Source organism: Cyanistes caeruleus, chromosome 17 (assembly GCF_971803275.1).
Source record: "Cyanistes caeruleus chromosome 17, bCyaCae1.hap1.1, whole genome shotgun sequence".
In the NCBI taxonomy this organism is placed as follows: Eukaryota; Metazoa; Chordata; class Aves; order Passeriformes; family Paridae; genus Cyanistes; species Cyanistes caeruleus.
This window is the reverse complement of record NC_141717.1, coordinates 5,885,844-6,174,201: the sequence shown is the minus strand read 5'-3', so window position 1 is coordinate 6,174,201 and position 288,358 is coordinate 5,885,844. Positions and strand designations below refer to the sequence as shown.

At 42.2% G+C, this 288,358-nt stretch overlaps 1 protein-coding gene across 4 annotated transcripts; it reads right to left on the bottom strand.

Moving 5' to 3' along the window:
- Positions 1–59,395: 59,395 nt before the first annotated feature.
- LOC147650030 (uncharacterized) lies at positions 59,396–243,996 on the bottom strand. Of its 4 annotated transcripts, XM_086854514.1 has the most exons (5): positions 243,862–243,996; positions 154,252–154,350; positions 75,523–75,629; positions 68,038–68,188; positions 59,396–62,336 (listed from the first exon to the last, which is right to left on the bottom strand). In XM_086854514.1, the coding sequence occupies exons 2-5, from the start codon at positions 154,294–154,296 to the stop codon at positions 61,902–61,904; spliced, it is 738 nt and encodes a 245-aa protein (XP_086710640.1). In that variant the 5' UTR covers positions 154,297–154,350; positions 243,862–243,996; the 3' UTR covers positions 59,396–61,901. The 4 variants fall into 4 exon arrangements, 2 of the variants coding, with proteins under 2 accessions (XP_086710640.1, XP_086710641.1); XM_086854515.1 differs by lacking the exons at positions 68,038–68,188; positions 75,523–75,629 and adding an exon at positions 106,427–106,551 and having other exon boundaries at positions 59,396–62,352; positions 154,245–154,350; positions 243,862–243,965; XR_015277369.1 differs by lacking the exons at positions 59,396–62,336; positions 68,038–68,188; positions 75,523–75,629; positions 154,252–154,350 and adding exons at positions 233,927–237,106; positions 237,992–238,092 and having other exon boundaries at positions 243,862–243,938.
- Positions 243,997–288,358: the final 44,362 nt, after the last annotated feature.

The following is a 288,358-nucleotide window of genomic DNA, read 5'->3' as shown; positions in this document are numbered from 1 at the left end:
CAATCCTTTGCTTAATCCCAGAGAACATATTTTTGGTGCTGGCACAATAAAGCAAAAAGAGACAAATTGATTTGCATTTCTTATCTGGGAGATTCACTTGCAAAATCTAGTACAGTTTCACTGACGCAGAGGCAGGAGAGATGATCCTGTAAATCTGACATATCTTTATTGAGGCTGAGAGGAAAGGGAGTGGGAGGATGGTCTTGGCTCACTATAGGAAATCATACTGTAGCTTTTCTTGCTGTCTATTTGTTACCTATTTGTAGGTAGCTTTGCTTGTTGTCTCAGCACGTTCTGCAGAGGCCTTCGCAGCTGGTTTGGAGCTGCCCTCACAGTGCCACGAGCACCCAGCCCCAGGTTACCCAGGTGCATGCAGCTCCTGTTTCCCTCTAGAACCAGACAGGGGGAACAGCCCCCTGCCACACTGGGTGTACACATACCCTGCCAGTCCAGCCACATCACCTTTGCACAGATGCATGTGCTGAGCCCAGGGAATCAGTCAGCTCCAGTGAGAGTAGAAGTTTGCCCTTCCCCTGCTGTGTGTGAGGGCTTGGAAGGCAGAAGTAACAAGAGTAGAAAAATCACCTTATGGAAATGTCTGGGGTCTCCTCCTTCCTACAGCTGCCAGAGCAGCCCCACTGTTGCATATCTATGTTGTGCTGTTCAGGTTTCCTCTACAACAGGCTCAGGCTGTGAGCAGTGACTTCTTACATGGCAACCTGTGCTATCCTGCTACTGTCAGTGCATCTCTGACACCTGAGGAGCAGAGGGGTGAAGAGCCTGTCCTGATCCTCAGCTGTCAGAATTCCCTCCCCTCTTTAAAACAGGTTCTTGGTCAAAGCCCTGCAGCAGCAGTCACATACGTGCCTTGTTGGACTACCAGGCTGTGCTTCCAAGTGGGACATAGGGGGGTCCTTTAAGTATCATTTTTGGGAAAAAAGAAATTAAAAACTGAGAGGTGGAAAAAGACAAGTATAATTGGGTGGATGAGACAGTAACCTGCCTGGATGCCTCTGCACTCAGCACTTAATGCAGCCTCTCAGAGCTGAACTACTCATGCGGTGGGCAGGAGGTTGCCCACGCTTTGGATCACTGTGTTCTGTGTTCAGGTGACTCCACCGCCTCTCCAGGCATGTCTAGGAACAAGGAATCTATGGAAATGTGGGGTTTTGGGTGCCTGATGCCTGAAACAAGCAGAAATTGCAGATCAGTCATAGAGGTATTAAAGTGCTGTTCTGGGAGCTGATTAATCTTTCAGAGCTTTCATCTGCTTTGCTTTCTGCAGCTGCACATCCACCCTGTGCTGGCTGGGGTCGCCCTGTTTTACAGCAGTGTGAAGGAAGAAATGGACTCTTACATATTCACTTTTCATTGTCTGATGCTCCTTTTGCCCCTCTCCTTCCATTTTGCCCTTCACAGCATCTTCAGACTGCTTGCTCGAGCTATGAGATCACAGGATAACAAAACCCTTGAGGCTCCTCAGGGCAAAGTCCAGTCAGGAGCTGAGCATCTCCAAGAATGGAGGTTCCACAACATCTCTGGGAAACCTGTTCCAGTGCTGGGTAACTGCAGAGTGAAAAGGCTTTTTTCTTTCATTTGACCAGAACCTCCTGTGTTTCAGTTTGTACTCATTTCTTCTTGTCCTCTCTCTGGACAGCACCAAGCAGGGTCAGGTTCAGTCAGCTATTAGACACATTAATGAGACAGTCATGAGCCCTACTCTCCCCAGGCTGAGAGGTGCCTCACATGTGACTTTTCTCACAATGGTGACCCTTGGTGGCCCCTGGCTGGACTCACTCGAGTCTCCCTTGTGTGGAGAAGCCCACAGATGGGCCCAGCAGTCCAGATGTACCTCACCAGTGCTGAGCAGAGGGAAGGATCACTGAATGCCACAGCCCTCACTCAAAATCACTGCCAGATGTGCAATTGGTTGTGGCAGTTCTGTAGCCAGCCATGGAGCAGATTAACTTCAATGAATTTTCTAATTTTACCTTAGGCTGTATCAGCAGAGTAGTTTGCTATTTGGCCCTGAGTAATCTCTTCTGAATGGCAAAGCAATCCAGTCAAGTCCAGCCCCACTGCTCAGTCTGTGATGGAGTGATTTGTGGTGCTGGCCTGGTTCCTGGGCAATTTTCTTGTTCTGATTTTTCATCTTGGTTTTGTTCAACCAACATAGAAATCATGATGCCAAATGTAGACAAATGACATTTCCAAAGTTGTATTTTAAGGATTTCTAACTTGTTTTTTTGTGATTTGCCTGTCTTTGAATTATTTTGAAGACCAGTGAATTGAAAACAATTGCTTCCAATTTATTTTAAAATGTTCACATCATTCATGAAATACATGATGACAAATATTCTATAGTCTTTCTGTGAGTGGGCTGGTAGCCTGTGTTATTTAGAGACATTTTTGAATTGATACACTCAATCAATTCTTCAACAGTTCCTCAAGGTTCAGGTTTTTTCATTGGATTAATCATTCTGTGAAATCTGTCAAGTAGCCATACCCCGATGATGCTATTTTTGTCACTTCCATCCTTATGTAGAGCTAGATATCTATTATGATAGCAGACTGTAGTATTCCAATAGGATTTCTGTGAGGTGTTAGTCATTGTTGAAAGGTGTTTTTGCTAATTATATCCTGGGCTGCATATAAAGAAGTGTGACCAGCAAGTTGAGAGAGGTGATTCTCCCCTCTGCTCCTCTCTCCTGAGACCCCACCTGCAGAGCTGCCTCCAGCTCTGGGTCACCAATGCAAGTAGGATGTGGAGCTATGGAAGCAAGCCCAGAGGAGGTCATGAAGATGCTCAGAGGGCTGGAGCACCTCTGCTCTGGAGACAGGCTGGGAGAGCTGGGGGTGTTCAGCCTGAGGTAGAGAAGGCTCTGAGGAGACCTTAGAACTCTTCCAGTGCCTAAGGGGGCTCCAGAAGGCTGGAGATGGACTTTGGTCAAGGGCCTGGAGGGACAGGACAAGGGGGCATGGTTTCTCACTGCCAGAGGGCAGGGTCAGATGGGATATAAGGAAGAAATCCTTCCCTGTGAGGGTGGGGAGGCCTGGAAGAGGGTGCCCAGAGCAGCTGTGGCTGCTCTATACCTGGAAGTGTCCAAGGCCAGGTTGGACGGGGCTTGGAGCAACCTGGGATAGTGAGAGGTCTCCCTGCCCATGGCAGGGGGTAGAAGTGGGTGGTCCTTAAGGTCCTTTCTAGCCCAAACCATGGTGTGATTCTGTATCTCCATTCACTTTCTAGAAGTAGAAGATGATTTTTCTGCTTATGGATCACAGGGCAGAATGATCATGCTCCTGCCCACTTCCTATTCTAACCTCAGACCAGTTTAGGAAGGATTCTCTGCAGTAAACTCTGTTTTAATTTCATAATCCAGAATTTTGTCTCCTTGTACCAAATGTAATAAATATATACCTTACTTTAGATACTTCTAGAAAGGAGATAAATGTGGTGTGCAAAATCTAACTGTGGCTCAGAAGATGACAGGCCTGTGAGCTGTAAGAATCCAGCAACGTGGAGACAACCACGGAATCTGACCTCACTTGTTCTGGTCATAATTCATGTTTCAGTTCTGATCCATTGCTGGTACATAAATTGTTCCAAACTTTTGGAAAAGGGGTGCTGACCAAGGAGGTACTTCCAAAGTATAAATCCCCTTTTCATTCTAGTCTTGTTCCAGGCATAGAGGCATCAAATTCAGGAACCTTTTGCTGTTGTGCTTAGCATGCAGACTGAGCCCCAAGTCTGTGTGCCTGACCAGTTATGAAGTTTCCCTTGGGCTGGGTGCTCCATCAGCTACACCTCCCCCAGGAGATGCAAGGTGTCCTTCTGTCCCAACCAGCCCCTTCTTTGAAAGTGTAGGGACTCTAAGATTATCAACTAAGCCTTTCTAAAAAGCTTCAGTAGTTGCTCCATGAGTTTTCCAAACTCCCTGGGAAGTATAATCTGTAAGCACACTATCTTGACATCACAAAAAAAATTACCTTGGAGCAACCAAGTGAAAGGTTAGAACTGTTGAGTGTTTTAATCAATAATATATGAGTTGGATGAGCAGTATACTGTACTTTGCAGTGCACAATCAATAATACATTTTTTATGCTCACCTTTTTAATCCTCAGAAAAACTACATCAAAAATTTCACCCTAGACTGCCCATGAGAATCAATAATAGAGAAAGGTTGCCTCTTCCCCTTAGTAGAGTTTAATGAAAATCATAATGAATTTATTTCCTAAATGATGCTACAAATCTATTATACATCTTCTGGAAATACCAAGTAGAAAATGATGTTTAATACAGTACTAGAGTTATGAATTTTCAAAAACCCAAAATGCAACATTTAAAGTTGTCACTGTAATGCTTCAGTTTTTAAAGTACAAAATCAGAGAAAATGGAGTCTATGTAAGTCAAGCTGAGTTTATTATTATTTTTTACTATTTGTATTCTTATAGTGTGTAAAATCCTAAAGAAAGAGACCATTCCAATATACAGGACAAATGATTCTCTCTGGTTTCCATTGACTTGAACAGCTTCACAAATATCTCAAGACTGCTTCTGTGAATGGAAGCCTGACACTACCCTGGAATCTATTTGTAACCTAATGTGTATAAATTTCAGTAAAATTAACAAAAGTTTAAAACTTCACTTTTTCTACTGGATCACATAGAAAAGTTCTATACTTTTGAAGTTTATGTGCATTTATAGTGAATTTTCCATTATACTAAGAGAGGGATCAAACTTTTCTTAGTGCCAGCTGACCACATTTCTATTTCAGGCTTGAAGGCATTAAAATTCCTGCTTGCTGAATCACAAAATGTATTGCTTTGTTAGCAGTACTTCAGATCCCCATGGACTTCTGCTGCTGTTTTACTGCATCACCAATTATTTGTGATGTATTATTAATTATATGTGATCTATACTTGCACCACTTCCATGGCTGCAGTGGTAGCTCATTTAAACCAGAAGAGATTATGTAAAAAATGGCTTTTTCTTTTTATTTTTTTTTCCCTCTGTGGCAAGTTGCCAGCTGGATGGCATAAAAAGATTTTTATCCCAGCTGTTATGAAAAACTGTGTTTTGTACATGTCCATGCCTGGCAGGAGCAGGCTATAGGACATGCTCACACCGTTCTGGACAATGACTGGGGAGAAGGTTGGAAATGTTAAAGAGAGACTTCAACCTCAGTGTTATCTGATTTTTTCCTCTAGAAAACAAAATATAGTCTTTGGTACTGAAAAACAGATTGTTAGAAAGAGAACTGATTTTATTTTCCTACAGTGATTGTTGTTCTTTTGTGCTACAGTCTGTGAAATTCCAAGAACTGGTCCTGGTGTAGCTGAGACGGGAATACAGTAGGCAGTGTGCTCTTTCTTTGGCAGTCTCATTCTTTTCAGTGCTGTTTTGGAAGGTGCAGCATTCTGAGGGGACCTTTTGACTCCATTAAAATCCGTGTCATACCACCAGCACTACTTGTAGTCACTAAAATTTCCCTTTGTGTGAGGTGTCCATGTGTTTTGGGAATGGCCCTGCTGTTGTAACATAAAAAGATGTTTTCTTGTATCCAACAGGATACAGGATACAACAGCAACAGGAAAAAAGGAAAGATAGGACAGGTGAATCCTGCCACTCCACTGTTATCAGAACCCACAGAAACCATGACACAGGGATCCCTCAGCAGCGTGTCTGACTGCAAATGTGAGGAGAGGGGTTTGAGGTTTAGGCTGTATCTTGGCCAGCACTGGTGGAAACCTCCCTGTGGAGAACTGAAAAGCAGAATTCACCTTCTTCACAAACACATCACAACAGTGGTTACAGTTTCTACTGTGTTGGGATTGGTACCTTAAGATAAAGCTGTTTCCTTATCACTGCTCACAGCTACCTCCTTCCTCAAGTACAATAAGTTTTGTAAAATCCTATGCAACAGGCAAGTAAAATTCTGAGAAAACAAATGTAAGTTGCTGAAGATAGGAACTAAAATCAATTAAGATTTTCTCACAAAGTAATTTCCCTAATTTGCAGTCTGCTTAATAGTCTCTGAAGCTCCTGCATAGGGATGTAATGAAAATGTCACATTTTATGCTGTTTGTCTCTTTGAGAAAGCATCCCCTGGTCGGAACAAGGCAAGCTTGTGTTGATGTCAGACACCAGCAGCAGTTAAAGCCCAGGAACAGAGTTGAGGTGCTCCAAGGTGTGGGGGAGTTCATCCCAAGGCTCAGCGTGGCAGCCCACGCCTGTCCCTGCTGGAGGGATCGCTCAGGGAGTCACTGCCCCGCCAGGCAGGAGTGAAACCCTCGGGCTCCTTTATGTCACTGGAGAGACAAATACCCCCGCAGTGTGACTCAGACTCCAATCTGCTAATTTTCTGGAGGTGTCTGCCTATCTGCATTTACTACTGAGGGAGTACAAAATGACTAGTCTCCTAAATTAGGTATTCTGCTCAGATGTTTCAAGGTGGAAGAATGGAACTGTATCTAAGTCCTGAACAGCCTTGTGAAGGCTGAAGTTCTTGCCATCATTACCCAGCTGGGATAAAGTCAGCCCCAGAGAGCCTGCACATCATTCTGATTGCAGCATGGAAGATGCGAGCAGGGACAGATGAGTGTCCACGTGGCTCTGGCTGGGCACAGGCAGTGGTGACAGCCCTGGAAAGGAGCAAGGTTGAGAACAGGTGTGTCTGCTGTGGCAGCTAGGGCAGGGAAGTGAAAATCTGACATCCTGGCATAGGTAAACCTGGTAATTCCCAAGAATGAGGTTCTCTCATGTGATTACTTTAAGCAGTCTGTTACCTACATGCTATTTCTGTTTCAAGATTAATTTTTCCACTTGTGTGGTGCTGAGCATACCCCTGTACTCACCAAGGCAGTGGAAGTTACAGTCAGCTGGTGCTTTACAAGACAAAGACCTTGAGAAGATGCAAGGAATTAGTTGTGATTATTTCAAAAAAGGATAAACTTTATTATATGGGTGCTTGCTCATACTTCATGCAAAGCTTTCTCCTCTTATTGAAAAGGAGGATGATGTAATTACAAATATCATCCTCAACCAAAAAAAAAAAAAATCACAAAAATCTTTCATGTATGCCATTCTCTAGCTAGAGGGAAGTAAAATATATATTTAAATGTTACAGTACAAACACTTCTAACCCTGAAGATTAATCAAATAAGTTGGAAGTTTTTTTCAGTCTTGGTTTTGTCAGTTCTAAAGTTTGTCAGTTTGTCAGGCTGGATGGAAACTTGGGAGATGCCTTGTTGCTTTGCAGAGATTATGAATGACATGGCTGATATCCAAAGAATTACTTGTAAGTATTGGCTAGTCTCTCCCTTTAGTCCCTCTGTTTTCTCTTTTCCCTATCACATTTGCTTTCTTGACCACACTCATTATTGGTAACAATTTTTTATCCTAAAAATGCTGACCAGGGAGTTCTCTCTCTTGACTGACATAGCTCTCAAATGACTCCACAGTGATTATCGTAGAATTAATCGTTTACTCCAGGAGGAAGACCCCTGAGCTGACTTTCAGCAGAATCCTGTTGTTATTGTTATTATTATTATTATTATTATTATTATTATTATTATTATTATTGCATGCCAACAAATTTACATGAGGCTGCATGGTAGCAGTAGACATCATCTGAAAGTAGTTTGCAGTGGTGTTGCTTTTGTTTGATTGTCATAGTTCTGGTTAAAATTCCTCTCAGCAGCACTACTGCTTGATTGCTGGGTGCTGCAAATTCTGGAGAATTAGAGCTGTTTGAGTGTTGTGGATAGACTGTGGTGATTCAGCAGATATTCTGCCTTTGTTCTTTTTGCAGCACCCCCACAAGAAAACCTACTTTTCCTACTTTGCCCATGGAGAGACAACCTATTTTATTTCTTTTAACCACCTTCAAATGACATCTCCTGAGACTTCTTTAGGGGGAAAAAAAAGACCTATTGTTAGTTATAACCTGCTCTCTCACTGAGATGTTTTATGAAATCAAGGGCTGAGAGATGACTTCACTTACTTCTGCCTTACTTTTCAATCCTAGCTTTACATTCTCTAAACAAGGGACAGGAGGAGAGGTTGAATAATGATGCTTAAGTGCTTGGAGAAGTAGAAAGATGGCAGTGCTAGATCCAGAAACTTCTGCATTTTAGATGTGCATGTGGGACCTCAGCCTACAAGGAGAGAGTGAGAGTGAGAGTGAGAGAGTGAGAGTGAGAGTGAGAGTGAGAGTGAGAGTGAGAGTGAGAGCGAGAGTGAGAGTGAGAGAGTGAGAGTGAGAGTGAGAGTGAGAGTGAGAGTGAGAGTGAGAGTGAGAGTGAGAGTGAGAGTGAGAGTGAGTGAGAGTGAGAGAGTGAGAGTGAGAGGGAGAGGGAGAGTGAGAGTGAGAGCGAGAGTGAGAGTGAGAGTGAGAGGGTTGAGGGTTGTTTCTGTTGACACTGCACTCTCTTGGGAGCAATAGGTGTGTGGTCCCATGTCAGCTTCTGACTTGGAGCAGGATGTGCCAGTCAGCCGCAGCCGATCTGAACACACTCTGCTCTTGGAGGGGATGGTCTGCTGCAGCTCTGTGCTGGTCTGCACTCCTCTCCTGCCATCTGCATTGCTTCAATGGCCAGATTATTCTGACCTGAGTCAGGGCAGCTCAGTCATCTGGCTGGAAACAAAGCTGTGCTCTGGGTTTGTTTTCAGTGGTTGCTCACCCTCATGCTGGGGAAGAGGTTCCTTCTGTGTGGTGGAGAAGGGCAGACATGCCTGCTCACCAGGGTCTTATATCTGCTGAGAATGCAGAAGAAATTGCAAATTTAGGTGTCTGAAGTGGGAATGCTGACTCTAAGTAGCCAGTAGGCACCAGGATTCCTTTCAAAGCTTTTCCAGTGTAACTGTCTTCAGCAGCAATCTATTAATAGTCCACTAATTTAGAGAAGTACCAGTGGCAATTAACATTGTGAAGTGACACTCATTCAAGGGTGGAAATGCTTATTCCTGCAGTGATTATGTTATTACAGTGCAGCTTCTGCTCATGTTGGTGTGTTCATGGAGTACTGGACTTAACTGGGAGCTGTGCAATCTGTGTTGAGGAGTTTTGTTAAAGCATTGCAGTTCCTTTTATGTTTAGTGGTGTCCTTGTCCCATGTTCCACAGTAAAACTGTACGGTGAAGGAGGCTGGGCTGCCACACATCACAGGAAAGGTGTCCCCCCACTCCTCCCTGTGGAAACAGGGCTGCTGGGCAGCAGGGCTCCTTGGAAAGCCCTTTGGGAGAAGCCTCAGTGGCCCGAGGGTGGCAAAGCTCAGAGATGGTGTTGTGGTGCACTGTGTGCTGCCCTCACAGGTTCTCACTCCTTCCAAATACAACCCAATCCTACCCCTATCCCACTTGCTTGTGTAACTCTCAGTGAAGCTGCACACACAGGGAGACCTCAGAGTTGAGTGGCAGACCGGATCCGGATTACAATGCTCTGTGGATTTTGCAGGCCAGATTAAAGTACTTGGAAGGATCAGTCTGGCTCATGGGCTGTATTTTTGACATACTTGTTGTAGGAAAGTATTAGGAGTTGTAAGAAGGACTAATGTGAGCTTATATTTTACAATTTGGTGTGGTAAGTGCTTTGTTAGGGAAAGCAGAATTGGAGGAAGTTATACTATTTTTGTCTGTTGGGTTTTTTGTTGCAGCAAATGCCTGTAACATCTCCTACATTGAAAAGCAAACCTCATTTTCCCCGTTATAACCATTCAATTAGTCTCATCTCTGCTCCCATTTTCCAAGCAACTTAACAAGATGAGAAAAATCCTTCAAATTGCACTTATAATATAAACACTGCCAGTGAGCCTTTAGCAGGCAGGAAAGTCGATGGCACAATCTCCATTTTCAGAAAGCTGGTTAAGAGCAAATGCATTTCAGCTGATAAATGGCAGGTAAAGGCGTGTGTCTGCATAATATAGTCATCACCTGTAAAATGTTTTCCATGTAGAGATGTTAATGTACCTTGCAAGGAAGTGTGAGTATCTTTCTACTTCTGAGGCACAAGGAAATTGAAGGACAAGTCTTGAGCAACAACCCAAGGACGTGCTGCCATAAGAAGGAGAGTTTTATGACTGCTGGGTATCTTCCATCTTAACTACTGTTGGTGAATCAGTTTTGAGCAGGTTTTATGAAATGTTGTGTCCCCTTTCCAGTAAGGAGCTGTTACTGGTCTTGCTGGTTACAGTGAGAAGCATCAGCTCAGTGCAGGTTTCAGGAAAGCCCTGTGGGAAGCTGATTCTCCAGCAGCATGGGACACTGGACTTCTTTCTCAGCCTGAAAATGTTCATAGGGACAGTGCCTGGCCTGGAGGAGAGAGAAGTTTCATTTTAAGCCACCTTTCTTCCCCTCCTCTCTATTTTCTATCTGTAAATTACAGCTTCTTGGTGGAACAGGCTTGTTTGGTTTTCTTAAATGCTTTGGAATATTCAGATAGCTTGGATCACTCTCCAGCTGGTTAATGGGCAAACAAGTACATCCAGCTGGTCAGTGTATGTCTGGAGCTTGGAATGATCTGTAGGGAATGCAGCACTGCCTGCCTGGTAGTTGGGGATGTGCTGAGCAGATGGAAGCATTGTTGCTAGGGCAAGAACACGAGGCAGCTAGAAACACTAGAGGACATTGTAATCAGAAGAGATGGGGAAAACTGTAGTACACCAATGAAAAAATAAATTGATAGAGGTCAAACCCTATAGGTATTGTAAATTCTTTATCTCTGCTGTTCTCTCATACAGCAGTAGAAAACGTTTAGAACTGACCTAATTTTTTTGGATAGAAGAAATGTAAAACCCCACAAGAAAAAGAAAAAATCCAAGGGAAAAAAAATAACCAAAAAAATCCCCCAAACCAAAAAACAAAGCCCATACCAAAAAAGCTCAGGCTGCAGTCTGAGAATTATCTGTACCTCCTGTTCTTGTATTAGTTCTTCCTTAACTTTTATATGTAAATGTATATAGATATTTTGGGCAGAATTTTTAATCTGGGTTAAGCAGGGTGAATATCATAGACAATGAGGATAAAATAGTATAAAAGGAAGGTTATCCTGATATTTGCATCACCATCTTATATGAAACTTGGCATTGTGCTGGATTTCATCTTTGTCTTCATTGCTTCAGTCATCAAATTTCTACTTAAAAAAATAAATTAGGGAAGATGTGGGCATTTAAATTTAGCATTAGAGGTCATATAACAACATTTCTGATGACTTCAGCTATTTATTTTTCTGCTCTTAAACTTTCAGTTTAATACCTCTGAGAACACTTGTTGCCCTATCTTTTGTAGATGACATGGGTTTCAAAACAAAATGGATGGCTCCCTGCTGATTTTTCTTTATTTAAACTTGTTATTTCTGGTCTCAGAAGGCTTATCTTCAGGCTGCTGGGCTCTGGATGGTTGTTGAGGGGTTGAATTATGATGTGTTTTCTTTCCATCAGTGCTGGTTTCCAGCACTGGCACCAGTTTTGTCTGTACCAGTTTCTGATGAAACACTTCCAGGTTGTGGTTAAATTCACTCACCAAAAATAAAAGGCAAACCCCCAAGCTGACCAAGAAATTGCTAGTCTTCTCCCCCAAACCTTTCTTCTTCTCCCCCAAACCTTTCTGCCTCTCCCTGCTCTGTGTTTGGAGGAACCTCCTGTTCTTCAAGCCCGGTCCCAAATCTACGAGCTGTTTCTGGAGGCAGGGAAGAGGAACTGTCTGGTGTGATTGTGTCTCTATGAAATTGGTGGGATTTCAATGCAGTTTGGATAAATCTGTAGTTCCCAGCCAATTTAAATTTGCAAAGTTTTTTACTTATATATTTTAAACCAAATACTCTGCTGAAAGGAGATTGAGCTTTGAAAAATAAGATGGAGGAGTCCACTGGAAAATCCTTACTGAAGCATGACACTGCTGTCAGGTCCAGTATTTGTTTTCCAGATGTTAATTTGATAGAACTGAGGTTGGAACTGCTCAAATTGCTAAAAATTTGTAGAAGAATTGTAACCCTTGAGGGACATTCTAGTCTGACTGTTTCCTCTCCAACACCCTCCTTTGATATGTTTGTTGTTGCAGAGTTAAGTCTTTGCATTTGCTATCCTCTCATGAATTAGTGGCCATGGACACTTTTTTTTCTGTCTTGTAAATGAAAACTAAGACTTGTCAAGCTCTTAATCTCTTTGCACCAAAAAATAGCTTTGATCATTGCAGAATACAATTCCTACTAAATGTGCATGATATTAATATCTTTCCTTTTAAATATGTCAATCTTAGCTAGAATTTCCTTGAGCAAAGTGACTGGGACACCAATGGGGATAAAGTTAGGAAAGGGAAAATTTCTATAGATCAGATGAAATGCTTAAAATACCTCTTTAAGAACCTATTAAATTTTTAACTGTGGATTTGCATTTGCAGTGTAGTACAGGCATTGCAGGAAGCCTTGTTGAAGGGCAGTATTAGACCTTTTATTTACAGAGTGCAATTGGGTCACTTCCCTCCTGTAAATTATACAGACCAAGTATTTGTTGTCTTGATTTATAAAGAATTAACAGGAATTACACACATCTCAGTGTAGCTACACATAATTCAATCTGTACTAGAGGTCTCTCTTCTGCAAAGTCAAGGCCAACATATTTTCAAGGCTGTTTTCAAAGGAGATTAAAGAAAATCTACAAAATGGGATTTTCCTAAACTAAGATCCAGGTTGGGGTAAATGACATTTAGGTTACTGCCTCAGGACACACCTTAAGTGTGTTCAGCCACTCAGCAGCTTAAGCCTTATTGAGGGTTATTCCTTCCAATAATGAGAGTGAGTTTTTTTAGGGAGATAAACAATACCCCGCTCAGAGAACAGAGAGATTAACAATACATGACATTAAACACAAGATGTGCGAAACAGCATGCTTGCTAACTCCTCTGAGCTTTATATTAGCTCAAAACATAAATTTTGTTGCCAATGGAACTCTATATAGGAATTAATTAGGGAACTTCACAAGCAGTCAAAACTCTTGTATGCCGTTATAAATTTATCATTGCTGAAAGGATCTATTTCTGCCGTCAGACATCATGCTTATGTGGCAGAATATGGAATAAATAATCCTCTCCCTATATAAAGAGCCCTGGAAAAATGTTTGGAAAACTTGTTTTTAAAAAGCCAAGTGTGTTTATTTTCTGTAAGGCATTGCTGACGAAACAACCAGCTAGTATGCTGCCATTCAAATATTCAAACAATTGCAGCAGATCCCTTGGGCTCCACAATCAAAGCTAACCTCTACAGGGGTGTGTTGGATACTGCAGTTCTTGTGCCTGTCCAGAGGGGTTTCCCCCAGGAGAGGCTGTGCTGGGAGTAAACTCCTGCCATCTAAGTGCTTAGGCAAAGTCCTCTTGGTCTGCAGGACCTTTCCATTCATTTTTATTTGAACTGCATTAGCTATAAACAGTTGCCTTCTTCAGTTGTTTTCTGAGCTCATCTCACTCATTCCAGTGTCAGTATTAGATGTGTAATTACAGTTATATATCTAATACTATCAAGATGCTTGGGAAAGCCAGTACTTTATATTTCCAGTTATCACATATAGTTAAACATTCTGTACTGCTACATATTTCAGTAACTCAACAACTCCACCCCTAACAGGTATCAGAATAAGCGATATAGGGAGGGGAATTACATATGTTTCTCCTGTAGAGGCTGACATTTAAGGCCCAGCCAATATGAAAATGTGAATGCCTCAGAAATGTTCTTCCTGCAGTATGGTGTTACTAAAGTGACTTCACTTGCAACCACGAAAAATAATTTTTCTCACTCTCTGTGCACTCTCAGGTGCCTTGTGCAGCTCAAAAACCATCACAGATAACAAGACTTTCAAATTCCTGGAGTCTGCACAGCACTACTGACACAAGCTCCTGTGGGACCTTGCACTTGCAGTCCCCACAAGAGCACAGTCTCCTCTACAGTGCCAAGAAACACAGCATGAAGGGCTGCTGAGCAAAGTGGGAGCAGATAAAGGTGATGAAAGAACTGCTGAAGAGCCCAGATTTAACCCTCTGAGGGCTGAACTGGCAGCACTGGGTCCGTATGTGGTGCTGCAGAGCCTGGATACGAATGCTGGGCAGTGAAATGAGAGCAGGGTGGAGGAAGGACAGGGCACCACGAGCAGTGAGAACCTGAGGGGTGCCCAGAGGAGCTGGCTCAGGGCAGAGCCCTCAGCAGGCACCCACCAGCAAAGGGCTGTGCCTGGGAATTCACAGTCACAGTGGCTGTAAACTGAGGGCAGAAACACTTCAGATAAAGCGATGTTCTGATTTTGTCTTTGGCTCTTGGAGTGGACACTGTGTTATCCTGTGTGTTGTTTTAAGCTTTGGGGAGCCTCAGACAGGTAAGGACTTAATGCTGTCAAAACCTCCAGTCTGAGTCTTCCTAACCCTTGGGTCATTTTACATCAGATAGATCCTCTCACATTTCTGTTGCATCATTTTACTGACAAGCCAGATTTGCCAGAAATTCACACTTGTGCTGCACATCTTTCACTGTACTGTGGGTGTAAGCCTCATCCTGCTTTGTCTGTTGTTTTTGTACATGCTGTATATCACCTTAAATGCACAATATTAGACAAAATTTCTCAGGAGCAATATTTTTGGGTGGCAAATCTGTGTGGTTTAATGTTATCATTTCTAACTGAACGTGATATGTTTAGCTGTGTGAAGCTATTGCCCCATAAATACCTGGGAGTGCCTGAGATGTGTTTATCTGTGGTTCAGCTTGCTGCCTGATGAGCAAGGGCTTTCTCACACATTCTTCTTGTCATTCTTTCATGTTTCATTTTCTTACTGTCCCATGGTTGGTTGTTTTTTAATGCCATGAAGATGAAGTTCCTTCTGTGATAAAAAGCCACTATTAAAGTGTGACTTTGGTGAAGTTAATCTATCATCTCACTCTTATCTGTTTGAAAGATTCCCTTTTTATTGTAGTGAGTCCTTAATGTGTGATGTATATGAAACAAATCCCTTAGAGGGACATCCTGCATCCATCCTTTTCCTGGATGCTCCTGTGGGCTCTCTACCCAGGCACAGTGCACAGCCTCCCTTGCAAGAAATCAAATGCCAGCACTTGTGGGTACACCTGCATTGCTCAAGGCTAGCCCTAAAAAGTGAGATTAGAAATTCAGGTTGGATAGACTGTCTGTCTGTCAGTGATGATATTGAAACAGTGAAGTATTTTGTGGGAGAGATTACAGTTCTTTTTCAAGAAGAAAGGCAAGACAAATCTCTTTTGGGAATGGCTAGGTAGAGTTCATCTGGATTTGGGAAGGACTTAGGAATTTTTTGGAGGTCCATTCCGTGCCATAATTCTGCATTCTATGCTTTATCATTTCACAGACAGTCTACAAAAATGCAAAAATCTGAATGGAGGCTGTTAAAAAAGAAATCTGACAGGTTTCTGTGGATTACAAGCCAAGCAGAAGATCTCCAGAGAGGCGGGGGGAAACAGCTCTGAAAACCTTGTACTCAAAGATGGGTCTACACCTGAGAACATTAACACAATGTGAAAGCCTGAAAGCATCTGCCATCGAGTGAGATCCAGGAGATCTGGGGGAAACTCTGACTACAACCTGTTCTGAACACTCAGGAGCAGCTGAAAGTGTGCAGATGCTGAGGAAACGTGAAGTTAAGGGACAATGAGCAGTAGAAAAAAGGTTTCTGTACTTTGATTTATATATTATTTTCCAGTGTCTGAGAGTTGAAATATTGAGTGGCTTTTCATACTTAATAATATTTATGAAATGGGTTAATTGAATTATTCAAGTTCCTGAATTTTAAAAATATTTGATTTTAAATTTTGATCATGTTATGGGTAAAAGCTATCCTGGCATTAAGTGACATTTGGGGGAAGAACAGTGTGAAGGAAATTACATTTTGGTGTTATATTTTAAACATGGTAGCATGTAATGTTTTGACAATCCTCAGCTTTTATTAGTTTAGGTATTCAGTTCTAATGAAAAGCTTAATAATAGACCATGACCACCTCTGTAGAGAAAACACAGAGGCTGTAAATGTTACAGAAATAGCATTAATGGGTGAAACTAGAAAATTAATATATTGTAGAGAACAGGAATAGCATGCACACCCTGCTGCCTGCTCATTGAGTAGAAATAACAATGCAGCCCCTCCAAAGCAGATAAAGATGCTGAGGCTGGGCTGGAGTGTGGAGGGTGCAGGATCTTGCAGGCTCTAGACAGCAAATACATCTCTTTGGATGGCAGGTGGAAACATGGCAGGCAAATCCAAAGCAATGCAAACTGCAAGAAAGTTTGCTTTAAAATGCTTTCACAAGAGGATGTGTTCAAAATTGTTGCAAGAGTCATAAGTGTCGTATTGTTGAGGACCACTTATATATGTTTGCTGAATTAGGAGATGTAAAAGAATGAAAAAAGCTATGAAACGAAGGAGAAGGTTATATTAAGGAGATAATCATGTAGAAAGTTGCTAAAATGAGGAAGTAAATGAACAATGCTGTGTGCTTCTTTCTCTAACTCATCTATGATGGCAACAGAAATACTTAAATTGAATTCAAATGAATTTATCTTTTTATCCAATAAACAGTTCTCCAATTTTCCTTACATAAGCTCACTTATTGCATAGATCAGAGGTGATTTCTTCATAGTATTCTATGCTTGCTGTGCCTGAGGCTCGCTATTGGGCTTGAAGGAGTCTTGATTTCTTTGGGAGTGGTAAATTTGATACTTCCATTGATGTATTTAGATGTGAAAGGAAAATGGGCTTGATGAGGATTTTATACTACATGGCAATTTAGGACTGAGATATTCACACTTCCTGTTTTCCATCCAGTATCTCATTTGTACCATTAATAGGATTGCCAGAATTTCAAGTTTAATGAGGGTTTAAAATGAAAGATGTTTTGATATTTACAGGTGTCAAACTTCTATTTGATATCTTTGTCCCAGACTTCCTTTCTCTTAAATATACTTCTACTCCTTACTCTCTTATTTTTTTCCTCTGAGGTGAAAAATTTGTTTAAAAAGGTCATCTGATGCTGAGAGCAGAACCAAAATTTGTGTCCAGTGTATTGGCTCAGAGATTTGACTGAACTGGGTGGTCCCTTGTGATGGCCAAAAGCGACTGCTAGGAGGATAAAGAGACAAGGCTTCTGTAGTGCGACTCTCTCTGCTGATTTTTAATACAGATATTTTGTTAGTTGATTGAGTTTTCAGGGAAACCACACCAAGTACAGCTTTTGGGCTATAGACTTTCCCAGCTTTTAAATAGTTACTGACCTAAAAGATATCTGTTTAATCTCTCTTAGCGTGATTTATACTTTGACTCTCCACAGCGCTGCATTTAAATATTCCTGGGGTCAGAGAAGGATGAATAGTCCACAGCACTTGATGCTAAACACAGATATGTTATGACCTAGCACCAGCAGAAGCCCTGTCCATGGGTTCTGCATGGTCTGAGGGCGCTGCTCCTCCCACAAAGCCAGGGACAGAGCCAGCATTGGGTCCTGCTCACTTGTCCCAAACAATCAATTTATCTGTGCAGCCACACTGATGCTCCAGCTAAACTTGCTGCATTAATTATATCTGCCCTGAGCTTACAAGCTTTTAGAGCTATTTGGAACATAAATTTTGCAAACTTGCAAGTCAGCAAGGGGTTTTCTGCTTCCAAGGTACCCAAGTTGCAATTAAATGAAAATGCCAGGTGCTGGTCATTACCAAAACTCTCCTTCAATATGCAGATTTAGGATAAAGATTGATATTTCCTAGCTATTGAATAACTACCAGGGAATGGTTGTACTTTAAGACACTTTGTGTTGGAGACTGTCACTCTCAAAATGTGACTTGTTCAAGTATATCTTTGCCAAGGAATGTGACAGTGACATTTTCTTCAATGGATTCCTTTACAAGTTAAAAGCATGGGCTGAGATGCATTACAGACATTTAAACCCACTACTGGGTCTAATGTGCACTACCTTGGTGTTGTGAGTAGCTAATGATGGAGTATTTGGGCTCTGGCATAGCTGGGTAATTTTTTTAAATTCCTAGTAATCACATACCACAAATTCTGTTTTAGACTGTAACAGTCCATGTAGTGTTTTAGTGTACTTAAGGATGTCTCTGTTTGCTCCCTCAGGATAAGGTGAAATGTGTCATTTGGGAAATCTGAACAGAGAATTTGTGAAGAGATGACACAGAGACAGGAGTACCCCTGAGCCCATGTTAGAAAGCATCTCCCAGGAAACTGAGTATAATTTTGTGAGATTCTGGGTGCTTTCTCCTGTGTTTCCTAAAACTGTCTGGTTTTGGATAACTTTCATCACCATGCCTGGATTTTTATATTAGTAACCCCCCTTATTCAGGCAGTAGTCTTTAGATGGAAAATTAGTGGTTATGTAGGTGTTCTGATGAAGTAGGAAGGAGAGCTTTTATCCACCAAGCATTGTTTTGGGCCAATAATTAGTTTGGGGTCCACCAATATAAAAAACCTACAGAGTGTCTATTTGATATCTGTTTATGATAGAAGATTTCTTTTCTGATTTAAATTCTGTGGCTTCTGTATAATCTCTTCCAGTGGTTCATCTGCTATAGGAGAAGAATGTAAGACGTTATATTGTTCATTACTTACATAAATATTTGAATATTTTGGTATTTCAGTCCTATTTGTGGTAGGGACTTTATTTTGAAAAGTATCTTATATCAAGCAACAGCAGACTTTCTGATGGTTCCAAACATGAGTTCTCAGCAAAACAAATGGCAGCAGAGCTATAAACTAAACTGAAGAGATCTGGTTTTAACAGAAACCTTCAATCTCAAGTTTTCTGCAGAGCACTCCTGGAAGAAAAAATCTGGAAAAAGAGCCAGGCTGGGACAGCCCCAGGAAACAACAGTCCAGGGACTGATAGTTTGAACACCATCAGTGCCTCCTGTAAAACACCTGGCTAAGGAGGGAGCCCCAGCCAAGCCCTTGTGTGCCCCAGTGTAGAGTGGGAGTTTCTTTCATGTGGGATAAACATTTATCTCATTATGGAGGGATGTTGTGAGCAGGCATTGCCAGAGAATGTTGCTCTCACAAAGGGCAGCCTCTGCAAAGTGGGTCAGGGAGGGTTGCAGGAGTTCCTGCAAAGGCAAACCCAGGAATGGCTCCTTCTATCTCTGCTGATTTCTCTCCTTCTCTCACCCCTCACTCCCATTGTAGATCAGATTCCTTAAAGCAGCTGCCTGACTTCCAAAAATGCTCAACTCTCCCGTCTCCTCCTGAGAGGAGGAAATGGTTACTATGGCTTCACTGCACAAGAACAGATGCATTTCAATATGCTGGGTTCTAACCACACTCTTAGTGCTTCAGGTTTTTTAAGTCCACAGTAGGATTGGCCCATGGCTGCCCTGGCTTCAAATTCCTTGCACTTCATTTCTGATACTATAGAGAGGATCAGTGAAAAATAACAGGAGAGGTCTGAGTCCTGCCTATGCTCTTCCTTTCCTGGTGTTTCACCAGGTTTCAGACTGATGAAGGGTCCAGAGAGGGTAATGCATTCAGGTGAGCCAAAGGCTACATCTGGGACTGATCCCGCCCTCAGGATATAGAGAAACAGTCAATGGACATATGTGGATTAAGAAAGTGGGGATGGGAAGCCTATGGCAATTTCCAGCAAGAGGGAAGGGGACTTTGGTGATTATGCTATTTACCTGTTAATATTTTGCAGGCTATTAAAGGGAGGAGAGTGCACATTGTACACTGGAGTTGAGAGAAAGTAATTTTCAGACTTTGGGGAAGTTTGAGTGGGGATCTGAGCGGTGTGGTTTGAACCGTCCTCTCTGAGCAACGTTAGTGAGTGAATCATCAGAAACATTTTGACATTCTGCCCATGCAGTCCTATTCACTTCAGCTCATTTCTGAAACCTGATTCTGTGCTCTGATGTATTCATTCTGAAGGGAGTCGGGGTGGACTGGGAATAGTTTCTGGATCTTTTCCTCCATCACTAACTTCTATAGGGGCTCTAAATAGAAATGTAGCATACTTTGCTGAAGCACATGAAATGTCAGTTCTTCAGTGCTGTCATTCATAAGAACTCAGTGATGTTATGGTAGTCAGTTCCCTAAAATCACACTCATTTTGACATTTCTCTATATTTTCATCTTTGCAGTAACTTGTGGCTCTGAGAATCAACCTGTCTAATTTGAGTGAGACCTTCCATTAAGTGAACAAATAAGCTCTCTCTTTCTGATTGTCTCAGATCTTGAAAGGTTTTTAAAAGTCTTTTTTTTGCTAACATCAGAAGGCTTTACAGTTTAGAAAGCCTAGAATTCAAAGCTTCATCTACATTTTTAATCTACAAAAGTAAATCTGCACATCTTAGACTTCTGGTAAGTGGGTCTCTTACTTGATCATCCATTATTTCTTTTGATTGGAGTTTTACTGCTGTGTTTTCTGAAGGACCACAATTCATTTCTTTCATATATGAAAATGTGTTTAAAGACTTGTCCATCTGCAAGGTCATTTATTTTGTAGGCATCTTTATAAATCAACCCAACTACTCTAAACACGATAGCAGGTTAATTTATAAGTGTCCTCAGTGGGGATGCAAAAAGATTTGAATAAATCATTGAATTGATTAAGCCTGGAGGTCAGGCAGAAAGTAAGTTATTGGAGAGATATCTCCAGGGGAAGAATTAACAGAGCTGTTTCCAAGCTGGGCCAGGTGAGCCCCAGTCAGAGTCAGCTGCTCAGGAAACACAGTGAGGATGAGAGCCCAGGGCTGGCACTGGCTCCCCTGAGCTGCTGGGGATGCTGCCAGCTGCCTTGCAGGCTCGGGGCAAGGGATGTGTGTGGCTTGGGCACCTGGTGGCTGCAAGGGAAGGGAATTTCTGCTCTTGCCTGCTACTGACAGCTGCTAAAGCCTGTATTAGGTGCTGTGGGAGGCTGTGCTGTGAGGAATGGTGTCTAAATTCAGTATATCACTAGGCTGCCCCCAAGACAAGGCTCATGGCCCAGGAGGACCAGCCCTGTATTCTGTGAGTGTCACAGCCCCTGCCAGGTGTGTGCACAGGCTGCCTGTGTCATTCTGGTCCTGTGCCACCTGTCATGTATCCTCACCCTTCAGAGGTACATGCTGGTCTTGGAGAAATTCCTCCTTCTGCTTAAGCTATATCATCTCTGAAAGGCTGTAGCAGAGCAAGAGTTGGCACACATATTTCCTTCTTATCTGGATACCATTTAATTGACTACTCACTTTTGACTTTTTATACAGCATCACTTCCATGTGTGACTTTCTTTTCATCCTTGTTCTGACACGAACAGGATGTGATATGGTCAAAACAACATCTGGGGCTATCAAAACACAATGAATAATGTCTAAAAAGTATAAAAGTAGAAAGCGTCAAAAATATTCAGTTGCAGTGAAAGAGCATCTCATCTTCCTACGTGATTTTTGGCCTCTGACCTTGAGGTGAGCATAGGAATCATCAAAAGTTGCCCTTTCTTTGACAGTCAGGACTTATTTCTGTGTCTGCTAAAGCCCTTTGCACATTAATGCCCTGGCCCTTTGTTGACTTCCCTTTTTCTGTGGCTAGGGCAGGACAGCTGTAACTACTTCACTGAAATGTCCAAGAGCAGAATAAAATCAGTCTTGCAAAGAAATTCTAGTTTCTTTATCCTTGTGGGATTGTGTGTATATACAATAAAAAGGACTTCAATGTTCCTCACTGGTTACTTAGAAGATTACGCTTCCAGCAGCCTCAGTTCACTGAGGCACTTAAGCATGGATTTAATTTTAAGCACAGAATGAAGTGAGAACCAGTTGTCAGCTCTGTGCTTTTCATCTCCCCAGCTCGAATTATCTTCCTTGCTGCTCTGATCATATCTTCCACTTACATATTCTCAGTCCTCCATGGCTTCCTATCTTGCCACCTGTTTCACATACCTTAATCTCACCTGAAAAATGCCACCCAGCTTCTCCTGTCTTCAGGGATTTGCCTCACACAGAGGCAGTCTCTTAATCCCACTTGACACTGGCAAATTCCCTTGCCCTGCAGCACATTCCCTTATCTGAGCACAGGGCTGCTATTCTTCCCTTGTCCCTGTCCCCCACCCCACCAAGGACCTTGCTGGTGGTCCCTCACCACATTTGCCAGCTCTTTCCCAAATAATTCTCTGCCCTTATTCCTCTCACTCATCTCACTGTTCCTCACCATAATATAACTGGAGTGTATGGCACAGCTTAAAAACTCCAGAAGATATTTCAGAAGGAATTAAATCCTTGAATGACAGGATCATTTGTAAGAGCTGTGCATGCAAGCTCAGGCACAGAGGTCAGGGGTGGATCTGAGCTCCAGCTGGCTCAGGGTGGTTCATCCCTGGCCATTGCATGGAAAGAAAAGTGGGTGGTGTTTGAGGAAAGGAGGCCCCACAGAGAGATACCAATGTACACAGGGTCTGCCATTTGCATTTCTCTGCATGTTAGTGTCGCTGGATGCTTTGTTCTAGAGCTGACTGCAAAGACTGATTCCATCAGTCTGTTATTGAAGGAAGGTATTTGCAGGGGACAGCAGCAATAAAAGTTATTAAAGTTTCAATACATTCCACCTTTCAAAACTGAAAAAAAATTCACTCTTTCAGATTTTTTGGTCTTCACCTTTTTAGTTCTTCCGATTTTAATATAGTAAAACCTCTGGTGAAAGGCCATTTAAACTTTTATTACAACTTTGATACTAGAGAACAGAATTTGATCCCTCATAAATTCACTACCAGTAGTATAGTAAATCAGTTCACTCTTTTATGATAAACTGCACTTTAATTCTTACAAAGGACTGCAATTCCAGTCTACTGAAACACTTTTTCTCCCCAATGAAGCTAATTTCAAGTCGTGTTTGTTTACCTGACAAACATGACTTGTTAACCTTGTCTTTGCTTGTTGCATCACTTGTTTTTCAGTAAGTGCTGCTGGGATTTACTGTGACTTGTTAACTATTACTTCCACCAATTGCCTTTTTAAATGGTATTATTCAGATTGTAACATGACTGAAATGACAGGAATTAAAAATAGATCCTTTTCTCTAGGGCTCAAGACCTGGAACCATAAAATAAAATGCCTTGAACACTTGTTAAATGCCTGGATTAATTCTAAAATTCATAAATAAAGCGATTGCAGCAATTAACTTCATCTCTCTTAAGAGACTCTAACTATACAAGTTAATCTCTGAAGGTTCTTTGAAAGTATTGCCCACAGTCATTTCCAGGCACGAGGTCTCAGCAGAGTCCTGTCCTACTTGAGAGGTTCAGGCTCACTGAGGCGGCATGATTTCCAATTTATGCTCCTAGGAGTCTGCATTTGGTTTTGCTATGGGAAACATGGAAATATGCTATGGGAACAAGAGCCAAAAGCAGTTGTGGCATATAATCATTAGCAAAGACTTTTATAACCTTTTTTATAAGTCAGCTCTGACCGCATTTCCAAATGTGTCACTGCCACGAGCAAGTTACTTTGTTTGTGAGAATTAACTCAAAGCCGGTAACAAACCACCAGCACAGTTTTATTTGAGGTTCTGCTCATAAATTTGAGAATGCCTCATTTACCAAATGACCAGTTTTACTTAAACATTTTTCAGACACTGCCTTAGAGAATTAGAAAGACCAGGAGAAGGAGAAGAGTTGCTGTTTCTCTTTAAAACACGAGCAGGAGGTTTTTAATGATCTTTAGTCGGCAGCTCCCACAGGGTAACTCAGTATCGCAGCAATGTGCTATTAATTAGCTAGGTTGGATAATTGAAGCCGTGGCTGCATGCAATTCAATGTGAGTGACACACACAGGCAAAATAAAATGTACGTGATATGAAGCTGCTGAGCTCCCTGTGCTTCTTCAGCCTGCAATAGGTGCTTAAAGCTTGTCTCACAGCTGTCCTCAGAGCACTGTGGTATTGCAGTCCCTAGATGATACCTGAAAGCTGCTGGTCATATCCTTCACTCCAGAAAAAGAGTGCACAAATAAACCCCAAAAGAGCTGCAAAGCTCCATGCTATAACTGAAGAAGTAGCTTCATTGTTTTGTAGCAAAGGAAAAAAATGCCTTGTTTTCCTGGCAGGGGCAGGAGGCAGCTGCACATCTTCACACTTGGGCCAAGCTGGCCAGTCCCAAGGCAGCTCTCATCCAGGAGCCAGGGATCTGCAATGCAGACATGAGTATCACTGCCTTCAATTTTACAGATCAGAAAACTGAAACACAAAAAGGTAAAATTAATTACCCCAGATCTGTTTTTCCCATGGTACTGTCACTTATAAAACTGGAGCTGGTCCATGCTAATTCTTCATCCAGTTGGCTCTGAAGCTTTTCTGTCCTGTTTTGTGCAGCACATCTTTAATCACAGGCAATATATTCTGTGACAGAGCCTTGTAGGTCTCGCATAGTGGGTAGATAGAACAATAAAGTGAGTGTGTAAGGACTGAAGTGCAGCTCCTCATCACAATTACTTGGCAGTCGTGCCTTGAGTTCAGAACACCCTGAAAGATGGTCTAATTCCTCTTAGATTTATCACTATTAAAGATGTGATTGCTGATCTCACTGAAGGTTCCTTCTGGTTTTTAAGTGTTTATTTTGCTTAAAGGCATGAAGTTTCCCAGTACTTTCTATCGGTTATAAATGGTATTTTCCCCCCTAGGACCCAGTGGAATTTGTCATGGATGTTTTTGCTGCCATTAGGTTCTGGGAGGCCATTCTGGCTCACTGTATCTATAGCACTCTCAAAAGCCTTAGTCACATTTGAGTTAAACCTCAAAAGGTTTAGTTACATTTCAAAAACAGTTTCTGTTTCTTTTAAACTGAAAATGTCCTTGAAGAACATTTAATTCTCTGCAATTTTCCATCTTAGATTTTATCAAAATGTATAGCAAACGCAAAGCTAAATTACTTTTACAGATAGAAATGAAGGACATATGGTTGAAAAGGACATATGGATACAAAATGTGCATATGTTATACAAACATGTCCTGATCAGCTGAGATTTTCTTTCTCTTGTGATCAAAATGTCATGACACAGAGGATAGTGTAGTTCCTGCACAGCCAGATATGAGCCTTGTAAAAGGCATTAGGAAGATTTCCAGTGATTTCCCTAAGCCTTGGATCAGGTCTTTGTTACTGGCTGAACACCAGTGGGCAGTTTGGGTTAATTTTAACCATGTGTAAACTCCTTGTGAGCAGTTAAAGATACAAAATATTTTCAGTGTTTCATTTCTATTTTGAGTGTGTACTAAATGACTAAATAAATAAATATGAAAAATAAGCTTAACCAAAGAAAAGAACAGCCTTCACAATGAAGGAGATGATGATATGGACAGAGAGGAAACAACAGCCTGTTGTTTCTGATTCAGTTCCCAGGGAAATCAATAGGAAACAGCTCTGCATATGAGCAGTGCTAGTCACTGTCTCTACCAGCTTCTGAGATCCTCAGCTAATGTGTAGGTAAACAGCTCAGCTAATAAATAAATGTGTAGAGCTCTGCAGAGCTCCACCAGCTACATGAGAGGAAGATCTGTTCCTGAAGCATCTGCCTGTAACATCAAATGTTCAGACAGCCCAACAGTTTAGCCATTTGAATTTCAAAATCTCATAAAGATAAATCTCATAAAGTGCTCAGCTGCCAGGTTATAAACATGGTTTGTGTTTTTCTTGTGCTGCTTGTGGTTTCTGAGAGGATAGTTTTCATAGTTTAATAAAGAACTTTCACGTCCATGACACACCTTCCAGCAATGCTATTTCAATATACTGAAATACCTCATCAGTGGCAGCTTTGGATTGAAAATGGGCTTTTCTGGATCATGGGGAGCATTAAAAAGAAGACGTTTTCTTGTCTGTGTGTTCAACAGCTTTCTAATTTCTCTTGTTTCTTTCAAGCAGCATTACAATTGCCTGTGCTGGTGTAGAGCATTTTGCAAATCACTAAGATTCAAATTTTCTTCCTAGTCTCTTATGAGATTAAATGCAACCAAACAAATTTGGAAGATTTGCACTCTGTTATGGGCAATAAGGAATATTTCCTATAGCAATTCCCATTCTGTTAATACCAGGTATATACCAGTGTCCATGTGTATATTGCACAACTCTTGTTATATTTCCTTTCTACCTTTAAATGTTGCCATTTTTCATAAGCAATATGATGTAAAAAGCTGCTTCTCAGTAACAGAGAGAAGAAAAATAAGAGGTATTAAAATCCTGAGCATTTTCTGGTGAAGCAGATTGTGCTGCCAGCTCCCATTCCCATTCCATGGAAGCTGAGGGCTTTCCAGCTTTCTCTTGCTCTCAGCAGAGCCTGTGGGGCTCAGTGGCTCCTGCACTGCACTTGGAGATGTGCTGTGGCTGCTCACAGATACATGTGCACTGCTGGGAAATCTCTGGGAAAATAGATTTATAAGGAATCTAAACTCCCAGCTGCAACACTTTGCATCAAGGTGGTCTAAGCATTCACGAGCTCAAAGCTCAGCTCCGTATTTAAGTAAAACAGCCAGAACTGTCATTTGGAAGAAAGGTATGAATGAAAAGGAAAAAGCTTTTCACTCATACCTAGGCCATCTAGCCTCTCTCCCTCTCAAACTGAAATCTGTTTTTCCCTGCCAGGCCCCTCTCAGGGGGCAGGCTGCATGGGAAGTTTGCATGGCTTGGGAGCTGGGAGCCTGCTGAAAGTGCCACAGGTCAGATCTCACTTCTGCACTAGATAACAAACCTTCCTTATCTGTTCAGCCAGGAGATAGCAACAGCTGTCCTGTGCAGGGCCAGGAGCTGGACTTTGAGGATCCTTGTGGAGCCCTTCCAGCTCAAGGTATTCCATGATTCTGGGATTCCAAGGGTCAGCAGTGGATTTATGGTAAAGCAAAAGGGAAGAAAGTTGTGGAGCTTCTTTGCGGGAGGATGCTTCCAGGACAAGCTTCTGCCTCCAGAGCCAGCACAGGGTAAGCAGCTGGTAGGAAAGATAAAATTAGAGAATTCCAGGCTTGAGAGTCCCCCCCAGTCCTCCTCCTCCAAATGTGATAACTGCACCAGTCCTGACAGCTGTCTGTCTAATCTGTCTTCAGAGATCCCCACTGATGGAGAGCACTCAGCCTCCAGGTAAACTATCTCTTTCATATCCCTTTCCATGGAATAATTTTCTTGATACATGTCTTGAATCTTCTGTTTACTGCTACTCAACTTCTTTGACATACAAAGGAAAAAGATTGTTCCTTCCTTGCTTGCATAAAGAGCTCACAGTTAAGTACAGCCGATATTTTCCTGTTTGATGTTTATTTTGCAGTGCATTGTGTACTACTAAGGGTATGAAAACAATCTGAATCCACCAGCCAGCTCAGAAAGTGTCAGCCAAGGATGCTAAAAGGCCTGAAAGTTTGGAGAAGTTTGGACTTGAATTTAGATGACAAGCTTTGGCCTGGGTCCAGCTGTTGCTAAAAACCATTCTGGTGTGCAGATAGCTTTAACAAGCTGGAGAGATGGGCTGCCAGCCAGACTTTGCTGGGCACAGGCAGAAACCTGTGCCACGTGCTGAATAGGAAGTGCAAGAAAGACAAAACATTGATGTCCAGGGGCCCAGGTCATTCTGGGGCTGGACAACACCCAAAAGGCCAAGTAACATTTGATAGCTGACATGGGCACAAGCATCCCTTGAGGCACAAAGATACTGTGTCAGGGCCAAACACACTTAAAAAAATACCCCAAAAGGCCAGGAAACACTCCTGATAAGTGATCTTGGCCCCTTGGGACTGCAGTGTGAAGCTGGAAAGTCAGCCTCAGTCCCAAATCTTGCCACTCAAATGTGAATATACAAAATATGGAAGCATATTGTCTGCTGTCACAACTCATCTGTAAAGCAGATGTTTCTTTTGGGGAATTATTCATGCTAAAGATCACACTTCAAAGTAAACGATAATTGTCATTTGTTCCCTTTAAAAAAAAAAAGAAAGCTGGAAATCAAATTAATGACTACATTTCCTCAAGGGAAGAGACAGAAGAGGGAATATGATCCTTTTGGTATATTTGTAGCAAAGAGTTTTAGGCAAACATTGGTTCCACGCTATTTTCACATGGATTTAGATAAGAGGGATACAAATAACAGTCAGGGGAAGAGAAATTGCAGAGGAGGGTGGGACAGGAAAAAGAGTACAGACGGGCTGAAATGAGAAGACTGTAAGGTCTAGAGGGTGAAAACATTTAGGCAACAAAGAAAACAGCATCCTGAAGGGGAAAATAGTCCATACATTTGTAGAAACTGCAAAAATCCTTCACCACCAGACAAAGCCAGGTGGGTATTTTGGGCAATATGGTAAACACAATGCTGAGAAACAGGCTCTATATCCTGCATTATTTTTGTGAACCTGGTTCTGCATCTGACATGTCTTGGTGTGGGCAGGCTGGGAAAGCTGCAAGGAGAGGCTGAAACCCATTAGGTTTTCTTATGGGTCACTGCTTTGGAGCCTCCTGGTTAAGACTTCATTTCAGTGAGCTCCTACAACTCCACAGAAGCCAAAGCAGTTTTGTTTCGAATTACTTCATGATTTATAACCCAGACCAATTTTTACCTACCTTGGGTCAAGTACAGGATGAATGGCAGGCACTGAGTGTTTGTGAATTGCCTGGGAAATCAGAGTCCTGTGTGATACTGTTCTTGGACTCATGGGCTGCTTTCGTGTGAATAAATTAAATTGTGCCAAAGCACATTCCCAGGCACCAGGCCTGAGCTGTGTGGCTGCATGTCCAGGATGGTCCTTCTGACTGCTCTGCCATAGGGGGCAGAAGCTCCTTTTTGCTGGTTTGGATCCCACAAGTCTGTCCATATAGAAATCTTCTACATCAAACATTTTGGACTCACTCACTGACCATGATTTTCAACAATAATATTTTGTGGAGTGAATTACTGATCTTAACTGACTATGTGCACGATTTCAGAACTGGAAAAATACCTGTTTAGCATTTATGTCAGCCACATAAACACTGATGTATGGACCTATATTCCTGTTCATTGTTTGTGAAAGTTAAGAAAATATTTTGAAAAATGATACCAATATTGTGATTATTCATATTTATCTCTTCTTGGAAATTCCTTGGGTCATTAATCAATTATTGTTACTTCCCTGTACCAAAGGGTATAGTTTTTTGTATTCAAAAAACTATAAATGCATTCTGGAGTCAGGCTTCATCAAGACTTCTCACCATCAGTTCAGAAGCTTGTATCTAGGGCTAGTGCAATTGCTGTTATGAACTTTGAAAAGGGTAGCTGAATGCTATAGCCTTCATTAAGTTTTGATAAATGCATTCTCTTCAAGTTTGTTTCCCAAAGATGTTACTTTGGCTTGACTAACTCAGGAAAAAATGCTGTGTGTTGGAATTTTCAGGATGAGTATCTTACCTGGGAAGTGGGAAGGAAAAGCAGGAGTTATTTAGATATTTAAATTTATTTCTTTCTTTTAATGTTAAAGCTGAAAATTCATGACGTGTCTGTGCCGGTTCCACTTCCTAGTTCCTAAAATCAGCTCCCCTCTTGAGCCGATTTGGGATTAAGGGTAGGGTGTATAAATTGTTACATGACACTGTGCTGGATAATTAAACAGCTGCTTTGCACAGAGCTCCCTCATTCTCTGGCAAAGCAGATGTTTCATCTTTCTGCTGCTTTCCAGTGCTCCTCAATAACACATAACGTGCACCAGCTCTGCTCACAGCTTTGACGTGTGGGTGCCCTCCTGAGCGCTCAGCCCATCCCCAGGACAGCAGAGCTGCTCCCCGCCTGCCACCGCCCTTACAGATGTCACACACTGCCAACATCTGCATCCCAGCTCCTGCAGGAGGGGCAGGAGGGATGCACAAGTGGGAGATGCCTTTGCCTCCCTCCTGCAGCTGGCAGTGAGGACCTGAGCTCCATCCTGAGCCCTCGCAGCACCCGCTCAGCACATGGGCTGTGAGCCCAGGGGGTGAGTGTGTGTCAGCAGGGGAACGGGAATCTCTCCTGTGTTTACCTCCTGTGCTAGCAGCAGCACCAAGCAAAGCCCAAATGGTAGATGAGCTGAACAAAACAATGCATCAGGTCAAGTGGTATATGTTCCTCATCAAGCTGGAAAGATATTCCTGCACCATTGTTTTCTTCCCTTTGAACTAAAAAAGATGTGTTTGTGCACAGAGCTGCAAAGAGCAGGTGTGTCCCTCCAGGTGCATCCCTCCTGCCCTGCCCTGCTCCCAGTGTCTCGTGGCTCATGCTGGAGCTGCTTCCCAGGACTGTGTCAGGCAGCTGCTGAGAGGCTGTGATGAGAAGAGGAATATTATAAATACTGGGAAGTGACAGCCAGGGTGTCCCAAAGATGTGTGTGTGTGTGTTAGTCAAGCAAGAGAGCCTGACCCCATCCTCAGTCTTCAATCAAACACTGATTTCCAGAGGTCTGTACTCCCTCAGACAAATATTTCTATTCAGTTTTGTGCTTTGCTAGGATAAAGTTCATACAGTGGGGAGATTTTTGGACTTGCAGATTTTTTAATTGGCCCTGCTAGGATGTACACCTTGTTCTTATTCCTAATTTACATTATACATATTTATACCCATTTCCAGTGGTATTTATAATGGGAATAAAGTTTATACTTCAGTCCATACTTACTCCCAAATGGGAAAATGCCCGTGAAATTCTTATTCAGGGGACAAATGGGTATTGTAGTACATGGTCCTTATTCTGCATTTTTATATACTGATCCAGATCCCAGATCCTTCAAATTACCTCTTTGAAAGTGACTGAGGGAGATGTGCCAAATTCAGGGCCTGGCTGAGAGTCTGGCTTATTTTCTAGAGACAATGAATATTCCAAGGCTTGCACAGTATCTTTCAGTGGTGTAGAAGAAATAACTGCCTTAAAAGGCCTCTCTTCACAGAGACAACAATTTAAAATTATTGTGTAACATGCCCTTTTCTCCATCACATGGTCTTCATTTTGTTCACCATTATTTTTAATGGACCAATTTTCTCTCTTCCTTTTCATCCACTGAGTCCTTATTATTATTATCATCATCAAATTCTTTGTGGGCTGCCAGCATTTGATATTTCATTTCACTGATTTAATTATCTCTGTGGCTTGTTATGGGCCTGATTATCTTTATAGATCTCCAAATCCTCCACTTTACCAAAATGCTTACATGCAAATCTGTTTGCTCATTGTTTAAATGGTGCTTGGAACTTGGGCTCTTTTGTACCTTGCACTTGTTCCAGGGGGTGTTTTGGACTGATCAGATTTTACAGCTTCATCCACTGAACATGGGCAGACAGGTAACACAACAAGGTCTTCCCATGTGCAGGGAAAAGGATGTTACACTGGTTTAAATAATCTGATTTTGTCTTCTGAGCATCATCACCTCCTTTGGAAACTTGGACAGTTGATAAAAGAAGCCACTCTGGGCTAAGGGGTTTTTGCTGTCATCTCTGCTGTAGATTAAACAGCTCCTTGCATGGGCTGCTAAGATTTTCTGCCTGACACGACACTCTAATGAAACAAAAGAAGTTCTCACTGACATCATACTTTGAAAGCTCCTGCTACAGCTTTCATTGTGTTTTTCCAGTCAGCTCCCCCAAACCAATGCCCTTTATGCTTTATCTTTATGTGATCCAGAATATTTGACTCATCCCTCAGCAGCACCCCAGTGGCTGGCCCCTCAGTTCTCATTCCTCCAGCAAAGCAGGCCAGACATGTGCTGTCCAGAAAGATCTTGTAGCTGTTGGTCTTTCAGAGAACCTCAGCCCATCCTCTTCATTGTGCTGACTGGCCTGCTGCAATTGCAATTACTTCATATATATATGAATAATATCTATATTATTATATGATGTGATACAATATTGTACTATATATGTGAAATATATATATATATTATATAATATATACATGAATAATAGACACACACATGGACACACTGTAATTTTGTGAGTTTCTTGGATCTATTATAATCAAGAGTCCACAAATAACTGCTTTAATACATTTGAATAAAGAAGGTAATTACTATGTAAATGGTTAATAGATTGGATGTTAATTGAATTTTCAATAGGTGAGAACATTTTAATGGAAATTAACTCAGTAAGCATTTTTTTAATAATTATTTGCCTGAAAGGGATCTGATGCAGAAGTCATGTAATAACAATCTCTAATTGTTTTTTTTTAAGGTATATTTATTATGGATAAATAATTACTTTACTGCACATATCTCTTTCCCTCATATGCACAAGTTCCCAGCTGGAGGCTCTGTTCTGTTTTATTTTAGTCTGTTCTTCCCTGCTTTGGAAAATTCTCTCACTTGTGCTTGTAAAATAATCTCAGTCACTGCAGCACAAAGCAGGATGTGAGCAGAGGCAGGGAGCTGCTGGCTTCTCCAGAAGTTCTAGTTTTAACTGCAAGTGACTATTCAGTTTTAGGTTTTGTGATGGCACTGAGTGCAAGGCCAAAAGAATTCTGTTTTCTACAGTCAGGCTTAGAGTGTGAGCCAGAGAAAGCCTTGGAAGCTCAGCTTCTCCAGAGGTGGAAATCAAAGTATCAGGGCAGGGCAGGGAATCCTTTTTGTAGACATCCTCACAGCTCCCAGATCACAGAGATGCACAGATGGTCCCAGTGCTGGCCCATCTCAGAAGAGAAGGATTTGGTACACAGAGATTGCCCTGTGCTGATGGCACGTGAGCAGAGCTGGGAACTCCTACAACAGAGACCTTCTCACCTGGGGAGCGTGCAGGGTGCCAGGTCTGGAGTAAAATGATTGTGCAGAAAGAAAGGATAAAGTGCAGTGTCCATTGGTAATAATTTCATTTGCCATGAAGGAAAGTGAGGAATGGGAACTGGACAATTGGACTGGATGTGCTTCAGGCAATGCAGCAGCATCCCAACCATGTTTTAATCAAATATCCTGGGAAGAATTTGAATTGGGAACAAGTAGTATCAGATTTAAGGACTGGAGGAGTAGACAGCTGATGTTCTTTCCTGGCAGAAATGTTATGAGAAAGTGTGTACTGACCTTTCCTTAGCACTCACTTGCTGTTCATCTTCACACATCTTCACCTCCCTGTGATTTGCTGGCATCGTTGGCATCACTGGGCAGTGATGGTTCTTATTCTCTTGTGAATTCAAAGAGAGATCCTCTGAGATAAAATGAGCAGGAAATGGATCCATTGGTAGCACTGGTAGGATGGGGATAGCCTTTAAAATGTCACTGCATTTGCCTGGATCTCTTTTTTTCCCTTCCATAGGATGGAGTTAACTATGCACATTTCCTTCATGAAAACCGTTTAGGATTTTCTGTTGAAAAATCCTATATATGTTATAAGTGTTAATCATTTTTGTCACTCAGGCACTGATTTAGGAATTTCTGGAGTACTCCCACATGTTGAGAATCACACCTATCTTAAGGACGAGAATATTAGATCCCAGTACAGAACTGGGCTAATTTGACAATGACATATTTTTTTTAGGATAATGCCTCAGATAGATCTTATATAAGAAAATGAATTACAATTATATCTAGAAAGAACTATGGATCATATGATTTTACCTCTTTAAATCCAGCACTCCTGCATTTATTGAAGGAATTTATGTATGTTTATGGTAGAGTTTCCAGAGAGACATTGCATCTTCCTCTTTTGTTGGTCCTTTGTACCAATGATTAATCACCTGTTTAGTTATGTAAAAATTCTCATTTCCTGGATTTTTTCCCCTTTTTTTCAGGAAAAAATGGCTAAATTACTGGGGAAGTTTTCTTTTTTTCCTTTTTTTTTTGTAGGTTGAGGGTCAGGTGGGTGGTTGAGCCAGGTTAACAACCCATGAGTCAAAACTTGGTTCCTGTTGCTGAAAGGAGATGTTCATAATTATTTAATTTAAAAAGTTGTTGAGGTATGTCCTTAGGGATTTAATCTAATGAAGATGGTGCTTATTCAGTAAAGAACAAACACTTTAATACCAGGTACCATCCCAATGAGTTATTCAGGTTGACTTTTGTTTAGTCTCTATGAAATGGAAAGAAGAAATCATGGAATCAACAGAGTGAGTTTGAATGTTACTGTCATAATCTGCTTATACTCATACATCAAAATTAATCTTTAAACCATGTGTGGGCTTCGAGGGGTGTATTCAGGAGGTCCACCTTCAGTCCAGGTTTTATTAACCAATAGAGGAACATCTGCTGGACTCAGAATAGCAGGCAGTGAGCAGGAGTGAGGAACCAGCGGGCAAAATCTGACACTCAGACCACTGGATGTAGCCTAAATGGTCAGAGTCAAGAAAACCCAGCAAGGCCAGATTTGAAGACACAGCAAATGACTTTCATGCAATCAGCTAAGAGAGCTTGAAAAAAATGGCTACACTTCCAGATGTGGAAGTACTTGTGCAGGGCTGGCAAACAATAAACTTCAGGTCTGGACTCACCTGTGAACAAATTATTCCAGTGTTCAACTTCTAATAATCATCTCGATAATTAGGTGGGGAAATATTAACTCCTTTTAGCCATAAAGCAGCATCTGGGGATGCCAAAGTAGGTCATTAGCTAATAAGCCCCTGCAGGCTCAGGAGAGGGCAGGGGAAGCCTGAAGAGGGCTGTTGGTAAAGGGCAGGTGGGGAAGCTGTACAGCCAAACCACTGCCTCTCCTGGCTCCATGGGTTTTACTGCCTGGGAGAGTGCTGAGCTCCAGTTCCCAGGTATCTGATTAATCTTCTTTGGGGAGACTGCTAGATCAGGAATCAGAGAATTAATTGGCAGACCTTCAGCTAATTGTAAGCAAGAAAGCAATCCCTGAAAACCACAGTGGAGATCGATTAATTCAGAAATGTCTCATCACGGAATATGAAGAACGTTTTTCCCATTCCTCTCAGCTGCAGCTTCCTACTTCAAGTGTTATGGAAGAAACTATAAACTTGTTTGAATCACAAAAAAAACTGTGTGCTGCCCCCAAAAAGGGGAAAGGAAGTACATTTAATGCTTATACATTATATAACACATAAGCATATATCATTTAAAAGGACATTAGCAACCTGACTTATTTCCTCATTTTGGACATGATGCATTAAAAGGGAAATGTCACTACTGCAGTTTTCTTCTTGCATAAAGCAGATTTGTGTCCACAGTGCCTGTGCTCAGGTCTGGTGCACTGGAGCAGCAAATCCTGCTTGCCAAGGAGTAGATTTCTCTGCTTTTCCTTGCAGGCCATTGCCAAAGCTTCTTGGGCAGTGTGGCCCAGCAGGTAAAGGTGGCAGGCACAAAGAGAGCCTGGTGGACTCTACTCACAGCTGCTTTCAGGTGCCCTGCCTGGAAGAAAGTGGAGGCTTGCGGTAAGCAGGCAAAGCTTTTGCAGAGATTTGTTAATGCAGGCAGGCAGTGCACACATCCACCCTCCTCTTGATTTACATATCTCTGAAATTTCCTTAGAAGGCAGGGGAAGTCAAAACTGTGTTGTCATGGAAGGTTCACTTTGACAGCTGAAAGCCAACTCCTTGTCTTGCACAAAGATTAATCACAAAAGGTCTGTTGAGGCTGATTTCAGTCTCTTACAGCCTGGCACCTGGAGCTGATGGGAGGTGCTGTGAAGGAACCTCCTTGTGAGGAGATGATCATGGAGATGAACCACAGGCAAAGTGCAGGAAGGTTAAATTGCAGCTGCTAAACCTAGGAAACATCCTTGTGCACAAGGTATTCAATTTAGTGGGATTGACTATTTATACACATTTTTTCAGGCCACTTCCATGTATTGCAAAACACTTTGCAAGACATTTTCCAAATCACCCTCCAAAGAAATTATTTTTTCACATTTTTTCCCCTGATACCTCAGGATTGCCTGCATCTCACAGTACTGCAGAAAAGAAAGAATTTGCACCTCTTGTGGGTGTTGTAAGTACAAGTACATATTCAGAAATGATCATCACTAGGAGAATTTCAATGGTACTTTACTTTTGACCTTTGGTGTGAATCTACCTCAACAATTTTTTTTAAGAGCTGTGTACCTCCTGTGCAGCCCTATTTGTATCTTGATCCAAAGAAAGGGGCTATAACTCTTCACCAAAGGCCCCTTGGGTCCTTTGGACATGACAAATCTCAGTGCTCTGGGTCACTGCAGCACCAGGGGCTCGTTTAGGTGCTGGAGTTCAGGAACCCCTTCCCAGTGGAGGGGTCAGGCGCTCCTGGGGCTGAACACCCATCTGGCCATCCTCAGGACATGCTGCTCCTGCTCACTGCGGGCTCCTCCTGCTCTCCAAGGGGATGGCACCTCTCCACGTTCTTTTCTGTGACTCCAGACAGGCACTGAGGGTGATCATCAGCACTCCTGAGCTGGGAGCTGCTCTGGGGCTGCTGCCAGGCTCTGAGCCCATGCCTTGGGATCCTTGCACAAATGTTGCTCAGGCGTTGTGAGACAGAATGATAGACGTGAGTCCTACAGAAATAAAGCTAATACTGAGCTTGCTTCTTTCCTTTCAGCAGGCTTTTGGATTCCAGCAGTGTGGCACAGAAACCCTGCAGGGATGAAGACACTTTTCCTCGTGGTGTTTGTCCCAGCCTGCCCCTGCCAGGTGTCTGCAGCAGGGGGAAGGACCCAGGGCTGTGGCCAGGAGCACCATGGCTGGTGGTGAATTGAACAGAGAGAAGATGGTCACATATTTAGCATGGAAGCTTTGTGGTAAGTCAGATCTCTTATTACTGTTTTATCATATATTTGGAGCTTCATATTTAATTCAGGTCAAATCTAAACTACTAAACAGAACTGTTATGCAGCACACATATCAGATAAATGAAGTGTGGGTTTAGCACAGCTCTGACCTAGTTACTTCATGCAATGTTTTCTAAAAGCAAAAATTGAAATCTTTTATCTGAACACGAAATGAGCCTTTGTTCCCCTGCCTATTGCAGCACTTTGCGAATATTTGGTTTCAAAGACTGATGAAATTTGCCATTCTGGATCTTTCACAGGTATCACAAAGCCTTGTCTTTGCTGGTAGCCCAGCCCAAGAGGGTTTTGGCAAAAAGAATATCTGCCATCAGAGGTACGCAGGGTGATCTTGACACATCAGATAGCAGAAAGACAGGACCAGAGTTGACAAACATTAATAAAACATTAAAAATAGCTAGATGTTTTTAAAAAAGAGTAATTCTATTTTTGTTACTGTTCTCAAAAAGTAAAAAAAAAAAAAAAAAAAAAAAAAAAAATTGCAGGAAAGAAGAGGCAAACCAAAGTGTGAAATATCTCAAAGATATTTGAGACTCACAAAACACAGATGTGTTTTGCTAATATTCCTGAAATAAATACATACTTTCTGCCATCCATAACTCTGTAAAGACTTTGAGTCTGAGAGAGAACCCAATAATAAAAATTTCTTTAATTTCTTCAAATTTCAATTTCCATTACTTTAAAAAATATATTTGCCCTGAATTATTGTGAAATCTATAAAATAGCTATGGGGGGGGGTCTGTTTGCAATCAAGCATAGGGTTTAGTAATTAATTTTCATTATATTTGATATTAGAAATCCTGACAGGTTCTGGTTATGATTAAAATGGGAAAAGTAGATGTAGAATGATAGTGATGAAAACCAAAATGCAATGTTCTGCATTCATCCCCCAAACAAGTTATTGAGAAAATTAATATTTATTTAAACCCCTGATTTTAGAGAAATAGCTGGAGTTTTGTTCTAAAAAAACTGATGACAAATTGTCAACTAGTCTGTATTATTGAGTGTCACACAGCAGTTATGGGGCAGATTCCACCACGAGAGCACAGAGCTGCACATCACTGCTTGGCAGGGAAAATGCAGATGTTCCAATGGATGGTCTGAGAGATGCTGGGTGGGTTGTAACCCTCCCAGGTGCCCAGTAGTTGCACTCAGAAGTGAGATAACTGGGAGCTGGGATGAGTTCTGAGATAGGTGGAGGGGATGAGGATTCCATCATTCTCATTAGGTGATGATGATTAGGTGATGATCACTCATTAGGTGATGATTCCATTGGGATTCTGCATTCATGGCAGGAATGCCTTTGCAGGACAGCACTGCGTACCAATGCAGTTTAATTCTTCCCACAGTTCCAAGCCTTCTGCTTGGCCAGGATCACTCTCCTTTTTCAACTCTTCTTGCCACTTTCCTCCATTTCTGCTTCCTCCTGACACCCTTGAAAACATAACTCTTGTAAATCCAGTGTGTGAGGCGCTCAGACCTGAAACCACGCCGTGGCTCCTCTCTTTAATCTATAATTTACCAGGAAGGCTTTGGAAAGCAATGATCAGTGTTTGCCATGAAGACTGGAGAGCTCACAAGGCAGCAGGGATCAGACATGAACCAGCTCAGGAAGGCTGTGCTGGCAGAACAGCAGTGTCACAAGTGAAAGAGAGAAAAGCAGGTTGTGGGAAGTGTAAAGTGCAGGAGCTCTGCTCTGGCTCTGGCTCTGTGGTCCACAGGAGCTGCTGGATGTGGGAGGGGCTCACTGCTGTCACACTAAAAACTGAAGGGAGAAACAAAATACTCCATTAATGGCAATATGTTATTATTTAAGTCAGAAGTGCAGGGTTATTTCTGTGGTAAAATCAACTTTCTCCAGATTTAGCTCCCTGAAGCTTAGGTAAGGGGGGCAGTCAATAAATATCTCATGAGGAATTGCTGCCTGTGCTAGCTTAGAGTGGGCCTGGAACTTTCAAAGGTGTGGTGTGATGAGAAGGATCAGGAGCCTGCCTTGCATGGTGCATCATGGCTCCAGGCCCCCTCTTATTCCCAGCAGAAAAACCAAAATACAGCTGTGGCCACCACTCTTTATTCCTCACCTCTGGCTCTATCATCTGCTGTCAAGGATAATAACAGAGCTTGGAGAGAAATTCTCCATAATATTGTCCTTTCCTGAGCTTTCTTCCTTGTGTATGGAGCTGTAAAAACTCAACCCAGCCAACAGCAACCAGAGATGGGCAAAATACTGAATGAGTGATTCATCACTTGAAACAACTCTCTCCAGCTCCTTGCCTTACCAAACTGCTCTTAGACTTTGCTGCCATTATTCCTTCTCATTTTGAACAAGGCAGAACTCTGCAGAGAATATACAAATTCCCAAGAGGTCTCTTCAAATCTAGTTTTATTTGAATATTAAAACTCAGTAGAACCCAGGTTATCTGAATGACTTTTTCTTGGCTCTGTCCTCATGCTCCTTTCTCTCAGAGGCATGTCCAGCTTGGATAGGGAGAGGAAATAATGAATAAGACCAGACTGAGGGACTACTTCATTGAGATTCTATTTTGGCTTCTAGCATTCGTGGCTAATACTGAGAAATTAGTCAAGTTGGATTTTTACACTTCATGTGTGATTATGCTGGGCATAATTGTGCTGTCACTCATGCAAAAATAAATACTGAAACTAATGGAGTTATATGAAAATAAAACTGATGTAAATGAGAAGAGAATTGGCCCCCCTGTGGATATGAGATCAGATTACTACCATACTCTTATTTATCCTAAAACTCCTTTATACCTCTGACAGTCAAAAGTGGTTTTAAATTGGTGGAACAGTGATATCCACTCATTTTAAGATGCCTTTGTGCTTTATGAGCAGTGGCAAAGACTTTATTTTGAGTGTGAATGGAATTCCCTGTTACCAGAAGTTGTCAGGAATGGGGGTGTGGATGCTCCTGGTGTCACCACTGCCCTCCTGTGCCAAGGGCACTGCTCCATGTGGTGTCCAGCCTTCTGTGCCATCCTGTGTCCCTGGTACAGCAAGAGGCAGACTGAACCTAGAGCACAGAGCTGGAATTAAACCAGAGTTACTGCACTCCTTGCTGGAGACATCCATGAGCTGTCAGCCCATGGGGTTTGCTGTGTCCCAGGTCTGCCCAGAGCCAGCTGAAGGTGAAATGCAGAGAAGGAAAGCGGCCCTTGCTGGACCTCTGGGAGACTCAGGGACAAGCAGGTGCTCTGCAATTGCTCCTCTGATACTTCTTGGCAAGAAAATGTATAACCAGATTTATTTTAAAATCTTCTAAATCCTTCTTTGCCTTCATTCTGTGTATAACACCATCAAACCTCGGCTAACGGGCTGCTATGATGACCCTTGAAATTTAATGTCAAGATGAACTCTGAGATGAGGAAACCAGAAATCCTGCCTCCTTAGAAAGGTCTGAATGAAGAGCTGAAAGGGTTCTCTGCCCCCTCGGGGAGCAGCCCCAGAAGGAGCAGCAGGTTAGATGACAGTCAAGCAGGATATCACACAGATGTTTTGTATTTGGTGTATTGGAACCCCATCCTTGACTTGAACGCAAATTAAGAGGGGTAAAACTGTGTTTCATTGTTCCTGTCACCTCAGGGCACCTTTCTAACCCCGTGGGATCACTGGAGAAGATAACTCAGGTGAGCACTGGAGGGCTGGGACATGTGCTGCAGCTCCAGGTGATTTATCTGCACGGGCAGAGCGACAGTTCCCGTTCTGCCTCGGGATTGCCTCTAATAAACACAGGCATTTTTAAGTGCTGCATCAAAATTGCTGAAGATGGGCAGCAAAAAATGAAAATTGGATAAACACATTAGCACGTGGCTCTGCAGAGGCTTGAAGCATAATTAGCTGTAGTATTTTAATGATCTCTTTACAGAGTATATGGAAGAAGCAGTGTGTTTGCACGCCGAGTTCAGCATTAGCAGCTCTGCTGTGATTTATTCTCTGGAAATGCAGAGCTGCAGCCTCTCATTTTATAATCTGTTGGCTGAACTCACGGACTGTCAAGTATGTCTCAAGATTATCCGTGTTTGGATGTCAGATTATATTTTTTAGGGAACACAGCTTCTATTTATTCTTAACTCTGCTGATGAATTCCCCAGGTTTGTGCCATATGCTACATGTCACAGATGAGTATTTTGCTGTCTGAAAATGTGACAACTCTGTATCCAGTTTAATAGTTCTGTCATGTCAGCATTGTCATTAGGACTGGATTATAACAGTGGGTATTTAAGCACCAGATTACGGCATCCAATGTTTGTTAATATAACAAACAACAAGGGCAGACATTTTAAGAAGAGTCGGTAATATTTTAAAAACATTAGTCAGTCAACAAAGTCATAAGGACTGATTTAGTGACTAATTAAGCAAAGTTTGCTGAATGGTTATGCCTACCTAGATAAACTGCAGTTTTATGCATCTGTCTCACTGTGGGCTTTATGCATAATTCACACACACTGACAAAACTCAGCTGCAAAAAATGTGTAGACAATATATTTAATGAACAGTTTTAAGAGCCTGAAGATTAGAAACAGCAGAAGATTTGTAAACTCATATTCAGAAGGGATGCAGATACATTGTGCACAAATTCTGGCTCTCTAATATGCAAAATAGAAATAATGTGTAGTACTGTGCAAGGTTAATATTGATCAATTCTTTTGAAACCACATTCTTGTCCTGCTGAAAGTAAACACCCTTCTTATATTCAGAATACAGAGCAAATAAGTGGGTAGTTAGATAAGCACTATGCTAACCACAGCCTTTTAAATTCTAGAGTCAAATAAATGAGAACTGCTGAATGATAACAGTCATTTAGTGCTACCATTTCCCTGGTATAATATCACCAGCAATATCAAAGCAGTGAAATTTAAATCCCTTTAAAAATGGGGATTATTTATGTGCCTGAAATGATATACTTTATTGGATTAGAAATACAATTCCAAATAAGGACTTGATTTGAACAATAATTGCAAATTCCTTGTTATTGGAATGGCAGCCTTGTTTTTCTGCTGTTTTGCTTCCAACTTTTTTTCTGCTCTCTATTTTTATAAACATTTCTCTTTTAACACTTTTCCAGTGCTTGAACCAGGACCAACCCATAAGCAGTAAGGGAAAGAGTTTCAATCAGCTGGTGGGAATTTGTGTTTTCATCCTTTTGAACATTGTAACCCAAACTCAAACACGAGCGGCCAGAGCTCTTTCTATTTCCACACTGGTTTTTAAGCAGACCTAAACATTTAATTCATGTGAGTGAACATTTTTCTTATGGAAGTAGCTCTTCTGACATGTTCAAGTTCTTCACTTTGCTTTTACCTTTGTTTGGGATGATTTATCTGCCTGTTCTCACAGGGTGCTGGGGGGTGTCCAGCCCCTTCCTTCATGGCAATGTTGTGTTGACTAGAAAAGCTGCAGCACAGAAATCTTCCACATTGTCTTTGTCTCACCAATTTTGACATGGCTCTTCCCTAGCATGAAATCTCAATATTAGTTTTAAACCTAAAACTCTTTAGGTTTTCAGGCCATACTGTAACCTGCTTTATGCTGAGCAAACTGCCCCGATAGAGTGTGGGACCCGAGAAGGGAAGAAGAACAAGGAAGCAGATTCAGGGTTGGTGTTCCTGCTGTCTCTTCCCTCCTGGGCAGCCAAGGGATGAGGTTATTCATTCAACCTGGAGCTGTCTGACATTTCACGTGAGTCAGAGCAGGAGCTGGCAGCACAGTGGGACAGTAGATTCACAATTAGCAAATATTTTAATGTGCACTGGCATGTCCTTTCATCAGCTGATCTCCCAGCCTTTTCCTGTTTACTTTGCTGTGAAGAAAGTTTGTTCTTGCGAGGTTTCTCTGAGCAGGTTTCTCTGCTGGCAGGAAGGGGATGGAACAGCAGTGTCTGTCTGTGTGCAAAGCTCAAGGACAGGTACAGATGAACGTGGCACCTGCCAGGCAAACCCTCCTGTCCTACAGTGCCCAGACCCAGGCAAGCACAGGGGACAAGACCATGACTGAGACAGCCCAAGCTTTGTAGTGACTGAGTAGCTCTAAAGAGTCTCTTGTGAGGAGGATGTGAGCAGGACAATGTGAATCTGTTCAACCATTTCTCTGCTGCATTTGTTGGCTCATCATTTTTCAAGGTATTTGGTGAAGTGAAAACATTTCTGTAAATCAAATCTATTTCCACATAGTTCACAGAGAATAAAACATCTGTGTAGTACGATAAAAGAACTTGTAGCTGAGTGAAAATTATAAACTTGCAATCTTGGATTAAACAATATCCCACTTCCTATAAACTGTGTGATTGAGGAAAAAAAATGCTGCCTTTTTCTGGCCTTCTCTAACATCACACTGCAGGGATTAGTCCCAAGAAGGGATAATGGAAGCATAAGAAAGCAGTGGCCTATCTCCATGAGTTACCTTTCCTGGACATTTCTTTCACTGGGGCTTCAAGGTCCTGGCAAAAGCAAGATTTCTCCCCAATTCATTTTTCTGTGTGGCTCATTAGGCTGCTGCTTTCCCTGTACCAGGACAGGCTGCACATTTTATTGATTAAGCTGCCTGGTCTTCCCTTTCAGTGACATCCTTCATTTGAATGTGTATCTGTTTTGCTGAATCAGCTGTGCATTGGAATGCTGGAGGGTTCAGCTGCTCCTCTGTTTGAGCTGCATATTTGGTTTAATCCTCTTGTGATTTTTTTTGCTTGTTCATCTGGCTACTACTTTAGCCAAGTAATTCTGGGGGGTGGAGGGGTTGCACTGCCAATTTCATTTCTGACTGGGAACCATATTCTGTAAAATTAATTCAGTCATTCACAGCTGCAACTGTATGTTGTTGGAATTAAATTATTTTAAAAGAAAAAAAAAGAAATTATTTATTTAATTTCCAGTGTTGGCAACCCAGCATTAGGAATACTGGGGGAGTTCCCAACCTGGAAGCTAAACATAAATAATCAGGAACATGACTTGAAGCTGAGTGGGGAGGTGAGATGGGACTGGAGGGTTGTGTCAGTCTAAGCTGATATTTAAGAGTATCTGCTCTTTGTCTCTCTTCAGCATCTGTGGAAGTTGGGAACACTCACACAGCCTGGCAAGGGGAGCACGGGTACAGACTCAGTCACATTTCAAGCAAGCAGTGTATTCCCATGACAGCAACTTCCCTCAGAACTGAATCCAGGGTCACAGACAGAGCTTTGTATCCATTTATTCTCTATGGATATAGATCCCAGACTTTAGGGGATGCTTTACAATGCAGACCCAGAAATGCCAACTGCCCCAAACCCCAACTGATTCTGGCTGCAGGAACCACTGTTTGCTCCAGCATCATCTTTCTTTTGGCACCAAGCTCCTGTTCGAGACCTTTTAGTAAACAGTATTTTGGAAATGGACATGATAAGAGAGAAGTATTATCAGCAAAACTTGTGTTTTTTTAGTAGAACTAAGCAAGATTGTTATCTGGAAGAAAATACTTCTGGGAGGCTCCCAGCAGAACCTCCTTGTGCTTAAAGGATTCTGGTGCAGACTGAGGACTGTACTGGTAATTCAGAGGAATTTATTTCAGCATCTGCACCTGCCTCTTCTGTTCAAGCAGAGGCAAGTCAGGGAAATTATTACTAGAAGTTCTGTGATCCTCTTCATCTAGGCTCTGCTTTTAGCAGGGAAATTAAACAAAACTCAAAACAACACAAAACATCAGCTATTGGAGAAAATGGCAAAGTTGCAGTAAAGTCTAGCAAGAAACAGATGTTCAGGGCTGGTGAACAGAATGTGCACAAATGATGTTTACAGTCCCCGTTTCAGGACCCAGATCTAGCAGCCCTTATCACCACAGGGAGGAAGGATCCTCTGCAGTTCCTTACCATTATATCCCCTTCAAAAACCTGGCATCTTTTGTGCCCACATCTCTGTTGACTAAGTACATTTGCTGTTATTTCAATGCTGTTGCATTTTAAAAGCATCCTCCCCCGGGGGCCCGGGGCAGTCCCGGTGCGGGAGGAGCTGGCTGTGCCGAGGAGATAAAGGCTGGATAAAGGCTGGATAAAGGCTGGATAAAGGCTGGATAAAGGCTGGGGCTGCCCCAGGGTGGCTCTGCCTGTTGTGAGCATCCCCCGGCGATCAGAGCAGCCCGGCTGCTGCCGTCTGCCCCCGGGACTCCTCTGCTCCCTGCAGCTCCCACCGGCACCTTGCTCTACTGAAACCACCTTGCACTGCAGGGCTTCTTCATTTTCTCTCTCCTTCCCTCCCTTCCCCTTCTCTTGATTCCTTTCCCCCTCCCTGCCCGCCCCTCCACCCTCTTTATTCTTTTTCTTTTTTTCCCCCTTTTTCTTTTTTTTTTTCTTTTAAAGCGCATCGTGACCCGCTGCGGGTTAGAATCCGTGCTGTAAAGGAGAGGGGCTGAGTGTTATCAGCGTTATCAGCTCATGTGTAAGGGATGCCTCACAGCCTGCAGCTGAGCAACTGTGCCATCATCCGGCTCTGCTCAGCAGCAGCTCCGAGCCAGCCCCGAGAGCATCCGGAGCCACCCCAGGATGCACATCCCTCTGAGAAACCTCCCATCCACTGCCCGATTGATGGGGCTTCTTTGGGTTCGGGGTTTTCTGGAATCAAAACTGGGGAAGAGAAATAAATCTGAAGGGAAAGGCTATTATTGCAGATAAGCTGACATTTTATCTGAAAGTGACAGAGATAAAGAAAAGTGTTAGGAAAAAGTCACCCAGGGAAGTTGGAGCTGGCCTCGGCAAACACTGTTAAATATTTGCAGGAGAATTCTCCAGATCACCAACTGCTTAGACCCACAAGCTCCCAGGGCAGGAATTAAAACACAGGTTGGATGATCCTCACATATGATTTTATTTCTTGGGCCCAGCCAGCTACCTAGGGAAACAGGTAAAACTGAACAAAAAGCTCTACATAAAGCATGAACTGAACCTAAAGTGATCCTGTAAAGCTGTAAAAAGTCTCTCCTCTGAAGACAGAGGTTCTTTTTGCTCTTATACAGGATCAAGTGCCTCAGTGTTGGAATGTTTTTGCACCCATATATTTGATATAGAACCATTGCCTTGGCCCAACATGAAATAAAAGGCCCAATTTCTCCCCTCTCATTGACTTGAAATGCCTCCCACACTGACATATTTCACTGCTGGTCTCATGGTTATTGTTAGCTAAGATTTGTTGCTTGTTGTTTTTGTTCAAAAACTGGCAACTTTAATCAGCCCAAACTCTGCTGTTTGCTCTGTCTAGGGGCTTCTTTCAAGGCAGCTAACGAAGGGAAGAAAGCCTATCTTCAGGATATCAGATCTGTTAAATAGGGGTTAGCACCTCTGTTTCAGGATTTTCTATCAGAGAAAGTCTGAGATCTGCTCCTTTGGAAAAATAATTCCTTACTGACCCAGAACAAGACAGTAAGTTCAACTAACAAAATGAAAAAGATGAAGCCTGAAACCTGACTGGTATACACAATTTCTCTTCTACAAGGTTAAATGCACAAAATGCATAAAAACTGGAAACTCTTTTGCCTCAAAACCTCTCCTTCAGGGATCTTCAGCCCATTGGAACCCACCTGAGAGCCCAAGAGCCCAGAGATGTTTGGTGGCAGTCTGCTGCTGGGACTGCCCAGAACCCAGGAGACAGTGGTGAGTTTCTAGACAACTTGTATCATGTAATCATCAGAGTTCACAAGAGTAAACTGGGAAGTTTTCAATGGAAATAAGCTAATTTCCTATGGATATTAATCCTTCATGAGGTATGGATGATAATTACTGCAATCCAAAAAGATATTCTTAGAAGGTATTGCATCTCCTGGGTGAAAAGATCTCAGCTGTGGTGCTGAATTTTAACAGTATCATATTTGATTTACCAGTGATCATTAAGGTTTACATCAAAGGTCAGGAATAACTCTGCTATTTGTAAACTGAGAAAAAGGTATAAACACTTTCATTTATTGCCCTGCCACTGTCAATTCATGTGGTATTCACTGTGGTAACACTGCTACTAATTAATGTATTTGGTAATAATGTGGATATCATAGATATTTAGGCTTTCATTTCTTTCAGTGGCTCAGCAGGTAAGGCAAGTTAGGAGTTTTGCCATTTTACATTTTATAAATTAAGGAGGAAAAATAAATCATATCTTACCTCAAAGAAGTACTTAACAAATATCTATTGCATTTAGCTATCCCAAATGGGGATCTATCTATCTTATCAGAGAAAAATTAGTACTGCAAAGAAAGTGATAAGTGTCTGGGATTGCTGTGAGCCCAAGGGGAAAGCTTTCCATGGCTTTGAGAGGAAACAGGTCAGACTGTGTTCAAGACATGAAGATTAGCTGATATATAAGTATAGCTAATAAACACACAGCTAATAAATGTAGCTAGAAAATTTTTTTTTTAATTATGTTTTTGTGTATGAACAAGACTTAAGTCACGAACAGGAAAAAAATACTCTTGGATATGTTTCAAATCCTGAATCAACAAGAAAAGGAGCCAGCAAAGGAACCATAACCTTTGCACAGTAGAGAAATGTGTGCCTGTATGGAGCTTATAAAAAAATCTCCTAAATATAAGTTCACCTTGATTTTTGAACAGTCAGATGGCACATGTGCATTTAGCTGACTCTGCATTAATGTGATTTTCCACACATTTTAAAATGAAACACAAATACTTTGTAATCCCTTTGCACACATTTTTAGCCTGCTCTCTGCAGATCACTCAGTGGTGTCTCAAAACCTGGATTTTTTTGAGTGAAGGTCAGCAGAAGCCTGACCATTGCTCCCAAAGGCTCTGGCACCCAGATTATAACCAATTCATTCATTTTGTAGGCTAGTGATAAGCCATTTCATAATGTTAATACAGATAAACTGCAAATGCCTTCCTCATTCTGAAATATTGCCTTGGAGCAGGAGGCCCTGCACTCCTGGGCTCATGAGATCATTACAGAGCAGCTGCTGACAGTTTGTGCATGGCATCCTAAAGGAATGCCTGGAAAATGCTTGTACACCTTGGCCATTGCTATTGCTTTATTATCATGCAATAAAGCATTCTTACTCATATTTGAAGAGCAAATGCTGATCAGACAGTTCTATTGATGTGAATTTTCACATCTCTTGATGATGAAAGTCCTGCTCCATTTGAATCCTGTTCAACAGAACTCAGCAGGAGGAGGAAATAATTGACAACAAGTACACTTTAAAAATCTCTCTTCTGACCCAAACCACCTTACCCATAAATCAGGATCCTGCAGTTTCAAACCCTGGGGTGCTACAGGTGGGCTAATGAGTCCCTGCCATTCCCAAAACTTCCTGGACCCTGGGGAGCCCTGGTCTGCCCAGGGACAGGAGGATGGACACTCATCCTCTCCACAGCCCTCTCTCTCTTCCACAGCTGCCTGTTACTGCTGCAATCACCTCATTACAGCCTCTGTGGATTGATTAGATTTGGAAAGTGCTGCAGTGGGAGCAGGGGACGCTGGCAGGATGTGTGCCAGCCTGAGAACTCCTGTGCCTGGGGATGTGCTGCCCTCTTGCACATCACTAGTGAGACTGGGCTCAAAAAACCCAGCATTTCTGTATGGAGAGGGAGACACAAAACCTAATTTTTTTTTCCAGAAACTTTCAGTGTTTTCTTCTGAAAATATCATTAGTTTGCTATGCAGTAATTTGTTCCATAGATTAGTTTTATGCTTTGATTATGAAAACTTAAATGTTTCCTTGAAGCCTTCTGCAATTTTTTTTGCCTTTTAATTAAGATGGAAAAGTACCTAAACACCTGAGTGGTGGCTATATTATGAAATAATTCACTATTTGATACTTTCCCCATTGAAGTTTGTAACTCAGTGTCATACTGAATCGAATCCCTTTCTTTAGTGGCACTCTGAATGCCTGTGGAGCCCTTAGCAAGAGTTGGATGTACAAATAGAAATGGGAAATTCACAGCAGACTTATTTTGAGGCTTATGAAACGGCAGGCTTGTACTCAGTGCAGACATGACTCGCTGTGAAGGAGTCTTCTGGCTTCCTTTGTTACTACATGAAGAATTTATTTTGGCATCTCCCTTTAGGGCTGGTTTCTTTTAGGCCGTGATTGCATTAATAATATCAGCTCATGGTGTAACTGATTGAATCCTTTCCACATTGGGGAAAAGTTAAAGCCCAATCTAATTCACTACTGACCCATAATCATCAAAGCCATGAAGTAAAGGGCATTATTTTCTCTCAACTTCTCTGTATGGATATAATAATTTTTGTATTTCATACTCCTGAAGTAATTAAATGTCCCTAAATGAGGAAATGCTTCATGTAAATGTGATTTCAACACCAAAGATTGAGCTTGGTCCCAGGGAAGAATGTTACTGAACTACAAAGCTGGTTTCATTTCTTAAAAGCAAATACATTTTGAGGCTGAAATTATTGTTTTATTATTAAATTGCTCAGATGCAAAAACTGGATTTCTAGCTGAAGAATAAAAGGACACCTTGATTTTTGCAAGTGTGTACACTGTAATTTTTTTTGCATTGTTCAGCTTGCTGCCTCCTTAGATCTCTTTGCTTTAGGATTAGCAAGATAACAAACATGTTCAGGTTCTAAAAGATTGTTTTGGTGATGCTCTTTGAAGTGCTGGAAAGTGCAAGCTTAGCCCCAGCTTTACAAGGCCTGCTTCCCACAGCTAAGCTAAGCAAACACACGGGGCAGGTTATGCAGGAGCAGGCTCGTTTCTCCCCAGCGACGTTCCCAGAGGACTCAGACATGCACATTTTCCTACCCACAACTGAAAATAATCAGCCTTTCATGCAGAATTTCTGCATTTTGTTCATTACCAAGAGCAGGGATTCCCTCCAAGACGCCCCACAGAACTCGCAGAGGCAGCAGCACAGTTTGGGTGTGAGCTCTGCAATCACCCGTCCTGTTCAGGAAGGTAAGTGCCACCTTTGTCTCCCTGGAAAAACTCTTTTTAGTCTTTTTAGTCCCTGATTCTTAAATGTTCATTTAAACCTGAAACTTGAGAAGATTCTTTGCATTTCTTCAGTACGATGATTTATTTTCCCATTTTTTGGTGATACATATAACTGATCATTTCTGCAACTTTTAAAATTTCTGGACTCTGTGGCTCCCTACAATAATGAGTCCTTCCCACTAATTGTGCACCAAGGAGAATAATCTTTGGTCACTTGTGGGTTTTTTTTGGTAATTTTAATAATATTTAATGCTTTGTAATGAGTCCCCTAAAGACTGTGTTCATACCCCACCGAGATGGGAGACACCTCTGCAGCTGGGATCTTCAGCAGATCCTGATCTTTGCTGAGCTGTCTTTGAGGTCCTGCCAGCTCCGAGGAGAAAAAGGAAGAGGAAAGGTTGGTCCATACTCAGAAGCAAGGAGTCCCTTGGAGAGGAGCCTGGAGGTGGTTCCTGAGACACAGCAGAGGCTCAGAGGGCACCCCTTGCCCTGCTCCCTGAGCAGCCAGCCCCTCTCCAAAGGAAAGCCTTGAAGTGTGCCTGGAGGGCTCTGACAGCCACCCATACCTGAGCCAGTGCAGCTTCCCACAGGACTGCTCAGAAGCAAGAAAAGTCACCTAGGAATGTTAGGCTTAAAAAAGCAGCAGCGCTGATGAGTATTTTTGGCATGAACTGAAGAATCCTTTTGTTCCAGCTACAGCCCACATGCTGATTCAGCTCAGCAGCTCTCCTCTTCTGTTCTTTTCCTTTCCCAGGGCTTTCTTAAACACCACTTCTAGGATGCTGTTTTCTTCCAGCCTGCTTCAGTTATGTTTGGTAATGATGGCTCATAAAAATATTGGCACATTCTCTCAGCTGGTGGCAGTAGTCTGTAGGAGCCTGCTATCAGTCAGGATATGACTCTGTGCTTTTTTCATGGTTTTGCTATATTTATTTGATCTCATCTACAATAAAGCCTTTTGATACTGCTGAAGTGATAGAAAGGCATCATATGGTAAATGGTAATCAGTGAATTAAAAATTCATTTTCAATATGAAATGGTTTGAATAAATTTGCTTTGTGGAGTCTATCCAGAGCTAAATTCTGCTGTAATCTGCCACCGAGGCAGCACCCAGACTGCTCAGCTCTGGCAGGTGAGATGTTCCTGGGGCAGAGCGGGTGGTGTCACCCCCACACACTGCACCCAGGGTGACTTGCTGACCTGGAGCCCAGAACAAAGGCATTTTTAACTAAAAATGGTTCTTGTCTAATTCTTTCCTGCTTAACACTCTTTATTTATGAAATGATAGCTGAAACTATAATTTTATTTATCCTGAATATACCAGTATTGCATATAAAGGCAGAATAATAACTCACTGTGGTATCTAATACCTTGAGTAGCTATTTATGCCTAAATAAGCTGGGGGGAAGGGGAAAGAAAACCAAGAGATTTTTGAAAAGAATATAAGGATAAAGACAATAGTCAGAACATGCTGTAGAAAAAAAGAGGATATATATTTAAGAGCCCAATCTTGACCAGAATTTAAATATCCTCCCAAACACTCAAAAATTCCCTGGAACAGTCGTGTTTTCTTCCTCAGGAGTAATTTGTTTGAACAGCACATATGAAGAAGCTGCACCTTTCCTTGCTGGGCTCTGTATAGGAACTGAAGGGGTAAAAGCACCTAATTAACAAGCACTGGATCACTGAAGTGACGAGGTGAGGTCCCAGTGAAGGTCACTCTGCCCAGCAGAGCTGATTTTTGCCATGGAGGTGTCCTCAGCCACTGTGTCCAAGAGCATTCACAGCAAATCAGGCTGGTTTATGTATTTATATATTCATACCATCACAACAGCAAGGAATTTTTTAGTGCTAGTTTACCTCACCTGGCCTGGAGCCTGGAGCCACAAGGGAGATGTTTCCTCCGTGGCAGGTGGCATCAAAGGAGCTCCAGGGACATTCACTGCATTTCAAGCCCCAAGTGATAATGTTGTGATGTGTTTATTTGATTACATAATGCAAAACAAAAATCATCTTATACAAAACTTCAGGCAGAGAAGTCTGTACTTTTTATTTTTCCCTAAACCTGCAAAATTATTTCCAATTACCCAAAATGTAACTTTTCTTTCTTTGTATTCAGATTTATTAACATTTAGGAGTATACAAAAAGTGCTAAATACCACCACAGATACAGCTGTGATAGATTTCTTTTTTGTATTCTTATTTCTCATATGGAATATTTTATATGTTGAATAATGACCTCTGTTCTGTGTCTGGCAAGACTTGTGTCCATATACTCTCAGCCCAAACAACAATGACAGAGCATTTCCACCACATCCTCCTCTCACTCTGCCACTCAAAAATTCCTGATGCTGTTAATTCAGACTGACTTTTCATTGCCAATGGCCATGGAACCATATTGTGCCTCTTCTGCAGGGGGGTAAGTGCTGGGTAATTTCACCATCATCTGTGCCAAAACCTTAGAGGAGGCTGGCAGAAAGTAAAAAAAAAAAAAAAGAAAAAAATAAACCACAAAAAAATGGGGAAGAAGAAAGAAGTGGCTGTGTAGGTGCTGAAGATCTTCCACTGACCAATTCCTGAGCTCAGCTGCAGCTTCCTGGAAACCTTGGGCACCCTAAAGCAAAAATTGCCGGCGACTGTTCAGCATGAATTCCCAGCAGTAGCCATGGAGCCCCTTTGGCCACCCACCTTCTCTGGCTGGGCTGAAGGGCTGCTCTCCAGGGGCTTCCCAGGGAGCCTGAGGGGAGAGGGGAAGAAATGAAAATACTGGCCCAACCTTGGGAATACAACTCCTGAGGACTTGTCTTTTCCAATTCCCACACCCTGAAGGACACTTCCCAAAAAAGTCCTGGATGAATCCATATAAAGTCAAAGCTGAGCATCTGCTTTGTGTTGACACTCTGCTGTTGGGGTTTTTATTATATTTATTTTCTGAAGAAGGAATTCTTTTTCTCCTGAAAAAGGTTGTGAGGAACTTGAAGTGCAGATTTCAACCAGCTGTATTTCTTATCTGATGTCCTTTCACAGCACTGCTGTGCTGTTGTCAGAAATGTATGATCACATCTTGAGGAAAAAAACTTACTGCCAGAGTCTGTTGATTCTGTGTAACTATATTAAAATACTGGAAACTACCTTGGCACTGATGACTGGTTTGTTTGTTTGTTTGTTGGCTTGGTTTCCTTTTAAAAGCTGGAGAAAGGGTAAGTGGACTGACTATTTTCTTCTTCTATTGTTTAGAATAGTGACTGACCTTTCCTTGGAATGGGAGATCTAAAAATGGCATTCCTGCCAGTGACAGGAGGGTGTTTGAGATGCAGGCTCCAGCCCAATCCTCTCCTCAGACGTGGGAGTAAGCTATTTCTATTGAACAGTAAGACGGATTAGATGCAGAATGGCATTAAAGGGAGAGAGTAATGCAGAAGCATCACTGTTGTTTCTTGAATGTAATTTTAAGTAAATGACCTTAAACTGCTCACATGCTTGAAAATAAATCTCTGTTCTGCTTGGGTAGTGTTTCCAGAGTGCTTTTTATTTGCAAGTGGATACGAATAAGACAGATCCTGGATTTTAATTTATTTTTTTCTTTTTCTGCTTTGTGTCAAACTAGCAGTTCTTTAAAGAACAAGTCAGAAGTTGCAATGAAGCCATTTTCAGGAAGGAGCAGGAAATGGAATGAGCTGCCAAGAAGCAGTGGTGGCTGTGCTGGGCCTGGGGAGGGCACTGGCAGGGGGCTGTGGGATGCCAGAGCAGCGGTGTGACACACGGGGTGGGCATGGCCACAGCCGTGCTGGTCCCCTCTTCTGGGCTGCAGGAAGAGGCACTTCTCCAGAATTACACGGAATTTCATTCCATTTATAAATTCCATTAATCTTCTGCCACGTGTGGCTGTTCTCAGCGGGGAACGTGAGGGGGTGAGGAGCAAGGCCAGGCCATGGTGGCTCACAGTGCCCTTGTCCAGCTCAGAGAGGTGCAGGAGCACCAGCCCCTGCTCAGTGCACGAGTGCCACACCAGCCCTGTCCCACTGGGTCCCCTCAGGGTCCCCTCTCCGGGCTGGGACCGATCCCTCGCCAGGGCTGGGAGTGTGAGACTGGGCACGGAGCTCCTGGAGCAGCGGGAGCCAGCGGATGGATGGCTGGGAACCCATCCCAGGCTGCCAGCAGAACCTGCAGCAGCCCTCAGGGCCCCACTGAGCACTAAACCCTGACCCTAAACTGGGCCAGGCCCGGTGGCAGCAGCACGGTGACAGCAGCACGGTGACAGCAGCACGGTGACAGCAGCACTGCAGTGCTCAGGGGCTCCATGGTGAGCACACCCACAATCACACCAGCCCAGGAAAGCACAGGCCAGAGAGCTTCAGCAGGGAGCAGCTCAGGGGCTGGCAGACAGCAGCACTCCCCAGCAGGAGCACTGAAACATCCCCTAAAAGCTTCCTACCCAGGATTTGAGGTTTTAGGTTAAACTATAAGAAAAAAATAAAATCATCTGTGGAACAAATTAGATGTACAGAAGCAGGACAATGAATGGATTTTGATGAATTTGAGGACTCAAATTTTTTCCTTAAAGGAAAAAGGTGAACAGATGGGGAAAGGGAACTGAACTAGATTTCCAGGTGAGGAAATCAGTGATAATTCAGTGATTAGGTTCAGTAGAAATAACAGTAATCCATACTTTTGGAACTGTCTTAAGAGTTCCATTTATGTATTTTCAAAGTGAATAATTTCAGTTCTTCAAATTATTGAGCATAAAATACCTTGACATTTACCTAAATGTTAAGAAGATGGTTAAAAAGAACTTAACTGGGTTTCTTTTAGTTTAGAGATGAGAAGGCTCAGGAGGGCCCTCATTGCTCTACAGAACTATTTGAAAAAAGGTTGTAGCCAGGTGGGGGTCTGTCCCCTCTGGCTTGTTCCAAGGGAAAGGATGAGACAAAATGGCCTTAAATTGCACCAGGAGTCAGATTAGATATTAGAAAAAAAAATATTTCACTGGAAGAGTGGCCAGGCATTGGAATAAGTCACCCAGGGAGGTGGTAAGGTCACTGTTTATGGAAGTGTTCCGGAGGCCTCTGGATGTGGCACCTGGGTTTAGGGGTGCTGGGTTTGTGCTTGGACTGGACAATCTTGATTCTGTGAATCTGTAAGTACTATGAAAGTGGATCAAAATATTCTGTTCAGGTTGAAGGCAAATATTAGACAAGTCTTAAACTGTTTAAAAACATGTATGGTCAGCTGAAACAATTTTAGGTCAATATTCTCTCTCAAAGAGAACAGAAGATTGCACTCACATCCCTTTCCTGCTGATAGCTTTAGCATCCCTATTTCAATAGGTTTGTAGCCCTCTCCAGGGAGCCTCAGCTCTGTTCCCAGTAACCCCTGGCAGGCTGCAGGAGCTGGGGTGACCTGAGCAGTGAGTTTGGGCAGAGGTGGCCTTTGGTGTCCCAGCAGGAGCCACAGAGCAGCGGCAGAGCGCAGAGAGCGCAGGTGCAGCTCGCTGCATCCATGTGCCATCCGCTTTTTTTGGGAGGAATGCAGGGATGGTGCTGGTTTTAGAAGCCAAGGGATGTTGTCAAACTTTCTGGGGGAATATGTTAGGCAGTGAGAGGCTGGCTGGGTGCAGGGTGCTTCCAGCAGCAGGCAGATGGAAGCAGCAGTGAAGGCGGCTGAGTCAGAGCGGGATCCCGGTTTCACCTGCGCCCTGCTCCTGTCTGTAAGGGTTTTACACCAACCAGAGAAGATGGAGACTGGCATTGTTTAAAGTACAATTTAAGCTATTCTGCCTCTAATTTTGAGAAACTGGAGGCTGTGCATCCCCAGAGGATGTCCTCTGAGGGGGCATTTGGCAATGACCTGCTTCTGAGTGCTGTTCTTGCTACTCAGCACAAAGACTTGATGTGTTTGCAGCCCATCCAGGGCTGCCCACCATCCCTCCTGCCTCCTCGTGTGTGTTTGAACTCTTTCCTATTGTGCTTATGCCAATAAACTCAGAGAACTGTGTTCCAAAGACACTTAGACATTTCCAAAGCAGTTACTGAGCAAGACACAGCCACAAGCTGATGTTTCAGCACTTTCCACCTGCCACAGCTACAGGAGCTGGTGATAACTGAAATATAAAAATCTTGTTTTCCTTACAATTTTTCAGTTCTTCAGTCAGGATATGTAAATCTTCTTAACAAACAGGGCTGATTAGGAGTGTATCTTTCAGCAAAATAGAGCACCCATGGTGCTCCAGGCAATCATGAAGCATTAGACCCAACAGGTGAGTGAGCAGTACATTGGAATAATTTTTTCTATGAGAAAAGAAAAAAGTTCCACAGATTAAAACTACCCTGATCAGCCAAATAATCCTTAAGACTGACCCCAGAGAAATGGGGCAGCTCCCAGCTCCCCTCCCAGAATTTTATACAAATCCCCAGTTTATAAGAATTTTTTTTTTAATATTATTCCCAAGTTTAGACTTCTTTTTTTCCTCCAAGAAACAAAGCAGAAAATATGGTGTTATTGTGGCATTTACAATTTTGTCATAGGAGGAATTTTTACTTGCTGGTTGGCAGATAGCAATGTAACAGCATCATGATATATTGCAATAGATGGCTTTTACTGCTTCTGTTCATCTTCTATATGGTGGTTTTTTTCACTTTTACAGGAGTCAGTCACAGACCCTCAATGTTTATTTCAAGATGAATTAAAATGTTATTCTTTGGAGAATTTTCTACTTCCCTCTCATGTCAGCTGTGGCGCCTGTTCCCCCTGCTGAAAGGAAGAAAGCTGTGCTGTGAAAATGTTGGATGGAGTTAGTCATTCAAACAGACTTTGCATTTCAAACTTAGACACTTGCATTTCAAAATTTGTTTCAAAAATATGTTTTAAACCAGATATTTTTTTCTTGCAAACATCAGTGGAGTGTTTTTTTTGATGTATTTCTTTACCAAAATCCAGTATGACTTTGTAGTGTATCATTACTGACAGGTAAATAAATAATATGAATTTGTCAGACGTAAGAAATTAAATTAATTTGAAAATAAAATTATAGTGCTTTGAAAAGGCGAGTTCTGCATTTAAAATTGAATATTCTGAGTATGTTTCATGCAGAAACTTTCATTTCAATGCTTTTCACTTTGTAGGGCTTTTCTCCACTGCAAATTCCAGAGGAAAAATAAGAAAAATATAATAGCAACTACTAGTAGAAAATTCTTTCAACAAATATATTCAGCTGATCTGGATTTCCAGATATCAGATGGTTTATTTGTTTGTTTGCCTTGAAAACCTGTTGTTTTTTTTTTTCCTCAGTGAAGTCCCTCACACATTGGCAAATCAAGGACATTATCTCCATAAAAAACCCTTAAACATCAGACACCTCTGATGATCCCCAAAGCACCCAGGAGAAGAGAGGAGCTGACCAAGGGACAGGAACGGTGTTGTCCTTCCCCCTCACAGTCCAGAGCTGCCACAGGAGCAGGAACGCTTCCTCTACGTGTTCCAAGGGATTTCCAAGGCAAGCGCAGGCCGAGCTCTCCGAGGGCAGCCGGGGAGGGTCAGGCTGAGGCTGGGCAGCCCAGGGTCCCTCTGTCCCCGGAGCCTGGGACACCCTGCAGAGCTCGGGGGGCGCTGGGGAGTCCCGGGAGCAGGGGGGACACCGAGAACGGGGATAAAGGAACGGGCTGGGGGATAAAGGAACGGGCTGGGGGATAAAGGAACGGGCTGGGGGATGAAGGAACGGGCTGGGGGATAAAGGAACGGGCTGGGGGATGAAGGAATGGGCTGGGAGGGATGAAGGAATGGGCTGGGGGATAAAGGGACGGGCTGGGGGATAAAGGGACAGGCTGGGGGATGAAGGAATGGGCTGGGGGATAAAGGAACGGGCTGGGGGATGAAGGAACGGGCTGGGGGATAAAGGAATGGGCTGGGGGATGAAGGAACAGGCTGGGGGATGAAGGAACGGGCTGGGGGATGAAGGAACGGGCTGGGGGATAAAGGAATGGGCTGGGGGATGAAGGAACAGGCTGGGGGATGAAGGAACAGGCTGGGGGATGAAGGAACGGGCTGGGGGATGAAGGAACGGGCTGGGGGGGATAAAGGAATGGGTGGGGGATAAAGGAACGGGCTGGGGGATGAAGGAACAGGCTGGGGGATAAAGGAACAGGCTGGGGGATAAAGGAACGGGCTGGGGGGGATAAAGGAACGGGCTGGGGGATGAAGGAACGGGCTGGGGGATGAAGGAACGGGCTGGGGGATGAAGGAACGGGCTGGGGGATAAAGGAACGGGCTGGGGGGGATGAAGGGACGGGCTGGGGGATGAAGGAACGGGCTGGCAATGAGGGGCTTTGAAGCCGGCAGTGCATTTAGAGCCTGAGCGCTCCGTGGTGTGCCAGCAAGGCAGGAACGCAGCGAGCACAAAAAGTGCCCATTAAGGAATCAAAGGAGTGCACAGCTCCTCGCTGCTTTGATCCTGACTTCAAAGACACCCCCGAGCCGCCTCCTCCTGCTCTGCAGGGCAAAGCCGAGCCTCACACAGAGCGCAGGCATTGCCGGGCTGCGGGATGGGATGGGATGGGATGGGATGGGATGGGATGGGATGGGATGGGATGGGATGGGATGGCATGGCATGGCATGGCATGGCATGGGATGGGATGGGATGGGATGGGATGGGATGGGATGGGATGGGATGGGATGGGATGGGATGGGATGGCATGGGATGGGATGGGATGGCATGGGATGGGATGGGATGGGATGGGATGGGATGGGATCCATGGGATGGGATGGGATGGGATGGGATCCATGGGATGGGATGGGATGGGATGGGATGGGATGGGATGGGATGGGATGGGATGGGATGGCATGGGATGGGATGGGATGGGATCCATGGGATGGGATGGCATGGGATGAGATGGGATGGGATGGGATGGCATGGGATGGGATGGGATGGGATGGGATGGGATGGGATGGGATGGCATGGGATGGGATGGCATGGGATGGGATGGCATGGGATGGGATGGGATGGGATGGGATGGGATGGGATGGCATGGGATGGGATGGGATGGCATGGGATGGGATGGCATGGGATGGGATGGGATGGGATGGGATGGGATGGCATGGCATGGCATGGGGTGGGATGGCATGGCATGGCATGGCATGGCATGGCATGGCATGGCATGGGATTCCCTTAACTTCCTTTCAAGTCACTTTCAGGATCTTTGAAATTACAGTTTTACTGGTACCATCTTAATTCAATGAAAAGGAGGTCCCAGCGCTTGAAGAGCTGTGGGATTTAACACCAGGGAGTTTCTGTCCCTGGCAGCACAAGGAGAGCTGGCAGTCACAGGTGCACTCCAGCATCATGCTAACAGGCTCATGGGTGTCAGTGCATGTCATGCACCTCAGTCATACAGGAAAAATGGTGCCTTTCAATCTCACAAAGTGGTCTTTAATAAAAGATCTCAGGCTTTCAGAGCAGATCTGCATTTGTCCACCCACCTGCAGCCTCTTCACTGCAAACTTCGCCTTGTGCTACCCCAGACTCCAGCTGTGTACATGAGGCAGGGAATGGAAAGAGCCCTCTTTCCCCTGGGTGTGCTGCCCACAAACACCAACCCTCAGTGCAGTGCTGCCTAAAGCCAGAGTGTCACAGCCCTGTGTTAACTCTTTGGAGACATGTGAAGGGCAATATCTGACTGCAGAAAGTGCTCAGGACATTTGCATTCAGCATCTATATGAACATACCAACATTACTCACTGAACATCGTTAGGGAGCTCCAAGACAACGAGACTAAATTTAAATAGTTTATTGATATTGCATAGTTTATTGATACACTGTTCTAGGTTTTATTGTAGCTTTCTCTGTATTTATGACTGGCTGTGTCTCCTCACAGTCCATACACAGATTTGACCTGAGCTGGCACCAATGAAAGCCTGTGAGAGCAGTCATTAGTCTTGTACAGTTAATAAATATTCTCATTCTTTCCAGGCTGTTGCAAAGGCACTAATGATTCACGTCTTTTGAATAAAACATGTCACTACTGTCCATCTCGGATCATGGGTAATTACAGCTCTCATTGTCACCATACAAATGCTCCTGTAGGGCAGTTCATGTATTGTGAAGGATGGCTCAGCATCGATGTCAATACTTTCTCTGCAATTTTAAAGCATATCAAATATTAAAATGCAATTAGAGTCATTACAAAGTTTTAGAAGAATGGCTTTCCACTTCCAGTCAATCAGACAGGCTTTGGAAAGTGAAGAATTGTGTGAGGTTTGGGAAATTTGAGGTCACAGATTTGGGTTTCAGCAAATATTTTCTCAGTGATAGAAATCATGTCTTTATCTATAGTTTAAAAAATCCCCAAAACCATAGAAGCTTCACAAGACTTTGTAAACATTCCACCCTTGCCATTTAATCAAAAAGGAATTATTTAGAGAAGAAGTTCAATGTGGAGCACATAACAGAGTCATGGTTTTCCGGCTCCCTCCCTCAAAATGAGTTCAAGGCCAGTGATGGAAACTGCAAAAATTAAATCTGGAATCAGAAATTTCACAACAAAACTGCTAAAAAGTGACAACCTTTGTACACAGCCTTCCCTTGAAAGCTGATTGCCAGTTATTTGTTAGTGAGAACGAGAGACCCCATCAGCGGGCTCGGCCTGGCCGAGCTCCAAATGAAATAATTGTGCTGCAGCATCTTTGGCTTCCCTGAGCACAGCTTTGGATGGCACGGGAAAGGTGAAGGGAATAACAGCCCCATCTCATGTCTCTGAACAGCCAGGTGGAAGATGAGGGCTGAAAGCCAGGGGGATTCAAAGGCAGAAGCCCCTGTGAGTGCTCAGGCACCGCCTGTCTCTGGCATCCTGGTGCTGTGCACATCACTGGGCACAGCAGCACAACAAACCTCGCTGAGCTGCTGGCTGCACACAGCTCTCCCTGCTGAGGGCCCAGGGGTGATCCTGGCATCCCAGCCACAAGGCTGTCTGATGGCAGGCAGGACAAATCCGGGCCTGGACGTGTCTGAGGATCTGCAGCGGCATCGCACGCGAGGCTGTGCCGGCCCGGGGTGGCTGCTGCCCTCTGCCCTGGTGGCCCTGGCAGGGTGGCCCGGGGCTCACAGGGCTCTCTCCAGCCTGGAATGGCAGGGCTGTGCCCGAGGCTGTGTCTGGAGCTGCTTCTTGCTGACCTCCAGGGATGGATGATCAGCTGCTCTGTGAAAGCTCAGTCCCGGGTCTCGCTGTAATTTCTTGCATTTTCATGCTTTATGAAACCTAAACTCCATCCTGGGGCAATTCCCACACAGGAGCGAGTGAAGATCGAGCTGAAGGAGACATCAAATGCTGTGTGAGCCAGGAACCAAGTCAGTGCTGTCAGAGGAAGAAGATGACCTTCACTGCCTGTGCCATTAGGCCGCTATTGAATTTCTATTCCTGTACTGTATTTTTTCACCCAGTCAATTAACAGAAACAGGCAGACCCTGATTTTTCATGCTTTTAAAATATTCACAGGCCTGCGACACTTGGTTTTCAGCAGATACATGGAAAGGGTGGCCTGTAGGTATGACATGTATCATCTGAAGTTCATTCCAAGTCCATCCAGTATGTAGTGGCAGCTTTCATTAGGTTTTGCCATGAAGAAGCTTCACAGGAGACAGGAAAAGAAAGTGGGAAAATGATGAAGTTTGACAGTGATTAAAAGTTTTAGCTAACCCCTTCCTTTGGTACTAAAGAGCCATTAATCACAGGCGGATGTGGATTTATGTAGTGCTCAGCAGTGACCATGAAGGAAATAATGCTGAGTCTCCTGAAGATGTTAAAAATAAAAAATTACAAGGTGAAGGATCTTCTCTGGAGTGTTCAGAGGATCTCGTAGCTCCTTGGCCCTATCAGTCACTGGGAGAGGGCTGCTGCCCTGAGTGTTGCTGCTCCCACCAGCTCTTCTGCCTTCCTTGGGAATGGGGCTGGGCTGGGGATTGGGTGCCCCAGCAGCTCCTGATAGCTCCACTGCCAGCTCCAGTGCAGCCCCAGCGCAGCTCCATTTCCAGCTCCACTGCAGCTCCAATTCCAGCTCCATTTCCAGCTCCACTGCAGCTCCATTTCCAGCTCCATTTCCAGCTGCCACTGCCAGCTCCAGTGCTCCCCTCCCCTGCTGCTCTGTCCACCTGAGGCTCACCTAGCACACAGAAACCTGCCTTCATGCTCATGGGGTTTCTTCCAAGATATCTCTTATCTTGTGTTTAACAGACGGATTTTACACTTAGGAGAAGTTTAGCAAGGACTGAATTCCCAAGGTCTCCCTTTAACCAGGCTCTGGTGGTGTCCCTGCACTCAGGGCTGGTGTTTTCACACGTACACTGTGTGCAGGGCCCTGCTGCTGCTGCTGCTGCTGCCACTGCTGCTGCTGCTGCTGCTGCTGCTGCTGCTGCTGCTGTTGCTGCTGCCACTGCTGCTGCCACTGCTGCTGCTGCTGCTGCTGCTGCTGCTGCTGCTGCTGCTGCTGACACTGCTGCTGCTGCTGCTGCTGCTGCTGCCACTGCTGCTGCTGCTGCTGCTGACACTGCTGCTGCTGCTGCTGCCACTGCTGCTGCTGCTGCTGCTGCTGCTGCTGCTGCTGCTGCTGCTGCTGCCACTGCTGCTGCTGCTGCTGCTGCCACTGCTGCTGCTGCTGCTGCCACTGCTGCTGCTGCTGCTGCTGCTGCTGCTGCTGCTGCTGCTGCTGCTGACACTGCTGCTGCTTCAAAGGGACCAGCCTGAGAGATAAATGAAACCTCTCACCAGGGATAATCATTCTCATCTTTAAGAAACCTCAGTGAAAGCTGAGGGCATGTGGAACCTGAGTGTGATGAATTGGGGGAAAAGTTTGTGTCAGCTAATTAAAATCACTCACCCTGGAACAGAACTGCTGTGATGAGTTAACAGTTGATTTAGAACCGTATCACAATTCTCTGGGTTTGGTGCATAAGTTTACCAGAGACAGATTGGAAAACTAGTTAGATTCTCCTTCTACCTCCACCCTCTTTTGCCATCAAAGGCTTTATGTAGATTGGACAATTGAACCACAAATTAACTGCTCTTGCATAATTTCTGTAGGCATTTTTATAGAAATCAAAGTATATTCCAGCTTATTCTGTCAAACCCTAACCCAGCTAATTCCAGTAAATGAATTTCCAGAAAGCATACAAATGGGGAGCAGTGATAACATCTCATTGATAATGTTGTTGTTTGGGGTTTTGAATTTTAAAGAACATAAATTTAAGATGATTACATGTTCATACATTTTTTATTTTTAAATAGATTACTATTGGTAATATAAAAAAGTGATAACATTTCTGTTGCTTACAGACTCATCCAGCAACACTTTTTTTTACAGTCTTACAAAGAGGGGGAAAAAGCCTCAGCTTTACACAAATACTCAGATAGGCTTGCATTTTGCACTGAATGAAACAATTTCCCTGAGAGAAATCCGCGGTTCTGCAACAATGATTATTTTACCTTGGTGTTTTCAAAAGGTGCTGTGGAAAATGTTAGGAACATAAAGTACCACTTAAACCTTGAATTACCTCATTTGGCTAGCTTGAATTCTGAAATTATATTTTGCTGCTATGGTCCTCTTTTCGGTTTTAATTCAGCTGAGACTGCTCAGACATTATGAATTCACATCAATATATTTCACAGACTATCTTTGGGGAGATGGGCTTTTAGAGCAGCTGCCTTTTTACAACCTGTTTATGCCTCCTGTATTTGGATTTAATACAAAACATTTGGATGGGGAGATGCCACTGCCCTTATGGCAAGGACAAAAGACTCATTTCTGGTGTTGGTCCATTCTGGTGCTCTACTTGTAGAGAAAAACTTCCAGGCTCTCACAAAGCTACACAGACTGTAAAATATGGGTTCCTTGAGTGCAATTATTTATTTTTTTTAATAATATTCTGCTGTGTTCATAGAAGAAAACTTAAATTCCTCAATAGACACCAGTGAATGTAGACATGTGCTTGAAGTGAAGCATGTAGGGCCTTCCTGCATTTGAGGTGTTGATAGGCAGAAATGTCTGAGAGGTTTGGTCTGAGAGTGAAAGAGGAGTCTGCATTTTCTCGTTGGACACACACAGGCAATGCCTTCCAGTAAAGTTTTTGATAGAAATAAATGCTGACACGGGACCTGCATTTCAAACTTAGGTGTAAGGTAGTTTTATGAGAATTCAGGCCTTTGCTGAATCCAGGGGAAAAGGATCCCAGCCATTGTCTTCAGTGCTCCAGTGGCTGATTTTGAATGTGATATAAAAAAGTCACATTTCCAGAAGTGGGAGAGAAATGTTTATGTGAGCAAATATCCAAAACAAAAATGAGACTGTGTCACAGGAAATAAAGCCAAAAGGCTGGGAAAGGCAGGTGCTCGACTATATAGTGTTCATTAACTTCTGGTAAGTAGAAATGAAAATTATAAACCCAATCCAAAGTGCTGTGAGCAGAAACATCAAGCACTGCAATAGGATCCAAGCCTTAGAAAGCACTTATTTGTCCATAGGCTGAAATATGTTGTTGTTCAGGACTTGTTCCCTTGCACCTAGGATTCATTGTGGAAAGGTTTTATTTTACTGAACTGTGTTGGTTTTGGATAAATTAGGAGGAATTGTTCTGAAGTGAATGTGTCTTTTAATAGTAGACGGTTTTGGCAGCTTTTTTCTCACAGGTTTGAAAAAAACTTTGGAGGAAAATGAAAAAAAATATTATTTATATAACAAGCAGGGTGCTTTCAGGTACAAAAAGGAATGAAAAATGTTAGATAATAAACCTTCTCATTGTGGAGAGAGAAAGCTGGCAGATTCAGAGTCCTTTCTGAGGATGTGGCTTGGCTTCCTCCAAGACCCGAAACGTGGGATGCTGTGACACACAGCCTCCCCTCGGGCTGGGCTGCAGGGCTACCAATGATAGTCTGCTTTTCCAGACTGGAGCAAAGCTAAAAAGTTCTAAAAGAAAAAACAAGACTCCACACAAAAAATCTTTGCTTCACCTAAAGAACAAGAAGCTAGATAAAAGGCAAAGATGGAGCCCCTTTACACATGCTAGACAGCAAAGGGAACCGGGGGAGTCTGTGAGCGTGGCACACATATTACACACTGGGGAATTCTTCCAGCTCCCTCCCCAGCTCAAGCTTCAGGATGCCAGACTAATGTCTGAGCACACAGCACAATGTACAGGAAACAGTATCATAAAGTCACACAGAGACATAAACCTAATCCTAACCCCTTATCCTAAACCTAATAACCCTAACCCTAAAGCAAAAACAAACCCCAACCCTAACACTAACTCAAACCCTTACCTTAACCCTAATCCTAACCCTAAACCTAACCCTAACTCTAAACTTAACCTTAAACCTAACCAAAACTCTAACCCTAACTCTATCTCTAGCCCTAACCCTTACCCTAAGCCTACCCTTACTCTAAGCCTAAGCCTAACCCTAACCTCTTGCCCTCTAGGCAGTGTGCATCCAGAGGAACTGGATCCAGAGGAGGTGGATCCTCATGGTGTTCTCTGGAGATTCCCCCAGTGCTGACCAAATCCCTCTCCATTCCCCAGTGAGAAGCCTGAGCCCCCCAAACCAGGAGCTGCCCAAGCCCCACATACTTCTCCCTGCCAGTCTTTGCTGTGTGCACTGGAAGGACTCATTAACACAGAGCTAATGATGTCAGGCTCGTAGTAGGAAATCTAAGTGGTCAAGTAATGTCAAAATTAATTTGTTCCTTCATATGATTCATCAGATGAATCACCAGACCTTTCAATTTACAATTCACCTTTATGATTTATTTTTGTTTTATCGCACTGCTGTTAAAGACACTCCTGCTCCCTGCACACACCAAGCTAAAAAAAAATACATTACAAAAGCCTCAGCTGTTAAGTAGTAGCGTGTTGATAAAGTGACTGAACAGAGCAGATGGGCTCCCACCACTGTGCATGCTGGCCCAGGGCTCCTGGTAAATATAGAAGAGCGATTTCTGTCATCCTGTCAGGGGTATTTATATGCTGCCAGTCACCATCTTATCAAGGGCAGAGTAGTATTAACATTCTCCCCCAATGTGGTTTTTCTTGATCACTGAAAAGCTTTGCTCTGGCATGCCAAAAGAGTCATGTAACATGTTAGATGGTAAGTAGCTTAAAGAAATGTAGGGTGGTGACCCATCCAGACACATAACTGGTCCTCTCTACCTTCCTCCTGCCAAGAGGCACAAGGGACATCTGAGCTTCTGAGGAAATACCTTCAGATATGGTGTTTATTGGGGAATAATGGGGAATGACAGAAGGACCTACTAGTGTAGAGAAGATAAACTAGAAGTTTATATTCATTAAACAAACACAGAAATGCAATTTTAAAACCAGGTAATCAGCAATATTTCCTCTCACCATAACCTTTTAGTCTTCATAATACCTATGACCAGGTAGCAGCGAATGTAAGAGGTCAGCAGAGTGCAAGGAGGGCTAGAACTGCTGGAGCAATGAGGACAGGCCACAGAGCACCTACAGCTTATGAGAGATTTTTCTTTTAATTTAAAACAAAAAGGAAAAACCACCACTGTGCATGTACTCATCTTAATACTTCATCATATTACTTTCAAGTTTGCAAACATCCAAAATTCCAAGAGACAAAAATAAGGAGTCATAGACTTTTCAAAAGAAAAGATTTAAGCAAGAAAAGATGCAGATCCCTTGCTGTGTTCTATTCTATGGAAAGCAGAGACCTGAATTTATACGAGGCTAAAAAATACAAAGACTGTGCTTGTGGTTTAACAAGTCATATGTGGATTTTTATTTTGCTCTACCTGCCTTTTCCTCCCTCTAAAAAAAGCACCTGGGGTTCACTTCCCACTCCTCTTCTGTGCAGCAACTTTGTCCTGCTCATAGCAAACTCTTAAACTTTCTATTTACTTCCCCCTGAAAGTAATTTCTCAGGACTTTTACTCTCATGGTATCTTCTGTGTTGGTGTTATAATGAGCAGAAAAATAAATCCTCTTGTGTTCAGGAAGATTTTTCAATAAAGCCTGGTAACTGTTGTATATGTAAGCATTGGATTCTTTTTTGAACAGGTAGACCTATAAACTGTTTTCAGTTTTGATGACAGGCATGTATAAAATCAGTGGCCCCTTATCATTTCAGGACTTCACTCTGCTGCACCGTCCTCCTAGGGTAAAGGTTTATGAAATAAGCTTATCCTTATCTTCTGAAACAGGCTTGCTTGTTGCAGGAATCTACTTCCTTTGCTTTTGATGACATCTTTCCATTGGCCATAATGGAGAAACACAACTTCTGAAAGTTTATAACCTACTCAGGCATGGCATCTCTGAGAATCCACTTAATTCCTTCCCTCTTTTTATTTTTTTCTTTTTTTAAACTTATTATAACTTTGCTGCAGTCTGGACTGATATTATATAAACCTGCCTAAAAGGACAATGTGATTAGAAAAGTTTCTTTAGCTGCAAGCCTGAATACTACTCAATTTTTTTTCTAGCTGTTGCTCAGTAAGAATGTTTTCCAGTTTGAATTTGCCATGCTGCCTTCCTTCTTCTGGGATTCAAAAGCATCTGCTGGTTTCTACAAGTGAAACATGGGTGCATCAGTGCACCCACATCTCCCCTCCTCTGAAAAAACACTTTTCAACTAAACAAAATACCAATAAGACAGAACCAAACCAAATCAGGCAGGAAAACCGAGGAGTCTTGTACAGGCAACAGAACATTAGTCTGTTCCTCTCCCCCACCACCCATGTATCTTGAAAATAAACTCAGTGTGTTTCTAAAGAAGATACTTGCACTGCAGTGGAAGAATTTGCGCTCTTTTGAGTCCATGCAATGACAAACCCTTCTCATAAAACTGTTTGCTGGGGGGAGACCAGAAAAATGCTGGATTGATGTAAAGCATATGATATAAAAGTGCCAGTGACATTGAGATACTGCAGTACCAGCCTTTCAAAGGTGATTTAACCTGAATCTGCAGCAAGGGCTGCCTGAGCATCAGTAGTGGCTGGGGGAGAGATTTGGGAACAGGTGTTTTATTAACAGCCAGGGAATGCCTGAAAGTTGCTCTCCCCAGAGAATTGTTATCCATCTTCACAGCTGCTAAAACATATTCTAACTTCCCAAGGGGAAATGCTTACAGTCCCAAGTGGCAAACAACTGTTGAATATCATCTATCAGTCTTTTTATCTACCTGTCCAGGATGGGTAAGGGAGCAGGCATGCCCATTTCTTGTGGAAGCACAATAATCCCCTTTCTTCTTTCTAAAAATGAGAGCTTCATTCAAAGGAAGGTGTGCTGTCCCCCAGCATAACTCCCAGTCATCAGAAAGGTAAAACACATTAGGCTGAGGGATCTAGTGTGGAAGAAGACCCCAGGGTGTGCATGGCAGCAGCAATAGGCAGCAGTGAGGTAGCCCGTGCCAACCTGCTGCCTGCCAGCAGAGAGCTCGGGCTGCTGAGCTGCCTGCAAGGCTCCCTGGGCCTGGAACCTCTGGGACCTCTCAAAACCTGCTGCTCTGACACATGAGCTCACTTGTGCTGCAGCAAAGGAATGTATCAGACCTTCTGATGCACCACTGCCAGTAAGCCAAAGTGAAGGGAGACATCCCTGCAGCCTCACCCGTGTCCTCCTGCCCAAAGACCGGACTGACCCAACACTCATGGCACTTCAGAAAAATCATGTTCTAGTCTAAGTCAGGACTTGGAAAGCAAATCCCCTCAGTAAGTGCACAGAGAAGGGCACAAGCTAACAGGAATGGTAGGATGTTCAACCCTGCTCCCTGTGCCAGGCTTTCACAGCCTCACACTGCTGAAAGGACATCTCTTGTGACGGGCAGGAACCAGAGCTGAAGCCGTGAGCAAGCAGAGCTCAGGAAAGTGAGTTAGCCCTTAATGAGGGCTGACTGGCTCTTAAAAGACACATTGGCATTTTTGCTTTAAAAATGCTTAAACTCAGAGCTGAATTCAGTATTTCTTGATCCATTATAATTGAATCTGCTCAGACACAAGTTTTATGAAACTAATTACCTACTGTCTCTACTGGAAGTAAATATTGAAGGCAAGAACAATAAACATGGGCTGAAGTGTACTATGCAAATAATATGTGTAATTACCAGTTAAACCCATGCAGTCTGTTAATCACTATGTGGGTTTAGATGGTATTCACAGCAAAGCAAAGGCAATATGACAGGAGAAGACTCCCTGTGTTTTTGTCCCTCATTGCAAATAACAATTCATAAAGAAATATATTAATGTGTCTGTATCCTGTGTCTCAACATTGCAACATAAATAATGAGAAAATTTCTCCTTTGCCAGATCCCAGCTGCTTTAATCTTCCCAGAGACTGCTTTTCTAAGAGTACAGAGTAAGGCTTGGGTCACTTGTACAATACATAAAGCAGAGGGAGGTTTTCCAGAAGCAGTGGGCTTTAAAGAATCTCTAATCCTACCAATGATAACAAAGTAGAGGCAGTTCTGAGCACTCCTTAAAACCCTAATGGGTTTATTATTTGTTTTCCTGCACTAAAAAATATGATGAAGACTACAGCTGAAAGAAAAAATATTGTAAAAAGTGAAGATAATCTGAGAAATACCTTCATAAAAGCATTGCTCAGTAGAAAAGACAAACACAAGGTATCCCTGGTCTATTAGGGTTCAATCTGGAAAGGGATCTGAGGTGAGCAGGGGAATTCTGCATTGGAAAAGCCAGAAGAAGGGCAATGCTTGAGTTGAGTTGTGTTGAGTTGGGGCAGCTCTGAGCTGTGAGAAGTGTTGACTGCCCAAAGTTTTTGGGGATTCTTTCTTGGAGGAAATATTTAGAAAAGGGATTCAAATAGTCATTTTCTTTTTATTTTTCCCTCCCCTTTTCATGCTGGGAAATGTTTATAGAGCTGCTCTAGATCCTGGCATATATTTCCAACCTCCTGTTGTTCCAGGAGGTTTGGCTCAGCTCTTGACCTCTTCTCAGATGGGCTGTGATTTCAGTTTCTCTCCTGACAACAGTGGTCTTAAATAAGAAAAACTTCCTCCCCGGCCAGTGTCCTACATTTCGGGCTGCAGCAGTCTCCATGGCTGACCTCGTGCAGCCAGCAGCAGCTCCTGGGCAAGCAGCACAGCTGGGCTATTTTTGGCAGCCCAAGGTTCTTGCCTGGGGGGCTGAGCCCCTTCCCCAGCGCAGAGCAGAGCTGGGATGCTGGGCTGTGTCCTGCTGGGCTGTGGGCACCCATCACCTTCAGCCCCTCTGGCACCGGGAGCAGGGAGCAGCAGCTCCTAAAAATATCTAAAAAAAACCAAGGGGCTAATGCTGCTGGCTTGTGAGCTGGAGAGATGCATTATTCATAGTGTGCAGAGACAGGAGAGGGAGAGAAAATGCCTGGCAAAGCCCCCAGAATGGCTTATTTACCCCTGAGTAAAATCTTAAGTTTGTTGAGTAGACTCCATAAATTTAGGAGGACTCCTGAAATGTCCAGATGTTTCTGAGCAGATGAATAATGTTCTCTTTCTGAAAGCTTACTGAATCTTTTATCATTTTATGCACTATTTGCATGGGCAGGTCTTCTGAACGAATAGCAGTAAATAGCAACCTCTGGTACTGCCAAAGGTATCCAGCAAGGGGGGAGAGCCAGGGACTTCCACAAAACCCAAAGATGTCCTAAGGGTGGCTGTAGTGAAGACAGACAGAAAATAAACATTAAATTAATGAGTTAAACCTCTCTTAGGAGTCTGAATGTAGCTGTGCTATGATGAGAGGGTGGCTGAGCATCCCAGCTGTGCCCTCAGACCCAGCTGCAGCAGAGTGAGGTGTTGCACTCTTGGGCAGCCAGGCCTCCAAGAAGGATCCTGGAGTTAAGGCAGAAATTGAATCAGCTCTCTCTGTTGAACCAATTCCACAGTTTTGTCAGTTTGGAAATAGTTTCTTCTCCATGGTAATCCTTTAGCAATGCAGCTCCACTTAGACCAATTTAGACTGAAAGAAAAAGATTTCCCAATGAGAGCTCTGCCAGCAGAGTAGGACAGCAGGGCCAGATTTATATCTTTACCTTGTTTGTTATCTGGAGGATTTACACTCAACTGATTAGGCTCTCTCTTGTGAGATTCCCTGAATGCTCGAAACAGAAAATGTCACTAACCCTGGCACTGCTGACTGGACTGGGCTGCCTCTTGGATAGTGGCTTTCTGTGTTTATTGTGTTAGCTGTGTTTCTGTGTTTATTGTCTCTACATAAACCAGTTGTGCCTCTCCTCTGTCTATGCCTGCACTGCTGGGTTAGTGCCAGGCATGTGTGTTTAATGAATTGAGCTGGCTTCCATGGCTTTACAATGGATGTTTAATTATTTTGTGGGTTCCCTTCCACTTAGTTTACTTGAGTTCTGGGTCTCTGTGTGTGCCTTCTTTTCTGATGAAGAAAGAGCCTGTAATGATTCTGGATGTATGTATATATATATATATATATATATATGCCTGTTCTCATTGTATGTTCATGCTTTCCTACAGCTACTCCCACATGCACATATATATCTGTATATACACACAGATAGCTGTGTGCAGTCAAAATGAGATTTATCTCACTTGCTAAAGCCATCAGCAGGCATTAAAGTGCTGTAACCTTGATACACTGGTCACATTTACAGTGACAGTAAATGTGACTGGCTCCAGCCAAGCCTGAGCTGACTGCTCAGGACTGATGCCCCAGGAACTGGCTATGACAGAGCCTCTCTCCCCTCAGCCCCAGCTCTCACTTTGTTCTCATACTGCCTTCCTTGTACATCAGCTGGAGTAGCTACAAGCTGGCTGCAACCTAAACCCAGCTCAAATCATGCCCAGGATGCAGCAACAGCATTTGTTACTGCTTTATTTTAAATCATAGCTGCAGGAGGGGGAGATGGCATCAGCCATCCTTTGTGACTCAGCTGGTGCAGCAGCACGGGAAGCAGCACAACTCCTTCACAGCTCCTCTTCCTCCCCCAGCTTCAACCCAAACCTCCCAAGCCAGGCTCTCTGGAAGCTGGGAGCTGCTCATCACATCAATGCTTTGCTGCCACGGACCAAAATGAACATTGGTAGGACATGAAGTGATGGACCCAAAGGGCAAAAGAGATTCCCAGGGCAGATATTTGAGGAAGCACAGGTGGGTGGCTTAGCAGTCAGTGCATCCTTTGGGGAGAAGTGCCCTGGGGCTGGGCACACTGCTCCTACACGTCACACAAGCAGCTGCCAGGTAAAAGCCAGGAGCCAGCCTGGGACGAGAGGCAGGACCTGAATCCTCTTGACCAGCTCAGCTTCATCTTCACTGCATCACCACTGACACCTCTCCCCACTTCATGCAATAACATCCCAGGATATCTGTCATTTTTATCAGTTCCTGCAGCTCAGCTGCTCAAAACTTCCTGCCAGTGTCATTTAGCCTCTCTCATCTCATAGATAGCTCCTAGCTGCTAATATATACTAACAATTTTCACAGTCGCCTGCTTTCCATCTGTTACAGCTTCACTGCTGCTTTTTTTCTAACTTCCTCTATGATCTCAGCTTGCCTTTGTTGAAGTTACACACTTTTTTATCCTCACTGTGAATTTTTGGGTTTTTGGACATCAAATAAAATGTCTCTAAACAGTTTTCAGCTCTCAATCCCATTTTCTTCGATTTCAGTTCCTTCTTGCAGATGATTCGATTCATAACAGCTTTCAGGCTGGTGAAACTGATGTTTCAGAGGTGCAGAGATGGCTGGCTGAGATTTTCTTCGTGGTACAAAATGGATGTAATGCAATCATGCTGTCTTGAACCCAAGGGTTTTCAACTTCCAACCCATGTGGTCAATCCTTTAGCTGCTAGTGTAGCACTTCCAAAACGCTGGGAGCAACACCTTCAGAGTTACAAAACGTCATTTATCACTTCAAACCCTTCTGACATTTAAGTATTATGATGTGAGTCCTCTAGCAGCTGCCTCCCACCTGGGAGCCTGCTCTCGCTCCCTGGTACAGACAGGTGAGGGAGGAGCTGATGTTCTCAGTTTCCTGTGTGATTTGCCTGTCCTCAGCAGGCACCAGGTAATGCCTGACCTTGTCTGTTGTCCCTCAGGCCCATGAGCTCTGTGCCTCAGTGGTGTCTGACTCACATCTGGGTAATACAGCCTTTGCTCAATTATGTGCTGCTCTTTTGTTTTTATCCAGCTGGTGCTCCCCAGGTCATCAGAACCACTTTGTTCAATTGAGTCACATGAAACTTCTGGGTTGCAGCAGCAGAAAGGTCAAACATATATTCATAAATTACCACCTCCAGCTCTTTGTGCTTAATCACCAGACATGTAGCACCTGTGACTCACAATAAAAACAATTCTCTTTCACTCCCTCTTTTCACTTTCTTGACCTCAAGAGGAGTCAATTCAAACTTTAAATTCATCCCATGTCTAAGGTCTGCCTGTCCTCAGGGGCAGAAGGTATTCCAGACTTGCCTGAGGACATTTGCATTCAGGATTATGGCTCTCAGGGAACATCTCAGGGGGAGCATCCCCAGATGTCCCAGTCTTCAGGGCCCATGTACCTGATGTTCTTCTGCTTGAGCGAGGAGCTGCAGACCCTGGGGGTTTCTTTCTTTGCTAAGTAGGAAGGAAGTGATGCTGAGCAGCACCAGAAAAGACAATTACAGTGCAGTAAGATCAATGGCAGGTCACCTCATGCCTGGGATTGGACCACAAATACAGACTTAGCAATGGGTAAAAGAGAAGTGCTGAGGACTTTGCAGCACTCAGTGGAAATCCTGCTCCCTTTTTATTAGGATGATAAAAGAAATAATGTGTTAAGTGAAAAGGATGATGTGTGCTGAAGGCATAAAAGCCCCTACTTTACCAGCAGTAATGGTTCTGAGTGAGGGGTTTGAGTGCTTAGACAAAAAGAGTCACTAAGAGACCAGGTCTATAATGGCACTGAGGAGCCTTCAAAGATAAATGGCAGATTTCCTACAGAATTCTGGTTTTCTAAGACAGATTTCATTCTTAGGCACTGAAAACAAAATCTTCATAGTCAGAGAATTTTTTACTGAAGTGCAAATTGAAACAGCTAAACGGTGTTTATGCATGTGTATGCATATAAATATGTATCAACTTCCCTTCCTCACTTGACATGATTGCAAAAGAAATTCCCATTCTGACTTTTCACACCCACATGAGTACAGGAAGAAGGAATTTAAAGGTTGCTTAAATTTATGTATCCACTGTGAAATTCCTGAGTACTGAAAAGTACATTTTGTTGAAGAGATATGAGTGCTATGTAATTTACTGTTTGAGGGCTTCCAACTGAAATGTTGCTGTACATCGTACAACACTTTCCACTGAGTGGGAGTTCACCTTGCTCATCTCTGGCCAGAAGTTTGCAGTGTTATTCCCTGTGCATCAGCTCCCCTTCACAATGGAATCAGGAGCATTTAACTGGTATTATATAAAAGTCAATTAGTGCTCAGCAATCCCTAAAAGAGCATGAAGGAACTTCTTGCCTTCAACAGACAACAATGTGATTGTTTGCTATTAATATTAATAGTATTGCTGTGGGCAATAGATCTTAGGGGATCTGAGAAGTGAGATATGCAAAATAAGGAGGTATAAACCCAATGCATAAAAGGAAAAACAGAAAATCCACAGCTGTGGTAAACCTTTGTCATCAGCACAGGCAGCCTCTTTTCAGGGAGCGTGGTGGCTCAGGAGATGCAACCACATCCCACTGCCTGCCAAATCAAATCCCTGACTGCTTTTTCCCCAGAAGCTGGTCCCTCTCTGGTGAAAATGCTGCACTGGTGAAAAGACCTGCAGGGGATATTCCTGTTCCATGCTCTGTGCTGAGCTCCCCAGAGCTGGTCCTGCTTCCCCCTGAGCCTCTGCCCGTGCTGCTCTTGGACACAGCAGAGATTGATGAAATCCCAGGAGCTAAAGTAGGACTTCTACAGAGCAGCCTTGTGCCTTCCACAGAAATAGCCTTGGAAAACTCAATTAGCCATGTCCTGGTTTCTCTGGGCTCTGCCTGGGCCAGCTTTGACTGTGGGAATGATGGGGCTAATGGAAGAAATATTGAAAGGCTCAGGATGAACCCGAATTCAAGGCCAGGGATACTCACAAAGGATTTCCACATTGTGCAGATTGCACATATCAAATTGAATTTGACTTGCTGGTTGGCACAACTGGCTTATCATTTTGAATGTGTAACTGTAAATAAATAAATACATTTTCCTTATGCTTTGTGGATAAACGTCAGAAAATTGCCTTTTCTGTCTTGGAGAGCAAGCCCCACAGATGATTATACTGTCAAAAAACTGTTTCATAGTTCCACCCCTCACTGAATTAACAGGCAGCTCAAAAGGCTGCAGTCACTATTTGAATTGCTTTCATGCTATCAGTTTTTTCAAGGAAACTTTATGACAGCAAAACAACAGATTCCATTTTCCACAAATCTGGTAAAGAGAATGAGAGTATTAAGAAGAAAGAGAAAATATCAAGGATGACACTGTAGCAGCTCTGGCTCTCCTGGATTCACTGGTGCCAGTTATGTCAGGCCAGCTCTTCCTCCTTTAAATTAAAACTAAGTTGTGTTTTAGAATAATTTAATTTCCCAGAGTGCATGCACTGGGAAATCCAAGCTGGATTTTTTAAAAAGGTTGAGGGTCAGAGGCTCAAAGTTACTGAGGAGTAGTAAAGGAGTCATATTTAGACAGCCTGGAACCCACCAAGCCTCCATGCCCAGGGCTGCTCATTGACCAGCTCTGTCTGCAGAGCACAGACAGATTTCACCTCTGGGACCTCATGGAATTTATTTCCACCCTAATCCCAAATATTGTCATCAGTGGAACTGCCAATATTTAGGTAAATTGATACCTATTTCCCAGTGCCTACACAAACACTTGTGTGTAAACTGTCAGACAGAGCTTCCTACCTTTTCTGGCAGCATGGAAATTGTGTGCCCAGACCAGCCAGGAACACATGTCCTGGTGTCGCAGTGTGGGTCAGCCCCATCTGTGCTGTTCCCTTCCCACCTTGATCCTGAAAAAAGATTGACCTTCATGAGCTGGGGGAGCTCTTTCATTTAGAAAATGTGCAGTGCTGTAATAAACTTAATCTTTATTAGCTGGTGCACACAGAGCAAAGTTTGCAGTAATTGTACCTTGACTCAATTGATTAAAAAAGAATAAAATCACTTTACGTTTGTCCTTGATACAGAGCATAAAGAAATAGAAAGAATTTACATATAAAGAATTTAGTACTGCCTGTGAAACCTAAAATCTAAGTCCAGAAAAAGTTGTGCCAAGATGAGAACCATCCAAATGTGTCCCCTGATGTTCTTAGATCTGTAACCAAAAAGGTCTTAAATGTATAAACTGAACAGCCATCACAAGGGGAGCTCAGAATCAGCAGTTCTGAGGAACCACCTGGAGCTGGCAGCTGTGGCAAGCCCCAGTGTGTGCTCTGCTGGGATAGGGGCTGGGGAGGAGGAGTGAGAGAGCCTTGTCCCAGCACCAGTCCCTCTCTGTGATCAGTGGCAGGGCAGCCTGCTCAGTTTTGTCACAGATGGGGAGATTTTGTTCAAAGAATTGTCCCTGGTCTCTGTGAATGATGTGTTTTCTCCAGGCTTCATCTTGTAACAACTGCCCCATAAATCATGTTCAAGAGAAAATGTCTAGAAAAGCAACCAAAAGCTGTACAGCTTAAGGCTTTTGCTAACCACTGACAAAGATCTATGGATGTCCAGCACATACACCAATGCTGTATCTTTAACTTATTTAATTTTCCAGGAGTGCTCACCAGTTTTGGTAAATGTTGCAAGCAAAGGTGAACTGGCCAACTTCTTTTACTGCTTTTGTATCAGGTCACATCCTGCTGCAACTGTTTTGTATCTGTCTTTAAATACACAATGAATTCACAGCAGTAAAATACAGAGCAGGGGTTAGGAAGTTCATGTTGTGGAGAAACTGAATGGTTTGAGGGCCAGTGGCAACAAATAGGGATATTTATCAACATGACTGCTCTCTGATTTTATTGATATGAAAACAGCAATAGCAATAGAACATATTGTCTTCTACTAGTTATCAGGAATTTCCTTTCACTTACAGTGAGTTATTTTTTTATTATTGGAAGAAATGGGCTGGCTGCACTTCTGTTTATGTTTCCCTTGTGCTTTTTTGGAGGGGTGTCCTGGCTTTGGTTGGGATAGAGTTAATGTACTCAGTACATTACAATTACAGAGACCTAATTCTTCTGCTTCAAGTCAAGGAAAACAACCAATTCTGCACTGTCAAGACTTTTTTTCTTTTTAAAAGTAGTGGATCATATCAGAAGACCCATTTTTTCTTCTCAAAGACCCACAAATCAACTAGTGAAAAAGAATCCACCCATTCACAAAAAAACTAAAGCAAATCCTCTCAGTTCAGCTTCATTCTATGGTTGAAATGATCAGGAACAATAACATCACACATCTTCTGGTCTATACCTCCCTGGCTGTCCTAATTAATAGTGGCCAGGGGCAGTAATTATTTCTTAGCTCACGAGATAATAGGTTATTGATTGATCTAATAGCCAAGGTTATGTCTCACATAAGAAGTGATTGTGTGGATTGAAGTTCATCATTGATCCTGTTTCCACACACTCAGGGGGATCACACATTTTACTGTCACATAAATAAGAATAAAAGACCCTTAATGACATTTATTGACTTCTAGAGATGTGATTCCTCACTTGCACCCACCACCAGTTATTGTGGTCAGCCCACAGATTGCCACTGACGTAGTTCTGGTATTTTCATTTCAGTGGATCTTCCCTGCCATGAGCAGGGAAACTGGAACGTTCCAGAAATGGAATCTGCTGCAGGAAGGGTCTGGATTTCACTGCCTTTCCATCCTGTGGCATTGCCATCTCACCACAGCAACTACGGTGAAGCTCAGGAACCATGAGAGGAATTAAATAGCCAAAGAAGTATTTTAAAGGGTTATAAAAGGTTTGGAAGAAATTTAAACCAGAAACAAACGGAGTCATAAATGCAGTGTGGAATTGAATGCAAATATTGAACAGCAAGCATATGATTGGAACTGCAGAACTGGGCACAACTTGGAGCATCCATTGTAATGAAAGCTTGAGGATCAAAACATCTGGTCTCATCACAGAATATTTTGAGGAAACCATTTGTTTTAGTTCTATCACTTTGGTTGTTCCAAGTCTTTACATCCAGAACCAAAAACCTTGTTAAAACATGTGTTTCTGAAATGTGTTTCACAAACATGGAGGTTTCAATGTTTTGATATAGTTCTGCAAGATGGCTTGAGTTCCTCTGAATTGGGTTATTCAGAATGAGAAACAGTCTGGCAAAAAAACCCAACCAAAACCAAAACCAACCAAAAAAACCTAAATCAAAAGCAAAAACAGAAATAAAAGGAAATTGAATAAATTGAAATATCTGCTTTGTTTAGATGGAATCCATAAAATGACTACTTTATAGCAAAACATTTTGAACTGTTCTAATCACTGACAGGACCAGCTCCTATTCATTCCTCTACCCATTCATATCTGTATAATTAATTACTTTTGTTTTCTCTCAATTAGGAGTCATCTGGAGACTGCTACTGAAGCTAAATACAGAAAAGTTCCTAACCCTCTCTTGTAGTTCTATGTTGGTGTCACTGAGAAATGCCATTTGTTTTTCATTTTCCCAGCCATGTAGGTCCCTTTGACACAATTCTGGCTGGCCCTGCCCATCCTCATGTTCTGTGTGGATCCACAGCCTTTTTGAGACTGTCTGCTCACTTATTGTTTCTAATCTGCCACAGCAGCTTGGGAATTAAGTTCACCTTCCATTTCCCCAAGCCCTTTCTAAGCTGTAACTGAATCTCAGTTTTTCAGGTGCTTGCCCAGCTCAGTCGGGATTTCCCAGTTTGCTTCTTCACCTCCATTTAATTTTCAGGGAAGACTCTGCTTATGAAAGTACATGATGGGAACCTAAAAAGCTATTAATTTATTTGACATAAAAGCATTTTGGAACCGTGCTTCTCAGTGGCAGTGGCACATGAACCTTGTTTTTATTAAGCCGTGTAATGGGGAAAAAACTAATATCAAATCCAAGGAAAAGCATTAAAAAGCTGTTTTGCCTTCAGGTACAGAAGCTCCTGAAAAGCATGGTATTTTCTCCTCTTTCAACTATCACAGAAAAATAGCATTTTTATTCTCTCATTTATGTCAGTTAGGATAGCTAATGATATATATTATTACAAGAGCCAGAACCAGCCTCATCTCACGTTAGCATTACATTCTCTCCTTTGCATCTAGTACTGCTTTTCTGACTATTATGTGCCATCCAAACAATTTCAGATACAGTTTCAATTGCAGGAAATAATAGGATTCTTGAGGAGGTGTAAATGCATCAAATATTTTAGCAGCCTGTCCTGCTTGGCAATAGCTGAAGGACCTGTTTGTATTTCCAGGGAAGGAGCTGCAGGTGCACATCTGCTGTCCATCAAGCAGCCTTTAAAGTTTCTGTGCAATGCTAAGAGGATAAATATCATCTACAAGCATGGGAGAGAGTATGCCTGGCTGTTTAATTGTGCACTTTCACCAAAAAGTGCCCATTAAGGGACAATGTCTGCTTTTATTTCCTCTGAACTCAGTACAAATCCAACAGCAGCTGCAACATCTAAGCCCTGCTATGGAAGTTTTTTTATATGATATTGTATTTTTTGGCTCAGGTTTGAGCAGGCCATGCTAGCTAATGAAGAATTTCCAAATGGATGTCCATGATTTCAACAAAGGCAATGTTTTGGAGGAAAACGGTCCTCAGTGTGTAAAGAAATTAGATACATTTTGTTTGAGTAATTAATTGAAATGAAATGATTAACTGAAATGAAATGCAGTGGGTATTTGATCCTTGCTGTGCTGATTATCGATTCTCTCTGCAGAACACTAAGACTACAATTTTTAACACTGAAGACCTTAAGAGCCTCCTTTTGGGTTTCTAATAATAAATTAAAAATTCCCTTTTTGCTTTGGGATCTGGATTTAAATGAAATAACGTCATAAAAGACAAGTGCTCTGAAACAGATGAGCTTAATTTAATTTAAGGCTAAAAAAGATCCTGCACTGAATTTCATGATTGGGTGCAAAGATGTGTCAGCACAAAGTCACTGGGATCTATTCAGGGATACATGCAAAATGTAAGACTATTTCCACGAGTGCTTACGTTGCTAATAGACCTCTTAAAAATAGTATAATGGAGACTGAGGTTTGTATCTGAGCACATTGTATTATTTATCACTGGCAGCTGCACCTGGTTCCACATTAATCTCGGGGAACACACACCGAAGGACTGGAGGCTGGGAGCTGAGGCTGTGGGACATGGCGGGTTCCTCGGGGAGCTGGAGCCCTGTGGGGCTCAGGGACACAGCCTGAGGGATCCTGACTGCCACCACAGCCCTGTGCTGCCTGTGGCCCTTAGAGGATGGCATTCATCCCTCTTTCTTCCCCAAGGATTGCATCCCATACTAACGCCTTAAGTTTTAGCTTTTATATTTTTCAGATCCTGTAGTGCATTAGTGTGGAACTCTGAACTCCATGCAGTGTTAGCAAGCTCTCTTCACGTTTTGGTCAGACAAAACAATCCTTCCAGGCCTGAGAGCCAAGGACACCTTCTGCCTCAGGCCCCCAGAGGTATAAACAAAAGTGAATCAGAAGCAAACTGGGGAATGTCACTTCATTACCTGAAGCTGTGATTGGACAATTAACCTCTGATACGCAAATGGACCAAACAGATCTGTCTGAAAAACTCATGACCCTCATCCATGTTGGGTGCAGCCCCTCTCAGAGGCTCCTGAGTGCCCAAGGTGTATCTATTGAAGGACTTTAATAAATACCTACTCATATTCTCTTAATCTTGGCTGGCCTGTGTTAGGCAGCCACTCAAGGCATCAAAGCAAAGCAATCACAGAGGTGCTGGCAGTGAAACTCCTGGGTAGTGCCATTTTCCCCCAGCTTTGTTTTGTGTGGCTGTGAAAGGGGAAGGGTATTTACATATGTTAAAATAAATAAATAAAACCCAAAGAATCATTACCTTAATTTGAACTTCCTACTAATTTTGCATTATTGTAATTTCAGCAAGTTTCTGTGCAACCACTGGGTCTTTTGATCAACTCTTCCTGACTTCATCCCTGGGTTTATTATCACCAGGAATGAGGTTGGTGAGTGCTGGGCCAAACCTCTCCTTAAATCCATCCTTATCCTCCCCGTTGGAATGAGTGCAGTAGGGTATCTTCATGCTCCCAAAAGGGCCAAGCCTTGTCAGGCCTTTTTTTTTTTTAAGAAAAGCAAAGAGGAATTGTCTAAATGCAAAAAGCATCAGAGTCCACACAGAGCATGAGAACAGCCAGGCTGAGCGATGTGATTTGGTACCAGACAGATACAGCAGCAGGTATTATTGTCATTTCAGTTTCATGTTCTTCTAAATGAAATGTTCATTTTTGGATGCTTTAAATTGCTGGGGGGTGGGGAGGGGAAGTAATGTTTAGAGAGGTAAAATATGCCATGTAGAGGTAAAATATATCAGATAATAAAACAGCAGAAGACCAGACTCTGCTATAAAGGAAAACTTTTTTTTTCCAGTAAGCAACATGTTTTTCTAAATAACACATTAGCTGCTTTTCATTTTTCAAATTAGAATATATTATTTTCAACATGCTATCACTCTGTACAGCTTGGATATTTTTAAATACTTTATAATCATGAACCTAAAAGACATTGGCATGGTAAGAAGCTTAGCAGCAATAAAAAGGAAGTAAGTGGAAAGGTAGAACAGATGAGAAGCAGCAGCAATGCTTTTTATGATAGTAATCTAATTTTAAAATAGCTTCTCATTTCTATGCAAAGAGGTATTTGTGGAGTTGCTTCCCACACACCTGCAGGGCTGTGGAGCAGGAGGAGCCATGGGTGAAGGACAGGGGAGCAGCCTGGGGGCCTCTGGAAATGTGCTGAGGGGCCATCACTGATAAGACAGAGTTTTTACAGGAAGAGGAGCGATGCTTATTCTGCCAGAATTCAAGAGACAAAGGTTGTTTAGATGCAAATTAACAAATACAGAATGGAGAAGGATGCAAGAGCTGCTGTATCACCCCCACCCTATGGCCCCAGCACCATGCTGGCTTTTCTGCCTCTTGGCAGGTTTTCCTTCCTGTCCCCATCCCAGCCATCCTGCTCTGTGTTTGAACATCTGGCATGAGAGAGCCCTGACCTCAGCTGGAGGGTCCTCACAGCCCAAACAGATCAGTGTGCATCCTTAGAGTCACTCTGCTTTGCTTCTGTAGCAGAGTTAGCCTTCATCTGCCATATCACAAGAATTTTCATTGATTACACTTTTTTATATTTAATGATAATAAAGAATTTATTCACCTCATGTGAACTTGTTATAATTTTCTATCAAAAATTATTCAATATGATTAAAGAATTCTCTTAGGTGAAAACCATAATTTTTTTATACATTTATTGTAACATTGCTGCAGCAATTACTGAATGAATACATTGCAATGTAGCAGAAAGTAAAAATTAACAGCAATGGCAGTGTGATCAGTGGGCTTCATTTGACTTAGTTTTGATGATTTTTTTTTCCCTATGTCCTTAGAAAAACCTCCTGCACTGGGCTCTCTTGTTTCAGGGCAAGGACAGCTGCAGAAGCACTGCCAGGAGTGGCAAAGTCTGCCACCTACAAACCCTCTCTTATATCTCTGTTTCCCTCAGCTGACCATCCCTCTTTCCATGCACTGGGGTCATTCATAATGGGCCCAGGGCTCTTGGATGCCCTCAGTGTCCCCTGGGTCTCAGCTGGGGAGCAGCTGGATTTATCAGCAGCCCCTACCAGTCAGATCAGAGAGCTCCTGTGGTGGGAAGAATGGCAGCAGATCTCATTTCCTTGGGTTTATCTATGAAAGTCCTTCTTTGGAGAATGTCCGTGGCAAAAAAACCACAAAACAAAACAAAAAAAAACCCAAAAAAACCCAAAAAAACCCCACAACCAAAAACGCACCTTATATTAGGTAAAGAAACCAAAATCTTACTTTGATATTGACTGCAGTAAAATCTAGGAATAGCCATACAAAGATTTGATGTGCTCCTGCCCCTGCCAGGTGGGGTTGTTGCAGCTGAGCTGGGCTGGCGGTGCTCCTGGAAATTCCAGATCTTCCTGGATGGTCCAGGTGCTCCTGGATGGTCCAGGCTTGGAAGGAACCAGCAGCCCCCCCACTGCAGACAGATTTCCCCAGTTAAATTATCCACTCCCCAGCCTGGTCTGGAGCAAAGCTGGAGTCACCATCTCCATTCAAGTACTGCACTTGCTTAAAGGCACAACACAATTAGTCCACTGTCACATGCAATTAGTTACCACCATGTTGGCACATATTGTAAAGCTTTTTTTTCTTCAGCTTATGTGCAGCTAATTGGAGGCTGATTCTGGAGAGCTGCACCACAGGCGTTTCTGCTGCAGGGAGATGCTCCCTTCCGCCTCCGCTGCAGCAGGGGAGGGCAGCTCCAACAGACACTTGGAGGACAGCTGTGACATCTCAAATTAAGGATGGATTACGTGACTGGGACTGAAAAAAAATTATCAGAGTCCAATTGCTTGGGACTTTCTTAATGACTTTGAGGAGTTTTTTCTCTCTTATCTGCAGAGGGGTCCCGCTCTCCCCTCGGTCCCACAGGACCAAAAGAAAAGTGCATGGATTACTTACAGCATTAGACTGACTTTTCCCCAGGAATCAATTAATGCACATACCAAGGAGTTCAGGTGTTCTTTCAGCTATTGCAAACGTTCATCACATGTGAGAACTTGTAAACTTCACTCAGGATTTCCTGAGATGCAAAATCCCCATGGCACTGACCCACGGTGCAATTCATAGGAATAAATTACCTCTAAGATAAGGTAATACAGACCTTATCTGACCTCAGCATATTAAAATAATGTTGTGTTGCTATTACCATAATAACACTATGGTCACGTCATTATCACCATGTAGCAGCAGACAATTACTACCTGTTGTAACCTGCCAGGCTAACCTTACAGTACTCATTAAATAACTGTGAAACACTCCTTCCTCTACTGAGGTGGCTCCACTGGAGTACAGAGCAGGTGCACACTGGCATTTCTCTATATCAGCAGCAGAAATTGTGAATTCAGCTTCGTGTGCAAGAGGAAAGAGCAGCAACCGCAAGCTAAAGGGGTGGTGCAGGGCTGCCAGGGGGATCAGACACACCTCATAAAGCTGGGAATCTCTTGGTAAAGCTGGGCTCAGTGAGCGGGCCAAAGCAGAGAGAGTTTCAGAAATGAAGGAGAGGGATGGCTGCTGGGCTGTGGGAGAGGTCCCTGCAGATGTGCTCACGACAGAGGTGCAGCTGTGAACTCTAAAAAAATATGTGGGGTGTGATTTAATAAATGCATGGTACTATGAGACATGAAGTACAGTGTTAGAAGCCAAATGGGAAGAAAATAGTCAGCACCTCCCCACAGAGTGGCTTAGATTATCCACAAAACTTTTAGAGCAGACTGGTTTGGATCACAGCAAGCAGCTTTCCAGTTCAATATAAAACTGTAGAGCTTTGTTGGGTTTTTTTGGTTTTGTTCTGGGGGGTGGTATGGTTGTTTTTTTGTTGGGGTTTTTTGTTTGAGGTATTTGTTTGGGGGTTTTTGGCTGTTGTGGGGTTTATGACTAAACACTGATTTAATCATCAAAAGGTATTTGGGCTGCTTTTCAGGTGCACTCTCACCCCAGCAGACCTGGGTTGTGCTGCTGTACCTCACTCTCCCTGAGCAGCACAGCACAAAAGGGAGATCCACTCAGCAATCAGCTGCCTTGCGTTGAAAAGTACAGACTGGTTTAATTCTTTCCTCAAATATCCTGCCCCCATTTCCTGAGAGACCACTCTAACCTGTGCTCTTTGTCTTCTGCACCACAGAAAATAAAAAGACTTGCCAGGATTCTAATGGCAGAATGGGGGGTTGTGTTTCTCATTATTTTCAGCTCTGCTGTACAAGTCCTACTGCAAGTGGCCGCTCCAGAGCTGTCCTGGGAGCAGCTGGTAGGGGTGCAGTGTGCAGGTGGGTGCTACAGGCAGAGCCCAGGGCTTCAGCTGCTGGCAAGGAGTCAGTACAACACCACAGAGGGGACAGAAAAATGATTAGAAACACTGTTACTGGATAAAAGCCTTTTTTCCCCAGAACGAACAACCCCTTTTAGACTTGCAGAGCGCTCTGTCAGTGCTGTGAGGGTGCAGATGTCTCAGTGTCTCTCTCCTGAAACACTCCACAGTCTATCTTTTGTCTTTCAACACTTCATTGTAAGTGAAGATTGACAGGGCCTTGCTGATGCCTCTCTGCAGCATCTCTCTGCCTGAATGCAGAAATGTGAGTTTTTTATGCTGGATAAAACCTACTGAGTCTTCCTGAGGAATCCCAGGTTGGGGGATGTGACCCAAATAAATGTTCTCTGGAAAATGTACTCTGGCAGAAGACTCTGCACATTGTGCAGAGTACAAATTGCACCCAATTTTCTGGTTTAGCTGCCTGATTTTTAGTGCTGGAGCTGTTGATTGCTTCAACTGTTGCAATTCAGAGAAACATTTTTCATGCAAAAAGCAAAGTAGCAGTTGCAAGCATTTGAAGAGTGCTGAAATGCCGTGGTTTTCATGGTTGTTTTTTAATCCACGCTCCATTGTTCAGTTTCTTATTGCTGACTAATATCAGTGACTCGAGCCCTGACCTCATATGGGCTTAAGTGTGGAAGTTTTGGTGCAGCTTCAGTTCTGAGCTGAGCAAATGAAATGAACTCAGAGGTGGTTATGGCACAAATCTGAGAGCAGTGCCTGTTTGCCCAAGATACCTGCTGGATCATGACCCATCTGGATCTCCTCTCTTTTGTTACTGCTTGAAATTTCTGAAGGATTTCAGTATTAGCATTTTCTGCAGTGTTTTTTTCCATAACCTGCTATTCCTTGGATGGCCTGAGAGCTGGTGTTTGGAGGGCCAGAGCACAGGCACAGACTTGTGCTTTGGCCCTGATGTGCTCAGCCCAGCGCTGCCTTGAACCCTTTCACAAGACTAATTTTAACAAAAATTAAACACCCGGAAAAGTAGGAAAGAAATAATTGGATCATTTCAAAATTAACCTTCTAAACGTTGGAAACCATAACTCAAGGATCCCATGGTGTAATTTTTCTTCCTGCAGCAGTGGTGCCTGGCCCATGGAGCAGCACAGCCCCCAGCATGGGCACACACAACCCAGGAGACACCATCCAGCTCTGTTAAACACCACGGGAGACCTGTCAGAGTTCCCAGCGCTCTGTGGTGACTCTAGCAAGGGCTTCTCCTGTCCCCTACCCTCCTCAATATTGCAGCCCCAAAGCTGAGAGATGGGAACCTGCTGGCTCATATCCTGGGAGACCTTGTATGTTTAACTTATTCCCAGTTCCTCCAGCTTTCTCCATCTCTTTGCAAGTCCTGTTTCCAAGGTGGGGGCTGCAGCCCAAACAGGCTTATTCACAGGACACAGTACCCCGTGATGCTGTGAATAAACAAATGTGGGAGAGTTTTCAGCACTTAATGGTGTCAGCCATGAAGCAGAAAGCTGTTCTCAGCCCTACCCATATGGGAGCTGGCATGCTGCAGTTTGCTCAATATGGGTAAAATGAAGCCCTGTGTTTAACTTCTAATGAAGGTCTGGAGAAAAATCCCAACAGTCGAGCAACCAAGTGATGAAGCACAAGAGAGAGCCCCCAACACACCTGTGGAGGAGTGAGGACAATTTTCATTTGGGTTAATACAGTTTAATGTTGTATCCTTCCTTGCATAAGGAAGCCCACCCATTTAGGAAAAATACTTGTTTGATGAATATTTGGCTGTCAGGTTTCAGACCTAAATATGGTTATTAAGGTTCCTGTTAATTTAAGCAACCTCCTGTGAGTCCTGGTCCTGACCTGAATGCACCACACAAAGGAGAGGAAAGGCAGTCAACACTGACTTTTACAGATACTCTGAGGGAGGGGAACGCAGCTCAATGATCTGATGATTTCTATCAACACAGTGGTAACCAGACTGTTACTGTCTGTCCTGTCTATCTCTTAGCTAAAACACTGGCTGGCTTAAAAAATTTGAAGACATTTTGGCTCAAAAATTTGAAGACATTTCCCTGAAATACAGCAGGTCTGATCAAAGGGATTGGTTAAAGAAAAAATTCAAGCCCTGCTTTATCTTCTTTACTTTTTATACCTAATATTAAACCACTGCCTTTTTTACAATAAAGTATAAAACCTGAATATCTAGTAATACTTAATCTTTTTCTAGCTCCCACCTGTCTGCCACTGGAGCACGTTACATTCCCACCCAGACATGGAGGCAGATCATAGAAGACTCTGAGACAGCAAGGAATTAAGCCCAGGCACTCAGAAAACTTCCATCCAAGACATGCCTGTGGTGCTTCCCCTCTTTCTAGTGAGCAGGAGCTTGTTGGGGCACTTTTCCCTTCCTCTCCAACTTTAGGAACATCAAGTACAAGCATGATGAATTTTGGCTTCTCAACAAGAATGAGAAAACCTCTATAGAAATATATTTTAAATGCCTGACATCTAGCTTCAATTAAGTTTATCTGCATTAATAACATACATTTCTCACTCAGTGGGTAAGGATATTTTTAATCTTTTATGCCGTCATCCAATAAGCCTGAAAACTGATAAAAAATACATTCATGTGCAAATCAGTTCTTTTTCATTTCCTTTTACTTTTTTTTTTTTTTTTTATCCTACTTCAATATTTTAAAATCCAACCTCTTTGTGAGCCCTGAAAATATTTCCTATTGGCATGGCTAACAACAAATGTTGAGAAGTGAACTGTCAGCCACTGCAGAGAAGATGGGCATCAAGGAGCTGTACTGATATCAGAGGGCTGGAAGTGACACGTGGAGCCTTTCACACCTTGATCACCAGTTTGAATCTGCAACACCCAAACCTGACCTACAGTCAGACTCATGTGACAATTACCTGGCTGTCAGGACATGATTGCTGCTCTCTTCTCATCCTCTGCAGTGCACAGGTATTCTGCTTGCTGACAGGAACTTTCCTCTTGCTATCAATCTTAACCATTCAGTTAAAACTAGAGAAATTATTCTCTTCTCCCAGGCTCTCTTTCCTAAAAGGGCTGTGTGACTCAGAAGGTAACACTTTACAATGATAGTTATCCATCTTCCCACTCACTTTTACTCTTGCCCTTTTTCCTCCACTGTAACCGTGAAGGAAAAGGAATTCCTTTAGCAGGAGCCAGGAGGATAGCAAAGTCTTTCTGGTTAGAGGCTATTTGTGTTCTCAGGTAAGAGACTCTGGTGACTAGAACAAAAACAAATGGGAGAAAATCTTACCAAGATCTTAATAAACATCTGTTCCTAATATCCCACAACCACTCTGTGAAGTCCTCATGGACCTTGTTTATATGGACGTGCAAAAATAAAATTGTGGTCCTGTTCATGTCTGCCAAGATAGCTCAGGTCAGGTTTGTGTCAGGCTTCTCTAGAAACATCACCTTTTGAAGACAGCCTTGTCCTTCAGGATCCCCTCTTGTTTCCTTCCTCCACCAGGGAGGGTATCTATCTGACCCCTGGTACTTCTCTGCCCACATACTCTGAAGATTTTTATCACATAACTCAAGGCAGGGGTTAGTTCTGAATGATTTCCTCCATTTTGGCAGTTCAAATAGAAGTTATAAAGGATATTCAGGTCATTTCATTCCCACTACCTTTGCCCTTTTCCCTGGGAAACACAGCTCTTGAAGAACACACAAACTGTTCCTTCAGATTTCCTGCTGGTAGTAAATATATTTATCTTCATTATTTTATTTCCTTGATTTTTGTCCAAAGAAACCTACAAATGCAGTGGTTACCTGTCAATCAGGTCATCAGCTTATCAAATGTATGGCAGCAAAGAAACATGAAATGAAGCCTCTACAGTGTAATTTTCTGATCAGTCTATTAGACATTTGTTCATTTGAACAGTTTGTGCCTCTCTTCTGCTATGTCATCTGGCAAGAGCAGACATCTGAAAATTATATTTTTTCACCAGATATAAAGTCTATAGCACTCATTAAAATATTCATGGCAAGAAACACTCTAGTCAGTCGGTGAATTGCTGTTACAGTTAAAACATAAATCAACACCATGCCACTGCTGTGGTGTGGGAGAACTTAATGGACTTGCAGTAATTTGTGTGTAAATATAAAGAACAGGAACACTGTGATAAGCTCAAAGCAGCTGAGGGCTCCTCTTGTGTAAATGAGAATTTGTGTACAGATAAGTCTGGAGAGAATTTTGTAAAGAAATTACCAAAAAGTGAAAAACCCCCTCCAATTACAAATGAGCTAGCTTAGGTACAAGCTCAGGTGCTGCAGGGAACACAGCAAATAATGCAAAATCCATGCAGGATTATAACTCCCAGGTTGTCAGCCCTACCTGAGCTCTGCCAGCTGGACCTCAGATCAAGGAAATCTGGACTAATTTTCCTGTGTGAATGGCAATCACTGCCATGCACAGCCTACATTATCCCCACCCCACCTGAGGAAATGCTTACAGAGTGCGAATTGAAACAGCCACTGGGTGTCTCAGGTAAAAGAACCATCAATCTGACTCTTGCACTTAAAACAAAGATCTTCTAGGCTAGAGACAGCATATTCTGGAGCAGGAAAATCCTTCAAATGTGTGTTTGAAAGAAACAGAGAGGACACAAAAGAAAGGAAACTTTTCCATGGGAAAATCCAGCCATTTCACCTGGAACCAGCCATATGGTGGAGGACAGGACTGATGCTTCTTCCACAAGTGCATGTTGCAATCTTTGTATTATTAGCTACAATTAAAGCCATGAAAACATGAATGAACCCATGTCCTGGGTTTGACTAAAAGCCCAATGAATTCTGTAAAATTGCTTCACTGACTCCTGGTGTTCAGCTTGGGCTTTTGGCAAGGCTGGTACTAGGATATATGTACAAATTGATTCAACAGCCTCATTAAAAAGAACCCAGAAACACTCAAACCCCTCTCCCCAAACAACAAACCCCCAAATGGAATAACTTCCCATTCTAGTTTTCCTTCAGACTACAAATGCCTTTATAAACAAGTTTTTTCCATTTTATCTAGCATTCAGCTATCACTATCCTGAATAGTAGTTTAAAAATCCCACCACTTTTGTCTGATTTATCTACTCATCACATCATAATGATTTATAGATCATTTTTACTCTCAAATTAACCTTGGGAAACATTTAGATACTCTTTGGGAAATGCTCAGCTGACTATGGAAATCTCTAATTTCTACATCAACAGAGGGCTTTGCATGCCTGGTTAAGTCTGGAACTGTCTGTTCCTAATTTTTTTCTCCAGCTGCATATTTATTTGATTCACAGCCTGTTTCACAGATGCTTTTATACATATTGTCATCAAGGAACTGGGATGCAAAATGTGAACTACTATTTTGTCTTGTTGCGTGTTACTGCTGAACCACGCATTATTTCACCTTCCAGTTCTGCTCTGAAGAACAGAGAGGGCCTAACCTTGGAAAGGCCCATTCATTCCTTTTGAGAAGGGTGTTTAGTTGCTAAACAACTGCCTGCTGCAGCAATGACATGGGTGGAAACTTTGCTGGTAAAACCATTTCTTGCATCTCTTTTCATGTTGAGTGGCAGGTTCCTGAGGTTGAACTCTGCCAGGGTATTGTATTGTAGCAGAAAAGTTCTCAGTTTTAGTAGGAAGGCTAAATGATAAAAATAAAAAGATCACCAGGGATGGAAAGAGAAGTGGTAAGGCAGAAAATGTAAATAAAATGGAACAGAGACTTTAAAGAGAGCTGGTGTTGGATGATCAGTGGCAGAGTCAGTGTGGCCACCCTGCCTGCATGGGCTGTGTCGCTGTCCCAGGGAATCTGTATGCAAAGGCAGCCACAAGCAGCTGATTAATTCAGCTACTGCTATAAACTAGAAAATAAATCGTTCCATTAAAAAAGATATTTTAGCATCAGCTATGATCAGTGAACCTCTTGCTCTAATTCTTTCTCTTCTTTCTATTTGCCATGCGTCCTTTCCAGCTCCGTCCAGGACAACTTAATTACCCGCAGTGAGCGATTGCCACGGAGCTGCAGGCAATGTGATGAATCAGTTTAAAAGTGCAGTGGCTCATGTGCAACTTCTGCTGCTGCAGATTATTGAGCTAAAGATTACAAGTCACCCAGAAAATCCCAGAAGAGAACATCATCAGGGTTTAAACAGAGTATGAAAATTGTAGGTTCACATCATAACGTGTTTCTTATTGAATTTGATTTGCCACGAGAGACCCAGCACAACTCGTGTCTTATATGTTACCTCACACTCAGCTGTGGAGAGGACTCGGGATCTGTGTGCAGAAGGATTATAAATAAAGCTGTCAGAAGCCTCTCCCCACAGGGCTGTTCGTTTGTCCATACAATGACAATGGGAATACTCTATTTTCAACAGCTTTTTTCCATAAACATGGACATGATTTTGAGCTCACATGAAGTCCAGCCAGTCAGAAATTGTAGCCAGGTCCTGTGGTGCTATTTATCCTTGTCACTGCATCCTCGGCAGCTCAGAAATGAAGATCCAGCTGCCAATTAAAGCAAGAGTTACCCTTCAAATGAATATGTAGCCAAAGTTATCTCCACTTGATAGCTTAATCCTCTTCCCAGAGAATTTTGTGAAAGTTGCCTGAATCCACTGAAATCCTCTCCTGCCCAAACCTGGCAGCACTATTAGTACATTTGAGGCCACAATGGGGGCAGAAGAAAAACCAAGGTTATTTTCATCAAGGATTTGAAGGAAGTGTTCAGAGTCTCTAAGCTACAAACTGGGATGTAGCCAGGAATGGCAAATAAGGATTTGGCCCTATTTGAGTAGGTATAGATGTGCTTTTGAATTTATATCTATAATCAAATATAATGAAAGCTGGTGAAAAGAAAAACAATATTTTTTCAAGTTGTCATAGCTGTTATTCATTCTGACTGTCTGGATTTGTAATCAGCTTTATCAATTTAATTTTGTTTGTGGCAGCACCTTTCTCAGGTTCAGAGACAGCTGAACTCAGTTAATTAAAGCCCAGGATGTTCCTTGTACTTTATTAATGCAACTATCCATATATTATATGGAATTTAGCAAAAGCAGGAAATTGAGATTTTTGGAAATATAGATACAGCTGTTAGACCATGTAGAGAGAACTACTGACAAGGAGACAAACCAGACCAAACAAAGCTGAACTTGCCAAGAGAGATCAGTGAAGAATAAACTCTGTATGCCTGATCCACTGGAAAAAGAAGTCAGACAGCACAGCAGGCTATCTCCAGCAGTGTGTGTGTTTCCCAAAAGCTTGACAAAGAGCTGGCAGCATTTCAGGATTCCCAGAATATGCATTCACAAATAAGTAGGTCGTGAACATATTTAAGTTAATTTATCTATGCAAGCCCTGTGTGTGGAGCCTCCCTGTTTAGAGCAGCAGGACTCTGCTGCCTGGCTCAGAGGTGCTGGTGAAGGAAGAGGGGCTCCTCTGCTTCAGGAGCCGGGTCACTGCTGCTCTCTGCTGTCATCATGCTCATCCCTTCCTCTCTAGCCACCACAAGGTGCTCTCTCACCTTGGTTTTTTTGAGCTAATTGTTATGGAGAAGTCAAGTTTCACTGGTTGCAGTCCCAGTTATCTCCTACCCAGCTGTTTCAAAGCTAAGAGCCATGACTTAGGGACAGGAATGCTGCACATTCCTGTATGCACTGGCACACTCTCAGTGTGGGCGGCACCCACCTGTGTGAGAGGAGTCAACACAGCTTTGATCCATCACCCAGTTCCCTCCTGAAGTCCTCACATCAGCCACTGAGACTTGCCCAAGTACTTCTGAGTGGATTTTAAGGGAATCTTAAAGCCTCACACGTCCTCCCTGTCCCTTCCTGGTTTCTCGGTGGAAGACAATCTGGGATTGCCTCTCATGGGTCCCAGGACATCCTTGGCAGAAGCAATGGGGAGAACAAAATGACCAGATATTTCAGCATTCCTGGGATGGCAGAGTGAGCTGGGGGAGGACTGATGTCAAACCACATGGCCCATGTGCCACTCTAAGCTCTGGAGTTTGGCAGCTCTGGTTTCTTGTTGTGTCTCTAACAACTCTAATCTGCCCTCTCTCACTGCATCCTTCACAGCAAGAAATCACAAAGCCCTCAGGGACTTAATCCAGACCTTTACCTTCAGCCATGTGGACACTGACAGACATCTTTTTAAAGTGTTGCTATTGCAAAACAAGGTCAGGAATTAAAAAGGCCAGATAAAAAGGAAACCACCACTGAAATGCAAAGGCAAAGAATTCCCACAATTAAGCCAAAAATTCTCTTTTGTATTTATGGATTCAAAACCAACCACACACCCTTGAAGCAAAAAATCTTGATCAATATTTGTGGATCCAAAACAAACCCTATTTATATGATACATTTATTTAAAGGAGAAATCTAATCTCAAGGGGATGGGGATGACATGATTGTTAGGACACTGAACTTTCTTTCTTCCCCAAGTTCACCCATTCGACCTTCCCTTGCAGCACATTTAATCAATGCATGCAAATCCTTTTTCACAGCTCTGTTCCCACTTAAATCAATGGCAAAACTCCCACCGAATCAAATGAGGATATAATTAAGCCTTTCACATTTTTCTAAACTCCACTCAAGTAGCTCACAAACCTACAGACTGAGTAAAAATCTGGTATATAGATGGCACAAAGCATACTGAAGAATGTGGAATATAAAAGAAAAGCCAGTTTCACATGCATTTTGGCCAAGTCTAATAAGCCCTCTACTAATCCTGTTCCTCCAAGGGAGTTGTGGAGAGTCCTGTTCCAGCAAGTCATCACATATTCAGACCTGTCTCTGAACAAATAAGCTGTCTACATCTTCTAAATTCAGGATGACTGGTCTGCACAAGATCAGATTCTGTCCCCTTTCTCCATGCTGATGTTGTCTACCTCAGATTGGTGACTTGGGGGTACAAATATCTGCTGAATGTGTGCTTCACAAGGTCCAGAGATGACAGATAACCCCAAGATTGCTTCTGCAGAGTCATTGTGGATGCCTCTAGCAGCAGGAAAAGTTAAATCTCCAGCATGCTCACCCTGCAGATTCAAAGGACATATCTAAAGGTATTTGTAGCATATTGAAGGGAAAAAATAACTGGTCATGGTTTAACATGTCTGTGTGAAAAGCACAACTGGAGGTTTTCCATCTAGATCAAGCCCTGCAGTGTGTATGAAGTACAGGCAAGCAGAGCCCAGCAGAGATGAGCTTTGTCAGAGTCACTAGACTAATCACCTTTCCCCAACTCCATAGCTGAAAGTGGCATTTCAGGGGAGAAAACTGGCTTGCTGTGACTTGGAAACCACTACAAAACCATTCCTTGCCAGAAGCACACACAGGCTTGTAATCCTTTTCTAAGTATTAGTTTTGGAAAATGGCTTTAGAGCATCTTCCAAATCTTTGCAACCCAAGCCTGAGCCTTACAGCAGAGTGCTCTGAGTGCCCTGCTCCCACCCTCTACATCTCACCTCACTGCTGCAGTGCCCAGCCTTGCTCTGTAAATGCTCCACTCTGAGAGGTGCCACATGCCAGAAGCAGTGCCATGGTTGGTGCTGGAAAGCTGCTTTCCCCCAGGCAGCCCCCGTGCGTGGGGCCCAGTCTGGTACTGCAGAGATGGGATGCAACTCTCTCCTCAAAGCAAGGCAATAAACAGCAACAGGAGTTAATAAATCTGATAAAATGAAGAATTTTCATCTAAAAATAAGATGAAAAGGAGAAGGAAGATGCTCTGCTGACAGGTTTGCCTTCAGATATGTCCCCTGAAGCACCAGCCTGCACTGGGGGCTGTGCAGTGCCCTGGTGGGGATGGCAGGAGCTGTGCAGAGCTGTGTCTCTGCTTTCCAGCCCTGTGCTGCCAGTGGTGGGGATTCCAGCAATGAAATCCAGTGAACAGCACCTTGACATTGGAGTCTGGAAATCAGAACAAATCTTTGGGCAAGTCCTGGACTCAGACTACCAATGTTTTCTTTCTAAATCTGTTTGTCTTATCCTTTAGACAGGAAACAATTTGCTGGAGAGACAATTTTGCCATGAATATGTAAAATTCTCCATAGACCCTTGGGGGGATATCCTATATCATAATAAGCAAAATAACTTAGATTAAATTGTGAAAGTACCATCTCTCTAGTGATGTTACAGGGATAAGTACATTTTTAATGCATGTGTACATATTTCTGAATGCATATCAGCACACACAAACATATATAGGGCAGGTTTAGGCTGGATATTGAGAGGAAATTCTTTAGTGTGAGGGTGATGAGGCCCTGGCACAGGTTTCTCAGGGAAGCTGTGAATGCCCCATCCCTGGAATTGTCCAAGGCTGGGTTGGATGGGGCTCTGAGCAGCCTGGGATAGTGGAAGGGGGTGGAATGAGATGCTTTTTAGGGTCCCCTCCAACCCAAATAATTCCAAGGTTCTCTGATTCAGATTTCAGGTGTAGATGATCATGTAGGTTCCCTGGCAGGAAACTCCTGGCCGTGCCCAGCAGTGTGGAGGGGCAGGGTCAGTCAGGGCCTGTCCTCGCTCTGCGAGTGGCCCCGGCAGCTCCGGTGCCACAGCGGGGCCTGTGCAGGTGACATCCCCCTCAGGAGGGACACAGCACTCGCTGGGCCAGGCCTGAGCACTGGGACAGCAGCACACCACAGTCCCTGCCCTCATTATACACAGATCTAGTAACCTACTTTGTCAGAAAAGCCCTGAACGAGATGGGGTGGCTGGGGACTGGAGCAGCAGCTCTCTGTCTCGTACATCTCTGCGCTGTCACTTCACCCCACTGAGATGCAGCATAAGAAGCAAGGCAGGGAGGAATTTTTCATCTGCCTGGCACAGAGAGACCTTGCTGCTGCTAAAGCCTTTGATTTACTCCCTGCATGAACACCAGATTCTTTTCCCATGGCAGAGCTGCCTGTGAGCAAGGTTCTGATGTGCTGGTGCTGTCACCCTCTGCTGTCACCACGCCTCCTGTGAACCCCCCTCACAGAGGGGCAGGAGGCAGGAATGCTGCTCTGAATGGGTCTGTCAATGCAATTCAGCCTTCCACAGAAACATCCTGCTCTCAGGTTTCTGAGGGAATCACTGATGCTCTGCTGACTTACATCAGATACAGTTTAGGGATACTCTGTTTTTGGAGAGCTGGACAAGATGCTGGGAACAAAGAGAGGACCACTCAAAGGCCAGTACAGGGATTGCCAGGGAAGTGACCCTGGGAGAGCCTGACACCCTGGCTATGCAAGCTGCTGACCCCCAAGTCTCTGTTTCCAGGTGATCTGGCAGGTGTCACCTTCCTTTATTTAAATGACAGATATTTATATATAAATGTGTGAATCTCTGCTTCCAGAAGACAAGGAGAAGAAAACAGAACTCACATTCAAGCCTTCTTCTGGGATGAAATGACTTGCAACCTGCAAATGACTTTTAAGATAACTTCAGTGTAGCCTGAATATGAAGTATTCAAACTTAATTGTACGCACTGAGGAGCAAACAAAACTGTCTAAACACAAGTTTTCTCACTCAGTTTCATTTCCCAGGGACTCACGTTGAAGGGATATTGTTTTCTTTCAGGCATTAACTGCTGAGATATAAAATTTCTGGACCAAAGCATCCATGTGAGAGAATGGATATTATTTGTGGACCAGCAACATATTGTTCACTTCATTGGTGAGATATTTTCTATTACAAAGACTTTATGATAGCTGTTCCAGCTGCAGGTCACACAGCTCACATCATTTTCAGTGTGTGAACACTGGATCAGCTTCCTATGGAGGTGCTTTGTGCCTCCCAAACACCACTTGGACAATACTGCTGGGACAAACACAGAATCACACACTGCACATTTAGCAGGCTAAAGGCCACAGAGAAACCTGTCATTTCCAGTACAGCTATCCAGTGCTTTAGCAGATAAAAACCCTTGCAGAGGGTCCTACCAGGTCAGAGCAAATCTTTTGGCAGCTGTGGGTCCTTCCTCTGCCTGCTTGAGCCGACTTGGCAAAGTTGAGGAGCAGAGGGTTCCTTCTCCTGGTGCCTGGGTCTGCAATGTGAATGATGTGTTCAAAATGCCTCTGGGATTTCCAGGGAGATTCTCCAGGGAGGAGAACATTTCTGGCTTCTGGTGCCCTGCAATGTGCTGCTGGAAGTTATGCTCTGCAAGCTTTTGGCCTATGGCCCACTTTCATTTTCCTTCTGTCAGAAGATGACTTACTTGAGTTTGCAAACATCTCCTGCACATACAAAATTTTGAACAAACATTACTCAAAAAATTTTTCATCCAATTTTACTGCCCACATCTCCTATGATCAGTTCAGTCAGGTGCCTATTTTAAAATAAACTTTATTTTACAGTAAACAAGTATACTGGTGTAAAAAGAACTCTACAAAGTTCATCCTATTAGATGTATTCCACTGCCCATAGTAATCCCTTTTTGTTGTAATCAAGCACAATTTCCTAACAGCACAGATCAGGTTCAGAAGCTGTTTGTCCTCATGTTTGTGACCTAGAATACAGCCCCCAAAACTATATATATGTTTATGCATATATTCTTTAATTTATGCTGGAGATGCAGGAAACCAGAAGGGTTCCCTTCCCTGCCTCAAAGTCATGCACCAGATATGTTTTTTCCACATCTCTGCATGCTCCAAATACAAGGAAAGGTATTAGAAATGTTTGCTAATCAGTTTCTCCTGTGGCCTTTAGCCTGCCTTTTCAGAACAAGTGATCCAGGACATCTTTGCCCATCTGGCTCTTCACAAAAATGCCCTTCCTGGATGATGGCTAATTAGGCAATATAATAGTTTATCCTTCTGATTTACTCAGCAAAGCAAACAGTATGCTGGTGTATTTATTCATGGCATTTATGTAACTGTTTGCACATAGGTATTTCAGTGACTGTGAAATAATTATGATATTGAATTAGCATAAACGTTGCATTTCTCAGCTCACAAAATGCCCCCTTTTGATTTCGGGGGCAAAAAGGAGTGGGAGGATGCTTAAACATTTGAGAATGAAACATGCTCATTAACTATAGCTCAGTTTATGAACTTCAGAGGTTAAGCATTAGCTACAAAATTTCTTTTAATCAAGATGGATCAAGCTTCTCCACTTAAACGCATTATCCAAATTTGCAGTCTTCTCTAGTTAATGAGTCAGTCTGAATTAGCCTTTCAAAAGAATTAAGGGAAAAGAATCAACACTTTGATGGTGTTTGAAGCACAAGTTGAAGTAATTGAATCAATGTGTTAAATCTTAGATGAGATCTTCTAATCTGTAAAACAGTGATCGAGAGCTGTGTGACTGAAACCAGATGCAGTGGCTAATTTGGATGAATTATTCTGTGCAGGGAGGTCTCCCTCAACAGCAGTCTGCCTGAAAGCAAAATTTGCTTATATTCACCCTGCTTGGAAAAGGAACAATTAGGGTTGAAATGTACCATCTCTTGCTGGTGCATTCCCCTGTGACTTCAAGAAAGATTTTTGTTTTTTAGGTCAAGGCTCATACCTGAATGTGTTGTGAAAACAAGACTTAGAGCGACTCTCTTGGGAGTCCACCAGGGAGGGATAATAAAACTTTCATCTTTCCAGGTCTCTGGGATGAGGTCAGTTAGCAGATAGGCTCTCTGCATTCACACTGCAAACCTACTCTGAAGTTTACCCACATCATTAATTTGGGAAATTCCTGTAACAGCCCATGAGGAGAAATCCTGTCTCCTCAAAGAGTACTTTAAAGGGACCTCTTTTAACTTATAATGGACCAGATCCCTCAAGATTCTGATGAGATCCTGGATGTGTATCTAAAAAAGGAGCTGTTTGAGCATTTTCCTGCCAGAATAAGTTGTTAAAAGGAGAAGTCATTGGTCTCCCTGGGTCCCTGTGTTAGTCCTGTCCCCTGGCTGCCCACTCTGTGTAACTCCCTTCGAAACAAAGACCACATTACTTTTGTTAGAAATTTCAATAGCAGTCAGAGTCAATTTCTGTAATTAAGATGTGATGAAACAACAACCAACCAAGCATTTTTTTCCAATAAAGTATTAACTTCAAAGCTATTTATATGCTTAAATGTGACCCATAAAACCACCCATCCTTTGATGTTCTCCAACTGCGAGTGACTCTACTCAGTGACAAAGCTCAAAGGACAAATAAAAGTGGGCATCAAAACCCAGCTCTGAAAAAAGTACAGCTGTGTTCAGGAAGGGATAACTGTTCTCTTTATGGCTGCTGAAAGCTGCAGAAATGCACAAAACCCTTCTGAACTAGGAGCTCCTTAAAAGGAGTGTGTTAAACCTGCTGACAAAGACTTCTACCCAAAATGAAATAGAGAAAACAGTTGAGTGCAAAGCTGGCCAGGGGAGTTCCAGGCACAGGAGGGATGGAGGCACAGCAGCACCTTGCTCAGCCCTGGGCACGCTCTGCACACCTGGGATGGAACCCAGGAGCTGAGGAACAACTCAGCAATGTGTGTGAGACAGCACTCCCAGCTTGTTTGGTATCTCATTCATTCAACGGGTGGAATTCATTTCCTCACTCGTTCCCTCTGTTTTTTATTCCCTCCTCATTCTCTAAATTGCAGAACCCTGGGCCTGGGCACGCAGGGTGCCTGCCCTGGGCTGTGGAGCCCCTGCTGTCCCTGAGGCCCAGAGGCTCCAGGGCTGCACAGGGGCTCGGGTGGGATCTGCCCTGCAGAGGGGATTTGCTGTCCCACAGACACGAGGGAAGGACAAAAGATAAATCCTCAGGCATGGTTAAAAACAGGTTTTCCTTCCAGCAGAGAGAAGGAAAAAATAAAAAAGGGGGTGGGAAATGCCATGCAGAATAGAGAAGATCTGAAGAAAACACATAATGTAACCAGATTTCTGTGTGGGAGAAATGAGCACTGACAAAATTCACATGTCTGAAGGGAATTTAATTGAAAGATTAAACATAAGTCAAGACTCAGAGGCCCAAAAGCAAAAGATATCATGCTTTAAAAGTAGCAAGTCATGCCCTTGCTTAAAAGAGATTTTGTTTAACCACGTGCCTTGTACTGGCACAGCCTGATTAAACTTCTTATAAGAATCTGAGGCCCATTAACTATGAATTTTTTAAGTTTGTTTTTTATAAAAAGACAAAGCACATGTCAAAGCAAGTACAAGATGGTTATAGCCAATCTCTTTTCCAGCACACACAGATATGCTCCACTGATCACTGACACACACACACACACACACAAATAAATTAATAGATAGACTGCACAGGGTTTTAGAGGTAAGAAATGGAAAAGATCTATTAAGGTCAGCTTGCCCAGCTCCTAGCTAAAGTAGACAGCTTTTCCTATGAATTGTTTACCCAAGTTTCTAGAAAACTTTCCCTTGGACTAAAGAAAGTGTTGTATAATGCTCTTAGTAGTACCAATATTTCCCCTGTGCTGAAATAGCTGGATGCATTTCTGTGTGTTTAAAATATTATTTCCCTGGTAGATATGGGTATAAGGTTCCCACAGCCTAAGAGTCCAAGCTCATATGGGTCCCTCCAAGGGCTCAGCTGATACCCTCTGTCCTCGTCTCCTGGAGGAGAGGATGTGAGGGACATTCAGAGCTTGGCAGCTCAGAGAACCCACAGCAAAGCAAGGCTGAGCCTCTGGCTGGGGATGGGAGCTGCAGCAGAGCTGCTCTCACCCCAGCACATCCCCATGTCCCCCTCTGGGCTCAGGCAGGGACATGTTCCAGGCTCCCAGGTTCTCTGGTGGCCCAAAAACAACCACAGAGCCAAACAGGGAGGAAATCAGATGGTTCAACCTTCACAAGAACATCCAGGGCATTAGCAGGAGCTTTGCTGAGCACAGCAAGGTAGTATTGAGGGAGAAAAAACCTCTCAATATTAATATTATATTTATGGAGTTTTTTTTAAAGATGCATTGAGCTTCAGAGTTAGTAAAAGTATTATAAATAATTGCTGAGAAATGCAGGCCAGTCTGGACCAGGGTTTGATGCCTGAGGGAGTTTCCAGCAGCCCTGGGTGCAGCTCCACACAGCTCCAGCAGGTTCCAGGAAATAGTAAAACTGTAATTGTTTGTTTCAGATTTCTATTTTAATAAGGACAAGGAATGAGATAGAAGTTGTGAGGGTAAAAAGCTGAACTGTTAACACATGACTTCTGTGATTAGATTAATGAAATACCAGAGGATCCAGGTCTGGACATGATAAAAATAGAGAAATTGCAATCATTTTCATGCTGTGAGAGCAATTAGAAAAACAATGACATATTTTAGCAAGTATTTTCTTTATCTATAATGAGAGAAAAAATGGTAACACAACAATGTTGTCTCCCTTAGAAAAGACTGAATTGCAATGAAAAATCATTTCAAGGTTTATTTCAGCTTTCGTATTTCAGCTTTGATGAAGTAAAACTTGTGGTAAATTGATAGGAGTACAAGTCTTGCTTTTCTTTTGATCACAGGAGACTTGTTTTTTAACAGTGAAAATCTAATATATTTGAGTGAACTAAGCAGGGAATTATTGCACTGCTGATTGCATATTTTTATAAGTAGCAGTTATTAATTGTTTTCTGTCTGCCTTAATACTGTCAATTGATTTAGCAGTAGATAAATAATGATATATAGTTACAATACAAATGTTACTGTGCAATGACACAAATACCCGTAATCCTAAAAGGGATATTTATGTTGCTGAAATAAGTCATTCTAACTCTCCTCCTGACCGTAGATTTCCCCACCAGTCATAATATTCTTACTAATCGTCACAATTTAAAAAACTCTCAGCAAAACAGCCACAAGACCCCACAGAACACAGAATCTTACAGTCATTTCTTTTTAATTTTTGATTCTAAAAATAAAATCAATTTTGTGCACACTAAAACTCAGAACTGAGAATTTCTTCATACCTGAAAAATAACAATTATGCGATATAGTGAATCTTTTTGCTCTATCATACCAAATATATATCAATAACCCATACAAAATCAGCACATAAAAATGGGTTTGTGTTGCTATTTTTCCTCACAAAGGAGTCACTCCCAGGTCCATGTGGCAGCAGCTGATCCCAAGAGATGCAGCCAGCAGGCAGATCCACGCTGGAACATTCTGGCAGAGGGAGCAGCTGCTGGCTCCCTTCCCCCTGCAGGATAGGCAGGCTCCAGCCTGAGTCCCAGGGCTGCTCTGGAGGTTGTTGATGCCATCACTCTGTTTCTGCATTGCCAACGTGTCTCCTTGCCCTGGCTGTGGCTCTATTGAACAAAAATCTGCATTTCCACAGACTCACAGAATGAACTGGGTTGCAAAAGTCCTTTGGAGACCATCAAGTCCACCCTATGACCTAACAGCTCATCAGCTAAATGCTGGCACCAAGTGCCATGTCCAGGCTTCTGCTAAACACCTCCAGGGACAGGGACCCCACCACCTCCCTGGGCACTGCCCAGTCACAGTGAAGAGTTTTTTCCTCATGTCTAACCTAACCTTTTGTGCTGGTCCAGACATGCTGCATCATCTTGCTGGTCCCTGGGGTCTGGGGAGGGGGCAAACACTCAGGGCTGTCCCCAGGGCTGGAGGCTGCTCTGCAATGCAAGGGTGCAGGGAAATGAGATTGTCACATGCCAGGTGCTGCTCACCATCTCTTGGTGGGGCTCCGTGTCCCTGGCTGCTCTCACCACAGCACATTGTTGGCATGCATAACTTCTAGCAGTTCATTTAAAAAATCAAAAGGTTTGAAAACCGTGAGAATATCGTAGAGAAGAGACAAAATTCCCTTCCAAAGGTTTCTGAGACAAAGGGTTCCTGTTGTTCAGTGAGCTCTCCACGTGCCTTTGCTGTAGATTATGAAGGAGGTATGTGCATAGGATGTAGCTTTGAATCCTTATTTACAGATGGTAAAGTAGTAACTTATTCAGATCCTCCACTGTTGTCTCTGCATAATACACAAAATTAAAAAACCTTTTGGGTTGAAAATGACACCCCTATTCATTAATTTTACCAGGGCTGTGAAGAGCTTTTGTATGAGGTTATGTAAACTTCCCTCCACCAAGTAAGGATGTCATTTGCAAAGAATCCAATAGCTGTTTCTGGGCAAGTTTAGAACCACATTTCTAAAGATTATTTTATGTAACAACCCTTAAAGATCAATTTACATTGAAATAAGTTGAAATTATATTTCTGTTATGTTATGAGCAGCTTTCAATTCTGTGGTGAATGATGTCAGCTGCCATTTGACATTTCAGTGTAGGATCTGACTTACTTGTAACCTCTTCATCTACTTTAATGAAAGGCAGTTTATTGTAACCTACATTTTATTTCAGCCATCTGATCTTGAAGTATTAAAGCAGATTTCTAAGCATGAATTCAACTTGTTCAGTCTGCTCACCTGTGACAGTAAAAACAGCAGGCACCTTGGTCTTTGGCGTGGGCTCCCTGAATTATCAATATTCTCCTACCTTGGTATGCAGACTGCTTCTTCATCAGGACTGTGGATGGTGCTGAACACCTAAACCTTCTAATCTACTGCAAGTTAATTTATTTTCTCCAGGAACTGTACAAAAGATGCCTCTATAAATTGCAATTGTTTTGACCAAATAAGCCAAACCCTGCTAATGAAAACAGATTCAGCTGACAATAAAGGCACAAAGCTGGGATACCACAAAGTTCCTCAATTGTTAAATTTAAAATCTTGCTCCATACAAAATGACTATGGCATAGAAAATTGCAATATAACTAATTCATGGATGTTTCTTATTTAAAATATGCTTTTTATAAATGTCTTTAAATGTGCCTTTGAAAAAGCAAGGCTTGCTCTCAAACCAGCACTGTTCTGAAAATGCTGTGACACTTCAGACAGTAAGTTTCATACATGTTGGAAGACATACCAGTGGCTCATCACTTTGAATTTCTGTTCAGGTTGTTAGTCATAACTAATCTCACATTTTGTAGAATTGTTTCCTGATTCCTTTTCTACACTGAACAATTTGATTAAGTCTAATGAATGGATCTTTTGGGATTCTTTATAAGTGAGCATAAAAGGAAATAAAAAGGTGTTTTGGCAACAATCTCTTTGAAGTCAATTTATCTAGAGAAGAAAAATTTATTTGATAACTATCTACTGCAAAATTACAAATTATTATAGAATTGCATAAAATGTCTGCTGTACTCTTGAACTGTAATTGTCAAAGGAGAATTTCATTTAATCTTACTGGAGGGCACTTTCCATTTATTTGACCTGAATTCTTTGATACTTTTATTCTAAGTATTTTATGATTCATAATGTCATTCTTTAGTCCATGTATAGCAGCCTCCAGAAGCAGAGATGGCTGAAGAATGGCAATTTCAGTTTGTGACATGTTTTGTAGATTTTTCTTTTTCCATTTCCATACCACTTTCCACTCACACTTTCAAACATACTTTTGGTGTAGGATTCAGTCAAAACACCCATTTTGCAACTCAAGAGGGTCAGACATTTTATTCAGAGTGTCTTTTTTTTTATTCCTTAGTCTGTCCCCAGAAACCTTTCCATCACAAACTTTGAATCAATACCCTCCTTTTAAACAGGCAGGTTTAGCAAACCAGCTTATTGACCTGAGGAAAAAAAGACCCTTCCAACCAGAGCAGCTCTGAAGATGCCAGAAATGCTGCAAAATACTGAGAGCTTGACATTGGTTAAAATAATTCAGAAGAAAACAGGTTTTGCACTGGCTGCTAAATACTGGTAGTACTTGAACATTATTCAAATCAGTGTGAGCTTGAGCAGTGGCTCCTGGAGTCACATGAAGACTGCTAGGTTCAGCAGAGGTACTGAAACAAGGACATTGCTTTCCAAAGGTTTCTACAAATATTTCTTGGTGGTCTGATACAGAATTCAAGGCATAAAAACTCAGTAAACTTGAATGTGATAGCAGAAAGGTAGTCTGGAAACTTTTATTCATTTTGCTGAAGAGTGGAAATAAATGGGATAAAGAAATAGCTGTTCCACAGTTTAAGTGATTTTAGCTGTTGCCTTTTTCTGTATGCATTGTGGAAAAATATGATGTAAGTCATTAAAATCCGGTGATTTATAGGTTTATGTAGCCAATGTTGCTTGCTCAAGAACTAAAACAATTAAATCCCAGCTTCTGAACCTCTTTTGAAGAGATTGTACCTGGCAGGTTCATTTCTATTTACTTGTTACTCCAATCTAGAAATAAATTAGAACTATTTCAGCTGAAAAAAAGCCTTAATCTATTTTTCCAAATGACTGGCTTGAAAACAAACACGTCAGGGGTCCTTTGTGATAACTTGTACATGCCCTGTGCTCTGCAGGGACTGCCAGGCCCTTCACCACAGTGAACACCAGGGAAATGGGGACTTTTCACCTCCCCAGAAAAAACAGGGAGGGAAGAAAGGCCCAGAAAGATCAGTGAACCAGCCAGAAATGTGGCACAGACACTGGGAATTGCAGGCAAATGGTCTGAGCCACAGGGTGGTGTCACACAAAATTTGCTGCACAGCTGGGAAAGGTGAGGCTGGGACGGGCACAGCGAGCTCCCGGGAGCAGGGGAAAGAGCAGCTGGGAAGTTTCTCTGTGGTGAGGGACAGAGCCAGGCCCCATCTAATCATGTTGGACATTATTCTATTGAAAGTCTCCTCTGCCAGATTCAGAAAGCCAAAGCCTCATCTATGTATTAAAAATTGTTTAACACTTGGCCCAAGAGCTGGAGGCCTGACATTGCTGTTCTGTGTTTATGTGCCTGGTCTTGCCATGCCTGGTGTGTGCACAGATTGAAAGAAAAGAAGCAAAGTCCTTATTGGAGAGGGGATTTGGTATCTGCAGCAATTTCTCATGGCCCATTGCATCCTCTATCACTGTGCTGGGAAGAGAGGTTATTCTAATATTGCTACTACTAATGTTGAGATTAAAATATTGGATGGGGACTGAGAAATTCAGAGTTAATTTTCTGACTCTGTCAAAAAGCAGTCTAGAGGAGTTAGTTAAATCATTTAATCTCTGTGCCTCACATCCTTATCATCTGACAATTTTGTATCTCACAGGGCTGTTATGAAATGCAGTGCATTAATGTGAGTCATTTCCATTCTGAAATGATGGTTTCCATGTACTTGGGGAGATTGAGGCTTTCTATTTGCATGAAAGCAGTTGTTTGCTCATGAAGTGTTAGTCACAAAGCAGCAGTACGGCAAAAATGCCTGTCATTCAGCAAGCTGTGACTAATGCTGTTTCCACATCTGTATCGACAGCAATTCAGGTGGAAATGATTTTCCATTTAAAATGCATTGATTTTTATTTGTTGCAATAAACTCAGGCAGACAGACCCTTTGATACCAGAGCAAGGATTCAGACAGATAGGTCTGTCTGGGCACGTTTGTTTGGCTCAAGTGGGAATGGAATCAGAAAAACCCCAAAATATTACCTAGATATTAGATAATAATAGATGACCATTAAGGGAAGAGGCAAATTGAATTTGATTTTAAAGATACTTTTCAATGGCTGTATTCCACAGTTCTGAGAAACTTGGTTTCAAGGCAGCTCCTCCTGAATATGGTAGCTGAACTTATTATTTATTTGTTTGAAAATTGTCTCCTGGAGTCCTTGATATCAGAAATGTGCTGAATATTTGGCAGTAGCTTGTAAACACATTTTGTAACAGAGTTCATAGCATTAAAAAAAATATATCCTTGTAAATTGAGCAACATTAAAATCTCTTGATCTTGGGAGTAAAGCTTACTCCATGGCTCCTTTGGCTGTCCCTGTGTGCTGAGTTGCAGACACAGCAGGAAGCCTGGCACTGCTGGGTGCTGTGGCTGCACAGCTGCCTGCAGAGGTTGCTGATGGCATTCTGCAGCATCAGTCCTGATTCACCCTGAGCCCTGCAGATCCTGAGACCCAACAGCACCCTCTGAGTCACCAGTGTTCTGCTGCTGGCCCTGCACCCAAAAATCCATCTGTGATCGAAACAACACAATATCTGACAGTGATATGTGAGTAGAAACAGGTGCAGTTTACTCTGAACAGCAGAGAGCAGACTGAGAAGGAACTGTTTAGTGGAGGTTAATATCACACTGCAAAGAACATTAATAAAGGAAAATAAGAAACAGGCGATGCAGCAATTTCTGACCAAAATAGAACAACCTCCAAAACAAATACTCTTCTCTTACTTCATTCTCAAGCTTACAGCTCCTGTAGTGTAATAATTACTTTGATGATTTCTGAAGGGGATTCTATTTTTCTCTGAAAATGTTTACAGCCCCATCAGATCTAATTATTCCTGGCTTTTTCTTCTGCAGTTTTTCAAAGAGATTGAGTACAACAGCATTTATCTTTTCAAGAGAGGGAGAAAGGAGATAAGAATTGTGAGGTAGCTATCCTCCTAGGATATGGGCTTTTACATTTCCAGATAAATGAATATATTTAACTAGACCATAATAAGTAAAACCTTCTATTTCATTGTGTTGAAATAGATCATGTTGGCCTCTTATTATCATTTATTATTTATTTTAATTAGTCTTAATTGCCATGCCAATTCTCATTTTAGTAGATACTGAGATGATTAAGAAGAAAACTTTCCCAGAGCCATGCTGACAGTATTTGAAGAGCACTGATGGCCCCTCCACAACCAGAATTCGTTCCAGCACCAAGTTATGGCTGCAGCTGTGCTGAACCTTCAGCCCTTGCCAAGCCATCGCCCAGGGCTCCCCTCTGGTGCCGTCCCTGCAGGGGCAGGAGAGCAGGGACAGCCCTTCCCTAACACCAGCGCCAGGCTTTTATGGATCCTGGGACACTGCATTTCAGGGCCTGTTTAGTGAGGCAAGGGGCAGCTGAACTACCTTGGCAGCTTCTCTGCTGGCCACTCACTGCCAGGGAATGGCAGGATGAGTCTCAGCTTGTGCAGGAGGGCTGGGGACAGCAGTACCATGCAGTATCTTCCCTTGTTATGACTTTAACTCAGGTTTGGCTGCATCCCACAAACAGACCAAGCCTTCCTTCCTGCACAGGTAATTAGCAGCAGTCTAATTTCTCAGGAGAGAAATCTCATCTTGGTCAGCGCTGGGACCCATCAGGACATTTTCTCACCCCAGACACAGGCAAGCATGCAAGCCTAGAAGACAGCAGAGAAATGGCTGTCATATATTGTTCAGAAAACTTAGCAGGAAGCCCTTGTTTACCTCCTAAAATTAACAGAGAAGAGCCCCTGGTGACTCTATCACGCTGCTGGCAAATGGAAAGAGAGAGGGGAAAATAAATCTGCCCTTCGTGTGCCTGGCATTGTGCATTTCACAGCTGAAAGCCTGTGGCAGAGGCAGTAATGAACCAGGTCACAAGTGAGATCTAAACTAAACCCATTGCTGGTATTTTTAACTATCAGCACAGAGAAAAAGAGGACAGAAAAGACGCCAGTCTCTTAGACAACTCCAAATCAGTTGGATCTGGCCAACAAGTCGGGTCCTTGGATGAAGGCCACAGCTCTTTGCCAGTACTCTGAGTCCTTGGCACTACTCTGGGCTGGGGCAGCCGGGCACCAGGGCTGGTGCTCACTGCAGAGCAGGGCAGGGCAGAGAGGTGTGTGTGAGTCCTGCTGTAACCCAGCAGAGCAGAGCAGGGCAGAGAGGTGTGTGTGAGTCCTGCTGTAACCCAGCAGAGCAGGGCAGAGAGGTGTGTCTGTAAGTCCTGCTGTAACCCAGCAGGGCAGGGCAGAGAGGTGTGTGTGAGTCCTGCTGTAACCCAGCAGAGCAGAGCAGAGAGGTGTGTGTGAGTCCTGCTGTAACCCAGCAGAGCAGAGCAGAGAGGTGTGTGTGAGTCCTGCTGTAACCCAGCAGAGCAGGGCAGGGCAGAGAGGTGTGTGTGTGAGTCCTGCTGTAACCCAGCAGAGCAGAGCAGGGCAGAGAGGTGTGTGTGTGAGTCCTGCTGTAACCCAGCAGAGCAGAGCAGGGCAGAGAGGTGTGTGTGAGTCCTGCTGTAACCCAGCAGAGCAGAGCAGAGAGGTGTGTCTGTGAGTCCTGCTGTAACCCAGCAGAGCAGAGCAGAGAGGTGTGTCTGTAAGTCCTGCTGTAACCCAGCAGAGCAGAGCAGGGCAGAGAGGTGTGTCTGTAAGTCCTGCTGTAACCCAGCAGAGCAGGGCAGAGAGGTGTGTGTGAGTCCTGCTGTAACCCAGCAGAGCAGGGCAGGGCAGAGAGGTGTGTGTGAGTCCTGCTGTAACCCAGCAGAGCAGGGCAGAGAGGTGTGTGTGAGTCCTGCTGTAACCCAGCAGAGCAGGGCAGAGAGGTGTGTGTGAGTCCTGCTGTAACCCAGCAGAGCAGGGCAGGGCAGAGAGGTGTGTGTGAGTCCTGCTGTAACCCAGCAGAGCAGAGCAGAGAGGTGTGTCTGTAAGTCCTGCTGTAACCCAGCAGAGCAGAGCAGAGAGGTGTGTCTGTAAGTCCTGCTGTAACCCAGCCCTGCTCACACAGCCTGGCCTGGCTCCAGCACTGCCCAGGTGCTCTGGCAGCCCTTTGGCAGCTCCCTGGGCACGGCTGTGGGACTGCACCAGCCACAGCTCCTTCCCCATGGCCTCGTGGCCAGAGCAAGGCAGAGCAGGGCTGGCTGCCTGGAGGAGATTGTGCTTCTGCAATGGCCACATGAACAAACACACTCAGGCTTCCTCTGGGGGCACAAAGGGATGGCCAGGTTTTGGCAAGATAACTCTGACAAAACCAAACATTGTTTACTGAAAGGTTTCCCTCTTCTGAGAACTCTGATTTGTCATCCTGAATTGAAGTCCAGTTAGGAGTAATTTTACCATTCAGGAGTGTTTGCTTCAGTCATTAATATGTTGTGTGGCAGTTTGTCAGATGCTTTCCAATTAGCAATTTTTAAGTGCCCATCATCTGCTCGGTTCCACTTCTCTGGCATAACTGCAATTCAGGGATCAACTAACAGGAGATCAGGAAAGGCAAGGCTTGCGGTGAGATGGAGATGAATATTATTTTAGGGATGTTGTGCATATCCACATCATCCAGATAATAATTGAAAGTCAGTTGCTGGGATGTTTGGAGCAGAAATCAGTCATGAATAACTGAAACATTGAAATAAAGATTTCACCAGTACTATTTTCATTCGTTTGCTTCTTTTTAAAATAATTAAAGGGAAGAAAGAACAAAGCAAGAAAGGGAATATTAATTTAGAAGATTTCAGACTGTACTGAAAAAATAACAGAGAGGTGTGAGAGACTGATAACTTGTACAGCTCCACTACACCAAGCTGTGCAACAGAATACACTGAAACAGAGAGCCAAACCAAACCAAATAACCGTGCAGGAACAGCACACCCAGCAGCAAAGTGATCTGCAGAACAGCAACACAGATTATGCTTAATGAAAACAGGGGAGGACGGAAAAAACGAGAAGGATGAGAGGCAGAATAACACATTCACCTCTTAGACTGTTTTAGTCAAATCTGAATTGCTAACACGGAGAGGGGAGTCATTCTCTGCCTCATTCATCACCATTCCTGCCATGCTCATAGCGTGTTTTAACTGCTATTACGGTAATTGAACGAATGAGGCTGTTTCCAAAACAGATTTGATGTGTTGATGCGGGAAGTTGAACAGCAACAGCCCGACCGAGCACACTCGCAAACGGAGCTGCAGCGAGGGAGCACAAGGGCCTGGTCCAGCCCAGCCCAACACAGCCTGGCCTGGTCCATCCCATCCCATCCCATCCCATCCCATCCCATCCCAGCCTGGCACTGACTCCTGCTGGCCACCCCTGCCTTCAGCTCCAGGGTTTGCTTGTGCTGCTCTTTTTCCCAGTTCTAAGCCCTGGGAAGCATCAGGTGAGCAGACAGGATCCCTGGGGGGCTTATTTGGCTTATTTCTTCTTTTTTTCTCCTCTTTCCTTTTTCCCCCTGCCTGCTCTGCTCTCACATCTGCATGTCCCACACGTGGCAGTTTCAGCCCTGCCAGGTTGGTACAGAAGGGTGAGAGTAGCAGCCCTGTGAGCCTCTGCTTCTGTCACCCCCTGTGAATGGGGCTGCTGCCACAACCCAGCACAAAATGTAAAACAGAGAAGGAGATGAAGTATTTTGGTTTTGTGGGGGAGGTTTCATGTTTGTTTGTTTTGCTGGGTTTTATTCTTAATTGAAAATGCTGCATGTGAAACCACCAAAAACTAACAGAAACCTTTGAAATCTTTGCAATATTACAGACATGAACTGAAGTCTGGGGAAACGCTCACAAGTTGTGCTGACATTACTTTGTGCACTGGTTTTCATCTGTTTACTGCTGCTCTCTGTTTTGTTGATGCCCTTTCCACAGTGTGATTCTGAACAGAGGAAATCTCCAAGCACCTCAGGGAAAAACTCTGAAGACCATAGATTTCAAAACGCTTTTTTTAAATCTCTCTCCCTCCCTCCCTACCTCTCCCACCTTACCAAATGCTTTTTAAGAGTCTATTAGCTTCATTAAAGAGTCAAAAGAAAATCCATCAGCACACTAAGTGTTTTCTCTCTAGTGATTCTGAGATATTTATGGACCTGAAAGATGCACATTTAGGACGCCCCAGATAGTGATAAGAATGTATAGACTTAAGACTCTCTATATTTTTAACTTCATGAGCTAGAAAGATTTATCTAATTAACTAGTTGATATCTATTAATTGGTCCTGCAAAACACAATAATTTATGCTCTTTTCCAAATCATCTTTAGTTTTAGCAAAGTTTGTAACAGTTACTATGGCACCTTCTGGGAGAGAAAGGTTTTAAGTGCAGAGGATTATTGTCTCAGGAATGCTGCCTCAAGCTACAAGCACAGGACCAGTTATCAGGTAGCCCAGCTACAGGCAGCCTGTTAGCATTTGGCATTAAATCTCCCAACTTCCAAAGATTAACTCTTCTCCAAAGGTGACTGTGCCACCAGTGAGGGGCATCTGTGGTTAAACCACTAAACGCTGCTTGTCTGTGTGAGCTATGGGTAGGAAACCAGAGGACACAGGAGATTTATGGATTTTTCTCATTTCCCTTGTGCCACTTGCCAGTAGCAAGTAGGGTTCGAGAGAAAACAACCCTGGCCTTTGCCAGGCAAATGTGGGATGGGTTCTGCCAATGCTGAGCAGCTGTTTCCAGGCAAGAAAGAGCTGTGCTCAGCTCTTTTGTTTTTTGAATCAATTGATTATACAGAGGAGTGATCTGGTTCACAATGTGGCTCTAGAGCAAAATCAAAATAAGTATTTGACCCAGTGTTCACCAGGGAAATTGTTGGTCCATGTCTCGGAGAAGGCACTGCAGACACCTCGTGTTTATCAGCTCTTCCATGTTTGATCATTTGGATATTTATTTGTTGGTACAATTGTTTCCAGTTTCCATATGAAGTGCATGGCATAGAGCTGGGAACTTGGGGTTTTGGCTAGACTGACAGCACTAATGCATTTTTCCTTCTCTGAACTCACATTATTGCAGCCTGTGACATTTGCAGTCCCTTGGTAAATAATCTGGCGTGCTTCACAACTTCCTCTTTCAGAAGTGCTCAGCTATATTGAAACATAAATATATCATCTTCCATTCACATAAAGTCTGTCATTGAAGCAAATCCTGTAATGGTTGAGAGATTTTACTGGGAGCAGAGATTTCTTGACATTTATGCTCTGTATGGGCAACTTCACTTACATGGATATGCAAACACCTTTTAGGCTGCATTAACAGCACAAAGAGGGAATTTGCAGGAGAGAGGAAACACAAGTTAAGTGACAGGAATCGTCTTGGCAGCACAGCATCCTGCTATTGCCTGAAGTGGATTTCATGTGGTTAATCCATGGTAAGAATATTCATTTAAATGGTACTTTGAGGATTTTGAGTGATAGCAAAGAATCTTAATCACTTATTTGTCACTGAGAGGCAAATTCCATGCCTGCACCTCTCCTACTCCAGAGGGGAACACTGCAGCTCAGCGCAGCAGCTCCAGCAGGGCAGCCAGCACTGCTTTCTGCAGCCCTGCACAGCCACACGAGCTCGTGGTCATCCACTGACCTCTGTAAAACCTGTTTATCTTATAATTTCTGTCACAAATTCCTGCTTGAAGGGTTGCATCAGAACAAATCCTCTCGTGTCTATTTAAAGACTGAAACAGGAACAAACTTGTAGTGTCATGAACCAGGGCCAAGGGCCAAGGTCATTTCAGAGGGAGCTGCTCTGAACATAGACATAATTCTAATCTCAATTAACACTTATAGTGCATATCTTAATCATTAAAGCGCTGGAGTTTTATTGCAATCACTAGTATTGCAATGAAAAAAAAAATAATATCATTAAGCTCTTATCTGTGACAAGTTGCTACAATCTTACCAGGAGAGATTTTTAATCTACCTGCAGTAGTAACCAGAGGGGAATTTCAATTTTTAAGATGAGCATTCACCTCTCTGGAAATGAATTTCAAAGCAGCTTTGCAAGTTCCACTGTTTTCCCTTGGTCCCTAAGTAGAGAGCAATTATTGATTGAACTAATTGCTTAGGAAGACAGGTCAAGTTTCAGGTTAAACAGCATCTTGTAAGAAATGTAGTTGCATGCAAAAGAAAAGACAGAGAGGGATTAGCAGCTTACACTTCACTTAGAGGTACGTGTTCTGTGTCAGCACTTGCTCACCATAAATCTGTGTGTTTGGTGTGTAACAAACTCCATTTAGCTCCTTGTTGATTTAGAAAGTATCAATGGCACTTCAGTATGAGCACCCACAGTTCATGGAACCCCGGCTTCCTCAGGAGGCCTTCCAAAAGCCTGATTAAAGCTTTTCCTGTATGCAGGGGAGAAAAGTGCTTGCTAGGGCTGGGAAGGGGCTGTGCCCCTCCTGGCTGCTGCAGCCCTGGGACAGGAGCCCTACAGGAACTGCCCCAAAGGGATCCACAGGCACTGGAGTCCCTTTGCTTTGTGAAGCCTCAGAGCACACACCTGAGGTCCTGTTCCATCCCCCTGTGTCACACAGCCCCACTGATCATCATTCCACAGAAACCAGGAGCTGCACAGGCAAAAACTTCAATTTGAACCTGTGTTTTTTCACTAAGTGTATGAATGGGACCTTATGACTGCAAAATGTTTAAGTCTTGTTAGGTTTCAGTGCAGCATGTTTACTACTTGATTTCTAAAGGCAGTGACAGGAATTAATAAGAATCCTCTGAGCAGTAGCATTATTGATATCATTGTCAGGTGATACAATAATCCATGTGACATTCAGAGTTAAAGCAAAGAGTGTAAAGACTTCAGTTGGGTCGTCCCAGGGTTAAAATACGGAGGCCAAATGAAAAGGCTGGGAAGATGTTCCTTCTGTAGGTGTATGTGTGTGAGACCCACAGGTAAAACACTTTAAAAACAGGTTTTGATTTTTTTACCTTCCTTTTCTCAAAGTACATTGTACTTATTCTCTAGAGCTGAGAACACATCCAACCAAGAGTATCCATTTATACTGCTGAAGTGACAAATTCCACTGAAAAGGGATGTTGAGAACTGTGGCTTTGGAGAAAATGGTTCTCTTAGAGCTTACTCACAGCTCTGGAAAATTGCATCTCCTGGTTTTTTTTCTGATCCTCAAAACAGTCTGGTCTGAAAACCAGGGATTTTTGGAAGACATTCTTCTTCCTGGATGTACTGTATTCTCTAAGTTTTCTTTCTTGATTAACCATAATCCAGCAATATTAGAAGATGTTCTTTGCTTATCTTTCTGCTGTGTGGCTCCTCTCCGAATGATATAAAAAAAAACGTCTGGAGAAGACAAGTTGCCTCACCCACCACCATTATCATTCCAGAAGCCAAGTTAATACCAGAATCAAGGAAAAGCAGTTAAAATTCCAGTGGCTGAATGGATGTAGAAAATCAGCAGCTGTGGACAAGCAGGGGCTCCCTGAGAGAGAAACAGAGGGGCTGCAGGGAGGAATGTCTTGAGCACAGCCACTCCTCCCTTTGGGCCAGGAAAAGGAACACAACAGGGATGCCTCTAAGAGCTGCCAAAAACAAGGTGGGGAGGGCTGTAAGATATTTATGTATCTGAAGTCATGTTTCTTGTACTTGCTAGTCCCAGTGTAGGGAGTTATAGGCAAATATTATCAAAATATCAAACTGTCTACTGAAAGAGGATGTTGAGTCAGGCTCCAGCCCATATTTGGAACTATTAAATTATGGAGTAGCACTGATGTTATCTGCTGACATTTCATTCAGCAGAAAAACTTACTTAAGCAAAGAAGTAATGCTGCAAAAGCAATTGAGGTCAGCGTGACGAGAGCCCTGCAGGAGGAAGGTGTGGGTGTGGTGTGGGGTGCCAGCTTCCCGTGGGTCAGGTGTTGATGGAAGCACTCGTACCACAGAGATAACTCTGAATGTAAACCTGACAGGGACAATAACACCTGGAAAACCCAGCAAGGTGGGAACTGGGAGGCTACACAAACTCCTCCAGCCACCTGCAGAGGGAACCTGGCGGCATATTAATCTGCTGCAGAATCACATCCAGCCCACACAGAGCTGCTTTTTATAGCCAGCTATAATCCAGGTCGCCCACTTCCTCCCAACAACCTCGGCTTTCTCTTCTTCTCTCTTTTCTCTTTCCTGCTCCTGACTGAGATGTGCTGTGTTGCCACAGATTCAGTTTGGAATCAAAGCAGAGGCCGTTTCTGCCACGTGCACACCGGAGCTCCACAAAGGCAGGGAGATGAGGGAGCAAAACTGATATGACAACAAAGAGTAACATCAAACCTAACATGCCAGTGGGAATGGGAAGAGATCGGAGCTAGACACTTCAAAATGTTCTCTGCAGGTGTGAGTTAGACATGCTGCATGTTTTGACTCCTGAGGGTTGGTACTACAAACATTTTGAATTATAGCCACTTTAAACGCCAAAGGAACCTCTCAGCCTGACTCTGAAAATCCATCCATTTAGGATGCAAGCAGAATGAACTTTCAGAAGCATCACTGTTTAACTTTTAGAAATTAAATCTCCTAGACAATGATAGATTATTCTGGATTTATTGTTTTACAGAGGATGTGATATAGCTGGGCTGGGAGGCCAGAGGTTCCCTAAGCTCCCTGAAGTTTAAGGGACTTCAAAGCCCAGAGTTAATATTCCAGTCCAGTTTAATGCTGTGCCATGGAGGGTCACAGCCACAGCTGTAATCTTTCATCCTCTGCACTGTGTGTGCTGTACCCCAGCCCTGAGCTGAGTCCTTGCCATTGACAGGACAGGATTTTGTCACTGCTCTGCAGACCTTTGGCTGCGCTGTGTGTTTGTACAGAACGGGTTCCCCACCGCCTCACACCTCACACTGAGCTGCCTTTAATGCAGAGTGCCACTTTAAGGAGTCAGTGTTTCTGTGCTCTCAGTAGAAATTTCTTTGCTGCCTACACTTGCACTACAAACCTGGTTATTGTAACTATTACAACCTGTACAAACAGCCAATCTCAGTTACTCCCTCAGGAGAAAATGAAGAAATGAAGAGTTGATTCATGCTGCTTTATAATATAATTATTATTAATTTCTTTTAAAAATAGTTATTTACTTCTAATACCATTATTTCCCTTAAATCAGCATTTCTTGTAGTGTCACATACCACGGATCTCAAATGTGGAGCTGAATGTTATCTTCAGCTATAGAAACAGCGGCCTAAAAAATCGAGTTCCTAAATAGACCAGGAATGGTGTACATGCTTATGGCAAAGACATCCAAGCAAGTTACACACAGCTTACAGCAATACAAGAGCTCCATTTATGAAAGTATAATTTCCTTTGATGACTTTTGCAGAATTATTTCCTACCTTGCTAGTGATAAAAGCACATTTGAGACCTCCAAAATATTTATGCTGTTTGCCATGAGGGAACAGATGAGCTGATTGGAAGCTTGCATGCTTTCAATTCCTAGCTGTAGTGCTATTGTATTATTAAAGAGTTGTTTGAGGTTTTCTTTGTGCTTTTAAATGAAAGAATAGGAAGAGCCTTTCTTATTTTATGAAAGTTTTTATTTCAAGCATTCTAATATTTATTCAATGAAGTTAAAAGGTAAATACTGCATAGTGTTCCATGGTTTTCTCACTTTAATACAAGGTGGAAAAGCCAGACTCATTGAGGAAATGGAAACCTCATTACAATTAATATCCCTGACCCCTCTGTGCTGACCATTTTGCAATAAACCTGCTACTGGCCCTGAAGTGAGCAGTGCTCAGTCTCTGTGTAGAATTCTACAAGCCAATTTTCCACTTACAATACTCTGCTGCTAATTAAATTCTTATCTAAGCTCACATAGTAGGATTATATGGATTATTACTGTGAGAAAAATGTAGTTTCAAACCTGTGGAAAGGGCGAGTGATGGCAGGAGCCAAAGTACTCCAGAGAACCAATGTTTGGTGTTACTTCAAGGGAAGGGCTGGCACAAGAATATTTTCTTTATTCAAATGGTTTTCCCATCCTCTGTCTAAAGACTGATTTGGTTCAAATTCAAGTGTTTCCCATCATCACAATAACAGTGGAGCTGACAACTTTTAAGTTTATCTGAACAAAATTTTACTTCATTTTTGTACCTTGTCCTCATCAGCCTTTCCTTGTCCTCCCTGCCAGAGCAGCCTCTCTATTCCACGGATGAACTGCCACAGTATTTCTGGATTTCCAGACTCATCACCCCTTCCCTTCCCTGGTAATTATCACACCAATGTCAAACTCAGAGTCCAGTTTTCTGCATTTCCAGCTGGCTCGTAATCAGCTCCTTGCCACCTCATCTGTCTCTGTCCTGCTGCAAGTCCTGATCCCTTTCTTCAGTGCTGTCCCTGTTGAGCATTGACCCCTTGTAGATCTCCTCCACCACAACACCAGTCCGACCCTAGGGAGCTCCTCTTGTCACCTGATAATTCTGACTTCATGAAAAAACTGAATCTTTATTTTCCACATATTTAATTGTTGAGTAATAAAATTTATTATAAATATTTTAAATCAATTATTTTTCATATTACATATATACACACCATTGTACCCAGTTAATTCTTGAAAGAAGGATGTAGGAAGAGATGATCTGCATGAAAGAGAACGCAATATGAAGTGACACAGAATTTATAATGACAATGGGAGAGGAAATGACATCTTACTGGATAGGCAGATGAAGCTGGAAAAGGAACAGCCATTCTGAGCACACAGAGCCTCAATACATATTGAGTTTAACTTGATGAGGTTAATCTGCCAAATCCCCTGAAAGGAAAGGTCAGGGAGAGGGAGGATGGGAAAACTGAGTAAAGAGAGACCTGCAAATGTGTTCCTGTGTTGTTTCTGCATGAGGACTATTTATGGAGTTACATGAAATATTGCTGAATGTAAATGTGTCCTCCAACAGGATCTATTAAAAGAATTTTATTTTGAATTCTGGCTCTCAGTAAAATGGTCGGAGAGTTGTGTTTCCAAGCAGACATTCAGGCTTTGGGTAGGCAAGTTCTCCAGGAGTGCTGGTCCTTCCCAAGGCTTCCTGAAGAGCTTTTGGAGCCACCAGCCCCGCACTTCACCCCAAGGAGGAGCTGTGGGATCTCACAGATCCCAGTGAAACCAGCCAGCCAGCTGTATGACACATCTAGAGCACTCACTGCTTGACATGCACTAACTTCTCTGATCTCAAAATCCCTTGAATATTTACAGACCTGTAAATCATTATATTTTTTCAGCCAAGGATGTATAATCAACCTGCTGAGTGGGCCTGGTCCAAAACCAGCTGGGGTCAGCAGAAGGTACCTGCTGGCCACAGCTCAGTTGAATTACATCTCTTCCAAGTCAAATAAGGAGAGTAAAACACCACCACCTTCTTTGCTTTATCTGGGTTGCTTTTCCTTCTGAGAATCAGAAAATGAGATGAAAATCTCTCATCTCAAGGGCAGGGCTGGGTTCAGGACATAGATGTAGGTGCTCTTCTGCCTGGCCATGACTCAATATTTTGCAAATATCTTTTACCTACACACACATAAATAAATAAGCAGTGCAGGAATTTGCCTTCTGTAAAGGCATATTAGTGAATTGGAAAGAGGCATTAAAATGGAAATCACAAATATGTTTAACCTTTACCCTTCTGTTGAGGTGTATTTTAACCATTGTTTAGTTTCCTATGAAAAGCTTTGACTGTGATGAGATCAAAGGATGCAGGTTCAGATTTTCTCTTTTTAAATTATACCATCTTGATTATACTTTGGTGCTCATAATCCTATATTTCTCTCTGATATTAACACCATAATATACAAGCTGATGCTGTGAGAAGTAGGAAAATTTGGCTTGATAGGAGAAGATATTTTTTTTAAATGCTTGGATTAACAAGCACTGTTTTCACTATCTGTAAATTATTATTGTGGAAGGAGGCTTAGATAACTCAGGAAACACCAGAAGAAAAACCATCTTTAAAGTCAGTGAGGCAAGTCTGAAGACACTGTCTATTACCAGAGCTCCACTCTCCCTGTGAGCCTCAGCCTTGCCTGCTCTCAGCTCCCCCTCCCTGCTGAATTCCTCCAAGAGCATTCACTCTTCTGAGAAGAAACAGCTGTATTTGGGTCTTATCAGTATTGCAGCTATGCCTGCAGGGCACTGTGCCAGGGAAGATGTCTCCTGGCCTGAGCTCTCAGGAGGATAAACGTGATGGAGGTGGATGGCAACCAAAATGGAATCAGTAAGCAAAAGAAGACTTTCCTGCTTTATCCTTCCTAGCAGGCCCATTCAGCACTTTCCCATTTCAGCTGCTTCTCAAACCCATAATAAATTAAGTTTTAGTGTTCTGAAAGCCTTTTATTCTTAGATAACTCTTTTACGTTGTGTTGTTTGGGCTTTTGGCTAAGGTAAAATTTAGGTAAAACAGATAAAATATATTTTAGAGCAGCATTTCTTCTCCTTCTGACCCTTTTCCTTTCCTACAGCTGCCTGTGCCTGCCATATAAATGCTCTCATCTCTATCCTAGTGATCCAAGACCATCCCTTCTTATAACTGAGCAGAATATTAGCTGTAAATAATTTTATTCAATATCATAAAAAAGCATACATCCTATTTCAGTATTCCTCCAGAATATATCTTGCAGAGATGAGCATTCCTCCAGACTACCTAAACCACCACAGCTCCAATTCCACCTGTTTTGAGGCAGGGAAAGTGCTGCCCCTGCAGCAGAGAACCAGAACTCCTGGACCTAGAAGCAGTCTACTGCCAAAGCCAAGAGAGATCCCAACAACAGGCACAAAGTTCTCTGAATGTCCCAGAAAGTGATGAAGGGCAAAGTCCTGATGTGATGGGAGTAGCAGATTTCTGGTGGATACAAGAAATCCCATGGCATGCTCCAGACCACCCACGGCACTGTGCTGAACGCCCAGATGTGACCTTACACCTGCCCTGCCACAGGCTTCCTGTTTCACAATTGGTTTTGGTGCTGAGCAAGTGTTCAGCCAGGGCTTTGTCTCAGACCTCACCAAACAGCACGAGGGTGATCTCCAGCCCCTGGGAAGAACTTGCTTGTTACCCCAGGGCAAAAGGCTGGGAAGGAGATTTCAGTGGTTTCCAAGAGCTGTGCTCTGCCTCACAGTTTGCAGTATAAAGATCACTTCCACATTCTGGGATTTTTGAAGCTCTGGCAGACACTCCCCAATGCTGGGACAGATAACCTTCACATCACCTGAAGAGCCTCTGTAGCATGTGATTTATAACTTATCAGTATCTCTAGACAGGAAGCCAAGTACAGCAAACTCTGAGATAAGCTTCTCCAGCCCATCTACTTCTCTCCTTCAATCATTGCCTGGATTTATCACCGTGAGTTAAAGGATGGATAACTTAGTGACCTTTTCAATCTTGTCTCCTTGGCTAAGGTTGCCAATCATAAGGCATGCACCAACCAGAGCTCTAAGTCACACAAATCCAAAAAATCAATTTCTAATTATAAATCAGAAATTTGATTGTGCCTCGATTCCAGCTGAAAGGGGCACAGAAATGCACTCCTGAAAATATGACACAAAGAGTACAGATTCCTTGTGAGGTTCTATTCTGTGCAACAAAGGGACACCACCCCCTCTGTGCCATCCCATCTCACAGAGCACTAAAATACCTTTCCATTTCATGGCATCTGTCCAGTGATTTGATTGTTAACGTCCAGCATAAAGACATGATGACAGCATTCCATGAAAGCTTCTCCATGAAATTAACCTTTCTACTCATCTAGGCTCCCCTTTTATTGTCAGAACTTTGAGAGTGACTTTGCAACAGCAGTTACAATAACACTAATAGATCTATAATCTGAAAAGCCTGAGGACAATTTCTCAAACCTAATGAGTTAAATTGCACAATAAATGCCTATATGAAAGAGACATTTCTTTCAGGTTTTAAAACTTTACTCAGTACTTAGTCAAAATGCATTATATAGCACTTTTACTACTTCTTTATTTAAAAACAAACAAACCCCCAGAACATAAAAATCAGATGGTTTTGCTTCATTTGACTTGTGAGATGTAAACAAGAGCGAGCCAATTTTGCTATGGCCTTATTTAAATAGTATTGCTTTATCATTTCATTACACAATTTTCAAATTACCAAGAGCACCCCATTCTCAAAATATTTACGCAGAATCTAATATTTACCACTACATTTACTACAGTTGTTAATATCAAGTGGAAATTGAATATGAGGAAGTTGAATGTGCCATTTTGCTATTGATTAACATGATAAAGCCTAGAAATCCATTGCTTTAACATTCAGGACATCAAAGCAGATAAACACTGGCAATAAAGTATTTGAGATGTACATGGAAAAGGATAAAAAACCTCAGTAAACAGAGAGAAAATCACATTTGAGTGAGATGTAGACCAGTGGTTTATCTTTAGTCAATACACTTAAATCAGTGCTGCATCCTCTGAGTACCCCACATGGGAATGGTGTCCATCCAAGGCAGAGGGACTCATTGAAAAGGAGAATTGTCATAGATTATCCCATGTTTCTAAAGCTACCTGCTAAGTTTTGCTGCTTCTGCTGTTCATCCTTTTAACAATTCAGCGAGTTATGAAAGCAGCTTGGAGGGAAGGCACTCAGAACAGCAGATTCCCAGGCTCCAAAGAGCAGCCTCTCTTGGTTACTCCACCCCCAATGGTGAGGAGTTGCCATTTGGGCAGGCCATGTTTCCAGGCAGTGCTGGAGCAGGGCAGCGTGGTGGGAGTGCTGGATGAGCAGTGGGAGCGCTGGATGCACAGTGGGAGCGCTGGATGTGTGGTGGGAGCGCTGGATGCACAGTGGGAGCGCTGAATGCGCAGTGGGAGCGCTGGATGTGTGGTGGGAGCGCTGGATGCGCGGTGGGAGCGCTGGATGTGTGGCGGGAGTGCTGGATGCACAGTGGGAGCGCTGAATGCGCAGTGGGAGCGCTGGATGTGTGGTGGGAGCGCTGGATGCGCAGTGGGAGCGCTGGATGTGTGGTGGGAGCGCTGGATGTGCAGTGGGAGCGCTGGATGTGTGGTGGGAGTGCTGGATGTGCAGTGGGAGCGCTGGATGAGCGGTGGGAGCGCTGGATGCGCAGTGGGAGCGCTGGATGCGCAGTGGGAGCGCTGGATGCGCAGTGGGAGCGCTGGATGCGCAGTGGGAGTGCTGGATGCACAGTGGGAGTGCTGGATGAGCGGTGGGAGCGCTGGATGAGCGGTGGGAGCGCTGGATGCACAGTGGGAGCGCTGGATGTGCAGTGGGAGCGCTGGATGCGCAGTGGGAGAGCTGGATGTGCAGTGGGAGCGCTGGATGTGCAGTGGGAGCGCTGGATGCACAGTGGGAGCGCTGGATGTGCAGTGGGAGCGCTGGATGTGTGGTGGGAGCGCTGGATGTGCAGTGGGAGTGCTGGATGAGCGGTGGGAGCACTGGATGCGCAGTGGGAGTGCTGGATGCACAGTGGGAGTGCTGGATGAGCGGTGGGAGCGCTGGATGCGCAGTGGGAGCACTGGATGTGCGGTGGGAGCGCTGGATGTGTGGTGGGAGCGCTGGATGCACAGTGGGAGTGCTGGATGAGCGGTGGGAGCGCTGGATGCGCAGTGGGAGCACTGGATGTGTGGTGGGAGCGCTGGATGAGCGGTGGGAGCGCTGGATGTGCAGTGGGAGCGCTGGATGTGCGGTGGGAGCGCTGGATGTGTGGTGGGAGCACTGGATGTGTGGTGGGAGTGCTGGATGCACAGTGGGAGCGCTGGATGTGTGGTGGGAGCACTGGATGTGTGGTGGGAGTGCTGGATGCACAGTGGGAGTGCTGGATGTGTGGTGGGAGCGCTGGATGTGCGGTGGGAGCGCTGGATGTGCAGTGGGAGCGCTGGATGTGCAGTGGGAGCGCTGGATGCACAGTGGGAGAGCTGGATGCACAGTGGGAGTGCTGGATGTGTGGTGGGAGCGCTGGATGCGCAGTGGGAGTGCTGGATGTGTGGTGGGAGCACTGGATGTGTGGTGGGAGCGCTGGATGAGCGGTGGGAGCGCTGGATGTGCGGTGGGAGCGCTGGATGTGTGGTGGGAGCACTGGATGTGTGGTGGGAGTGCTGGATGCACAGTGGGAGTGCTGGATGTGTGGTGGGAGTGCTGGATGTGTGGTGGGAGCGCTGGATGTGCGGTGGGAGCGCTGGATGCACAGTGGGAGAGCTGGATGAGCGGTGGGAGCGCTGGATGTGCAGTGGGAGCGCTGGATGTGCAGTGGGAGCGCTGGATGCACAGTGGGAGAGCTGGATGAGCGGTGGGAGCGCTGGATGAGCGGTGGGAGCACTGGATGCACAGTGGGAGCGCTGGATGAGCGGTGGGAGTGCTGGATGAGTGGTGGGAGTGCTGGATGTGTGGTGGGAGCGCTGGATGTGTGGTGGGAGCGCTGGATGCGCGGTGCCGCTCCATGGCCAGCCCTGTCCGCTCTCATCACACCGGAGAGAGGCAGTAATGGGGAGAGCTGTCAGCACGGATTACTGCCAGCACCCTCAGCCTGACACCATCCCCCCTGACATTGCCACGGGCAACCTGCCTCCATTTATAGCCAGCTGCACCATTACAGCACTGCCGGTAATTTCGGAGTAAAAGTTTAAATGATTGAGCACTCCGCTTGGAAAGTGAAGGCTTTTTGGTACGCCGTTAATAATGCAGGGATTTAGACACTATTGTCTTAAGAGATGTGCTGGTTTGAATAGCACAGGGAGCTTTCTATGCATCCCTTTTAGACTGACACATCTGTCTCGGGAAGATGGAGATCCAGTGCTCTTCCCCAATGAGGTATAGCTGTGATTCCTTACAGGGGAAGGAAAAGATGGATGAGATCCTAGGAGGTTCATGCTGCAGACTGCTGTGCTTTATTAACTGCAGACTGCTGTGCAATTGGACCTCAAAACATTGGGAGCTGTTTTCAGTGAAGTAATTCAAATTACTTGAAGACTATCACATTAACAAATGCAAAGTGACTGTTTACAAACTTGGAAAAGCATGCGTTAACTTGCCTGAAGTGGGGAACAAAAAACGTTTTTGAAGTTTGGACAATTTTTGAGAAATAAAGAGCACATTCCTGATTCTGAAATATTAGGGAAATTTAATTTTTCTTAAATTACTCAAAGGTGTTTTTCTGACTGCCACTCTGGCACTACAGCAATAAAACCAATGTTTGATTACAAACCCAATGGCATCTACTTGACTGTAGTTTATAAAAATTTGAGAGAAAATCCACTATTTTCCTTGTACTGTAGTCACGGATAATATACCTAAAGGAAAATACACCTCTTTGTATAGAAAAACCATGAAACATGGTATATATAATTGTGATGAATACAAATAGACAGGAAAATTACTTTCTCTGACAAATGCTACATTTAGCTTAAGTAGAAAATGTGCAGCTCAGTATGAAGTCTCATTAATAGCCTTCTAAATTTCTGCTGGTCACAATTGAAAAGTAACTTTCACAGCATTTCAAAAAATTCTGCTACATCCCCTTCTTATTAGCCTGTAGCAATCCCTTAACATGCTTTTGCCTTTCTGTAGAAAATCATACAATTATAGGAGAAAAGGGCAATTTGGTGAATTATGCGATATTCCTCTATGACTAACACAGAAGATTTTTTCAGTTTCCCTTTGCTTCTGTATTTTTTTAAGAAAAAGGTATTTAAAGATAAAAATATAATTCCTCAGGAAAAGGGGCAAGTACAAAACCCAAGGACCTGAATGACAACCTCGCTGTAGCAATAATTTAGCAGTAGCTGCACACAACCACCACAGCACATGCACATTCCAAGTATTAAAACAATAATGAGCAGGTTTTAAAGAGGTGGTTTTATGTCTATTCAATGTAATTATATGCTTCTCTCCTATCATCATATTCAGTAAACCAGCTAATTTCTTTCTATTTTTCACCTCGGGCTATTAAAGCTTTCATATATAACCCAAATCACTAAATCTTAGAGCAAATATTCGCTGATCATTTAATTTAAAAGGAACAGGCTTCTTTTTCTCTCTCACTAGATGAATTGCTGACATTGAATGCTGCGAGCTCTTGGTGTGATGTGCATTCTCCAGGTGGGGAGAAGCCGGTGCAGGTGATCTAAAGAGTTATAGTGCTTATTCTTATCAAAACCTGCTGAACTTGAGAGGTAAATGGCATGTTTTTATTGCAGTCACAGACCCTGGTAGCTTAGCCAAGGCACAGGTCCCATGGTGTACTGAATCATGAGGAAGATCTCGTGGTCTGCAAAGACTTGGTGAGGGAAGATGGGAAATGAGGGGCTGTGGCAGGAGCTGGAGCACACCTGGTGCAAAGGCTGGGAGGACACTGCAGCTCAGCCGCTGCTGCCTAGGGCTTTGTGTCTTTCACATCTGCAGCGTATGGATTCTAGAAAGGCATGAATTACAATAGTGTGGAGCTTGTAATTGCCCTCATCATCTCCATTAGTTTACTTCCAGCACCAGATATGCAGTTTCAGAGTACAGATTGTTCCAGGAAGAGCATGTTCATTCACCATTGGCTGACAGAAAAGCTTTGTTTTCCGCCTCGCAGAAAGCTGCTACAGATTTACTGCAAATGTAAATATCTATTTTTGTTATCTCTGCTGGCATATGACTTGACATATGCATTTGGTGAAATGTTCCTCTTCCCATGCTTCTGGAAACCACGTCCATCCCATCTGCTTCATTCCCAAATACTTAAATTTGCTTTGTCTTCAACATCAACAACCCAATATAAATAACACATATCCTTTGTCTGTTGATATGGCTGTCAGCCATTTACTATTTCTTACTCCATCTGTGTCCTCCCAGCTGTTCAATCCCCACACTTCTTTCCAACCATGGCATTCATCAGTAGCACTTAGAGCATGAAACATTAACGTGGAGCCCTTTCCTTCCACGTGCTAAGGCTGGGGCAGAGAGCACAGCCCATGACTGGCAAGGATGAAGGATTAGGGGTTCACAGGACATGGATGGTCCGTGGGATTGGACAGGCTGCATGTAAAGCTGCTGATCTATTTGATTCATGGCAGGTAACATTCACATTTCAAAAGCCGTGGCAAACCATCTTCAATAAAAGGCAGAGGTGGGGCAGTTTTAATCTCCCTTCCTTGACAAAATTGTGCAGCACATCCTCACAACAGCCAAATATAGAAGGACAAGACAATGAGGAGGAACAGTATGGATTTACCAAGAGGAAAGTGTTCTTGCTCAGTGTGGCCAGCTGCTGTGAAACAGCTCACTCTGAAGAGATCAGCGTGTGTCATTTTCTTTCTCCTTAGCAAGGCTATGGACAAGATGTCCCAGAGCTTCCCAGTACTCAGACAAGGACAAGCAGACTGGCTGGCCAGACTACAGGCAGGCTGAGAACCTGCTGGACCACTGCTCTCAAGCAGCAGTGGCTGTTGGTTAAAACAGAATATTTTCCTTTCCAGGAGCTGAGCTCATCGGGGTGTGGTACCAGGGATTACATTGCCTGATGTCTTCACCTAAGGCTGAGAAGAGGGGGTGGGAGTGACCCACCCCAGAGGAGCCTCCTCTCCCAGTGCTCTTAATTTTTACAACCATCACCCTTTTCATACCACAATAACAGATTCATCTTGACATTTTAAGACCTTTCAAGAAAAAAAGTGCATTAAAAGGAGCAGATGGTTTCAGTGAGGTTGTAAATAAGTGTATTATCTAAATTCAATGACTCCATTTGGGATACCAAAAAAAAGCTCAGAACAGCCACATAAAGAGGAAGTTTATTGTGTTAATAAGTTGTCATCTAGAGGAAAAAAAAGAAAAAAAAATCAAAGCATCTGTTAGTTTTTAAACAAAAGTATTTTGGGAATAATACAATGGAATGCCACTAAAAATTATATGTATTTTCAACTTCCAGTGGGAAAATAGAATCCCAAGAGGTCATAAAAAAGTGAAAGAGTTTTAAGATTTTACAGAAATTGCATGTAGGTGAGGGGTGGTGGGATAGTTACACAGTTTCTAATCCAATATTTCTCCATCTGTGATCCACAAAACACCAGAAAAGCCTATACAACATAATTGTAAAAACAAATAAATCCAGGCACATTCCTCTCCATATGCAAAAATGCTATGAAACAAAAGGTGGTAAAAGAAATATAATGCTTATGTATAAAAGGTTTCATCTGGTTGTAAATGAAAAATATTACAGCAATGCTGTTTGAGTTAGTTCATTCTTTATTTTTTCTCACCAGATGTTTTTATGTGCTTGTTAAGACAAGTGTAAACCATCAAAGGGAGCTGGGTCAATTAACATATTGCTTAAAAAGCAGTTAAAATGTTTCTACTGCTGTGTCTTCTACTCAGAAAGATAAGAAATAAATGTACCCTAAAGATCTCCCTGAAGGGGAATGGGAATGCAGGCATGATAGAATTTTGAGCTTCTAGGGAAGAGAAATTTCAGCTTGAAAAACTGAAATCTGACCATTACTGCTAGTGCATTGGTGCTTGAAAAGGCTGGAGAAATTGTGTGATACTACTGAGAGCACTTGTGAAACAGCTTCAGGTGCAGGTTCTGGATACAAACAAGCCAGGGGACACAGGACATACATTTTAAAAGGAATTGAGCATTCAGAATTCTTAGCAATTCTAAATTCTTGGAAATTTGGTGTGTTGTCTACCCAGAACACTAAAAAGCCTTTGTTTATTATTTCTATAAAAATGGGACCAAAAAATATTGTGCCCAGGAGTAGTAAAAAGTGTGGATGTGGAGGTCTGAGGAAAAACTGGGCTCTACATGAGTGAGAGCAAACTGGAGGGATCAGGCCATCACCAATTTTGCAATGGAAAATACATTTTCTTCACTTGTTACAAAGTCTTGAAATTTTGACAGAAAGACTTGAAAGGAACTAGAAACCATCCAAGTCAATGATTAAAGTGACCTACTTGATATCGTTTACTCAAAGCCAAATTTTGCATGCATTATGCTTCTTAGTTAAATGATACATTTGCATGCATCTATTTTTGATAGTCCTCCTTCTGAAAGAGTTGGAGAAAATTAATAACTCCAGACAAACTCACTTCAAGCGTTATAAGCTTCAGGGCTAGGAAATGATTGAAAGCAGGAAACTTCTGCTTTTGACAGGAGGCTCCTAGAAGGATACAAGGATACATCCTTGGCTTTGAAAGAGATAATATTTCAGAGCAAGTAAGGAGCAGGCTGAGTTTCGTATTTTTGCTTTAGTGGCAATATTAAAATAACAAAATTCCAGTACTGATAATATTCAAGATTTTGGTAAAATGGAGTAACTCAAGATTAATTTTTTCATTAACTTTCTTTCCAAGTTTAAAGTTTTGGGTCTGCATTGATACCAGTAGTATTTTCCATTCCCCCTTTTGAAAAACAGGGATGGTACATATATGGAAAATAACATTTTAAAACAAAATGGCTTGATTTGCCAATGAACTGCTTTTGAAACCTGCAGGTTTTGTTCAAATCCTGGTTTTGCAGAAGCTCCTAGAAAAAGTAAAGCCAGATTAAACCATTTTTATCCCATTGCCTACAGTTATTTACTTTGTGAGTGACAGGATTCTGTTAGCACTGGCTGTTCAAGAGCCCATTATAGAAGATGCCCAGCCTGTCCTCCACACCTTCCAGCTATCATCCCAGAAATCCATGTTTATCCCACAGTCTGAGTGGATATTTCTAATGCCACTGGAGATGTGGAGACAAAGAAATCCAGAACTGAATATTTTGGATGGGACGGAGGAATTCTTCCATTTCAAAAATCTAGGGCTATAATCATTAATCCTTAGACTATTCTAGAAAACCAGATGAGTACTTTTATGTTAGGCTATTATCAATAACTAATCTTCATCTTTTCAGGGAAAATCCCTCAGCTTTGGACATCACTGCTTATATAATCTCTTTAAATATTTATTCAGAATAAATAGGTTTTACATATCCTTACAGTGTCAATCTAAATATAATTTTGATTGACATAGATACTTCAGCAAATTATACTGAGTTGAGCAGAAAACTACAATTACCCAGTTTTATTTGCTAATCACCACCCTATATTTATTGAAGTGGCTAGAACGATTGGATCACTTGATCTCTTGCCTTCATAAAAATTACTTTGAAATGCTGCCTTTGACTTCTTCAGTTATTTTTATTACATATCACCAGCCTGGCCACTTTGATCATGGGAGAATGACAAGTTGTAATTATTGGTGTTTTTCTCTAAGGGCAAAACAGTGACCCTGGTAGCAGTAAATGCCCTGAGCCTTCCCCTCTGGAGGCATTTTGGGGCTGTGCCTGAGGCCAGCTCTGCGAGACAGAGCTCTACAATTTGGCCATCCAAATTTGGGGGTCTCTGAGAAGTCTTGGGGGAAGGTTGGGATCTTCCCACATCAGGGAGCTCTACCAGGCTGCAAGGCTTTTCAGAAATCCTTTAATTCTTCAAATCTAAGGAAAAAAATTATCCCCACTGGTTTCACCCATGGGCTCTAGGAATAAAGGAAAACAGGAGCAAAGCTAAAACCTGACAGTACAAGATATTTCACGTTCATTTATGATCCATAGTTCCAGACATTCATTTAAAAGTTTTATTGTTTCTCACCATTTAGAAAAAAAAATACAGCAGCATATCAATAGATAATGACTATAGCAGGCTTGTTTCCTACAGAGTAAAATGCCTTAACCTCTGAGTCTGAGTAACTCTTGCCTTACTGATTTTAAGGCACTTTGAGCACCTGGACTTTGTCATGATGTGTGCAAATAGTAAATGGAAGGGTCCTTTGCTCTAACATTTAAAGAAGCTAATGGATAAATAAGTAGGAAACTTCACCAGGAAGATCACAGTGAGGGTAAAATTATCAAAACTTAGTCAGATATCTCTTTGCTTTAGATATTTCCAAAATTTCTGTGGAATATTTCATTTCCCAAAGCTACAAAGGAAGAGCAGAAATGAGAGATTGTGTGTTCTAGGCACAGAGTGACCTTTTCAAAAGGGAAAGCATATGTCCTCAAATTCAAGTTGTCTAGTCTTGCTGAAATTCCACTTTTAAGTCAGCTCCCAGGATGAATTATGTCTTCTGGTAAAATAGGAAACAGAAGTCTGACAGCTGACTGCAATCTTAAATTTCATGGAAAATAGCAGAGCACACTCATGGCCTGGGGTCTGTTCAGCTTACAGAAAAACCCTTTTGGTGCAGGGCTAAGAATTGCCTAGAAGAAAAAAAATATCACAGGTCCATTTTCATCTGAAATAAATGGAGTGGTTTGGAAACATATGAAAAGTCCTAATGATGCATTCAAAGCACTTTTGGCCACAAACATTACTGAAATGTAAAGCTTGATAGAGACTCTTTTCTTGGAGAAAGGCTCTTTCTTTCCATCTTTTCATCCATCCATCCATCAAGAAGTTCACATTCCTAAAATGTCATCATAATACCAACGTGCTGGGGAATCATTAAACAGCCACCAATTTTCTCCCATTTAGGCTCATCATTGAAGAAAACTTCAGGAGCAGGGAAGAGAAAATAATCTCATTAAATTATCCAGAAATCCAAATGCAACTTTTGATAAGAAGATTTTATTTGGCCCAACATTTGTTTCTAAATCACATCCTGGGAGCTTCATCCCACTGGCCCCAACATTGGAACCAGGGTACTGAAGTGCTGTGTCACTTGAGAGACACAGACTTGTAGGGCATCAGTCCTTTTCCTATCCTCTTTTGTAAGCCTTTCAACTTGAGGAATGTTGAGATTTCTAATCATCCTTAGTACTTTTCCATCATGCCAACAATTTCTGTTGTCTTTGCAATTTTACAATAAGTGTAGTATGTCAGGAATTCCAGGATGGGCAGGAGGAAAGTTAAAAGACTGCAAAATTAGAGACCTGGAGCTCAGAAGGTGCACTTTTAAACCTGTGAGTTGTTCCTTAGTTCTGAAAGGGAAATGAAAAGAAGCAGGAGTGTCTAAAAAAGTCTGTGTTTCTTTAGGTGCCATACAGGATGTCCCTGAACCCTTTCTTTGTGTCAGGAGGGTCAAAATGGGGATAGTCAAGCAAGGAAAAGCAAAGAACAGCCTTTGGTGTGTGCTGTTGTGTGTATTCAGTCATAAAGCCCATTTAATGTTATTATATTAGGTGGGAAAAATTTGGAATAGACAGCAGTTTTCCCATCATTTGCAATTTTCTCCTAAAATGGAGGCTTTAAATATAACATAATTTTGCCAAAGTAGCATTTCCAATTTTCTCCTTTTCTGTTTTCCTGGCAAATATTTGCAACTTTGCCACCATTTCCCACTGGAGGAGGTGCATCTCAGAGCCAGGCACCAAACCCCTGCTCCCTTTGCATTATGCCATTACTGGATGCCACTTTTTCCTTCTCTCAAAAATTGCCTTTATACAGAGACACTGCTGGAAAACTTAAAGGCTCCAGAAAGGGATAGTGAAAGGCACTGAGAAACTTCCTGCTTGTCACAACTTTATTCATTTCCTGCTGTGCCCACAGGGATAAAGCAGGGATGCTGCTTTCATCAGCACGGAGCATCCCTGCGCCTCACCCACAGCCTGAGCTTCAGCCCAGGAAACCTGAGGCCAGGGGGAAGGAGACTGCAAGTGACAAATGCAAAAAAGGACAGAACATCTTTGTTATTTGAAAGAGAAAGATGAGAACAATGAACGCCTAATGTGATTAAGGGTGAGGACAAATAGAACATAAAGGGTAAACTTTGCAGGCAGGCAAACAAAGAAGATGCTGAAGGGCACTTCCATTCACCACAGAGGAAGGAGTGGATCTGTTTTCATGGCACAGAAACCCTGTCAGCAGCCCCCAGGAAGAATTCATTCCAACTGGCACAATTAAGAGAAAATACCTGTACCTACCTCGTGTTCTAATGATAAAATATCTAATACACAATCAGTAACATTTTCTTCCTATAACTTTATTGAACTGTAACAAACAATAACGAGCAACTAACAGGAGTGGGCTCCTTGTCTTGTGGCTATAATCACACAGAAGTTATTGACCACATATTTTGTGTCCTAGAACGACACAAACGTGGCTGTTTAAACACTCACAGGTCATCAAGCACAAGCACGAAGTCAAACTTGCATGTGACAGTTTAATTTTAGGCAGCTCGCTCTGATCATTTTTCTTCAACACAAAATTAGCTAAAATGACCTTAACTGGACTGGTGTTAATCCCTTTGTGCAGAAGAACCTATGCATAAGGGAAACATAGTTTAATATTTACAAGTGCTCTGAAGAAGACAAAAATGACCTTTCATAATTAAATGTCATGACATGAAGGGTAATATTGGGATAGAATATGCATCTAAATAAAGTAAGGCTCCTCATGTCTCTGGCAGAGTTAAATATTCTGGGCTCAGTTCTCTGACTTAACACCGGTGAAAAGACATGATTTTGAGATAAATGGAATTACCTTGTTTTATATCAGCAAATCCTGCACAAACCCAAGCTCTCTGATCATAGATTTGCTGGAATAAGTACATTTAAAGAATTTATAAAGTTCTGTGGGGAAAAAAAGTGTTTCCACATACTTGTACTCGGTAGGAGGTGCAGCTCTATATTAACTTTCACTCAGGAATGCTTCATTATCCAAGATTATAAATTCATTTGACATAATGGAAGGACAGGATAAATTATTCAGAAAAGATGTGAATAGTTTATATGCCATCAGTAAATTCTCAAGGACAGGGAGATTTGAAATATTTTGTGGCATAAGGTTAATTACCTATCTGATGTGAATTCATACATAGATATTCTCATTTTGAAGTATGATTATGCTTTTAAAATACACACAAAATGTTATGGTCTGCTTATTTCTCTGTCTTAACCAAAACTTTAGTACAGGCAAGAGAATATACATTTCTCTGGTTATTTCTCCTGCTGATAATTTTCAGGGCAAGCTGTGATTTCATTTGTTTCAGCCATGCTGGAACATTTTTAGTATTTACACTAGATTTTCTCCCTTTAAATTTGTGGGTTTCTTGCAAATGAAGGAAGATACAGCATGAAGGTACAAATCTCTAAACACAAAATACAAACTTAGAAAATTTGGAGGACGTTGAGGACATGCAAAAAAGGAGAAGAAAGTTTCACATGAAAACTTTTTTTAAGCCTTGCCAATATGGCTAACTCACTCATTCTCTTTATTTCTATAGTAAGGACATTTGTAATAAAATGCAGATGGAAGGACTGCTAATGGATCTCACCCACTGATTCACTTAAGAAATACTTAAGAAAAGGGATGAGGTCTGTTCCAGTCCTAGTGTTAGAGCAAAGGGGTGTTTGAGTTCTGGAGTAGCCCTGGAGCAGCCAGAGCTGCCCCTCCTGGTGTCTCCTGGAGCTCCTCACCACAAAGGCAAGCAGGCAGTTTGAGCTTTAGGGGAGGCCAAGAAGGGCTAAAGATGAGATTCTACTCTCCTCTCTACAAATTAGAGATCTGTCCCAGCAGCTATAATTTCCCTAGTCCTCTCCAGCATAAAAAAAAAAAAAAAAAAAATCTATGGGACAAAATTTAAAAAGAGAACAAATATCTCTAGTACGTAGAAAAGACACCATCATTGCTATTTTATAAGCATAAGCACTTGAATTTTATGGACTGCATTTATAGATTAGCTGACCTGCTGTCCTCTCAGCCTCAGTACATGCATAGAACAGCTTGAAGAAGTAGGGTCACAGAACTTGGAAATATACCTTAACACATAGCATGTATTTCTGACATTGCTGAAAATCTGATATAAAAAAAATTTAGAAAATTATTGTTATATTACATGATCTCAACTAGCAAAGCTTTCATAGCCATGACATAAATCCTGAGCCAAAAATTACTTTAGCCTTTAATAATTACTTTATCTACTATGACTAACACTGATTATTTTTCCAACATTTATATTTTGTTTCATTTTTACAGGATTTCTGCTCAATGCTAATGAAGACTGTCTCAAATTCTTTCAGTACTCTTAATTAATATTTGTGTTTCCAAGATATTCTGATGTAATTATAGGAACATTTATCTGTCAGCAGTAATTTCAGAAAGGTTCAGACTCTCTGCTCTCAGTGCACTTAATGGACCACCCTGCCAGAAGCAGTGGGAGAGATGGGTTCAAATCCAGGCTCTTTTCTTTTCTCTGAAAAAACGTTCCTGCCAAGCCAGTAGAATAGCAAAGGAGAATAAACAGCTTATTGAATCAATTTTCAGTGACAGGACGTAGGCCTAGTCCAAATTCCCCCAAATCAATAAAAAAATCAACTTTCCCCAGGCTCAGAGCCACCAAGAGCTGCTGGGCTTGCTGGCAATGCCCAAGCCAGTAGCAGCCAGCCCAGCAGAGCCTGCTTGATCCTGGGGCAGAGGAAGGGCTCCTGCACTCTCAAGGCAATAAGGCTCCATTTTTTATTCTTTCACAGAAAACAGGCAAAACTCTGTGAGGGAGGGAGTTTTCCTCTGCTGTACAAACCTCTCAAAAGGTGGGTTCTATATTTGAATGCCTAATTAATATTCACCCAAAGGTAGCTGAAAAGATGAGTGTTGGGATTGAGATCTGTCCTTCTGTGGGCAGTTACAACTGATGTCCACCTGTACTCTGATACTTGGGGCAAGTGATGCCTGACCCACAGGATTAGCAGGTGTCAGGTTGGCTAGGCTGAGCCTTAAATACTTGTTTGAACCCCTGAGTATTGTTACTGGTTTTAATATAGCTGTTTGTGGAAACAGCTGCCATCCCAACATGGCAATAGTGACAAGGTCTGACACTGAGACACACTGCATGCTTCTCTTTTAATTTAAAGTAGGATAAGGACTGAAATCACCTCTCTTCAGGAAAACATCCTGAACATTTGAAGGGGGGCAGTGGTTGTTTGCCAGCTTTTATCAAACCAGTATGGTATTTCCAGGCTCGTGCTCACTAAATATCTTGTATCCTTCCACCTATCCCTGCAGCATGCCTGCTTTCATTGCTGCTTGTCCCTGGCAGGGATCCCTGACACCCAACCACAGCTGAGCCCTGTTCCCCACACAGGGGGAATCCTCGTGCCATGGGCTTGTCTGGCACAGACCAGCACAGCTCTGTTGACTTCAATTATGAGGTTTTCTAAAGAGCTACACCAATTTATACCAGTTGAGGCTCTGACCTTTTAATTCTCAGATCAGTTTAGTCTGCATCAGTGAATAGGTTAGCTCCTTAATTTAAATCATTGCTGCATATGAAATTAGTCAGTATAATTTGATGGTTGGCTAAAATTAATGAAAAATTTGTCTCGCTAAGGCCTTGCACAAAGTTGAACTTTGCAATAGTAATCTTAGCAAATTAAGGCGTAGGAAAATGTGCTTTGTTAGCAAACAATGATTTGTGTCACAAAGTGTGTTCTGAAAGAATTGACTCATTGCTTAAATTGGATGCTGAATCAATGAATTGTGCTCATGTTAGGGACGCTCATCTTGGGGCTGAGCTGTAAAACTGTGAGGTGCTTTCTCACTGTGATCAAATGGAGGGAGATTAAGAGAATAAGAGTAGGTATTTATTATAGATACACCTTGGGCACTCAGAGGTCTTTGAGAGGGGCTACACCCAACATGGATGAGGGTCATGAGTTTTTCAGACAGATCTGTTTGGTTCATTTAAATATCAGAGGTTGATTGTCCAATTACAGCTTCAGGTAATGAAGTGACATTCCCCCAGTTTGCTTCTCCTCCCTGATTCACTTTTGTTTATACCTTTGGGGGTCTGAGGCAGAAGGTGTCCTTGGTTCTCAGGCCTGGAAGGATTGTTTTGTGTGACCAAAACATGAAGACAGTAATTAACTTTATATGGAGTTTGGAGTTCTACACTAAAGCAGTACAGGATCTGAAAAATATAAAATGTAAAATCCTAAGGCATCACCATGTCTGCAGGATAGGGGGTGCTTGTGAACACCGTGTCTGCTGTGCAAGTACCATGCAAGGGGAGCTGGAGCTCTGCAGGCTTAGTTACAGGAGGGTGTTGAGGAATTCACATTTATTAAACTTCAACAGCAGACAAAATGTTACCTCTTGTATTACTAATACTGAATAATTTGTTCACTTATTGCCTGTTAATTATGTGCCACTAATAAGTCACTAAACCACTTTGATCCTAATTTGATGCAAGCTGTGTGAGCTGAGCAGGTTTTCCCCACGATGCAGCCAGACGTGGCACCAGGCAGTTGGCCCCACACTCCCCTTTCCCCATGGCATCTCCATGTGGGTGGCAGCAAAAAGAGACTCTGACACATGGGGATGAGGGGAGATCACCTCTGGCAAAATTATTTCTGTGGGAGGCAATAATTTATAATATTGGTAGATGTTGTGGCACGTGTGCTCTGAGCTACCAGACAGAATGGAGGCCAGGCTGGTACCCACTGCCCCTTTGTCACCCTTCACCCCATTAAAGATCATCTGGAACACTGCCATCACCGGAATGTTTGGCACTGCAGTGGGGTAACCATGCCCACTGAGAGAGGAGCAGAGAAATCTTCCCTCTCATTGCTCCCTGGCACGGTTAAACCAGACTGCAAACCCCTTGTCTATCCACTTCCCCAAATATGATATTTTTGATTCACAAATACAATATGTGCAGATCAAAGTTTTAAATGAGAGGATGCTTGTCCTGCAGCCATTTTGCTTCTGAGTGTGTTTGCTGTAAAGTGGGATCTGCATGACCTCATGCATCAAAGCCAGAGCTGTATTTTTTCTGCTGCTGTACTTCATCAATACCGGATACTTTCAAGGGTTCATCACACATTCATTCACATTCTACCAGACAGTCTCTGCATTCACATCTGCTGCCACCTTGCCCTGATGTGAAACAATCTCTGAGCCAAAGGAAGGGTCCATATGACACACTGGGAGATTTTCAGCAAAGTGCCCAGCTAGAGATATATGATGACAATTTTGAAAGAAAATGATAGATAAATTTTATTGCAACTTCAGTGCCCTAAAGGTTTTTAAAGTTTATTTCTAAGGGAAGAGATACTTCTTTTATAAGCCTGAAAAGTTTAGCAGAACATGGTCCCTTGAATTTTTATCAAGGTTTGCTGGTTAGAATTTAATGCTTGGCTGATACCATTGTTAGAAACATGAAAATAAAAACAAAAGTAATTTAAGACAGAAAGCAAGCAGCTCTTTTTTATATCTGGCAGGGTCCAGTAGCATAGTAGAGCTTTTTCAGGAGCTACTTTTAAACAAGAGTGAGTGCCCTGTCTAAAGCTTTACCTCAGCAGTGACTCACCAGGCAGGGCACCAAAATTTCTAGATGTGAATTAACCACTTGAGTTCAGGACCCTTGAATCCTGTAGTCTGGATGCTCTACAGCCTATGCCTGAAGTAAGTGTGGTTCAATTGTGGGTTTCTATGTACAAATTCCAGAGAAGCTGCTGTGCCACCTGACCTGCAGTGCTGCTGCCCACTTCTAAACCCTCCACTACAATAATTTAGCCTGGAAAGCTCAGTCCCTGCCTTCATGAAGGCTTGTCCTTCCCTTTGGACAGAGAGTAGAATCACAGGATCACAGAACACAATCTCAATTTAAAATCTGACTACACTAACTTTCAACAAATTTGTGAAATTCCATGGATTATCTGCAAAAGTCTCAGGAATGTGAATTTAAGTAGGAATTGGTCATCTCATATTTCTGTAGGAAAACTTCTCAGATTAATGTGAATAATATTTCAACTGTGAGACATAGAAGGCATAACTAGAAACAAGCCTTATCTGCTATTTATCTAACTCGGTGTTCAGTTTTCACACAGCACAATCACAAAAAGCAATCACCTTTGCAACCTGCTGTGTCCAGGCATCTCCAGCTCTGCCCTGAATAAACACTTCTCATTTCTCTCTGGCCAGCTGCATCAAGCTGGCAATTGCATCCAGATGTCAGAAGCCCCAGCAGGGCTCTGCAGCTGCTAAGAAACCCATTCCCCATCCCTGGGTAACAATGTCCCATTTAAATGCAAAGTGCCATCAGGGAAGTTTTCATTCTCTTCCTTCTCTCCCTTTGCCTCCACACCAAGTATTTACAAGCTCTCCTAGCACTGCAGTCAGTAAACTACTCCTACCTCTGTCTCCCCCTCCCCTGACTGCCCTGGTGCTCAGTCCCAGGAGGCTTGAGGGATGGCAGGAGTAATGTGATGCAGTCTCCAATAAAAGATTCAGATCCAGCCAAAAGGCTGTAAACAAATGTCTGCAGAAGCTTTTATCTTCTGAACAAACTTTAGCTCACCCTTCCTTTCTTGGTAAGAAGAAGAGACTGTGAATTTAGAGAGTTTGTTATGTAAGGCTGATTATTTTCTTCACCACAGAAACACTTCACAGCTGGATCCCACATCTACCTGAGGCTGAACACGCAGTGAAGGAGCAAGGAGACCCTCTGCATAACCTCAATATCTGTTTAAAATAGATGATTTTGTGCTGCAGAAATCTTAAAATGTATTTATTCTAGTCTAAATAAAGCTTTAAATCTGTATGAAACAAGTTTAAGTCAGGACTCATCAGGAACTGCAATGCTTTATGAATGTGCATAAGCCAGTGAACTACCAATTTAAGGAACAAAATGTTCTTTATTTGTGTCCTAGTAGTGGTTCCTTCAAATAATCTCATTACAATTTTCAAGGAATGTCAACATGTAAAGCATAGACAGGCTATAAATTATTCCTTTCTAAATGTAAATTTTATTGTGCACCAATTAAAATTATCTAAATATTTAATAACAGGTTGCTACCGATTAAAGACCCTGATCTTCCCTGTATACTTCCACCACTAGCACAGGGTTATTTATCATTTCTCCTTGACAGAAAACCAGCAATTTATAGCGTCATTCTGTTGGTCTGCTGGAAAATAAGAATGAGCATGTGTTGCTTCTTTCATGCATGAATGATCTTTCAGATGTATAAATTAATAAAAAATGGTGACAGTGTAATGCTTGCATATTGATAGGATTATTTTTTTATTACTTTCTTAATGTAAATTTTCATTTTCTTGCTTTTGTACTAGGGGTAATTTCTGGAAGAACATCTTAATTTTCCTTGCTGAACTGGTTAATGAATGTGCCAGAGCAGCTTGTATTACTTGCATTCAGAGTAAAACTTGCATACTGCAGAACAGATGGGTATTGTGAACTGTTATGATGGCAGAGACTTTAAATAATACATGAAGAATTTTTCTATCTCATTAAGTTTCCAGTTTCTTTAAGAAACATCTTTAAAACAAAAGCAAAATATTCTTAGTGGAAGCTGTTCTTGTTTTGTGTAACTAGATGTCTTTAGCTGTTACAAGGAGAAATATTGGTACAGAACAAAGGCATCACAGCTTTAACTCTGATTTACAGTTTTAGTGCACACAGTTGTACAGCAAATGGACTCAGTCTCTGATGCTTCTTCAAAATCACCAGGGCCAAACACAAATCTAAGGAACAAGTAGAAAGGAAAGTGATAAAAAAACCTTCCCTTTGTCCACCTGACTTTCTAGAATACTTACAAAACTCCCCAAAAGCAGCTCTCTTCATCTCTTTTTCTAGTCCTTCTACATTACCAATCTTTTCCCCCTATGGTTTCATTTTCAAGTGCATACCCCATTAATTAATCAGAAACCCTGTCTGCATGTTTTCTGAATTCTATTAAGAGAGAAACTGGAAAGCACAGAAATTTCTCATAAGTTTCACTCACAGGCTGCACAAACAGCAGATTATTTAGCACCATTTTGAACAGAGAAAAAGGCTTGTACTAAAGATGAAATAAAGGTAATTATTAAAATTTTCACTTAGAATGCTTATGTGCTGCTAAAAGGATAACATGGTAAGATAGTTTCCAGGCCAAATAGTTTTGCTAACATTCAGACCGTAAATTTTCGATTTATGCCAATCACAATAATGAAGAAGATATGCCAGTTGTCAGAATTCATTTTCCCTTTGAATAAGCTGAGCTGGAATGCAATTTAAATGAGATGAGCCAGAACAGCAGACCAGCACATAAGGCGTATGGCCCAGTATACAAAACAAGCAAGTTATGAATCTGAGCAATGAGCATGCATTCATTTATCAGGACATGTACTGGGGGAGGGGTGACTGAAAGCAGGATACAAAAGAGCCATCAGGATGGTCAGGCTGGTCCACCTCTGAAAATTCCCAATCCTTATTAAAACATGAGCAAGTTATCCCCTTCTTGCCACCTGAGCTTCCTTTGCTGTAAATGTGACCTGAAGATAAAGGCTCATTCAAAAGATTGTTGTGTCTCACTTGAGAGTGCTGTGAAGACACAAGATTTAACTTTGGCATTCTAAGGCATCCCCTGATCTGTGATATCTGCCCCACAATTTAAAGACCTCTTTTCTCTTGTAACTCTTGTAAATCAAAGCAACCCAGTGCCTTGGCTTCCTCTGCCCACTGGCTTAACCCAGGCACTGGCAAGAGGGTGATCAGAGTGACCTCCAGTCCCTGCAGACCCTGCTACAGCTCACCTGTGTCAGCCACAGCCAGGGGTTTTTACCTTTCCTCCAGCCCTTTGGCTTTTAATTCTACTGTTAGACTCTGACTGTCCCTACATCAACACCACCAAGGTGCAAGATTTCTGGTGATGCTTACCCTTGCCTTTGAGTATCTTCAAATTCCATTCCAGAACTGGAGACAACAATATGAAACTGTATATGTGTGAAATGATATCCAATGATAATTTAAAACAAAAAAAAAAAATAAATAAATAAGGCTTCTATTCAATTAATAATTTTAACAGGAGCACAAGATTTAACAACTCAAAAGTCTTGATCCTCTGAGAGTTTCTAGAAGCCTTAGTATCACACAGCACTCCACTGGCTACTAGGAAGAAAAAGTAACTCTATCCCAAACAAAATCAAGATAAACTCTATATATTAAAGGCACATTAAGCTTTTTTATAGGCAGCCTAAATCTCCACATACCTCTGAACCACCTGAACAATGCAAAATCAGATATTTTCCCTTCCTAAGGATTTGGGAGATAAAAAACCATAATCATCTCGTTAATTGCTGCTCAAGACTGTCTAATTCCCATAGGAAACACCAGATACATTATGGCTTAGAGCTGAGTAATCTGATTGGATTTGTTTGCTTGTTTTAAATATGCCTACCATTACATCCCCAGTTTAACTGCTTGAGTTTCCTGCTTTTGAAATATTTATGAGCTGACTCAGGTGACATTGGTTCACAAGTATCAGCAATTTTGTCACAAAGTGGTTAGTTTTGCTTAGTCTTCACAGCTCCTTAGCAGATTTTAGTTGTTTCTGCTTATATGTTACCTGCTTCTGCAGAGGAATGCACTTTTCTCAGCACTGATAAGTGAGCTGATGTCTTGTCTAGAATTCCTGGGCATTAATTCCCTCTCAAAACAATTATCCAGTACATCTTGTAAAAACTTCATCATTCAGCTACACAGCCACATTTGAAGGGCGAGATACAGGACAAGATGTAGAGATAATTTGAAGCTCCCACCTTATGAATTCCCTGGGTTTTGTTGGGGGTTTTTTTTAGGGTCAGTGATGACAGTAAATAGGATTAGTTAGAGCAGCTAGTGCAGCTGATAGAATTTGGCTGCACATGAAGGTCTGTGGCATGTGGCCATAGCTTTTGGCAAAATGTGGATTATAGAATTGTGCATTCAACTCTTTCCTTCTCATGTTAGTGTTCTGCCAACTCTCTCAGGGCTTATTCGTGCTTTTCAATAGCATCTGTACCTCCTACTTCCCATTAAAATATCCTAAATCGAAATGCAATGAGATGTTCTCAGCATTTCCTAGTTCAGTCAAAAGCTTGGTTGAGTTTGATTAAAGTTGTTAAGCAATTTTAATTTGAGGGGTAAAAAACTGAGGGAATGCAGGAATAGTCATAATATAATTATATGCCTCAATTAACACTTAAAAATGATCTATGGGGCACCAACAAGACATGATGGCTGCCAGCCACAGTGAATGCAGCAAACAGCAAATTTAAGCACAGTCAAGTGGGAACTGGCACCTGCAGAGAAGAATGCAATGCAGGGATGTGGCTGTGGAAGAGAACAAGAGGCACCTAATGAGGCAAAGAGCAGGCCCTCCCCTCCTGCCTCTGGTGCCACTTGCGTGAACTTTCTTCTCCAGGCATTCTATCCCAGCCTTGGGCAAGCCCTTCTCCTTAAGGAACAAAGACTGGAAAAGTGAAGGGAGCTAAGACAGGTGGAACAGCACAGGGACAGTCTGACTGCATCTGTGTGGGGAGAGAATGGAAAGGGAACCACAGGATGAAGCACAAGGTGGCTGAATTTGCTGGTGGAGTAGGGGCCACTGGGGCCACTGGAGGCTTTCCCATGCCAAGGAACCTTTGAGCCAGTAGGATGAGAGAACTGAGAAATTCATTAGAATACTCAAACTTGTGACCAGAGAGGAGACTTGTGTCTCCACAAGTATTATGGGTAAATTCTCTGTAAGTTGTAGGTGATCAGATAGGGGTGCTGGTGGAAGTCATTAAAGCTTTCCTAGTTTCATTAAGAGCACCTTCTCTCCCATTTTATGTTATAGTTCAAATATATTTTAATATCATCTGAATGCATGGCTGTTTCATTGCTCCACAGAACAGACCATCAAACAGTAATTTACAATTTTCTTCCTCTTTGTAAGCACTAAAGTATTCTTTCTACACCTTCCTTCATTTTTTCGTCTCATTTGAGTGTGGATAAGTCACCAAATAAGAATTAATTCTTTCTGCAGGCACTGCATAACTAGTAACTGGGCAGCTCTTGGCAACTCAGAGCACCTTGTTCCAATTATTTTCCAAGTGAGTGAAGTTGTTCTCTTTGTGCTGGTTTCAGCTGGGACAGAGTTAATTTTGTTGCCAGTGGCTGGTTCAGGGCTGTGTTTTGTAACTGTGCTGAACACAGGGTTGGTAATAGAGATGTTTTCATTGTTACTGAGCAGGGCTCACACAGAGCCAAGGCCTCTTCTGCTTTTGGTATGGCCACGCTGGTGAGGAGATTGGGGGTGCTTGGGAGGGGACACAGCTGGGACAGGTGACTCCAAGTGACCCAAGGGATGTTCCAGACCATGTGGCATCATGCTCAGTGTAGAAAGTGGAGGGAAGAAGGAGGGAGTGGAGGGATGTTTGGAGTGGTGAATTTTGTCTTCCCAAGTAACTGTTCCATGTATGGGGCTGTCCTGGAGGTGCTGAACACCAGCCTGCCCACAGCAAGTGGAGACTTAATTATTTGTTTTACTTTGCTTGTGTGTGTGGCTTTTATGTTCCCTATTAAACTGCCTTTATCCCAAGCCAGGAATTCTCCATCTTTTACCCTTCCCATTCTCTCCCTGGTGGGGGAGTGAGTGAGGGGCTGGCTGGGGCTGGGCTGCTGGCTGGGCTGAAACCATGGCATCTGTGAATAAGGAGCTGTGTACAGTCTTTAAAACTGTTTGGTTGCGGACTAGTCAAACCCTCCCTATTTCCTGTTCTCCTACTCTTTTCCAATGAAAGCTGAGTAGGTAACAGCCTTCAGAAGGAACTGTTCTTGACACAGGTCTTTCCTTCTTCAGCACTTCTAACAGTGCTCAGTGACTTTACTTCATGCAAAGGACTGAAAGCCAACTAAGAAGTATTGCACTTCCACTCCCTCCCTACCACCTTCCCCAAGAGTAATTTTAGTGGAGCTTTGATTGATGTCAGATGAAATTAACTGGAAACATTTAATGTGTTTAACATGTAAAGGCTTAGGGCTCTATTCACTCAGAGTTAGAGACTTTCTGTGCTTCATAAACTCAGAGGACACTGAAGCCTGAATTTTAGCTCTGCAGCCAGATGACTTATTAAACAGCACCTTGACTCCTGCCATCATTGCTGCTTTTCACTCCATTATTAATAGAAGGAGGACTTGAACTGATGGCAGCAAGAATGGAATCAAAAGTCCTGTGGCAGAGATGCTGTTAATTTTGGTATTGTGTCCATCATTAAGCATCAGATTAAATCAAGCTGTATTTCCCTCAGCAGCTGTTGAAAATCCTCGTTTAACCAAGTGCAAAGGAATATTGTGCTTCAAATGGAAGGATGAATGAGATTCCTGCTAACAAATAGCTTAGGGAAGGGCTCTGAATAGACAGGGAGATTTCATGAGGCATCTACTCAAGAGTATAGTCTCAGGTTTCTTAAAACTAGGGAAGTCTTTGGTCATTTAAAAATTTGAAAGTTTAATAATTTTTTTCTCCCTTCTCATACTTGTAGCAGCACCTGGAACAGAGAGGTTTATTTCTAAGTCAACAAGTTATATCAAGATAGAAATCTTTTAATATGTACTTCCTCTTTGGCCATCTATCAAAGGCACATTAACCATGATAAGGGATAAATATGAGATGCTGTGGGACTCCTGAGGTATGCTGTAGTCAACCACAGCTGAGCAAAGGGAAGGTCTCTGTGAGTGTGCAAGGCAGTTTTTGCCCAGGGAATGCTCCAGTGAAAATTGGTGGGAGTCAGAGCAGTGCACAGGCTATTGAGGACATGCAGTATTCAAACTTGAATTCTCTTCCAGAGGATTTACTTGCACCTGCTTTACTGCTGATATTCAGTATTACTTTATTGACTTGTAAACAAGCCTATCAGCACCAGAATTTTTTTCCTAAGTGATAAAGGGGCTTTGTAATATCTTCCTATACAAATACCAGACATTATCCTTTCTACTCTCTATTATTTGCCATTTCTAAAGACACTTGCTCATGTTATATATTACTCTGTGATTATTTACCAACTTATCTTTAGCACACACTTGACGTGCCAGGCTCAGAGAAGCTGGGTTGTTAAAAAGTCATGCTTCAATGAGACAATTGGACTCTATTACTTAGTTATGGCTTACAAAGCTTGTCAGTAATTCTTCAAAATCCAGCTGCAGTCATGGCTTCAGCAGTTTGTTTGCTACAGCCATGGCACTAATGGAGCAGTTACCACGGAGCAGTGGCATCTCTGTTACTCAAATGCAGATGATTGGCTTTCTGATCAATTTCCCCTCACAGGATCTTGATAACAGCTTCACAAGGCAGCATTGTTACATACTTTAAGTAGTAAACTCACATCCTCCATTCTACCAGAAGATTTTTCATTTTCACATCTTTTTACATTTCATGTACATCTCCTACATTTACACGTTCCTTTTACATCTCAATTTGTCCCAGAATGCAACAAGAGCTGAGTTTCAGTTGCCTTGCACTGGAGTCAAGCAGCAAGTGGTGGCAAGGCTGAAATTAGCCAGACTTTTGCTGCACATGAAGGATTAAGCCACTTGATGAAACTCTGCAGATCCATTTATCTCAAAGTGCCAGAGAGGAGGTAAGAATTCAATTTGCTGAAGCAGAGAACCAGCTGAGATGCAGTCACAGGCCCTGCAAGAATTTTAGTCTGCTCAATGTGAAATGAAAGTAGCCCATAAACTACAGGAAGAACATTCACATAAACATAGATCACAAATCATATACATTTCTCAGAAGTGAGGGCTTACACTAACTTGTTTTAAATCTTCATCTTTCCAGAAAATTAAGCTGGAAAAATAAGAGCAGCAGGGACCCATGTATTGTACTGAGACTTTTAAACAATACCATTCATTTTCCTTTCAGCCTTCTGCAGTTGTTTGAAGTATGTGTATCACATATTCTTTCTACTGAAAAAAAATATATATATTATATATATGGGGATATATATATGCATATATATATGGGGAAAGCTTATAATTCTTCGTTAAAACACCTGTAAGATACCTCAGATGCATTTCATAACTGCAGATGAATAACCTGGAGAGGTTAATCAATCAGCAACCATTTTCTAGGCTGTGTGTGAAGCCAGGGTAAATGGAAACTTTATGTGTTTCTGTGTTTATGAGGAAACTTTATGTTTATGTTGTGTTGTCTGATAAAATTTACTTTTCTGCATCTTCACTGCAAAACAGCCAGTTGGAAAGTATCAAGAATGACCCATGTAATGCAAATACAAGGTCATACACACTGAGCAACAGGCTGGCAATTCCAGAGGGTCACAGCATCGGGTTGCTGCTGTTTGTTTCATAACAGGACAAAGAGCAAAAGTTCCTTTGCTGTGTCTGTCGTGTCTACAAGATCAAACCACACTGTGCAGCCACTGATGCTGTGCACTCAGAGGAAATCAAACAGCCTGCACAGATCACCACTGATGTGTGTTTGAAGGGACTTACAGAAAAAGCATCAGAGCTGCCACATTTCTCGAGTTCTGTGTAAGGCAACTGAGCAGCCAGGTTATTTACAGGGATTGCTGGATCTGTCTGCAGTGATAGGCCACAAAGCCTGCCCACAAGCCAGTCCTCAGGGTCAGGTTCTTCTGTCATGGAGAGGCTTTCAAAGCAAATCTGAATGTCTCCATGTACTCAGCTATACAGTATGATCCCCAGGTCATATTCTAAAACAACACTGTTCAACATCTTAGGATAAGTTAATTACAATATTTCTTAAATGCTGAAGAAAACTAGAATATGTTCTGACCCAGTTTAGGCAAAAATAAAGCAGCTATGTAACTTATGACATGAGTTTGATTCCAAAAGCATGCTTTACTGAAAAATGCATGGTCTTTTACTGAAGCAGCCAGAGAGAAACAGGAAATGATTAGGTGTTTAAACATGAAAGGCACAAATATTGATCTCACAGCTAAACTGCCAAAGGAAAGGGCAATCCATTTCCTCTAACATGTAGTGTTTTATTATGAGTTCCTAAGAAACAGGAAGACATGAAACAAAAGTGATATCAAGATTGAGATGTAATGTTAGCCAGGGAATTCCATTCCCCCAGATTACATCCAGCACTTTAGAAGCTGTGTGCATACATGGAAGCTCTGAGGCATCACCTGGCTTGCACTCCACTTTTGCAAGCCTACTATTCCCAAAAGAGCACTAGGAATTTTTCATCAATGAAGAAAATCAAATATTGAGGGGTTGAACTCCTAATTCCACAGAAGTCACAGTCAACATTCCCTTGAACCCACTTTTTTTTTTTTTTTTTTTGAATTTTCTTACTGGGTAGAAATAAGGCAGGAGTTCAGGCTGAGAAACTCATAGCAAGCACAATCCAGACCGCACTGAAAAGACAAACTGCCTAAATGATAGAATAAAAATGGTAAATCACTCTCCTTATAGACTTCAAGCCTGAACCTAACAGCCCATTAAAAACAGAGATGGCTGAGGTCGGCAGCCTAATGGTTTGCTGAAGAAACAAGGGTGAATGTCAGGAGCAGGACAAAAGCCCTTCTCCAAAAGCTTTTCATCAGGATGTGCAGGGAGTTGCTGACTCCATCGGGTCATGAGGCAGGGAAACGTGGAGCAGCCTCCACCTCTCAGACTCTATTAGAGAGAAGCAGCACTCTAAATTCAGAGTGCCTCTCCTTCCCAAACCCCAATTAGTTTGACAAGGCCGCATTTGGAATCTCCGTGGAGCTGCACCGCACAGAGCAAGGCAGGATTTGGAGCATTATGAATTGTGATATATCAAAGGTGAAAACACACCCAGAAGTGGGGGTTGCTGTATTTTAAGCACGATTGAAGCCGGTTCCAGGTGGCAGAGCTGCTCCCCCAAGGTTGGGCACTGCGCCCGGGGGGAGCAGAGAGCTGCTGGCCCAGCCCGGCCCTGCTCCCCTCAGCCGGGCTGGCACCCCAGGGCTGGCACCCCGGCAGAAACCAGGACACTGCCGCTGCCTTTCCAGCCCAGGAAACTGATTCTGCCACAGGACTGGCTGCAGGGAAGGGCAATGCCGGGCCAACAGCTGCTGCCTAATCCCATTGCTCTGGGAGCTGCAGAGATCTCTGGCAGAGAGAGCAGAGCTCTCCCAAGAGTCCCAGGAAGGCCTGGGGAGGGAATTGGGAAATTCACAGCTCCTCCCGAGGCAGCAGGAGGCTCCAGGACACAGACATCAGATGAGAGCAGTGCTGGAGGAGAAGCTCAAAGTAGATTGTGTTCAGAAAAAGAAATTTGTATTTGCTGTCTCCAGTTGCTGGAAGTGGAAAAATATCTATAGTCCTGTCTTTGACCCCAGTAACTCTTCTTTTTATCGCAAATCCCTGCTTTAAAAATGAAACAGAGACTACAAAATATGGAGTTAAATACTTTGGGATTAGAGATACAATCTGAGAAGCAAGAGTAAAATAGTTCATCCCACAAGAGATTTCACTCATCTCTTTCAGAGATAAGTACACAGGGAGCTGACAAAATAAATTTGCCCTTGATATCTTCCTAGGTAACCTGAGAGGAAAATTAAATCCAACTTCTTTCCTGAACATGAATTTATTTTGCTTAAGGAAAATCATGTTTATCAATTATGTGTAGCACTTCTGATTAACCATTAGGACTGAGGGGAAAAAAGGGAAAAATTTCTGAAGGCTTGAAGTGAGTATGGATATGGAACTTGTCCTGATCTTGAGAGGGATAGACTTAGCAGCTCCTCCTGCTAACCAGAACAGTGCTTCGTGATACCAAGGCTTCTAAAACCTCTCACAGGATCAGGACTTTTTCTTGACCTCTTAAAGGCTTTATCCTGTTAAAATTATGACTCAGAGCTTTTTTTTTAAAAAAAAAAAAGTTTTAAAAATTTTAATTAGATAACATTTTACATATATACAGACTCCTACTGTCTCAGTTTCTTTCCAAAATTATTTTCTTCCCTCAGTGAGGGAATTTAAAGTAATCTGCCCTAATACATTATTCAGGTTTATCTCACAAAGCCTTATCAATAAAGATCAACAACTGTTTACAGAATATCAGCAGCTCCCAACGAAGGACACAACCACAGTGACAATTCTGGGGTCAGGTGTGGGTATGGCAATTCTCTCATGATTCTTTGCAGAAAAACCTTTCCTCAATGATCTGCTGCTTTTACTTTGTCAGGCACATGAGTCTGAAATATATGACCTAACTTTTTGGTGTTTTGGTTTGCTTTTCTTTAAAGATTTCTTAAAATTAAGTGGAACTTTTTTTAAAAAAAAAAAAAACACAAAAAAACCTCACAAACCAAAAGTGAATTTGCTGACTTTATGCTAAACTCCTTTTCCCTCCCAGTTTAAAATGACCTTTGATGGAAACTAAAATGTGCAGGTGTCAAAGTGTATCAGTATCGTATACCAGAGATGTGCACAACTGAGGTTTTTTTGGCACTTTCTCCTTCCAGTTTATTAAAGGTTGTGTCAGAATTAATTTATGTAAGCAAGGATCAGATTTTATTAGTGGAACATCATTAGCTTTTAATGAATAAGTGTAGTTTAGGAAAAGAGCTGATAACTAAGGTAACATTTGAGAGCTGAGCTGTTTCTCCTCTCTCCTTCCACCACTCACTTTAACCCTGCCAGCAAGGGCTGAATACAGCACTGGAGAGCAGAAATGGTTGTGTTAAAGCTGTAGTTCAGCAAAGCAGCTGACAATGTTCCAGTGTCTATCACTTTTCAGCACAGCAATATGTGCTAAGGCTCTGTTGCTTTAACGGAACTTTATGAGTTATGCAGATTTTTCTCTAAATAGAAGCCAATTAAGCAGGGTCCAAGACTGCAACCACTGATGAGGTTATAGGAACAGTTGGCAAACAAGATGCTCCACAGTGGATGAGGACAGACAGAACAAAGACAGCCCCTAGTCACAAAGTCTAAATTGCAAATTCTTGGAATATACCAGGGATTGTCCATCAGGAATGTAACTGATCCTCACCAACAGAGAGAGATTTAAACTGACAAGGGAGCTCTCTAAACTATCACAAAGGACAGAAAAATTGTTGAGCTCTTCTTCCACAAAATAACTCTTCCTCCCTTTTCTGCAGACTTGTGGGGACTGCTTTCTCCACCACAACAGGTAGTTTTGGTTCCTGCTTGCGTTTTATTATCAGAAAGATTGGAAAAATAGAAAGTGTGCCAGAGTTACACAATCCAGCTTCAAAACTGGATGATACCAGTGGACAGGTTTTGCCCAGCCCTACTAGGATGCAATAGTAATGAAAAGCAAGACATCTGTGCTAATTGCCATTAGCATTGACATTTCTAAAATCCCACTGCAGGTACAATATTTAGAACTCAGACCTCTTTTAGAAGTGGGGATCTCTCTGCTCTCCTACTGGACTGAGAAACACTTATGAATTTTTTGGATTCCCACCTGTCAGCAGAGTCAAACACACCCATTTCTCAGCACTTCCCATTCAGTCCCATCCAGCAGACTTTGTGGGCAGCACTGACAAAGCTCTTTCTCTCCCACCAGCTTTTCTGGGCACATCTGGAAGCCACAGGCAGATCCATGGAGGCACCACCCCTCAGTTCAGTCCCAGAAAGAGCAGCCCCACCCCAGCAAAAGGCACAGAGCTGTTCCCCAGCAGGTTTGCTTCCTTTTTCTGGAAAAGCAGAAGGACATTACAATTTGACAAGAGTGAATCCATATTTTGGGTCTTGCTATTGGATTAGCAAAAGTAGTGCAGTTTGTGCAGAGTGGCAAACCCATGCACTGGGTTCCAAGTGCTCCACTTTGGAACAGCTTTGTGTGCTTGACGTTGGACCATATGCCCTTAGTGCCTCTGCAGACTGCCCAGACAAAGCTGAAGTGAGCTTCATCAGGCTCCTGCTTTGATCATTCCTGTTCTTTATCTGGTTTGTAACCCCAAAAGATCTAGCACACAGATTGTCCTCTTTTTACAACCTCATCAGAATCCCTGCTGGAATTCAGGCACAGATCTGACAGTCAAACTGGGGGAAATGCTAAAGGACCATTAGGTTTCCTGTCCCTAGTCATTGCAGACTGCAGAGATAATTGACTTCTTGGCCTGGATCTCTCTGAGGTTTTGGGGAAACAGTGAGAAAATTTTCTTATCCTTTACACTGGGAAGCTTAAAATAGAGATTTCTAGAGAACTAAGACACAGATATTGCTAAAATATACCAGAAGCACATTAAAGATTGTGACCTTAGCCAAGAGATGCACCACTGCTGCCTGAGATCAGGTATTACCATAAAGCCTGCAGTAGTATCTCTGCTAGGCAACAGCTACCAGCACTTCTTAAGTGCACTGAGCCCCAGCTTAAAGCCAAATCAGCAAAGATCTTACAAGGATGCAGTTGCTCAGTTTTCCCCAGAGTAGCCCTGCTCATATTAGAAACTAACAACAAGGATTTAGAAAAAGCACATTTACATATTTTTTCCATTAAAGAGAGATGTTAGGCACACAAGGTTGGTATCTGCTTATAAAGCTGAAAATCCCTTGTGTGCACAAACAAACATCATTTGAGAGATTTTCAGTCATATGCAGCATGCACCCATCAATTCCTGTTAATTTGTGGACCCCGTTGATGAACTGAACAGCCACTTTCTTCTTCTCTCACTAATGCCTGCAAAAGCAGGAAAATAGTCTCAACTTTTCCTCATATGCCCACAAGATAAAAGATGAGAGGCTCAGGTACTCACATCCCTGCTTTTTGAGAATGCAGAACACAAGCTAAACAGCACGTAAGCACAAACTGAACTGCCTCTTCCCCATTTCACATTTTTACAGTTCATTGGCATATAATGTGGCATCCAAACAGCCTGAAACAATTCCATCTCTGCTGTAATTACAGGATCCCACTAAAATCATGGGATTCCACAACTAAAGATGTCTTAACTGCTTTCATAGTTTTCCACTAAGTACATTGCTTATGCCACCCTGCTTTATTGCCAAATATATTCCTGAACACACACAGAAACATCCCCTGTCACCAAACTGGCCATTGCTCCTGTGGCTCTACACAAAGATTTATTTTAATGGGCAAACAGGATCCAAAGGGTGACTGAGCCATGGACTAGCACTGCCCTGAGTTCAGCTGACAGCAAACAGCTCCAAGATCTCTCCCAGAGAGCCATGGCAAGTCCACTACCTGAACACTCCCTTCATCCCCACAGATATTTATCTCCCCAGTTGAGTCCATTTGGTATATTAGTCACAGATTCCCTAGCCATGCTTCAAGCACAGCATAATATAGCATGAATCACTGTGCTGAATAATCCAGAAGTATATTTCAGATATAACTTTTACCATGCTTCTTTTTACTGATCTTTCTTTGATGGATCACAATATGATCATTTTAAAAGTACTTTAAATAATAGCTGCACTTCAAAGGATTTTTTTCTTTTATCTTATTTAAAACTTTACATCAATTGTCATGTATCATGATTCCACAGAGTTATTATCATGCTGACATTTAAATATTGCTTCCTTGTGGATCTACCTGTTAAGTATCACTCATTGCATTCAAACCTCTAACCAGAAATATTTATTTCCTACAGTAACAGACTCTTCCACTCTAACACACATTCTGCTTTTTATTCTCATAGCTGTGTTCTTCACTTTTATTGGTAAATCCTGTGGACTCCAGTGGCTGTTTCATATGGCCTATATTTGAAAAAACAACTGCAGGATTCAGCAGCATTGGCAGGAGCACTGATCATCAGCCTTACTAATCTCAGTGTTGTTCTGCATCCTGTGGTTCTGATGATGCCAAGTTGTTATAAGGAATGCAAAGCCAGAGTCCTGGTGGTACAGGTTCCTTTTCCAGTTCTCCCTCTGAAATGTTGATTGATTTCTCAGAAGCTGCTTGATTTTCCTCCATTAGGAAGCAGAAGTAACAACACCAGGTCAAACTCAAAGCAAAAGAACATTTAGTTCTTCACTTTGAACTCCTCTCATCCCTACACAAACCCCTACTGTTCTCACATCCTGTCATTATGTAAAGGCATGGGCTTTATTCTGCCTGATCTGAAGCAAAAAAATTATCTCATGCCAGGCACACAAGTATATTCCATGGGCAGTACCAAAGATTTAAATTTCAATAAAAGCATTTTTAAAATTTCACTTTTTCCTTCTGATTAGCAAGCACTGCTCATTCTCATCCTTCTCCTGACAGTGACAAGTATTCTTTTTGTGAATGATTTTATGCTTCCATCCAGCCTTCACTCTTGGTGGAAGGCTACTCATCTGGAGTTCAGCCAAAAAACAGAGATGATGGAAAGTAGTTTTCTCAACTTGCCTTAAGTAGTTCTACTTAGAGAGGATGACTTACTTCATAAAAGTGGGAGTTAAGGCTGGAAAATAGCCTTAAGTTGAAAAACCATCTTCAAAAGCCAGAACTTACAAGTTAAAGCAGTTGCAAGGAAAAATCATAGTTCATGTTATGCAAGTGGGATCTTTTTTGGCAAACAGCTGAGTACATCTGCACAACATACAGCAAACTAATGACCTATAAACACAAACATCAAAGATGGCTTTAATTAATGTTCTTTTTACAATCCAGCTTGCTCGTGCATCGGTTGTAAACACCAACACCCTTGTTTAAAGCTGCATTTGCTGTGGTTTTTTTGTGCAGCATTTCAGACATTTTGCAGTTTTGAGAGGTGAGCTAATCTGAGCTGTGTGTTCATACCAGTGATAACTGTTCTCTCAAGAGAAGCAGCTGCAGTCCATCCACAAAATTTAACTTAATGAAAGAAGGTTAAAACTAGAAGTATGCATATACCAAACCCACAGTTTAGTTTTATTACACAATCTCTTGCAGCACTCAGCTTTAAGTGGTACATGTGCATTTCTGCTGACAGCTTTACTGGGTCTGCATGTTTGATTGCTTTTGTGAGTGGTTCCCCTGTTCTTATTCTCATAAAAGTATCTTGTCAATCCACAAAAATATCTACTTTTCTGCAAGTTCCTTATGTGTAAAATAAAAGATGTAAAGGCAAGACTTGAGGCACTATTTCACAGTCAATGTACTTAACAAAAGTAATCACATGCTGCTCCCTTTAGTACCCAAAATTACACAGTTTATTTAATTTTCAGTTAAAATTGCTTCATAGAGCTATGAACCTAAACTTCTCATAAAAAAAAATCCCCAACTAAATCAACAACAACAAAACATACAAACAAACCAAACAAATTAAAAAAAACCCCAAACAACACAAATCCAACAGGCCTTTCCTGCTTGCAAATAAAGTTGTTTATTGCCATTATGGCACTGCATACACATTTCATGCTGACCTGGCTGCATGTCAACATTTCTTTGTGCATGGAGAAGGTGATCTCTTTTAGTCACAACTATTTTATTATTGAAATAGAAAAAAGAAGTTCCCAGCATATTATGTAGAACCTACAATTCCTGCAAGTCCACACAGTACCTTACAGCTACTGATCATGAGTGACTTTAGGAGTTTTCCAGGCATGCAAGTTTCTCTCACTCTCCTCTTCAATCACAGACTGTCTCGGTAAGGAATGCTCTGAGTGAAAGAGAAAACAGAGGAGAAATGAGGAGAGAATAGAAAGAATTACTACACTGAAATACTGAAATACATTTTAAGAAATGAAAAAGAATTTTGCTGTGACACTACTCCCACAGCCCCTGCAGAAAGGCTGCTCTGACTCAGCTTCCCTGGGTGATGAGGCAGGATTAGGTTTGTCAGTGAGAATAAAACCAGACACCAGGTGTGATCTGTCCTTTCTGGGTGGCCTCAAAGACCACAGTGCTCCCCTGCCGGCAGAGATCCTCCTGCTCATGGGGGCAGAGCATGGCTATGAGCACAGGATTTTAATTCTGGTTTTAGGATTTTAATTCCTCATTTTGAGACCAGTTCAGATCGAGCCTCCAAAAGCTCAATGGTATTGTTGAACATGCCCAATTTAAACTGCATTTTTCCCCTCAGATGGGGAGCTACCATCCTGTCAGAACATACAAAGTATACAAAGGCTTGGTCCTAACTACAAGCTAATGATTAATGAATTAAGAAGCAGTGCCTCTAGAAAGTATTCTATATGTTCTGCACTAATTAAGGTTATTTTTAGGATAATGTTCTTACAAATTGTTGAGTTCCTGGATACCTGTGAGCAAAAACCCTGGCAAAGTTGCATTTGTTCTTTTAGCAAGAAAATAAAGCATTAACAACTGACAAGCCTTTTTCTCTTTCCATTTGCAAAGCCTTGATATTTTCCCCTTTTTCAAACATATTAAATTAATTGGATTTCACACTGTTTCCTGCTTGTTTAGCATAACCAGTAAGTGGATTAGTCCTTTATCTCAGCTATCCATAGGTTTCTTTAGGAAAAAAGGTGATTATTGCTGTGGTCACCACATGGTATCCTGTTCTTAATCCCCTCACTGGATCTTTGATCCGTGTACAGTTGAATGTGTCCAGGGCACACTGCTGTGCCTGTCTCTAATCCCCAGAAAACCAGAGGGTTAACAGCTCTAGATGTTAATGTACCTGGAATCTGGGAGCCAAATAACAGTCCTGCAGTCAGAGTAGGTGATACAGCAGGGATCAGTGGGGTCTGAGCTTCCCATTATGTTCTGCTTTCAAAGAGGTAACAATCTATGAGTGCTCTAACAACACTGGCCAGCAGCCTCATCAATGTATGATCACAGCATTTTCCACTCCATTTAATAATTCTCGTGTTATGTGAAAAGCAAAGTAATGCAGCACAAGTTTTAAATAAAAATAAATCAATTACACATCCAGAACACCTGACCAACCTTGGTCAGGTTTATTTATAGAGCAGGCTGCAACCCAGTCCTCTTTCACATCGTGATTTACTTGAGTCCACTCCAGGATTTTTAACAAAAAGCTAGAATGTCCTAAAGACAATATGACTTGAAACACCCTGATGAGTGCCTCAAGTGTACTTTAATCCATTTGAACCAGTTTTCTCCAGAGTAATACATGCTTTCTGTGATGAATGGAAGGAACATCTCAGCATAATTACTGAAAATGTGAGCTTTATGTTCCAATGCAGAATCTTGGGTATTTTACATTAAATGCCAACAAATGTTTTATTCAAGTCACAACAGCAATGCAACTCAAAAAGACAAAAAAAAGACACAGTGATAGTCTTGATTCCCTCCTGTCAGATCCATTTTGTGCTGGTGAGATGCCATCAGTTTCCAGATGGCATCACTGTATAGAAGTGATATACAGAAGAATTGCTGTAGTAACACGACAAACAATCGGGTCTAATAAACTTGCCATTGTGGGTTGTCTCTGCTTATCACAGGTAACAAGCTAAGGCCAGAATGATCAGTTTCAGCTAAGCTTACTTATGCTTATAGTTCTTTGAATTTCAGTAGTAGATGAGATCTGCTAACGCTTTGTTCATCTTCTACACAAGGAGCTGCATCTCCCTAGGAGTCACATAAATGTGTGTCCTGAAGTGATAATCCTAAAATCATTCCTTTCCTTCTGCTAAAAGTTAGAGCTCTGTATTACAGTAACACTGTTTTTATCAATGTGCTGTATTTCAGGTCTCTCTTCTCAGAAATGCTTTCCAGAGCAGCTGTTTATGGCTTCTCCTGTGCAGCATAACTCAATATCCCTGTTATGTAGATAACTCAGATTTATGCCTCTATCCTATGAGACATTTCACAAATGCAGGCTTAGTGTTGTCAGGCAGCTTGATGGATGTCAAATCCTGAAATTTGCCCAAAGACATCCAGATAATGGCGTGGCAATGCTGGTTCCAAATCAAAATGCATCACCATGGTAGTAAAGCATTCCCTGTTTGCCCACCCTCATCCCCCCAGGAGAGCAGTCCCGTTGCTGGAGGGGCACAATGCATCAGACATCACCTGGACATCACTCCCAGCACTGCATTGCCCCTTCCAGACAGGCACTTCACTGAGCCCTGCCTAAAGGGAAGCTGCCTTTCCTCCCTAGGCCTCCTGCATGCTGTGATCGTGTAGTAAAAATAAAGCCAGGAAAGACATTAAAAAAAATAATTGTTTTGCTTCATTCTGATTTTAAGAGGACTCAACACCACCAGGAAGTGATGACTGCATGACAACCATTTAATACTAACCTGATAAAAATTTATGTGACAGCAGTGGTAACACCACTACCAGATCCCCAAACAAGAAGCAATCATGCTGGTAAAGTGGCAGTCCTAGACCTCCTGAAACACCTGCCAGGTCAAACCACATAGTTTCAAAGGAATTCTGGAAGCCCATGAAAAATAGTTTGCTCAATAACATCCCATCCTTATTGTGACAGCAAAAAGCCTCTGTGCAGCAGATAAAGAAACAGAAGCTGGTGATTTGAGGGCAGGCAAAGGGGCCTTGTACAGTAATTTAGCAGATGTGTGATGTCGTGTTGAAAGTCTGAAATGAATGGAAGCAGTGGGCAATACTGAGGAAGAGGTGTGCTGCCACAAGGAAAAGGACCCATTTAACTGGCCTCTGCTTTTCCAAGAGACTTTGTTCAGACTTGGATCTGTTGGGCCAAGTCTTCAGAATCCTAGGCTGGATTTCTCCCATTCTGCTTAGACACAGCTGAAACACAAGGTCTTTAAAAGAATTTTGGACACTATAACATAAAGCAAAATCCCACAATTGTATGAGCAGGTGTCAAAGTTCCCAAACACAAACTTTACTGACCAGCTGAATATGAGGAAGCCACTGGCAGGAAAGCACTGAATATTTCATCTCTCAATGGAACATGCAGTTTCTGGACAGAGAGTTTCTATGAGCTAAGATGACTAGATTTTTATTATTTAATCATTATTTGCCTGGAGCAGTCATTTCCCTTTACTAAACTTTCCAACCATTCCAGTGTGGCTCAGACCTGGAACTCAGCTACTTCCCAGTGAGAGGTTTGACAGAAGAAATTGTGCAGCACTGTGAGACTCAGGACTGGCAAGTGGGAGTGGATGTGTTGTTCTGGAGATAAATCATGAAAACAGCTGGGTAACTCCTTGTTAAACTTGTTCTAGTGCAAAGCTGATGCCTGAATCTAAGTAAAGGAGCAGGAACATTACTATAACCATCTATAATACCATGATGGATGGTGCTACTCCTGCCTGGAGACCTCAATCTCTAAGCCAGATGTCCACAGGTTAAAATCAGTTCCCTTTGTAATAAAATATAAGACCTGCAAAGAAAACTCAACTAATGAGCTGTTCTCTTGAACTTCAAATGCAAATTATTATTTCCCTTGATTTCCTATGCTCCTTTGGCTCTGCTGAGTTACGTATCCATTTGGACATTCTGGGTTTAGCAGAGGCAGCAATAGGAGGTGAAGTATGGGGAAAGATGGTCAATATTAGACAGACATATTAAAGGGGTCACATCTCTGCAGGGTTCCTTCTAGAAAACTATTCCAAACAAGTTCAGAAAGAATAAGTGTGACAGGAGGAAGATAAAAGTCCAAATTAGCACAAATAGCTCTAAGTAGCATTGAAAAAGCAGGGTACAAGGTGCAGTGTCCAACAGAAATTTAGACCACAGAGAAATCCATGATAAATGACACAACAGAGCCATTTTAGTAACTGAATGGAGACATTCAGAGCTGAAATGAACAGGCTCTGTTTGTGACTCTTTAACAGAACAAGATTTTACATAATTTTGCATGATTCCTCCTCACTTGAGTTGTGTGAATACTGAGTATTTCCCTATTCCTTAGGCCTGTTAAATGCCATTAAATTCATTCAGGAATCAACATGTTTTCCCAACTCCTGCCATTGCCTTTTCTAAACCTGAACTGGGGAGAAGTAAAAGCAGCATTACAGAAAGCCTTAAACCAAAACAAGATCCTGACTCAGGATCACCTGTCTCACTTCAATTTTGTGTACTTGTATTTTGCCAAGTGCTGCACATTTATTCTACGACAGAAATTGATAATCTCATTCAGTTTAAGAGGTCACTACATCACCACCTTGTCTTCTGGCCCAGTGTACACACCCTTTGTGCTGGTTCCAGAGATTCAAGGATTGTCCTGGGCTCCTGCCACTTCTCTCCCCAGAGTGCTCAACCCGAAACCGTCACTGGTGTCACCTACCAGTGCCAGGTAGATACTGGAGAAGGAACCCATTGGTCTCAGGTGAAGATCATCCTTTGGATTATCTGTACAGTGGGCAGGTCTCATACAACATACTGCTTCGTTCCTAGATAATACAAGTATCTGATTTGCTTTCAGGAAAGTGGGACCTTAGACTGGTTCAGAAAGGAAAGAAACATCTAGTAGAGCCTCTCTTCTCAAAATCAATTAGAGCCAGCAGAGAGGCCAGGCACTGACCTCCCCTTCCAGCTAGAATAGCACCCACTCCTGCTCCCTGCTGTGCAATTTGGTGACAGATATGTGACAAGGACCTTCCTCTGCTGGGACACAGATACTGCTCCAGCTGCACTCAATTCCTGTTTTCTCCGCAACCAGGAGAGCTGGTATTGTGAAATTCTGTCTTTATAGAAAATCAGAGCCCTACATCTGAGTAGAAAAAGTTCTGAAGAGTAGTAGATCTGCTTCTCCCTCAAAAGAAATCAATTATTCAAGACACAAAGAAGCTGCTCTTGGAACAACCAGATTATTAAGCTTTATCCTGTGACTTGAGCAAGCAGAATACTGCAGCTTTAACCTTCTCTGCCACCTGAAGCTACTCATTGATTTTTGTTCATCTGGACTGTAAATTTCTCTGCCAGGTTCTTTATCTTGATGACCAGTAAGACACTCTTCACATCCCTGCAGCCTGCTAAATAAACCATCTCATAGGTAACTCAGAGAAGGAGGAATCTCTGTGTATATAAATATAAAGTGTTAAAGTCAGGTTTCTTAAAGGTCCTGGACTTCCCATTAAGTGCAAACTCCACATTGCCCACAGTATTACACCATCCATGGGAGCTTTGCTTTGCCATAGTGCTTCCACAGGAAGCCACAGGAATCCCACTATTTAAGATATCAGTGTTTCTTTATACTGAACAGAATGCAGATAAGCTATTACCATCAAGAAAGAACAAGGAGCAATTTTGGCAGTATATTAATTTAACCATCTGGAATGAGATTAATCCAGATTTTCCCACAGAACTGGTAATACTCTGTAGTTCATTTTGCTGTTAGGTTATACCAATACACCATTTGCATGAAAAGGCACCTATAATTCATGGCCCAGCATCTTCCTGTGCATGCCATATTTTGTACACAGTATCAGTGTCTACTGTACAGTAAAACAGCCCAGCTTTAGCCACTGTGAAGTGAGCAACAAACTTATATTTATCCCATTGCCAAATACCCAAAAATTGTGGCTTACTGCTGCAGAGCATTCTGGCCACAGCTTTGCTGCATGTGACATGGCACTGAATTGAGGCTTGGGAAATAAGGGACTAATGGCATTAAGAACATCCTGCCAGACATTTATTATTTGGAGCAAAGTTGCTCCTTATTTTTTTGGAAACCATAACTGTGACTTGGAAAATCTGTGTTTAGTTTTTGTGTGTCTTAGCATTCTTGCATACTCAGCAGCACAGGAAGGCATTTCAGTCTTACAGGCTCTATCTTGTGCATGGTTAGTAAGAGAGATAATTCCCAATATCACCACAGTGGTGGGAAGACAAATATTTTAAGGTGGGATTGTGCTCCAATGTTAGAGCTCATGTAATAGGACCAGAGGTGAGGAGGCAAAGAAGTACAAGGTTATTTATGGAATTAAGCATGGTTAAAAGCATGTTTGCAGGTCACTTGCCTTTACACCATCCATTCCTCGTTCCCACTGCCCTGCCCTGCCAGTCTCCCTGGCCAGGAATGTGCCAGCTGGTCCAGCATGGAGCTGGGAACAGCATGTGTTGTTTGGAACAGCAGGTATTGCTTTGGAAACATGATGGATTTAGCAACACAGGAATGTAGGATTTTTTTACAGAAGCAGGAGATTATTGCCAGTCCATTTGCTTTATTGCAAAGTTTGCATGTGTGATCTTCTATGCCTTTTAACGAGTTGTTTTTTTTTTTCATCAGGAAAGTCTCATCTTTAGGGCAAAAAAAAAGAATAATCACTACTGGAGGAGTGCTTGGAAACAGGAATTAAGAACTCTTATGTTGACTTCTCATGACTTCATACAAGAAGGGATGCACAGCCCTTCACTCTTGCTGCATAACATTTAGCACAAAGCAAGCCTACACCTTAATAAAGTAGCAGGTTTCCAGAAAATCCCAGTGTTTTTGCAGGAAGAGCAGGGACACAGAGAGACAAGTCATCCTGACCAAAGGCCTGTTATTCCTGACAGTATGCTGGACTCCAAGACAAGGCTTTACCTTACAGAAATGTAGAGAGGTTCACTGGTGCTATACTGAGGGAGATATTTCACCATATGAGGTCTTCAAAGACTTTTAGAGGTCTCATTTTGCTCCTCCTAATGCTAATGAAGCAGTATAACTCATAATAACCCCAATAACTCATGGGCTCCACACAAGGCTCCTCCCGGGCAGCATTCCTACCCCAGACTAAGCTTGCAAGGATTTCCCAGTCTTCACCTCAGGCCCTGTTTTGTATCCAGTTGCATCTGTAGCTCCTCATGGCAAAGTAAAGCAGAGCAGGACTTGGCACAAAAAGTAGAGACAACAACACAATCAATAAAGGTGATAAATTTGTATATACTTATTGTAAACAGTCATGCATTACTACACACCACATCCAAAACAAATGCTGTTTCTTGCCACTATCTAAGAAAACCCAGTATGACTGTGACAGTACAAATAATTCTTTTTTATTTCACTGGGTCCTGAATGCAGAGGAATTGAAAAAAAAAAGCCATTTTACTTGAGAAAAACAATGCAAAGATTTATAAACAAAAGAAGGAGGTTTTACTAGATAGAACATCACAGTTTTTACAGCTGTGACAATGAAAATAGTGCTTTTTCTACAGTAAAGCTGGTGGTATTTGCTCAATTTGCTCAAAGCATACATTTTCAGCTCTGTGCTCTTCCAAGATGTGTTTTTTTGTGGGAAGGAAAGTTTGTTCTTCCTTATTTCAAGTGCTGAAGTAGATATTTCTTTAAATCAGTGCTCAGAGATCCTTGGCACTTCCTTAGAAGTGTTACCTCATGACAGATTGTCAAAAAAAGGTATCAATCCTGCTTACATAAATGGATGGTGAAATGCAAGCTCAGTTAAGAAAACACCTTCAGTATTTTATCAGTTCCTCAGCAGAGGAAGATACCTCCAAAATAGATCCCTCTCCTCCTACACAAAGAGAAGTCATTCCAGTACAGCTAAAAGGTGAATTTGACCTGGTTTACCCAGGGAGATAACTCCAAGGGTCCTTAGTCTTGATTAGTTTCCATGTATTAAAATCATATTTCTCTGGACTTTTTTCTTTGAACCTTCTTTTCCCTTATTCCTCCTTTAACCTCAAAAACCAAAAGTGATAAGAAAATATGCATCCCATACAATAGAACATGTGGTCTTTTCCACAGCCTCCCTCAGCTGCAAACACCGAGTCCAAGAATTCTCAGGTACTTTATGATCGGTGTTTTCCCTAAAATGATGTGTGTCTCTGGTTTCACGAGAACTATTCCTCAAAGAGTAACAGATTTTGTAAGAAGACATTCTGGGGACCCTTTCAGGTATTAGAAATGAAACCACTGACTCCTGACTGGTATCAACAGTCACTCCTGGGAAATCCAGTCCCTGTGGGCCTGGTCTCAGCCAGGAGGGAAGGCTGGATCTGTGCTTGTGCCTGACAGATCCACTTCACCTGCTGAAGAAATCTGGCTTTTCCTAAGGAGAACTTGGTGGCTGCTGGGAGCTGGACTCTGCTCTTTACTACGTGTCCCAAATTACTGCTCACTTCTGTAAACAGCAGTGTATTTATTATTAGCTTCAGATCAGCAGAACCTTGAAGACACATTATTTTTAATTTCAGTTACCAAAGTATGCCTTAGCATAAGCTAAAAACCCTAGAGAATTATCAAAATATGTACATTTTACCCATATTGTTTTCATGTTTTTGAAAACAAAATCATTCTGGAAAATGGAGCCATAAATGGAAAATAAAGCACAAAATATGCAGCTGGCTTAAGGTATTGAATAAAAATAACACCAAATAGTTGCCCATGGAGGCTTTCTCCTGTGATGCGAAGTCACAATGTATTACCAAAAGACAAAGTGATCTTTAGCAGAAAGAATGAAAGACATGATCACAAACCTCAGGTGACCCTCTGATGCTAAAAGTGACAGGCTGTGCAACAGAACAGAACAGAACAAAAAGTTAGGAAGTTCATGGTCATTCACAGAGCAAAGTAAATTAATAACTGCACAAGGGAGGGCCTAACGTGAACAAAGGCATCAAATTGTTGCTCACAGGTTTGCCATTAGAGTGAGAGGATGAATTGCTCTTTCTAAATTATGCTAATCCTTTCACTAGCACGTTGCTGCTTCTGTGTTTCGCTTGAATACTCAAAACTCAGAAAGAAGGTTAAATAGGGTTCCTTCAAAAGAAAAAGCTAGTTAAAAAATTAGGAGTCTTGAAGCACAAAACAGAAAATAAATAAAAAAAAATTAGCAAAAACAACCCCCAAACAGATGGAAGTCAAATATCTCGCTTTAGGGGTGAGCGTTATTCCTGACAATCCAAACCAAAGATTTTCTGTGGTTTGTTTCAAGACAAGAAAAAAATGTTTGGATGGCAATATCAGAATGCTCTCAGCATTATTTTGGGAGACATTTATAGACTGTGATAGGTTTCCAGAAAGACAAAGTATTTTAGTAACATGTCTTTATATCTGTCATAAAGAATCTTTCACAAGTGCTGTTAAAAACCCCTGGCCAAGAAACAGTGTTAAGACTCCCTTTTATAATCTTCATTTGTATGAATGATAAGATTTAATATACACACTTTGGAAAGTAACATCCAGCAAGCAGTAACCACATCATACAGTAATGAAGATGGGTAGAAAAACTCATTAAATCACATCATTCCATATGAAAATTATGATAACTTATATACAGGCTAATTATTTAATAATGTAGAGCTGTTAAATTAACTACTACTAATTACTATCAGAAATTGCTACCACAAATTCATGGGGTTTTAGAAATGCAAGATATAACTGTGGTGTAAGTGGAAAGTAGGAATACATCCCCAGTTTTGTTACTGATCTTAATTTGTGCCATTTTATCCATGAAGACATACATTCTCTTTAAACACTTCACTATAAATAGTCCAGAGGTTTGGTTTCCTCCAAGATGTCCATCTTTAACTGAAGGAAAACAGTCAGTGTTTTAATTCAGGAAAACATTCAAGTGCATGCTTAATTTTTCCCCAGTCACAAAAATTCTCAGTTTCTGATTAACTTTGATTTAAGTGGGACAGATTTGTGTATTTAAAGATAACTCCATGCCCAAGACTGTCCCAACAGGTTTTTCTTCTTTAATCACTCTGGTTTGCATCAGCCTTTGTTTCTCCCTCCTCTAATACCCAAAACCATGAAAAAGGGACTGAATTTTGTCAGTTTGAACAGAGTAGAAGGCACAGTGCTCAGTCCTCTGAGCAAAACTGTACTAAATCCTCATTCTTTCACAAGCTAGTGTGAAGGCAGACACCTCCTATAAGCAGACCTAAACCCCAAATCAGACACTACATACCAGCGCTCAGGATTATCAGCAATTATCAGGAGCTCATCAGGAATGTTTTCCTAAAGACAATAAATACAGGACTGTGGTGCTGGTAGCTGAAGCACTTGAAGAAGTTGGAGAGAGGTGTTTCAGGGCTTTCATACCTTAAGGGAATTTAAACCTTCTTCTGTAGAGATGTAGAAGCCAAGAACCTAGGAGTCTGCAGAAAGGCAAAAGTAGCCCTGGAGTTTTATCTGTAGGGAACAGGCGAGTCCTGAGCTCGATTTCTGCTGCTCTGGTTACTGCTTTGGTTTTACATCCACCATAGCTTGGTATAAAAAGAGTAAATAGTCAAGTCTAAGACCTGAAAGGTGCTGTGTGACTCTTTCAGTACTGTTTTAAACACATTAAATAGTTTGCTAACAGGTTAAGAAATTCTGCAAGAGCACTAACATTTTTGAAACATTAATTAGCTAGGAAAACCCAGCCATGATTAATTTCCTGGTGTTTGATGACTCTCTCTCTGCTCTCTACTTTCCCCCAAAAACATTTTGCTGTTCTTTTAGCACACAGTGAGATTTCACAGAAAGCTTTCATAAATGAACCTACTCAAGGCTATTTTATGAAAAGCATGACATCCATTTTGCATTTATGGTTATGTTTAAATAAATACACTCTCCAAAGTGTTTTGCAAGGCCCTGGAGTGCTGCACTGAGTGGATAGATGGCTTCCAGTCATCTTCAGTACAGAAAGCAGATTAATGTGGCAGAGCAGCCAGGGAGGAACATGTGGAGAACTTACTGGAATGACAGTCCTGATGTGATAAAGATGCTAACAATAGCTATTAAAGAGGTCAAAATAAAGAGAGATTTAGAGAAAGAACTTGTAAGAGCTGGAGACTTAGAACTGCTCTCTCTCTGCCTTTGAGCCTCCGCTACCACAGGTGTGCAAACTTACATTGAGGGACACGTTTGTCCAAGGGAGGAAGAAAAAACCACTCAGAAGCAATTGTGTACTGCACAAATTCATCTGAGGTTGAGGTAAATTCTCAAAGGATTTGTTTAATCAAGAACAAAAGTACATCTGTGGTTCTCCTTTAGTTCATGGGGAGGATTGAAGGGAATAGGGGTGGGGTGGTAATTAATGCAGTATCTCTATATCTCAAGGGATGGTAGCCCTGAAAAACATTATTTATTTAATAAAAGGAATAAAATATTAATTTTCTCATCCTGGCAAAGCAAATATATCGAGCATTTTCTGTTGCATTTATATTGAGGTGAGCCAACAGGATTGGAGATTCAATACTATTAAAAATAGATAAATAAGAGATTTTCTTGTATGTTTTGAAGAGTTGCACAAGGCTTAACAAATACAGAGCAACACATTCTCTCCTGTTATTGTGTAAGAGAGAAAAGAGGGAGATGTGACATTTGCAAGAGACTGGAAAGAGTTTCTCTGTGGATAAAGAGGAAGGGCTTTAGGGATTGATCAAAAGCCACTAAAGCCATGAAATGTGGGCTCTACTTTGACTCAAGCCTCAAAAAGAAGGAAAATAGGTGGGATGTGATGAAAGGTATAAGAAGAACATCACAATGAAATATTCAGTGCTAGTGAGAAAGATTGTAGTGAACCTCAGATTAGTTTTAAGGAAAGGGAAGTTATCCAAGAAAAATTAAATTTGGTATACAAGGCTTAGTAGAAGGTTTTCTGCTATTGTTTTAGTATTAGAAAAAATAAAAATTAAAAGATGAAAAAGACTGCAGTTGTCAAAAAGAGATGCCAATTTCAGGTCAGGATTTTAGAAGCATGAAAGTGGCAAAAGTGTGGATTTAAGGGGCCTGAAAGATGGAACAGAGATTCAACACTTGAAGGAGAATGAAAAGAGATCTAACTATGAACACTAAGTCAGAAGCCAGGAGAAGACCAAAGACTGACATTGTAATCAAAAATAAGGAAGTGAAACCATGAAGAAAAATGCTTGGAACACTGAGATTGATTAGGAGGCAGCACTTTAAAATGGCTGAAAAGCACCAGAGGTTACAGGCAGACAAAAAAGCGAGGAGATTCCAAGGCATGAAGTGAAGCAGAGAGACTGAGCCCTCAAAAGAGAGATTTCCCAAGAGTTTTTGCTAACCTGGAGCTTTGCTTTACCACATTGCAGCCAGTAGTTAGCACACAGAGCTGGTAACTAGCTGGCAGTGCTGCATTTATTGCATTGCACATCTGTGACACTGCTGCTTGTCAGTCACAGCATCCCCAGAGCCACCCTGGAACCCCCCAGAGACAACAGAACAGGGCAGGGTTTTATGGGGAATAGTCCCTGTTCCAGAGCTGGAGCTGCACGAGTGACAGGTCTGTGGGCTCAGCCTGCATTTCTTACTCTGCCACATTTAAGGCAGAGATGCAGTTTCATTTTCAGTCATTCAACCACCAGCAATTTACAGCGACACCGGATACCTTCTGGCTGCAGCTCCCAATTAATCTGAGGAACTGAAGAGCTTGGCTGTGCTGATGGTGTAAACAAGCCAGTTAGGAGCATGTCAGGCTTTGTTCAGCCAGGAATCACATCCTTGTTACGAGCTGAAGCATCACACCTGCTCCTTTTAGGTTAACTGACAAATTGCTGCTATGTAAATCTGCAGTTTGAATGTAAAACCAAGCCTCTCCTGAGGCTGACTGATTATGTGTGAGGAAGGGAAATTGAAACAAAAAACGAACACACCAAACTTATGATGGCTCACATGGCAAAATATGCTTGCACCAGGGAGTGTAATTCAGTCCATGAGGCAGGTTTACTCACAAACACCATGTATATTTTCTATATCTGTATCCCAACGCAGTAAGAGATGGTGTTTCTCTAAACAGTCTTATTAATTACAAAAACTGAAATAGAAGAAATTGCCAGTGCCTCCTCTGATTCCCCAGAGAAATGAGTTAATGTCTGACAGTCATTAGAAGTGTTGGACCTTCATTCCAGTCCTGGTCCCATTCAGGCAATGTCCTGCTGTAATTAACCACACACTCGCTGTTATGGTCTGTGGGTATGCAGGTGGGAGTCATTTCCACAGGAACGCTGCTGTCCCTCTGAAAAGTCCAGTCTTGCCACCAAGGAGCTGCACAAGGCTGCCCTGGCATTCCTGTCCCACCTGAGAACACAAATTCCCAATATTGGCTGGGCTGTGACAACAGTGTCCTTTGCATGCTGTGTGGCTCCACAGTCCCAGACACAGCTGAGGAAGATACAGATCTGCTGCCTATTGTACCAGTAGGTCTCAGCTCATCTTCCTAATCCTCCTGATAGCTTTGGAGGGTGCAGTAATGGAGTGGAAGTCCTGAGACTTTATCAAAATGCTTTTGACCTCTTCAGACATCAAAAATATTCAATGCTGTATGGGGGTGAGAGATCTTTCTCACTTGATTCTGAAGGTATTGGCTGCAAGTCCCTGATGATGTTTTACAACCTTCACTGTAGAAATTTTCTTCCTTTTATCTAGTCTAAATGTAGCTCTGTCTGATTTTCTGTGACAGTCCCCATGTCCTCCAAGAGTTCTTGTGTCCCACCTGGGTGATTACCTGAGCACGGACACAAATCAGATCTAAATCCTCCTTTGACATTCAACATCATACTCTGTTTCTTTTTACGGATTCTATGCACACCATTAAACAATTTAAGTCACAATCAGCCAAACATTTCCTGGGGTTTAACATTCTATACTTTGTTAAAGTGCATTATGCTGAACAAGAGATGGTGGCTGAAAGCATCTATTTAAGGACTTTGAAACAGATCATGGACAAAGGCAGTGGCATACAAACTGCCCTGCCAAAATCCTTCCAGCTCCTTCTATGCCAAAACCCCAGGAACCAGCATATCCTATCCAGTCTTTGAGTTATGCAACACTGTGCAAAAGCTGTTGCCTTCAGAGCTGTTCAAGGATTTCTGGCTTGATCGGGGACACACTGACCATGACTTATCTCAGGAAGAGGTTTTCCTATCATCTTCTGGTGCATCTCATTCATCAATGTTTTAACTCATCTGCCCAGTTGTATTGCCCAACATGGACAGTTGAGCATGGTATTTACTCTGATGAGAAGTCAAGCTGCAAGGTCCTCTACAGCTATCAAACAATGATAAGTACACAGCTGAGTCACAGGGGAACAAAACCAGCTTTATTTTTTTTTATTTTTTTTAATTTTGCAAATTGTAAAACCTTAAGTCCTGTATTTTCCCACTTATATTGAAATTGATAGCTCTAAGAAGGCAGGCAGAAGGCAAGATGTACATCTAACATGTAATAAATCATCATTCTCAACTAAACATTATAGATCCTAACTTATCAGAGTGAATATTTAAGAATTAAATAAGTAGTCAAGACAAAACCAACAGAATTTCAAGTATGACTATATTATACATACAGTTTTTCTTTAAGATTAAAGTAGGATAAATCACTTAATCCATCAAAATCAGATAGGAAAGGAACTTCAGGTTGTATAATTCAGTGAGTTTCAAAAATAGAACTTAATTGCCTGAAATTGTGCTCTGATCCATATGCTTCCATGGACAAATGCAATTACTGCCTCTTGTAAACAAGCTAATTGATGTGAGAGAATATGGTTCAGAATATCTTCTATGTGAACAACATTTCACAAAAAGCACAGAGACTTGAGCAATGATCAATAGTAATCATCACAGTCCCACTGGAACAGATAAAACCACTCTGCTCTGTTTGCATCTAGTTCAGTTTTCCTTAAAATAATAAAAACCTTTCCTCTCACTTAACAAAATAAATTAGCTTTTGAAGTTCTTGAAAAAAATTCTTGCTAGCACAAAGGTAAAAAGCATTTACTCAGATGAGGCAATCAAAAATCCCAGAGCAGCTCCAAGATCTGCACTCTTATCAGTGATTGCTCAGTTATTACACAGATGCCTCTCAGGACAGAAGCATCAAAATGGCAGCAGCTACACTGCCAATAAAATGACAAATTCTAGTAATTCCTGATTTTTGCCATCAGACTCACAAATTAAGATGGCACAAGACCTTGTGATCAACCAGTCAGACATTTTCAGAATAAAAAGTTCATGGGATTGCAGTCAATTCATTCGTCCTTGAACTGCAGGGTGACAGTAGCAAAATACACAATTTTGAAGATGTTTCAATCTGCTTACTGTATACTTTAGCTTGTGTCTGTCTACTTTCTAAACCCAAGAAACACATGCCTTCATATGCCCCTGTCTGATGTCACCTTTCTTGTTGTATCAGCCAGATTTGTAATCTTGCTCAAAAAAAAAAATCTTTCAACAAGGTGTGTTTTGTTGCTCTTAATTATAAAACCCAATAAATCAGTTTCCTCAAAGACCAAAAAGAATTTAAGTTCCTGTTTCTCATTAAAAATTAATTTTTAATCACATTTAATATGATACATTTACTTTTAATTTCTTGCCCCTTAAAAATGTTGGCTCTCTCCGAAATATGATTTGCCCAAAAGTGACACCCACACAAGTGGGTGGAAAAGCTAAAATTTTCTGTTTACAAACTGTCTTTGAACAGTCAATACACTTTACAAAATGTGTTTGGCACTGGGTGAATCCAATGTATACACATCACAAAATGAGAACAACTTGTCAAGATTTTATGGAATTGCTTTCACATAAATTATTTGTCAATTTTCTTTGTCTTTGTAATGCTTGGTTCAAATTATGCTGAAATAATTAGAAAGGTACTGACTCCCTTGAGTTTTGCATCAAGTTGTTTACATTAATTTGTTGAATTTTACGTTTTAATACCTAAACTCTTTGAGAAATACTATTGTTCCTTCTTCATTCTGAACTAAATCCTGTTAATTTGTAAACAAAACAGAAAAATGTTTTTTTCTGAAAGCATTGGACCAAAATTACATTTCTCTTGTTCTCTGGATACATCATGGAATTATCAAGGATGAAGGAGACCTTCAAGGTCATCCAGTCCAACCCTGCACCAGCACGATCACCCCCACCCCATCCCCAAGTGCCACATGCAGAGGCCTCCTGAGCCCTTCCAGAGGCTGTAAGCAATGCCAGCTTTAGAAGTGACTCTTGGTGGATTCCAGGATTACCTTGTCTCTGGAGCAGGCCCAGGCCTGGCAGGCAGGCTGGCTGGCTCCTTAGTGAGCATTAACCACACCTGCCTTCTGATCTACAGGAGCAGGAGAGGGCCTGTTGTGCATGAGCTTTGCGTGTGTTTGTCACTGTCCTGCCTCTGACATTTTGATGGCAGGAGATATCAAACCCTGCTATATCCTCATTTCAGGGAGCTGTGGAGAGGCAGGGTCTCCCCTGAGCCTGCTTTTCTCCAGGCTAAACACCCCCACCTTTGTCAGCCACTCCTCATGAGATGTGTTTTCCAGACCCTTCCCCAGCTCCACTCCCTTCTCTGGACCTTCTCCAGCACCTCAGTGTCCCCCCTGCCCTGAAGGGCCAGATCTGGACACAGCATTCAAGAGGTGGCCTCAGCAGTGCCCAGCACAGGGGACAGTCAGTGCCCTTGTGCTGCTGGCCACACTGTTCTTGTTTCAGAGCACATGTCCTTGGCTTCTTGGCCACCTGGGCACACACTGGCTCTTCACCTTACTGGACCTCGTGCAGTTGCCCTCGGCTCATCCACCCAGCCTGTCAAGATGTCTCTGTAGAGAGAGATCAAAATGTGATCTCATGCTTGGTAAAATATAGGAGAACAACGTTTCTTGGGTTTGCTGCCATGAAACACATCCCACTGATGACTTTCTTGCCATTTCCTAATTGTATTGAATACCAGAGCAGGCAATTTGTGGGAACAGTTGCTCACACATAATTTCAGGGGATTGGGCACTACCTGTTCAGAAGGACATGTCTGGCAGTCAGAGACAGCTCCCTACCCCAGGCAGAAAGGCTCACCTTGCCTTCACAGGAATGGCCAAGAGATAAACAAATAAACAAACACATTTAGAACATTTTCTGAGCTCTCAGCAGCTTTCCTGCTCTCACCTTATGAAAGGATTTTCCTGATGTTCTGCTGCTACCACAGAACTGTCTGAAAAGGGAGCTACTGTGCACTCACAAGCTTTTGTAAAAGAACAGATTCCATGAACAAAACTGCTGGCTGGGATTATTTATACTTGCAATGGTCCACTGCACAGGATCGAAGGCTTTTAACTGTTGCTGTGAGAATCTATTCTATGTGAAACCTCACAGAAGGAACCTGACACCTGATATTATTTCTTACAGATATTGCAATACTCCCCTCTGTATAGCCTGCCAAAATATTTGCAACCAAGTGCATTTGACTGAAAACTTGGCATTGGACATCCATTAATTATTTTCAATTCACTGAATAGGTAGATTAGTCAGGAAAACGTCACAGTATATATGGGAAAACTAGGGAGCCAATCCCTGGCAGATGCCTTGCCTCAGAATTAGAGTATTTTGACCTTTCAGGGCAGATAGTTTAAGGAAAATGGAAGTTTAACAACAATGCTTCAATTGTTAAATGTTGCAATCAATACACCACACGTGAAAGGCTCTCTCACTAATGAAGACATTCGCAGCAGGCTGAAATGACAAGATTTTAATGCAAACAACAGTATTTGGCTACAGCAAATAAAGGCACAGAAAATGTGTACTTTCACATTTCACTTTCAATTGCACAGGTAAATTGAACATCAGGGTTTTCCTCCAAGAAAACCAGATGGAGAGGCTGCAAGGAAAGGTCTGGAAAAGACATTTCCTTATCTTTAACCACCCTGGATCTGCCTGGCCTCTGCCTGCCTCAAGGACAGACATTTGCTGAGGGAAACTGGCAGGGAAGATCATTTCACCAGACCTTTGGATCTGACAATGTTACAAGAGGGCAAACACTACCTAACACCAATGTTAATTCAAAATAAAATCCTTCCCAGTGCTTAAACATACGTTGCTTTTTCTAAGAAGTGAAGAAAATCTTTCCTCCATCCTAGATTTGCTCCATTTACAGTCAGAGCAGCGCTGATGCTCACGAAGTGCTTGTGACAGAAGCACAGCTCTGCCGTGGCTCGTTAGCATTCCCACATTTGCAGATTGATCTGTTTGCTCTTAGCACCGCTCAGCTCATGCCACAGCTGTATTTCACTCCGTGCTGTGGTGGTGAAACTGCTGTTACAGCCATGATATGAGCTTCGACTTATGAAAGCAAGATTGTAGAGCAGAGTCATATTTTATTGCACAGCAGTTAAAACAGCTGGGAAATTCAGAAACCTGATAATGGGATTGTCAAATGCTTTTCCACATTTCCTAATTTCCATTCCTCTAATGAAAAATATTCCCTCTGCCTTCACATCACACCTCTCTTATTCTTTTATCACCTTCCATAAATCACTCTTCCACTCTCTGGATGAATCAAACTTTTTTTGTCTAAGTACCTGAAAGCCTGTCATGACCATCTAGTATAGAAATGACAAGCACAAATGTAGCCCAGGACATTGCACAGACTGTCACACACTCAGCTGGAAGGCCCCTACCAACTCAGGCTGTTACATGATCTATGGTCCTCTTGGATTTGTTTAGTCTTCATGGAACTTGACAGAAAATTTGCTTTTAAAAAACATTAGGCAGCTTGTTAGGGAATTTTAACTAATTTTAATCATATCAATGGCAAAATACTCATACTGCCTTTTAAATGATGGGAACTCACCTTTAAGTGGTTTACATTCAACAGCTGAAAAATAATATTATACAGAAATACATTATAAAGCAAGAGTCAGAGTAACCAGAGGCTGTTCTAGTCTATGGTAATATAGATTGAAACAGCTTAAACTGTAAGATATTGCTCAGCACATAAACTTGCAAGTATTTCACTGTATACTAGTGAAACCTTACAAACCTAGACATTCTTTTCGAGGAGAATATTCCCAGAAATTTTGAGATCATGTTGGATAGAAACAAGTGCAGCTTACATAAATACTTTGGCAATTCTGATAGCCAAATAACCTTTCCTCAATTATTCTTTCTATTGTTATTTTTTAAAATAATTAATTACTATATTTTAGCTGTTTTTCTACTCTTATAATAGGAAGGTTAGATGATCCAGCACATAAAGGATGTTATGTAACACTTCCATGATATCAAGTAGATTCAATGGATGTAAACACCCTTTAAAGAGGCCTCCCTGGTTGGTTTAAACCTCTGTAAAGCAAAGTGCCAGCCCCATTCTAACTGCAGTACAAAGGGAAATTTGGATGTGATTGAGATCATCTGACTACAGATGCCAGAACAGTTGTATTATATAATGCATGTGAGCACAGCTGCTTCCTTATCACAGGACTCGAGAGGGATGCATCCCACGTCAAAGGGCAGAGCTGCCTTCCCTCCTGCTTCCCAATCAATCCCCTGCATGGGGTACTTTAAATGGGCCACTGACAGCACAGAGACTGCCCAGAGCATGGGACACAAGGACCAGGTACCCAACCACCCCTCCCTGAATGCTGTTTTCCACACGCAGCAGGTAGGATGTCCGCTCCTTTCCTTGAGGCACCTTTATGTGGAATAACACAATTAATTTCTCTGGGAGCTAAAGGGATATAGCCAGTCAGAGCCTGATTTGGGAGACCCTGGGGTGCCATTTGCCAGGCATTCTTGTGCAATGAGTCTGCAGGAAAGCTCTCACTCACACACAGGGAGGAAGCCATTTCTAATCTACTTTTCCCCTGGGAACACCATATTATTGAGTGAGTTCTGCAATTTAGTCAAGACCTACCCAAACACACTAAAATTTCAGTGTTACTGGGTACATATGACACACACATTTTGATCAGCATCAACCTTTTAAGAGAGGGTGAAATGTAAAGTACCTAGACAGAAGGAACCAGACTTTCAGCAAGGTTTTACTAACTTTCAATATGTGATCACTCTAGTCCAGTTGTCCTTCACAGGTTTCCATTTTGAAACCTACTTCAATACTTTGCTGTTCAGAATACATGTGAAAGGGAAGAAGTTCCAGTAATCAATATTTTATTATTTGATTTAAAAATTACAGTGTGATAAATACAATCTTAAATTAGGTTTTCCAGTAATTCTCACAGAATTTTCTGCCTTCCATGTGAATATTTTCCAGTTCACACAATGATCATCTTCCACACAACAAGTACTTATATATTTAGGGGTTGAACACAAAAGATCTCTGTGTCCAAGGCTGAGAGAGTGAATGGCAACACAACTCCTCTGGCCTCTGGGGTGACCAGTAAAGTGAAAAGAGTGAAGAAAACTGTCTGGTTCTAGCATGAATTGGGTGTTAGTACTGAACTAAAACTGATTCTCTTGACTGAAGGCTGGCCAAAACGTAGTGACTGTGAGAAGAAAGGTAGATGTCAAAGACAACCTCTGCTGTCAGAAATCCAGAGGCTCTGTTCAGAGATGGGGAATCTGAGGGAGCAAAGGTGGGTCAGTGATGTATGAAAGAAAAAGGGTCTGGCAGGGGCTTCATTTCTATTCTCACGCAAGGCTGGGAACACTTAGAATTTTATTTTTTTTTCCTTACAAGGTGACTTTCTATAAATTATACACAAGATTCTACCCTTGAGACCCTAGCATAAAAATACAAAGCCTCAATCAGATTTACATTAATTGGAGGATATCAGGCTGCTGTACTCCTTCAGGTGCAATATCATTGAACAATTCTTCCCAATCTGTTACCAACAAAAGGTTTTATTACAGTTCAAGTCTTTGATTTTGACTTGTCTAGAACAATTTACTTTCCATGTCCCATAAAGGTGAGAATAGGAGTTATATAGGGTACAGGAAACTGTGATGAAAAATCTGCAGAATGGGCTTGGCCATACTGGATATTTCCCTCTGGTCTGGTTTCTGGCAAGTTGCAGTAATGTAACCTGACTCTCAACTATCCTGACCTGTGGCTATTGTCACATACTTTCCCAAATCATCCACAAGATGTTGAATGAACTCATCATAACTTGTTTCTGTTATGCAACCACATGAAGAATACAACTCTGTATCATGGTCTGATGGCCCAGAATAACTGCAGAAATGACTCAGTATCCAGGGAAAACTTTCAAGCTTGCAAAAAACATGACATGTTCCTGGAAAGCAACTGTTAAACTCTGACTAATGCATTCTCCTCTTTTCTTTTCCTTTTTTTTTTTTTTAAATCTATCCATACAGGTTTTGAAGCTCTGAATGCTCCTGGGCACTGAGAACAATGTGAGGTGGAGACTGTCGAATAATGTCTGAGCAAGTGGGAGCTCAGGCAGGACAACACTCTGTTACGTGATATTTTGGGAACATTTTGAGGAAATGCAGCAGTCCAAGGGCCTAGAGCCAGACACTTCCTTTTTGCCCAGGCAGTCCATATTGCCAGGGCACCCATTAGGTGTCCTGGAAGGACTGAAGCTTGGCCCCAAGTGATCTGCTTCTGCAAGCACAGCTCTTGGACTGGCTGAGCCATCCTGCTGCCTGGCTTTGAGTCCCACGTGCTCCTGGCCAAGCCAGGGAGAGCAGCTCTGGGGACTTCAGGAATCATGTCCCTGATACAAACCTTACAAAAGCAAAGCTCCTCTCTCTTGTCTCTCCATTCCAGCTGGAAACCTCCTGACACCACATCCAGAAATGTACCTGCAGTGAAGTAAAACCAGATGAAAGTGGACCCTAAGTGTAACTGAATATTAAGAACCAGACTGTGCTTCCCCACTGTGTTAACAACTGTGACTGACTACCCAAAAGAGGGAAAATATAAATCAATCCCACCTGGAACTCACCTAGAGTTTGCCCCTGGGAAGATCAGCATCAATGAAGGTAACACAGAAAGTTTGAATTTGTGAAAATATTCTGATATATAGTCCTCATTTTGTCTCAGGCTACTTCACACTATTCCGGTGTCCTGCATTAAACAGACCTCACATTCAAAATACACATGGTGGGAATGCCACAAAATTTTCATTAGAAACTTTGATGTAGAGTTTAACACAAAATAGTACCAGCTGAGCATGCTACAGGATCACAGACGTCCTGGAGGAAAGTACACAAAACCCCATTTTGTTGGAAACAGCTTTACACCTTGTACTAAGGAGGTCAGCGGGCTGAGAACCAAGGTGCTCTACTCTGGTTTGTTTGCCATGGAGAGAGCCTTGGGCAAACTCTTTTCCCTCTCTCTTTCTCAGTGCATGTGTTCCTGTGTGTGATTGGCATTAAAAAGACACAGTGGGAATTTCTGAGACTCGTAGCATGCCTTGAAACACTCAAAAAACCACCACTATTGCAGTTCTGACTTCCAATAGCCCATCATGAGAAAATTACCATATATTATAATCAAAGCCATAGAGCTGCTAAAGACGACGTGTATTGTAATAGATGAGCAGGAATTTCAACAGCCTGAGCCAGCAAGGGAAACTCTTTTCCCACTGACATGGCCTCCAGCGATGTACGGATGCGGCCCTTTGTTTTCTCCAGAGCAATGGTGACATTTTAGATCATCTGTTGTGCTATAAATGGAATCCTGTGATCTGCTGAACATTTGCTACCTGGAAGGCCATTTCCTGCTGCCTGAGTCGTTAACTTCCTTGGATGACATTGCCACATCTGTAACAAAATGATGTAAAGTGCTGCTAATTTACGAGGCTGCTGTAGTGCTGATATTTTAAACTGCTTGGGTGTGAATAGCAAAGGCTGGCTGGTGTTTGAAATCCCTGCAGCACTATTAGCTCACTGTGGGTGATATTTGAAATACTTGTCTCTGAACTGGAGGAACATGGATTTGACAGATGGAACACTCAGTGGATCAGGAATTGGCTGGATGGTTTCACACTAAGAGCTGTGGTCAATGGCTTGATATCCACAGGAAAGGAGCAACAAGTGGTGTTTCATCAGGGGTCAGTTCTGGGACTGGCACTCTTTGACATCTTTGTTAAAATACACACAAGTTCTGCTATACTGATTTTACAACTATAGCTATTAAATTATTCAAATCTAAACAAGAGACATGCCAGACTGTCAAAACACTCAAGAAGAAGCTTTTTTCAAGTTCAAGTCTGTAGCTACATTTCCTCCATGTAGGCTGACAATCAATAAACACAAGAACAAGAAATCAAGAAGTCTCTTGGGTAACACCTCATTACTCCAGTGCTCACCCCTTAGGCTGGGAGGAAGAACAGCCCTCTCCTAGCTAATCCAAATTCTCTTCTTTCAAAATATAGAATGTAAATGAGTTTAGCTGCAGATAATGATGTTTCTGTTATTAGTAACACCCTGAATAGATTCAAACCCTGACTGGGAATTTAACTCCTGGGGGCTTGGCTTAGCAGGATCTCCTTTTATATGCCTTGTTCAGTGTAGAGTGTTAAATGGCTTCAGAGTCCTCTCCAGGGACACTGATAGTCCTGCACGCTTCATCACAGGCTATTACACACTCAGATTCACTGGGCTGAACAGCTGGGGACAATACATATAACTTCAAAACATCCATGAAGCTCTTCAATCTGTCTGCAATTATTCAGCTGTAATTCTGAAGGCATTTACTGACAGAAAATAGGAATTGGCTATGAAATCCTTTTCTTCTGTGTTGTTTCTCTGGCTGTCTGGAGAGGCTGAAACAGAGGCTTTTAGTTTAGATTTTAAGACACAATTTTATGGCAAATATAAGCTGGCCAGCTTGAGTTGCAGTGGAAGCAGCCTCCTGAATCAGTTACCTGGGTAGGATATCTTTTCATCTTCACAAAAATTGCCTCATTTCTAATGGCCAGGACTTGTCTGTGTTGGGATTACCATCAGGAATAAACCACAGCTTCTTCACCCAGTTACCTCATCACCCTACGGTTTGTATCTCCCATGCCAACTATTCTCAGTACTATTCTCAACTATTCTCAAGTCTCCTCAGGAGAGAAGAGGCACTGCCAGCAGCCTGCAGCCCCACTGGAGCTGTTTCTCTTTCTTCCATACCACCACAGAGACTCCTTCCCCTTCAGGAAAGTGGTTAAACTTACATGGAATAAATCTGGCCTAGCTATTCCAATTTGCTGAGTCCCAGAGGAAGACATTATTAAAGGGCACATGTAGTCCTGAATAGGACTTGCAGCATGTTTTCACTTGATTTTTATTTTTTTTCTGTAGCAATGGGGTCTTCACAGAAATTGAAATTTCATTTAAATATGGATTTTGGTGAAAGCGATTTTTCAAATTATAAGCATTTAAATAAGTTTTAAATATTTTCAGAATGTTGCCTTTTATTTAATGAAATTAATTTTATGCTTCCTTGCATTTAATAGCCATTGAATAGCTTAGACATTTCTAAATAGAAGGTGGAATATTTTATTTAAAACATTCATAATTTCTTTCTTCTCAGAAAATCTGCTTGGTAAATTTTTTTTAAAAATGTGCTCATCCTGGCTTTGAACACAAAGTTCTCAAACTGTGGAATTTCCTAAAAGCCAAATGAAGGAAGCGCTGCCAAAATCTTCTTTTGCCTCTTTTGAAAACATATAGTTCATTCAGTTCAATCGATTTCCATCAAATTGATCAGATAACATTGTCATCTAATTAATTCTATACAAATTCATGTACCTTCAACAGAGAATTGGCTGAAGATAGAGGCTTTCTTTAGTTAATATAAAGACAAACCAGTTTATTATAATGTTCCTTGGGGTAATAAATCCACAATGACCTTAACCATGATTTTTTCTGTCAGTTCAAAAACATAATCTTCATTCTCGGTTAGCCAGGTGATTTAGTGTGTTCTTCAACTGCCCAGCAACAGATTCTCCCATTTATGCCTTCTATTTGTTCTTCCAACATTGCTGATCCAGGTAATAAAGAATGAGGTTCACAGCTATTATCCCTGGTTAATCCTTCATAATTGTCTACATGTTAAATCAGGGATATTTATGCTGAACAGCATTTAGTGCAGTACCTTCACCGTGTGCATCAGGCAAACTCAAAAAAAAAATGACCTTGACTGACACAGAGGCCATTTCAGATTACAATTCTCTAAAAATACCTCATTTGGAAGCATTAGGTAGATGCAGCCAATGACTCTTGTCCTTCCATGTAACTGTTGGTTTCCACAACACATTGATGATACTTTTTAAAAAATGCCCTCCCTCGCCAGAGGAAGAAAGCCATAAATGTCAGAAGTTGTCCCCACAGGCTGTTTGCACACAGGCAAAGCTCGTTTGCATACAGGTACCTTCTTTTATCCTTCATCACTCACCTGAATTATGTTCTGCTCTACTTGAGCAGTATGCAATGCCAAAATCGGTTTTCTCCCAAGGGATGTTTTTTTTTTGACCTGATTTTCACAGACAGTGTGAAGAAATTGAACCCTAACAAGAAAAGAAGGCAAGAGGGGTAGTAGGTTTAGTTCAGGGCTAAAGAAAACAAAGTCTTTTATTCCTCATCATTGTCACAGGTGACATCAGGAACACTGAACAGCAATGGTACAGGCTCACAAAATCCCAGGATGGCTGAGGTTGGAAAAGACTCTGGAGACAAACTTGTCCAACCCTTCTGCTCAGGTGGGGTCACCTAGAGCAGGCTGTCCAGGGCTGTGTCCAAACAGCTTCTGAATATCCCTGAGGATGGAGACTCCTCAGCCTCCCTGGGTGACCTGTGCCACTGCTCGGTCACCCTCACAGTGAAGAAGTGTTCCCTGACGTTCAGAGGGAGCTTCCCCTGTCTGTTTGTGCCCTTGGCCTCCTGGCACTGCACTCACACCAGTGAAAAGAGTCTGGCTGCTCTCTCTTCACAGCCCCCTTGAGGTATCTTCACGTGAGGGGATCACCCTGGGCTTCCCCTCTCTGGCTGGGCAGTCCCAGCCATCTCAGCCTTTGTGAGGTGCTCCAGGCCCTGAAATCCTCTCAGAGGTCCTTCATCATCCTTAATCATCTGGGATCCTCTGCTGGACTCTCCAGTAGCTCTCTGTTTTGACTAAGTAATTTCAATAATTATTAAACTTTATTTTTTTCAGGCAGTCAGAGAACACAAGCAGAATAAATGACTGTGATCCCAAGAGCACAAAGTAAAAATATATTAAAAAAAAAAGACAAAGAAGAGATACACACCAAGGTGAAGCAAATTTGCCAGGTGAGACCATCATCTTTTGTTCTAGCTCAACAAGAAACTTAAAAGCACACAAAAAATTTTGCTTTAAGAGTGTCCTCCAGTGCCTGCTAGGGAGTGACTATTGGAAGGTGACATTTTCTTTTTCTTGTGACTGGTTATGTGCCCTGGGAAATGTAAAAATATCACCAAGGTATGCATAAGAGAGGAGTTAATTAGTTTAACTTCCTGATGGGAATATATTAACAGTGTAATAAGATGCTCAAATACTCTTTTTATGATTGTCCCTGCCAAAATAGTTGTTGGAAAGATTTTTGTAATACAAAAACTTTCATCCTCCATATGGAGATCCAGATGCTGACTCTGATCTTTGCATGGCAGAGGTCACTGCAAACATTCAGCCTCTAGATCTCAGCAGCAGCACCTCTGAGACTGTGACTGGAAGGATCCTGTGTCAGGATCAATATCTATAGACAGCTTTCTCCTAAATTCCTCTACAAACCCAATCATTTCCCTGTACATAATCCTTTGAGAGGAAGAATTTATTTTTTTTTAATGCCATCCAGTGCTTTCCTTTTTTAAACTCCTTTGTAGCCAAGTTCAAATGCAATTTGTCCTGCACAGTTATTGCCCCAAGTGAACAACATAATTAATCATCTATTCTTATGTATTTGTGACTTAAAATGACTTTTAGCTAAACACTCCTACCCTAAGTCTCCCCTTGATTAAGCCTGAACATATAAGCATGAATTTTATTACTGTGTCTCTCCTTCTGTCAGCCAGGATGTCACTTTGGAATTTAATCCAGTGAAAACAAAAATAATATGTTGATTTCCCCGCTGTTCTAAAATATGTAACCTACTTTCCATTTGAAATATTTTTTAAAATATATTTTCAGTTAACTGGAATGACCACTATATTTTCTTATGAATTTCTTTCTAAAATTACACACAAATTACCTTCCTGCTTGCATACTGAATATGAGGGGTGTAGAATTATATTCCTTATAATAAAAACCTAAACCAACTTCCAGCTTCTTTATAACTGTCTAGACAAGAAAAATCTTCTCAAAAAGTCCCACTAACCTTAGGATCATCACTTAAAGGACACTGTCTCCTAGGCTATTTATATTTTTATCAGCATCTGATAAAAATCTGTGGGAAGGACTCACAGTCTAGTTTCTATTTCCCTGCTTTAAAAAGTCAAATAATCACATTTAGCTTATTCTTTCCCTCCAAGAAATGCATTTTACAAGCAATGAAAAAACTAATGCTTGAGCAGCATAGGCAGCACTGTGTGTGCATTATTTCAGATTTGCAAATAGGAAGGACTGTAAAACCTTCTTTTCTTCAGGTGACAAAGGAATGATGGCAAATTCCCAATTATTTCAGGAGATCAAGCATCCTTTTTCAATGCCAGGGATTTTTCACATGTCTGTAACATTGTCTTGGCTGATGCAGCCACCTCACAAGTAATTGCTCGCATTAAACAATTATAAAAACTGGAAGATATCAAGAAAAATGTCTGGGGAAATAAAAAAATAAAAAATAAAGTAACATTTAATAAAAAAACCTTCTGTCACTGCACATCCCCAAGTTCCCATATTATTTTGCTGATTCATTTATAAGATTATATATTAAACAACCATCTTTTTGAAAGGCCTTTCTGGTGCAAAAATAAATTAACTTGACACATAAATTTTTCTCATTTTGCAACTTTTCTAAAGGATTAAATCTTGTTGCCAAAAAAAAAAAAAAAAACCAAACATCGAAAAATGCAGAAGACAACAAAAAGAATAACAAAATTACCCTGTGTGGGGAAGAGATTTCCAGCACACATCAGTCACAGGAGATGTGCCCAGCAACCAGGACCTTCAAGCAGACCCACTTCTCATTTTGGGAAAAGATAAAAGATTTTTTCAAGGTGAGCAGGTCTGGTTTAGAGACACCAGGTTGAGGTGGAGTTTGTACAAACCTGGCACTACGTTATTGCCACAAACAATAAAAACACTGCATGGGCTCCTTGGGAAATCTCTCCCTTAACTGTCCAAAAAGGCAGGAAGGTGTACAATGAATTTCTGGTCATCAGGTCACTGTTGGACTGCTCTAGAAAATCAGACCTGGTGCCATAACTGCAGGGAAAATCCTCAGCAGCAGCCTGGGTGTTCTGCTCTGCAGCACATCCCTGCAGCTGCTCGTGCTGAAGAAGTTGTCAGGAGAGCAGTGCTGCTCATCTGCTGATGTTCTGCTCATCTGCTGATTAAGGGATGGGGTACAGCTCAGGTATGACAGCCATACCCTGGATATTCAGAAATATCCAGCAGAAAACCAGCTCGATTTGAAATAATTAAAGCACTTCTAGGTATTATTTATTGTGAATGAAGAAGTTCCTTAACTTCTTCAGGGACTTTCAGTCTTTACTATTTATCTGACAGGTTTTGATCACTTTATCTTGCCAGAATGACAGTGCAATGAGTCCCAGGCTGCCTGGTTCTAACAGCCAGGTAAGCTGCCAAGTAACATATTGTATATCTCCTACCCATTGTGGTTCCAATGACTTCTATATATGCTCTGTTTCTTCCCAAGCACTATTCTATTCTGAAACATTGTTATAATTAATATATTTTCAAATCAATTCATGTCTTGCTTAGGCTGATAAACATATTAATCTGTAAAACTGATGCACTTTAATATGAAGTTTTTATCTTTTCATATTGGTTATTAACCAATTGCATGTTAGTGATGCTTTTTCATTCTGAAAAAATTTAAAAGATAAACAATAGCTGTTGTGACAGCCAACTTAACCATCTAGCACCATCTTGAGGTTAAACTGCTCTTGACATTTTAAAATAAACTCTGCTGGTGATTAAGCCTAAATTTATATTCCAAAGGAAGAATAGGACACTGCATATTTTTGTAACTTCTCTGAATATTGTACTCAGAAGTGAGCTAAGGAAAGTTCTGAGGTTCAGGCCTTTATACACCAGTTCTCCCACAAGTGATTTTCATTTTCACTGGGACTCATTCTAAAGTTTACTTCTAGAGAAAAACATACCTTTACAAAGCATCTTTATTCTAAAGGATAGTGGTCCACTGGCACGATAGTCTTTAATGCATTTCTAACTGAAAACATCTAGGAAGGACTGGATGTGATATTTTATCGAAGCATAATGAAAATTTCAGATAAAGCTATTTGGCTTCTACTGCTCATTGTGTTTGAAGTTAATCATAACACCAGAACATTGCTACAATTATGAAAAGGGGATGAAGGCTGGGACCATTTCAAGAAGCCAGGCAAAAGTGAGGAGACTGATTTCTCCTACAGACTTCCAAATCTGAGACTTTCTAAAAAATACAAGCATTTACTTGTATGGTAATGAGAGGCTGAAATATATACATCAGCTGTATGCTGATTTCAAACAAATCTGATTGTGAATCCTGTGCTATTGGGATGAGCTCCTGATGAAATTCATGAGCCTGTCATGAGAATTGAGGTAAACACAGCCCCAGTTTTATGAGCACCTCACATCAGTAGCCACTCAAATAATCTTTGCTGTGTCCAGTGTTGTGTTAGCATGTTTAGAGACTCAGTGTTAGGAAACTGCAACACTTTCAAGAGCTCATATTTTCATTCAATTCAGGATTCAGAAAAGACAGAGAATCCAAACCAGTTTACCTGTAATAAGGAAATAGGAACTTTTAGGACTCAGAGGACTATAAAAATATGTGATTTCCATAACAGTAGATATCAACACTTTGTGCACACTGCTATTTCAGCCTCAAAACCTGCCTGCAAATGCAGACTGAAGGAAAAGCTAATGGATTTAAAATACCTCTGCCCTTCTTAAAGTGTCCACAAGATGATGTTCAGTTCTAGAAGGGATGATGTTTCCCTGTACGTGGAAATATCAGATGTGAATCCATGCATTCCCAACACATCAAACTTTTAACATTAATTGCTGTACTTTCATTTTCTACCTCATGGCCCATTTCCTCTTGCAGTGACGTACACTTAGAACTGGAGGGTTGATCTTGCTAAAACACTTCCAGTGGTTTGGCTTACAGGTTTCAGTACAGTTTAACATGAATTATATCTGGACATTTTCCACAACAAAGATAATTGCCTTGTGAAAATCCATTACAGCCATTGCAAACGTCAGGGGATTGATTTAAAGTCAACCTTGATGGTGACCACTGCATTCCAGAAAGACAAATGCAAAGCAAATGCAAAACAAAATACACAATAGTCAATAACAGAAATGGATATGCAAGAGGCAGTCCCTTCTGGAGTGTCCAGCCCCTGGAAACAGGGCACCTATTTTCCTGAGACAGCAGATAAATAAGACAAGGGAAGCAAAAGAAAGAATGTCTAACTATTCTCCTGCCACAGCTACTGGAAGTTCTGTTGGGATTTGTGTCAGTGCTTTGAGGAAACTGAGCAGGGTGTCTCTCAGATCACAGCAAGAGATTAAATCCATAGGGAGAGCAAGGAAAACTTCCAAAGAAAATACAACTCTTACTACATATCCAAAAACTTACAGGGAAAGTGACCGAGACACTACCCTTGTGAAAGTGAAAATCCACTTCCTTCTTAGCCATAATCCCAGGACCGAGGCCTTTAAATGCAGTTGAACAGTTCTCTTTGTAGCTCTTTTAGACTTAGATTAGACAGTAAGAGAAACTGAATGGCATTGAAAGCCCTTTTTGATAGGTTTTGTCAAAATACCTGCAGCAGCACTTCAAACTTTCAAGTATTAGGGAAAATTCCATGAAAGCCTCTTCCCGAAGGAGCTGTTCAAAACATGGTGGAAATGACAAGCTAAAGGATACACAGCCCAACATTTTCAGGGACAGCAATTGCCTCTCCTGCTAATTCACACTGCAATTATTAAACCAGGAATGTGGGGCAATACTTGAGCCTGTGTAGGGTCTAAAACTCCAGAATGAAAATGTGCATCTGAATCTACATTTAGCCCAACTTCGCAACATAAGCCTGGAAAGCCAGCACTGTGTAGGGGCTGCATCTATTTCTGGCTCTGCCTTGATCTCCTTTTAACCCTTACCTCTATCCCTGGCTCCCTCCCTCGCTTTTCTGTCACATCCATGTCAGATGTGTATTTTTCAGAACAGCAGCTGTGTTTGTGTGCTCCTCTGGGGAATGGGGCCTGGCCTCCAGGGTCACACTGACACTTTGACTATTTCATCTTGAAACCCCAAATTGTGAGACTGGAGGAATCCTCATGCAACGTCTGCCTGTGTGTCTTCATCACACCAATGATTCATGAATTATGGATGAGGGAGTTAGGGAGAGAGCAAGCACATATACTTAGAAACTAGGCCAAATTACAGTGTTGACACTTGTTACCTATTGATATTTCTTGGTTATGTCCATGCCAATCTAATTCTTTCCTAATTGATCAATTTAGACATTGAAAATTAAAATTACTTTTCCTGTGCCAATTGTTCTTGTTCCATTGTTGTATTTGACAACAAAAATGCTCAATATTTTAATTCCAAACAGCCACTAATGAGTGTTGTTTTCTTTTATGAAGAAAACCATTTTCAAAGCAACAAAATGTTGTCTGAGACAACAGAAATTTGGAGCTCCCTGGTCAGCACAGTAAAGTATTATTTAGCCTTCACTGAGATAATTTATTTGATGCATATTATACTTGCTAAAAGGCAAATGCACTTTAACATTGCAGCTTGGCTTTGAACAGATCACTTCATTCTGCAGAAAGCTTTAGACCACCTATTTTTATCAAAATAAAAGAAAAGATCAAGTGCAGGAAGCAAAAGGGCAGCTACCAGGGTTAGGCACCACTAGAACTCACAGCCTGCTTCAAAGGCTGGTGGAGCAGTGAGAGAGCTCTTCTGGGGGACAATTCTCATTGAAGGGGATGGGGATTGGTGGCACTGAGTCAGATCTGCACCCTGGCAGGGCAGCCAAGGGCACCTTCTGACACAGAGGCACGACACGAGGGAGATGGCACTCCAGGACTTTTTCTCTTCACATTGTTTTGGGATAATCAGAGCTTGAGCACAGCTGGAGCTGAGGCAGCAGGTTGTATGAATAACTGCTACAGGGGACTAAAGCAAAATCACTGGCTTGACACCCTGTTTATTGACCAGCTCAGAACTACCTTGATCACCAGGATGCTGGTTGGTGGTTTTTTAACAATATATGCCTTCAAAACCAAAGAAGAGGAGAACATGTTTCATGGCTAGCACAGCAAATTTCACCTGGTTGCCAGGAACAGCAGCAAGGTTGGTGCATTTCCTTCCTGGATGTGGCACACCGTCCCTGAGAGGTCACTATCAGCCCTTCAATATCTGGCTCTTACACAGTGAGTGAAACACAGCACACATGTGGTACACAGGGGGTCAGATTAGGTGATCTGACTGCTTTCCCTGGGACTTGAACTCTGATTCCTGATCTAAGAGGCTCTACTGACTGCAGCTGCCTTGTCATCACAGTTCTCAAGGAAACTGTCCCACTGTACTGAGGTGCACTGCCATAGGAGGTACATCACCCTCCTGGAAACTCTCCTGTGACTGAGAGCTCTGAGGAAGCCCATTCATTTGGGAAGTGGCCCCAGGAGTACATTCACAAAACCTCAGGATCCCTGTGTACCCCTCTACCAATGCCCAGACACAGCTGGAACCACTCCTCTCCTGAAGAGCAGTGTGAACACAGGAATTACAGGCAGGTGTTTGTGTGCTTATTCAGGATCGTGTCCTAAAAAAATGCTGCAGGAATTAATAGCCTGGGTCTGATCTGAAGGCCATGAAATGTTACTGGGTCATTTGCATGGCTTTCAGCAGGCAGCAGCTCATATCATATTGCCATTTGGAGAAGCAGATGAAAGTTAGCTATTTTACACAATCTGTATAAATTAATATTATTTGTGGGATAACAGTCAGAGAGCCCAGACTATGTTTTTTAACATCAGTGTGAAAATCTCCTGCCCTGGCACAGCCCTGGGACTGTGGCATGGCCTGACTGGGAGCCACAACACACTTTGGGGAGGAGTTTTTGTGAAAGGCCTCTTCTCCACACACCTGATGATGTTCTGCCCCACCTGGCCGACCCCTAAATGGATTTCTGCAGATAATAGGTACTTTTTTTTTGCTGGCAATGCACCTTTCCTCAGGTCTGACTCTAACCTGCATGAGCCTCAGCTGCTGCCTCCGAGGTGAAGAGCAGGCAAGGTGAGGCTCAGATCAGCGTTCCCCCGAAGGAAACTCTCATTATCACAGAGGCAAGAACAGCAAGCTGATCACACAGCCATTAACACCCCTCAAAGCCCCCTGCCAATTACCTGCATGGCAAGAGATGTATCTTGTGTGCTAACAAAACACATCAGGCAACAATATCAGGCTCAGTAGAGAGAAGGCATGAAAAGATGCTTTTCTCCTGCCAACAGTTTTCAAAGCTCATCTTGAAACAAGTGACAAAGCAGTAGTTATTGTACAACAGATTGTGTGGTTGCCATGAAAACAGAAAGTTTCGGCACTCTCAGCTATCATTAGGATGCTCACTGGCACACTGAATCTTGATAGTTCCAGAGTACAAAACAGGAACCCCAGAGGGACCATCTACCCAGTAATTTACATGGAGCTGTGTAGGAGGCCAATATTTCAAGCAGACTTCGTGTATGTGTTCAGGGTAAATCTAGGAGCCTAATAAGCTGTAAAAATGTATATCATCTGTCCTTCACAGCAAAGACTAATATCCTCTGATGATAATTTCTAAAATGGGTTCTGAATACTGAAATTTTAAATTGTTGTGAAAAGCAATAAAACCACTCAGAGTGAGCATATCAAATTAATGTGTGATAATCCCTCCCTTGCTGCAGCAAGATTTTATTTTTAAGTGGCATTTTAAAAATGTCTTCTGTGAAGAATAAAAACAGTAGGGATGTGATAATACCCCACCAACTGAGGGGAAAAAAAAAAATCCCTGTTCAAATTTGCAAAACCAGAATTTGTTATTTTGAGACCGTGATGCCTTTTTAAATGACAGCGTGCAGAAGAAAAATGGCAAATGGACTATTGGAGCAGCTATCCTTGGAGCAATGCTGTTCAGAAAAGGTCTCTGATATCCTTCTGGCAACCCTGAAACCCATCCCCATTCTTTACTGGCCTGTGGAGAACAGCACCAACTGTGTTTCCATATGTAAACCATGCTGCTCTTCTATGGAGAGAGGTCAGTAAGAGAAATACGAATTCCTGAGCTTCAAATATTTCTACTGCCTTGGAAGATGGCACCATTGCTTGGCTGCAGAGGAAAGTGATTTTTGAGGAGGACATGAATTCTTGTTTTCTCCATAAATAACTAGCTAATATTTATTTTCTATACCTGTTTTGTTTCATCAAGGTATAATGAGAGAGCTTTGAGAGCTTAAATTTCCTAATTCCAAGGGTGTTGTAAATAAAACAAAAATCTGAGGAAATTGTAGGTGAGTGAGCAACATGTACCTGGCTTAACTTAAAGAGTTTAATTTCCTCCAAAACTATTAGCAGGAAAGCATCAAGACATATCTAACAGTCCTTACTAGCCTGTGGCTCCAAACAATATATTTAATATATTTCAGCTTTTAGGCTGGGTGCATCACTGCAGTTTGCCACTGAAAATTTGGCACATCTTCTGTTTGACATTTATTAGGCATAAGCTGCTGTTTCTCATCCTCAAGTACAAAAGACATTATAGAAAAATATTTAATATGAGAAAGATGTTGCATTAGAGAACGACTGATTCTACATCCTTTATAACTGATTCTATATCCTTTATCACTGGTTCTATACCCTATAAGCAGAAACTAGAGGTTTCCCAAGTATGTTCCTTGCAGTTGAGAAAACTGTGTTAAAAGATGGAATTACTTTTCTCTGATTCACTGAAAAATAACATGAAAGGCCTCTTGAATGCTCAGAATGATAACAGATAAAGCATGAGATGGGATATAAATGACACTTTTTAGAGACCATAAAACCAGAAAAAGTAAAGCATGTTTGAGTTCCTAATGCCAATTTATAGTTTCTACCTGGAGAAAAATGTTGCATTAACACACAGGCTACAATATGAAATGTGTATCTTAAAAGACTGGTGATAGTCCAGAAGATAATTTCCTAAATCAAAAGGCTTCCATCCAGAGTGCTAGGAAATCTATACCACACTTTTCCTTGAGAGATAGAGACTAATTCCTCCTAGAGCTAAAAAAGTGATAGTGGAGGTAAAACCAATCATCCTACTGCTTTCCTTATGTGCAAGCAAAATAAACCCCAGTGCTTTTAGAGCAGCAATTCCGAGAAGCCAGAAACAATTACAGAGCAGATTGATTGTTGATGTGAATTTAAAAGGATAGCATGAGTTACAATGCTATTATTTTCTCGAGTGCTAGAAAATGGTAATCAAGGAGACCTACTCATTTTTAAAGCTTCATTGTAGAGACAAAAGAATCCATGAAGAAATAAGGAAAGAATACTTAATAAATAACAAAAATAGGGCAGTTGATGATAACACATTATGAATCAAGAGACAACTTGCAGAAAATTGAGACCAGAAGAATACAATTGCCAGAAAGCACAGCTAAGGCAAATAGCTTTTTAAAATATGTAAAGCAACAGAACTAACACTACTTTCCCACATGCCACTAAAATGTGCCCCATACAAACTGAATTAAGTTGCTTGCTTTTTAATATCTTGATTTATGTTTCCAAGACTTAGAGGAAAAAATGCAATATATTAATTTTGCTGCCATTTTATTTTTTTTTAATGGCAGATTATTACCATTATTGATTGTTAGTTTGTCTCCATTCTATGATATTCCCCATTGCTAATGCAGCCACTTTTATCAGTCTAACTGATGTAACCTGCTTTGGAGCAAGAGGGAATTTATCCTTGGGAATTAGAGCCTGTCAAGGGCTGTGAAAGAGAAACTGTGAAAATAAAAGCAATCAGTAAAAAGCACATATTTACCAAGAAATGTAACTGTGCAGTAGCCTCAGTGGTGTTATTGTTTTCTCTCAGGTAAATTGTTTTATGACAGGCAGCGAATTTTTTTTTATTTCCAATCCTGTAAGCAAACATCAACTACAAATAAAATGGCCCCCAAGGAAAAGAAATCCAACAATAACAAATTCAAAAGAGATGGGACATGTGACAGAAAGCAATTCTCAGTGCAGGCTAGGCAATTATGAGATGGAAAACATAAAAAGTTATGGGAAAGATAGTTATCTTTTTTCATATTTCCAGTTTTAGCTCATTAGTGTATGAGCCTTTGGACTACTAAACTCAATTAGCAGTAATTTAATTACCACCATATATTTTGAGGTGCAGAGCTCTCCACAGCAGACACTTGCTCCCTCAGAAGGCTCTCTGGAGACTTAGAGATGCATGTTGCTGTTACCAGTGGTTCCTTCTCCCCACCCAGTGCAGGAATGGGGCAACAGAGATGAGCAGATGTGACCTCAGTTCCTTCTCCATTTAAAACTTTCTATAGGAAATAAACTTGCAGCTTTGACAAATCAAACGACAAGCCTCCAAATTCTTTCTCACTAAGCTCCTAAGGTGGAAAAGTATTCACGAAATATTTATGAGTGCAAGTATATCTGTGTATCCTTGGGAGACAGATACATGTCACAGAGCCCTGGTGCTTCAGCTCTGTGATTGAATGGTCTGGCTTTGAAAGATTCTTCCCTGTGGGAGAGAAGGGATAATATCTAAATCACCAGATTCAGAGCTTCCAGTAGCTTTTAGGCTAACTCAGGCCTAATCTGAGCTCTGGACTGCATATGCTTTTTTTTCTTTTTATTTCCTGAGTAAAGGGTTTTGACCAATTCTAATAAAAGCTGCTATTGATTGTCCTCTACATTACCAGCATAAAGGAAAGGAATTTTTGTGGGTTCTCCTACTACATTGGAAACTCTTCTATTTTAGTCATTTAGGAGAAAACATTAATTCTTTGCAGATGAACAAAGACAGGTGTGAGAAAGGTTTAAAAAGCAACAACCACATTATCATTCACTAATTCTTGGCATTGTCAGCAAGGGAGAAATGTGAAACTTGCCAGGCCAGGAAATACTGCACCATTGCAATTTTGGCAGCTCTGACTCCCCAGCTAAGCCTTCAAAAGCAAAGGAACAGAAGGCAAATCTATACCAAAGCATGTGCAGTTTATTGAAATGACAGAACTGGCAAACTCTCCTTCAGAGCAATAAGAAAAAACAACCAAAAGCGGGTGCAAATGGACCAGGTACAAATGGACCATTTCAGGCGGAGTGAGCAGGATCTGAGGAGACAGAGTCATGCAAACACAAGATAGAAGCAGCCACTAGCTCCTGAAAAACCTAAAACACTCTTACAGAGCCAGCTCAGGACACATCTTCCCATTCCTTCACCAAATCAGCCTCTTGCATTCCATTCAAGTTTAAAGTAGAGCAACTTCAGCCTAACTTTTGGTATTCAAATGAGACAGCTTAGTCAGGAACTCAGTCCTCCCTGTGTTCCCTGTGCATTAAAGCAGAAATCCCAAGAGGTGATTTACAGCAGCAAGGCATCCCACTGCTTCATGCACAGGCAATGCCATGGATTTGTCTGCAAAGCTGTAGCAGAGACCCACATTTTGCCTGCAAAAATTGCACAGTGGGGAAGTTAAAGGCTGGGTTGGCCTTGAGCCCAGCATGTCACGTCCATCAGTGTGTTTTTGATGAGAACAAGGTGGAGTTTCATTCCTTTGGAGCTCTCTTGGCCTTGGCTCAGCCACGCTCCCCATGGGAGCTCTGCCCTGGAGTTGCAGGGTGTTATGTAACACAAATCCAGTTTGGGCTGAGCACTGGGGAGAAGCACAGCACAGGGCACTGCTTGGATTGATAAACTGTCTCCAGACACAGCCTTGCTGGAGGACAGAATTCTCACAAAACCCAAAGGGCCTGAGCTGCCTTTATCATGAGCAGTGAAGAGCTGCAGTTTCTGTCTCTTTAGAATAATAACTGGGGCTCGGTTTTGCTACTGGGAGGCTCTTCTGATCTCCCTTTCAGAAAGAAATTTAGTTCTTGGAAGATGGAGCACTTCTTAAAGTAGCACTTATTGTTACTGTGCCGCACACAATCCCTGGGATGTTTTCTCATGCTTTAGAGCTTTTTCTATAAGCACAATATAGGGGACACATTTTTAACCACTCCTGGTTTAATAACTAGTAGGGTGATATTTGTGATGAAGTGCAAGGTTTTCCTGTAAGAGATGGGGCAGCACTACACTTAACACACTCACTGGTAGCCCTGGAAAAGGCAAACAGGCTGTCAGACACACTGTGGAGAGAAAAGGAAAGGACTGGAAAAGTGTTTTGTTTTTCAGTGGTGTTAGAGCCTTGCTTCTTTTCCAACCTTAAATCTCCTCAAATGCAACAATACTTCTCTGCATATTTATATTCGGGGTTTTAACTACTGGGGTGGGTGGTTTATTTCCAATTTAATCAATTAAGTGTCTCTAAGGTACTTTTGAAAATGTGGTTGGGTCTAAAACGTTTTATATCTTCATCTCACAGGATTTTTAAGATAAGCTAAACATATTAGATGCTTAAACTTCATTAGTTCTAACTTGCTCAGGCACTTTTTAAAATCCCAGAAGATATTCACATCTATCATTAGATGAATAAATAATTTTTGACAAGCTATTTCTTAACTGCATTTGAAAATTACCATAGGAGTAATTTGAAGCATTGTGGATAAAAAAAAATTGAAAAAAAACCCCAGAAAATTTGGCAATGGGCTGTTCCTTATCTTAGACTTGACCTATTATCAATTAGAATAGTTCAAAAAGTAACAAAAAAATGATGTGTTGATAGAATTATAAATGAAATTTCCTTCTGGATAGAGAAAAGAGAGGCTGTTCAGGAGGAGTAGTATAACAGCAGTGTAACAGAGGGGTTTGTTTTTAAAACTTAGATGATGAACACAACAATAACTTTTGACCTAAAAGGTTATAAAAGTAACAAAAATTTAAAAAGTAAAACCTTTCCCCACATGCATATAAACTTCAATATCACTTCTTTTTTTTTAGCTACAAGGCAAAGACTGGGAACCAGACTTATTCAGTGCCCTTAGTTCTGCTGGAAGTGGAAGATAAATTACTAGGAGGGATATTTTATACAAACATATTTTACACATAATTACTGTTTTAAACAAATATAATAAAGGTTAATTTCACCAAATGCGAAATAATATTGCTTTGGGTTTTCATTAGTGCTGCTTAAATAAAATTAATACTTTTTTTTAAAGACTTGTGCTGGTAGCAAAAGACACAAACCAGAATTAGAGAGTCATGCACCCAAACAAAAAAGTAAGGCTGCCATAGTCCCATGCACAATAGTCTGTTGAAAACACTCTTTTAAAAATAATGACTGTGCTGTGTTTGTATGAAAAATCCATCCAACAGAGTCACTGTTGGTGTTAGTCACAAACTGTGCATGGTCACACACCATGGTCAGGGAAAGGGGAAATGCCACACAGGGGTTAGGGGGAACAGGACACCCAAAGAGAGAGCAGTGCAGCCTGGGCCAGCTGAAACAGAATTCAGCAGTGCTAAAACACCCTCTAGGCTCAGTATCACGGGGAATTCCTAATCTGGACAGAACACATCTGCTGCAAAGGCACCAGAGGATGAAAATGTGCATTAGACACTATCCTAGGCTGGCCACGTGCCCATCCAGTACCAACCAAAAGGGCTCACAGAAGTCCCAGTCTGGAAGTGCAGCTGTCCATAATGACTGGGGGGAAAAAGGGAAAAAGGGTTCTATAAAAACTCAAGCACATGGTAAAATGATAAAAACCAAGAAGCCATTTCAGCAGTTGTAGAGCTTGGTGAATACAGTGACATAACTCTCTGGACTCTGGAAACTAGAGAGAAATCTCACTGCTGTGTGACCATCCTGTGATCTGTATGGTGTTTTGGAAATCCTCTCACCAGATTTGCTTGTAATCAGTGGTTTTACATTGGAAGGATGTGACCACTTTAAGTTACACTGGAAAAGGTTTTGATAATAAAACTTTAGTGCAACTGAGACTGAAGTAGTTGTGGCTGCAGCAAGTGCCATTTGAGTTTAGCCTCACACATAAAAGTTACTTTGGCACCTAAAAATCCAGTCAGCTCTTCTTGTCCTTTTATTATATTATCTCTCCATGACCTTGACATGAGCAATTTTCAGCAATGTAGCAATGGTTTCATTTATTTGGCTCATTTCATAGGGAGCATTTAAGAACATATTCTTTCTCAGCATGCATCCATCTGAATGCTACCAAAGTGACTAGCACATTAATAATATAAAATTAGTCTAATTTTACCCTAGTTAATTAGCACTACATTGTTGACTTATGCATATAGAAATATTTTTGACAGTGTAGATGATTCTTTCTCAATTTTCACTGTCCTAAATGAAAACAAGAGCTATTTCCTCATAGCAAAAAGATTTGCTTCTTATTCATTTTTGAGTATCATAAAATGATGCCAATTATTTCCACCTAAAGGCACAGAAACTTAATTCTGATACTAAGCAAAGTGCCATTTTAAAATTTCAGGATTTGTTTCTTTGCTGTAAGGGGAATTAATAAACAAAACTGCTAAGAGCCAGGTATCAATATAGCAAATTCTTTATACTGACAGTCTGTCTAGTGTAAGATATTACAGTTTCTCAGAGTGAAGATGAATCATTCTTGCTGTTGCATTTATTTATATTAACTCATAAAGCTGTAATACGTAGTTTAAGGATAAAGCTATGCTAGAGTATTCATTTTATCCACTCCACTGGCCAAGGATAAATGGGGTGTAAATCTTGAATGCACAGAATCCTAGGGCAGCTGGGCTTGGCCAGCTCCTCTGAAATCCACTGTCCCTCCTATCAAACAGGGGCAGCTAAAGCAGCTTGCCCAGGGCCACATCCAGCCTGGCACTTTTAATAAAAAGAAATAGAAATCAAATTATATCATCTGTATTTCCAGATCATTTGATCTTTGAAAGATTAATTCATCTCTTACAATGTGAATTCAATGGAAAATCTCCCAGTGCTGTAACTTTTCAATCTGCCTTACTCTGACAAACTTCAGCACTTGAATGTCAGGGTTTACCGACAAACTTAGAATCTCTTTAATTTTGTTGCTGGAAAAGGTTTGGTGTAGAGAACAGGGCTTTTACAATTGAAACTCTACAGTTAAAACATGAAAGAAAAGTATCTCCAAGCATTTAAAAGCTGCTGTGTGAACAATTTGGGACTGTCACTTTGACTCTTTGTCATGCAGCACTTTCCACGTTGGGCTTTGGCAGGTGCAAAGGCAAGTTCCCTGGCTGGGGCAGAGCCAGGGCTTGGCACCTGCTGACAAAACAGACCAGCTCAGTAATAACAGTTGTCTGGAGAAGATGGAAAACCCTATGCATGTTTTTAATTGGTAGAGACTGGCAAGTTCATAAATCAAAATTTAAACTTACATGCTGCAGAATCCTTCCATTTCAGCTTTTTTTTTTCTTTCACATTAGACTGTTTGAACAACATTTGATTGTTTTTGGAGGGCTGCTGGAACTATTAAACACTTAATTGAACTGTTCTCTGAACTTCGAAAAAGTAGAACTCTTTTGTGAAATAGACATAACAAAGGAAACAAATCAAGATAACTAATTTCAGTAATGATTTTAACTGGTTATTTCATTTGCACTGCCAGCAGAGACAGCACAAGCATCTAGAGATCTGTATGTGTAACTTTGTGCTGCACTAGTGAAATACACCAGGCCAAATCCTGCTCTCAGTTTCTTTACATCTGGTGTGTCTCTGATCAAATATGATTTGCACCAGTTTAGCTGATGGTAGGGTTTGGACCTGTATCAGCTGGCTCCAGAATAGCTTTACCTGTCCTTTGTGTAGACTGACAAAATCAGCAGAAAACAGCACATAACAGCTCCAACAGGAATTGATAAGTCCCAGGCTGGCCAAGAAATCAAGCAGGTACATTTGCCTAATTCTGATGCAAGGTCCTGTCTTAGACTTACACCTTCAAAGTTAAATTGTAATTTAGTTTTCCTGCATTTGGGGGTGAGGGGTGGGATTACTAATGAGGAAATTTTACAATTTCCCATATATGAAATACAAATATTTCACACTCCCTTATTTCTTCCATCTTCAAAAACCACACACATATCTCATCTATTATACAAACAGAGAGGGACAGAAAAGTCATTTGTCATTATAATCACATAAATGTGTCACTAGCTCTAAAGAATGCCTGACTGAAGGCCAAGAATGCCTCTATTTCTCAGGATGATGAGGCACTTTCTTTTTAACAACTCCTTTAAACTCTTTTGAAATGACTGAAATGATTAGATTTCTGGCAACCACTCTGAAATTGCTTGCCATCAGAGTTTGACACCAGCACAATGGCTTTCATCCTTTCACAGCGTTTGTGATCATTCCCATACAGATGAGATGTTACTTGGTTAATCACAGACCAGAATGAGCCAAGAGTAAAGGAGGGTTCCCTGGCACATACAAATACAGATGTGGCACAGTGTAGCACACACTGGTGTTTGGGGGTCCTCTCTTCTATTCACAACTGGGTTATGGATCAATTTTCAGCTCTCTGTGACAGCCCAAGTCCTTATTTGTATGCACACTGCTCTCACAAGTGGGGATGACACGCTGTGCCATTACAACATAGGTAGGAATGTGACCCATTTGCATTAAGATCACTAAGCAGTTGCAAGGTTTGCTAAAGTGGATCCTTAAATAACAGCCCAATCTCATTCTAAAAACACATCCAGGCTCGGGGAAGCCAAATCTGTCACTTCCCCAGCTCTGGGGCTTGGACATCATGCTTGAAGTATACCAAAAGGGATATTGTTAGTCTGCCTGCCAACACTGGAACTACATCCTGTGTTTCACCTATCACATTAGTCCCTAATAAGAGTGAAGGATTCACTGGAGGAATCACTGGGGATTGAGGGCTGCTTCACGTGCCTGTGGCTCCTATGGCACAAAGAATTCATTTAACCATTTCAAATGTGTCTTGGCCTTTATATGCTGCAGCTGTAGAGGCAGAAATAAGCACTTGGGCAGAATGAGTCCTTGAAGGTAAACATCAGTCTTCTGCTTCTCTTCTGTTGAGAAGTCCAAAGAAAGAGCCAACATGAGCCATGAGGACAGCATTTGCTGTACACAGCTTTTGTTTTTACCTCTGAAAATCATGATTCCAAAGGAACATGCCAGCCTGAAAGAGCGGCAAGTTGTGGTACCACTGCAAATGGCCATGAGTGGATGCAGACACCTGCAGGGGACCTGGGGGTGTCACAATGTGATGCTGAAGCACTGTTTTCTGTCACAGTGATCCTGCTGAGGACATCTGGACTGTTGTTACACAAGTGAGCAAGAACACAGTGATCTGGTTTTACCCAGAAAAGGCTCCAAGGATCATCTCTTTTTAGCTGTGCCGGACTTATTCTCGTGCCTCAGGGTGTGAGTCAGATGTGGCTTTGTTCTTGCCAGGTACTACAGTCACACTTCAGGGTGTGATGACAGCTTAACCTCCCTGGAAGTTACTTCAGAGGGTCCTGCCAGTGACCTCCATGTGCCCCAGTCTCGTCCTCTGGAAGTATAATGCAACCATAAAATCCAGCTCTTGGGAGCACAAAGAGATTTATGCAGTTAATATAAACGTACTTTGAAATAATCTGTTGGAAAAAACCCACACAAAAGTGGAGCAGCAACAGGAGAAATAACACCAAATTTGAGTCTGTGAGAAATCTGAAAAGCCATCTTTACACATTTATACTTTAAATAATTCAGAGTACTCTATCAGCAGCCCTTGGATGCAGCACAAGGACATTGGTTTGCTAACATCATTCTGCTACAAACATGTGCATTTTAATCTTGTGAAAAAGTGCTTTGGCAACATTTATCAACTAAAACCCCATTGCAAAAAAGTCATTATTTTCATTTCCTTGATTAATCTTTTTGGGCACATGGCTTCATGACAAAAGGTATTTTCCAAGATTAAGAAGTGAAACAGTTACACATTTGAATTCATATTTCATAAGTTTTCCCTTTCTAATTCATTTCCTTTAAGTGATATTGATATTTATACACAGAAATGACAGTTTGAAGGGAATGAAAATACATGGAAAGGAAGGAATAGGAAAGTTAATTTGTGACTGGTTTATGTATCTCTTGATCAGGTGAGAAAAACTCAGTTTATCACCAGGCCTAATGACTTTTTGCTGTATGGTCATATTGACCAGCTTGTGCGAGATAATAACAAGAAACATGACTGGGTTTTTATATATTCAGGTCAACATGAAAATGTCAGCAAGGCAGAGGTGCTAGCAGAGTTAGAAAGCATTGCAGTAATGATCTGCAAGCCCACATAGTTCAAAGAGTTAGAGCAGATTTACCTCCTTCACAAGCACTTCATGTTTTAAATTGATTCCTTCTAACTCTATGGATTTCTTGAGTCAAGGTCAATGCTTTCACTCCGTAGCCAGGAATAGGCTAGACAATAAAAGTTGCAGAAATTAATTCATCTATAAAAGATGCATGTCATTGAGATTTGAGAAGAATAGAAGTGTCTTCAGAAAGTTGCTGAGTGTAAATATTATGCTCTGTTTACTCAGCTCTGCAGCGTGTGGGAGCCTGGAGAAGCTGTTTGAAGGTCACATTCAGATGTGCCATGTTCAAGTCTTGGTGCAGGGTCCAACTCTCACAGTAAATTCTGTGTGGACATGGCTTAGCTGGGTCTAATTTACCCTCCCACATCCTGAGATTGTGCTGGTAAGAAGGACCTGGAACTCAGCTCTCTGTGGCATTGATGCCAACTTCCACAATAGCCAGGAATGTCTAGAAATAGTTCAGAAATATAAGAGGTGTCAGAAGTCAGACTTGTTTATAGGGTGGTTCTGAGGGATCACAAATTGCCATGCAGTGAAAGGCATGAAAATTACATTCATTAGCAAAGAATTCTGGATGGAAAGGAACTCTAAGGATTAATCTCAGAACTCACACTTGTAAGGATGAATCTTTATCAATGCTTAACCCAGTGAAGGGCAGGTGTGTCTGACAAATTGCACAGATTATATTTTCAGTACCCAAGCAAACTGGCATTTCACCTTCATTACTTCTCCGTTTTTCTATTCCAAGTTTCCCATGAGGTATCTACAGGACAAAACTGCGCTACAAGGCACAAAAACTGTACAAGGCACAAAAGTGCAAAGTTTCTTCTGTCACTGCAAAAAAGAGTGAAGAAAAATCAGAAGTAGAATTAGCCAGATGAGCGTGACTCCAGTTTATTTGAATTTTCTCTCAATTTGCATCATATCTGGCTAAAAAGAAAAGAATTTCTGGTGATACTTGTTCGAAGAATCAAAGATAAAAATTTCTGTTCCCTGGGTTTACTGCCTCAACTACATTTTTCTACAGTCAATCCTCTCTTAATTCAATGTAGCACTTAGCCATGGCCTGTAACTTGCCCATGTTCTTTATGAAGTTCCTTTTTTGACCCCAGTAAAACATTTGAGCTTTTTTACATCTTTCTGTATCAAAGTATCATTTACACTAGCAATTACAGAGCTTCAAAGGAACAATTTAACATCAACATGACCTTAAAAGCACACCTAATTTTCTATTAATTGGAAGAATATATTCAAATTCTGTAGGACATCAGAACTCTCCCAGATTCTCAAAGCTGTCGTATTCTGAAACAAGAGACCAGCTCAGATTCCCCACTGAGTGCTCAGATGGTTTTAGACACTGTGTGAGAGAGCTCTGGTGTTACAGGGGCTCCTTGGTGGGCTGCAGGGCTGAGGGAATACCCCCCTGCCAGGGATCCCCCTCCACAGCCTCACTTTTTTAGGTGTGTTGAGCACAGAGGGACTCTCACCAGAGCTTCATCTCATCATGACTTTTACTGAGCTTACCTGACAAAAACCTGTGGGACTCAGAAGGATCCATTTGAGAGCAACAGGTTTCTTCAATAAGAAAAAGACCCACTGTCTTTTAGGGTTGTTCCACTATTTCTGTTATGCTCTAAGCAGAAGGAAGCAGCTTTCTGCTCTTGCTTTGCACCCTAAGGAAAATGGGCTGTGTTTGCCCTTAGTGACTGTTTCTGGGAACCACAGGGGTGGTCCAAAGCTCAGAGCAGATGCTGAGGAGCCAGAAGAGAAGAGGAGGCATCACTGCCCATGCCATCTGCTCCCAGCAGAGACTTTTCCCTACTTAAAGTGCCGCGAATGATGTAAGAGAGGGCTGCGCCTGGGACACCTCTCACACACTTTAACACCTACAGACACTAATTGAAAATGTGGTGAGAGGCACCGAGCTCCCCGCGTGTGCTTTTAGTGTCAGCTCAAAGTCTCCTCTCCATCTGCTCAAGGACTTGAGAACTTCCACGGGAAAGACAATGGCAGCCACAGCACTCACACAAACAGCCACTAATGTGCCACTTCAGCTTCCATCCTTAAAGCTCCCAGATCACAGAGGAGCATTTCTTATCGCTGACGAGTTAATTAAGAAATGTAAAGGGAAATAAGAGAGCACTTTCGTCAATTAACTGCTGGTAGAAGACACCCCCAGTGATTTGCATGGCTCTCTGGTAACTGGGTAGGTAGAGCTACATGCCTACAGTCAAGGGATTCTATTTAGCTCCAAATTATGGAGAAGGTCCATCCTTGTTTAAACTTGAAATAAATTAATTTATCCTTCATATTATAAAAGTGAGAAAAACAGTTGCATTCCTATGACAATGGGGTGCTGGTTGTATACCTTGGGTTTGAATTGTGCATTCAAACAGTTACATTTTATGTGAAGGGTGCCAACTTCACACAGTTTTCCAGAGATTCTGGTATCTTTTAATTTTAATTAATTTTAACTGGGGATAAAAATAAATTTTAAATTCATAGGTATTTTTTTCTGCCATAAGCATGATTTACATAAGAAAATAATATAGCACATTCTTTCAAACTGAAAGTTTTATATTATTTTTAAAATAATGTTTCCAGTTTTCAATTTCAGCTTAGCTCTATTGATTAAAAAAAAATAAATCAGTATGTAGGAGAGCTTGGATTCACTATATAATTTTTAGTTTATAGTAACTAAAAGACCCAGTCTTACTGTGCTGGATCAGGCAGCTTTTACCCTTAAATTTACTGAAACAGCCAGTTTTTGCAATAGCTGGATTTACATGTCACAGACTGTATTAAGAAGTGCCTCAGCAAGTTAAAACTATTAAATTGTGCACTGCTTTTGTGCATCCTTACCCTGATCTGGGCCATTCAGCTACATTTCTGCTAAACAGGTCAAAGGAGAAGAATGCCTACATTATACAGGATTTCTGCTGAATGGAGCTTTAATAAATTGACTAGGGTTCTATTTTAATCAAGCATCGTGCACACAGAGCAAAACTGTATGTGTGGAACAGCCTCTGAACCATCTTGCTCTGTCTTTCTATAAAGAAAACAAGGAATTTATAAAAGTACCAGCCTGTTTGAAGATAATACTGATTTTCTCATATTGTAGAATGCTGAATAATATCAATAAGCATCAGAACAGGGATTGAAGTAGGTCAACACATGATATTAATAGCAATTAATAATAATGACAATAATAATAAAAGCTGACACACTTTAACTCTGATCCCTTTCTCCTTACCATGAGTAAATTTGTGTTGTATCACTGGAGCTTTTGGCTGTGTGATTTATGCAAGGTGAGGTTCATAATCAAGGAACAACAAGAGTTTCCAAAAGCTGAAAGCAAAATGAAACATCTCTAAGAGGCCAAATCTTCTGAAATCGGAAATGTGGTGCTGCTATTCATTTGTTGATATCTGCAATTTTCAAATTAGAACAAAGGAATGCAGTTCTGGAGCTCAAAAATTACTCAATTGATTTCACAACACAATCAGCAAATCAGATTTTCTGGGTTTCAATATTCATTTAAATGAAACTTGAAAAAAGAATCAATTTATTTCAATATCTTGCCATGTCAGCTACAAAACATGTAACATAATGATCTCTAGAAGCAGAAGATGGATATTTCTTTCCATATCATTTATTTATATTTGTTCACGAGTGCATCCTTAATGAATACATCTACCAAGAGCATTCAGAGGGAAGTCAAGGTGAAAGCAAACAAGAAATGAAACCACTCCATCTCTTTCAGTTTAACATCCAGGGAAATCACAACACATGAGCATTTACTCCAGCAGGATGATGGACAAGACAAATGTGAGGGATCTGCAGGAGCACCAAGACCAGCTGAGAAGAGCTGATGCTCACAAAACGTAAAAGAACTTGGTATTAAAAGCCAAAACAGTAGGGAGAGATTTGAGGCAATGTCAGACAATGAGTAACAAGAGCATTGGGAAAATACAGAAGATACCCCAGACAGAAATGGTTCTCCTCTTCTGTGCACCATGGGGTTGTACAAGGAGTATCCACCACGGAATTCCCAAACTACCAGGAGACCTTCATTCCATCCAGCTTTTTCCTTCTCCATACACTCTGCTCTTCACAATGTTAGTCTCATTTAAGCAACATTATCTCTGCTTCCTCCAGCTCATGGCTTTATCTCCAGCTGTCCAGCAGCCCTGGTGTCTCTGGTACGACATGACACTTCTCTGAGCCATGGAACGTATTTTTAGTTTGCCTTCACATAATACCTGGCAAAACAGTTCAGCAGGTTTGGGTAGATGATGTTTTTGAAAAGCTTTTGAGTCCTCTGCAAAACATGAATCACAATCAAATTAAATGCAGGGGGATACTGGACAGGGAGCAGATGTTCTGCTGACATCAAGTGAAGAATCTGTCACAGTCTGGAGGGAAAGCAGAAACTTGTAAGCTCCTTAATTTGTTCCTTCCATACATCTTATAAAGTCAAAATTTAATTTGGAAATCTTATTTTGAGTCCTTTTCCATTCTTATCTACTAAGCTAAAAATAAAATAAAAAATACAAAAAAAAAAAATTAACATAACTCAAAAATTTTAACAAGAAGTTGCACTTACTAAATTCAGTTTTCCCTTCCAACACAGCTCCTTTATGTCATTCTGTCACCTCAGTATTTTCAAAATCCCCACACTCCTGCTGGAGGTTTGAGGCACAGAAATGGGTGTCACTTAAATGTTTTCACTTGAGCTATTCTTAAATTCTAGCAATTTCTACCAGAGCATCTCCTGGTCTCTTCTAGCTAAAGGTGTTCAGTAAGGAGTGGGAAAAGGATGGAAATTAATGGGAGGAGCTGTCTTACTACAGGAAGCCACAAAGATGCCTGACTGACTCTGTAGAGTTTTCATTGCAGAAAATGGCAAGAGCTCTTGAACTTGGAAAGTAAAATAAATAAAATTACAGTGTAAGACACAGGTTATTGCCATAGTTCCGGTGCAGGATGTTGTGATACAGCCAGAACTGACAAAATTACATGTCTGGGCCTACAACCAGAATGTAAATGGGTCAAATATTCCTCAGGACTTATGTGCTGGAGCAGTGGCGTTGAACAAGAACTGAGATGAATGTCACATCTCACACCCAGCTGCCTGTGGATGGTCAGAGACAGGGCTGGTTGTGACAGAGCATGGCTTGGCAGGGGCAATGGAGAGGTGGGACAGAAGGAAAAGGCCTTTTCTTCCCACAGTGGTCAAATTGGCATCCATGTAGGAGTGACAGGCTCTGGAAAAGAGGCCAAAAAGATCTGGTCATTTGGTGCATGGGCCACATGCATCCTTCCTCTGAGCAAGCCATCCTGCTACTTTGGTGGAGATTCAGCATTAATCAGTGGTTCATAAAACAAGAAATTATGATTTGACGTGGAACACAGAGGAGAACTTCAGTGTTTCTTAGCTTGATTCATGAGATGTAGAGCAAACTTCCCACCAAGGAGAGCTGCTCAGTGGGTTAAAGCTTTTCATCTTTGGGGAGCTCACTTGAGAGCACAGAGAAGCAGGAGCTACATCCCTTGAGGATGTTTAGGGGCACCGCAGCCTCACCCCGATGTTCAGCACCACCAACAGCTCCATCTGACAAGAAAGTCGAAACAAAGCCGGCAGGAGTGTGTTAGGCATGAGCTGCAGCAGCACAGCTGGAGAGAGAATTCTGCAGACACATTTTGGGAAGAAAAAAATATCTGATTTCTAATTCATTAAGCCCTTACAGGCTCGCAGGTTCTGTTGAGAAGGTTTTGAGAAGGATCATCTCTGTATACTTGTGAATGACAGACAAATTTTAATTTTTCAGGTAGGAGACTCTCATGTGGTATTTTATTTGCGTATCTCCAATACTTTATTAAAAATAGACCGTGCTTAAGACACAAAGCAAATAGATAAGAAAAAATTATTCTCTAACCTATCATCTTTTATTTAAAAAAACAACATAGAAAATAGGAAAATTCCTACGGTAGAGTGAGCTGCTTGTTTTAATGACACTGGAAAGATTATGCAGGAGTAATGCGAAAATTCACTTTGCTATGGATTATTTAAGAAATAATAGCTATTCTGTTATGTATTTGCTGAGTTCTCTGGAGTTGGGATTTAGAACTAGCATTGATTTTTCACTGGATAAAACAAAAGGTTTCTATCATAGGAACACAGAGCTAACACATCAAAGTAAAGAACAGCAGTTAATCCAATTCAGCTTCTTCCCCAGTTCCCCATTTCAGGTGCTGATATACCTCTGTAATTACAAGTAACTATAGAACTAAAGGGAAAAAATGCACAGTGGAATCTGAGCAAGATTTGAATGGTTCAAATGGGGATAAGTCTTGTGAAAGTTATATTCCACCCAGCTTTTTCTTTTTTGTTTTGGACAAAATATCTTATGCTCTATCCTCATCTTCTTGGAAATCAATATAGCATCATCTAAATTCATTACAGAAAGTAAACTTCATCCATTTTAGACAGCTCCCTGAAGGCACTTACTTCTGGAGCACCTGACTCAAACACTCCCTTTCACTTTGAGTCTCTCTGTTTCAAGGACCAGGACAAAACATATCTTGATCCAAGAAAATAATTGGGATTTGAACTATTGCACAGGGTTTTGTACAGAGGTGAATTTGGTCCCTTGACTTCACCACATTCCAGGCTGGGACAGCCCTGCAGAGCTGCAGAAGTTGGCAGTGCCCACTGCACAACAGTTGATTTTCACCCTCTCAGAGCAAATCAGTGCCACAGGTGCCTGTGTGCCCCATCCCCAGCAAAGGGAAACCATCCCAGGTCTAGTAAACCCTGGAGAATTTGCAGACTGACTGGAATGCTTTCAAACCATTCCAGAAGAAGTGGCAGGTAAAGGTGAAGGGAGAGCTGGGGTTACAGAGCAAAGCTGCAAGGGGCCAAGGAGAAGATGTCCTGGCTGGGACACACACCCTCAGCTGTGAGCCTGATGCACCTGGAAGACCCCAGGAGAAAGGGGACATGGCAAGAGAGAGGCCAGACTGCAGTGAAAGAGGAGTGGGAGATGTTTGTGTGACTGCCACTTCCAGCTTGAGAGCTGTGGCAGAGGTGATGATGCACAGGTTTGGCTGCCCAGAGCAGCACCTGCAGCCAGAGAAGCCCTGCATAACCCAGGAGGTGAAGCAATCCCTCTGGTACCAGCTCTCAGCTCCCTCCCTCCCAAGTGACAGATGGATTATCCAAGGCCTGTACAGGAGAGGATCACTTTAAATCAATTGATGCTGGAGAACAGGAAACCAGCAGCCTCAGGTCTGCTCACTGTTCACCCCCTGCAAGGCAGGCACTGTGTGGGTCTGACAAACAATCCAAAATACAGCAGCTGAAGCCCAGACTGGTCTGATGCACTGCACAGGTACACACTGACCTTTGCTTCCAGTCCTGGAAAGGTGGGGGAGGCACTGGGAAGTGCAGCTGGCAGAAACACACAGCAAGATGCTGCAAGATGCTGCTTCCAAAAGGTCCTGGTCACCACTGCTGCTCCTCCACTGAGCCTGCAGCTTGGCCACATCTGTTTTACTGGATGGAAAGCCAGATGTGGTTTTATCCTAGCAGGAGGCAGCACAGGACTAACACAGGCAGATGCAGTAGGGATGTGGTGCAGCACAGAAGGTTTATCAGCCTGGGTAGGTACAACGTGCAGGAAACACAATAATTCTGAAATAAATGTATACATCTACTACCAACAATTATAGATGTGCTTTGTTGACTTGCTTCTTGTCACAGAAAATTATCATGAGGTGCTGCAGAGAGTGAAACTCAAAGGAGACCCCTGAAAGCCATGAGGGGAGGTTGTTATTATTTAATAACTCGTGGTTGTTAAAGCCAATGGAGCAGAGGCAACCTCTGGCTCAGAAAGTCCCTATACTGCTGACTTGTAGAAGCAAGTGAGGGTGTAACAAGGAAAGCACAAGCAACCTTTGCTTTATATTTTCATGTTCTTTCCCATAAGTATCTACTGCTGCTGCCATTGCCAGAGCTTCAACCATGCACAAAGAACATAAAAAATGTAATTTGTCATGTTATTAGATCCAGTTTTTAGTCAACCTGATAGTAACACAGCAATTTGGTCTAACCTGGTTTCTCCTTTCATTAGAAGGAGCGCTGGTGAACATTTCTATTTATGAAGACAGGGCCTTTTTTAAAGCTGAAAAGTTTTTAGCAGTGTTGGTTTTTTCCATGCTGTTTCAGAAAAGACCATTTATTTTTTGTGGTTTTGTTCCTATATTTTTCCTCTGTTTCTTTCTGGCACAGAATAAAAAGTGAAAAAATTTAATTATAGGGATGTTTTTTCCACCTTCTTTTTCCTCTGACTTTCTAAAATTTTGAAAAGCTAAACTTTCAAGTTACTGAAAAGTAAAAAAGAAAAACCTACTTCCTCCGGCTGGAGTAATCCCAAATTTTAATTTTAAGATTAGAGGAAAAAACTTATAAAAGAAAAAATCTGAAATCAGTTTTTCAATCTTAGCCATTACTGGGCCAAAGACAGCACAAGCACTAATTTTGATGGTCCCCTGAACCAGAATATTTCCCACTCATCACTCCATATTCCACATAAGCACCGTACCAAAGGCAGCCTCAGTCACACAGATTTCACAAGCAAGATTAGATACAATTAAACACATTTATAAAATGCAGGGTAAAGTCTCAGCAATAGGAGTTTCTGCCAGAAATTCTCAATATTCCCTTTTTCTTGCTGGGAAAGGATGAGTTCGCCAGCCAAACCACAGGCAGATGTCACAGGTCACAACTGAGCTGGCACTGAACTTTCTGAGTTCCCAGAACTTTTTGCCTCCCTGGTTACTCCAAAAGACAGTGGGAAATGTTCTATTAACCCTCCTGCAAAGCTAAGGAGCAGCAAGCAGATTGCATCCATTCTTGTCCTCACAAGAATCATAATGCTAAAATTCACCTTTTCACAGCTTGTGCATTAAAAACCATTTTAACTCATCAGCATCAGTCTCCCAGCCCCTGTAGGAGTTCTACTTTGTGGTTATGCAAGTTCCATCTCCTAATAATTTCATTTTATGCTTAAATCAAAATAATTTTATTTCTGCAATAAAGAACAAATGATGTCAAATGTCGTCCTTTCCAAATGAAACCCTGGCATCCTAAGGAAACCCTGGCATTCATCAGCCACAAAAAACCTGTTTTTAGGACTAGAAGGTTTATAAAAGTAAGGAGAGCTTTTATCCTAGATAAGTGTACAATTTCTACTTGTGTGGGTGGATTTCTGTGATGTGTTTAACCAGAGTAGAAGAAAATCCAGTGCCTTGGCAAGGTATAAATATAATAAATGCTGTTCATCACTTACAGGCTGAGTTAGACAACTTTAGTACAGCTGCAAAGCCTCTGGTTTCAGGAGGTTTCTTTCAGGATTAATTTTGCTCCAGTGGAATCCAAACCATGGCTCAGCAGCATTAAAAAAATTACTGATCTGGTCACTTAATTAATGAGGAGAACCACTGGCTTTCAAATAATGCATGAGAATTGGTTTCTACTGTTTTATAGCCCATTGGAGTACTTTTAATTGGACTTTGCTGTTTTCCTGGACCATGACTAGTCCTTTCTTAACTGTTTGCTTTTTCCTAAGAAGTGGAGCCCCGAGAAAAATTATTTTAATGATAATGTGGGCAGAAAAATGCTCCTTGGCAGATTTCAAATGCTGTTAATTATAGCCCCTTCTGGAAATACCTTGCTAGATGCCTGGAAAATAGTGCCCATGGACACCTTAAATCTGAAATCTGTGTGGTTTTTACACAGAAATATTACCTTTAGAGGGAAAAAAAGAAGGAAAAAAAAAAGAAAAAAAAAGAAAACACTGTGAGCTTTTCAGGTAAATTTCCATTTTCCCACCTGTGGATTAATCCTTTGCATGTCAGTGCTGCAGCTGGGCTCATCACTGTTCCCTGACGGGGTCATTTTCCCATTTCAGTGTGGACACACACACACATGGGCCTGAAAAACTTCTGCTGTCTCCACTGCCCATTCTCTGTTTTTCCTGTCAGATCACACTGTGTAGAAAATTCAGGGGTGCACTTTCCCACATGCAGTCCCAATTTAGGGAACATCAAAAATGATGCAAGTTGGACCCTCTAACACTGAAGCACGTAAGAGGTCTCTGAAAGAGTTATTTAGGAGAGATTAAAAGCCTTTTAAATAATTTAAGCCTTCAAAGGGCATAACTTATTTCTATAAATAATTTAACATATATATTCTGTGATTAATTAGAGACAAAAGGCCTCAAGGATTCCCTCAGGCAGTGCCCAGGATCCCGACTCTCCCACAGAGGCTTCAAGCAAACACATTTATTGACAATGTAAACGCAGAAAATGGCAGAAGGCACTACTGAAATGCTACTGAAAGTTCAGACTGGTCTTTGCTCTCACAGTTGCAGAATTTTGCCCACAAACCAAGACTTGCTGTGCTGGGAAGGTGAGCTGAGCCCCCAGGCCAAAGGGCCGAGGTTTTTCATCCCCACACAAAGAGATCAGGAGAGAAACTGGATGAAAGCAGAAGCCAAGCTTTGCTCTCCATGGTGCAAGCGTAAGCCTGCAGCCCCTGAATGGAGCAATAAAGACAATCTTACTCTTCACATCAGGGCAGTAATTCTCCCTTCTGAAGGGAAAAAAAAAGGGTAAAAAAGAGGAGGGTCTGTGAACTAGCAGCTGGTGGTTGAATGAGTGGACACGATGTTTCTTGCTCACCTTTAACAAAATCAGTTGATAAGAGATGCAAGAGAAAGATACATCTTTTATGTTTTGACTTAAAACAAGTGAGATTCTTAAAGTACTCTTTTTTTAAATCATTGTATATGCCACTTGTTTTAGCTCATTGAATTTATTTCCTTCTCCTCTTTATCACAAAGCAAGAGTAAAACACCTCAGCTTTGAAGCTGGAGCTCAGCTGTTGTGAAAATAAAAGTTGGAGGGCTCTGTGAAGAACTTGGCAAAAGTCCTTTGTGCCAAAGGACCACAGAGCAGAGAGGAAACTCTGTCACTAACAATTTGTCAAGGAAAGCTTTCTGCTGGAGTAAACCCCTCCTCGTGGCTTTGCAAAACCCTGCCCTCACATTGAAACAGCTTCAGTGGGCCAGGGCTGATTGAAATGTTACCTCTGCCTCCCTGCTCCTGCCTGTCTTGTGGAGAAGGGACAGCAGCCTGTGGGATGTATTTCCTTCATTAAACTGCTGAAACACTGTCCTTCCCTTCTGCCATCCCCTCAAATCAACTCTAGTCCCTGATCTGGGTTCTACCATCACACCCAGTCATTACCAGGATCTATTTACCTCCTGGAAACAGCCAGGGCTGGGCCCACTCCCTTCCCAAAGGGCAGCAGCCAGTGGAAGCATGGCTTTCACCCCTCCTTGAACCCTGCAGGGAACACCAACCCATCCTCCTGCGTCCTCAGCACCACCTGGGCCTGGCCCAAGTCCCCCCAGATGGCAACTCCAAATCTCCTTGTGCTGCAGGGGGGTGAAGCTGTGGCCATGATAAAGTCATGTAGGAGGAGAAGTCCTGACAGTGTGAGAAATTCCTCCTCTAAATTTGTAATTCCTATTCACCTCAAAATTCAGCACAGTATATTAGAAAGGCAGATGATAACACCTTTGTATCACTAAGAAAAGGATCAAAACCAAAGCTGGAAATAATCAGAGAACCAACCAATCCACATCCATGTCTGTCAGCTGAGGCCTTTTTCTAGAAATACCAGTAAAAAAAGTTATTTTGACAAAAAACTTCTATTCACCTCCAGCTGAAATTGTTTGGTGTCAATGAAAGTGACAACTCTGCTCAGCATCACTGCATTCACAGTTAGTCACCACTCTCCAGGCTTTACTACATCTTCTACTCCATTGGCTCATGGCCATCTCAAATGTTATGTCCTTGAGTAACAATTTTTTGCTTTCCCATTTTTTTCCCCTCAAGCACAATAGAGTTTCATGGCATTAAGTGTGCAGAGATTCAGCTGTACAAACCCCACTGATATTATCTGAGGAGAAAGGTCAAAGCTAGAGTCAAAACCCAAACCACATTATATTCATATATTTTCCTGACACTTTTAATTAAAAAGTACTGTTCATGGAGCAAGGGGGATTTTTATCCAGAACTTTCCCCACATATGATAAAGGGAATTTTCATGTGTGCATAATGTCCTTTGTTTCTAATTTTTTTTTTAAAAAAAAATTACATTGTCAGACTTAAGTATTATTTCTAAGGAAATTTATTCTCATTTCAGAAAAAGTTAATTCTAAAATGAGCTCATTACTAAATTATATATATATTTATGAAAAAACTCTTTAAAATACCGATCTGGAAGAATTCTGAGGTCATCATACCAAAGATGCCCCTGTGCCCTGAGGTTAAGAGCTGCACCTGATATATGGGACTCACAGGAATTCAGCCTTTCCAGGGCCCACTCAGGCATTTAAACAAGTGTAGGAACATTTTGTACATCAAGAGTCAAACTTACCACCAGTGTCACCCCTCAGAGAACTCAGTGGGGCCAGTCCTGAAATTTTTAAGTGCTTTTTTGAACATCAGAGAAGCTGAATCTCAATAATGAAATTTCTTAAGGACTTCCCACTCTGTACAGCATCTGTACAGGGGGGAATCTGGGCTCTGTTGAGGCTTGGAAATATTAATGAGAATTTCCAGGAAGGCCAAGCTATTTTTTTTTTGTTAAATATGTGGAGTGCTGGAAATAAATGGGTGCCTCCCACTTGACTCCAAACCTGCAAACACAAATAACACCTCTGCTAATCTTTTAAAATATCTTCATAGAAGAAAACTTGCTTTTATTCATGATATATTGTAAAGATTTTTAATTATACCTGTACCTATCATAATTACAAAGCCTCATTATATGATTATACAGCTTCCTATTCATTATGAAAATGCAATTAAGAAAATCAAAGAAGAAAAACATCACATGCACCTTCCAAAAATCTGAAAAACAACTTCTGATACAGCCTGACTGTGCTGGTTTCACTTGCATGAGCAGCCCCACAGCACAGAAACACAAGCTTTAGGAAAAACAGACATTAGGTGTGACAGCATCTCTGTGACTCTCTAAGCACCATGTACCAGTGAAATTAAACAGAATATCACTCCATTCTTTCCTTGCACTCCTGCTCGCTACCACCCTGCTAAATTATTTCCTTTAGCACATTTATCAGGTTAATTCATATTTGGTAGAGATGGGCAAACCAATTTCTTTTGACAATAACAGCTACACCCTGCCAGCAGGTCTGTAGAAATGCACCATCATTTGCTCAGTTATCCAAAAGATTTTCATTCCACTTCTGGAAAAAAAAACTTTTGTCTTCCAATGCTGAGCTTTCTACTTTGGCAACAGCCAGGTTTGTTTCTCCTACAGTGCTATTCCTCTGCTCCTAATGGAATATTGATCTTTCTAAGGAAGTGTAAAGCAATCAATACACTACAAAGAGGAGAAATAGGTAAGAAAATACATCTCCTTATTCCCTTCATACCTAATTAGAACAAAGAGTAGTCTGAAACCAACAAACCAGAAATGTTTGGATGCTAAAGATTGTTTGTGAAGTCTCCACTCTAAGGCAGTTTTGGCATATATTGGACTCACAAGCTTGAGCTGCTGGATGTGGGACTGGTTGAATAGGGCCAACAGTTTAATCTATGCTGTGATGTTCCTGGTATGCATTTATGAGCTTCCTTTGGTTTATTTTGGTAATAAAACTGCAGAAGTCCATAGGGTGCATCCACCAAGAATTCGAGGGTGCCTCTGTGTACGTGGGAATAGCCTCCAGTAGGTACCAGGTAGAGTTGGGAGGGGTGAATTTGACCACACCAGCTTTTATCTTTGTGTTTAAGAGGGAAACCTGAGGAAGACAAAATAAAGAGTGGAAGAGCATGATGGGGAAAAGGCTTCCCCAGGTGCTATCCTGCAATTCTACAGATAAAAGCAAGAGAGTAGAAATGAATCCCCCTCCTCTTCCTGTCCATGTTGGCCAGAGCAGCACAGAAATTACCCCTTATTCTAAAATGAGGTAGATTTTCTGAGGAAGGTTTTTCGACCAGACCATTGCCAAAGTCATTTCTCTGCATTAACAAATGACCAGGGATGGTTCACATGGGATTGGATGCACTTGCTTGGAATCCTCAGTTCCCCTGGAGTTCTAGACTGTCAGAAGTTCCATGAGTTTTTGCGAGTGTTTGCAAATCCAGTGTGAGCACTGAGATATCTCCCTGCTCTTCACATTGTTACTGTTCCTAAACTTTGTCAAGATAATGATTCTTTGCCCAAAATGTTGTTCCTGTAAGGGAGATACACAAAAATCTATGTACACTCAATAACTTTCTTACACCTTGTTTTGCCTTGCTCTGTTCTAACAATGCCACAATCTGTGTCCATTCATTCCCACAGAGATCAATGAGCCCAAAGTTTCAGGCTAATTACAGGAGCTGAAAGCAGCCCTTTCTGCACAGAATAACATCTTAAAATTAAAAAAATCCCAGCAACTAGACTCTGGTTCTCTCCCTTTCCTTCTGCACATTACCCTATTATTCTAATAGATGTCCCAGAGTTTGTGTCCTGCTAGTAAAAGGGATGAGAGATCATTTTGATACAGTCCAGCTGAATTATGTACAACATAAGATAAAGAGATTGCCTTATCTCCGCCTTTCAAAAGATGCTGAGTGTAGAAGTGACTGAAATTAATTTCTGATTTTTTGCTTCTAATCAGATGTCTGCAAATCATCACAAATCCTTCCAGTCTCTAGGGTTTTTTCGATATGGAAAATATGATTTTAAAATTCTTTGATGAGAAGAGGCAGCAACAGCTGTTTCAAATTGCCTTTTAATTCTTATATATATCTATGAATGGGGAATAAGCTGCAGGAACATCAAAAATACAGAAAAGAAAGAATTCCACTTGCCTTGGGATTCTATCTTGCTATCAGTTTATGTATGCTGAATTGATATCATAGGTTTTCACAGGAATTAGATCCATTTGATTAAGAAGCAAAGAAAACTATTAAAGAACAGTGAATAAATAGAAGGTGAAAGGCGAGAAGAATGAGTATTTCTCAGTAATGGAAATGCTGGCAAGAAGTGGAAAAAGTGTACAGAGCCCCCATCCAGAAGAACCACATGGTTAATTTTAATTTTAACCTCATTTAGAGCATGTGATTCACTGCCCCATTTAGTTCAAAATTAAAATTAAGCATGTGCTTAAGTGCTTTGCTGGACTGAGGCCATATACAAGAGTACATTGGTCATGAATCCATATGCCATAGGATGATTAGGAATTGAACAAAGCTTTAAAATAAAACCTGAAATGCTTTACTCTGCTTCTTTTTAGTGCAGGAATTGGCGGCATGGAAATCTGCAGCAGTTACACAGTACTTTTGAGAAACTAATAAAAAACAAAGAGAAATCCCTAAAAACTTTGCAGGAGAAATTAATCTAGAAAATTCCCAGAACTCAGAGAAAGAAAAGCAGCTTTAAAAGACTGACTGCACTGTCCTGTGTGCATCCCCATCCTTCAGCACACAGCTCACATCTACACCGCAGTCACACACAGCTGAGGAAAAAGCTGCTGTGAACATCCCAGTGCAGCGACTTTGGCACCATTACTGACTGATTTACCTCCTGCTTATCCCTTAGCCAGAGCCTGAGGAGAGGTATAATCCCTGGGCATGCTCAGGGAAATGTCATTTCTAATGTCACCTCTTCAGCACTGCAGCCAAAATGCCTTTCACTGCCCCATAAATTCCCCAGGAGAACGCAGAGAAGAAAGAGAGCCACAATTCTGTCTTTTCCTTACTCTAAGTGATTTGTTACCTGTGAGTGCAGAACACAGCAGGCACAGCAGGAATTAGGTGAAGGAAACATGCCCTGGATCCCCTGAAATGCTGTTTTGTTGCACTCTATTTCATATTTGTGCAAGCATCCCTTATGGTCTAGAGTAGATTTTTTTTTACCACAATAAGAGGGAAAGAGGCAAGACATACCTACTCAAAAATAAGCAGAAATCTCATTCCAATGCCCTTGCCTGACCTACTGCTTCAGTTTCTCGTGCTAAGGTGTCCTGTTTGAAATGTTCCTTAGGCCACAGAGAGTGGTAGTCTGGGCAGGCCAAGTAAGAGCTGCCAACTGGTGGCTGCTTTGCAAAGGTTTGCTTTCACTCTATTAACAGTTCTGGAAGTTTTGGACAAATTTAATTTTCATATATTGAAAACTTATTTCTAAACCCTTTATTTTTTTTTTTTTTCAGAATATACCCTATCTTCATGAAAAGTTCTCATAAAATTTTTGTCAGTCCCAACATTAGACATTTAAGCTTGAGAGAAAGTAAGACTTTCTTGTTCCAGAGGACATCAGCATTTCAGATAAATGACATCACAGTGCTCCCTGCTGCTCTCAAGGATTCCACCATTTTGAAAAACCTCTTCCTTCTTGGAATTTTCTGCAAGATATTTTTCAATTATCAAATGTCCTTGCACAGCACTGCTTCTCTCTCATTACCTCTTTCTACACAACAGTGGTTCTGCTCACCTGCTCCCCTCTTTCCACCTGCTCTGGTTTCCTGTCTTCTACTCTCCTCCCACCTGCACCATTTCATGGAAGCACTTCAATGTCTGCACAAGCAGTGCCCAGTTAAAGCAGGTGCCTCAGCCAGGAGGATGGAGTGCTCAGCTGAGGGGCAGGAAAGAACCAACCCCCATAAATGTCTCTTTGTACTCATTTCTTACCCAGGACCATCACAAGGTTCCAGATGGGTTTTGGAAGCACAGGCTGAGATCCCAAAGAAACATTATGGGCTGTTCTTCAACATCCAGGCATTACTCTAAGGACTTAATGAACTGAAAATTTGCAGTGTTTATGAGAGTTTCTGCTTTCAATTCCACTTTCATCAAATATGACTAGCTTCTGAGAAAACTCTGTGAGAAACCAAACTTGTAAATTTTTAACCATGTGGTTTACTCTTTGCACTATATTAAGTATGGAAATTGAGCCTTGTATGGTCCAGGCATTATTTTAAATGTACACTGGAACAACATATTTATGTACAAATGATGAAACAAAAGTCACGAGGACCTGTCTTTTGGCAGTCCCATCCCTTTTTTAAATGATGTTTTCTACTTTGGAGACTGCCTGGATCTGGTCACCAGAGGAGATAAATCTCCACAGCCTGCAGAAGTTAATGCCACACTCTGGGTTTAGACTCTGATAATTTGGCTTTCAGCATCTACTGTGCTCACAATGAGATTGTAGAACCAGAGACCCAGAGATAGGTTTTGCTTAGAAAGGACCTTAAAGCCCATGTGATCCCACCCTGTGCCATGGCAGGGACACCTTCCACCATCCCAGGCTGCTCCAAGCTCCATCCAGCCTGATCCTGGGCACTGCCAGGGATGCAGGGACAGCCACAGCTTCTCTGGGCACCTGTGCCAGGGCCTCCCCACCCTCTCGTTAAATAATTTTTTCTTAATAACTAATGTAAACCCCCTCTCTTTCAGTTGGAAAGATACACAGACTTACTTCCTCTATCTCAGAAAATAATGTGATTGAGTAGTTTTGTAAAGGTTTGACAAGGAGGGTATTGAGAAAGGAAATGCTGAACTTGGCATAAAAGATCATCAGTATCACACCCTTTTAACCTATAGTTTCCCTTAAACAGGACTGACCTCCCAAGTCTGCAGAGTATTATCTCACTCAAATATACATATGCTTGTTTTGTAATCTTCAAACATGAATAAATGCTCAACATATACTCAGAAAACATAATTACATAGCTAATGTAAGCCCCATTTATGACTAGGCCACTGGCATAGAAGCAGCAGAGAGAAGCAAATGACATGCAAAATAATGCTGTGGGCAAAGCAAACTTGAACAGTTGAAAAGGGATAACAAAAGAGGTGATTATCTAAATGGAACATAACAGCCATTAGTCAAACATTCACAGCTTGATCTAAGCCCCACTGAAGTTAACAAACAGGTCCCCCTTGACTTCAGCGAGCTTTGAATTAAGATTTTAAACATTAGGGAGAAGAGTACTTGACGAGATTTATGTGAGTTTACTTTTTTTTTAGTGTTTTACCCTCAAACTCAGCAATAGAAAGGCCATAAAGTAGCAGCTCCTCTTCATTAAGCAGACAATAAAGTAGCTGGCTCCAGAAATGCAGCTGATATTTAGCAGTTATTTCAGATATATCTGGCTGTACCTGAGTACCACCTCAGTGGAATTGTGTTCCAGGCCCTTGGAAAATTGACACAGAACTGAGATTTCACATAAAACCCAAAGTGTGGTCATTTAAGTGATGGTTGAGAAGCTTTTCTAGACACATTCCAGAAGGGTATACTTTCTACTTTGGAATGTAGAGAAATGGGCTGATTTGCTGAAATTACAATTATTTTCATACTGGGGTGAGTAAATACAAGTTTGTCATCACTGACTCTCCTTTGGATGGAAGGGGTGGCCCACAGAGGTTCTGCCCAGTCTGTAGATGAAACGTGGCAGAGGCTCCAGCTGTGTCTCTACAGAGCTGCCTGCATTTGCTAAGTCTTGAGAAGAAATAAAAGATATTCAGAGCAGGCCCCTGGAGACTGAATCACCTGGAGCATCCACCAGGTACTCCCAGACTAAGAGCCAGATGGCTGCACTGCATTTTACAGTGAAAATCTGTATGTTTTATTTTAGCAACATTTATAGCAGGCACAATTGATCTATAGGGGACCAAAAAAAACCCCACTTTAAAAGAGTTCTAATTACATGCAGCCCTGTCATGTTGCTAAATGAGGCCCACTGCTGTTTTATGAATAATTTGCAGAATTCATTGTCAGTAAATTATGTTAGGACTTGGGAATAGGCTGTGAACTGCACTGCAGCAGGTTTTTCCTTCCCTACTGCCTCCTTGTAATACATTCAGAGTATTTGCTATAACTACAGAGCATAATTGCAATTATACTCAAAGACAAGGAACTATAACATACAAACAACAGCGTTTCATTTCCCACCAGATTGTGATTTATACTTAAACAATAAAAGTGGCTGAGTAACCACGAAGGGAGACTCTTTCCAATCAATGTACCAAACAGAATGGTTCACCTACAGAAGGTGGTAAATGGGAATGTCAACGTTTCTTTAAAACACTTCTAGGTTGAGGCCAGGAAGCTCCCAAGGGCTTCTTTTTCTCTTGAATCCAGTATCTCTTGCACATCCTGGGAGAAAAGTCACCCCAAATCCAACACATCCACAGAAGAGAATTTCTGTAATGCACATGTAAGGAGGAAAACCCAAGAACAGAACAGCAATAAACAGAGCTAAGAGGAAAGGCAGTCTTTGATTAGGAAGATAACACAGTCTAGACCAAAGGCAGCTCTGGAAAACAAAATCTCTGATGGGTGCCTTCCAAATGAGAGTATTCTAGGAATTTTCTTATGGAAAGACAAGTGCTCAGATACTGAGTTCACCAAAGTTCTGCCCTGCTGCATAAATCAGAGGATTACATGCACAGTCTTTTTTCTGTAGCCGTTTCTGCAGATGCCATTCTAAGCTTCCAGAGACTACAACAGGATAAGTTCAAAGGCTGAATGAAATAGTCACCAAAACTGAAGAAAGCTCTTGCATTTCTAGATGAGTTAGGGAAAAGCTGGAATGTGGTCACAGCGTTACCTGCTCTTGGCTACTGCTGACCCTGCAGCTCCTGTACACTGGGAGAATGAGAGGCATGTTCTCAACAGGCAGGTTCCCAACAGCATCAACAATTCTGGCTTGAGCCAAGCCCCCTGCTCTGCCCATTGCACCTCTGGGCAGGTCACTGCCACACAGTGAGGTCTGGGCCTGCAGGCTGTGCACTTGTACACTTTGTGTGTTTGTCACTGAGAAAGGAAGGAGGAGCATGAGGTGACAGAAGGTAACATGACAGCTGCTCTTCACTTATGCAAACATCTTTCCAGCAATGTGGGAACAGGGTGCCAATTGGTTCCCCCTTTAGGACACAGATCAAAGAAACATTGCACCCCATTCTTTAATTTTTATTTTTTTTTTTATTTTTTTATTTTGTTTTGGTTGGTTGGTTTGGTTTTGGTTTTCTGTTTTGGTTTTTTTTTTGTGTTTTGAAGTCTGTTCAGGGGTAAGAAGCAGATTTCTACTGACGTGACAATGTCTGCTTGACTTCAAAACCAGTTTTGAATTTTTAGTGGTGTGCTTGTTTAGCAGCTCATCCCATATCTGTTGAAGAACCCATTACAATGCCTGTTCTGTGGTAAATTACCTGGGACTACTCTGATCACCTTGACTGTCAGTACCCTGCTGCTCCAGTCCATCAGCACAGCTCCACTGCACTCTCAAGGCTGTTATTCTCAGAGAGAGTTTTCTTCTGTGCAGATTATTCAGATTAAACCAGGCAATTCTTTATGCATAAAATTCCCTGTGAGGATGCATAACAAAAATCATGGTTTTTATATGATTAATAGAGCTGTCAGGACCTGTTTGAGATTTAACTTCCTTATTGTGAAAGTTTAACTTACTAGTTTCAGCATAAAAACCTACATAAATCACAATGTTATGGCAGTTGAAAGCAGGGTTGAAGTCATGTGGATTCATAGGAGCTGAGGCAAAGTATAGCCACAAAGAGTCTTTATTATCTTGAAGCACTATGAAAATAGCAGTATTTGATATAATATATATAACCAGTGTTTGAATTTTTTAATGCCATCTAAGCAATTTGAATCATTAATCCAGTTTGAAAAAACATGGAACCAATGTGCCTAAATTCTCTGAGCCCCACTGAAGTCTCAGCCTTGCCTGCTCTCTCCACTGGGGTGCTGCTGCTGTCCCAGCAGAGGGGGATGAGTTATCTCACAAATCCCTGTGCTCCTCTCTTCATCCCTGTCCTGATCCAGCATTTATGGACACTAGAACACAGGCTCAATGGGAAAAAATGTGCATGTAAAAAAACTACCTGAAAGTGGATTTCCTGTGCTGCCTGCTTCCTCTTCCTGATTGCTGCAGTGTCTGACCGTGCTAGCTGTGCTGATAACAATAAGAATTCACCTGATTTAAACCCCAGCCAGTAATTTTTGGATCATTAAAATATCTATTTAAGTTTTTTTCTATGTCTTAAGCAGATTGTTTTGCCCAGAGGTATTCTGTGAGTCATCAGGCTATACAACTCTACCTACATTCCCAAAATCATTCAAAAATACAAAAGCAGGGTAAATCAGTTCTGCCAAGAGCAATTTTTTTAAAAAAAAAATCTAATAAGTTCTTCTATTTTTCTATGCAACATTTAGAGTAATCTTCCTGGCATATTTTGGGGGAAGCTCTTCACTACTGGGCTAGAACTAGAAGCTTTCCTCTCCTTCACATAAAGCAGATAAATATATAAATGAAACATTTAGCTTTAGCATGCAGTTGTTAGAAATATCTGCATAAGCAAGATTCAGATAATTGAAACTGCATAATAACATTCAGCTTAATGAAATGTTGATGTTATAACTACAGAAAAACACTGCAGAGTACCCATATGACAACATTGAATAATCTCGTATTATAGCATTAAAAAACATCCACTTGATTAGAGGCCAGGTTTCAAATTTCCTTGGAAACAAATTCTGTGCTCAAGAGGCTGTTTCTGCTGCTGGTTAATGAAACTGCTGCATGAACAACTGCGCACAGAACAGCAGCACAGCACTCAGTTTGATATCTGATTGCCAGGTACACGGAAAGCCAGTGATACCCAGAATGAGCCACACTCTGCTCATACACACTCCTCCTGGGAGGGGGCAGCTGTGCCAGCACGCCCTGAGCAGCAGGGTTAGTGCCATGATCCTGTTCTGTACTACAGCACAGCCACAGGCTCAGACTCAGCCAAGCTCCCTCTAAACTGCACACTCTGTAGAGCAGGAGGCAGCTCTGTCCCTGAGCTCATCTCCTGAGCAGAGGATGAGGAGAAGCAGAGGCAGGGAGATGAAGTGAGGTGCTGTCAGGAGCAGCACTCTGAGCTCAGACCACCTGTGCCTTGTCCCCTGGGCTGTCTGCAGCATCCTGCCACTAACACAGGGCAGGCAGGGCAGGATCCAGGCCCTCTCTGTCTGCAGCAATCACCTTAAAATGGAAATGCCAGTGTCTCCAGCTCATTTAGATAACAAAGGATTTATAGATGTCTTCTTCTTCTTTCCTCCATAAATCAGGAACTTCTCTAAGTTCAGAGTTGTTACTGTTACAAGGCTAATCTCAAAGAACTGTGAAGCCACATAGCTACTATCCAAAGCAGAAATTATATGCAATACTTGTCTAGTCATTAATTTACTCCAGCCTTCTGGTCAAACCTCCTGCTAGGATAACAACAGACAATTTGGAGGAAAAATTGACTCCCACACAGCCAGGATGTAGATAAGATCTCATCAGAGCATTCACAGAGCCCAAGAAAAAGCACAGAAAAAAGTGAAACAAAGTACTCAAGATGGCTTGTTCCTGCATATTGGCCTTATTAACATGTAGGCACATATTGTCTCAGGCAGGTAGTTTGTACAGAGGTTCATTATCTTGCACAGTGCTCATAACTCCTTCCACTTTAATCTTGGACTCTAAAAGCAGCTCCTCAGTGTTGATTCTAAAGCAGACATAAAAGCCTATAGTGGGTATTTTTAAAATGTTTTTAAGACAGCCACTAGCTTGACTTTCAAAGAGCTGTGTTATCTCCAGAAGAAATTCAAGTCTTTTTTGCATGAAAACTCTCTGGAAATCAGTTGAATTGCATCCTCTTAAGACATGGGAGATGTTGTCCTCAAACCTCAGCTTTGAGATGCAATTGCATCAGGAAAAGAGGACAGCAAAGAAAGTGGTAAGAACCCAATACCATTTCAGAAAACCTGGGGCAACCCAGGCTCAGATTTCTCACAAGTCCTACGTTGTAATAGCAGTCTCATTAAACAGCTTCAGTAGGCAGCTAAAGCCCAGGGTTTTGCTCCCATCCAAGCAGTGGCCCTCTGTTGTACAACATTTGAGCAGATCTATTGCTATAGCACGTACCTCTTAGAGCTCAGGGAAATAAATCTTGACACCAGAATGGAGCAGCGTTCTAATGTTATCTGAAATAGTGTAAGGGGCAAAATTATGTAAGAAAGATCAGTTTGGCTGAGTTGCTTTTTCTCTTCTAAAAAAGTACTGGAGTGTGTACATGAGGTAGGTCTTTTTCAGAAAGGACTTTCAAAACCAAGTCAGACTAGCTTATGGGGGAAATGTGGTTCTGAGCAGAACAAAATACATAAATAGATTGGCTAGATTTGAGAGAGTAAGGCAATAAATCAAACCCCCATAAATAGCACTCAGAGTCACGTACCATACAAAGTCACCTAAAGCAGTGCAGAAAGAAAAAACCTTTGGAAAGCGTAAAACTCAGAAACCAGACAATTTCAAGAGGGCAAACGGTGCATAATTTATAAGACAGGTAAAACTGCAGCGGTAGCAACAAAGAAGTGAAAAATAGAAAACTAAAGTTTTTCACTTCAAAGTTTTCCCATAAAGTACAGTAATTCTGCTGTCATCAGAGGGTTAGAGGACACAAGCAGGAAAAGTGCACAGCCCTCTGTTCTCCTGACAGCACCTTCTGGGGGAGCCCACTGATGTAAGTACAACAGAAATGTCCAGTCTAGAAAATGGCTCTGCACCAAAGGTACCTCAGTCACTGCTAATCTTGACATCAGCAATGTCATATTGCTCTAATCTTATCCATCTCAAGATGTGCACAATTTTGCAAAAACACGAGCAGAAGCGTTGCTGGTTTTGCAAACAGCTGAATGCATCTCACATTTTAGCTTCAGCTTGTTCCCATTTCCTCCCAGCTACACACGTGACAAGGAGGAGGCACAACAAAACCCCATCATTTCCCCTTGGTTTCATCCCTTTCCCCTGTACACACATTCCCCTCTCCACACAGCCCACACAAATATTGCCTTCCAGTCTAGGGTGCAATTATTTGAAACTTCTTGCTCTGGTTGATCTGTAGCTCTTGGCATTTCTTTGTCTGAATGTTTGGCATGGCTTTGAAACAGCAGTGGGAGAGGGATGAGAGAAAATCAGCTCAGTCTGACTCCCACAGCCAGGGGGACAACGGGAGCAAATGGAATCAGAAAGCTCAGGGTTGGAGATAAAGCCAGGAACATCTCTCACCAGCTACTGTCATGGGTGGAACAAACTCTACTTGGGAAAAATTGTTCATTCCCAAATAATTAGGCAAAGGCAGAGCTCCCAGCCCCCCAGCCCACCGCTGCCCCACAGCTCTGCCATGGCCTATTTCCAGGACTGGGACACAAAAAGCAAATTCATTTTTCTATGCAAATAAGCCCTGGCACATATCTGTAAAAATCTTAACACTGAATTTCATGGGGTTTATTATATACACAGTACAAGAGAGGCAGAACATCCTTTGGGAGTCCAGAGGAGAAGTTCTTGCCCTCTCCACCTCCGTTTAATAACATTTGATGTTAGCTTGACTCTGAAAATGCCAACTGAGGTGTGCACAGCAATTGCACAGTTAACTGTTAGTTTGCTTTAAAGGACACCTCTTGAGCTTATCATCTCAGGGGGGAAAAAGAGCTTTTGTATACCCTGGGGAAAATGGTGCTGGCTGGCTACACAGCAATCACTGCCAGTGGGAAAAACAGTAGGAAGCCAAAGGCTGTAATATCAACAGTGTACAGAGGGGAGAAAAGTACAGCCATGGCCATGCCTGAGCTGCTGTGAGTGTCTTTTTCTGGGAGAAGATGGAGCCTGAGATTCAGCCATGACTTTGTATGATTTCCTCAATTTTTATTAGCTTTTATAACACAATGCAATTCAGACAGGTTACCAAAAGAAGCCCCAAGCTAAGCTTTGCTGTATTTGCAAAAAAGAAAATGAAGTCTGCGCTGCCAATGCTGGTTTGGTGCTCCAAGTTTCTCTCTCAGAGTAAGGATTTCCTCCTTGCCCTTCTCCCCTGTGTGCCTCAGCTCCTTGCAGCATTTTAAACACAGAGCAAGATTACAGCCTACAAGGCTGCAGGAAGAAAGGTTTAGCTCAGTGTCACTGATAATTCCCATCACAATTATTGCCAGCGTGAGAGAGAATAACAAACACCACTCAGCTTTTATGTCCTGTCTCCAGTGACTGTGAGCTTTATGGGTCTGAATGTGTCATGTACCCTCCACATGAACACCTTAATCTGACCTCTCAGCATTTTCTATATCAGGCACCTTTCCATTCTTTCCCCCTCCTAATGCAGACTGTGATGGCTGTATTTTAGGAGACACTATGAAAAGGACAGCTTCTTTTAGTAGCCTCAGAGCAACTTCTTCTCCTGAGCAGTGTGGTTCCTCCTGTGAACCTGGCTGAGCCACTCACACAGTTTCCAGCAGTGATGTATTTGTTCACTTTCCTCCAGGAGAGGGGACACTGAGGAATTAAAAGGGAGAGAAGTAATATCTACAGCTAGTTCCCCTCCCTGGATTTTCACCCTCTCTGCCCTGCATGCTGAGCCAGCCTCTGCAACAGGAGCCAGTGCTGCCAGCCCAGACGGGAGCCAGGGCTCGAGAGGATGTCATTGCAGAGGAGCTGGCTGTGAGCTGAATGTGGAAACAGCCTGCCAGGCTGGCCCTGCTGCCATCAACCTCCATCTAAGGACAAGTGGCAGCAGTCTATATAGCAGTCAAGGAAAATTAAGAGGCAAACAGAACCTCGTTTCCTGATGTGTCACCATCAGGCAGCTTGCATTTCTGGGAAGGGCTGTTTGAAACCCAACCAAGGAGGAGGCTGCTGTCACTGGCTTTGGTGTTTTGGCTTAGCTCTGAATTAGAAGTCAAGGAAGTAGGAGCAGAATATTCAAGAAAGGAGCTACTAAAAGAGACACTTGTCAAACCAAGTTGATTTCTAACCTACCCATTTTGACAGCATCTCCTTAATCACAAACAGAACAAGGAGATGATCAGTGCTACTCAATTAACTTCTAATTCCTTCTGAAATATTTAACATAGCATTGCATAATTCTGGCTGATAAATATGACTATGAGCAAGCCTTTTGGAACACTGTGTTTCCATGTTGAGAAGTCCCAGACAAAGTATTTTGCCATGAAATATCTGTGGATATGAAATATCACTGCAGGGCTGTGATGCAGCATTATTTCTGCTGAGACAGAAAACACACAGGACAGAAACCGGCACCTTTGTTAAACACACAAAGCTTAGAAATTCTGAAAAATGCCGTAATTTTTTCACTGCATCACGAGGTCTCTGCCTGTGGAGCTGGCCTGTGTGAGGGAGGGCTTGGCCTGTCTGAGCATGGTCAGAGCACAGAGCACAAGGTGTTATCAGGGCTCAGTGATCCTCTGGCTAACACACAGCACTTGAGCATCAGGGGTCTTGCTGGGAGAGGGAAGAAACAACATTATGTACTGTAGGAGGTGCAGGGAACAGAGTTGTAAGGTTTTGTATAATCTCTATGCTGTTTAATTTTGTTTGCAAGAACTTGAAATATTATTGAATTGATGAGACCTTAACGCGTTCACCCTTTGTATCTTAATTGCAGCCTCAGTGAGGAAAAGTGCCAAGAGGGAATAGAGGAGTATGTGAACTGACCAGATTCGACAGAATTGAAGGATTAGTTTGGGGTTACATGTCACCCCACATACCTTAATTTGTTTGCCAAGTTCATGGTAAGAATTTTGATAACTTTCATAGATTTACTGCAGATGTTTTGCTAACTGTCGAAGCACTGTCTGCCAGCTAGAAAGTTGAGACAGATACTGTAAAAACAACACATGGAGCACACCCTCAGAGGTGCAGTCTCCCACACTCACTCCAGAATAGCAGCTCCTTTTCCCAGACTCTCCCATCTCTTTTGGTGCAGACCCTTTGCACAGGTAACAAACCAGGAGAACCAAACACAGACCACTGCAGCTGAGGTACTTTGAGGACTGGACTGATCATCAGGTACAGGGCTGGGATTTGATAAAGGAAGGCTTTGACAGCAGAGAACAATCTGAACAGACAAGACAAAAGGGTAGGAAAAGAAAAATGCATAACATCTTTAACAGAAGAAAAAGGAAGACTGCTGTGTAGCCTCAAGGTTTAAACACTGCCTGAGAAACCAGTCTCTTTGCTTCAATCCATTAACAGTGTGTTTCAAAGGACTGGAATAGCTTCTGACCATCAAAAGCTTTGCCAACCAGCAGTGAAAAGCCCATTCTGCACATTCTTGCACCATGAAAGAAAATGTGGAGGGAAGGAAAAACCCCTGCCAATAGCTGTGTTTTGTAAAATCTGAATTACATTTAGTCTGTGACCATAAATTTCTACAATACTTACATGACAGAATGCTGATAATTGACCTTAATTCCTCATAAAGCTTTTGAACCTTCAGTATACTTACAGATTCATTTGCAGAGCTTTAAGTAACTACACGGGGCATGAGGGAAACGTGCTGCAATGAGAGCAGGGAGAACCTGGCAGCACTGAAGAGAGGCAGAAGATGATCTGATACAATGAGGCATTTTAATTCATTCTTTTCTGAAGTATATTCAATAGAAGTGTCTATTAATATAAAAACCTTAATGGAATCCTACAAACATTGTGTTTTCTTGATGGCTTTTATGTATTGTAAGAAAACTGATAATGACCCTGTGGGGAAGAATAGCAAAAGAGATGGTGTCTAAGAGAAATACCTGGAGAGCAAGTAATGCCACATTTACAGCACAATTTGAGAAGTCTGTAGAGAGTGATTTGGTTCTTTCAGTGTTTCAGGCTGCTGTCCCTCAGAATGGCATAACTCTGCATTAGCAGGCTGAGGAAAATCGGTATCCTAGTGGCCAAACTAAGTTCATAGCTTCATATATCATAGACATTCCAGACTAATTTCATATCCATAAAAACAAAAATATAAACCTGCAATTACCCCCATCTCCCTGTCAAAATAAAAGAGCAAAAATTCCTAAGCAAAGGATCTGTATTTAGGGGCTGCTACTGCTGCTGACTTCTGCAGCACAAGGTGAGGAGCAGAGCAAACCTCCCCTCCTCCAGGGCATTCAAAAAGCAGCAGGAAATGTCTGTGTCACTCCTGAAGCTGCAATCAGGAGCTGAGGTGAATGAGCAGTCCCGTGTGCCCCGAGATCAGAAGCACAGTCACTCAGGGGGAGCACAGACCTTGGCTGACACTGTCAGAGGAGGAGGGGACATTGTCACACATGGAGGACAGTGGTAGCATCACTGCTTCCAGCTCCTGAGTTCTCTCTGCCTCCCAGGCTGTTTCTGTCCAAAGAAAACTTTATCAGTTTTGCCATATCCCAAACTGGTCCCAAAGCCACGTTTCTTCTGAACACTTCAAATTAAAGAGATTGTACTAATATTGCCTATATAATTTTAATATTATATAATCTTCTTGTTTTCCTTGCTCTGTGTGCCCTTGGCACGTTGTGCAGCTGCTGCAGCTCCTAAAGGCAGTGCAATCAATTCAGTTTGTGGGGTGTGTGTCTCTTCCTCAGTGCTGCTGCATTTTACATGGAAATCCTGTCTCTCAACATCCCAGCTCTAACTCCCTGGAAAGTTGGCATCTGCACTTCAAGGCCCATGTCAGTGAGGATGAAAAGTGCCCCTGTAACCAGCCTAAAACATTCAGGCCATACAGGCTGTCCCCTAGCACTGCCCACACCAACAGAAACAGCTGCAAGAAGGAGCCACTGACTCTTCCCAGTTCCATTCCTACACCTGTGCCCCTTCTAAGGCCACCACAGGCACAGGCAGTGATCTCACACGACCACCACCAGCCTCAGATGTGGCATCCCTGCAGGTGATGGCCCAAAAGCTCATTGGAACTGTCAGAACAGAACTGGATGCACAGAGGGGGCTGTGAAGGGGCACAAGAATGAGTTTGGATTAAGAGTCTGGAGAACTTTCTTCATGTTAAAAAGAAAAAAAAAACAAGACCTCATGCAACTGATACAGAGGAGCTAAGTAAGATAACAATAAAACTGGCATGGGCAGGAAGGTAAAAAAGAAAAGGGGACTGGAAGAGGGGGACTGATGTGCTCCTTTGGCTTTTAGGAGCTCCAAGGCACATTAAAAGCAAAACAAACAGGAGAGATTTTCTCTGTTATTGACCCTTTAGTCACGGGGACTCCAAGCATTCTCAGAAAAGAATCTACTGGTATGGTTCACAGAAAAAGGGAACCTAAATCAGGAGAGCAAAACCTGAAAATAAAGAGCCAAGATAAAGTGTACTTCTGAAGGATAATATCTGCTTCCTAACTTTTGCAGCCTGCACCTCTCAAAGGCCTGGCTTGGTTTTCTTTGCTTTCATTTCTCTTTCCACCTCCACTTCCAAAATTGTTTATAAGCTCAGCCACAGCTCACAGTGCATACATAGAAAGGGAATGCAAATCAAAGAACACTTTCTCAGCCTTGCTCCAGACAGCTTGTGGAACAGAAATGTCTGAGGCAGCCTGGCAGGTTGGTTTGTTTGTTGCAAGTGGGTTTCATTTCCATCAGACGCCATCCCAGCTGTGGATACCCACACATCTGAAGGGTGCAAACACCATCATTCTCTAATCAGGCCCATTTATCATAAGCTATAAAAATTTCATCCAGCAATTCTTACATCAAGCCCTAAATCCTATTTAAGCAAAAGTTTATTCTTTACATAAAGGTTGCTGCATCAATACTGACACCATGGAACTCTGCCTGAAGTACTTCTGATTCCATTTATAAGTTCTACGTTTCACATCATGGAGGCAACCATGACAACAAACCCACTGAAAAAGCAAACTATTTTCTGTTGCCAAAGAGAACTATCATTACATCTCACTCTAAGATTTGGTGTAGGACTAATAGCAAGGCACTGTGGAAAACCTACATCAAAGCTGTCCTTCAAAATTCTCTTTTTCCCCTACCCTGAGAAAAATTAAGCTTTAAATTCATATTAGGTGCTTTTTCAAAGGACATAAAATGAATACACAATTCCAATGATTACTTTGTCTACTTTATATTTTTACAGTCCTTATTAGATTTCATCAAACTAGCACTATATTTCTTATGGATTCCTATAGGGGTTACAATAAAAATAAATTTGATAATAGACTTATTTAATTCTTTTCCACGCTGCAATGTCATTGAGGGGATTATGGCTCTGTCTTTTAAGGGAGTTTCATAACTGTCATCTTGGGCTCTTTCTTCACATCACAAACTGGCCTGTGGTAATGGCACTTTCAAGGTGATACTTCAGGGTTTCCCAATTTCTTAGATCATCTCTCTTCTTCAGCTAATGGTTTATTTCAGGAATATGACAAGCCAGATAATCACAGATTTACAAGAGAAGGCAAGAACATTTTTGGAAGAAAAACAGACCCTTAGGTAATGGAAAGAGATCAGGAGAGAAAATATCAAGTCATAACGTGAAAAAAACCAGGGAAATGATCACAGCCTTCCTAGACAAGAACAAGGTTGCCTGGAAAGAGAATATCACTCTACAGGAAAAAAAAACCCCAAACAATTCCCCTTGGAGAAATGTCAAGACCCTACTGATGGATGAAGTGAAGGTCTGGGAGGGAATCTAGACCAAGGGAAAATTGGGCTGGACCTTTGGAAAGAAGCACAGAACAATAAAATCATTCACCAAACAGCTGAAACCAAAGATGAAGCACTCACATGCTTACAATGAATTTCACCTTGTAAAGCTTTGACTGTCCTTGAAATCCTCAGTCCTTTTAACAGTCTCTGTTTCCTCTGATGTGACTGCACCATCTGCCTGGTCCTAACTCACCAACAGGTGGATAGTGTTGCTAAATTTTTATCTCCATCAAGTATATTATACATGGAATTTCTGCTTCTCTTAATGAAATGCCACCAAAATTTTATTAATGTAAGTAATTCTCTTTCATTAAAAATCAGTGAAATTGGTGAATATACTTAGTCTCTTTTATTTTACACTGAAAAAGAAAGTTAACTCCAAAAATGTTTGGATTTCTGATTGTTGTTTCATGAGGTGGTCTGAGGCACTGTCTGTACATGACACATGTACATGTACCTGCCTTCTTACTCAAAGTGGGGCATAGGGATGAGCCTTCAGACTGGGAGACTGAAAAGGAAGAGGACAGTGCTTGGAAATAATCATGATTTCACTACTCAGAGTCCCATAATGGTATTCATTCTCTAGAATGAATCAAAATACTCACTTATACATTCATTCCTTTCCAAGGAAGTTACAGAAATTAGGTTTATGAATCCACATGCTCCCTACATTTTTACAGCTCCTAGGTCTGACAAAATATTTTAGAATAAATGAAAAGTGGAGAGAAGAGGAGTGAAAATGCAGTGGGAAAAGGATGTAAGCCAGTCTGGTGAACACAAAAATGACAGACAGAAACCATTTTTAGGGTGTAGCTGAGCTGACTGCAGAGGGTGCTTTGACCTCTGCAGTGTCTGGATGCTCACAGATTCATACAAGTGCATTGTATATTCCCCTGAAAACGTATCTATTCTCCCAAGAAAGGAATGCAGGTGATTTCCCCTCCCTCATACTCCACATGAGCTCCAATAATGGAGCATTAATACTGAATTTTGTAGAGAAATCATCCCAGATGCACAAGCGACCTTTTTCTCTCCTGTATCCACTGTGTCTCTCATTGAGGTAATTCCACAAGCTGTTGCTCTTGTTGAGGGGGTAAACCACTGGTTTTTAGTGTTTGTTCACTCCTACTAGCCTGAGGTGATGCAGATGTCAAGCCTAATGACATAACCTAAAACATGCTCTGAAACCTCTGTGCTGAGCAGCTGCCAAAGCAGCAACATTGGGATCAGCAGCTCTGTGATGGGCACAAAAATATTCCACATTAATATGCTGTAGAATATTTTAAAACCAACATAAGAATCATTAAATACTTAAGGCTAAGACCTTTGGAGGGCATCTGGCCCAACCCCATGCTTAAAGCAGGGTCGACTTCAAAATTAGATTTACACTGGAATTAGGGACACAAAACCACAGGAAGGAATTCAAAGCACTTAAAATGTTCTCCAGATTGTCAGACACAGCTCATGAGTTTTTGGTTATGCTGAAACTAAGCCCATGTACGTGCACTGCAAAATATGGGCACACTGGTTTGTTTCCTTCAGTCTTTCTCCCTTTGCTTCAGGAAAATAAAAGGGACTTTCATTGACTCCAAGGTCTTAATGGATTTCTTCAATCTTCTGGGAGAGAGAGGAATTAATTCCTGAATGTTCACATAAGAAAAATTATGTTTAATCAACTGTCGGTGAAGGAGAAACAAAATGGAATTAATGAAAGAAGAAGATTGTCCCCAGATATTGAGGAGAGCATGGACAATGCTGTGAAGACTTGTGATCTCTGGGAGTGAGATTAAGACATAAAAGATACAAAGAAAAAGATATAAAAATTATATACCCAGTATGGGTCAATAGTGCATAACCATAGAAAATGTTAAGACATAAGCAGCTTTTAAGAAAGTGCCAGCATAAAATACAGGCAATTAATGCATGAAATGAAAAAAAAAGGTCAGTCTGGTTCATTTCAAAGCCAGAAAGATAAAGCATTAAAAAAAAAAAAAAAATCCTCATTTAGCACTGCAGACAATTCAAACATCAAAGGAAAACAGAAAGAAAAGCACCCAAATAGCTGAGAACAACCAAGGTGAGAAATTTCATAATCAGATATGACATAATCACACAGTAAGAGCTTTTACTCCTGCAGAACTCAGCTCAAGGAATATCATTTGGAAAACTTCAACAAATCAGTAACTGGTGTTGAAACAAAGTTTCCCTTTAGAAAAGAATTCAGCCTTGAACTTTCAGTCATGAAAAACCCACATGTTTTGACTAACACTGAATTATTTTGAGAGTATACCTCTGGTTTTCTGAAGGGATAATCCTGATAAATATCCATGACACCTATTCAAACAAATACAAATCCCTGAAATCATTCTAAAATATAGCATTTTATAATCAAAATTTCAGTGGAGGCTGGTCCATATAGGAATTGAATTGCAATTCACTCAACAATGTGAATTCTCAAAATGAGTCCAAAAGTGATTTAGGGAGAGATTCATTATCGAAGAATCTGTCTGTTTCACATATTTCTTGATGATAAGGACATCATTAACATGATTGAAGAAAATCTTTCCTCCCTCAAATATATTTAGCAGCAAATTTCTCATCCTAGTCCCAACACCTACACAGACTGCACTGCTCAGTGAGGACACGGCTCCAGCCTCCAGCTTACGACTGCAGCTTCAGCAGAGCACCAGCCCAAACCAGTGCCAATGGTTCTGCTCTCAGAGTTTGGTTATTTACTGCCTGGACAAGAAGAATGAAGCCCAAAGGATAGTGGTGGGTGTTTCATTAATGCTGATCAGCAGCAAGGAGAGCAGATGTGATGTCTGGTGGAAGGAGGTGGTTTGATGGAGAGAGCTCTGAGCGAGACAAGAACGAGGAGCCAGAAACAAGGCCAGATGTAAACAAGGCTGCAGGAATTGCCCTATAGAACAATAATATACAAGAAAACAAAAAAGGACATTTAGTAAATGATACACAGAATGTGACTTCTGATTTGACAGGCATTCAGGAAACAAAACAATTTCAATTTTCAGACGTTGTGAGTCAAGCTGAGGACTGTGAACTCATCTGTGTAGGAGAGGAAGCTGAGAGAGGAGCTGGGGGATGAGTGGGATCACTTCTTTGCTTCAGGAACTGCCTTCTGGATATTTCGGGCTGACACATTTTGTTTTGACATGTTCTGTCATTTTTTGTCACTTGTATCATGTTACATTGTCTCCTGGACTGTAATTAAGTTTGACAGAGGAAAACAGACCAGCTGAGACTTAACATGATGTGGCAGTTAATAGATATGCATATTTGTCAATGGTTTTGCTAAATAAACCTCCCTGACAATAGACTCTGGAGAGGACAAAGGAAAAAAGAAAAAAAAAAAATGATAATGAATTCTGTCCTGTGTAGAGAAATAGGAGAAGTAACTTAAGTTGCTGGAACTCTCTTGAGTCTCCATGTTTTCATACACAAAGAGAGGCAGGTGCTGCTGTTTGGATTCAGGGCACAAGCTCTTCCTAACTGTACTCCACAGACTTAATTCATTGTTCCCATGGAAAAGGGCAAATAAAGCTGAAGAGTCTCATTGCCTTCATCTCTCCCAAGCCCATGTCCCTGCCATGCTGCACCAGAGAAGCCACCAGCTGTGTGCAGACACTTCCCAGGAGGGAAATCTCTTCAGGCAATGGCTCCCTGTGCATTAAACACCGCCCAGCCAGCTTCATCTGACTCCCAGTAAGAGGATGTCCTGCCTCAGGAGACGCCCCAGGAGCAGGCAGCAGGACAGCAGCCTCTGGATGCTCTGCTGTGGACGTGCAAGAGCTCAGCTCAGGTCACTGCTCCCAGCAGGAGAGCTCAAGGGATCCCTTTGGGGTCAGCAGCACTGAGCTGCCCTGCATCCCCACAGTGCTGGAGGCTCAGCACCACAGCACACAGAAACAGGTCTCAAAACACTCACCCAGAGATGTGCTCTTGCTGTGGCTAGAACAAGGTGGAATGTTGAGTATCACTATTTAGCCCAGACATTCAGAGAGCACAGTGCACAGAAAGCTCAGCTGCAGTAGTTTGGCTCAGCTCCACGAGCTTTGATTGCACATGGCCAATTTACTCAGTCCCAGAGGAAATCCATGCTGTTCTAAGAAACTGAATTATTTCTCTAGGCCTGCTCAGCAACACCTCTCACTTAAGCAGGACACTAATTACATCTATCATACAACCTATTAACTGTAGCTGGGAGGGATATTCAAAGTTTCCCTCACAGGAAAGCCATGCTGACCACTGAGATGGCCCTGCAGTCATCTGGACATCAGCAAGAGACAGAGATATTTCTTCAGCTCTTCCTAACATTTTCTAGGAACTGATTATGTAGTTATTATAAAGAAAAGGTATCTTTTACAGTGAAGCTATTTTACTAGGAAAGTAGCTTTCTCCTTAATTTAGAAGATTAATTATTTAATCTCTCTCAACTCTTGACCTTCATTCAGATTTACATGTTCTGAAGTGGTACCCAGAGCAGCTGGACACAGAAGATAGCAGGGTTTTAGCAGGGAATCCTGAAAGGTTGTGTTTGGGTGGCAGTGTGTAAATAGTGCAGCTGGGGGAGGAAATCACACTTGTTTGCTTGAAACTTACATAAAACTAGACAGATTCAGAAATCATTTTACATCAGGTTTTACCATTGCACCATCATCAGATTGTTTTCAACAAGCACATCCCTCCACATCCTGGAAGGTGCTGAATGTTCTCAGATCTACCATCAGTGGGAGTTCTCTAGAGATGATGGTTGGTCCTGCACACAGGGAGAGCCAGAATCTCAAATGACACCATCAGAACTTAATTTCTGCTATGTAATTAAATTGCTACAGCTCAAATTGCAAACTGTTTAAAATGAGCAGCAGTGAATTTTGCTATAAACATTTGTGCTTCAGTACTAATTGCTTCCATTATAAATACTGAACACTGGATTCTCCTCTGTGTAACTCCAGGGAATACGTAGAGTTTCCCTAGAGACAAATTATATTTCATTCCCTCTGTGTGGTCAAAGAACTCCCATTTACTACTGTGAGTCCTGTAAAAAATGGTCTAATCTGCATCATTGCTGTCTTGCAGAAGAAAAGGAACAGGGTGAATGTGGTACAGGTGAGATGTGGTTACACCAGCACTACAAAACCCTTGTCCAGGTATCATCCCACCCTGGTAATACAAGGTATGGACTTCAGAGCATCCCCTGAAGGACTGGAGACTCATCTCCTCCTGGAACAAATCTGTCCATGACTGGGAATCTGACACAGAGTAGAGCTTATTTTAACAGCTGTTTATCTGACACCTAATGGAGCTGTTTGACTTGTTATGGGGATGTAATAAAGAAGAATTGTGCCTTATCCCACACTGAGCTGTACTTACAGATGATCTCCATGTAATTCACCATAAAGATAGGCCATAAACTGTTTCCCCTGGTTATTTTCTGTTTTTTTCACATTGTGTCTACACTGAGCAGCTCAGCATAGACCTGTGCTACTCTGTAATATTGAACAAATCCTGAAACCTTCAGGCTTCACTATTCTCCTTTCCCTGATCTCTGTTGCTGGCATTTCCATATTACTTTACAGGATGTTATTCATTTCTAAACACTTCCTTCTCTCCCACTTCCCAATTTTTTTTGCCTGTGTATTTCTTTACATCTTTTCTTCTTGCACTCGAGCCCCTCTTCACTCTGTGCAGGCTCAGGGCTTGCCCTGTCCCTCTGACATCCAGCACCTCCTGGACGGATCTGCCTCTCAGGTGGGAGCAGGGCTTTGCTCTTTCATCTCCCAGGGGCTTGGGCAGGAGGTTTATTCTTGCAGCTACTGCCAAATCTCACAAAGAGGCACCTCCATGCAGCTGTTCTGGGACAAGAGCAGCTGAACTTTGCCAAGATGTGTGTTCTGAATTGGCAAACTTGGAATTTTGAAGCACAACACCACAGTGAAAGCAGCTCCTGTTGTGACACAGCTCTGATATTTCCTTATCCACAATATTTTTCCTCTTGTAATTCCTTGACTACAGTTTGGTTGTAACACTATGTGAAAGAAAATTCTTTAATAAAGAGCTAGAACTACAAATAAAAACTGAAGAAGTCTTACAGATAAGAAGATTTTGTTCTTTCCATGCATGTACCTTAAAGCAGACCTATGTTCTGCTTGATTTCTATGAGATGAACATGATGTAGTTGTCAAAGATAAGGCACTGTATTCTGGGAAATGAGATGCTGGAAGGTCAGGGGAAGAGTTCTTGAGCTTTGGCAGCTAAAAAACCCATAAAAAATAAAAGAGAAGACAAGGGAAACTTCAAAGGAATAAACTGGGGGGCTGCAACTGAGTGTAGACCAAACCAGCAGTGAGCTTTATTTTGTTTTTGTGACTCATTCCCAATTTCAGATTTGGACAGATGCTTGCTTTCCTGAGGTCACACCTCATTTCAGAGCTTAAACCAGGAAGGAAATGGCCCTTCCTCTTTCCTGGGCTTTGTGAGCTTTCCCCACTCCCCAGGGGCTCCCTCCAGCACATGGGGAACACAACCCTCATCACTAGAGACAACTGAATAATTCAACAACTTTGTTGATTAGTAGTCATTTTCCTGAACTTTTCAAATTGCCAAAGTATCATTTAATTAATTCATAGAGGAGCCAAGGCTTTGGAAGTAATCAGCTTCTTCAAATGAGTTCTCAAAATGAGGTTTCTGTCATCATAGCTGTGGAGAGCAGAAAGTACCAAACTTTGGTTTCACCTTTTCATTATAAAATCTGTTCTGTATCCAGACAGCCCTTGGCCATTCTTATCCCAAATTCGTTTTTTGAACCAAACAAAAATCTTTCACTCAAGTTTTTTCCTCTTAATTTTGATTTTGGTAAAAACCTGAGGGCAGTACATTTTGAAATTCCTTTTTTTCCTCCACCCTGAAGAAACAAACAAACAAACAAACAAACAAACAAAAAAGAGAGAGGAATATGTGTTTTGAGGAGAATAGAATAGCTCAGAAAGAGAGGACTAAAATAATTTCCTTTCCTGTGGAAGTCTTTCCTATTAGAAAACTAAAATCTTACTCTTAAAATAAATGCAGAGTAAGGCATCCCCTCATAGTGCAGTGTCCAGCATCTCCAGCCTAAGATCAGACTTGCCTCTAGTCTATTAACAAACGAATTCTTACTTCTCTTGAGTCATAATGAAGTAATTTGGCTCCAGTCCTGACAGATGTGTGGAGCCAGGCCTGTGGGCCCACTTAAGTGTAAAGAGGAATGGCTAAAACTCAGCAGGGTGAGCTGAAATACCCAGCTGCAGCCTGCAGGACACCTGGTGTCCCCAAAGGCCTGGGGAACACCAGGGGGGTCCATCACCACCCTGGAGATGGGCACAGACTCCGTGAGAGGAACCAGGCTCTGCTGGAACTCCAAGGCCACCGGGCTGGGCCCTGCACAGAGCCTGAGGATGAGAGGAGCCAGCCTGAGTGTTCTCTTTGAAGCCCTCAGGTGCAGAGATGCACACACAGCAGCAGCAGCAGAACTCAGCCAGGACCATGCTGGGCACCTCCTGACATCAGCTCAGACTTTGGTTTGTGCTTTTCCTGCAAAGAGGAAGAGAAGCAGATCTTCAAATGTCTCCCTTTACCAAATTTCAATGTTTGTTTAGATGATCAGTAAGACCAAGTTGCCACTGTTTCCTTTATTACTTGAATTTCATCCTTGTTTTCTGTGAACTGAAATTCATAGCTCCCCCTGCACTGTCTTAGAGAACCATGGCAGAAATTCCAGCAATAAGGACAACAGGGTAACAAGCAACAAAACTCACAATTACAGCTTCACATCCATCACAGCCCACAGGTTGCACAAGCCAGTTAATCAAATACAATGCTATTTTAATTACATACCACACTATCCCATTGCCACTGACAGAGGACTGTTCACTGAAAGGATGCTGACAACAATTTCACTTCTAACTTCTGTTGCAACTGTCTTCTAGCTCAAATTTAGAATTGTTCCTCTTTTATATTGTTCTATTAAAAAGCAAAAACAAAACAGGGTGGGTTTTTTTCTGGGACTGAATAAATAAGTCATGCTACCTCTATTTATTTAATTTGATCAAAATATATTGAAGCTAAATTTCAGTCAAACTCAGCTTAAACCCTGTCATGTTTCTATCCCCTTATAACAAGTTTGAAAGCAATGATGTGCATATAATAAAATAAAAATATTTGACAATTTGCAATGTAAAGAGAGAAACAGTAGACCTGACTGAACCCCTCAGCTGGGGAGAAATCTGGACTTTTTGTCTCTTGCCCAAGAGTTAAGACAGGTGGAGTGGTGTCTTGTTTTCTGCACTCCCAGCAAAGGATGTTTTCACCTCACCTTTACTTGATTATTGCCATATTTAATGAGCCATGAAAGAAGCTGAGCTCGGTGCTTACACCCAGCAGATCTTAGCAATAACTGCATGTATTGACCTAACTTACAGATTAATTCCTCTTTGGATCTTCAGGCTCTGCTTTCTCTGTCTCTTTGGGACCGTTCAGAGCTGGCAGAGACTTCCACCAGTGCCTTGCAGTGCTGCTGCCTGAAAACAAAGTGAGATCTCCAAATGGACTGGGAATTTAGCAGGAATTAAGAACCTGAGACCAGAATATCAAAAGAGTTCATTTTAGAGCAAACCCAGTGTAGACACTAAATTTATTTACAACTTTGGTTTAGAGAAGCTTATGCAAGTAGTTTGTATATAAAGCAACTGTCATTTGAGCTGCAAGATTTGTATTTAGGGTTCTACAAGAATCTACATGGATGTATTGCACAGTCCCCCAAAATTCTAACTGCTAATTCCTTTATTAATTGTAAGAAACATTAATAAGAAGCGTTAGGGGAGATTGTGAGGCAGTTTGGGGATTTAGGGTGATCCTTCCCCCTTACCCCAAGATTAGAGTTTAGCCAGCAAATGCAGGGTGCTTATCACTGCTCTCCTTTCAATGCCTATCGTTCAAGTAAGCCATTGTTAAATTATGTTTGGCTTTACATTCTCTTTTGCCAGGACAACCCATGAGAAATGAATTCAGGGAAGTTGCTACTTTTTCAGAGGTAAAACAAAATTTATGCAACTGAGGAATCTGTTACAAACACCACAGTTCTGTCTCCTGAGAACAATCCTTCCATAAAGATACAAATAAATATTCTCAATTAGTTTTCTGAAATAAGCACATTTTATTTACTGATGTATGCTTCCCTTTGCATCCAGCTGCAAATCTTCTGCAAGACACTGGGACAAGTGTAGCCCATCCATTTGTCTTTGTGGTTCCAACAAGAGGCTAAATGAGTCCATTATGACCACCATGTGCTCACCAAACTATTCACACTCGTTTACTAAGGTACACAGTGACTTACTGCATCTCCAGAGAAAATTACCACTCATTACTTCATGCATCAGATTACAGCTAAATTATTGTTCTCATAGTACAAGGCTCATGTTTTATTCAGATTCTAACCAGTGCATTAACTCTGCCACTCAGCCAAGATTACAGCTAAAAATAGAGAGCACATGTCCTACTTCAGAATATGTTTAACGTTACTACCACCAGCATCTCAGATTTCACACGTGCTCCGATTCCACGGCTTTGACCTTCAAGGGAATTTGAAGAGTGAAAGTCAGGAACTGCCCTGAGCAAGAGAAAGCCTGTGGCCCTGGGTTATGTGGTACCACTGGCATGTGCAGGTCTGTGTGATATAACGTGCACTCCTTCAGTGGGGGAGCTACTTACATTTATTGGGATTGTTTGACTTCCTAGGAATAATGGAGTGCATAGACAGGAACAACCATACTCCACAAGCAGCCAGGTCAAAGTTAGAATGTGTATATTCGAAGTTTCTATGGATTCACAGTGTAAAATTGCACTTGAGCTGTATCCATCCTCACCCTTGATCTGCCAGGACATTCATGTTTCAGGTCTGGGAGTGCACACAGAAAGAGCTAAGGGAATATTAACCTTCCTCGCTCCTGGACACAGTCAGTGGTGTTGCAAGTACTAAAATTCAGCCATGTATTTGCCTTCCTCTTCACTTGCTTCCTCCTGCTCTCTTTGCTCAAGTCAGCACTGAGGACTTTGGAGCAGGAGAATTCCAGCCCTTTTCTCTGGTCCTTATCTGATTTACAGCATTCCTGGTGGAAGAGCTCCCCTGTGCTACGGATGCCAGCCCATCCAGTACAAAGCCAGTTCCACTCATATTCCAGCCTAAATTCTGAGCCACAATACCATCAAAATGAGGCTCAAACCAGGGCATGAGTAGAGATAGGCAAAGCACATTTTTTATCCACATATTTTATTATTCTTTTTATTATCGATACTGTTCTCAACCACTTCTGAAAGGAGGAAAAATTTTCTTAAATCTTTGTGTTTTCTACCATCCTTCAAATCACACCTCATCTTTTGGCACACATTTTGACACTGAGTGCACATCAGAAATACAGTCATTTATGATTAAAAATACAGTTCTTTTTATTCCCTACTGAAAGACTTTTCTCTTAGGCTTTCTCTGGTGTAAAGACTTGGACATAAATGACCTGCAAAGTGTCCTAAATTTGTTTTATACAAATAAGAATTAAGTCTGAAGCATTTAAAATAAATGCTCATCTAGAAATGGTTCTACATTCATTAATCAACCTCTTCAGCTTCCAGTTTAGGCACATTAGAGGTGCTCTTCTGAAGATGAAATTGGCCTGTAATCTGTTTATAATCCTTTTTAACTTTCTTTTGTGCTCATTTCACTTTTTCATTCTACTTCCTTGGTATTCTGAAAATTAAGGGGCTAGAATTAATGAGGCCTGTCCCACAGTGCTTCAAAAGATTCCAAAGCCAACACCTCCTGCCAAGGTTAAAGATGAAAAGTGAAAACAACTCCATTGTATTTTCACCTTCAGAGCCTCTTCCTGCCTGCCTGGGCTTGCTGTAGTTCCCCACTGTATAACAAGGCACTTGCTACATTTTTATGACAAAACTCAAGCTTTGTTATCTGCAATTCTATACTTTTTAATCCACCATTTAGGTAAAAGAGAAATAAAAGAGAAGTAAATATAATATTAATGTTGTCCTCTCTAGCAGTTATTTAAATGGGAAACAGTTAATTGAGAACTTTTTAATATTATATAAGTCACCTGGAATTGAAGGGTGTGTCCACTGGTTCTGGAATGTGCCTGCATTTTCCTGCTGCAATATGGAGCACACACATTTCTCTTGGGTGGGGAAAGGGTTTATTCTGGCCATTTCAGCTCATACAGCATGTATTCTGCACACTTCACAATGAATAAATTAAGAAGGTCACTTCCTGAGCCAGGACTTCTGGCCAAGAGCAAATCCATTCCTGCTTGTGATGGATAAAGAAGGATGTTATTATAATTTATTGCAAATGACAAATGCAGAGCTTCCAATGGGAAAATCTCTTCAAATTTCCATGGTGCCACAGAGGGGCAGCCTTTTTCTCCTCTTTGGCAGTTCCTTTCCTAGAATCTTATTCCATCTCTGGTGGAGGTTTTCTCCAGCTTCCAGAAATGTGTAGTAGTAGAGCAAAAGCCTGATTTAAATTTGGATTTATTGAATAATAAAACTGATTTCCCACCTCTTAATTTTGTCAAAGAGCTGAATAGAGTATTGAAAGCTACAATGAGATTTATTTCTGTGCATAAAGCCTCACACACATATCCTGATGATGTGAACTGCAATCTATGCAAGAACATGTTTTGCACAAAGGATGCTGAGAGAGGTTAGGATGCACACAGCACTTTGCTCATCCAAGATGGGTTTGAGTGGATCATGTTTATTGTTTTGTTCTGTTTTTTCTGAGCAAAAAAACCTGGCAAAAAAAAAATATTTCAAAACTCAAGGTTACTTCTAGACAAGACAAAGGGTTGTTTAAAAGCAATTACCTTGAGGGAAGCAGAGCTTATTATCAATATTGCAACAATTATTCTAAAAAGATCTGGATGCTTTTGATATCTGTGCTCAGGACTGGTATGGCAGGTATGAAATTTCACATTTTGGTTACTCTGAAACCAGGGCAACTTGCTTGGTGGAGTGACTGGGGCTTCTTAATGCAAATCAACAGGCTCTCACTGAATTCTGTGCAGCTCTTCTGACAAAAGCAACTCAAGTAGGGCCACAGAAGCAATAAAAGTAAGTGGTAGCCATGAATGGTATCTGGAACCTCCATAGTCCAGAAGCCTTCAGTATCTTTTGCTGCCCTAGAAAAAACATTCTTTTATTGAGTTGTAGGTCTATAAGTAAAAAAACAGTTTTTTTCATAAAAATCTCTTACACTAAGTATTCACCACCTTAAAAGGTGATTTCACAAAGAATTTAATAATTCCACAAAGAAATTAGCAAGAAGCAGCTGTTCATGCAGCAGTGATAAAGAGGAGAGCTCTCAGGAGCCTTTTCCCCTTTTCAGGACAGACAAGCAAACTGACTGATAAATACATTAGAAATTAACTGTATAATTCATCATGTGGGAAGCAGGGCCTCCAAAGCAGGATCTTGCACAGATTAAGGGTAGGGTGTTTAGCAGAATTTTAAATGGCACTAATGAAATGGCTGATTGCCAGGGGCCAGGGAGGGCTCCCTGGCAGGGAAGTGACAGCCTGAAGACCAATTTTCATCTGCTGCCTACTTTGTTGGCATCCCTGCTCTGAAATTCCACTGCACTTGTTGTCTGCTCTGAGCTGTGCCCAGGAATGAACATTTCAAACCTTGACCTCTAAAAATGAATGTGGTATAGGAAATAGAGCTAAGTATAGACAAATATCTATCCTTCTATCCTGAGTCACGTGAAACATGGCTTTGGAACCAACCAGACCTCATGTGTACAAAAATTAATAAAGTGGTATGAAATGATATTCACTGATGCACAACTGCTGACATATTGGGATTGATGAGATGGGAACATCTGAGAGACATTGTAAAAGATGGTTTATTGCAGTCTCATGTGAGGGTGAGGCATTAAAGCTCTTACAGCCAATGCCATCATATCAGAAGCCAAAGTAATTCTAGTTACAATGCCTTATATGTGTTCCTTAGCCAATCAACTACTTCCACAAAGCCCAATAATAAGTTCTTACATCAATCATTGGCTTTTTTTATCCAACCATAAAACACTACACAAACCTACACTGCCACATCTCAAACTTCCTAACTCTGGAACAAGTTCTATTGCCAAACTTTAAATTTTTCCACCTTTTTTGCTCATTTTTTCACTAATGTAAAGCATATTTTTGCTTGCTTAAAACGTATTTCTTCTTAAACCATAAACTTACTCTGTGTAACTTTACTGCTCCAAATCTTCAAGCCTTTTCCAAGGTCTTAGGTCAAACTTTGTATCCATCTCTATCCCTGAGCCTGCATGGAAGGCTCTGGGAGCTTCCTGTGCCTCCGTTTGGCATACTCACAGGAGTAAAATTCACTGTATTTAAAGTGTTCATAGCATTTGTACTCCCAGTAGTAGTGCATTCATCTCCAAAATATATGTACATTTATGATTTTGTGTTATCAAGTAGGATTATATTATGGGATTAATTTCAGAGTTTCTCACCTCATTTTCTGCTAAATATCTTTATGGCAAATTGAGTGAAACTGCAGCATTTCCAGCACTGCCTGGTCTGTGTCCAATGCCTACCTAAGGAAAAGGACAGCACCCTAGAATAGCCTGTTTCTTCCTCAGTTACAAAGAGAATCCTGCTTAGAGAAAATCAGCTGAGACAAATCCTTTTCCAGCTGACTGAGAGCACAGGATTCAGCAGAAGTCAATGGACTATGCCCTCACTCATTATTCATGGTTATAATAAGTAGCAGGAAAAAAGTATCATTGTGATAGCTAGTAAATATATAGATATTTTACTATGAAAGTTAATAATTATGTCTGCTTTAAATATTTACCAATATTAATTAAACAAAATATTTCCATGAGAATGCAGAGATTAGTCCCCAGCAGCACTATTAAATCTTCCATTTGCAGGAAGAAAAGCCAGCTCTGCACCTGTGAGCCTGGCTGCCCGTTCCCACCAGGAACATGGTCACATTTATTTCTGAGCACCTTTCTCTAGGCAAGCAGGATGCCTCCAAGATGAAAGCTGCTCTACAGGTACAAGGTGACATTATTGCAACATTTATCTTCTGCTGAAATTTGAGCCCTAATTATCCTTTAAATTACACAGCATCTACAGGCACAACCACAGCTATGAGTTATTTGCAGAGCTGTGTTGTGGCTATATATTACAAAGCATCATCCAAGCTGCAGACCAACTGGATGAAAATGAAGAAATCCTCTATCATTTTGCCATTCACTAATTTGTTACCTGAGAGATAGATCTGTGCTCCATTGTCCTGGGAAGTGGACAGGACATAAATCCTCAGGCACTCCTAAGCTCATTTCAGAACAGATTTTATGTGATTATGAACTAAATGTGAGATTCTCCACTCGGGGAGGAGTCACACTCCCTTGCACTACAGCCACTCTGCAAATCATTTCTAACAGACCCCAGCTGCTGGGAAAGCCTTCCCAGAGCAGGTCTGTGCCAGAGCTGGGCTGGGAGCTGCCCAGTCCTCCCCTGCTCTGCACAGCACAGCTCTGAGCTCTCCTTGTACCCCCTCAACCCCCAGGGAGACACAGCTTCTGGGCAAGAACTGGTTTCACTGGGGAAAAGATGTGCTGGAACCAGCAGCTGTCTTTCCAGGAGATACAACCTAGTGCCAGACTTTCAGAGAGCCATGGTGGGGTCTGCAGAACAGGAGCAGACAATCTGCAGTCAGTAGGATGTGTTTATTCTGCTGTGAGTCACAGGCTGAAAGTCAGTGTCACTGCCAAGGCTCCAGACAAAAGGAGCTTTGTCTCACCCCACAGCAGCCACCTCTCTCTGATAAGCAGAGATCACCAAGCCCAGGAATGAGCTCTGACTTCGAAGATTGTCTTTTTCTACTCGCAACAACAGCAGGTTCATTTTGCAGTGAGTGTAACTCCTTATTCACAGCCATGCAGTGTGTACTATAACTGCCTCTGTCACATAAACAAGTGTAAATGTTAACACTGTGCTGTAGTCGTGATTTTCGTAATTCAGTACCAGATTTACAAGTCCAAGACCAGCAACCATTAAAAAATATCCTGCATAAAATCTGTCCCTCTTCAGTTCTCTCTCTATGACCCAAAATATATATTACTGATTTTATCACACCATTAAATTGGTACCACAAAGTTTTATAGCTGGTTCCAGTGATATTTAAAAATATTTTTTAGTAGTATGGTAAATAACTAAAAGCTGTGCTTATTATATGGGTTTTTACAGTCTTAATCATGGCAGTGATTTACCATTTAAAGCTTTATAGCAACAATATATGCAGCAGTGTAAGTCCCGTGGTACTCACAATATCCACTCCCCAGCTGAGCCACTGGCTGTTTAAACTGTGTTTAAAATGGAAGGAGAGGATTTGTAAAGAACAGAAAACTCAGGTACAGAGGAATCAATTTTATATCATGCAATTAAATAAAAGTTGCTGCGCTGTGTTTTTCCACGGTTTATGCACTTCTATAATCTGTGCTCCCTGTTTCTCAAGCTTCAGCACTACTCCTCACAGAGTTGAAGACACTTCTGCAAACTTTGGCTTATCTGAGGTTCAGATTCACAGATCTCTTCCAGAACATATTAGTGCACTCAACCTGCAAAGCAGTCATCACCTCAGCATCTCTGTGCTGCATCCCACAGCTGCTGGGCACCATTTGCTGACACTCAGCCAGCTTTCCCAGCTCTGCTTTCCACGGGACAGAAAGATTTCCAAAAGTTAACTCCTTTTGTTTGCAAATATCTACAGCCCTGCTCCTGAACAGCACTTTATGAAAGCTGAAATTGGAGAGAGACAGCTTCCTTTCCCTGCCTGGAGGCTGCCCCAGTGCCCTGAGCCAGGAGCGAGGCCGGAGAGGCAGCCCCTCACCAAGGCTCACACACTGGCAGCAGACAGGGGAGGAAGCCATAAAACAGCAAATATGTACAGCCAGCCACCAGCCTTAACAGTTTTACCCACCAGGTAAAAGCTTCTCTGCAGCTTTCTCTACCCCAAATACCCGAAGGAAATGTGGAGCTCTGTCCTGCTGGTTCCTCTGGCTGCTCTTGTGCACCCAGCAGCACACAGGAGGTGCCATTGCCACTGGCCTTCCCTGCACACCCCTGAGTGGCTGCTTCTCTCTCAGTGACACCATTTGTGCACAAATTCCCTGTTTTAATGCTGACACAGGTGTGCTGTGGCAGGCTGCCAGCCCTGCCCTCGCATCCTCGACAGCAGAACAGGGGAACACGAGGGAAATCAAACACAGCACCAGCCCTAGTGCAGCCTTCCAGCTGGAGCCAGCTGTGGCTCCCCACAGTCATTTCAGGGGTACTTTAGAACTCTTCACCCATTTTTTGTGAGCCTCTGTTTCTCTGTGTGCCCTCCTTCAGCACAAAGATCAAAGCTCTGCCACCACGGCCACGTCAGGCAGACAGGCAGCACATACTCCTTGGGCAGCTCCTAGAAATGACATGTGGCTGCCTTTTGTCCCTTAGTGTAGGGAGATTAAACATGCAGCAGCTTTTCTGAGGAAGCAAAACATGATGGACTGTGCCTGTGTTCAAAGCAGACATTAATTTGTGTATAAAAGCAAGATTAAAGTTGCTCAAAAGTGCATTAGGACTAATCTTCACACCTTGGCTACTACAGAGAGCTGGGCAACTTTTTTGCCCAAGAAATAGCTGTGGAAGGAAAGATAATAAGGCTAGCAGATACAAATTCAATCTTCCACATTGTCACCCATCTGTACGTTGCTGTATGACTTCATTTGATTTGAAATTTAGGCAGACAGAAGCTAGCTAGGACAGCTGGCAGTGTAAATAACCTTTTTTCTCCCCCTTTTTAAAGGGAATATTTTTTTCATCTCCCTGGAGAGACTGGATTCTGTCTGCTGAAAAATGCTGGTATTCATTTCGTGTGGAACACTCTCACTGGGTTACCTTTGGAGTGGCCCAGTGTTCACTGTTTATTTCTTTATACTCAAATTTTCTTCACAAAACTGGAGCCACTTTTCCTTTCAAAAGGCACTGTCTTTATTTGTGATATAAAACAAATAAAAGCAGTCTGAATTTATTAAGACATGCCCATTTTTCACCTTGCCTGATAAGCTGAACTGATCCAGTGAGGTGCTGACTTTCCAGTTATAACTTGTGTCTCTGGGAATTAGGACCACAAATATTTTGTGGATTGTATCTCCCTGATAAAGTCTGCACTCTAAAGAATATAGGATGTCCAAACTGGCAATACCAAGCTAAGGTAAAGGAAAAATAAAGATATTTAGATTTAGAAGATTACCTTTTTGTAACACTAAGAGCTGCAGCACACTGAGCCCAGCAATGTCCTGCTGCTGCCAGTGTTGCAGTGTGATAGGAGAGAGGACAGTAGGAGGTAATCCCATTTTAAAGCAAAATAAACAAACCAATCAAACTCAGAGTACTTCAGACACCCTCCATCCTTCCAATAAAACTATCTACTAACACAGGTGAATTCCCCACAATGCATAGGAGGCACCAAGCTGTTTAGATAAAGGCTGGGTTTATCATTTCCCCAAGCAGCAGCTTCAGAGGTGCTGAAAGGAGTCTCACATAAGAGGAAAAATCCCCATGTTCCTTGGGGGTGAGGCAAATCACATCACTGGGAGTGCAGTCTCTTAATTCTCATCCATTTTTGGAGCTCAACATTTTAAACTGAGAGACACAGATGAAGTGGAGGGCGCTCATAAAGGGCAGCTAAAACAAAAACATCCACTCCTTCAATGGCACAAGGAGAAGGGCACAGGAAGGTTCCTTTGAGCTCCTTTGCAAGGTGCAGCCATGCAAGGCTGCCTCTTGGTCTGGCACAAATTGGAGCTTTGGAGCTCCTGGGCTTAATGCAAAGACAAGTGGTAAAAATAACATACAAAGGGAAAAAAAAAACCAACAAAAAAAACCCTGTCTTTTGGTTTCCATGTATCTGTCTCTCATGAACTCAAACTTCTATCAAACAGTTTAGGCTGATAAATCTTGCAATGAGTGGATTTGTCAGCAGTGGCACCATGGACTGCAGCCCAATGTTACAGCCTCTCTGCTGCTGCAGTCCCCTGGCCAAGAGGAAAATGCCAGCACACAGCAGGAATGTTTCCCAAGAGACTCAGCTCTACAAAACTTCCCTGATCCCATTCTCCCTTCACATTTCAGTGGCTAAGAGTCCCAAAGTACTGAGCATTTTTGCCTGTGATTACTCCCATCAGTCCTTTTCTTAACTGCCTTTGGGTGAAAGAGTTGCACAGAATTCTGCTGTGCTTGATTATTAGTGCATGGATAGATCTGCTCTAGCTCTGACAAATATCTTGAAAACTTTTTCTTTTTCAATCTAAATTTGATTTCTCATGGGATTAGGAGCATCTCACCTCATGTTTTTATTTATACCTTGCTTTCTCAAGCTTTCCATGGGACAGGATTTGGAGAGAAGGGCTAAAAGTGAAAGACGGGGTAGGTGGGAAGCATTCTCAGGCTCTGCTAAAAATTAGATTTCTGTGAAGAAGTTTGCTACTACATTTTATTACATTACAATGCCAGATAGAAAATATCCATATTCCATGTGGTTGACTGTTGTGTGTTTGTTTGCAAGTTTGTTTTGGACTTGAGAGGCAGCTGCAGCAGTGCTTTTTACAAACCCAGCTGAATATCTACACCTACAGACACTGAGATGTGTGATGTGTGCAGGAATTACAGCTGCTGCTGTAGCTCCACGAGTTAGCAAGGAAACATCCACTGAAATGCTGGCTGGTAACTGCAGCAGGTCAGGGAACAGAGGAGGTTAGATCATAAACTAACAGAACTCCCTGAAAAATAAAAATTGCATTCGTCTTCCCCTGACCTTAAGATGTGAGATGTTTGAGAATGTGAAACTCCAATCTCTTGGAGTAGATAAAATGTTCTGATGAACAGTATGTGCTCAGCCTCCTGCCAGATGGGATTACTTTTTTTCTCCTCTCTTTTAACTACATGTGCAACATCTGCAGCCTCACTGTTTGCAGAGGGATTTTAAAAACTACTTTATTCTAAAGAAGCTGTATCTGTTCCAGATAGGTTCTTGAAATTCAAATGCAACTACACCACCAAACCTGGCGTAAAGTAGCTACCTGAAAATTCACTCTCTGTTTTTTAGCAATTGAGAATTCCACTTGACCAAGGAAATTATCCTTTCTGAGAAACCAGAACTTTGGAGTAATTTCTCTGCTTTTTGTCCCGTTCTGTTAGGTATAAGTCATCATACCTTCATCTGGGAGTGTCACAGCACTTATTTAAATCTTAAAATTGTGTGGCAAATGCAGCGGCTATGAAAGTTTGGACCAATGAGCACCACCAGATTTCACTACTCAGTCTCCATCTCCTTGTAAGCCCTGCACAGAAACCTTTAACAGTGACAGTGTCTCATGGATTTTATTGCTGACACTGTTCTGGGGATCAGCCACCACACTGTGGGCTCGAAAAGTGACCCCCTTCAGTACTGGAAGAGGACATTGCTCTTCCATCAGCAATTTAAAGCTTGTGTCTTCTGCAGCATATTGAGCTCTTTACATCAAGCAGCTTCTTAGCAGTCACATCCTTTCAGCAGCAAGGTCTCAACAGGAAAGGTCAATAAACATGGGGAGTTAGAGCTTCAGTGGGTCCAAAGCAGCAATGCAGGAGATTCCTGATGTGCTTGATATATTGCACCTCACTGGTGCTGGAGCTATTCAACTGGAAAGTCATAAAATAACATAAAATGAAGCGCTGAAATGATTCAGTCATTAACACCACAGACTCTCAGCCATTAAATCTCCCCCACCAAACACACAGCCAGAACTCGCTGTGTGTGTGGAGCCCTGACACCCCATGGCTCCTGTCTGTGGTACATGTGTCAATGGTATTCCATAAATCACAGGGATTTGCCACAATTTTACCTAGGATGTGAAATCACGTTATTATTTTGCTGCCAGCACCACTGGCTGCTTTGTTTCAGGAACCTCTATGCCTCAGGGGTGGGTCCCAGGAAAGGCATTTATAGTATCTTTATATAACAAAATAAATTCAGATTCATCTTAACGGCTGGATAAGAACTCTGGAACCAGAGCTGTAACACACCTGAGCTTGTGCAAAGCACAGAGCCCTTCTCCAGTGAGATCACTTCATCCAGCACCCCTCAGCCACTGCTGCTGGCAGATCCAGAACAGGGAAGGCAGCAGCCACAGAGCTCATTGCCATGAAGAAATGTCAGTTTACTGAAATGAGAATCAGGGCCCTGAAGAAAAAAAAAATAATTTATCATCACCTTGCAGTCACTTCACTCTTTGGCTCTAACGAAGAGGTTTGCAAAATACCAAATAAATCAGAATGAGAAATCATTGCTGTGAAGATGATGCAAGGACAATGACTGATTGAGCCCAAGCCTGAGGGGGAGAGACTTAAGGAAAGCTATGAAGCACTGAAGCAATGAGGAAAATTGGAGGAGTAGAGAGTCCATGTAGGAGCCACAGGAATAAAGGAGGTTTTATAGCAGGAGAGACAGACCTCTGAGCCTCTCACAATCCTTCATTTCATACAGCTTTGTTTATTATAGCATCTTTCTTTCCTAAGGCTGGAGCTTAAGACTTTGATTTATATTTCAGAGCTTTTTTTTTTTTCTGACCTTGAAACACAGGGGGGAAAAAAAACTGAAAAGATTTTTCAAAACAACTGTGGGGAAGCTGTAATGCAGCCCTTGCTCACCTCCTCCAGGGCTGGAGGCATTTCAGGCTCCAAAGGCAGCACAAACACGAGATGTTCCAGGCCCTGTCACTCTGGTTGGTGTGAGACACTGCTCTTTGTCTGGCACTTGAGGAAAGTATCGGCACAGGATCAAAAAGCCTACACAGGGATTCAAAACTGCCTGTGCAGGCACCAAAAAATTACAAGGGAAGTTACCATAATAAGGCAACCTGACTTTTTTCTCCCCTCAAACTAATCACAAGGCCTGTGCTGATTGTTGAGGATGGGGCTATTAAAAGAAAGTGTCTGAAAGAGAGATACAAGCACAGGAGAGACTTCCCAACCACTTCCTTCCAAATACTGAATCAAACCTGTGGACAAAAGGATCTGAGGAATCCTGGAGCATCCACCCCACAGCAAATCCCCTCTGCAGTGACCTCATCAGCAGAACCTTCACTGCTTTAAGAACCTGGATGGGTTAATGGGTAACAGCACTGGGAAGCAGCACCAGGCTGGTGTCTTCTGCCACAGGTCTGGGTATTTCACACCACAGTTTCACATCCAACCCACCAAACTTCAGGGACCTGCAGAGCAGAGTCAGTGAAGGGAGTTAATCAATGAGCAGAGAGGTCTCCAGAGGGCAGCTCAGCCCACGCTAGAAACAATCACCCTGTTGTTATCTCTAGGGAAGCACAGGTTAAGAGTGCTCCAGGTTCCAGTGCCTCAGTGAAGTGGCTGAAGCTCAATGGAACAAATCTCACCTAAGAGGCTTTCAAAGACCTCTAATGGTTATTGGAAGTAATCACTGATTTCAAGGAGTATGGGCTAGGATTTAACTTCATCCTATTTTGGTAATAAAGTCAAATGCAGCCTTAAGCATTTAAGAACAAAAAAAACCTCACAACTGATATTTTTTTCTGAGATTGTTCTCTCTTTCGCTTTATCAGAGTGAAAGCTTGTGATAGCCCCTGTTAGATCCTTTAGTGCTGTTTTCAGAATTCTCCCTTCTCCCTCTTAAATACAAATCCAAGATCTGGAGATCAACTTCAAAAAACAATAGCCTGCCAAAAAATAAATTAAATGGTAGTTTTAATTTCTGGCAGGAGACCCCATACATTTTTCCCCCCAAGTTTAATGTCAATAAAAGACATGAAATCACATTCCCTTTCACAAACAATCAAACATGATTTCTTCTTCTTTTACGCCTTTTGTCAGCAGTGCCAACTTTTTGAGTTACTGTTAAAAGCAGTCGTTGTAAACAGAGCTAAAACCCGTCTGCTCCTATTATCTCACTGCACCATAAATTGCCTTGATAGAGAAATAACAGCAACAAGACTGCAGTGTTCTTGCTAACAATCCCTGCTATGACTGAAGTGGGCAGGTTGTGCACACAAAGCCAAGAGCAGGCTTTGGCCACAGCAAAGTGTTAAGGGATGGATCAGTGAAATGAAAGCTGTCATTTAGGCAGTCAGACACACTGAGCTGCAGTTAATTATCTGTATTACTGCAGCACCCAAAAACCTTAGACCCAAACCCAAATGCTGTTCTTCAAAGTGACAAATAAGTAGAGAACATAAACACAGCTCAGTGAGACAAGAATTTAAGGCTGTTGTGGAAGACAGGAGATGCTGCATGTGCAGGTCTGTGGGGCAGGGAACCCTCAGCTCACTGCCAAACACCACAGGAAAACTTCTGTGAAGGGGAGAAAAGATGGGAGGAGAATCTGGTTATGGAGAACTCCTGCAAAGTGCAGGGAAACCTCCAAGGTACACCTCTCAGCACTTAGCAGCTGCACTTTGAAGGGTTTTAGCAGGGCCCAGGTGAGAGTTGGTAACTCAAGAGTAATAAAAAGGATAATGGGAAGGAGGAGAAGGGAGCAGCAGCCATGAGCTGCAGATGGGAATAGCTCACTTATTCCTGACCTGACTGTGAAGAGAGAAGCAGGGGAAGAATGCAAAGAGTCACTGACATGGTCAGAGGCACAGACTAGAGGAAATCACCTTTCCAGAGGTTTCCCAACAGCTATGGGGAGAGCAGGCCACAGTCACCAAGGTGAGAAAAACAATTCCTCTGCTAAGTGAATATGACAAAACAGTATTTCAGGCCCTGGTTTTATATATGAATGTGGAGGGGAAAAAAGTATTTTGCAGCAGGAATCAGCAAGATCTAGACACTGGCCAAATAAAAGCATCCATATGAAAGTCCTGGTCAGGGACCAGGCTTCAGCCCCACAGACAGCATTTTGTCCATCTAGTAAAGCAGCAAGGTGGGAATACAGATTAACCTGTCTGCAGCTCCATGGAGCTGGACCTGGCAGCTCCAAAGCCCTGAAAAGGTGTCAGAAAATCTTAGATATTCTCTTGGATGTGGGTCAGGCAGTGGGAAACATCAGCAGGGAGATGGAGCTGGATTTATGCTTGCAGATGGTGTTACAGGACACAAGGTCTGGTCACAAGAGGAGGAGGAGGAGGTGGGGAAGGGTCCTGGAGAAACCCCTCACCACAGTGGGAGGAGGGTGAGAGGGCACCCCAAACAGCAGGAGAGAGCTCTCCATGGCCTGGGTGCATTCAATCCTAGGAGTGCAGCTGGGACAATGTAACCTTTGGGACTATTTCAGATGTAGGGAGGTTTCACAGACACACAGATATATTCTTTGTGAATATAGGTGTTTCACTGCTTCTTGCAAGCTCAACCAGCTTTCCTGACAGCACTCCAGACTGCTGTACTCCCTCACACAGCTTTTAATAACCAGGCAGAAACTGGAGTACAAAGTAGTCATAACCAGTGTTTCTCCAAAAATCCCTGTGTTGCAAAGAAAGAAATTTGTCAGAAGCTGAACTTATAGGCATCATTCATTTCCATTTGTACCAATACTTTCTTTGGCAGGTCAGGAATTGCTTCTTGTCCCGCAGAGCAATGAAAAGCAGGCCAATAATGCCACCCACAGGTGCCCGGCTTTATTGCTGCCATGGGTTTCCAGATGGGCTCTGAGATCCTGCAGGTAGAGCTGGATGTTGGCTCTAACTCGATGGTGACACAGGTGCCTCCAAATTCACCTGCACTAAGAACTGCTCTGCCCGTGCTTTTTCAGCACTGCTGGCTAGAGAACTTTCAGGTTACTGTGCTTGTTTTCATTAAAAAGGATTTGTGCGGGAGGAAACAAAATCTACACAAGTTACAAAGTAGAAATTAAAAATTAAAAAAATCCCTCCCATCTCAGTACTCAGTGATATGGAGATCTGATGAAAGCATTTCAAGCAATTAAATCCACTTTTTAAATGGAAAACATAAAACAAGTATCTTCCCACAGTGTAGAGCTTATTTTATTTTGCTATTCCTATCTCAGAGATTCTTCAATTGTCATGACAAGGACTGTGATGATTTAAGAATTCTTCTTTAAAGAATAAGACAAAAGACAATTAAGAGCTCAGTCTTAGGTGCAGCTGAAGCAGGGAGAGTTCTGCTCACAGGTTCTGTACTCTCTTATTTATTGGGTCCATTTTATTAAGAATCTTAATGCTGGAAACAACATTTTCAGTAATTGTTTGCTGAACATGAAAACAGGAATTTATGTTTAGGGCAAAAGGGATTATTTATTCATTTATTCTCCCTTTCTTACAGAGCCAGACTGCAGTCTCATGGAGAGGTTTGGGGTCAGATCACCCTACAGGGGAGGAGGCAATGTTTTCTCACACCTGATCTCTCAAAAGCAATGAAGGTGGGTTACTCAGGGGAGATAAACCCTGGCACTCTGCACAGACTTATTACATCTCATGGCTGGAATTCATTTACATCCCCCAGCCAGATTCCCAGCAGTGAACTCTGAATTCTGTGGGATGTAGGATGGCTCTGAATGACATAAACCCTTCTCATACTCTGTTTTGTCTCAGCCCCTCACAAAAGGTCGATTCCCTGAATTCTCTAGGGTTTCCTACCAGTACTGACTGAGGATGAAGACATTGGTGTACTTAGAGAAAACCTCAGAGGAGTCAAAAACAAAGGTAATGAGTAAATGCAGGATTTCACACTGCAAGTGTCTTGCTGAAAGAGGGACCAGTCCTAGCAGCGTATTCACTGCATGAAACATGATTTGGATGAGTGAGCTTATCTCGGGTGTCCGCATCTACTGAATAATTGAAGAAAATCAGTAAAGGAAAATTTTCTCTATTGAAAAATAAATTTGAGAACTGACTTGTGTGAAAGATGTTTAATATGAGAACTCAGAGATAAGCTCCTGCCCTTGATCTTGTGTTAGGCACTTTGTGTTATATTTTTCTTAGATACTGTTGTAGATATGGCACCTACATTCCGAGTCAGCATTATCTCAGCACAGTATTAATATCATCCTAGTTTACATATAGCAGCAAGCCTTTGTGTATTAATTGCATAATGATTTCATTTATTTGAACTTATTTATTGCACAGAACATAATCAGCTGAGGGCAGATTCAAAGTAAATTAGAGACACAGAATAAAAAACATGAAACCATTCTAGCCTAAGCTCTTACTCGACACACTCACGCTTTATCGATGGAGTTCATCAATACTTTTATTTAAAGACCTGGAGTTCTGGAGGAGCCACTGCCATGCTGGCACCAGAAATTATTTCTGAAACCTAAGAACTCTCCAAAGGCCCCCATGTTATCCAGTCTCATTAAAATCAAAGATGTCATCTACTGTCCTTAAATATTTGAAGGGGAAAAAAAACCCACATAAGTCATTTAAGCAAATGGATTTTTCTCCTCATTAAAGCCAATATTTAAATACTTACAGCCTTATCTTAATTACGTAAGAGATGACACATGTACCTCTGATGCTGCCAGCCCCTGGGACACAGCCCATTTAATGTGGCGTGGGGAGGTGACAGCAGCTCCTGTGGCTGGAGCAGGGCTGGGCTCCCAGCAGCAGCCCAGCCCCAGCCCACAGGCAGGGATTAATCAGAACAGGGAGCTGAATCTGGCTTGCCCACTAAAAGTATTTATGGAAGAGCAATAAGTGGTAATAATTTTGAGCAGCTACAGCAGAGTAGAGCCCTAATTTTGGTCTGTGCCCATTGCAGAGGCTCTGCTGTATCAGCAGCTCCAGGTGTTTGGAGCAGTGGCACAGCACCCATGACACAGAGCCAGCCAAGGAGTCCAGCTCAAACTGAGCTGTCTCCCAAAACAAACATGTTTGCCCACCTTTCTTTTTATGCAGTCATTAAACAGAACCCTTATTCAGTTTAAGGATTCAGTGACAACACAAGATCATTCAAACAGTTTTCCATCAGAAGTGCTGCATTTGTTGTCATACTGGTGCCACAAAGGATTTCACCAAGCAGGCAGTAACACATCTCATGATAAATAAGACCAAAACACCCTCCAGGCAAATTTATGGAAATCATCACTCACAGGCAAGTGTGATAAAAAGGCATCAAGCTAACTTCAGAAACAGTGAGAGGTTTGCTCCTCAGTAAAGTCACTTGCAAGGCTCCCTGGGTGATCTCTAGGACACATTACCTGCCAGCAGGGCTGCCCTGTGCTGCTGGGAGCCCCTGCAGTGTGGTGGCTCTGTCTGACTGCTCTGCCACCCAGCAAGTGCCAGCTCCCACAGGCTGCTGAGCTTTTGCCTCCATCCATCACAACAGCACCGTTTGCTGGCCAAAGAAAATGCCTTTCCTGGGGACAGCCCCAGAGAGCAAATGCTGATCCCTTGGGTGGGATCCACCTGGGTGGTGATAGAGCCTGGCAGGGTGAGATTGTGGCTGGGAAAAGCTGGTGCATCTGTAAATACAGCTAGACCTCCTGAATGTGGAAAGGAATTGTCCAGGGAATGATGTTCTCCCCATGGGAGACAATAGCACAGGAACAATAGCTCCCTCCACAGAAAGCCCTTCTGGATGGGGCCCTTGACAAAGGTAAGGGGCTGCTACAGGAAGCTCAGCTATAAAATATCCCAGAGCTCATAGAAAGCCGTGTTACACGAGCTCTCTCACCTACTCACAGATTTCCTGCCCTCTGGACACAGTCTGCACCCAAACACCAAGCCAGCATGGCTTGGGAGTTCAATACTCTTTCCTGGGAGAAGAGAGGGGCAACACAAAACAGAACAGGTAATTTTGAAACAGTTAAATGGAGTGGTCATGGGTTAAATCTTTAAAGACTTTCAGAAATTCAAGTGCAACTGTGCCTGGAACTGGGCATTCTGTAATTATGTTTTTACAAATATATTCTATGCCCATATTTACAGCTAAAACTCTCATCTATCTAAAAGAAACACTACACTGTGGTGTGGGAACAGCAGCCCCTCAGTGTGCCACATTTCAGTGCAGGCTCTGAGATAAATCACAGCAAGCAGCAAGGGCTGTGCAATGGGAGAAAGCTCACAACACAGAACCAGAGCTTTCCAGCAATGCTGGCAGAAAAGAGCTACTCAGAAAAGCAAGAATTGATTCCTTCTGCAAATCCACGTATTGATACAATTTCCTTTGAATTCAGTGGAAACAGCACAAGAAAAATAAATAGATATTAAAATACACCAAGGCTTTGCTCAGGAGAAGTGGTGAGGCCCTCCCCTGTGATGCTGATGGCCCTCACACTTGCCCAGAGTGATGCAGAGGAAGAGCAGAGCCCCACTGGAGGAAGGCCAGCCAGCCTGCACCAGTGCCACAGCAGAGGGGACTGCCAACCTCCCAGCCAGCCTGGAGCCTCCACTTGTCCCTCTCCATCACATGCCAAGTGCCCACCCTCTCCAAAGGTTGACAAGCAGAGATTAAAAAAATCCTCCTTGGTCTTCCATATATTAGAGATAAATCCACTTCAGTTAAGCTACAATTTCCCTTTTTTTCTTCACTGCAGCCTTGTTTTGACACAGCTCCTCCCTCCACACGCTCCCCACACTGGTTTTGGGCTGGTTCTGCAGATGGGAGCAAAGCTGCACCAGGCCATGGGTTAAAGACAGGCAGCTCAAAGTGACCACTGCTTTTGGCCACTTACTGCTCAGTCAGATGAACTCAGCTCAGACAGGAACACTCTGTGACCCACCACAGCCTTCAAAGCAGCACCTTGCCAAAATCACCCTCCAGCAGAGACCCAGCAGGACACCACAAACTTGTAATGCAGAGATTTACAGTAAAGTGTTTTAAAAGCACGACAGGGATCCCATCCCAGACCCACACCAGCTCTCCAGGGAATCCAGCGCTTTCCATCCAGGAAAACCTGCAGAGCTACATTGCCAATGCACTTTGCTGCATTGAGAGAGAATTTCAAATGGTGTTATTTGCTCCACTGGAATATCAAACAGGAAACACAGCCAGAGCTCCAGTGAGAAACAGATAAATACCTTGGCAGCTGTCCAGCAGGGGTGCAGCTTGGATTCATTCACAGGGAGCCAACGATAGAAAAGTTCAAGCACAAATTCTTTTTCTAACTATTCATAAACCATTAAAGTGATATCCAGGGGGAAAAAAAAAAAATATCACAAAGTTTTCTTCTGCAAGCAGTTCCCTCGGTATGGCTGGCACCACATAACCCATGCAGCAGGAATATTGAGTCTGCCGCCTCTGCCAAGCCCACACAGCAGCTCCCAGAAGCACGAAGAGAGTAATTAGCAGCAAACCATGACAACATGAAGGCAATAGGTCAGAAACAAACGCACCAGAGCAGATCTAGAGGCTGGTTTGCTTCCCCCAGCCAGCCTGGGGGAGTGCTCACACACATGCTCATGGCAATGAGCTAAGCTTCCATCCACCATCCTTCCTTAAATACACTGCAGAAGCCTAAACAATACCAGCTTCCCACCACCCCTGAGGAAAGACTCCTCCTGAGGCCAGCACAACAGCTGGCTGCCCTGACTGCCTTCCTTGTGAGCCCCACGTGAGCTCACACCACAGCCAGGTGGGCTCCATAGGTTCATGGCTCTAGAGGGTAGTTTGGACCTCCTTGACCACCAGGTGAGGTCACCTGAGCTGATGATCAAACCTGAAGTGCTCTTAGTGAAGTGGAGGAAATATCTGTGTATTGCTGCTCTGGTTTAGGGGTTGGCAATAATGTGTAGGGTAACAAGAAAAAAAAAACATCTACAGGCAACTACAAATGGTGGAGGGCTCAATGAAAACCTAAAAATCTGGGGGATAGATTCATCCCTAGCAGGAATAAGAAAGGAGAAAATAGCCTGTCCTATCAAGCATCCTTGATGTCTGTATACCAATGCAGGAGTTAATAACCACAGTTATTAACTGTTAATAACTGTTAATAACACAGTTATTAACCTGGTTACACCAGGCAAGAGAAGGGTGGTGGTTCCAGTGGGAAAGGTGAGGGGCACAGATGTGTGTTTGAGTCCTGTTAACAGACAGGCTGAAGGAGCATCAGGATCATTAGTGATTTCTTTGGAGCAGGGAGATGAACCAGATGGGTTCTCCCCTGCCCTGTCTGTGAATAGTGTGGGTTTATGTGGGGCCTGCACTTGTTAGTGCTCAGTCATCTGAAAAAAAAGAAAGAGTACAAAATGCCTGCAGCTTTGGGGCATTTTGGGTCTTTATGGCATTTGCACACAGTTTTTTTTCAGCATTTCTTTCTGTTTGGGAACATTTGCACTCCAGACTTGCAGATGTTCAGTGCCACCTTGTCACTTCTGCCTTGTCTTGCTAATCATAGAGTAGTGTCAAATCTTATAAAATTTGTTTTCCCTTTTATGAGTTTGAACTTGTCATTTTAATAACCAATATCTGTCCACCCTTGTATAAAACTTCAATTAAAGGTTTCTGAGATGCTTAGATAAAGCAGTCATTATTTTTATCATGACCCCTCCTTTCCCAAACAAGCATGGCTAATCTTTTCAAAGCAAGCATGCCTAATCTTTCCAGGCTCTCTTCAAGGCACAGCATTATCATGACCCAATTATTCCCAGAAAAGATAGCTGGGAAATTTCTATCAGGATGATTTGCTCACAGAAAATGCAGTTACCACAAATACAGGGATGCCTTCATATCACTTAGGATGGTTTTCTATGGAGAAAATTCAGATCAAATCTTTCCTGGTCTATCAGTTTGATGAGATCTTGTTTGTTGCTCCATTCTTTCCTAATTGGATAAGCCCAGAGCTGCATTAACCCGAGGAGTGCTGGTGATGGCTGGAAATGCAGGTCATGTATTTAATTTCAACAGGGCAGAAGACTGTTTTAATTTTCATTTTCTGACTTTCACTTTGAATTCCCCAGATAAACAAAAGTAAATTTCATTTAATTTCTTGAAGTTGACCGAAGAGAAAAAGAGTAAGTGGTCTGTGCCACTCATTTCTGCACTTCTGCACCATTCTGAATGATCAGAATCATTCCTCAGCAGAGGCTGGGATCCCATCTCACTGGTCTGTCTCAGGAAAACAAGATCTTAGCCACTGACAGGACAGGATTTACAAGGTCTCAGTGGGGCTTTGACTAATTCTAGCTGCTTGGAGGTGTCTGAAAGGTTTTCAGATTGCAGTGAGTATATTTGGGATTATTTCTCACTGTTCTGACTTTAAACTAGGCATATTACAAAAAATTGAATAAAAGCCACAACCAAATAGACACTCTTCAGAAGTCGTGTCCCCCCTATCAGATTGCTGTGACATTAAGGAAACTGCCTCCTGGAGAGACTGAGAAGTTTGACATAAACCTGTCCAACTCAAAACAGCAGCAGGGTATGTTAAAGGTAATTTTTCCCATTTTTGAGGCAGCAGGACAGCCTTCTGCCAGAGACCCAGCTCCATGACTCAACCCCAGGGACTGCACTGGTCGCTCTCCATCCCTGAAAAAGGAATGTACATTTTATCCTGAGAGCTGAATGACCATTCACTTTGCTGAAATGTTATTTCTTTTTATAACAGCTTAAAGGGAGGAATAAAGGAGAAGGAAGGCAATGCTGCCACTTTGGAAAGCTTTTATTGTAATCAACCTTACAACGCTTTTTGTTGTACAGTACAAAGAACCTTTAATCTCTCCTGGCTGGCACATTCCCTCCAGGGTTTTGCTGCTGACAATGGGAGCTTTTGCTTTGACCAGGGCTAAAATAGTGTCAAACCCACTGCAAGGCACTGGTTTACTCTGGATACATTTGGGAAATTCTAAAGAATCAATGACTTCATGACATGAGGGAAAAAATAGGAGTTACAGTTGGAGAGACTTCATAGATTTCCTACAAGTTTTGCTTCCCATGAATAACACCATCTCTAAAATGTATTTAACTTTGGTTTTGCAAATACATGCATGGTTTGTTTTAATTGTTTGATTAACTTAATGAAAAAAACAAAACAAAACAAAAATTGTAAGATAAAATTTCCATAGCACTTGTTCTTCATAAATTTCCCCAAAATCTCTGAATGTGTAATCTCAAGGCACTGCAGATAGAAAGGGAAGAGGCAGCAGAGGTCTTGGAGTGGAGCAACTGAGCCACCACTGAACTGTCTGTAGAACTGAAATGCCAGCTTTTCCTTCTTTATTTTCATGTTGATTTAAAGGAAAGTGAAACAGCTTGCACATAACAAGCTTTTGCCTGGATATTTTCTAAAGCTCAGGCCAAGTTCAGCCACTGAGTTTTGGAAAAGATTGTTAGAAAGTTGCAATTCAAGAAATTCCTCTGCACTTCCAAATTTGTGCCAAGCTTTTGGATTGCTAGATGGACACTCCCCAAAAGGATCTGGTTTTGTTCACAGAGAGCCAAACAAGCTATTTCCATTTGGATGGCTTCTTTGCAGCTGGGAGAAGCTAACAAGAAGCAAGAAGTGTGGGTGTGGATTGAAGGCAGCTCAGAATGAAGGCCCAGGTAGTGAGCAATGTGCACCCCCTGCCCCAGGAGCCACAAACGCCTTTTCTGTCCACAGGAGCCCCTTAAAACACCATGAACTCATTCAGCTGGTTACATAATTTATCCACTCACAGCAACTATGTTTTCCACACTAAAGAACATTTCAGATCAGCATCCAGATTGAATCTGCAAAACCAGCCAAAGCCAAACAAAGTTAAGCTTGTATTTTCACTCTCTGCCAGAGTGGCATAAAAGAAGTGTATTAGAGATAGAAGAGTAAATTTGTTGAGATGTGTGTGAAGCTCCTGGTGAGGTTCCTGGAGAGAGTCCCAACAGGTCTGTCACCTTCCCAGTGCTGTCCTGCAGGTCAGAGAGGGACTGTGCCACTTGTCTGCCTTGTGTGGGACAGAACTGCGCTGAGAACAGAGAATCACCAGGGAGAACACAGCACTGGACAGCCCAGGGACTGAAAGGTTCTGCTCTAAACTGCTCAGGAAACATTTCTGCATGTGTCACACACAGGGTACCAAAACCAAGCGTGCAACTTTCTAGCAGCATACAAATGAAAAATAGGTCACAAAATAGGTCAAAAAAAATAAATCCCTCACACTGGCTAGTTTCTCATTCAGTGTTTGGTGAACCCTGATTTGGATCCTTATGGAATAAAGAAGACAGAATAAGTAGGGTTAGGAAAAACAGTGTTGGATAAGCTCTCATTGCTCTGAGAGGTGCTAGATAGTAAATAATCCATCTTGGAGAAGCTTTGAGAGGCTGGAGAGTTTTCCCATCTGCTAGAGATGTTTCTTAGTCTTGACTTGGGTATAAATGCAGAAGGCAGGTCACACTTAAGCTGCTGCTCTGTAACCTTCTAGATGATAGGTAATTACTCATAAATGTGTCCTACAGATGCTCCAGGATCCATCTGCACATGCCTGCCTGCCTGAGAGATGGTGGTTCTGGTTGAGTTAGGAAGAGACCAGAGCTTTGTGAGGAGTGGTAGATTTAGGGGATGCTCAGTAATTCAATTTTTCAGGCTCTGAATGGAAAATAATAAAGCAACGATGAGGCAGCCAGTAATAAAATTACATTTATTTTTGGAAACCAAAGAACTGTACAGCTGTGGAAAAGCAGGTACCTTGCCAAGTGAGGGCAGCCAGCCCGCCCTCCAGCTCCAAGACTTATGGCCACCATGGGGCTGAGACATTCTTGGCCATCCTATAAAATATTCCACCACCCCTCAATGACACATCCCTGGGCTTCAGAACGTTTCTGAGCGGAAAGTGCATTTTTCTGGCCATCCATCCTCAGTCTGCTTTGGTACAAGAGCATTGTTTGCCCATCCCCTGGTGCTGGTGAGCAGCCTGGTGGCTGCTGAAGCTCTCCTGTCCCTGCTCAGCAGATGGGCTGGGCTGGCACAGCCTGCAGGGACCGAGCTGGGGTGAGATGCAGAAGGTGGGTAGAGGTGGGAGCACAGAGCAAACAATCATCTATTTCAACTGACTGGAGACAACCAGAGAAATAAATGAGCTCCCAAATCACCCAGGACAAGTTAGGACACTGTACTGCTTTCCCTGAAATTAGTAGGGAGGATTGCAATTAATTCAACACAAAGAGACTTCTGCACTGACCATCATTTCTCTGCTGCTGGAGAGAGCTGCTTGGCAGCTTTCTGGGGAAGGAAAACTCTGTGGCTGAGACAAAGAACATAGGTGGGCAGGCAGTTGTGATAAAACCATGGGGAATGGGGAAAATGAGAACCATCTCATGCAGGACTGAGAAAGGGAATAAACAGGTTATTTTCACAAGATGGAAATGAATATATAACTCCAGGGATGAGGAAAAATACAGCAAGTATCAGCATTTGCAGTTCAGCATATTCCATTGCTATTAAAAATAAAGAGGCAAAAAAGACAATGAAAGGGGAAGCATTTTGTGCTGTGGTATCTGTAGATATGTGCTCTGCCTTCTGCATACCCCACAGTAATGAGAGATGTGACCCTCTAATCTGCTGCAGAGCTGCTGGCCATTTTCTACTGCCATTTAGATGCAGAATGGGAGCTGCTCCTGCTCTCACGTGGACACTCAGACAATTTTTCTTTCTTTGCTGTTTCAGCCAATCCACACTAACAGTGCATGGCACTGGCATTTTCTTTGCCCCTCAGGATGGAAAAACAGAATTGATTCCTCTGAGAAGGAAGGGAGCAGGTATTCATTATCATCAGGTGAATTTGTAAAGTTCTGGTTCATTCAGCTCTTCACCTTCATTTTTCAGCTCACTCCAAGTCGTTGAATCTCTTGCATCTTATCCCATTGGATGGAACAGCACATCATTCAACATTATTAACCATGGGCAAGAGGATTCTTAATACTGAAAATTAGCAGCAAGTGAACAATCACCTGAGAAAGCATTTCTCCACTTGAGCTTTATGACCTGCAACAGAAAGTTTTGCAATGAACAACAGCTCTTTGTCACTTAGAACAGTTCTAATGCTGTTGCTGTTGTACTTTTCCAGCACAGTGAAACCAGTGGTACTGACCTTGAAGCACCTAAAGGGCTCAGGTCAGAGGAGCAGACCTTCTGCACTAGTAAATCACAGTAACTACACCCATTTTAACACCCCCAGTGCAGTTCCCACCGTCAGGCTTGTAGCAATAACTTCCCTGCTGCTGGGTAGTGAGTGGCCAGAGTGCTGGAGATGGCACGTGGTGCTGGCATAGGGCTCTGAATTAGAAACTCAAAGAACCATCTGGCTTTCCTCATCCCCTTGTCAAGAGCCATTTATTTTGTTTCTCAGCACATGGAAGAAGTTCAGATGAGCACACAGCACTCTGAGAAGACCCAAGGCTCTCTGCACAGAGCAGTTCTCTCAGGTCAGGGGCTAGCTGGGGCTGCTCTGAGCCCTCAGGGCTGAGCCTCTGGAATTCTCTCCTGAGAAGCAGAGGCTGCATGGCTGTGCCCTATCCCAGCCCTACTCAAGTGTTGGCAATTGAAAATGACTATCCCAAAAATAAGATGAGTTGTGTTAAGTCTCATATGCGCTTTCTTTTTAGATTCCTACCATCAATTATTCCACTTGTCTGTAATGTCTTCAGACTCTTTTATCTTCCTCTCAGAGGATTTCTCTGCTACTTTGCATTTAAATTTACCTTGTCTTCCTAAATGCACAGATAAACTGTAAGCAATAAATGAGCCAGGCAAAAACAAACATGCTGTTGTTTTCTTGGCTTTCTCTGCCATCCTGAGCAAAGGATGTTTCTATATCCCTTTGAGAAAGCCATCCAATGATGAGTAACTATTTGAAAACAAATGGGTAGGATTGTACCAGCCACCTACTTCTCAGCCTTAGAAAGAGTAGAAAAATCCACCCATCCATAAATATTTTTTAGGATGATAGTTCTGAAAATCAAGTAGGCTGGAACATTCCCTATCAGGCCAGGCTGCAGCATTCAGCTTATATCAATTACTGTCTATTTGACATGCTTCGTGCTCTCTTCATTAACAGGATGAAAGGTTTTATGGGATAATAACCCAGTTCCAGTGAGCAAATGTATTTGTGAGACCAAAGGCCGAGTCCTCTGTCCTTGCAGAAGGAGCCTTGAGACTGCAGCAATTGGCAGTGGTCTAGGAGGGATAAATCACAGGAGCAAAACTGCTGTCCCACAGAACACTGTCCCACCCATGAATCACTGAGGACAAAGGATCCTCACTGCAGGGAAGCTGAGAGAGCAGAGAGCACCTTGGTGATGGTACTGCTACAGGGGGGAAACAGAGCAGCCATTGGCTTCAGCTGGATATTGGAGATGCTGTAATTGGAGTTACTGTATGTTAAATGGTCCCTCATGGTTTCCTCATCTCAATCAAGGTTTGATTGAAAACCTGTGGCCTGAAATTGTGGTCATTACCTTACCAGAACTTATTGGTTTTCTTGTTCTTCAGGCAGTAGGCAGATGGTAATTGCTTCCTAAAACATTCCTCAGCTGAACAGCAATGACAAACACTCTTCTCACCTCAGAAATCCCCAAAGCACATAACAAACTGCCTGGACAAAGAGGACAGATGTGTTTTCCTTGGATCTGGCAGGAGCCATGCAATAGCCACTCTCATCAGGGAAGAGGTATGCTTGGCTAATGGAAAATAATCGTAGCTGGCTTTCCACCCCAGCTGTCCCACACCGTTAATCTTATTGTACCTGCACTCAAATTATCAGTAGGGATCCTCTTCTCCTTCTGCATGAACTAATTACGTGGAAAATCTCCTGTCCCAACACAACCAGAGCAGGCTGTGAGTAAGAATGGAGGAGGGTGTGCAGTAAGGGATTGCTAACAAGAGACAAACACTCCTTCATGTTCTCCAAGCTCTCCACTCCCACACTGGCACCAGCTGAGTTAGGACCCAGTGTGTGTTCCCTCTTGCAGCCTGACTTTGCTGGGTGCAGAGAGCACCATTTTCCCCTGGCAGTGGTTTCTGGCTGTGTGGGACAGGACTGCATGTCAGGTTCTTGCTGCTAGGCTCTATTCCAGTTCACACAAGCCATCTACCATAAAAAGATCAAAAACATCCACACAGATCAAATATTGTCACACTGTGGCATCAGCATATCTCATTGGACAGTCCTAATCTATGTTCTGTATAAAAATGTGGTATTCAAAACCCAACCATGTTGTGAGATAGAACCTGAGAGGAATCCCAGTGAGGACTTAAGAGGAGTCTGTACTCATGGCAGATGAAATCAAATTAGTAGCACAGAAATTATTTGTTTTAAATTTAGAGCTCTAAACCAGTGTTTACCTTGTTGAACGATGGGTTCTTACAGGAGAGCATTTACTACAAAAACAAAGCTTTTTATCCAAATCAGTGAGTGTCAGAGTTTGAATTATGGCTTTAAGAGAAAGTCTTTTGTTTCTGTCACCTCCTTAGTCAATGCTAATCTGACCAAGGTGTGAATGAGTTAGCGCTGCTCCCAAAAATGCTGTGACATGCAAAGAGCCACCTTCTCCCCAGCACATGGAGCCTTTGGAACTCCTTTTAGACATCCTTAGAGAGTCTAGATGAAAAACCTGCCTTCACATGATGGAAGACAGGTTAGTAACTTGCAGGATATTTATTTCAAGAAACAAAGTCACAGCTACAACAAATCAGCTGAAGAAAGGAGAGATGCAAGTGGACACACACTGAAAGTTTCTGCTAATCTGCTCCAAGGTGAGACTGAAGGGCAAGAACCATGCCCAGCACAGCGAAGGAACAGCGTATCAGGAGATAGGAGCAGCTTGTGGAGTTCACCAGCAGAAGATTTGGGAGATTCATGGTCATTCTGTACAGGGGTGGTGTGAATTGCAGAGCCAGCTCAGGTGGGGTGAATATTAGCTCACTGCAGCACTTGCTCCATGAAGCACTATTTACTAAAATACATATTTTTTTCAATTTTCTGGTCTGCCATTATTTTGTGCAGACCCCACAGTCTCACTGGAACCTTCTACTTGAAAAGTCTTCTTTGGCATCTCTCAGAATTGGGATATGCTAAACTGGCAAAACAACATGGCAAAAAAAATAACAGTCATTTGGGAGCAATTTATTTCCTGCTGTTATAGACTTGCAAACTCTCATCTCCATACCACCTACAGATATGTGTGCTTCTCTTTGTTCTGATATTGAGAAAAAACCCATTTGTATTCTTCAGTACAAGCAATCCTTGGCTAGAATTTTTAGTTGGTCAAATAACTCTAAAGAAGGAAATATTGGAATTTCTGCCTGTGCCATGGGACTATTCAGGCAGACAAACTCTATTACAGCCATGGTCTTATCAAACTAAAGCTAAATCTCCTCATTAAATCTTGGTTGTTGTTGTTATTTCCAAGAAGAGAGCCCCTCTGCTGCAGGGAAAATGATGGAGAACGTGAGAAGGAGTGGAGGCAGAGGGAGGGGACAGCAGGGCTGCAGTGTGGCACTGCTCAGCAGCAGGTGTGGGGACACTGCCCACCTGCAGGGTGCCAGCTGCCACCAGCATCCTCTGCTCTGCTCCTCAGCCACCAAACACAGAGCCTGGCACAACCTGCCATCCCTCTGCCTCAAACAAACCTCTCCCTCTGCACACAAACCAACCAAGCACAAAGCCACACAAGTACTCTTGCCTCCTGCCTATGACTGACCTCTGGGCACCAGAAATTCAGTCAGGAAGGCTGCATTTGACAAGGGCACATGCCAAAGCTCACCTTGGGCACTCCAAAACCTGAGCCAATAAGTTGAAAATAAAGCAATTAAGAGCACATTCCAATGGAAGTGGCTTTGAACCCGATTTTGTGTGTTCACTTTTAATTATTTCTTTGCATCCTTGGGCAAGATGATTTAGCCTGAATGCAGCACAATATCCAGCTGCCTAAGTCCTACAAGATTTGAGGTGCAATGCTGAAACAGAGCCCCCACAGCACTCTCCACTAGACTTCTACTAGCCTGTCATCTGTAAAAATGGATATAAAATTAGTCCTGCTTTCCTACTGTCTTACCTGTTTGGGGAGAAGGGGAAAAACAGAAAAGAGGGAGAGAGGATGAGGTACAAAAGCTTGTGACATAAGGATAATTCTGCTTATTTAAAAAAGAAAAACATCTTAGAATATTATCTTGTGAGGGATGCAGTTTGAAAGTAGTCTAAGAGGTTTTCAGCAATTATGGTTAATGTATGTAAAAATAATCTAAATGGTTAGTAAAATATTGACTGGAAGATAAACATGTTTATGTTATATGAAACTAGATATTAAAATTGGTTTTTTGACACTTCAAATGCAGGAAGCAGTCTAGTGCTTTTACTGACACTCTTAAGAAATGTTAATAAGACATTTCCTGCTATATTTTAAATGGAAGAGGTGGTGTAAACAAAACTGCAGTTGGGTTTCTTTGCTCTGCTGGGATATCCAGCAATCCTTCAACCCACCAGACAGACTTTTGTTTACATATTCTGCATAAAGTTGTCCAAGAACCTTTAACTCATGCCAGGATCCAAAACTGAGCATTCAGGGGACAAAGAGCACATTCCCTGACACCAACTCCCCCTGCTCTGGGGGACATTAATCCAATTTTCAGCCACAGGTGAGTGTACAATTTAGGAGTCTAGGAAATGATACTGAAAGATTTTTAAAACCATTGTTTAAAACCACAGGCTGGGTTTTTATGCCAATCCAGCTGGAATGAAGCTAACTCTAACTCCCTTCACTGGGGGCACTAACCTCTGCCTTGGGACCTGTGGTCACTGCTTGGCCAGGCTGGGAGGAACAAACCTGCTGCTCCACAAACCTTGGAGCAGCAAGTCTGCCTTTAGCTTCTGATACCCTGCTAAGCAAGGGAAAGCTGGAATCAGCCAGGCCTTACTGAAAGCTCCAGTCAAAGTAAGCTTTTAATTTATTCTGGATGATTTTGAATACCACACCCCCCAAAACAGCTGAAGTTCCCATTGCACCTACACAGGCTCAATTGCCAGAATATTTAGCTACGTGTATAACAGAAGACACAACCTTCACTATGCCTTTAACTCTGAAAATAAACTACTAAGAAAATATTTAAGTCTTTGTAAAATAAGTTGGATTGTTTTCCTTTTGTTATTTGGTTACTTTTTTCTGAGAGAACGCTGGATTGACTACAGAAAAAGAAAACAAGTTAAAAGTACAAAATCTATAAAAAAACTAGTGTTCCAAGGAGCAAGCACATGCACCTAAGAAATCTTTGTTGATTGTTGCTAATATCTATGATAATTAAGCTAAAAATACCCACAAAGCAATAGAATTTGCAGAGATGAGTCTATTGTCTTAAGCAAATAATGTAGCCAGGAACAGTTAAATTGATCCCATGACTCTCATTTCAATAATAAAGCAGCAACAACTGTTAATCTATAGCACTCAGTTTAAATTACAAACCCAGCGCTGAATGGGCAATTTCATTAGAGAGAACACAGCTAAGAGAGAAATGCTTGCAGGGAAAAAGACTCATTCCCATTGAAACCCAACCTTCCCGAGAATTTCTGTTGCTCTGTACCCAGACTGTCAGCAGAGAACAGTTCTCACAAACACCAGGTGCGTCTCTTGGAAGCTTTAGATGCCCAAGCTATTCCCTTTTGTGTCCCTGGAGGGGTCTGAGGGGTGTCCCAGGCTCTGGGGCAGTCTGGGCACTGCTCCAGGATGGAGCCCAGCATCCCCAGGAGGGGCAGGGAGAGGAGCAGCCTGCACCCACATCTGCTGGGAACCCCCGACAGCACTGGCAGAGAGGCTCCAGGACACAAGCCATGTGTCCCCAAGGATAGGAGCAGCTCCATGAGCAGATGGGTAATTGGCTTTTTCCTCTTTTTATTCCTGTCCCCGAAATTAACACATGGTCTGCAAGCCAATCAAACTCACCCACGGATACTAGCACTGCCTAGACAGTTCTCTTTTTAAATTAGATCCTTTCAAACACTTGCACAGATCCTTGGGTATTGCTGTGGAAATGAAACCAATGAACATCCACAGTAGGTGAGGGGAGGAAAGGCTTCCACCATCTCTCCTGGCAGCTGTACAGAGCTCATGCAGGAAGAACTTTCTGTTCTCACTGAAAGGAGCAGGCAGGACTATAAATATCCACGTGGAACATATTTACTGAAGGGTGGAGTGCCATACTAGCAACCATTTCTTTGTGGGGACCAAATTTCACAGGTATTAGCAACTTCCTGAAATAAAGTCAGAGAATCAGAGGATAACTGAGGTGAGAGGGGACCTATGAAAGCTTCCAGTTCAGCCTCCTGCTTAAAGCTGGGACAACTTCTGTGCTAAGGGAGGTCATTGAGGACTTTCCCAGTTCTCTTCTGATAAATCTCAAGGATGGAAAGCCCACAGTCTCTCCAAGGAATATGGTTCCTCTGCTGCATAACCCTTTTCTGAGGATTTTTTCCATATACAAACAGAAGGAATTTCCCTTTCTGCAATGCATGACCACTGCCTTGTCTTTTTGCAGCACGCTGTGGCAGAGTCTGAACTCATCATCTATCCTGTCCTTTTCCATTAATGGTAGACAGTGATTAGATGTCCCCTTATCTCCTCCAGGATAAATAAAGCCAGCCCTCACAGCCTCTCCTGTGCTGCACCCTCCTGCACATCCCACTGACTTTCTGCTGGAAGAAGAAAGTTCCTTCCCCTTGGTGACCTCTCTGTGGCCCAGGAGCACACCAAAGCCACGGTTCTCCACCTGTGAGCCACAACCTCACAAGTGCTGAGTGAAGTGTCTGACCTGTGGCCACACCTGAACAGCCCAAAACACAGGTGGGTGTCACCACCTCAAACACACCTGCAGCACCCCAGGGCCCCCAGGTCCCCTGCCCACGGGGCTGGTGTGTCCCCAGGGCAGGACTGGCTGTGTTTTACCTCACTGAATGTCACGGGGTTCTCATCACCCTGCTCCTCAAGATTTCCAGAGATTTTGCCTGTCATTGAAAAGGGACCTAGAAGGTTTGGTGACATATTCTGTGTGCCTTCATGAAGAGGAGGAATGGCTGTCTCCTAAGGTTTCTGTGCATTCAGTCTCCCTCGTGCCGTGGTGGTTTACACCAACATCACATTATTAAACCCCAAATTCCAACTGACACCAGCAAGAGTTTTTAGTGACTGCAATGACCTTGAGAATATCCCCATGCAGCAGCAGGATCAGGATGTCAGCATTAGTGTGGAATGGGGTTGTTTCAACAGGACTCTGCTGAAAAGGAAGGAAGATTTAGTTGCTGCTAAAGCAGAGGTGGGGGGGTGGTGGTGAAATCTATAACCAGTATCCCTGTTTAAAATTCTGTTAGCAAAATTTATGACACACATTGAAGCCTCATTTTTCCCCTAGTAATGATATTTCTTTCAGCTATTCATTTTGCATTTCATGAGACCTTCTGCAGATGCAGTGAGCTATATCACTCTATTCTGCTCATATAGCATCCTGAGATCTAGATGCTTCAAAACCTGAGTGTATTGTAATGACTGTATAGAATATCTCAATGAAATTCTACATCTGCATCCTTGATAATTCATTTGTATTCAAGTGGAAATACTCATTGCAGCTTTTGCAAATGCTGATATAAGCCATGGAGTGGATGTTCACAAAACTCAATCTCCTGTGCCCAGAGTTCATCTTATACATGGGATCTCCTTTATCACACGAGTTGTGTAAAACATTGTTTCTCCCTAATGAAATTTCTATTCTTCCCCTGTCTTGCTGCAATTACAAATGCATTGTACAAATACACTGTGGCTGTGCTGCTTTAATTTCGTTATAACACCCAGGGAATGATTAGTTCTGTATCTTCTAACAACAAACAAATATATTCATTCAAAAATTAAATACTTGCTTGCCAAAGAGCCGTCACAAGTTGTTGTGAGTGCTTGTCTTCATCATGTGTGGGAAATTAAATGGACTTTGTATCATAATTCTGCTGGTAATAAAGGATTATGCACAAGGGAAAAGTGACCCCATTTGGTTGGAAACACAACCCCTTCTCACTAAACTTTACTTCATATTGCAACAAGCTCAAATCTTATCAAATATAACAAGTTCAGGCTTCTTTACTGTACTGAGACACTCTGTGTGCTCAGGAGGTACAGGACTAACCTAGTTTAGTTTGGAAGAAATTATTGGGTGGTACCAAATGTCCAGTGTTAGGTGAAATGTGTGCAGCCAGAGGAATTCTCATCCCCTTCCCATCTGCTGACAAAGAATTGATAAAATGCTCAAAATAAAAAATAAAACCAATTTTTTTTTAAAAGGCCCAGAATCAACTTACTGAAAGTTAAAGGTAGAAAGGATTCCCCAATGTCTGTACCCAACTTTCCAGCCTGGTGAGGATAGCTCAGGAAACACCAAAGATCCTGCTTTGGGTCTTGTTTTAACAGATCATAATAGTGCACAACCCATTGTCTGCAGCTGAAAACAGCATTGGGACTCTTTTTTAAGAGGGATGTATGAGGTAAACACATTTCCTTAGCATTTACTGGACCCAGAAGTCCAGTGGACCTAGAAGTCTCCTAGTTTCTCTGTCTTGGACACATCAGTTGTAAGTAAAACCCTCTGCCCTTTAGCTGGGGCACACAATTTACACTCCTGCACAGCACGTTCTGTTATCCTCCACATTTGTTTGTTGGCACTGGGGAATCTGATTTTTCCCCATCTTCTTTGGAAACATCATAATGCTGGAGGTTTTGAATTTTGACCCTTGCCTTCAGGCTATTAAACATTTGTCCCAGTCCTTTTAGATTAGATATCCCAACTTCTAACTGGCTTTAGAAGGTTAAAACACATAGAGAAGACCTTTAGCTTTTTACATCAACTAATCTATTGCTGAACCACCAGCAGTCTCCCTCTCTCTGCAGATGTGCTAACCTCCTGTCACTACATAAAGGGTTTAACAGTTTCTAGGACACAGAATACACTCGAGCACAGAATTTTGAACTGCTTTTCACCATGGATTTCATGTACAATTTGAGGCTTGCAAGGCATTACCCAAATGAGACACGACAGTTCTGCTTTTCCAACAAAAGTAGCAATAACCACAAACACATGGCCTGGTGACCACACTCAAGCCCCAGCAAACCCCTGCAGAGTCAGATCAGTCAGGTGTACACCTGAGCTCCTGCTTTCAGCCCACACCTGGGCTCAGGGCACAGCTCCTGCAGGCACACACCACCACCCAAGAGCTCTGTGTCTCCACTTCCCTGCACAGCTCTGCAGCCTCTCCAAACCTCTCCACTGCAGGCTCACACTCTGCAGTGAAGGTTCAGCCAGGCTGGAGAGCAGAGCCAGGCTCAGCAAGTGCCCTGTGCTGCCTGCAGCCACCCAGCCTGGGCCAGGTTACTGCCCAGGACATCCTGCCAGCATGTGAAAAACTTCCTAAGCCACTTTTAACCGTGTCTAGGATAGAGGTTTATGCCCAACTTTTAGACAAAAACTGTGTTGCGTGTTTCTAGGCATGTTCACAATCCTGAAAGCCAGGGAATCACACCTTGACAATCCATGGCCAGTTAATGAGTTAATGAATTAAGGAGTGCACAGAGGCTCTGTGCTGGACACACAAGGAGCTTTCCCAGGAGCAGGAAACAGCCACACTGTCAGATTTTGCTCCTTGGGAAGACACCTGGGAACACTTTTCCAACACTAGATCAGCTACCTTGATCTTCCAGAGCTGTCTCTTGTTCTCCTTACCTCTCACTGCCCAGCTCTGGATTCTGAAATGCTTAAAGGAGAGCACATGGAAAGGTTCTCTAATCTCAGCTGTTACACAGATAACTATAAGCTAGGCCCTCCTCAAATGCACTCCAGCAGTGATTTTCTGGAAAAACAGGCTCATTTTGAAAGTGAGGCTTGAGACAAAGAGCTGAAAAGCAGTTATTTCACCAAAGCACTGCCTGTGCTCAGACAACTCATATAAACAAACCTCAGAGAGTTTGTGCTCATGTCCCTTTGGCCCTGAATAGATACAAACCTGCAAACACAGGGTAGTGTGGAACAGTCATTCTCCTCTTCCAGAATGAATAAAAAAACCTGGGGCTTGCTGATGTGCTGAATACTGAGCAGTAGATACTGTCAAATAGCTTTTCTGGCCAGCACCCTTCAGCAGGGAGTTTAAATCTGCCTCTTGGTCCTGCAGAGGAGATCTGTCATGAAGGAACAGAGCTGCTCACTCACCTTCTCATATGTCATCTCCAGCAGCACTCTGACTGTCTAGAACATTTCTATTATCCAGCTGTCAGTGCTAAAATGGACAAAAGTTAAAATATGGTGTGTTCTGTAAACTACCCTTTTTACTGAAAGGGTAAGGAATGGTTTCAATACTGCACTGAAAAACATGGTACATTTTCTATATTAGAATTTTTTATTTAATTTAGGAAAAAAAAAGCTATCACTGAAATGGAAAGTCTTAATTTATTGAATATTTGTAATTAGATATTTGATTATGTTTAATATACATCTTTTCATTTGCTAGTAGCCAAATGCTGCTACAACCAACACACTGATGATGACTAGTCTATCTTTCCAACAGCAGTGTCACCCCCATCTTAGAGGCACTACAACCACACTTCAGTTCCTTCTCAGAAGATGGACACGTGTTTTCACACCCTCAGCACCTCCACGTGCTGTCTCAAGGCTGCAGACTACACTCCAGGGTGGGCTGTGCTCCAAAGGGATGTATCAACATCCCCCTGGGACAGCAGCACCCACTGGGCTGGTCCACACAGCCCTACACATGTGAATTATCTGAGGTCTGTACTGCTCCTGAAAGATGTTCCAATTAATTAGAATTATCATTAGCAGGCAGCTGCTTGCAATGCATTGTAGTGAGCTGGAGCCCAGGCTGCCACCCAGCAAGGGTGACAGACTGCTCTCAGACAGCCCCACCCCAAAAACACCTTCACATCTCAGGATCTGGCCCCTGGGAACCCATAGTAACTACAGATATTCCAGATCTGCAGAGGGATTTAAGCAGCTTGCTCGGGAGCAGAGTCTCCTGAAACATTGCAATGCTGACATCCCCTGGGGGAAGAATAAGTAGGAGTTAGGATTTAACCTTTTGGGATGACAGTATGTGGCATATGCTTGAGATAATCAGTGGAATTGCTGAGTGAAAAGCTGTATTATCTTAAAATAAATATGGTTCACCCAGAAAGGTATTGAAACTCAGCTTCATGCAAGATGAACAATTGTTCACATCCCATAGCATGCAGCCCTGAGCAGTTACTACAACAAAAAGGGATTAAGCACCTCTAATTATTATTACTGTTATCCAAATATTTTGCTATCAGTGAGCCTGTAATAAATAACCATGACATCTCATGGGTACAGCTATCAAATTTACTGTCACTAGCTGAGCTGTTCTGAAAAAGGGCCAGAGTTTTTCCAGTAAATACACAGATCCCTCTCTGAGGACTGAAGAATAAATGAGAACTGAAAGTCTAAGGCAGGGAAAGGAAGGGCTATCACATGAGCCTCATTCTTTGCTCAGAATGTCATGTTTCTGTAAATATAAAAGACAGTGGTAGCAGAGTCCTTACCCCACTCCCAGGGACTCCTCTCTTGTGTTATCCATCAGTTATTGCACAGGCTGGAAGCAGCTGAGTGCTGTAGTGTTCATGGCACATCCCTACACTGGCACAGGACAGAGACAGTGTGTCCTGTCCTGGAGACCTTCAGCAACATGAGCAATCCTCCTGTTCTTTTCCAGGCTGCTTTAAAGCCCCTGTAAAATAGGCTGAGTTACTTAAAGCTACCCTGATGCTTAATCTTACAGCTGAGATTTCCAGAATAGATTTTATAACCCTTCAGAGACAGACACTTAACACAGTTAGTTTATGTTTACTCAGCTTCCCCCATTTTTATTTTGGTTCACCAGCAAATTCTGGTCAAGTTCCAGCCCGTCTGTAAACATTTAATCCTTGGTAGTGAACAGGACTAGAAGCAATCAAGGAAGAGCCATTCTCTTAGATATTCTGGATGCAGGTAGGTGAAATAGATCGGTTTTCGTCTGATAGTTTTTGTTTTCATGTTTTGGAGACAAATGTTTTTCCAACTTCCTCTGAGGATTTCAGCATTGCCTTACCTTCTGTTTCTTCCTGAGAAATGTGATGAAACAGAAAAAGGTATCCCATTCTCTTCTGACATCCCCTGTTGGGACATAAACACCCTGCTCTACCTCAGAGCCTGCCTTGAGCCACCTCCACCTGGGCCCCACTCATAAATGCTCTTCTCTATCAATTTTTAATGTTCCACTGCCATATTCCAGTGCTTCTCTCCCTGCTGCCCTCACTCCTGTTCAAAGTCTCCCCTCTTGCTGGTGAGTTGTCTCTCTTTCCCATCCCTTACCTCCATGGATCTGCACTGGCCAGTGAAGCCTCGTGGCAAACTGAGCTGATTTCAGCTGGACATGGTGCAGTCTTTGGAAACTCACATTGCTAGAACAGGGAGCAGCCCTGTCATCTGTACCTGGAGTGCTACAAAATTCCCTCAGGTCTGGGAGGTACAAACTTCAGTGGGAGCTTCCTCTGTGCCTGAAGCACCCACAAAATCCACCTGGACCCTCCAGCACCAAGTGAGACCTGGCTCTATGGTGTCTCCTCCTCACCTCAGGCAACAGGGATTTCACTGCCCATGTGTCACTGTGGATCTTACAGGAACCATGTCTTTAAGGCACCATCCCTCTAGAAAACTGGTGAAAGTGTCTGACAGGGCCAGAAGCTTTTAGGAGGGATGGACAGACACACAGAGTCTGGAGAAGCAAAGCTCAAATCTGTACTTTGAACCTGAACTCATGCAAGTCCACTGTGCCCGGAGTATAGAGAGAGGTCTCAAGGGTTTCAGTTCTTCTCCAGGACTCTGCTCTCCTGGGATGGGTTCAAAGGTGGTTGTTTACTGTTTGCTCCTCCAAATAAACTTTTGTTTCCTTGCTATGCTGTGGTAATCTACCCTCAGCAGACAAAGTGGCTCTGCTGATGTCTCCACAGGGCCATTGTTTGCTGCTGTAACAATCAGAGGAGCAGCAGGAGGGGTTTAAACAGCCAGCTGCCAGCACACACAGCTCAGAGAAGATGGGAAGAGAGAAAGTGGAGGGAGAGGTAATGGAGAGCATAGAGAAAAAAAAAGAGGAAAAGAAGAGGAAAAGAAGATGAACAGACTCAAGGTCCACAGTTTCCCAGGGATAAAAACATTATCCCAGCACAGGACAGACACACAGACTCCTTTCCTGCTCCAGGCAGCAAAGCAGCTATGTCCTGCAGAGCCATAGACCTTGTGGGGTTGTTCCTCCTGTAGCTGAAAAGGACTCTCACAGATCAGAAATGAAGTGTTCCAGGTCCCATCTCACTGATTTTCCAGGAAGCTCTCTGAAGCATCCACCTGCAGTACCCAGGAACTCATTCCTTGGAGCCAGAGCAGAACAAAGAGAACACAGGGAGGCAGGAGAAAGGCAAGGGGAAGGAAGGCTTGGCAGAAAGTAGAGTAGCTTCTTTTCTTGCTGGAGTTCTCTATCCTGTAATTTACCTACAGCAGAGCTGTGCAAATTTGCAATAATGGCTGGGAGACCCATTGTGAGCTACTGAACCTTCTGAATTACAAAGTAATTGGAAAAACACAATGAAAACAATGTTTTGCTCCATAAAGCATTCCTAGTTCCTTTACTGGGATAGCTACAGGTCTAGTTATTTAAAAGAACATTTTGCAGTATGTTGCCATACTTAAGAGGGGATGTTTAGCAAAGAAACAAACAAATACTGAGTTCCTCATTTAGAGAGATTTCACTGTGAGCAAGAAGATCAAAACTATTACAGCAGTAAAAATTAGGTCTAGGAAGAAATATCCAGAACCAAATGAGCTGTACTGGATTTTACAAGAGTGCAGATCAGTGAAATTACTTTTGGGGCTGTTGTGCAAACCCTCACTCAGTCCTCTCTGTTTTAGGGAAGTTCATGTGCAGGAGGCACAAGGCAGAGCTCACACCCCTGTGGTGTGAGCAAGGACCCTCCTCTGCAGCCTCTCCTCTGAGCCCCTGACAAGCCTCAGAACCACTGCAAAATGAGGAAAATAATGCCTTCTTTATCATTTCTCTCTACTTCCAGCTCTAAATACTGATACTCACCCCTCATGTGTACAGTAATAAATTAGGAACATGCACAAGATGATAAAGATGGTTGTTTTCCCTCCCTTTTCTTTTTTTCTTTCTCTGCATTTGCTACAGATGTGCTAGTTAGTGATGAATGAGTTTAATCCTTGCTCTTTTTCTTTGTTGGTTATTTATTGTTACTTGATTATATCTACAAAGGGGAATTTTCTAATATGAAATGTCTGCATTAATGGGATTTGGGGCATGTATAAGTCATCTGACCCTGATACCCATTGCTGAATAAGTATTTCTGAGATAGACAACTGCCCCACAGCCCCTTTCAAAATCCACCATGGTGCTTTTTAACCCTCTTATTTTTTTGAACAGTCCACGAGGAACCTCCCTTCTCCCATTAAAAAAAACTATGACTGCTTTCAGCATTTAAGAAACCAAATCCTTCTAATGGTTTTGCTGATGATTTGCTTAGGGTTGTAGTTCAGCTGCCTGAATTTTAAATTGTGGTGTTATTAGCATTTGTATTACATTAATCAGAACAACAGACTGGCCTTACCCCCACAGATGTCTGATTCCAACAAGGGTAGGGGTTTGCTTTGAAATTGTTAAAAATTCCCATAAGTCTCTAATATTGAGTATTTTCCTACTAAATTTCTCTTTTTTAGTAAGATCATAAACATAAAAGGTTCAATATTTGCAGTGTTAGGATCCACCTTCCCCAACCTTTTTTAATCAGCATTATTAGTATTTGGCCACAAGCCTGGGCCACATAAATCACGTGAGGCAGACAGTCCACCCTCAGTGCTGTCACACAAATACAGCAGGCTGCCCTTTGAAATAACACTGCAGAGATCCCATTTTACACTTAGAGAGCTGTGTTTGTGCCAGAGGGATCCCACTGCAGCACGAGACACACGGGCTGCCGCTGGGGATCAGGACCTGCAGTGCCCAGCTGATGGGAGCACAGCCTGCACAGCTCAGGGAGAAGCAGGATTTCGGGCATGGAAACCACAGTAAGCCAAAGATGCTCGTGAAACTCTGATTCAGTCTGAGCAGAATCAAATCCTCAAAGTTTCCCTGGGTAGCTCCCAGTAAACTCAGCTCTGTGAAGCACAGAGGGGTTGAAGAAAAAGAGGTGAAAGCCAGAGTTGGGCACAAGAGGAGAACGATGGCAGTTCTTTGAGTTGAGCTAGGAAAGGAAGAGGGAACATAAGTCTTTGAGATAAGTCCCTTAAGAATGGGTGCAGGGAGAGAAATCAGCTTGGCAGGCAGACACAGCTATCCTGCAAGTGACATTGTCCCCTGAGAAACACTTGTGCACCCAGATGTTTGCCTATGCTTTCTAAATGTGACAATTAGAGATATTCCCTCTTCCCACACCTCTTACTCCAAATAGAAATTAACTGAAATTGAGTGACAGGGGATTTGGTTCTCTTACAGCATCAGGTTTTCTATCTGACTCAAGAAATGGCAGTACATCTGGGATAAACATTTGGGAAGGACCAGTTTCTGCCAGACAGAGAAAATTCTGGCTCAGGAGTCTGATGTTTCTGTAAAAGCCCTTTTAACATTTAGCAAATAATTGGTGTTTAAGTAAAATTTTGAGTGAGGATGACCTTGGAAATAACAAGAGATCTCTTCTCAGTTTCAGTGAAGTTTTGCTTTTCCTCAGAAAGCCCCATGAACAGGCAGACATTTCCACAGACCCTGCCCTTCACACAGAGGCACGGTGGATGCTGTGAGGGTAAGAAAACATCATTGCCAGGCACCCACAGGGAGAGCTGACTCAAGACACCCACACTCCAGGGAGCAGATGAAGGGTTCCCATGTTTATATTGATGGTGCATCTGAGGGAAAGCACAGGGAGAAGCTGTGATGAGTGAGGACAGGCTCGGCTGGCTCGCTGCCGTGGGGCAGAGCTGCTACAATAAACACCTCCTCAGGAAACCCCTGCAGAGCAGCTTTGTACAAAGCTCAAACAGAATTAGCCCTCCTTAAAACACAAATATCAAACCAGACAAACAAACCACCAGTGGCACTTTCTCCTTCACCACTGACATTTTGATCCATGAGACTGCAAGCACCATCCCATCAAATTCACTTAATGTGTGTGTTTTGGATGCTCCAAGTGTTCCCAAATTCCTTCTTTATGTCTCCTGGTGAACCAGGTTTGGTCCTACCACTGCAGTGCAAAATGCAGCTGACAGCACCATCACACAGATCGGGTTCTTAGAATTTATCCAAGCTGTAGAAAAGAAATAGTATAAGTAGTGCTGCCTGCTGCGTGCCATTTGGGTAGAACACATATCAGCATCAAGCACAGGAAAATTTAATTTTGTCTGACTGGAAAACATGGCATTCAGAATGGAAAATTAGAAGAAAAAAACATGGCAAAGCAGGGTGTATTTTGAAACACCTCCCAAGTGTTAAAAACTGTTTGAGGGTTGTTATATCCACAGATCCAGGCTGTGACATAAAACACAATTTTTTCTGCCCTGAGAGAGCAGGGTGGCTGGATAAGACAGCTACACCCTTTTCAATAGAATTTCACAGGTGGGAATGCACTGTTTATCACCAAAGTAACACTGGTAGTACACATCTTCATTTCCCAATGAATATAAGGAGAAAATAAACATTAAAGGGTTTCAGTCTATGCTGCCAACATTACCAGTCTTGAAAGTGTTTCAAATATTTGTACATGGAGCTTTGTTCATATAAGTAGCAACAGAACTCTGGTAATCACTACCTGTATATATACACACATATAGAAAGGTTTGCAAGTTCTGGGTCTGTTCTTCCCAGCTCTTATCAATCCATGTTATTAGAAGGCAAAGGGTATTTCTGACCCAGCAACAAGAAAATGTTTCTTAACTTTGAACCAAGCACATACACTTTTGGTGAGAAACAACTTTCACTGGTAACAGAACCACTCGTCATTTTTTCAACTCCGGTGTTTTTTCATGAAACTTCAGCTAAAACTTCATCTTTTGTGCTAAACTATCACAGAAGATGCTGAAATTACAATAATTCCTCTTTGTTAAGATCACAACTGCTTTCAAGATGCACAACTGAACAAAATGAAAGCTGCCTTCCTTCACCACCCAAGATGCTGCTGCATTTCAAAGGGGTGATAGCCAACTGCATTCAGATGATAAGAACAAACTGTTCAAGGAATGATGCTCAGCAATGACTAATATTCGATAATAACAGCCATGAAATGAAAGCAGCGTTAAGTTTTATTAAATGATTTTCCACTGCCTCCACACTGAAGCATTAGCCTGTGCAGCAGAGAGCTCAACTAAATTAACAGTTGAGAAAGAAGTGTCAGGAGCTATTACAAAATGTATTCCCAGTAATGAAATTCAAAGTCCATGGGAGCAATTGTTTTATAGATGTGGAAGGGGGGAAAGAAAAGCAATCCTTGTCAGTTACCCATGAGAAGTGGAAGTATCAAACTCCTCCACTTCACCCTCCTCTCACAGTCCCTTGACCATGTTCATATTTACTGTGCTGGAATGAGCACAGGACAGACTGGGGGGCTGAAAGGCCAAGAGGATCCAGGCTATGTCCCACTGCCATCACACCAGAATCCTTCCAGTCCTCACTCTCACAGAGGTGCAAGCACTTATTCACTTATTGCTAATTCTGCAGGTGTTGCCTCAGCAGGAGGAGACCTTGCAGTTGAAAAGTGCTTCCCCTGCACACTGAACAGATGAAAAAATTGTAGCCTAAGTGCATGTATTCACAGCCAAATGGACTCAGTGCAGATGTGAAGGGACCCCTGGTGTCCCCGTGGCACAGGGATGTTGCCAGTCAGCTCCCACAGCAGTGTGCCACCAACATGTGTTGTGGCCCTTGGCTCTCAGCTCAGCTCACAGAGACCCCAGAGACTCCAGCTCCTCCTTCCAATCAAGAAGGGGAGTGTTCCCAAAGCACTTGTTCTAGGTAAAACACCTTAAGGTTTGGCCTTCACCATGACATCACCCACAGACAAATGTTTGGCCATGCTGCCACATCCCTGGCAGTGTCCAAGGCCAGGCTGGACAGGGCTTGGAGCAGCCTGGGACAGGAAGGGGTCCCTGCCATGGCAGGGGTGGAATGAGATGGGCTTTAAGGCCCCTTCCAACCCAAACCATTCTAAGACCCTCTGTCCCTACTGGATATGGCCTGGAGTGGGGTGAGTGTATCACCCATGAGGAACCCAGCAGAGTTACAAGGAATGAAGTACTGCAAACAGTTGAGAGTTCTCCCAGTTCAGATAATAAATAAAAGAAATTAACATGGTGCAAAGAGCGTGACCCAGCTCCTTTTGTTCCTTCTTGTTGGGCCAGTGCTGGTACCTCCTGACCTGCTGTTCAGTCATCTCAGAGCTAATCATACTTCTACTCCTCACTTTCTTTCACCCATTATTTTTACAAGTAACTGAAAGAGTTCAGTCTAGAAAGATATTCAAAGGACAATGCCTTGTTTGTGAGCTGTAATTATTGGCCTAGAGAAGCGATATCTGAGACTAGAAAATTTCAGGGGAGAAAAAAAATAGAAAATTGAGACTAAGATGCCATGCCTGAAAAACTGTCAGCCACATTCACACTGAAAATCAAATCTAACCTTCATGCAACTACACACTGGGTAGACCACTCATGGTATTGTGGATTTATCAGCAATTTAGCATCTAAATTAGAAAGCAATGTTCAACCACAGCTTCTCAGACTCCATGTAGGAAACACCAGATGGAACTTGTGGTCTATTAATGAGAAGGTCACACAAACTCCTGATCTTAGTATCTTTAAACTGTTAACAGCATTCCCTGCCCAATGCTGCCATCCTTTGTGAAACCTCAGCATCTGGCCAGATGAAAAAACAATCCTTGTGTGATACAAAGTGAATTTACTACCCAAAAGGATCAATTACAAAGGGCAGGTCAGAGACACTACACAAGATACATAATTTGAAATATAGGCACAATTCACTAAAATATGAAATGCCAATTACTTTTCTTAGCTGTTCAGCTTAGTCATTAATACCTGCTCTGGGATCTCTTTATGCCACAGCAAATAAAGGAAAGATGACAAGGGAGCTCCAGTCACTGTGGCTGTGGGAAATGACAGGCTTTGCATCACCAGCTTTCCTGACCTTCCTACTCTCTGCCTCCAGGGATCCAAACTCTCAAGTCTCACTCTGATTAAACTCCATGTGTAAACTCCATCAGAAGTAGCAGTTAACTTTTATTTTCTTGGTGAAAGAAGGGGGAAACAAACCAAGATGAGTGTATAGATAACAGCAAAAGCCTAATTCATGTAAGGCTTCTACTGTGGCAGATCTGCTGAGACAGAGAACTCCCAGAGCTGAACATATCTGCCCATCTCCCATGGCTGGACACAGCCCCAGCTGACTCCCTGAGCTCCCTACAGAAAAGATGGATCATTCTGCAGCCTCACCCCTCTCTCTTGCATGCTTGCCTTGTCTGAGCTTTCATCTGAGCTTTCATGACTCTGCTTCATACAGCTGTGGGGCAAATTGTCTGTGCAGTGCTGCCCACAGAGCCTGCACTGTCACTGCTGACAGAGAGAAAGGATAAACCAGCCTTGGTCCCAATAAAGAAGCAGCAGCTGCCCAAGTGGGTTTCTATAGCAGGCCTGGGGACGCCTCCATGGTGTTAAGAACATTTGTAAACCTTCTTCATAACTATTAATTACTTGGAAACACAAAACTCTAATCAGCTTACAGACCCAATCTGCCTTGGCCTATTTACACAGCACATTGTTTTGCTGCCAGTTTCTGTGCCTGAGCTGTCACAGCAGATTTCCTTCCCCATCCAAGGCTGGATGTGCAGTGACGGGCATGTTTGTGCTGGAGCATTACTTATGCAGGCCAGAAGGTCTCGGTGTCCCCTCCACTTCTTCAAGGGCATCTTCCAGCTACAACTGTCTGTGCTATAAATACTGCAACCTGGGCTCTCTTTCCAGCCCAGGCACACTGGCTGTCAGGGTACAATAAGAGCACACAAAGGTATGGAATGCACTTGGACTAGAACAGACCCAGCAGCTGGCAGAAAGGCCACAGACCACTGAAGAATTGTTTAATGGTATTAAAACTTTGCATCTTATTCCCTTCAACTCCAAAGTATCACAGCTTTTTTTCCAACACTATATAGCTGGTGCCACCCTGTTCCAAAAACCATCACCACCTGGCCTGAGCTGATCATGGATAAGTGTGAGGTCCTGCTGGGTGATAACACTGGACTAGACCCCTCCTGATACTACCTCCTTTTAGCTGCAAATCCAAAATACAAACAAGGAATCCAAGCTGAGAAAAGATTCAAGATCTAAGTCTATTAATGAGGATCTGCAATGTTGGTTATGCTCAGAAGCAATAAATCTACAGCTTGGGGATTTAATTATGGTCTTGGTTTGATTCTTGGGAGACACAGGAGATAAACTGTGAAAGAAGTGACATAAACAAAATGGCTTGGCTTTAGGTGGAGGACAACTCCAAGATTTATATTAACTCCACAAAAATAATGGGACTCTGGCTTTTTCTTTTCTCTGGCAGCTCTTCAAGTCTGTTTTTCTTGCCCTCTGATTTTGTTGCTATTTTCAGTAGCTCCTTGGAGGGATACAGAGGTCTCTAAGGTACATTAGGCTTTTGAAAGCACCTAGGTGAGCCAAAACATTGCCAAAATTATGTACTCTTTGCCTTTCCTGTCATTTCCCAAGCAGCTACTTTCCTTCTTTGAGCACATAGAGGGATTGCAGTGCCTAAATTTAATGTTTAAGGCAGAGGCACAAAATTCTTCCTATCCCTCTGCATGCCTGGGAACAGTGAAGGTTAAGCATGGATCAGGATCTCAGCACAGCTGCATTCTTATTTCCACCAAATTTTTCCTTTTGCAGGAAAGATGCATTGACAGAATTATAACCACACAGGCACATTTATGAGAATCGACAAGGAGGCATTTCCTCCCTTTGCCTTGGTGTCCTTACTCTTTCCAGGGCATTAACACAATGCCCAGACATTCTGCATGGTCACTTCAGCCACACTCTCAGCTCAGCAGCCACCAGATTGCCCCCCAGCACTGGCTTCAGGTTTGCTGTCTCTTCATTTTATGACTCTCCCTCTTTTCTTGGCTTCTTTGTGCCTTATGAAAACAATATGCAAATTTCTTCAAATCCATGTCCCAGTTCTATCTAAATTCATCATCAGGCTTTATTCTGTTAGTTTGTTTTTCTCTCTTGGAGAATGGCCTCATCATACCCCTCATTCATGAAACAGATCTCATCTCCAGTCCCGGAATGTCTTTACAAACAGCAACACGTCCTGTCTCCTGCAGAGATCAAACATCAGGAGCTTTCTCTGGGAGGTTCTGGAGTGGAGCTGCTCATCTCACCCCACTCCTGCTGTGCTCTTGAGCCCTCACTCTGTTCTGAACTGTGGCTGTGCACATGCTGAGCCACTTATGTGTGAGAAAGGTGTTTGGTGGCACGTGTGTAAACTGAATTCCAGGTAGCTTTCACAGGCAGAAAACATCACCACTGAGAAAGGGGGAAATGAGAGGCTGACACAGTTAAAGCAGTTCCCAAAGTGGTCTGGAGAATCTGTGAGTTACATAAATGATCATTTGGCTCCTAGACATCTGTGGACTCAAACTCCCCTGAAAACCAGTAATAGCAGATATTAATTTTTATAAGAACATTGAAACCACTACCTAAAACCAATGCAAATCTTGTGAACTGAAGAAGTGATGGAATATTTTGAAACATTTGGATATCTTGTGCATCTTCTAACAACTCTTCTATCCTGTATCTAGCAGAGTGCAGCTGATACCCCATCTACTCTCAACAGGCAAATGTTTGCAGCACCTTTTTGTTGACTTCTACAAGAAGAGATGGCAGTCTGAGCCTGTCTACATCCTTCAGCTGCTCTGACCAACTGCATCTTCCCATACCACACCTACAGGAAAAGCTCCCAAAAAGTAAATTCAGCACATCTGAGAGATTAAAAGACCCTCACATCTAAATGATGCTGGGGGTTGCTACAACCTGTGGCTGGGAGTTGTTCCATGAATTCAAATATCTGAACTCCACTCCCAGCTTTACTGCAGATCCTTATAACCTTGAGTAAGTCATTTTGCTTTTCTTTTTCTGCTCTCCTGGTTTGTTTTTCAAGTGAGAGACCCCTTGGGAATGGCTGTGTCTCACACATTGTGCTGAGACAGCAGAGCCCAAAGATGTAGGATTTCAGACTTGACTGGGCAGTACACCTGATTAACAAAGGAAATAACTGCAAGGAAATGTTTCCTATCAGGATTTACTTATCAATTAAAATTTTATTACACATGTTTTTTTGCATAAGAATTGTCCTTTTCACTTGAAACTAGACATAAGAAAAAATGTCCTGAAGCTCGAGAGAGTTGAATTGATTTGTCATTAACATCCAGAGGGACATTTGCAAGGTCTGGTTCCCGTGCTGCCTATCATCTTCTGGCTGCTGCCCATTTACAGCAGATGGGCTGGACTCCCTTGAGACTCACAGCTACCTGTCAGGCCATGATATAGCTGTGGAAATTGTTCTTGATCCTCCAGCATAGCTCTGCCCCTTGTTTTCTGCTGTCTTCTGGGAGAACATCATGTGTGCACATCCCCTTTGTGCAGTGGTCTGACAGTGCAGAGTAGCAGTCCATGTCCTACCTCCTGTTTGCAGAGACTTTGCCCCAAGGTCAATGTCCTGTCTGGCAATTTGTTCCCATCAATGCTTTATTGTTTACTGCCTGGGAAAAGTGTCTGTGGCAAACCCAAGGTATTTCACAAAAATCCAGAGAGCATTTGTCAGAAAAGGGCACAGACATTAAGCAAAATTATTGGAAGTATGTTCATCTCTCCCAAATGCATTGTAATATTTTCTTGCTGTGACTTACACATTGCAACAGTGGCTCATGGAACAGGTTCACACTTATATATTTTAAGGCATATCCTCTTTTAGGTCACTGCAGGTAACTTTTAAAGCTCCTAAGAGGGAAATAAATAGATTTCAAGGACACTTTTTGAAGATACCTGAGTGATCTAAAAGACCTCCTGTGGATTACCATCTGACACCAGAAGCTGCAGGTTCATGGCCTCCTGCTCTCTATGAAGACAAGTCAATTGCAGCCTGACCAGAAACAAGAAAAACTCTGCAGTTCAAGAGAGGAATCAATGCACAGGAGCAACCAACATCTATGAATGAAACTCTTGTTCAAACAAGATCATTCATCTCACAGGACAAAGTGCTTCTGCTTTCAAGGACTTTCCATTGTATGTCACCTCCAGGAGCCCAGGTGGTGACCAGCTTCCAACACTGCCCCAGCAGTGGCTTTGAAGGTGACTACTCTTTCTTCCTGTTTCATTCTATGAGGATCCCAGTAACCTTTGGAATTTTAGTGTAAAAAATTAGATTTTTTTCCAAGATGTAACCTATAAGAGACTTTACCTTATCTTGTGCATCTTCTATCCTGTATTATCCTTCTATTTTGTGTAAGGAACACTTACACAGAACTAAAATAATTAGCTCATCATCACTCATCATTAGTTTGTTCATCACTGGGACTTGATAAAACAATCATGAACCACAAACACACACACAAACTCAAGAGCTTGCTTGCAGAAGCAGGTGGTGCTACCTCACTGACCTATATCCACATATATCCCCAAATCCTGTACTGGTAGGGGAGAGCAGTAGCCATTCTTGGTTATGTGCTTTGCTTGTTTTTATCATTGCTTTTTTGCTGAGGTGTGTGGGACATAAGCAGCTCCATTAAACAAATACCTTATGTGGGCCAGTAGAGCAGCAGCTTTGATGAAACCCTGAATTCCTGATGTGGAATCACACCTCTGCAAAGGACTCTTTGATCATACACAAGCAAAGGAATAACCATTTCATGTTCTTTCCTGCAGCTGGGAAATGAGGAAAACCCATGCTTACATCCTCAGGGACCTTCTTAACTAAAAATAGAAAAGCTGCACAGCGATCTTAATCTGCTTAAGCACTGCATGGGGGTTGTCCCTGATTCCAAAAAAATACTCTTGACATAACCTACAGATACTTTAAAGACCAAAAGCAACGTTCTTGAAAGGATTATAAACCACTGCTGCTACGGCCCGCCGTTTACCCCAGCCACACGGGAAATCTTTTGTAACTGTCTGAAGATTAGGAAAGAATTAGGAGCAACACAGCTGACACATCCAAAGCTTGTGGAAACTGGAGCCAAGTGAATCTGGGACAGCAAGGAGAGCCCCCAGCAGGGTTCTGAGGCACTCACTGCTGTGATCTCAGTGCACCCACGCTCCAGCAGCTCCCGTCAGAGTGACCCAACATCACAACAGTGCAGCTCCTCATCCCCACCCCTGCCTTTCCTGGATATGGCTTCTGTTCAGTTCTGTTCAATTCAGTTCTGTCTCACCCCAGCAGGATACCTCACCTGTCTGGGGCCCATCTCCCTCAGCCAGTTTCAGCCATGCCCACGGCACACACAGATCCATCAGCACAGCAAGCAGGCAAATGCCCAGGCCTGGCTCACCACAGCCCTTGTTAGGAGACAAAAATGTGCACAAGAGACTAGAAGATACTTCACCTCCTGCTCTGGGGTCCCCATTCTCCTCCCAAATCCCCTCAGAGCACATCTTCTGCCATCTAACATCAAAAGCAATCATTCTGTGACC

What these genes read in the sequence shown, in the direction of transcription:
- LOC147650030 (XM_086854514.1), bottom strand. Translation starts at nt 154,296, where the DNA reads ATGCCTGGAAAACTCCTAAAGTCACTCATGATCAGTAGCTGTAAG. An exon ending in TTTCCATGCTGCCAGAAAAG is followed by an intron (nt 68,189 to 75,522) that starts GTAGGAAGCTCT and finishes GCTTACTGGCAG; the next exon opens with TGGTGCATCAGAAGGTCTGA. An exon ending in TCTCTGCTGGCAGGCAGCAG is followed by an intron (nt 62,337 to 68,037) that starts GTTGGCACGGGC and finishes GTCCCTTTGAAG; the next exon opens with CAGCAGCAGTGTCAGCAGCA.